The 288,358-nt window shown below is 37.7% G+C and overlaps 3 protein-coding genes across 3 annotated transcripts; 1 reads left to right on the plus strand and 2 right to left on the minus strand.

Moving 5' to 3' along the window:
* Positions 1-3,130: 3,130 nt before the first annotated feature.
* Positions 3,131-40,926, minus strand: HEPACAM2 (HEPACAM family member 2; the record flags this gene model as incomplete). The annotated part of the gene is made up of 9 exons (XM_081102121.1): positions 3,131-3,244; positions 6,605-6,678; positions 7,963-8,000; positions 8,093-8,117; positions 8,204-8,329; positions 17,507-17,803; positions 26,837-27,121; positions 33,034-33,384; positions 40,848-40,926. The coding sequence occupies 9 exons, from the start codon at positions 40,924-40,926 to the stop codon at positions 3,131-3,133; spliced, it is 1,389 nt and encodes a 462-aa protein (XP_080958247.1).
* Positions 40,927-48,263: 7,337 nt separating this feature from the next.
* On the plus strand, positions 48,264-170,081 carry VPS50 (VPS50 subunit of EARP/GARPII complex). The gene is made up of 28 exons (XM_081102352.1): positions 48,264-48,434; positions 55,648-55,716; positions 69,858-69,980; positions 71,065-71,136; positions 72,930-72,983; positions 73,990-74,060; positions 74,778-74,895; positions 74,988-75,023; positions 76,138-76,220; positions 91,583-91,625; positions 92,987-93,085; positions 94,524-94,664; positions 110,740-110,872; positions 114,608-114,696; positions 119,552-119,646; positions 120,005-120,103; positions 124,273-124,363; positions 126,872-127,048; positions 130,513-130,631; positions 132,803-132,909; positions 144,064-144,185; positions 149,255-149,335; positions 157,459-157,607; positions 158,624-158,720; positions 159,757-159,915; positions 162,451-162,572; positions 166,921-167,110; positions 169,349-170,081. The coding sequence occupies exons 1-28, from the start codon at positions 48,402-48,404 to the stop codon at positions 169,466-169,468; spliced, it is 2,892 nt and encodes a 963-aa protein (XP_080958478.1). The 5' UTR covers positions 48,264-48,401; the 3' UTR covers positions 169,469-170,081.
* Positions 170,082-192,252: 22,171 nt separating this feature from the next.
* CALCR (calcitonin receptor) lies at positions 192,253-215,117 on the minus strand (the record flags this gene model as incomplete). Its single annotated transcript, XM_081101995.1, has 10 exons — positions 192,253-192,567; positions 195,492-195,710; positions 196,452-196,518; positions 196,605-196,665; positions 200,071-200,224; positions 204,338-204,464; positions 206,912-207,003; positions 208,632-208,744; positions 213,238-213,348; positions 215,054-215,117. The coding sequence occupies 10 exons, from the start codon at positions 215,115-215,117 to the stop codon at positions 192,253-192,255; spliced, it is 1,323 nt and encodes a 440-aa protein (XP_080958121.1).
* Positions 215,118-288,358: the final 73,241 nt, after the last annotated feature.

The following is a 288,358-nucleotide window of genomic DNA, read 5'->3' on the forward strand; positions in this document are numbered from 1 at the left end:
TATCCGCGGAGGACCTTCACCTTTCCCAGCCACGTTCCGCTGCAGCACAGTGCACGGTGCCTTCTGTGTATGCAGGGAAACCGGCAGTCCAAGTTCCATAAATGACTCTAGTCTGTGTTTAAAAGGATCAAGATGTATTGAGCTTCATTTCTTCACTGATTCCAGATGCATATACATTTCCACTGTTTTTCCTCAAAACATTCCTTCATTATTTCACTCCAGTGCACTGCTTGCCTATGAGTGCTCACCTGGCAAAGAGATGTTAAAATATGTGACATATTTTATAGATTTCTATTTCTAAAGGTAGAAGGACCTTACATCCTTTCTTTCCATGGATGCAAATAATGTGAGTGTTTGGAACTGGTTCAAGAAAATTACATTTATCAGCTAAAAAGTATAGAGTAAGTAATCACTAAATTCTGTAGATAATTTCTTTTTGAAACTAAAGGTTTCCCTACTTGAATGGCCTGTTTTTTAAGATCCTAACAGCCAGTCTTGGGGTCAAAACAAACCGTGCCAAGGGCAATTAATGAGGTCAACAGACAGCATTTAAATAAATGCAGCCACAAGTTCAATGCACAAATAATTGGGCTGAGTACTAGAATATGGACACAGGTCAACCTACAAGTTTGTTAACCCCTGTCCAATTAGGTAATAAACACATGTAGTTATGAAAACAACACTGCTAGAATAGCCAAAGAACAAAACTTTTTGGCTGTCGTTCCTATCTCAGAAGCAACTGTCAGAAGTAAAAGAAAGTAAGTTAGGACTTTTTACCAAAGCTGGCACATTCACCTTGGGAACGAGGGGTGTGGGAGTTTCACTAACCACAGTAATACTGCATTATTCATGAAATTGATCTTTGAATTTAATGGGACCTAGAGCATAAAACCACAGGCAATCAGGAGAGAAAAATGGTCTCTGTATGTTTAGGCCATGTTTATTCTACTGAGGAATATTTATTCTACTAAGGATCACTAGTCCTTAGTTAAAATAAGCAAATAGGAACCCATTAAAGTATGAAATCCTTAAAAGACTGAGTCTCATTTAATCTCTATCCCTAGCACATAATTAACATCCTGGAAATGTTTGTGGATTGACTGTAAATAAAATAAGTGCAAAACAGTTTCTCATAGAATAAAAAGAAAATATTCTACCTGTTAATTTTTACAATGTAGAATAGTTCACATAAATCTCTATTGGAGGAAAATAGCACTGTGAAATATGTTGGCTCCCTCTAGGATCGGTTGGAAGAGAGACAGAGGAGGACAATTTTAGAAGAGATACTAGAGAGAAGGGAGACAGTCTTACAGAGAAAGAGAGGAAAAGAGAAGGGCAGAATCAGAGGGATACCAAAGGATGGGGGTGAAGGAAGAGAGGTGCTGGAAGACAAGGACACACAATGGGACGCAAGGACCCTGAGGGGGAGAGGTTGGTGAGAAGAGAGGCCCGGAGATGGGGGAGGGCACCAGGGCTGGGAGTGTGAGTTGGTGTTCCTGGGAGCCCTGTCCCTGGAGGAAGCACATCCTCAGTAGCAGTTTTGAATAGTCCTTTATGTGCTTGAAAAGAGCATTTCTCCCTTCGAAGCTTATTTCTGAAATAAAGTTTTCTATTTCCAAAAAGTTGTAAAGATATTGCTCATGTCTGAAAGCATTCTCATCCAAGAGGCTGATTTTTTATTTGGAGATTAGTTTTTTTCACATGCAAAACCAACCTCATCATTTTGTGTTTAGAAATTGCAGCTGCCATATTCCACAGTTTAAGATGAGCATTTATTTCATTATGGGGAGCCTTAAAAGACAAATCTCAAGCTTTCATTTGATTTGTTTGCATTCTAATTAGAACAATAGATATGCAGAACAAAGGACATGTACAAAAACAAATGAATTTAAGTAGGATAAAATTTTTAATTGCATACAATTTGAAAATTAGGAAGCAAACTCTTAACATTCTTTCTATTTCTTATATTAAACAAAAGTATCTCTTAATTTTCTAATCCAGTTAGGTATATTTTTAGAGAGTTGTTTTTTTTTTAATTGTCATGGAATAATATTCCACTCTTGCGTGTTATTAGATTAAAAACATGCTTTAACACAATTTTTAAACAAGAAGTTCCTAGCTGGATCAGGGTCTGCTCCTAAATTACTTGACTCCCTATTCTCCAGGCTCCCTGGGACAAGAAGGAATGCACTGATGGGGTCCTTGGAGGTGCTCTTGCCACTTAGCCCATAAATGACCACATAGCTCCCGGGACTGGGTCTCCTCCCTGCACGCTGATTTCCCATGCATTCATCCACTGCTAGCTGTTATTTTTGGTATTTACCCAGAGGTGTGCATGAATTGCTTCACTAGAACTGTGTTGTTGTTTTTTGCCAGAGGGGAAGTTCCTGTGTGTGGTTATTGATGTTCTTTTCAAAGTCAATAAATGACAAATAAAGAAATGATGGAAGATGATTTGTGGCAGTTATGCCTGTAGGCAGCTGAAGCCCACAAAAAAGGGAAGTTCATTTCATTATTTCAGAAGGCTGTAGGTTTAGCTTCTCCGAGGCTGGGAAGGTTGGGGACTCCTCAGTGTTACTCCTGCGGTTAACTGGGTAAGCAGTTTCCTGGCATCACCCTCAGCGAAGGTTTTGTCCTCTCGGTGGGAGGCCAGTCCTCACTGTGGTCCTGTTCACTTGGGAGTAGCCTGCTTCCAGTCTGTAAGAGGTTGGGTATTTAGGGGCGACAGTGTTGAGCACATTTTGTTGATTATTTGTGGTTGTTTTTCTGGTCCTATTTATAGTGACACATCATTGGTTCTAAAACCACCATAGTCAGTGGAAAATCATCAAGATAACCAAGGTGGCTTGAGTACTGGCCTAAGATCACTATCATACCCAGATGTGGATTCATTGGGCGAAGTGCTGGATTCTAGATCTCCCTTTCCTCCACTGGCCCAAGTGCACGGCCCCAGAAGATAGTGTGTTTGCCTGTTTTGTTTCTTAAGATTATTTTCAGGTGGGGAACTATGTACAGCAGCTATAATTTCTCATTTTAATATTTTCTTCTGAGACTTACAACAAATTCTAGGGAAAGTGGGGGCTGAATGCGGAGCCCCTCCAAGGTAGCATTGCCAAAATCAGGTTCATACTTACTCTGGATGGTCTTGCTGTTGGGCAGGGATGTGCTGAATAACTTCATAAATTGTATTGTGCAAATCTTGCCCTGATACACCATCAGAGGCTGGAACAGACCTACTGGGCATCTAGAAAATGTAGCACATTAAAAAAAAAATAGCAGGCTAGTACACAGTCTTTCCACTATGCTGCAAAGTTGTGAACAGCTGCAAGTAGTGATGAATAGAGAATTATAACTGTTTCTCTTCCCTACATTACTCAATTCCTCCTTGCTATAGTTCCCTGCATATGCCCTATGGTATTTAGTGTAACAGCATAGCTATTAGGTCAGAAGAGGAATAGCTTGACAAAGCTATCATTTTTTTTTTATAATTTAAGACAAAAGTTGACAGTATTGTGAAGGAACTATAATAGAAAGAAAGAATGGCAAAAGAGAAGCTATCAGGACAGCTTAGAATCAGAGAGCGCATATTATTATCTATACAGTAAAAGACTAAGCGACCATTATGGTGGAACGACCAAAACGACTGGTCACTATGATGCGCACTGACCACCAGGGGGCAGACTCTCAACGCAGGAGCTGCCCCCTGGTGGTCAGTGCGCTCCCACAGGGAGAGCGCTGCTCAGCCAGAAACCGGACTCACGGCTGGTGAGCTCAGTGGCGGTGGTGGGAGCCTCTCCTGCTTAGTGGCAGCGCTAAGGAGCAGCAATCCAAGCTGTAAGGAGCAGTGAGCAGGCAGGCAGTAAGGAGCGAGAGATCCCCAGATTATGAGAGTGATGTCCGCCTGCCAGCTTAGCAGACATCCCCCGGGGGGTCCCGGATTGTGAGAGGGTGCAGGCCAGGTGAATATCATGCACCGGGCCTCTAGTCTTTTATATTACATCCTGATGAACTTTTTGCACCATTTATGTCTCCAAGGATGGTTGAAAAGAAAGATAAAAGCCCTCATCACATTGCAAGTTAGTAAAGCCAGTACCAAAAAATATAGAACACACAAAGGGAGATGTTTAAGTTTGAATGTAGTAAGGGGCTCTATAGACTAAATGGCTTGGGTGAATGTGGAAAGTATAGTAGTGAATTTCTGTCTAGTTAAAAACCAACATGTAGTTTATTGAAACTGGAATTCATAACTCCTATCCCTTGTATTTAATAATTAAATTTTGTAAACACTGCCTTCCAATTATAAAGTCTGGTTCCACTCCATATCCCAAACTCCTCCTATTCTTCACATTTATGATCACTTTCTGTCCTTTCTGTATCTCTACCTAGGACCCTTTTTACTTGATAAATCATCCAAAAGTTCTGTTTCTCATCCCAGCTTGGCTTGCTAGGTTATATTGGAACATCTTAGCTTTATGTTTTTCTGGAAACTGCCTGTTTCCATTCTACTTGCTAAAGCTGTCGTGGGCAGCCCTAGAATATGTGATCTGTCCTTTTTTTTAATTTATTTATTTATTTTTTTTTGGTGTGTGTGTGTGAGAAGGAGATTTTTGGTTTACAGTTTGTACTTGAGATCCACTATTGATTTTCTTTGGTACGGAGGCGTTCAGGGCCCATGATAAAAGCAGTCCATAGATAATAACTAACTTAGCTAGCCTAACATTAGCGCTGTTAACACATAATAAATTGGTTGATTTCATGCCATTGCTTCCTTTTCCACTTCTGAAAGAGGTGCTGCAGGGACAGTGACATGTACAGCAAGTAGAGAGAGGATAGCATTCCATCTGCACACGCACCACAACCAGATAGGAGGCGATTCTGATTTTTTAAAAAATGCAAAAAGTTAGTAATTCAATATATTTCCCTTCTTAGCTTCAATTTTCATATCTTGGTATTATTTTTTCTCCTTTTCTTCTCCAAGATGTTGCATTTTGCTGCTAATCTTCACACACAATTGCCATTCTGGCTTCTCCTTCCTACATATGTTCTGGTCCTCACCCTTCTCCTCCTCCTCGTGCCGTTGTTGCTTTGATTTCTCACTTCTTCCCGAGGCACCTGGCACCAGTGAAGAACCTCATCTGATTCCTTAGGAGTTTCAGCTTTGAAGATGGGCATAGCTCCAATTAAAGTTATTCTACTTATGACAGAAATAACTGGGCTTCAGGTATGTAATGAAAGCACTCATTTGTCTCCTCAAGTTCTTGCCGATTGTAGCATTTACAGCAAATAGAAATCCTCCCAATAAAATCTTCAAGCTGAATGCTGATTAATTACAAGGCTAAATGTTAAGTTTCTTACCTAGATCTCACTCTAATGAATCCCTAGGAATGCAAAGTGCCTGATTTAAAAGAAAGAACTCCTAACTTTGAAAATTCAGCTCCAAGTCTTATCAGCTCTTTCGTTTTCTGCTCTTCCACTTAAAGGCCACTCCTTTTGAAAGGGATACTTTCTGCCATGGTGGAAAGCCGTTTGAAATCACTGATCCACCAAATACTTATTTTTGCCTTTTTGGTTGTAGAAGTGAAGGGTGAGCCAATCCTGTCTGAGACTGACTAGCGTATTGCAGAGCTTTTGCTATGCAGTCCAGCCCTTCGTCTGCGATGATGTAGGCACTGGCACTACTCAGCCACCCTTAGGATGGAATCCAATCAGTCCCCCTCCATTACTCACATGGTGTTTGTAAAATAAAGTCTGTGGCCAGGAAACTGACTGGATGAACCTTATATTGATAGAATTCTCTGAACAAGTGAGGTAACTATCCCTAACAAAAAATAGGTTTAAGCCACCCAGAAGCAAGTAGTCTGTTAATGCCCCCTTCTTTACATTAACGATCATAGGAGAATAAGGAAGCTGAGAAAAGATTGATCCTACACAAATCTATACAGATGCCAATGAGCTGAATAGCTCAGAAACACATTCTGCATGCTGTGAAACAAAACCTATTGCTTCAAAAGACCTTGTCTTTGATGGCTGGACAAAAAAAAAAAGGCTTCAAGTGTGTAAAAACTACCCCTCTCACATCTCAGGCACCTTTAGGATAAAAATAAAGATGCGTACTTGCTTACTTTGGGTTTCTGTGATGCCTTTCTTATGAAGAGCATAAGGTACCTTTCAAGGGTATGATCAGTCGTCTTTGCAATGACCTCAAGGAATATGAGGGGAATGGGGAAGGGGAAGCTGAGGAGGGGAGAGAGAGTTGGTGAAGTGACAGGTTGCAGTCCATGCAGTGGTGCGAAATTATTCAACCAGGGATTCCTGATTCCTAATTGATTCCATTCTCTTGACCTTCTACCTAGTTAGTTCTCGCCAGTGGGCTTACCAGGCAAATAATGTTTATGGATCAGTGTCACTTCCTTTCTTGTGTCAGCCTTATGTATAAAGTCTAAGGAAGATGCTTAGCTCCTCAGATCCAGCCACAGTGAGTCACACCGCTGCCAGGGGATGCAGCCATCTGACCTGCACTGCCCAGCGCTCAAAGGAGTGCGGCTGACACTTCTGCCGAAGCAGAATTCTACTTCTCAGCTAATCAGCCACTAGGGAAACCAACCCTGGGAACACCAGAAGCATCTGGGAAAGCAACAAATTCGTATATTCCAAAGTCATCCAGAGCATCTTCATGGCCTGAAACGGAAAACAAATACTACTTAAAAACCAGATGCCTCAACTTGCTGCTGTTGTTTTTAAGCCCTTGTAAAACTTATATTTATTGTTTGCTTCAAGTGGTATGTGCAAGCAACCAATTTCCCAATCCCTATAGTCGTATGGATACTAAGCAGTGTTGGAAATCACTCCTGAAGCTGAGAATTGAAACTGAATTGGGACAAGTATTCTTAAAGCCTGACCTGGGAACAGCGTATTCTGTATTGGAATAAACACTCGTGGGCTGGCTTGTCCTTTGTAACTGTCGGTTACAGAGACTTACAGCCACCAAGGCTCAGTCTGGCAGTGGCCGCAGCTCTTCACCCACTCATAATATCTACTGCACCCCCTGGATCTAACAGAGACCACCAGGACTAATAAAATAAAGAAATAACCACAGCTGCCCAGACATACAAAATATAATACAGTATGATGTCAAGATCACTAAACTATCATCTGAAAAATGACAGGAATGGGGTGGCGAGGAGGAACCAGGTGGTCTCTTTGGGGCCTTTCCTAAACCCAACATTCCATCATCTATGAGAAAGGACTAGATAAGAGGAGGAAGACCCGTGTTTACTAAGCATCTAGGTGTCATATTAGGCATGCCACTCACATCATGCTATTTAATTCTCATAGCAACCCTGAGGGGAAGTTATTATCTTCATCTATAGATGAGGAAGTTGAGGTCAGGAAAAATAATTTTCCCAAGATGACATTGGGGGAAAGTGGCATTTATGGGAGTAAAACCCAGCTCTGTGTGACTCCAAGTCCCATTGTGAACTTAGAACAGCTCAGTAGGGAGTCAGTAGTGATGGCCTGAGGAGCATGTTGGGAACAAAGCAGCAGCAAACCTTCCAGCCTCCCTTTCCCCTCCCTGGGATGGAGCCGCCAGCACTGTATCTGCCTTTGGAATTAACCAAGTGAGGGAACCCTGGGCAATTTTCAAAATAATAATAGGATCCATGGAAATGGATTCAGAACTCATGACAGTGGGCAAGTGACTTAATCTCTCTGAGCCTTGATTCTCCTGCCTGTAAAATGGAGTTGAGTGCCTTTCACTTTTAAGAGCGTTTGTCTTACAGACTTGTGCGACTTACATAAAATCAAGGCACTAGTCAAAGGTAAAGGATTGTTAGTATGACAACAGTATTAGCTTATGTGAATTCTGTTATTTCATTAGCACTTTATATATAATGATTCATATCAATACTATTCATTAATACACATTACATTGAGAATAACTCCTTTCAGCCTGGCCGTTACCTGAACATGTTCGTGCTTTTCTGTATACTGTTTCTGGCCTGAAAAGACAAATTGGCATTTCTGTCAGTCTTAACAACTGAGGAAAAAGCATTCAAGAAAAAAATTATTTTCATAGGAACAAATGCATTACCTGCCTTCTAGCTTCTGTTTTATAACTGAAACCAAGAGAGAAAAAACACAGTAAGAAACTTTTTTGTACCTGTATAAAACCATTTAGAATGTTTTTCTAATTTTCACCTACCTTTGTAGGGTTGATATTTTTTCCATAAGAGAAGAAGACACATGGATATAATCAAAAAGAGTGATATTCCAGTTATACTTGCTAAAGGGGACAATGACTTCCCTTTTTGTGCAAGCTTCTCTAGTCCTAAATGAAAGGAAAATACAGTTTTAATGTTTTTTATTGAAGGTCAATACTGAGTTGCTATATAATTTGACTTGTATAAGTTCATGCTTTATCTTAAATGAGACACTACTGAATATAGATAGATAGATAGATAGATAGATAGATAGATATAGATATGAATGAGAGATGAAATGAGAGGAACGCACTTATTTTAGAATATGCCATAAACACTCTGAGGACATTCGTGACTGGAAATGTGGTGAGCTGCCCATGATAATACTGGTAAGTTGTGCTACATATACCAAATAGCCCATGTCATACTTTTTTTTTATGTCACACTTTTCAGTAGCATTTGCCACCATGATCCCATTGTGTACAACATCCCCAGATGCTAGGTTGTTCTCTCTCTCTCCTTCCATCACACTCTTTTTTAAAAAATATATTTTATTAATTTTTTACAGAGAGGAAGGGAGAGAGACAGAGAGTCAGAAACATCAATGAGAGAGAAATATTGATCAGCTGCCTCCTGCACACCTCCTACTGGGGATGTGCCCGCAACCAAGCTACATGCCCTTGACCGGAATCGAACCTGGGACCTTTCAGTCTGTAGGCCAACGCTCTATCCACTGAGCCAAACCAGTTAGGGCCATCTCACTCTTTCAGTATGATTTGGGTATGTGAATTTTCTAGGGAGGTGGTATCTGATTAAATGTGTGAAAGGGGAGGTGTTTATTTTCAAGGCACTTTACTAAATTTTGACCAATAAATAAATTTCATTCCTAAAATAGAATGTATGTATGATTTTTAAAAATATTTAAAATCCCACTTTATGACTAAAATTCCCTTTTTTTGCAAGTCATTCCTTCCATTAACATCCTATATAAAATACAGTGCTAATAGTTAACATCTGCCTAATGCTTACAATATGTCAGGCTCTGTTCTAAGAATACATGAAACATACTGAGCCACTGAATATTTATAATAATCTTATTAGGGGAATAGTATTATTATAATCCCCTCTTACAGACGAGGAAACTGAGGCTTCCCCAAGGTGACTCAGTAAGTGGCAGAGTCCAGAGGAGGTCCCAGGCTCTCGACACTTTGTGCTGTCTCACTTTGTTGTTATTTTAACACAACTTACTAACCTGGGTAATGTTAACATTAGTTCCAGACTATCAATATGGTTAGTCATAGAGTTCATCTATAAAGTGGGGAGTAGTTGTGACCTCCAACAAATGGGAGTAACATTTTATCAGGTGACTGAGAGATTGATATGGAAATGAGTCATAGAAGTTGCCTGTCTCTGTCCAGTTTAACGGGGAGGGAAAGTCATAGAATGTCATTTCTATTGCACAGGGTGCTAACAGCCTGGAGAATGTGCATGTGGCCACTTGGCTCAGCAATAAATATCCAGCCTGCACTCTCATCTTTCACCATAAAACCTCTGCTGAGCCCTAACCGGTTTGGCTCAGTGGATAGAGCGTCGGCCTGCGGACTGAAGGGTCCCAGGTTCGATTCCTTTCAAGGGCATGTACCTTGGTTGCAGGCATATCCCCAGTAGGGGGTGTGCAGGAGGCAGCTGATCGATGTTTCTCTCTCATCAATGTTTCTAACTCTCTATCCCTCTCCCTTCCTCTCTGTAAAAAATATATTAAAAAAACAAACAAAAAAAAAACCTCTGCTGAGGGCTCCAGCAGCCAAGACAAGGAGGAAACCTTAATATTTCCCTTCTTTCACTGTGGAACTATATACACTCTTTTGGCTTTCCCCTTAAACACTTTCACTTTTCATCTTCCCAGAATCTTTTTAAAATGTGGTATAGATCGCATATGTCAAACTCCAGTTAAAAAGTCATGGAAATTAGTCTGTCTTTTCTAATTTCCCATACTATGCTGTTCATGTATGCTTTTTAAGTCTTTAAGAGTTAAGCAGGTTATTTTTCATTATTAAAAGTCTTTACCATCTCAGATGAGAACTTTATAAATTGTTTTATGCATTCAGAGAATTGTGTTTTTAAAATGTTCTTTTTATGGGATGACAATACTTGTGTAACATTCTTGCCTTTAAACAGATTTTAACTAAACTCTTTTGAACTCTGGGTGGAAGAAATGAATGCAAGTGGTTTAGGTTACAGCATTGTCCTGATATGCCAAGGTTGCAGATTCAATCCCTGGTCAGGGCACATACAAGAACCAACCAATGAGTGCATAAGTAAATGAAACAACAAATCAGTGTTTCTCTCTCTCTCTTCCTCTCCCCTTTTCTCTCTTTAAAATCCATCAATAAATGTTTTTAAAAAAATGAACAGAATGGTAATTTATTGGTTTTAGATCGGTCAGTGGTTCTCAACCTTCCTAATGACGCGACCCTTTAATACAGTTCCTCATGTTGTGGTGACCCCCAATTTCATTCTGACAAATTGAACATAATTAAAGCATAGTGATTAATCACAAAAACAATATGTAATTATATATGTGTTTTCCGATGGTCTTAGGTGACCCCTGTGAAAGGGTCGCGACCCACAGGTTGAGAACCACTGGTCTAGAACAGTGGTCTGCAAACTGTGGCTCGTGAGCCACATGCGGCTCTTTGGCCCCTTGAGTGTGGCTTTTCCACAAAATACCACGTGTGGGCGCACACGTACAGTGCGATTGAAACTTTGTGGCCCATGCGCAGAAGTCGGTATTTTGTGGAAGAGCCACACTCAAGGGGCCAAAGAGCCGCATGTGGCTCGCGAGCTGCAATTTGCCGACCACTGAATATCACAAAACTTATTGGGATTGTTTTTCCTCCTTGTTAATAATTCATAGAACTATTAACATTCTCCCACTGTTAGAAAGCTGAGCTTTGAGTTTGGAACTACCTTAGCACTTGGGTGACCTCTTTGTGAAGTCTCAGCCTTTCTTCAGACAATGTGCTCCTACCTCATAGGTTTGTTCTCTTGAAAGAGCTGGGAAACTTTGGCTGAAGCCACTTGACGCTGATGTTCTGGATTTCCACATTAGTAAAATGAGGTTAGAGTGATTGATTTTTAAGTTCTCTATTGCTCTGTTATTGTATGATTTGGGACAGCCAGAGAGTTTTTATTTTGAAGTTTATTACATGAATATGATATGAATCCATTACATGCTAGTAACTGAGTCTCAAAAACTTGTGTGTGTGTGTGTGTGTATATATGTATATATTATGTATATATATACGTATATGTTATAATTTTTACTGATACAAAGGATGTGTAGCACATAATTTAGAATTAATAAAACAGTCAATACTCTATTTTTAATTCCCAATAAAGCTACTTGATTCTCATAGGAACAGGATGCTTTTGTTGAGCATAATGTATATATAAAACCAAATGTATATATTTTCCCCACTTATTTGGTATTGAAGTAGCATATCAGTAATAATGAAAATAGTAAGAAAAATTAAAGCATCATTTCTAGGTACAGATAAAGAAATAATCTCAGAGAAACTAAAATATTTGCCACAGTCAGTAAGCCCCAGATCTGATACTGGAACATAAGTATTTTTTCTTTTCTAACTGCAAGTTCAGTTTTTTTCCTGTTAATCTGTGGGTAAAGAATGGTTCTATAATTGGCAGGTAGACTCCATATATTCAGTTTTTCCTTTAACCTTTTATAACACCAGACTTGATGTACTTTGACTCTCTCTCTTCTTTTTTTTTTTTTTAATATGTTTTATTGATTTTTACAGAGAAGAAGGGAGAGGGATAGAGAGCTAGAAACATCGATGAGAGAGAAACATCGACCAGCTGCCTCCTGCACACCCTCCACTGGGGATGTGCCCGCAACCAAGGCACATGCCCTTGACCGGAATCGAACCCGGGACCTTTCAGTCCGCAGGCCAATGCTCTATCCACTGAGCCAAACCGGTTTGGCTCTCTCTCTTCTTGATGGCCAGACTACCTTCATACAAGATCTACCAAAATTTAATAAACCCTGACCCCTCATAAATAGTCAGTGCTAATGTATTCTAATCAAGTTTCTGCAAAGCACTTTACCCTGGGAAAAACTGCAGAAAAACATTTAAGTATAGTCTCAGCTTTTTGCTCCTTATAAACTTGAAAATATGCTAGTAGCTATTATCTCAGAGTAGTTCTCATTCTAATGGTGAAGTTATACTCTGGCATATGCCAGCTCTTTGCTGGCACTTGCAGGATTCTGAAGCCTGATAGTAGGTTTAACATATAATGAATGGATGTATCCCACTAGATAAGACATATTTCCTCCCCTCTCTACTGTTTTAAGCTTTTTTTCACCTTTGATATGTATGTGCTAAAATGCCCAAGTCTACACATTCCGTCCTACAAAGGACCCCTCTCATTCCCTGTTCCATTACTTCCTTATTTCCGTAGACTCCTTCCTTATTGCCCTCTTGCCTCGCTTCCCCTTGTTTGCCCTACATCAGAGAACCACCCTGTAGTGACCGGCGCCCCTCAGCCCCAATCCTTGGCTTCATTCTGTCTCAGAAAATGCAAGATTTCCCATGTCTGACATTTGAAATTTGCCCCCTTTCACAAAATAAAAAGTGCCAAACAGGTCAAGGATCAAATCAAGGGGCACAGTTGCTGTAGTCTCAGCTGTAGGCAAGTGTGTTTAGAAGAGATGTCCTTTCAGAAGCACAACTGAAGACAGCAGGGAAATTCAGACCAAGTAGCCATGGATGCTGAATGCAGTTCTGGACACTTCCAGGAACACCAGTCTTCTCCTTTCAGAGAGGTTTCTACTCTTCAGAACATAGCATGCCACCCCCTCCCCCTTATTTAAACATGATTGACTCATTTACCAAAGCCTTAGTGCAAATGCTATGTGCCCCCTCCTTAGGCAAACAAATAAAATGAAATCACATATGAAGTGTAAATATGGGCAAGAGGTGTGGTATCCATGGCATCGCAACCCGGCTGTTTGAGAAACTGCACCCGAAACAGGACAGCCATATGCTACCAGTCAGCACGCCTGTTTCTAGACCAGAATGGAGTTTGGAGCTCTCTCCCATCCAATATGTTCGCTGATTACGGCGGCTGATTCATGTCCCTACAGAGATGAAGGCGCCATATTGAGAGATGTGCTATGTTCACACTCCACCATGGCCCCACCTGACAGATTCAGTTATTCAGGGATGTAGTTCTAGCTTAGTTGTTTTCTCCCGCGAGCCAAAGTGAAATACACCTACTGGACATCTTAACCTGAGAAATTTCTAGGTAGATGAAAGAAATTAATAAATTCATTTTCCTGTCATGGGTCATTTTCCTATTCTCAGGATCACATACAAATTAAAACATCTCTATTATGTCTAAATATCAAAATATAGGCATGTGGACCTGGGGAACTCTAATAATTTGCATGTCTTCGTTAAACATGAACACTTGAATTTTAATCACACGTACTTTCATTTTATATATATTGCATGGCACAATAGTGATTTAGATCCATTAAAATTTAAAAGTGGTAACACCTGCATTCAAGGAAGTCTATAATTAGGGCAATAAAATTATTGTGTGTTTTTTTCAAAATACAGATGCTAATTAACTATTTTAGTTTCTAGTCTTTCCTTGAAACTTATATTCTAGATATTATTTTTACTTAAATGTATTTCATAATTTCTCATTAATAGAAATATATACACATGTCATGGACAAACCAGGGTGTCTCTTTGTATATAGCATAAGGTGATGAGAAAATACACACTATCTTGAATATGTGATATACCTCTTAGGAACATCATAGTCTTATTGATATTCTCAGTCAAAAACAGTTTACTAGTATATAGTGGCTAGAAACAAGGGCTTTGAATTCAGATATTATTTTATTACTTACAGCTATGTGACCTTAACCATTGCCCTATTTTCTTTAAGACAGCTCCCTGTGATACAGAAAGGTCAATTAATTAATATCTCAAAGTAGATATCATTGGTAGCCCACAGTGGTGGAAGGCACCATTTTACACAGGCAGGAAAACACAGAGCTAATTGTGACATTCTCCAGCCTTCCTCTCCCCAACTAAAAGTCCCCAATAAAACTTTTGATTATTTCCTGACCTCATTATTTTCTCTCCATCCTGGTGACCTCAGAGTCATCTTTGACTCCTTGTTCCTTTGCCCTCTACATCTTATTGCTGAGACTTTTTGGTTGGGCACATTATTTGCCTCATTAAAAATAAAGAGGTTCATCTGTTTCTTATAACCTGATTCTAGTTAAACCAAACACAGCTTGGTTCTGTAAATATTTCAAAGGCAGGTATGTTATCCCTCAAAATTATTCCTATTTCTCCACAGATTGCTCATCAGAGTGGATGGCCGGTAAGTGTTCAATTGATAGTTACAAGTGATGTTCATTTTTCTTACTGTAGGTTGGTATACACTTAATCTGCATTTCAGAGATTCATATTCATTTGGAAAACTTTTAAAAAATTAAATGACTAACAAAAACACATCTATACCACCCATTTTATTTGCCACTGGCCACTGCTTGAAAGTTCTGAGGACGTTTGGGGGTTGAAATATATTTCTAGAAACCACAAAGAGGTCACTAATGTTGACAACCCCGAATCCCTCTGAAAAATAAGCACCTGCTCCTCTTATTTACTATAATAACACATGCCTGGTCTCTGTACAGGTCAAACAGGTTTTTTAGAATTTGCAAAAGGCAATTATTGGATATTAAGACTGTAGCTGTCTTTGAACTTAGTAATAAGATCTTCATCAAATACTGGGGGCTTCTGATCTTATGGAAATAATTTGGCTAAGTATTAATGGAGAAAGTTTAGGCAATGGGAAAGATAGTATATATCTACACATTATAACCATGTTTTCATTTCAGTAAGCATGAAGAACAAGCCTAAGATTACATCCAGATTGCCGATAAACTTTTTATACACTTAATTATGGCTTGCTTCAAAATCAGGTTTTGGTTACCCACTGAGGTAAAAAGCTGGTTAAGCCTATTACAAATCTAGCAAAATAAAAAGCAAAGGCCGCACATTAGTTGCTTAAATGCCTGCTACCCAGATTAAGTTACAAGAATCTTGTTAGCAGGAGTTATTTCTTCAACTGTCATTCTCAATGCCTACCCTAGCATCTGGCCCATAATAGGTGCTACATAAAGAATGAATGAGTGCTTGATTTATATCACCTATTTACACTTATGCTCTGGGATATATAAGGGAATTGTATTATCTACTGCCCAAATGAAACATCATTCAGGTAAAACTCTAGAGCTGCATTGTCGAATATGGTAGTCACTAGACACATGTGGTTATGCACATTTAAATTAAAATTAGTAAAGATGCAATAAAATAAAACTCCAGTTCCTCAGTTGCATAACCATAATTTAATGTAGACATTGAACACTTTCTTCATTGCAGAAAGTTTGCTCGATAGCATTCTTCTAGAGAGTGTGGTATTTTCTTCATATAAAAAAACCCCAAATCCCACCATGCCAGTATATAAATCCTAATATACTCAGATGGTTTTGCAATTGTGAATACTACCCTCAACTTTAAAGAATCCAGGACCCCATCCACTATATATTTCCTTATCAGCCTGTAGGCTTGTGATAGTCATAATTATTAACAGCTCTTTAAGAGATTTTTAATAAATTCAAAAGGCAATAGAGAAAAACACCTTAAAGAAGAAGTTGTCACACATATGCTTGCTAAATATTCAGATTCTCAGATCCTAGCTGCAAGAACCTGCTCCAATAGGTCTGAGGTGTCTTAATGAATATACATTATTAGACCACCCCAGGCGATCTTGATGCACATGGTCCAAGGGCCACATACTGAAAAATGTAGCCTATGAATTACAAGGATTATCTTCTTGCTTATTCAACAAAATATATTGACTCTATGTTATGGCATTATTCTAGGCACCAGAACGATATAGACAGAGAAAGAGAAGACATCATTAGAGAAGGTAGATATTAATGGTGGTTCCTTTCACAAACCTGTTCCTCCAATCATAGGCACCCTGAACACTGCTGCCTATCCAAACCTGCTCTAAGTGAAATCTGGCTTCTTTGTATGCAAAGGTGAGTCCAGGAAGGATTTGATAGTAGGAATGGGAGTAATGGAATGGAGGACAAATTAAAAGAGGGAGAAGGTGAAAGAGGAGGAGGTGGGAGATGAGGAGGAGAGCAGCAGGAGAGGGAGAAGAAAAGAAAGAAGAAAGAAGAAGGAGAGAAAAGAATGGGTCTGAGAGATAGGAAGGAAGACAAATGTACAAAGTTAGTGATTGGATGTTGAGCAGGGCAATAAGCAAGAAAAGAGTCTGAGTTGGCATTTATATTTCTGGCTCAGGTTGGTAGACAATAGGGCCATTCACTTAAACATGGAATACAAAAAAAATAGTAATTTGGAGGGAATGAAAATGGTTTAGTTTTGATATGTTGGAAATGTAAGCTGCCTTTGGTACTTCAAAGTGAAGACATCTAGAAAGGAACTAGGTATACAGTTTTAGAGCTTTAAAGATGGAGGTTTGGGATGCACCAATGTTTCATGAAAAAAGGGGAATAAATGAAATCATACAAGAGAATAAAATCATACTATAGAAAGAGAAGAGGAGGCTCAGAAAGATAGGAATTTGGTAGACATAAATAATTTAAGCAGTGATTCTTAAACTTTGTGTTCCATGAACTTTCTGAAAAATCAGATGATTTCTAGAAATGTCAAATATCACAGACTTAAAAAAAGTTTCCAGTACCCCTTTGAGAACTTCCACAGATTTCAGATGTTTAAATTACAAAAGAGGAAGGAAAGCTCATGAAAGACAGTGAGAAGGGGAGTCAAATAATAGGAAAACCAGATTTCCAACTCTTGAAAATTTGTTCTTCTGACCTAATGCAACACTAAATATAAGCCTTTCAAATTAGTAGCCTGCTATTCCTGTTTGTAGAATCAGGAAAGCAAGAATGCATATTTAGAAGTACATAATTTATTGAATTATCTTTTCTTATCAGTCCCTCAGAGTCAGCAATTGGATTCCTTCTCCATTCTGTTTTGGGTTTTCTTTCTTTGACTCATAGAAGCCATGGCTTCGTTAACTCAGGAAAGAGAGTTTCTTAGAGGATATCAACAACCCCGCAGTGGTATTCTCTTCCAGGTAATTATCAAATAGGTGTAGAGTAAGGACAGCATGTGTTTGTGTTTCACTGGGATCCTGGCCTTTGATGTCACACTTACCTACAGAAGTGATGATGACTGTGAAATGAGTTTCATCTTGCCTTCCAGTTACGTTGTTGTAAGCACAGCACACATAGTCAGTTGTCTTCTGGGCTACTTCCTCAGATGCAACTTCCAAGAGAGGCCCATGCTTAATGACATATGTTGTGTTGTCAGTCCTTTGGATCCAGGAGTAGGTGTTAGGAGGGTAAGAATCAGCAGAACAATCAAACAAGATGGCTTCTCCAATGTCAACAGTAAACACTTCCCCTACTTTTAGTCCTTTATCAGAATTAACTCGAAGTCCATAAGGTCCATCTGCATTAGTTAAAAAAAAAGAGAAAAGGATAACATAAATAATCAAGACATAGTTTACAAGTTTGAAAGAGCTTAGCAGCATTTTCTTTTCTGTGAAAGTCTTCAAGTTAAACTTGGGCAATAGGTTCCCTGTTTAGACTCCCAATAAATGATAAGGACCTAAAATGTTTTATTCTGATATCCATGGAAATAGTAAATATTTGATTGACCTTATTTGATTGACCTTATTTGAAATAGTGAAAGCCTTGAAACTTGGTATATTACAAATTTACAGACACTGTTGTCATAATCATGGTGCTAAGCTTTTGAGCAACATTGATAAATATGCAATCTTGATAGACAAATTCAATCTTTCTGAAACAGTACTTGCATTAGAAAGCAATTTAAAAGTAGATTATGGCCACTATTTTATCTTTGACAGTCATACTTTGAGTATTATGTACGTGTTTTTCTAGTGTTAGGATATGTTATGCAAATATTTATAAAATACAGGTACATAGTTTCACATGGAACATAAATTTGTGCAAATAGATATAAGGGGTGTTCTATATGTGCATATTTTCATGACATTTTAACAGTTAACAAATTTTAAAAATACATCTTTTTTTGTTAATCCTCATCAGAGGATATTTTTTCCCCATTGATTTTTTTTAGAGAGAGAATGGAAGGGAGGAAGTGGAGAGAGAAAGAGAGAAACATCGATGTGAGAGAGACACATTCATTGGTTACCTCCTGAATGCACCCTGACCTAGGCAGACCAAACCTGCAACCCAAGTACACACACTTGACTGGGAATGGAACCTGCCACCCTTTGGTGCTTGGGCTGACACTCTAACCACTGAGCAATGTGGACCAGGGCTAAAAATACATCTTCATTATCATTAACAAATATTCATTGATCATCAATAAACTACTTAATTGTGGATAGGCCATGGTGTTTTTCCTCACACTACAATATCCCTATAGCATTTTGCTATTTCTATGGCATCTGATTGCCTGCAGATGGAGACACATTTCCAATTGCTTTCTTCAGAGAATAAAGAGAGAGATTAAAAAAATATTCCCACCCTAGCCAGTTTGGTTCAGTGGATAGAGTGTTGGCTTGTGGACTGAAGGGTCCTGGATTTGATTCTGGTCAAGGGCTCAATCCCCAGTCGGGGTGTGCAGGAGGCAGCAAATCAATGATTCTCATCATTGGTGTTTCTATCTCTCTCTTCTCCCTTCCTCTCTGAAATTAATAAAAGTATATTTTAAAAAAATATTCCTTAGCTGGATAGGTTTTTATCATTCAATCTAAATCCTGGCTTATGTTCCAAAAACTTGAAAGTTCATGCATGATGGTGCTCATTTTTCAGTTGGTCATATCCAACATTTATTGGATATTTGCCATCTGAAGGCACTTTACTTATGTAGATAACCACATTTAATATTTAAGGCAGTCACATAAAGTAGATTATTATCTCCTTACAAGATGAAAAGATAATGTAAAAATTAACTTTGCCTTGGTCACGTACCTATTACATAGCATAGCTAGGACTCTAAAATACATGCATTTAATGTTCGTATTACCTCTCTAAAAATGTAAGTGATATAACTTCCACAACAGTTTATTTTTGTCTAATTATAGCATTCGTTCTACAATAAATTACTATCGAATTAGATATTCTGTACTCAGCTAATCAAGTAATCAATCAACAAATTCTTGTTTAAGAGATACTAGGTGTTAGATAACATAGTATATAAGGGATAAAAAATGTGTTAAGACATAGTTCCTACTCAAAAAAATTATACCCTAGATGGTTTGCTCAATAATAACTAATCTTAAAGGTTCTGATTTTTTTTTTTAAAAGTACTAGCTATTTGATCTCTCATTATGTGAAATAATTTAAGACTAGATAGTAGGATAGAAAGGTAGATTAAATCCTGATTTTTTTCAATGATTAGTTAAGTTTTCTTCAGAAGTAATTTAAACTTTTTGGGTCAAATTTTCCTCACCTTTACTATAAAAAGGTTGACTAGATGAATAGTTGTTAAAGTTCTTTTTACCTTTGAAACATCATGATTCATGCTGTACTAAAGCTATTTTGCATACTGGCAAGCCAGCCTCAAATTTTCAGGTAGCCAAAATAGTTCTCTATCATGTGAGCATTTTCTAACCAACCTACTATTAGGGAAACAAATTTCCTAAGATATAACAGACGCAGAAGATGCAAAAAATGAATTATATTTACTTAGGGAACATACACTTTACACATATTTGCTTCCTAAAGACACACAGACTTCTGAAAGAAACCTGTAGATTAATGTGTACATATGAGATGATCCTGCTTTCAGAAAGCAAACATTAAAGTTTGAAGTAACCAGGAGCTGGACATGGAGCATTAAAGTGAAGAGAAATGAATGTCCCTTTCCTGTGACTGCTTTAGAACCCTGTAACACTGTCCCCTCATTTCAGGCTGTGATGTGGTCTTGGGAAAACCACTGTTATCTCAGGGCCAGTGCAGCAGCGGGGGCCCTTCAAGTAATCATCACGGATAGAACATTAGGGAAGCCAAGACCACCACCCGGTGGGCGCTTGTTGTGGTTCACATAGCAGAAAAACAGTGGGAGGCGACCACCGAGGTTTGGAACAACAAGGGACCCAAGTCTGTACACAAAACTGAAAGAGCAGAGCAAGGCAGTTAAAGAAGAGAAGTGTGGTCTTAAAAATACAGCCATTTAGTTTAAGCCACTGCCTTCCCACTGATTTTCAGGGTTTCTAGATGGTGACTATAAAAACAAATGGCCTGATAATTTAACACACATAAAAATTAGGGGTATTTCGTTCAAAGTGTGCTGATATTACTCAAAGTTGTTTTTTTTTGGAAAACCTTCATTTGGAATTGCCTTAGGACCTTGCAACATGATGGAATATTCTCCAAAATAGTAATTCTTCCATTTTGGAGGGTGGGTTTGATTCGCAGAGAAAGTCCATAGTCATTTAGAGAGAAGGCTGGTGAATAAGATTGATTATCTAATTTAATACCATCACTCTAGTTTAGAACATGATTTTAAATAAAGGAATCTGATTATCTTACTTTATTTTCCCAACATTCATATCTATTTTGATTTTGCTACTTCCCCATTTGTTGAGTTTCATTGTTTGGCATAATCTTTTTGTCCTCAGTCTGTCTTAATTATATGTTATCTGGCTCTTCACAGCTAGCCTCAAAAACCCCAAATTCTCTACCCCACCCCCAAGCATTTCCTACAGTTCTTAGAACATAAAACCAGAGCATTTTGGTTGCTTGTTTCTGATATTATTTCTTTTCTTTTTTCTTTTTTTGTTCTTTTTAAAATTTTTTTTGTTTCTTTTTTTTCTTTTTTTTTTGGTTCTTTTTTGTTTGTTTGTTTTTTGTTTGTTTTGTTTCTTTTTTTTTTTACTTCTGATATTATTTCTTAAAGTGTAACCTATTAAATTGATTATATAAAAAAATACATGTTCATTGCAGAAAATCCTAATATTCAGAGAAGCGCAAAGATGAAAACTTATTTGTAATTTCACCACTCAGAGAACGAATATCCATATTTCACTGTATAATCTTCTAGTCTAGCCGTTCTCAACCTGTGGGTTGTGACCCCTTTGGGGAACAAACGACCCTTTCACAGGGGTCGCCTAAATACATCCTGCATATCAGATATTTACATTACGATTCATAACAGTGGCAAACTTACAGTTATGAAGTAGCAACGAAAATAATTTTATGGTTGGGGGTCACCACAACATGAGGAACTGTATTAAAGGGTCGTGGCATTAGGAAGGTTGAGAACCACTGCTAGTCCTTCTTCTTTCCTCCCTCCCTCCCCTATAGATCCTACCCATTATTCTTTTACACTCTACACACTGCTTATAATCAATCTATTTTCTTCTTTTTTTAAAAAAATATATTTTATTGATTTTTTACAGAGAGGAAGGGAGAGAGATAGAGAGTTAGAAACATCGATGAGAGAGAAACATCGATCAGCTGCCTCCTGCACATCTCCTACTGGGGATGTGCCCGCAACCCAGGTACATGCCCTTGACCGGAATCAAACCTGGGACCTTTCAGTCCGCAGGCCGACGCTCTATCCACTGAGCCAAACTGGTTCTGGCAATCTATTTTCTTCTTAATGAACTATGATGTTATTTCTTTTTTCATTATCACTTCAGGCTGACCATCCCTTTACTCTGAGGTGCAACCTAATACATTATTCATGGGAATGAGCAATCCAATGAAAGACATTTGGAATGATTCAACCAATATTCGACCAGTGCAGCTCTGACGTTGAAGATGAAAGCAGAAAGATAATTCTGTTTTGACTTTGGATTGTGGTTCAATTCCTTGCCTTTGGCAGAGAACTCCCAATAGAAATGAACCCTTTGCTTCAGGAAGGGCTGTTTACTAAATGACTTGTAAAATCACATATCATCTGTTCTCTTTAACAATTTATGGCTGGGTGGCAACAGTACCTAAGTTTTCATCATGATGCTGCTTGCCACCCTGCTTGGAAGCAGATGGTAAGTATTTACTGTGAATGACCTTTTTTTTTTTTCCTTTAATTTTTATCACTTAGAGTACTTCCCTGCAGCGGTGCCATATGCTACACACAAAATGCAGTGGTTACTGGGTTATTATTTACAAAAGCTGGAAGGCACATACATTTCATGAACTTCAAGTAGATATTTGTCTGAATTATTGGCTTGACATTGTATTCCACCAGGATCAATACCAGATTATGACATCATATCCTCAAAAATATATGGTCAATCTTGATAAATTTTGTTACACATTTTTTTCTGCCAGAATAAAAACTAATTTCTGCTTTCATGAAAGAAGCTGTCATAGAAACAGTGCCTTAAGAAAACAGATTGGGTAATTCATGCTGAAATTCTAAATTGTGGTGTGAACTTCTATGGGGGAATATTGGAATATGACATTTACTAGATTATTGAGGAACTCTGCTAAAGGTCAGAAAAAAACAACAATGAAGGGCACACGCACTTTAAGAAGCCGTTATCTTGTAATGGGAATTTAGTCTTTCTACAGCGTCATTAGGTAACACGAGAATCTGAGAGGGATATGAAGAAAGATAATCTGTTCCATTCTAGTCAAATTCAAGAAACTTTGAGTGAGTTCTTAATCTGTGAAAATTATTTTCCTGGGGGTACAAAGTTGAATAATGTCTGGGTATGGAGCACTGATGAGGGTAAGAGACCCAGGAAAATATAATTCAATGAGTACCAGAGGGCATATGTGCATAGGGTACTGCAGGAGCACAGCGAACCTCCTAGCAGCATAGAAGAGGTGAGACAGAGTGGGGACAGGTGAGCCTTTCTAGAGAAGATGTGAAGAAAGAGGATGTAACCAGGAGCACGGAAGCAGGTGAAGAAAGAGAAGAAGGTACAACATCAACTAAGGCATGTATTCTCAGTTTGCATGTAATGATAAATATTGCAGACATGTTGATGCCACATCAATGGAAAGGATAAATGACAAATCTTCAGATTATATATTTAATTTAATCCTTATAACCCCAAACCAAGAAAAGAAAACAACAACAATAAAATAGGGCTAAAGAGTGATAGCAAGAAAAATTAATAAAATAACTCTGGGTAGTGTTTCAGTATATGTTACATATATGTTACACATGTTGCATGTTTCTATGAGTAATAATTGCTTAGAATAAACAAGACGATAATTTGATTTTTGAATAATCAAAATATGACAGAATGAGTGAATAAATGAATGAGGGAATAAATGAATGAATGAGTAAATATCATTAAGTGGTGTTGAGTAAGTGAAGGCTTTCGCATTTGAATGAGAAAATACTCAAGAAAATTAATTATAATACTATATTTATAATTACCTCTTAAGAGTAAAAAATCTTAAATAATGCAGGTATTCATCTTTACAATATATAAATAGAACCTACATTTGTAAATTTTCTCAATGTTCTTCTTTCTACTGTCATTAGTCTATACTCAGGACAGATATTTCTCTATGAGATGTCCATAGATTACATCTAAAAGAATGTGAAGAAGAAAGTTCAGTCTATAAAAGAAGATATATTTGAAAATTTGACTTTATTCAAATTGGGATATTTTAATTCTTTCAAATAACAAAGGAAAGGAAAGAAGGTATAGCATTTAAAGTATAATATCTAACATTTACAGGTGTGATTAATGGGTTTTCTCCCCATTTTTATGCTTTCCACACTATGTATCATCATATTCTGTGATAATGAGATTGGGGCATAAACTTGAACATGTTGAAAGAAAAATCTTACTTTCCCTTTTCCAGATTAAGATAAACACTATATCAAAATAAGAGTAAAAATACAAATGACACTTTAATGTGCCTATTTATGCAGTTTCCTCCAGGAATATTTTATTTAACTTTGTGGCCAAGGTTTAAAGATAGACAGATAAATGAGAGATAAATGTAAGAAATAATTAATGCAAAGAAAATATTTTCATATAGAAAAACAAAATATGTTAATTTAAAAAATGGTAATGTTTAGGGAAGAAAAAATTTCTCCTAAAGGTATTCTTTCGGTTTTTTCTTTGTAGGTGTTTTCTGAATTACCCAGGCTTTCCATAACTTCTTGCTGCCATGTTGCCAATTATGTCGGCATAATTGTGTCTCAAAGGGAAAAAAAGAGCTTACATTATTGAGTTCTTCCTAGGTGCCTCTCGCTGACTTCTTTATACATAAAATTTCACTTAATCCTCCATCCCTCTTACATTGGGGAGAGTGTAGATAAGATGAGGAAACTGGTGCACAGAAAGGGACAGAACCAGGTCTTTAACCCAGGCGGTCTGAATTCACAGCTGAGGCCCAAAACCACTGTACTATCCACTGACTCTCCAAATGGCGTGATGTTAATTAGAGCATGTGATCAAAACAAATCATGATCAGGTTTCCTATGGTTAACAGGGAATGCTCCAACAGGATCTCACTTCCTGTTGTCTGTCACTGCACTGAATGATGATGGTTCCTTGGGATTGATATTCAGTAGATAAAATCTGGTTGGTTTAATATCTTGTTTTGCATTTTGTACCTTTTCTATGAGAATGCAAACCATTTAGACCAAACAATAAAGAATAATGTAAGGATGTGTCTACCTAGCCCTAGATTTGATTCAGTTTGCTCACATTCCTTACTTCTGCTTAAGTAACTTGAAGCTTAGGTCTGTAGTACTTGAAGTTGAATGGAAGTTTTAATTCATATCAGAATAGCCTTATTCAGTCAAGAATGTGACCACATAGTAAATAGACAGTACCAAAAAAATAGACGGTACCAAATTTTTCACTCCAATTCAATGCTAGTTGTGCATATTATAGTCACAGTTTATATTTTCTCTATGAATCTGTTTCTTAGCACAGTTTTTTCACAATGTTATCAGAATATAAGTTTATGTAAAACTAAAAATAAAGCTAAAAGTTCAGCTATACAGTAAAAATAGTACCATTGTTATTGATATTATCACAACTAATGATTGAAACAGATCTTATATAATTTGCTTGCAGTGAGTGGTGTTTTGGTATTTCTCTGTGAAAAACTATAATTTCTGTCTTTGGCACTCTTTAATAATAAAATTTCTTCTGTTTTTGATAGAAGGAACTGGCTCATCATTAAACTCACTGAATTCTGAGTTTACCAGGCTTAATTCTACCCTTATGGTTCCACCAGCCGAACCCTCCATCCTCAGGCCACAGGGTGAGAAGTCTTCCTTGGCTCGCTGTTCCTGTTCACGCTGCTGTCCTAGCTGTGCTCTGAGCTATATGGTATCTGATAAGAAGACTTCCGGGGCCCTGACCAGTTTTGCTCAGAGCGTCAGCCTGTGGACTGAAGAGTCCCAGGTTCGATTCCGGTCAAGGGCATGTACCTTGGCTGTGGGCACATCCCCCATAGGGGGTGTGCAGGAGGCAGCTGATGGATGTTTCTCTCTCATGGATGTTTCTAACTCTGTATCCCTCTCCCTTCCTCACTGTAAAAAATCAATAAAAAATATTTTTTTTTTTTTAAAAAAGACGACTTCCCGGTGGGATAGGCCATTGGTTTTCAACTAGGGGAGATTTACCCCCTCTCCCACTCTAGGGAACATACCACAATGTCCAGAGATATTTTTAGTTGTCCCAACTGGAGGGTGTTGCTACTGGTATGTAGTGGGTAGAAGCCAGGGATGCTGTTAAACATCCTATAAACATCTCATAACAATGAAGTTGTTCCGCCCAAAATGTCACTGGTGTGGAGGTTGAGAAGCTCTGTGCAAAGCTAACATTACCATGTGATATTAAACATGCTAGAGGTGGTGCTCTGGAGTAGAGAGGACTGGGTTTAAAATATAATAAAGAGAGGAATCGTGTTTGGGTTGGTGATGATGTTATGACATGAACTGAAGAGTTTGATTAACTTAACTCTGTACATGAGATTAAACAACAACAGAAACAAAAAGGACCAAAGAAAATTGAAATCTGAACTAATTGCTGTTCCCTGGGAAACTGAATACCTTACTGAGGAATAACTGTCTTCTCTACGATCCTCCCAATACCCTGACTCTCAGCATGGAGCTGAGGAAATGGGGGGTGAGGGGGTGGGGCGGGCGGGAGGAGAACAGCCTGGGCACATTATTCTTTCCTTTGGTCAGTTGCACAGCACATCTCTCTCCTAGTTTAAGATGACCAACTTACCCTCCTTGGGGATGAATAACTTAGTGCCTTCTGCATAGTTCTGGGTTCTTGAAATTGAGGTTCCTACTTTCCACTGGAAATAAGGTCACACAATGCACTAAGTCACAAAATGTATCCAGAAAGGCCCTTGGCCAGTATCTCAACTTGAACTTCAAGAAATAGGGTTGTGCAAGCAAATATATTTCATGATAAGACAGTGCCTAGGAAGTGTGATTATAGCTGCACTATAAAAATCAAATGGCATTTGGTATTGATAGTCTCTGTGACCACCCTTGTGACAACTTCCCAGAAGAAAAGTTATGATTTTGTTTTAAACTTACAATATATGGTGGGCATAATGGTGTCACTTTCCATCTCACTGACAGGATTCTTCACCAGGCAACTGTAATTCCCAATGTCTTCTTTGGTCACTGGAGCAATATGAAGAATGTTGTTTTGGGGAGAAAAGGAGTTGGTGGAGCTCGTATGGACAGGTCTCCCATTTTTTAGCCACTGGTAAGCCAGCCGGGTACCTTCTTCCACCAGGCATGTCAGTGTCATGTTCCCTACGTACTCCACAGCCCCAGAGGAAGGCTGAATCTGTACCATGGGTTTTGTGACAAGGTCTGCAATATCAAAAAGAGAAATGATTTTTACCACCATGACATTTTAACAAAAATCTATGAGGTCTCTCACATATTAAATCTCAGGTAAATGATTCTACAGTTTTACACTTTGTAAATGTAAACAGTTCAGGCGATAATTCAGGAAGAGACTAAAAATGCAAAACAATAAAATATAAAAATATAATTCATAGCAGATAAATAATCACATTCTGGGACTTACTTGTCAAGGATTTCCTAATGAGAACCTTTATAGCTAATGGAAGTTAGTGGTGGAGAACACCAGGGGCCCTCTTTCCTGTTTTGTGCTTGCTGACAATGTGAAAATATACTCTCACAGACAAAACATGCTTAACCCTCTCTCTTGACTTGCCCTAAATCCCAAGGACAGCTGGTGGGATGGATGTGGTGAATCCAAATTTCTACTATTTGCATAATATAAAGCTCATATATATTATACTTGTGGGGAACTGAGGGAAAGCTTTAGAAAATCATATCTGTACCCATTACTTTTCCTTTTATGTAAGTGAACTAATTGTATGTTTTAGTTGCTGTGCATTTGGTTTTGCAACATTACATTTGTCACTCTAACAAAGCAGTACCTACATTTCAAAACTGACTCAATCTGAAAATAGGATACTGGGATTATATCAAATTAGGGATGTAAAAGACAAAATCTCAGTAGAGATTTCTATTGGAACTTTGAGATACAGGAAAACAGTTTTATGTCATGAGCCCAGTACATTGTAGTAATGTGATATCTAACAAATGAGTAAATTTCTAAAAATGAGTATAATCAATGGGCAAAAACTAAAACCATTTCCCCTAAAAACAGGAACAAGACAGGGATGCCCCCTCTCACCACTCCTGTTCAACATAGTACTGGAAGTACTAGCCATTGCGATCAGTCACGAAGAAGAAATAAAAGGCATCCAGATTGGAAAAGAAGAAGTGAAACTGTCCTTATTTGCAGATGACATGATACTGTACATACAGAACCCTAAAGACTCCATCAAAAAATTATTAGACTTAATAAATGAATTCGGCAATGTAGCAGGATACAAAATTAATGCTAAGAAATCCATGGCATTTCTTTACACCAATAATGAACTTACAGAAAGTGAAACTACAGAAGCAATCCCATTTACCATTGCACCAAAAAAAATTAAAATACCTAGGAATAAACTTAACTAAGGAGGTAAAAGACTTATATGCTGAAAACTACAGGACACTGAAAAAAGAGATAGAGGAAGACATAAACAGATGGAAGAATATACCGTGTTCATGGATTGGTAGAATCAACATCATCAAAATGTCCATACTACCCAAAGCAATTTATAGATTCAATGCAATCCCCATTAAATTGCCAACGGCATATTTCACAAATCTAGAACAAACGTTCCAAAAATTCATCTGGAATAAAAAAAGACCCCGAATAGCTGCAGCAATCCTGAGAAAACACAAAGTAGGTGGGATCTCAATACCAGATATCAAACTGTATTACAAAGCCACTGTTCTTAAAACAGCTTGGTACTGGCACAAGAACAGACATATAGATCAATGGAATAGAATAGAGACCCCAGAAATCGACCCAATCCACTATGCCCAATTAATATTCGACAAAGGAGGCAAGAGCATACAATGGAGTCAAGACAGTCTTTTCAATAAATGGTGTTGGGAAAATTGGACAGATACATGCAAAAGGATGAAACTAGATCACCAACTCACACCATACACAAAAATAAACTCAAAATGGATAAAAGATTTAAACGTAAGACGGGAAACCATAAAAATACTAGAGGAATCCACAGGCAGCGAAATTGCAAACATATGCCGAAGAAATTTCTTCTCTGATAATGCTCCTAGGGCAATGGAAACTAAAGAGAAAATAAACAAATGGGACTACATCAAAATAAAAAGCTTTTGCACAGCAAAGGAAACCATCAAAAAAACAACAAGAAGACCCACTACATGGGAGAACATATTTACCAATGATACCACCGATAAGGGTTTAATTTCCAACATATACAGGGATCTCATGAAACTTAACAAAAGGAAGATAAACAATCCAATAAAAAAATGGGCAACAGACCTAGATAGACACTTTTCGAAAGAGGACATACAGAAGGCAGAAAGACATATGAAAACCTGCTCAAAGTCACTAATTATACGAGAGATGCAAATCAAAACGACAATGCGTTACCATCTCACACCTGTCAGAATGGCTATCATCAACAAATCAACAAACAACAAGTGTTGGAGAGGATGTGGAGAAAAAGGAACCCTTCTGCACTGCTGGTGGGAATGCAGACTGGTGCAGCCACTGTGGAGAACAGTATGGAGCTACCTCAGAAGACTAAAAATGGAACTCCCATTTGACCCTGTGATCACACTCCTAGGAATATATCCCAAGAAACCAGAAACGCCAATTAGAAAGGATATATGCACCCCTATGTTCATAGCAGCACAATTCACCATAGCTAAGATTTGGAAACAGCCTAAGTGCCCATCAGCAGATGAGTGGATTAGAAAACTGTGGTACATATACACAATGGAATACTATGCTGCGGTAAAAAAAAAGGAACTCTTGCCTTTTGCAACAGCATGGATGGAACTGGAGAGCATTATGCTAAGTGAAATAAGCCAGTCAGAGAAAGATAAATACCACATGATCTCACTCATTTGTGGATTATAGAGAACAACATAGACTGATGAAAAAGGACAGACCCAAAGACTGAGAAACAGCGATCAGGCTATCAATCCCCAGAAGGAAAGTAGGGGAGGGCGGGGGTAAGGGGAAGAGATCAACAGAAGGACTTGTATACATGTATATAAGCCAAACCAATGGACATGGACAACGGGGGGATGGGAGCATGAGTTTGTGTGGGGGGGGGAGGTTGGGGGTTAAAGGGGGGGATGAGGACACATTTGTAATTCCTTAACTAATAATAATAATAAAAAAAAATTATAGGAAAAAAAAAGAATATTAAAAAAATATATATATATTTTTATTGATTTCAGAGAGGAAGGGGGGGAAGGGGGAGAGGGGAGGGGGGGAGAGAGAGAGAGAGAGAGAGAGAGAGAGAGAGAGAGAGAGAGAGAGAGAAACACCAATGATGAGGGAGAATCATTGATCTGCTGCCTCCTGCATGCCCCTCAATGGTGATTGAGCTCACAACCTGGGCATGTGCCCTGACCAGGGATCAAATGGCAACCTCCTGGTTCATAGGTTGATGCTCAACCATTGAGCCACACTGGCTGGGCGGAATGAGTATATATTTCTTCTCTGAGTTTTAACTCTAAAATTGTTGGATAAAGGTGGAAATTACATCAATATCTACAATCATTTTTAGCAACCTTCATTAATTTTTGAGGTGCTTGACTTGGTTTGATAAAGGACGGTGACTAGCCCAGAGTTACATAGCAGTCAGTGGCAAAATGAAGAGGGCTTTAAATCTGACAGAATTTCTCTGCAGCATTTTGGAGAGATATGGGTTTAATAATCTCCTGTGTATGACTACAGGACACAGAGAGAGTGAGATGATATAGAAGTGACAGATGATTGACTCCAACATTAAGATTTCAATTTCCTATCAAGCTTTTAACCAGGTTGATGTATCTTAAGTAAATCTGCCTTGACTCATACAATTTCCTACACTGGAAAATGCTTATTACGGAACAAACAGATTCAAGCCTTCAGTCCAGAGGAGATAGGAAAATATGAAAGATAAGGAGAAGGGGAGTTGAAAGGGCAGCCTGCAGGGCAACTGAGGAGTTCCATAGTCTCCAGCCTTTCTCAAGATGGGTAAAATCAACTGGCTTGTCCCTTTAATTTAATCCTTTATCTTTTCTGGCAAAAACAAAGGATTTGGAATAGCTTTGTTTGCATTATTATGATTAGAAAAGAAAAATTAATTGTGTACACTTATTACATTAAAAAGTGCATGTTTCATATATGTCTGTGTGGAAATATACATGGTATGAGATAAGTCAAATAGATAACATGTCAAAGATCTCATATGGAGAGAATCAATCATTAGAATAGACATTAGTATTGTAATCACATATTTGCCTAAATAGTGTAACTCAGATGTGGAAATCTCCTGAGAATACTTTTTGCGTAGGCCCCTAAACCCTTATTAAGGCTGTTTGGTTGCATTTCTCTAAACAGATCCAATTTTACTACACATTAACAAGTAATGGATGTTCTACTAAAAGTTTTGGGGATAGATAGGATACTACACAGAATTTCATGAAAAATTTCCTTTAGATTTTTCTCCCTTTTGTTCCCCAAATTTACTCTCTAGGCATCTGCTTCCACAACCTGTGTATTTGCTGCCCCGCAAATTTGATCTCCACTCATTTACTCCACAAATATACACTGAGTACCTACTAATGCGCAGCAACAGGTTTAGGCACTGAGGACAAAGCAGAAAATAATACAAAGTGCCTGCTCCCATGTACCTTTTATTCTATGAGGGGAAGATAAATACTAAATTAGTAAAAATATATAATAGGTTGAGTGGAAATAAGTGCCTTGAAAGACCTCTCCCCCCCCCCCCCCCCCGGTTTTGGCTGAGACTTAAAGGAAATAGGAAAGAGAATCATATTATTATCTAGGAGAAAAGCAGTCTAGGTAGAGGGAACAGCAAGTACAAAGGTCCTGTTCTAGGGGGAACAAGTTGACCAGAGTAGCCACAGCAGACTGGAAAAGTGAGGTAGGGAATGGAATCGCATAGCTATTGGCTATGATGGGGAAATCATGGTGGCCCTTGTAGGCCATTGTTAGTACTTTAACTTTTATTCTGAGTGAGATAGAAGGATGTGGGAGGATGTTAAGCTACAGGAGGCAGGAGTAGAAACGAAGGCTAGGTATCAGGCTACTAGGGTAGTCTAGGGCCTAGGCAGAGCTGATGGTGGGGTGGAGTGGGGCAGTAGTGGGGGTGGTGAGAAGCGATGGAAATCTCTGTATATTTTGAAGGTGAAACTGACAGGATTAACTCATGGGCTGGATGTGGGACATGAGAAAAAGGGGGGGTGGGGAGGTCAATGGTAATGGCAAGGTTTTGTCCTAAGCAATTGATGGAATGGAGTTGGTACTTATGAAAATTTAGGAGAAATATTGTCAAAAAATGGGTTTAGAGGGGAAAATGAGAAGTTGGCCTTTGGGCATAGTATAGTTAAGGTGTGCCATTTAAATACCTCACTAAGGAAAACAACTGTCTGATCGTTAGCTGACCCCACTCTCCCTCAGAAGACATTTCCCACAACGTCCATTGTTTCTTTAGTCTGGTCCTTGAACAGGTCTCATCCTCCCCCACCCAGTGTGTCAAAATGAAAACCTCCATGTGCCCTGACTGGTTTGGCTCAGTGGATAGAGCGTCGGCCTGTGGACTGAAGGGTCCCTGGTTCGATTCCGGTCAAGGGCATGTACCTTGGTTGGGGGCACATCCCCAGGAGGGGGTGTGCAGGAGGCAGCTGATCGATGTTTCTCTCTCATTGATGTTTCTAACTCTCTGTCCCTCTCCCTTCCTCTCTGTAAAAAATCAATAAAATATATTTTAAAAAAACAAACACCTCCATGTGACAAAATTAGAGATCTTCCCATGGTGCATTCTGCACTGAGAAAATAAAATATTCTCCATCTCATTACTTTATACTTGATAGTTTCTAGGCAAACAAAAAAGTTCTACTTATTGCTTGATTACCTTTAGCTGGGCACTGAATATCCTTCACATTCCCCTCTGATTTAATCCTCAGAAAACCTCATGAGGTAGATAATGCCATTCACACTGTGAGGCTTTGTGGGTTAATTAATTTGCCCAAAATTGGAGAGCCAGTACCTAAAGCCCAGGTAGTCTAAACTGAGTCATGGCTAACTTCCCAGCTGCCCATAGCATTTATAGTGGACTCACCATCAACAGTGACTTGTATCTTCTGACTAGCTGAGAGAGTTCCATTTCCTTGAATGTTGACCTTCACAATGTAATTGCCTTCATCGGTGAACTGCAGTGGGTTGATGAGCAGAGATGCATTGGGTGGCATCATGGTGAACTTGTGTTGGTATTCCAAGTCGGGAACCACAGACTTGTTCACAGAGCCCAGTAAGTATTTGGGCATCGTGTGGTGTCTCTCAAACAGCCATATGATCTGGATGTCTGATGCCGGAGTGTGGAATCCATAGTGTACAGGGAGGTAGAGGGCCTGACCCCTGATACCATGGACAGTGTATGATGGCACCACCACCTTCAGCCCCGAGCAAGCGCCTGTGACAAAGGAGAGGAAAGCAGTAAAGACTCTGAGCCACATTTCGCAATCTAAAGAGGCAGTGCAGAGAGAACCAGATTAGATGATAATTTCTTTCAAAGAAGAGCAGCTTCTAGCCACTGACTATTCTGGTACCGGTTTCCTGGAGAGGTAAATATTTGTCTCTGAAACCTTCTGCATTTGAAAAACTCCACCCCAAAACTGTGTTGATTACATGACTTCTTTACGGAAAAGCAGAAGTTACTATCTATGACTGTTAAAGAATAATGGGAAAAGGAGAACTGGGTAAGATTATTAGTTCTAAAGTCCATGAAACTTTTAAAAATTTTAAAATTGTGACTATATTAATGTCTGAGTCATAGATCCTAATCAAACTATGTGATTCGAGAAACTACTTCCTCCCAAAAATCTTCCTCCAAAATCTTCTAAAATGGCTTCGTAGTCCATTATTGGAAGTTTTTCCTTTTAGCCAAAGCCTTGCCAGATGCAAATACCCCAAGGAGAATGCCATTAAATCATTATCAGTCATGATGAGTTATTCTTGCCCAGAGGCAGGAATCTGGCTGGTGTGCTTGAGAAACAGCAAGAGGCAGGAGTAGATGGAGCACAGAGGAGAAGGAGGAGGAGGAAGAGCGTGTGGTAAAACATGAGGTCAGCAAGGTGGTCAAGGCCAGATCAGGCCAAGTTTTAGGGTCATGGAAAACACTTAGGCAATTATTCTCTGAGATAGGGATGCAACTAGAATTTTGTGAACAGAGAGAGAGAGATGATCTTTTTGTTTTTGTTTTTTGGGCGCATTTCAGCTGCTGTGAGAATAGACAAGTGTGGGCAAGAGAAGGAGTAGGAGACCACTCAGGAGGTGATTACAGTAAAGTAGGCAAGAGATGATTGTGCTGTAGACCAGAGTAATAGTAAAAGATACTGTGATAAAAGGCTGGTGGTGCTAATTTGATGACACATTGGGGGTGGGATATAAGAAACCAAGAAGAGTCAAGAATAACTCCAAGGTTGTTGACCTGATCAATTGGAAGAGTGGAGTTGTTTATTAATGGACAAGTAATAAAGTTATCATGGGAAGACTGTGAGGAGAACAGCTTTTCTAGGGGAAGATCAGGGTTCAGTTTTGGACATGTTCATTTTAGATGCCCATTAGACATCCAAGAGGGAATACTGAAAGGCTATACTAGGCACGAAAGCTGGATTAAAGTGGGTTTAAGAGGGAAGGATGGCCCTGGAGGACTTTGGGGGCATGGAGCTCTGCCAGGTGCATAGCTCTGGCTCCTGCCCTATTTGCCTGGGTTGTTTGGCCCATGTACTTCTATGTCTGCAGGTTGCTTTCTAGTTTGGGGTAGTTAGAGATTTCCCCATCTTTACCTTGTGTCATGATGCACTGTTTTATTTAGCATTTCTATGTATTTGCAATTGAGAAGAGAGTCTTCCTTAGTTTAGGCTACCATGTCGCTGAAGTCTTAATTAAAATCTCGTTGGTTCAAAGTCTTCATTTTTAAAAGTAGCAATATGGCACATTTGAAATAGTGAAGGAGGGAATGGAGGAACTTAAATATGAAGTATTTTGAACAGTAAGAGAAAAAAAGGAAAGGAAATTGGAGACAGTGAGTAAAGACAATACTTCTGGGGAGCTTTGCCGTGAAAGGGAGCAGAAAAACTTTTCTTCTATTTTTCTCAGGATGGATGCTGAACAGCATCTTTGTAGCTATAGGAACGATGCACTAGAAAGAGAAATCTTGATGAAGCAGAATACATATGGGTAATGATGGAATAAAATCTGAGGTGAGAAGAGATGGGAATTTGGGCACAAATAAATATCTTACAATTGCTATTGAAAAGAGTTTGTCCAGTTGGTGTTAGCACAGCTAAACACTAAACACTGAGAAAGAAGATTGGCTAGTTGATTATGAATGGCACCATGCAGAACAGGAAGTTAATGCTCAAAAACTGGAACTCCCCAATGGAATATAGGTTACAGATTATACAGAGCAGAAATCACAAGACACTGTGGGTTAGAGGTTCAGGGTGGTATTGGGAGCTGATTGATAATAAATCATTTCTTCAGATCTTAAGGACAGCTCTGAGGTCTGCTCTGGAATCTCTCTGTCTGGTTTTATGGAAAAGGAACGGGGCGGGGGGGTTAGGTGGGGGAGGGGGGGTTCCACCTTAGAGCTCAGGAACTGAAACATAATTTAGGTCAAGATATTAACTTTAGCTTAACATACTTTGTGACACTGGCCATTGTTTTTGGCTGCCTCAGGCGGGTAGTGACTTGTAAGGGAAAGGGTTAAGGTTTACAGGGCATCCTTTCAAGAAACTGTATAGTGCTGGGCTACCTGTTAATTCAAAATTATACATTAAATCAGGTTTCACAATTTCAATTTCCTTATATACAAAATGTTTATCTTCTTTGATTGCTTCCCCTTTTCATCCCTACTAGGAAGGGGATCTTAAAGCTTTCTCTGAGTCTTGTTATGAAAAGCCATCAATATTAGGAAGGGAAGGTATAAAGGTCAGTTACACAATGAGTTCTTTGGAGAAAGTGAAAGATGTAGGCCTGCTTCTAGGAGGTATCAAGCTCTACCGACAGTAAATTTCTCTCCCTCCCAGGGTACAGGTGGGGGCAAAGATTTCCATGGTTTTCATCTTTGGCCACCTAGTAGCAGAAAGTAATACCCTGGGGCATGCAGGGAAGTTAGAGCAAAAAACTCAGGAGGAGAAAGAGGAAGATCAGAGGAGGTTAGAGGGAGAAGGAACTCTTAGGTGCTCAATTGAAACTGACTATAGGGACTGAAAGTTAGGTGACTCTATGGGAAAAATAAACATGTGTCTTACAGTCTCCTTGGGCTCTGTGTATATTTGTGGTTGACTTATAAATTTTTTTTCCTCATGATGGGCTGTACCTGCACATTTGTTTTAGTGATTTGGTCCATAACAAAAGGGTTACAAAGGTATGAGGATTTGCTTCTGTTTTCTTTTCTGGAAAGTGCAAGAACGTTAAATTTGTAGTTGTTTCCAATTTGAATCATTAGGAAAAGAAGGAACTGGTAGCTGGAAATTCTGAAGAGGAAGCAAAGTGGATTGCAAGGAAGGAGTAATGGTTTCTGCAAGGAAATCATAAGAAAGGAAAAGGAAGATGAGAGAGTAAATCTAAGACTTGAAACCAGTGATGCCTGAGATATGTGAAGCAGAGGCTGACAGAGAGGAACAAGGCTCTTGAAGTCAATGTCCCCCAGGAATTTGGATGGGGGGCAGTACAGGAAAAAATTCATTTTGGTGTCCAGCTGGCATGGCTCAGTGGTTTAGTGTCAACCTTTGAACCAGGAGATCACAGTTTGATTCCCTGTCAGGGCACATACCCCGGTTGCAGGCTCAATCCCAGTAGGGGGTGTGCAGGAGACAGCCATCAACAATCCTTTCTCATCATTAATATGGAATTTCCATCTTTCTCTCCCTCTCCCTTCCTCTCTGAAATCAGTAAAAATATTTTAAAAAATCATTTTGGTATATGTGTCATCTGCACAAAACAACATGCGTCTACATGCCTTTCATTGAAATTGGTGAGAGGGAGCTCCTGGTAAGCAATAAACAATAAATAAAAACTAGCTTTTTAGTAGCCATTATTGTTATCTTAGGTAAGATGCAATTTCCACCATTTTTATTGGGTGGTTCTGTCTTCTGTTTTGCTGGAGTGCACATAAAAATATTTATGGTTTCATCATTCACTCCTCATCTTAGACTCCCTTATCCCACTTTCACCATGTAGTCCTAAATCCATCACCTGCTAATTGCCTCGATATAAGGGATTTCAGGAACCTATTCTCTAAATTTGAAGAGAGATTACTGTATTTGATACTTTGATAAAGTTAAAAATCCACTGAGTGTGAGGTCTTAGTAAAGGACACACACTTGGGATAAAAATGAGGATTTGTCAGTGAAATGACTTTAATAAATCTTTCTTATTCTCAACTTCAGGTTTCTCCTGTGCAAAAAGGGGGTAGTATTAGATGAAGCCTAAGGCTTCTCTTACTCTTGTTTATGTTATTGACCTTCTGAGGTGCTTTTCTCGGGGTAGCAGGTACCCTACATTTGAAGGTGAAGGTCTGTATTTAATTTCTCAGGGGCACCAAGTATTTTGAAGTATTGAGTCTCAGGTGTTAGTCCACTTAATACATTGCCAATCCCTGGATATACTTTAATAAAGTTGTGATTCTGTGTTTATTACCGAGGAATCAAGGGGAATGGTGGGAACCCACATCATTGCCTTCAGAATGCACTGGGAAGGCTGTGCGGCCACCAACATAAAACTCAGTAGTTCCCTCTGTTAGTGAGCAGTTTGGTTATTGATATGTTGGTCCCTTTAATACATTTCACAGCTCAACCTAGAAACCAGTGTCATACTGAAATGTAGACCTAGATGGCTTGAATGCAATCTGGCCAGTCTGTTCTTGTCGTTTGGGGAAGTCATTGCAAAAGTCCTTGTTCCCTTTTTCTGAAAAGGATAAGAAAGCCTTCCTTATCTACTTGTGTGTGTGTGTGTCTGTGTGTGTGGGGGGGTGGGGGGGGGCGTTGGGAGGGTTGAAGTTGGAAACGATTAACTGAGGTTGTAATATTCTGAAAATGTTCGGGCAACACTTTATAGGCAGCTGGACTAGAACAGAAAGGTTGGTGAATTTTAGATCCTGTACCAGAAACTTGAATTTTAAGTATTAAAAGACTGATTAGAGAGTCTGTGGCTAGAGTTAGGGGAAGCAAATCCTGTTTAATAAAATATTAAATATGAATATTGCAGCCCAGGTAAAAATGAAACTACATTAGCAGAAAATCATTTATATGGCACTTATTTTTTTATATTAAATAATTTATATGGACAATATTGTTTAAGGAGGGTGGCCTAGTTCTTTGGACCATTTTAGAAACTGCATCACATAATAATACCTTAAATAATCTGTCATTAATATGTGTGCATATATTCTATGCTTATCACATCAAATGATATGAAGTCATGTCGTTTGAATTTTTTCCAAGTATATGTATGACAGTGAGAGAAAGCACAGCTGTGACAATAGCTGTTTCCTTAGATTGCCCACACCATTTTTTACCAGATAAATTATATTTAGCAAGTTTTAAGAGTGTCATCAAGGAACATAATTTTTCAGTTATCTAAAATATTTTCATTTTGCAGGAAAGACATGAATCTATTGATATGATGCAGTCCTTACTTGTAGTGAACTTTGGGAAATAAACAAATAATTGAATGCTTCCCCTACATTTTAGGACTACATACTCCCTTGTATTTCCCACTACAGATGTGATGAATTCATGCTGTCAATTAGCAGTATATTAACTTTAAAAGAATTAGCTTCATTTTGAGTATTTTTCAAGTGTTCTTTTCTAGTTGTATGAGAAAACCTAAAGAACTAAAACTATTGATTTTAGAGAAAGTCAACCTTTGTGTGAACAAATAAACTTCAAAAAAATGAATGACATAAAATTGATGAAATTTTAATTTGCTTTTGATATTCCAAATATCTTGACTTAAAATTCATTTTATTATTAGATTAACTAATACTTTTTGAGTACAGAAAAGGAAAACTCTTACACTTTTTGCATATAGGGCATAGTAAATTGGAGAAACATTGCTAATACCATTAATAATCTGAAATAAAAATTATAGCAATAATTTCCCCAGTAGAGACTCCTTTAAATAGTGTAGCACTAGAATGTACAGTGTTAAGGAACACCTCAAGTCATTGTAAAATTTATCTATATTCCAGAAACAAAAGACGCCCTAGGCCAGTTTCACTGTGTTGAATATAAACATCAAACTTTCACAAAGTGACCTCTAGCTGTAGCTCAAAATAGTTGGCATTTACTTCCCCATTATCATGTATGATATTAGCAAGCATAACACAACTATTGTTGACTGAAAATAAACTCCTGCGTATTTAGAGAAAATAGGAATTATAAAGTTTTACTTTGAGTAGACTTTACAAACTACATTTTGGGCTTCCAATTTTTAAGTGGTGTTTTTTTTTTTAAAGGAAAAAAAACAGATAATTCAGTATTCCAAAAACAGAGTCTCACATTACCTATGGTCTTTACAACATACTACTAATGGAAAAAAGTAAATTTGTGTAAGAAAGTCTTACGGGATAATAATTGCTATAACTACCTATGAACTTGCTACTTCTCGAAAGTATATCTTAATTTATTTTAGTTGAATTCCTCAAGTGAAATGTCTCCAAGTTCTTCTGCAAGCCACTAACAAAAGCATTAGTTGTAAAATGACCACAGTCCCGTTGTTGTAAAATTAAAAATAAGTGGGGCACTGACACACAGGATACTTTCAAATCACACAAAAATGCACAAAGATAAAAAGCCAGTTATGTCAACTGTTTGATTTTTTTAAAATTAAAAAAGCTAAAAATCAATATAGGTTTGAATTAGAAACATACACACCCAGAAAAGTCACAACTAAGGAAAACTCAAACTGTATATTTCAAGTATGTGGGCTATATACATCATTAGGTACAAGTTTAAATAACAATATTATTTACAATGAAAACTATAATGAAATATACCAGTGAAAACAAGGCTCTGAACAATTGAAGAAGGCTAAAACTTAAATTGCTCATTTAGCTAAATTGTTCTTAACATAAAAGAAATAACCATCTTTTTAAAAATTCCTATCTGTTGAATGTAAACAAGGAACTAACCTTGACTTCTAAAACTGATAAATAGGAAGAATGAAAAAGAGAACATCTTATGAAAATAATGATGACAAACAGTGGGAATTTTGGTGAAAGATTCTTTTAAACTCTAAGGATAAAGAAACTGAGGAAAAATATTCAGGTACAGAAAAAAAAAGTTAATAGGAATAGCCACTGAGCAAAAAGAAAGGTTCAAGGCCTTTTGGAAAAATACTATTTAAAACATACTTCTCCGTACTGCGTATAAAGTATTTTTTGTCAGTTTGAACCTTATCTTTTTCCATATTTCATAAGATAGGTAATTTAAAATGAAGTAAAGCTAATGGTTTGACACATTATCTAGAAGAAGAACAGCAAAAAAAATTATCATAAATTGTTTTTGAGTTTCACTATAAGCAGTCACAAATTCATGGCCTATAAGAGTATTTGCCAAAATGAAATGTATATGTAAACTCTCTAAAAGAAAAAGAAATTCATTAGGTTTTTAGAATCTTAACTTTCTTAATGAGTGCTAGTGACAATAAGTATTGTTCTAAGAAACAATAACCATCTATTGATTGAACCTTATTTCTATTATACGTTCCTGATTCCTTGTAGAAACAAAGTGTGTTATTGTTTAAGAGGTTCTGAGCTGTTCTTCAATTATCTAAAAAATCTACAGCCTAAAACAAATATTTACCTCAAACCCACAATTTAAAAAAACCACACACAGCTAAAACACAAATCATGCAGTGGCTTACCTAAGAGAAGGAGGTATATTTTGCACTGAAAGACCCCAACGGTACTGCTGAAGGGCTCCATGAAAGCATCCTGCCCCATGTATACGGTGCCCTGTTCCTAGTGGCCACTTGGTTCATGGGCCAGCAGCTGCTGGTTTATTTGCTAGGGAAATTAGCAGTGAGGTAACAGACCCTATCCTGCCTCTTGCTTCTGTGATTTGAATACAGAATGAATGTGTATACAAAGGACACAGGGAGTGGGAACACCTGTTATATGTTCTGCAAGAATACTGGCTTATGACTTTCAGAACAGCTTCTTAGCAATTATCAGTAATTGTCAATATATTTGATAAATTATCCTTAGTTATTAATAATCACATGAAGGAAAACACCCTTTTTGGTGACTTTATTGAAAAACAGTATGCTTTCATAATGAGAGCATGTTGTGAAATAGCCTGAAAAACAAAAAGCTGCTTTCCTATCATGTAAAACTATGCTATTATTTTGAAATTAAAAATTTTCTATGAAAATTGAAGTATTTCACAGACCTGCTAACAGTCATAAATCATCATGAAGTCACTAAATAACATGTAGAAGTTATACCAAAGAATCAAAATGGGGCACCTGAAATGTCTTTAGAAATGTATTTTTCTATGTAGTATTTCCTATTACACATTTCTGCTATGATTTTGTTGAACCTATGGATTCATGTTATTTTTAAAACAAACCACAGGTGTGTTTCCAAGTAACACTGGATTATGGGCTGGTATAGTTATAATGAAAAAAAAAAAAAGCCTATGCCAACAGATAATATCTGAGGCCACATTTTCACCGCAGAAGCAGAGAGGAAGTGAACCAATGGTCCGGAGGTCTGACCACCGCTGTGGTGTCTGGGCCCCAGCTTTTCAGCCTGGCCTCGTCACTGCCATGGCAGCAGGCAGTCTGAACATTTCCGCTTAATTTACTAAGTTCTAAGTTAACCCTCATTTCATTTCATTTCTTGCAAGAAAGCTCTAGTCCAAGCCTTCCACTATATAAAATAAAAAGTATATAACCAAATGTACATCAAATGGAGCACAATTCCTTGCATAAATTATTTTTCACAATACATTTGTGAACAATAAAAGCTCGCTGAAGATGTTCAGAGATAATAATAGGAAAGGAAGAATATTCCTCAAGCATAATTAAAGGTTAAAATAAATGAGAGTTATTTTGGAATTCAAGTTTGGAAACACTTTTTGCATTAAGGCTCCCAACTCTTCCAGAAGTGCTCCTATAGGCAAAGAAAGGGAGTGCCTGTTGGAAACCAGAAGCCTCTTTGGAGGTCACTTTGTGATCTTTCCATGCTTCGGAAAAATGACAAGAGCTCCCCCCCACCCCAGGTAACTTCTGTACCACAGCTTTCTCTGTGCTTGTACATGGCTATTGCAGCACGTATCTCCTTAACCTCAATTAATTTTATGGCATGTTTATTTTCCCTCTAATACAGATCAGTCTTATTTATTTATGAATCCTTAGCACCTAGCATAGTGCTTAACTAGTATTTTTGTTAAGTTGTTCCAAATGCTCTTTAGCCCATGTCTTCTGATTCTCAGTTCATGCTTAAGAAACGTATATAAATTTTAATATTGGATTGAATAAAATACAAAATGGAAGTTATATAGATTTCACATGGACTATACCTCATATCTTTTAAATCAGTATTAATCTGCAATTGCCTTTGTTAAATAAGCTCTTTGCAGTTTCAAACCCAGTGCTGGCTCAGGATGAAATTCTTCGGTCCTACAAAAATGAGAAAAATAAAGACAATGTAGTGAGTTTTTCCTAATGTTAAATTTACTTGATTTAAAGGATTAATATTTACTGTGTTTGTTTGTTTGTTTCTTTTGGGTTATATTTAAAAATATCCGTTCTTTTCTGACATAGAGGGTAACAGAGGCTATGTACATAAATTATAAATAATATTACCAATAAATAATTGTCAAATAAATGCCAAAATTAATCATAGTTGTGATCTTCCACATCATAGCAAATATTAAAAAATAACAATACCTGTATGACACAACTCATAAAGTGCTGCTGGTGTAACTATGACAGAGCGCCCTCTAGCAGCAGGAGTAATTTCTGAATTCAGGATGTTTACACAGGAAGCCTTACAGGTAATGTTAACATATAAATCATTTCAACTGTTGTAAATTCCTACATGATTGTTAAAAATGGGTTAAAGTGTTTTATAAGAAATGTCCCACCACCAATATCTCACATTTCACTTGTAACCCACTGGGGAGCGCTGCTCTACCATTCTATTCAGGAGCCTGTTTATTGATCTTAGTTATATGTGCATTTACAATGAAAAAACTGATGAATCTAAAATAATCAGTATTCATGATGATTACATTTCAAGCAATGCAAGAAGTCACTGGTGTGTGTGTGTGTGTGTGTGTGTGTGTGTGTGTGTGTGTGTAAGAGAGAGAGAAAAGGGCTGGGGGGGAGAGAAGGTGTTTAATGGGAAGATTTTAATCAATTGTAAGTCTGGTTTTGCTTTATAAAGCAAACAGTCTGCTACATTCATTCCAAACAGCCACATTCTTTATTTACTAGTAGCATATGAATATTCTGCAATGGGAACAACTGGGAGGGAGAGGTAGTGAAATGACCAGGTTAATGTAGAACAGTGGGGACTAGGAAGAACTGGGAAAAAGGAAGCACTGTCTTATAACTAGATCCTAGGAAAGATTACAGTTTACAGGAAGAGCTGGCTGCTAGAGGAGGCCATCACACCTGCCCATGCCTGTGCTGGTGCTCACTTCTCTATAGTTACTAGTATGTCTACAATGCTGCCTCCCAGAATCCTAGGTATACTGATAACTCTGCAGCAATGTCTTCCTTCCTGGGTCCCTCTCCAGGTTATATCTTATTGATTTTTTACAGAGAGGAAGGGAGAGGGATAGACAGCTAGAAACATCGATGAGAGAGAAACATTGATCAGGTGCCTCCTGCACACCCCCTACTGGGGATGTGCCCACAACCAAGGTGCATGCCCTTGACTGGAATCAAACCTGGGACCCTTGAGTCCGCAGGCTGACTCTATATCCACTGAGCCAAACCAGTTAGGGCTAGAAATGTATCTTCTTAATCAAACCAAGATCTCAGCTTTAATTTAAGCTTCTAAAGCAGCGGTTCTCAACCTGTGGGTCGTGACCCCTTTGGGGGTCGCCTAAGACCATCGGAAAACACATATATAATTACATATTGTTTTTGTGATTAATCACTATGCTTTAATTATGTTCAATTTGTAACAATGAAATTGGGGGTCACCACAACATTAGGAACTGTATTAAAGGGTCGCAGCATTAGGAAGGTTGAGAGCCACTGTTCTAGAGGCTCCTCCCATTTGGACCATCATAAATATATCCTTATCCTATTTTACTGCTAATGCTATTGTCCCAAGTCAGATCCAATTAGCTCTTAGACTTGATGTTCCAATCTGTAAAAATGGGGTGAGCACTTCTTTAAAAAATGACTATCATCCAGCAAGCTTTCCGTGAGACTTGTTGGCAGGCCATCCATACTTCCCACTACTATGCTCTAGCTTACCACTAAACAGCCTTTAGGCAAGTGTGCGAGTCCTAAATAAGTCATACATATATTTGAAAAGTGGAAATGAAATAACATGCTTCACCTTTTAAATAATGCTCTTTAAGGCTGTAGTTTTGTTTGTTTTTTTGTCGTTAGAATGCATTATGTATAACTTAATTATTTTCTATAGTGTTAGGGTATGTTGAATTAGAAAATATAATTTAGATAGCAGCACTGATTTACTTTACATTTTTTTCAATATTACAGTCACAACCTTTGAACTTTCAGAAGCCTAAGTTATTTACTTCTTTTTAATTTATAAGAAATGAAATGTGCAGTATTAGAGTAAAACAAGGTCTTAAAAGCTTTATTGCCTTTTCAAGATCAGATACAGAAAATACTCATTTCTCCAAATTTGACTTATGGGGAGAAAAAACCCCACACTGAATTAAAAAACTTTTTTTTTATTTGGATCTGGGTGTAGATCTGCATTCTAGTCCTGGATCAATCTCTAATAAAATGTGTGCCCTCAACAGCTCATGTGGATAAATTTTCCCATCTCATAAAGAATGGATTTGAAAGATGAGAGCTGGCTGCCTATCACTGACTTTTTAAAACACAGAATCCAAAAGAGATCAATAACAAGAACAACAGCACACTTCTCAGGTGAATATAAACATTCAGGCTTGAAAACTATTGGATTTGGATCACCCCTAACGTATTCTTTTTCAACAAAATCATAATCTCCTTGAGGACACAACTGTATCTTATTAAAATGCTTTGTATCCTTCTGCCTGGTTCCCAACAATCAACAAATGTTTATAAACTGAGTTTTAGTTTATATGCTAATATGATGAGCAATTTCTGTTTCTTTTTATGTTTTCAGGAACTTCTAAATCTTAGAGTTTCACACACTGAGAACTGTCTGACAATTAAGATTAGAGCAGGTAAAAAAAAAACAACAAAACAAAACAAAGAAACTAGCACTACCCTAAAATGACTGGAAATTTTTTATATGGGTTAGCAATAACAGTCAGAGAGGATATAGATAAACAAAACATTTCAAAAGGAATTTTTCAGAACAGGGTGATTCTGTTGGAGCAGAGAACCAGGCAGAATTATGACTCTAATATCTCATACTTGTAAGGTGCTTTACAATTTATAAATTGCATTTACTTGCCTCGTCTTTATCCTTACAAAACCCTAGATCAAGTAATTACTTCATTAGTAAAAACTAATCAGACAAGACTCTGAGAGGTCAAATAATACATTTTCAGAGTTGATTATATTAGTGTTCCCAACCGTCAGTCATTTCCAAACTACTTTTATTATTTCTGCCATAACTGATTACCAATTCATACTGTTGTTTACCTAATATTTTTCATTTGTGTGTCACACTTTAACGTTTTTTAGTTGTCTTAAGAAATAGTTTTTACTGCTGCCCCTCCCCCTCCTTGTCTGGTTCTGGGGTACAATCTGAACTAGCAGGAGTTGAATGGGGGAAATGCTGGTTCTCCCCACTTTGGGGGAGGGGTAACACATTAATTGAGCAGTAGGGATAGAAGGCATGAGCCTGGGAGTGCTTTTATAAATTATTTTCCTTGTAGATTTTATTTTTATGTATTTATTTTTTTAAAATATATTTTATTGACTTTTTTATAGAGAGGAAGGGAGATGGATAGAGAGTTAGAAACATCGATGAGAGAGAAACATCGATCAGCTGCCTCCTGCACACCCCGTACTGGGGATGTGCCCGCAACCAAGGTACATGCCCTTGACCGGAATTGAACCTGGAACCCTTCAGTTTGCTGGCAACGCTCTATCCACTGAGCCAAACTGGTCAGGGCTAGATTTTATTTTTAATTTATCTGTGACCTGCCAGGGAAGGGAGAGGAGACGTTGTGAGCACATGACAAAATAAAATAAAATGGATGAAAAAAAAAAAAAGAAATAGTTTTGAAATCATGGGTCTGGTTTGCCCCCCTAATAAACACTAAATATAAATAAATGAAATAAAAAATAGCCCTAACTGGTTTGTCTCAGTGGATAGAGTGTCAGCCTGAGGACTCAAGGGTCCCAGGTTCGATTCTGGTCAAGGGCATGTACCTTGGTTGTGGGCACATCCCCAGTAGGGAGTGTGCAGGAGGCAGCTGATCGATGTTTCTCTCTCATCGATGTTTCTAACTCTCTATCCATCTCCCTTCCTCTCTATAAAAAAGTCAATAAAATATATTTTAAAAAAATCATTGGTACCATGTGTCCAGGTAAGAAACATCAAAACCTATAGAGAATTTTTAGGAGTTTATTTGAGCCAAGCTGATGACAATTGCCAGGAGACAAAATCTCAAAGAATTGAGAAAATGCTTCGAAGGATGGCAGTTTTACAGCTTATTTTATACATTAGAATCAAAGAAGGAGATGTCTCCTAAGTGAGGTTCTATGAAATCCATTTGTGGCAGATTACAGGGATGGGAGAAAGCAAATCAGTGAAATCTCTGAGAATAGATTAATAGTAACATGGAGAGACACATATTTCTTTACATTGGTGGGTACAGGATAGTTAACAATGTTTAAAGCACAAAGACATGATGGGTTCTGTGGTCTGATGCTCTGGTGTGATGGGTGTGCCCTGAGGGGTCTGGAAAAGGAGTTTATTCTGACATTCCAAAGGTATGTTATCTTAGATGCAGAAGGACAATAGCCTCAGTTAAGGTAAAGATTGACCTTTGTCAAGGAGCCACGGGGCCATGATCTATTTTTAATTAGGATTTTTTATGTCCAGACAATCCCATGTAGTTACTTTCAGTCTCTGAGTTTGTGGGGCCTGCCATGCAGGCCTCCCCCGAGCTTGTCAGGTTTAGTATGTGGCCCCTTTTTTGGCCACACATACTTTAAAACTCACTCTACAACCCTATCCATAAAACCTTTACTTAAAACATCTGGCTAACCAGACCTTCAGTTTCTGCAGGCACATCTGCAGTAATAGTAGATAAGTTACTTCATTTCTCCATGTTTCATTGAACTCATCTTCAAAATGGGGATAACAGTTACCAACCCCATTGGATGCTTGTGTGGACAAATCAGATAATACATGTAAAACTATTAGCAGAGTTCTTAACATGTACAAAGCTTTCAATAACTGTTAGTTTTTAGTAATTGTTAGTGCTGGGTCGCTTTTTTTTTTCTGGTATTCTCATAATTGGAAAGTTTTTTCTTCAATTAAGCCTCCAACAACTTCCCTATCACTTTCCCCAATTTAACTCAACTGCTAAAAGTTGACAAGAGGACTTTAAAGTGACATTTATACTTGTTATTGTTATATTTTCCTTCTTGACTTGTCTTATACTATGCTGGTAGTAAAAGGAGAAGTGGGGGTTAAATCTTTTAGTTTAGGGCTTGTTGCAAGGCTTAGGACTGACAGTCCTAACCTTGGCCAGCCGCCTGAACAACTTGGACCACACCTTTCCTTTCCCTGCCAAGCCCAGCGCCACCTGGGGAGTCCCAGGTTCTCCGGTCACCTCTTGGAGTGAGTTCCTGCAGCTTTGGGCCAGTCTCACGTTCTCCGAGCCCGCCCCTCTAGAGCAGGTGGCACGCCTGGAGGCATCTGCAAGCCTGGTTTATACACGACTTCTCAATGTCTGTTCTGCCTGGTCACCTGTGAGTGAGGTTTTCGCCTCGCCCGAGCAGAGCTACCGAAAGCAAGCACCTCTATAAACACCCGCTAGCGCCAGGGTCGCTGGAAGGGAGATTTGCTGGGTTAATCGGAAGCGCCGGCTGTTTTGCTTCCTGGGACACGTGGTACCTGGACTGTCCTCGCCCCCTATTGAGAGTGCGGGGCAGGCGGAAGACTACAATTCCCAGCATGCCCAGCGAAAGGAAAGCTCGGCGGCTTCACGTGACCACCCACTATGGCTTCCCTCTGCCGGGGCCAGCCGTCCGGTGGTTTGGAGTGATTTGTTAGCTCTTTGCGGCAGGTACCTCTCTCCCGATTTCGACATGCAGAAAATCAAATCTCTTATGACCCGACAGGTAAGTCGCGGAGGCTGGAGCCAAGGCCTCCTTCACCTCCGATGAGAGAGGGGCTGAGATGTTCTGTGTCTGGGCCGCGGCGTGTGGAGACCTAAGTTATAGGTGGTGGCAGGTGTCTGGGGTACCGGAAGCCGGTGCACACCCTGAAAAACTCACCTGAGCCCCCCCAGATGACAGCCCTGCTCGAGCGGATAGCGGCGTCTCCCAGAATCATTTTTTTAAAAAGAAGTCAATGAAGGAATCGGTGCTACCTCTGTCTCCTTCTCCCCCTAAAAACCATTTTCCCCGCTGACAGCCCCAGCTGCCCTCCAGGTGCCCCGGCCACGCTGGCTGTCGTCTTGGAGCCGGTGGTCCGTTTGGGGGGTGAGGTCTGTGCAATAGAGATAACCTGGGAAGAGTGAAAACGGCGGGTAATCCGATGACCGGAATTGGTAGCTTTATGACTTTTGGCAAGTCCCCAAATCTTGTAGTTTACGTTTCTGGAAACGAGGATGATTTTTTTTTTTTTGTTAATTCCCTCTCACGGTTCTGTTATGAGGGTCATCAGTAAGCTAACGTATGTGAACATTCTTTGTGAAGTGCCCTACTTTTCATCATTGTCCTGGCAAAATAATAGTCATTTTTTGCCATAATGATAATTCATGAATTAAAACTGGCTGTTTTCTATCCCATCTCATAAAGGTTGGGGACTTTCTAATAATGCCTCAGCTTCCTTCAAGCAAGTAGTGGGAGAAATTTCCCTTTCTTATTGACCATGGCTTGGTTTTAGTTAGCTTTACTTATTTCAACTCTAATGTTTCACTAGAACTGGCCATTCTTTATTATTTTAATATGAGAGAAGGATAATTCAGATTAGAGGTTTCAATCAATGTGGTTTTGAGAACTCTGGAGAATGTGGAGGATAATTATTTATTGAAAGGCTCTTGTGTGAGTTTTTTTGTTGTTGTTGTTGTTGTTGAATAAAAAAAGAATACAAAGTCCAGATTAAATTCTCATTTGAGGATTTAGAATTTGAAAGACATCTAAACAGGTTGCAATGTGTAGATTTCTGGCAAACAGTACATGAATCCTACGTGGTTACTCCTGTCAAATAATATTGTTAATGTCATAAGCAGAAAATAAAAAAGTTCTATGAGTAACAAAAGATTTAAGTGAGCAGGTAATGACTTTGTCAGTCCTTCACATTTGTTGAGTACTGGGATTATGCTTCATACCATTTATTACTTGAGAATAAGCTCAGGTCCTGCTCCATTCTGTAGTAGCTGTGTGACCTTGAGCAAGTCACCCAACTTTTTGGATCATCTGTTTCCACATCTTTAAAATTGGAATTATAATGTGTACCTCATGGGGTTAGCTTGGTGGTGATGTTTACATGACATGATAAACGTAAAGAGATAAATAAAGGAGTTATTCAGCTTCCTGGGCCTTATCAAGGAGGTGTTTGATGAAGTGGCTGCACTGTACTGTTGGTGGGAAAGCAGGAGAACTGGAAGCAGGCTGTTGTAGTAATTTAAACAGTAGACGATTTCAGATGACTTTGGCAAGTTTTTAAAACAATACACACTTTCTTTCCTTTATTTTGTTGTCAATCCTCACATGAGGAGATTTTTTCATTGATTTTTAGAGAGAGTGAAAAGGAGGGGGAGAGGCAGAGAGAGAAACATTAACATGGGGATGGAGCCTCCAACCAAGGTACATGCCCGTGACCAGAATCAAACAAACCTCGACCCTTCAGTCTAAGGGCCGATGCTCCATCCATTGAACCAAACTGGCCAGGATACACACTTTCATACATTATATTACTAATACTCCTAAACTGCCTTGAAATGCTAAATTTGGGTTTTTGTGCATCAGCTAAGTTCTCTGCTCTCTCATGTTGCTTGCTATACAGTTAAGTGTAGTCAACGTTGTTGTACATCAACTGTTTTTTATTGTTTTTTTAACCATATTTTGTAATAATAAGGGGGAGAGAAAATATGAAAGTCCAGGTATCAGTAATAATAAGTTTGTGACTCTGAAATGTAGTTGCTTCTTAGACATGACCAGATGGAATCTGTTCCTAGCATGGAAAACAAAAACAAACAAACAAACAAAAACAACCTAGAGAACACACATGAAAAGCTACAACTCTCCTATGTAAAAAGTGAGGTAAAATTAGAATTTTAAAGTCGCCCTAATTATGTATGTTTAATGCTTGGGTTCCACATATTTGATCATTATTAATACCCAGTTCATGAACCTATGAGGTATAAAGAAGTAGGATGCTACCTAGAGTTACACTGGGGATTTTACTTAGCACTGTTCATTATTGGATTAAATAGATTAATATTACAAATAAATATACATAAAACTGTCTCTTTTTTGTGAAGCTACAGAACATGATAGTAACATTGTTAAGGGGAAGAGATGTGAAATTAAGATCTATGAAACTTGGGCTTTTGGGCATTTCAGCTCTCCCAGGATCTTGGTGTGGGACGGAGTGGGAAAGGCGGCTTTTTAAAAATCTCTTTATTTAGACCAGATCTGCTGTTCAGCTTTCTCCATTAAGCTGGCCTCTGTTGAGTGCACTCAGCAAATGTTTATTGAGCGCTGCGTGCCAGGCACTGTTCTGAGTTTGGAGGATGCAGCAGTGAGCAAAACAGACAAAGGCTGACATGGTGATAACTGCTCTGGAGAGAAAGAGGACAGGGAGTCCTGGGTGTGGTTGGCAATTTGGTCCATTTATGATGTTAGAAAGGGTGTTATGGAAGGCCTCCCTGAGAAGGTCACATCTGAGCCCAAACCTGAAGGATGTGAGGAAGTAAACCACGTCTGGAAGGAGCGTTCCAGGAGGAAGGAAATCAGAGGCCCCGAGGCAGGAACAGCCAGAGGCTAGTGTGGGTGGAGTTGAGAGTGAGGAGAAAAGTAGCAGGAACGATGTCAGAGAACTGAGAGCAGGAATCCAGTTCACATAGAACCTCATCCTGACCTTGTCTCCTCCTTCATTTCTCCTCACTCAGAACTTCTATTCTGATTGAAATAGCAAGCAGAGGAGGGTTGTAATTTTACATATACTTCAGAGAGATCTTTCTGGCCTATGTTTTAAGAATACAGGCCTCATTTTATTACACTTGGCTTTATGGCACAGATGTTGTGTTTTTTATAAATTGAAGGCAAGACCCTTCACCAGCAAAAAGATTGCGACTCACTTTATTGTGATTCTCACTTTATTGTGGTGGTCTAAGATATGAATATAGATTGAAAGGGACAAAAGAGCAAAAAACAGGGAGACCAATAAGTATGCTATTGCAGTAATCCAACTGAGAGGGTGTGAGCCTTAACCAAGTGCTAGAGGTGGAAGTGTTGAGAAAAGGTTAGATTGTGGATATGTTGTAAATGTATAGTTGATAGGATTTCTTGGCAGATTGAATTTGTGAGAGAAAGAGAAACATCAAGGTTGACTGCAAATGGTTTGGTCCCAGCAATTAGAAGAATGGAATTGACATTTAATGAGATGGATGAGGCTGATGGAGGAGAAGATTGAGGGAAAGGAGAATTGAGACTCATTCATTTGAAAGCCCCTTAGGTATTTCAGTGGAGAATTAAAATGCAGCATAGATAACACCTGCCTCAGTTGGCTGAAAGAGTCTGAATTTCTGAGGAGAAATCAGGGTATTGATGAAAGCTTGGGCATTATGAGCATATAGAGGGTATATAAACTGGCCCAAATCACCAACAGAGTGAGTGTAGATATAAAACAAGAGTCCACAGGTGGAGCTTTTTAGAATTTAGTGTTACAAGGTCAGAGGGGAAAAGATAGATCAGATTGCAAAGGAGCAGCCAGTGAGGTAAGAAGTTTGCAGCATCCCAATGGGCACCTGTCCATAACTGATGCTTGGTAAATATTTGTTGGATGAATATTGGATAAAGAGTGAGTTCTGGAGGCCAAGTGAAGAATTTAAAATAGGAGGGAATGGTCAGCTGGATTATAAATGTTGCAGATGGGCCACTTAAAGTGAAAATGAGAATCAGCCTTTGGACTGGGCAGCATGGAAGTCATCGGTAATGGGACAATATCACTTTTTGTGAAGTGGTGGGAAAGCTGAGGCAGGTGTTATCTGTGCTGCATTCTGTATAAACTTAAATTGGGGAAATTTATCAAAACAAAAACCAAATATGAAAGAAAATCAAATAAGAGTTAATGACTATAGTGAAAGTTTCAATTTAATAAAGGCAGAGTATTACAGTTATAATCATCACTTCCTGCTTCAGAGAGTTGAAGATAAAATACAAATGATGACTTTATATCTGTTAATAGAAACTTATAAAATTGCAAATTAAAGGGTTCAAGATCTATAATCCTAAAGTACAGTGAGAGTGAGATGTGCTTTGAATAATTTTTTTTCTGTTTTGATAAGATAAAAGTATTTCTATCTGATGACAATAATATTTAGAATAATGGTTAACAATTTACAGAATGCTTGCCATGTACCAGACACTGTCTTTGGCCTTTCACATATAGCGTCTCCTTTACTACTTTTAACATACAAGTTATTGTCACCAACATTAGAATAAAAAACAGGTAGGTTACGTAAGTTATTCAAGGCCACAGAGCCCATCCCCTGAGTCACTGCACTCCCCTGCATTGCAATATGCGCATAGGGTTGACAGCTTTTATTATTTTTATTTTGTACATTTAGTGGAAAGTTGCCATGTATTAGTGGCAAATTATTGTGTGTGCTGACTAATTTGGAAGTAAGGCCTTTTAAAAAATATTGGTTTAAGTCACTTGTTTATATTTTAGGCACTGGTTTCTTTACTGAGTAGCTCTGGGCAAAGAGAAAATGTGACATATTCCCGCAAGCATTTCTGTTAGATTGGTTAGACAAATCTGTTCTTTTAAAAATGTTAGTGTAAAAGGCATGACAATTATATTTTTTAAAAATATATTTTAAGGGTGATTGTGATTTTGAATCAAATTAGGAAGTTTTATTTTCATACATGTGCATGTATATAGGCTATGTATATATGTGCATGTATGTAATAATATATATGTGTGTGTGTGTGTGTGTGTGCGCGCGCGCGTGTATTTAGTTCAATAGCCCAACCTTGCCTTCTCTAATACTTTTTTTTTTTTTTTTTTTGGTAAGAGAACATCTATTTGGTAAATCACAGAGGTAGAAGAAGTAATTCCTACAAGAAATGGGCTTAAGAAAGGCGTTATGGAGGTAAAGGAAGGGCCTTTGGAGCTTGGGAGTGAGGAAACTCATGGTACAGTGCCTGGGCGGGAGGGCTTGCTTCTCAGTCCTAAGGGTTTTAAGGTGGAGCCTTGCTCTCATGATGACTATTGGTGAGAAACTGGGACAAGGAGAGCAAACAAACACATAGAAGTGGTTACCTGTTCTTTATTTCCTCTCTCATTTTAAGGCAGTAGATTGTAGTATGCTCCTAGTCCAGCAAAGTTCCCTGGAAACTTCATTTTAAAGTCAACTGCATGTTCCCATGGAAACAATGTTCTAATTAGTTGGTGAGTGGAGTCTGACCAAGGACTTTTGCTGAATAATTTACTCGGGTGTTTACTCTGTTCCTGGAACTTTGCTAGCCACAGGGCTATAGAGGCAAATAACACTTGGTGTCTCCCTTCTCTTGGGACTCCAGTCTGGGAGAGAAAGAGACGTATTTAATATTCACGACTTTGGCAGAAGTGTTGTATTGAGAAATGTCTAGTGGGGTTTCTAAAGTATTAGTGATTCTATGAATCACCTGGGTTGCTTGTTAAAGTACAGTGCCTGGTGCTAAATCAGAAATACCTATTCATTAGATCTGTGGTAGGGCCAGTACTTTTTTTTTTTTTTTTAATTCCCTGGATGGTGTTGATGGAAGTGATCCACGGATACTACCCAGAAATAGTGTGTTCTTTAAAGCATAGGGAGTTAGGAAGACTGCATAGAGGAGTTAATTCTGAAAGAGGGTATTGGTTTCTTTAGTTTCATCAGAAAGTGGAGTGTATGTGTGTGTGTGTGTGTGTGTGTGTGTGTGTGTGTGTGAGAGAGAGAGAGAGAGAGAGAGAGAGAGAGAGAGAGAGAGAAGAGGAGGGGAGGGGAGGGGAGGGGAGGGGAGGGGAGGGGAGGGGAGGGGAGGGGAGGGGAGGGGAGGAGAAGGGAGGGGAGAGGGGAGGGGAGGGGAGGGGAGGGGAGGGGAGGGGAGGAAAAGACAAAGAGAGAGAGAAGGCTACGTGGAGTATTCTGGGGGTAATGGAAGACTTGGGGGTGAGGCAGACCACCTTGTCATAAAAATTGTACACGACTGGTAGTACTTTACGATAAAGGACATATAAAACACACCTCTAATATTTAAAAATAAGCAAGTTCTGCTCTAAGTCTCAAATAGTCAACCTAAATGTACCCTATATTTTGATTACTAAGGACATCAAAGGGCCAATATAAGACATCTAAAGGACAACAACTCGGCTGTAATCTAAATCTCTCCTCAAATTCATGTACCAGCATAATTTGCTTGCAGACTAACTTTCTGGCCTTTAGGTATCTGCTTTGAATAGCCTATTCTTAAAAAGAGATTTTTAAAGAAAATTGAAATTGCTAACGTCTTTCCATCTTGATCATTTTTCCTGGCACAAATGAGACTTTCAGAATACCTCAGTTGAGGGGGAATACGGAAAGTACCAGATACCAGAGTTAAAAAATTGTAGAAAGCAGTGAGACAGGCGATTTAAGTCTCAGTTATGCAATATAAATTGGGTGCATCGGTGAGAAATAGGTGAATTCAAGGGGTTACTTATATATTAATTCAGCAGTTAGTATTATTTTAAAATCTTTTATTTGCTCATTTGGTTGATATATTAAACTTGTGGATTTTTGACCATTTTACCAGGTTAATTTGGTAATAATTAATAGATAAGTGCTTTTAGAGAATTCTTTTTGTCACTCAAGTGTTTTTTGTTGTTGTTATTTTAAAATCATGGTAAAATTATATGTCAACCATTAGTTTTGAGGTGCCATGTGATACTATTATTTCAAACTACCAAAAGTACATCTTTACTTGACTTAATAATAGTATGATATGTATTAAATGGCGTGTTTTTAGAACATCTGTTCTATATATTTCAAAGCAAGAAAATTTCTATTTTTAAGGTGGTGATTTCTATTTTAGTAGGTATAATCTTTTCATATTATATTCTGCTGCACAATTCAGATTCTTATCTTATTTTTTTAAGGGTCTGAAAAGCCCTCCAGAGAGCCTCAGTGATCTTGGTGCCATTGAGAGCCTCCGCGTCCCTGGAAAGGTATCGATCTACATGTGTGAGCATGACTTTTTGCTTCCTTAAGAGAATATTATGGTCTTTGGGTAATAATGATTCACAGATGCTTTTCCTTCTCATAGTCAGATGATGGTTATAGTAAGCTAGGTGCATTTTATAGTACCGGAGCCTTGGTGCTCGTTTTTGCTTCCGTTAACTCAGTGGGATGAAGTATAACTCATTATAATTAAGCAGCAAATGCGAAGTTGACAAATTTAGAGTTCACTATTATATTAAATTCTTAGCCTGAAAGCAGTTATGTGTGTGTGTGCGTGTGTGCGTGTGGAGATATATATATATATATATATATATATATATATATATATATATATTTATATTTATATTTATATTTATATTTATATATATATCTTATTGATTTATCTGCTGTATTTGATGAAATAATATACGTCTGTGCTGTAACACTCTGAGCCAAAAATCATAGTTAATTATGTTTTTGTTACGGAGGAGAGAGTTTTGAATAAGTAACTAAAGCATAACTTATACCAAAGTATAGATATCTTAGAATTTAGTCCCCTGATACTCATGTGAGCTGCTCAAGTTATACATTCTGTAGGTGTTTTTGAAGGCTCGCTGGCTTCCCCTCAGGAGATTTATTAACCATTGTTAAGTAAATAAATCCCTGCGGGTTCTCTCTGGGTCCTTGCCACTTGGAGCTGCCTCCTTGAATAGCAGCACCATCACAGATTAAAGCTTGTTCTTCTGAATGTACGCCCTTGTGATTTTCAATTTGTGGATCATACGTATTTGAAACGATGGTTTGTTTTCTGTGGCTGGCATTGGCAGTCAGAAGGCCTCTTGTCACACCTCAGTGTCAGCTGCTTACGAGGATAATCCCCCAGCTCTTTGAGGTGCTTTACCTCCCAAAGTGAATTTTGTATTTACTGCTTAGTCTTTATTTTAGGTCTGACCCAAACTAACTCTCCAAATATAATAACATTCTAGCCAAACTTTTTCCATTAAATGGCTCAGACAAAAACCTTAAAGAGGCATTTTGAATAGTTTTTTGTAATGTGGTAATATTGGGAACTAAGAGATAAACTGTAAATCGTAATAGACAAATAATTCTCTTTATTTCTTTGACCTAAGAAATAAAGATTATCATGCATTATGAACATACTTTGAATTAGATTGCCTTAGATATTTCATAATTAATGCAAAATTGATAACTGAGCCTCTTTTTTTTTAAAGCACATAACTGTATTGCCTAAGAACTTTCTGTTGTCTTTAAAACATGAGCCATGATATTCTTCCAGTAGTAATAGGAAGTGAATTTATGATGCTCTTACTACATGGCCTTCTTACTGAGTTCTCACCCTTAGCCCCCTCAGTGGCCAGTGGTGTGTACTTTTCAGATGACTGGCGCTGGGTAGAGAGTCAAGTCTGGGATCACAAGGTCAACAACTGTAAAGCCTGGGAATTGGTCTCATTGACACATACTAAGAAGCTAAGTTAGTTAAATTGTAAAAGTTAATAGTAAAATCAGTATTAATGCTTAAGCTTAAGTTTGGCCTTACACTAAGAAAGCCTTATACGCTTCTTGTGCCTGTTTGTTCTCTCCTGAAACATCACCAGTGCTGCAGGGTGAGCCAACTGCTGCCTTCTACTCTGGGTACTTTTGAGAACGTCAGAATTATAGAGTGGCAGAGCTCTAGTTAGTAGACTAAGTTTGATATAGGTGCAGTTGGCAGTCAGTTCTGAAATTAAAGGTAAAAGGACTCATGTTCAGAAATTTCCTACACAGCATAGTGTGGGCTAGGGGAAATTTCCCCCTTTTCCTTCTCAGTTCTTCTGGCAGGTCTAATCAAATTGATATGAGACAGATTAACAGGAGGAAACAATAACATTTATTAAGTTATTGGATATCTTAAGAATATGGGACTAGAGGACACATGGGGCAGTTGGAGCTTACATGACATCTTGAGCTAAGGAGAAAGGGGGAGTAGTGGTTGGGACATCAAAGGGCAGGAAGGTAATTCACATTGGGATAGCAAAGCAAATGTTTGGTAAACAAATGTTTGCTGGGCCACGTTTAACAATGGGACACAGAGAGGACTGTGGTCAAATGGATCTTGCTAGGTTCCTCCCTGTATATTACACTTTGTTCATATTAAACTCAGTCATCTGTAATGATAGCTCCCTTCCTTAAGCAGGTCCTCTATTTACATTCTTTTGAACAGTTAGGGGGAAGGTCAAAGTGTCTTTCTGACTCTTTCATTTTCTTAAAAGTAACGAACTTAAAGTAATCAGTATCCCAAAAAGGCATGTTTTAGGGTGGCAAACTCTGCTCCTCTCAATAGCTTGGTATAACTCGAATGTTGAATATTTTTCATAACTTAGATGTTACCTTATAAGTAGGAGATTATATTTATATATCTATATCTATATCTATATCTATATCTATATCTATATCTATATCTATATATCTATATATAAAATTTTTAATGAATCCCCTAAATTTATTTATCTTCTGGACTCTGTTTCTATAAGTTTTGCTTTTTTAGATTCCACACATAGGTGATATGATACAGTATTTGTCTTTCTCTGACTTATTTCAATTAGCATAATGCATTCTCCATCCATGTGGCAAATGGCAGGATTTCTTTCTTTCTCATGGCTGAATTTTACTATTTCTGTGTGTGTGTGTGTGTAACATATTTTAAACTTTGATTAAAACATTGATTTAAACTTAGGTTATTTCCCTATCTTGGCTATTGTGAATAATGTTGCAGTGAAAATGGGACTGCAGGTATCTCTTCAAGATCCTGTTTTTATTTATTTTTTTATTGTATACCCAGAAATGGCATTGCTGGCTAGTATGATATTCCATTTTTAATATTTTGAGGAACCTCTATACTGTTTTCCATGGTGGCCGTACCAGTTTGTAATCCCACCAACAGTGTACAAGGTTCCCTTTTCTTCACACCTGGCCAACATTTATCTCTTGTCTTTTTTATAATAGCCATTCTAATAAGTGTTAAGTGCTGTTTGTTTGTGGTTTTGATTTGCATTTCCCTGATGATTAGTGATGATATACATGTTAAAAAATTTATTTTTATATAATTTCTTTAAAATTAATGTTCTGGTTCTTGACGATCTGAACTTTATTGGCTTAAAAAAGATCTTTAAAGTTTCAAATTATTAAAAGCACTGCAACAAAATATAAAATATTAATTTGAAATGACTATTTTAAAATAAAATTTTTATTTAATAAAAAATTAATATGTACTGTGAACAGAGAACATGGTAATCAGAAAAAGCACTAAAAAGAAAGTCACCAGTGTTAACAGTCAAGGTTAACATCGCCTTCTGGTGTTTTCCCTGTGCATATTCAGTAAATTAATTGAGCTTTTACTATGCATTCTATTCCCTAGGGACTGGCAATAGCAAGCAGTCTTTTCCAGAAAACAAAAGTCTTATGTTGTCAGAGAACTTACTTAGGTTCAAGAGGAGGGAAAAGAGTAAACACAGAGATTGCAAATTGTGACAAATTCTATGAAGAAAATAGGGTGATGAGATAAATTTCATGAAGCTGGGGGTTATTTTGCATGAAGTAGGGTAGGAAGAACCCTCTTTTTTTGTTTAAAAAATGGTATTATACAATATTTTGGAGCTTGGGTTTTAAACAATAAACAATAAAATGTATTGCAAAAAAAAAAAAATGCTTACCTTATATTATAGTGGTATATATAGGTTTAAAACGCAAGCTACCCAGTAGTGAAGCTAAGGTAGGTTTTTTTTTTTTAACTTAGTAATAATTTATACCTGTTATAATGTCTGTTAACAAAAACTCAGGGAATAACAAGTGTTGGTGAGGATGTGGAGAACAGGAAACCTTGTGCACTGTTGGTTGGAATGTAACTTGGTGCAGCCACTGTTAAAAAATATTATGGTGGTTCCTCTAAAATTAAAAAGAGGACTACCATATGATCCAGCAATTCCACTTCTAGGTATTTATCTGAAGGAAATGAAAACACTACATTCCCACGTTCATTGTAGTATTTTACAATAGGCAAGACATGGAAACAATATAAGTATCCATTGTTGGATGAGCAGATTAAAAATATACACAGTGGAACATTATTCAGCCATAAAAATGAATGAAATTTTGCCATTTGGGACAACATGGCTAGGCCTCGAGGGCATTGTGCTAAGTGAAATAAGTCATACAGAGAAAGACAAATACTCTATGATCTCACTTTTATGTGGAATATAACAACAACAACAACAACACACACACACACACACACACACACACAAGCTCATATATAAAGAGACAGATTGGTGGTTTGCAGAGGTGGAGAACAGAAGGTGGGCAAAATGGGATACGGGTGAAGGGAGTCAAAAGGTATAAACTTCTAGCTATAAAATAAATAAGTTAAGGGGATGTAATGCATAGCATGGTACCTATAGTACAGCAAGAAAAAAATTCTGTAACTATGTATGGTGATGGATGTTAACTAGACTCATTGTGATGATCATTTCATAGTATTTACAAATATCAAGTTATTATGTTGTATATCTGAAAGGAATATAATGTATTATCAGTAATACTTCAATAAGAAAATAGAACATTATCTTAGCTTGAGTTCCCCTGATATTCTAGTGCAAGAAGTAACAAGAAAAACAGTTTAAGCTTTTTAAGTAGTCAATGTATAAATACTTATATAGAGAAACTTTTATTTTTTAAATAATGTATTGATTATTTTGAGAGAGAGAAAGAGAGACATCGATTTATTCTACTTATTTGTGCATTAATGTATGTACCCTGATTAGGGATCAAACCTGCAACCTTGGCATATCGGATTCATGCTCTAACCAACTGAGCTATATGGCCAGGGCTAGAGAAACTTTTAAAGATTAACTTCATTTAATAGCTCAACCTTACTCAAGTATAGGTAGAACATAAAAAAGGCATTCTTGGTCTTTAGGAATAAATCCATTTCTAGTTCCTTTTCTTGTCATAATGTCTTTCTAAGTTGTAACAAGGAATTTTGATTTTCGTGGTGTTTTCCAGAAAGAAATAGTTTAGCTTGGGTTGTATTACATTAAAGTTTCTAGTATAAAGGATAAATAGGAGGAAGATATTCGGATGGATCATATGAAATGGCTGTTTAGGTTTAAAATGGTCTAATTGGCAAATTTCCTATGGTTGAACTCACTGGAAAAAGGAAGCTAGAAGGAAAACTGAAGAAGGGCATTAGGTGTGCTTGGTAATCCAGAAAGTACGATTGATTTTTTTTTTGAGAACTATATAAATTCTAAGTGGGGAGAAACCTTAGAAATCATGAGGTACAGTTTCTGCATTTTGTAGACTCAATGACACTCTATCCCATTTTAAGAGGAGATGTGAGTCAAATAATCCATATACTGGAAATTTGGAACTTTGGTGGAGAGAATAATATAGAAAAGTTAAAAAAAATTAGGATTGCTTACAGAAGTTGCTTTAGGAAAGGAAACTTTATGACAGACTTCAAAAATTGTAGCTTAAATAGTTCAGAGCCAGTGGTGTCCAAATTGCTGCACATTAGAATTAGCAGCATCCAGGCCGTTCCCCTTTCCAGTTAATTCAGGGTCTGGGGTGGAGCCAGGTGCCCCATTCCAGTTAGTTCACAGTCTGGGTGGAGCTGGGTGTCAGGAATGTTTAAGGATCTCTGGTGATTCAGATGTGGAGCTAAGTTTAGGAACCATTGACCAAAGAATTAATAATGAGAATGGATTAAGGGGAAGTATTCTAAAAAAATAAAGTTATTTCAAATTAATGGGATTTTCATGCAATAGTAAGTGTATAAGAAGTTAATTTATACAATATTTACTGACTAAATTTGTCAATCATTTAATGAAATTTATACCTTTTGAATTATGTGAAAGGTTTCTATTTATTTGTTTATAATAATTATGAACAAATTTATTAGAATATATAATAATCATAATAGCTACATGGTTAGCAGTTATAGAATTTATTAGGACTATATTTGAGAGTATTATTTGTTAAATACTGATTAAAAAATAAAATATCACTATTCAGAACTTTTTAAATCTACATCTAAACTTTAAATACTTTCCATATCACTTCCATAATGGTTACGTATCATCAATGTGAAAAAGAGTACTAATATTAACATTATTTTATGCATTTTTACTGAAATATTTCTTTCTGATATTCTTTAAAGATAAGGTTTAAGGCCTTGATTTCACTAACTTATAAATACAAATAGGACTGAAGCTATGTTTACTATTAACTATGTCTTTGATTTTTTTCATTTAAGAAAAATATAAGGCAAGGGGACAAAAGAAATATCTGTTGTAGTTAAAACTTGAAATATATTTGTCTAAATAAAATAAAGTGGTTTTTTTTGTATGCTTAATCCATCCCACAACTATTTATTTAATACCTGCCTACTCTGTAGTGTTTCTATTTTTTAGCATTCTGGGAGTTTGGGCAGAATGTGTTTCCTAGCATTTAAAATACTTCTGTGAAGATAAATGAATTTGCCTTCTCAGTATCTATGGAAAAGAGCCCTAAAATCACACACTAATTATAATTACAGAGCTTTGTTTTCAGTACTTTACCACGAATAGGAAAAGTGTGCTGAATTAAGAGCCAAGAGAGCTGGATTCAAATAGTGAGTTAAACATTCAACTTATTAAAGGGAAGTCATTTTAATTGCTTTCTGATTCAGTGTCCTCATCTGTGAAAAGATGTGATTAGGCTAGATGATTTTCAAGAGCTTTTTTAGCTCTGATATTTTCTATTTTCTATATTGTAATATTTGTATGAGATATATAAAAATACATATTCAAAAGAATGTACTGAGCAATTTTTTGGAAGATGAGTATATTGGTATCTGTAATAGACAAGATAAGTGTGGCAGTTTATGACTAGGGGACTTTTTTAGCTTTAGTGATTGGGATAGAAACTTTTAATTTAGGATTACATATCATTTAAAACAGGTATCTTGCAGGTGGTACCGAGGGACTCTAACCATGCCTCTGCAAAATCATTTAGAGTTTTTCTTAGGCACTCATGACTAACAATACTTAGCTGTGTTGTTTTAAACCACTAATGAGATGAGGCTTCTCTGGCTTTCAGAAGCTTTGATATTTTAACCCTTCTTTTATAGCAAATCATAAAAGATCATTCACACAGTGCATTTGGCAATCATTTATTGAGCCACGGTCCCTAAGTTTTGAAGATGCAAAGAGGTATAAGACTGTTCCTACTTCAGTCTGTGTGGGAGAAACAAGCAAAAATAGGTAATTGCTGAATAGTGGACGGACAGTTAAGGTCTGTATTAGAATATGCACAGTGGGAGCACAGGCAGGAGAGGATTTGAGTAGGTAGAAGTTAATGTAGGATCTGCTAAAGTTGGCAATGAATTTATTTTAGAAGGATAACTAGTGTGTAGGTGAATTTTTTAGTGGAAATCCTGGACACTAGGGTACTGATTAAAAAGAAGGTTTAGAAAAAGAGAAGCATTAAATTTGAGAGATTTAAAAAGCAGAATTTAGGAGTGAGGACTTTATTGGATGTGGAATGAATGTGAAGGAATTGGAAGCACTGAGGTTTTCGGACACGGATTGAAGCTGCTGTGATGTCTTTTCTCAGAATAGAGAGCAATTCTTGTTTTTGAAAAAAAATATTTTTATTGATTTCAGAGAGGAAGGGAGAGGGAGAAAGACATAGAAACAAAAATGATGAGAGAATCATCCATCAATCAGCAGCCGCTCACACACCTCCTGCCGGGGATCTAGTCTGCAACCCTGGCATGTGCCCTGCAGGGGAATTGAGCCGTGACCTCCTGGTTCATAGGTTGACGCTCACCCACTAAGGCATAAAGCCAGGCTGATAGCAGTTCTTCTGTTAGAGAGGCTCTGAAAAGATGTTTGAAATATGAATGAAAACAAAATTAAGAGTTGTACAGTGGATTTTTCTCTCAGTTTGTAATGTGTCTTTTCTTCAGTATTAACTCCAGATAGACAGGCATGTGGCAAATAGCTTGATGTTGTTCACAGAAGCTGAGAAATTTAAATATCGCTTAAAAATAATGCTGTCTCTAAATCTATTGTCTTTAATGTTTTTCTTTCCATATGAATACATTTAGGAAATACTTGTTAAAATATAATTATTGAATAAGAGAAATAAATAAAAATATTTGGCAGAGTATCAGATATGAAAGTTTTGCTTTCTAATTTTCTGTGCATGTTAATAACTCAGTACAATTCTATGAATAAAATCAATTTTATTTCATGATCTATATCAATATCTTTTAAAGACATTTTAAAGAAATATCTCTAAAAGCAAATCTGTGTATATTTAGAATGCCATTATTGCATAGAAAGTGATTAAAATACATTATTTTTATCATTTATGTATGGTATAAAGTAGGATTAAAATAATGCCGCTTATTTTTATAACCTTTTATAAAAAACTAAGTCATTTTGCTGAAACCTCCTTTCAAATTGCAGCCTCACTAGTCTTCCACTAGAGGGCACTGAAAGACTGAAGAAAAACGGGCTAGGCTTTAAAAGCTATGTTTTATTTAAAACACACAAATACAAACTGATGAACCGCTGCCTTGATGGATTACTATTGTCGTTCTAGTGGGATTTTAAGAAAATATGCCATTTCCCCACATAATCAGACATCTGGCAATTCATTACAAATTTATATGATATATGTATGGTTGTAGGGTATCTGTGATCTTGAATCCTATTTCATTTGGAAACGGAAAACCCATTTTTGTTCAGTGAGTGGTGATTTTTATAATGCTGATTGAATATTAAAAAATTATGCATTTGTTCTTCCTTTTAGATTGTGATAGCTAAACTATTCTTTTGCTCTCAGTTAGAGCTCTAATGTGATATTAACTCTGATGAGACTATGATTTCCATTTTTAGAATTGATTATAACAGAATAGTTTTCTTACGGTTGACTGATGAACAGTACAAACAGTTAAAAAATAGCCTTTGATAAGCTATATCTTGGGGAACCCAAATTCATACTATTCAAGGGTAAAAGTTCTCCCTTTCCTCCCTACACCCGCCCTGCGCAGTGTGTCCTGCCATTCAGGTATGTGATGTGAACTGTGGTCTCACAGGCTGAGTGCAGACACTGAGGTTGGTTTGCACTTCATATTCCACTTTACAATTTTTCTGTGGGGTTCTGAAACCTCATCTGTGAAATGAAGATTTTGTATTCATCTTTTAGTTTGAATAAAAACCTGCGGCTGAGGATTATAAGCTTCCAAGCTGTTCTGTGGGCTTAAAAATTAGGCTAAATTGTTTTTCAAAATAAAAGAGAGTATTTTATTTAATAAGGTAAGGAGAACCATTAAGTTGTTTATAACTTTTTACACCTATGAAAGCAAATAGAATTGAAAGTCCTGAACTTGGGTTTGAATTTCTAATTAATGTGGTATTTTGTATAACTTGAAAGTAGTGGTTAAATGCAAAATTTGTAATCTTTTCTTTTTCCCTCCTAAACTTGAATATGGTCCCTTAAGAGATGAATCCTTAAGTGAGAAATTGCTTTGTAAATTTATAGCCTACTTCCTTAGAAACCATAAATACATTGGAAATGTTTTATAACACCTTACACTTGAGGGCTCCACTTGTTTTGTAGACTTGAATCCTCTTATAAAACCTTTTGTTGTTATGTTGAGAGGAATAATGGCTTGGCTAAAATGTTGACTTAAATTTCTGATTGTTTTTCTTTATTTTTCATAGAGTTATATTTATGGTGTGTATTTTTTATATGTATGTTCACGTAGCTTTATCTCAAAGATGATATAAATAGAAAAATAGGCTAGGTAATATTATATGCAACCTTATAGTGTATTGTAACTGCTAGAAGAGTGACTCTAAAATATCGAATAACTTCTTTGTTGTCTACCACTTTCCTAAAATAATCCTGCTTAGTTTATTATGCTAAGAAAATACTGAATATGTATGCTTTTTTGATATAGCACTTGGCACAGTGATATATGTGTTGAATATATTTTATTTTTATTAAGGGAAAAATATGATTCTAGTATATATTAAAATATATTTAATTTTTTTAAAGTCTTAATTGTTGCATTTTATTGCCTCTTGGTGTACATGCACATTCTCCCCGGGGCATTTTTCTACCCTGTGGAAGCCACCTTCTGTTGCTTAACTTGTTGTATGCTTTATACTACACTGATTTTACATGTGCTTTGCTTTATATTTATCACCTTATCCCCAGAACTTCTCAAATTTGAAATTTTGCCTCTTCTCACATTCTCTAAGCACCAGCCTTGCATCAGATATGAACTCACTCTTCCTGGATGCCCTTTGTTTCCTCTCTATCTCCTTTCTGTTCTGCTCTGCATCGTTATTGTTATTTATCTCCCTCCTCTTGCTTTCCTTACTTCTGCCTTGCATCATTATTGTTTATTCATCTTCATCCTATTACTTTAGCAACTATTTGAGAGGAAAGCTATCTTTGTGTATGACCTAGTGTTGAGGATTTTTACATTGTGGGAATTTTAAAAAAAGTTAAATTGAAATATATGACTTGAGTGGGAAAGGTATAGAGCTTTGAAAGTAGGCAGATTATTTCCTCCTGATTGTATGTAAAAGAGATTTTATTTTATTTTTCCAGAAAGAACTTTCGTTTTTAGTCCTTTACAATTTAGTTTATTACTTTAATTATAGTTTTACTCCAGCTTTAATTCTGGGGTGACATTGATATACTTTTTCTTTATTTTAGGTGTAGTTGATTACCATTGCAGGCAAGCTGTGGCGTAGTTGATGGTCTGTAGCTATTGACAAATTATTTTTGAAATTTCAAGTTTTTCAGAACCTTTCTTCCACTATTGATGATAATATGGATTTTTTAGTTACTATATGTGACATAAAATTTACTATAAAAAATAAAGTCCTTTAAAATTTTTAGAAATAGTACCTACCTTAAATATCTAATATTACTGTACCTTTAAAAAAGTGTTGTATTTTAATATGGTGTAAGGAGTTTCATTTGTTCTGTTCTCCTGATTTTGCCTTTTAATTTTTTTTTGTAGGAAGTCTTTTGTTTATTTGCATAAAACTTTACCTCATACATATATATTGGCTTGCAAATTTGGTTTTGATTTAGGTGAAGAATTAGGCTTTTTGGTATATCTCCAATCCTAGGAAACCAGTTACATAATGGCAAAATTATTGAGTAATTGTGGTAAGAATATGCAATCTAGATGCTTTGTTTTTTTCCTAATTTACATGCATAAAATATCCCTAAAATCATTTAACATTTATTGTTATTTCTAGTTAGAAGACATAAATCTTTCATGCAGAGTTTGTGGGAAACTTTGCCTATCAAAACAAGAATACGTTGTTTTTCCTTTCTTTTGTTCTTTCATATTTCTTTTTAAAAATATAACTTACTGTGCAATTCATTTCAGTTTGTTCAGTGATTATTATCTACAGTGTGACTTGGCGCTGCAGGGCACAGTGATGGAGTAGCGAGGAGAAATCTCAGTTCTCAAGTGTGTAATTCAATCGCGCAGGCAGAACTAAGGGCGAGGAAGCCTTTGGAGACGATTAGGAGAAACAGTCTTATGGTACAAGTGCAGAGGGATAAAAAGGTGTTCGGGATTCTAAACAGAGTGGAGTTTGAATGAGATTAGATTTATGTTTTCACACAGGAGCCACTAAGTTGTGTGAAAGGAGAGGGTATTTTATAGGAATATAGTGGTGGGCATTTGTTTTTGATGAATCCTATTTTAGGTGCTGTGTTTCTTTTTCTGCCTTTCTTGGTTTTATCCCTTTCCTTATTCCAAGTTACTTACCATGGCAAATGTTAAATGTCAGTTCTCTGAAATTATACGAGTTTGCCTGCTCTCTGTGATATAATTGCTCAGTTCTCCAGGAAGAAATGACATTTGACCTTTTATATACATACACCGATTGTACTTTTTCCCCCCAGATTCATCACATTTGTGAAATGTACACTTATGAGATATTTATAAATGAAATCATGTTTTTCCTTTGGCATTCTTATAACTTTGGATATTTGTTTCACTGTCATTTTGAGTGTGTGTGTGTGTGTGTGTCCTTTGTAGGTGACAAAAACTAGGTATAGAGAAACGAAGTAAATTGTCCAAGATTATTAGCAGAGTTCAAACTAAAACCCAAATGTCTTTACCTTTAGATCAATCATTTAGATGATATATGGATAACTTTAGCATGTAGTTACATGTCATTGGCATTTATACCTTTAAGATATAGTGCTCATTCATTGCAGTCTCTTTCAATTTTTAGTTTAGATTCATACCTAACGTTTTCCAATCTTAGTAATTTTTGTAATCTTCAGGTTTTGTTTGTTTGTTTGTTTGTTTTTGTTTTGTTTTGTTTTGAGTGGTACCAAGTACATTTATTTGCTACTTGTGCTGTGGAATTCCTAGGGAGGCAACATTACCATATCCTTATTTGGACCTTATTTCTAGCCTTAGCTTGCAGCATTTGAAGCTGGTATTTCAAAATGCCTGTGGACTTTTAGGGAGGGAGATTGCCAGAAATTTTTTATCTCTTTTCCCATTTTCTATGTCAATGTCATTTTACATTTGTATGCAGGGAGGTTGCCTGTGGGTAGGCTAGCTGAGAACCCTTCTGTAAGTGGTGTGGGTTTAACCCAAGTCTGTTCCTCAGCACCACTGTCCAGGGTACTACACAGATTAGTGTGCTGAAGGTAAATCTTTGCCCCCAAGTACAGCCCTCACTGATTTTGTACTGTACTCATAGTATCTAATTGCATATTGAATTGGTGATGCCTGTATCGCTGGACCTTTTTCTGTTAGTGTATTTTCTAAGTTGAGCTTTGGTACTAAAGAGGCATTTTCTTTTTGATGCACTTACTTTGCCTTCTCTTTAAAATTTGCTGGCATTTTAAACTTAAACAATTAAATATTCTCTTGATCTTCAGATTTATTGCTCTAATATTTTAGCTTAGATCTATCCAGAGGTGATAATTTTATGTTTAATAGGTTTACAAATGTAAAATATCAATCAAAGCCTAACAGATATATGTTATAAGGCTTTTTTTTAAAAAAAAAATATATGAGGCTTTCTTTTTATTGAAAACTGTGCCCTGCAATAAAATAATCTAGAGTACTTCTATTTGGCAAATAATGCCCTGTAATTGACCATATAATTTTTCTGTATTTACTTAGTGAGAATTCATTAAGAATTTCAAAGTATTATTTTAATGACTATAAAATGATTTAAAATACTGGTTTCATTTTGTGTACTTAAATGTATGATCAAATGACTAAATTGTTATATATCTATAATAATGTCTTGATTAATTAGTGTGGTTAAGAGAGGGTATCGGGATTACTGAAATTTCCCAGTTAACTGAGGGTTTATTCAGTTAAGCAATGAAATTGCATAGGTAAGGATGCTGACATTTGGGGTAGGATTTGTCTGTCAAACTCTTTTTAGTTACATAAAGTCATAGCAGTCCCACTGTGTATTATTAGGAAGGAGCATTTTATCTGATGTAGAGCACTAGTTTCATAATAATATCATTAGTTGCAGTATTAGTAGACTTGGAAGGAAGTCTCATGGATTGCAGAGCTAGACTTGTAGAGCTTTTCTGGAGCCAGTGTTTCTTAGCTGAGCAGTGAGATTTTTCAGCAGAAGGAAGGATGCCAGCTTCTCAGGGGTCCAGTGCGGATTGTGACTCAGATGTCACTGAGATGTTGTTCCCTGTTTATCTGTGCCAGGCAGATTTTAGAATGTTGTAAAATGATGAAAATGTGTCTACATGTGGTATATATGTATGGCAGGTACTAGGTGGTTGTTTTTTTTCCTTTCATTAAACATTTAAGTTCTCTCAACTACTAGTTGGCACACAAGGTATTGGAAATCAAATCTGAATGATCAGACTGGCTGTTTTTTCTTCAATAGATGAATAGTTTTTAGTGTTTGGCTATTTTCTTGAACTTTCCTGTTTTCTATCAGTTTGTCTCCTTTGTCAGAATGATTCCCTGGATTTGTGATTATTAAGAAAGATGATTATTTATTTCTGTGTAGATAGAACTGTAACAGGTACAAGTACTGTAATTGTGATTTCTTTTTCCTTAAAGGAGGAATTCCGAGAACTTCGAGAACAGCCTAGTGATCCTCAAGCTGAACAAGAACTAATCAATAGTATTGAACAAATATATTTTTCTACAGACTCATTTGATATTGTTAAATATGAGCTGGAGGTAAAAAATAAAATTCATTAAAACCTATCTAAGGCCCTCCCCCCCCCCATGATTACATTTGTGAGATTTTAATGCTTTTTAGGGATGTTATATTTTTTGATACCAGGATTGGTCTGTAATGACCATATTGTAATTCACTGAACTGTCTGCATTGTTTAAAGGTGAAATTATTTTTAAAAACGTAAACTTAAGTGCAGGAGTAGAATATTTGTCCAGGAAACATTTCTGCATTTTTGTTTTTTAACTGTTAACACACAGTATGTTAATATGCTGCCTCTATTTTATTTTATGTTAAATACGTTTAGAAAAGCTCTAGGATTTTTAATCATGGATATATATCTGCATAATTGTGTAGTCATGATAAGTATCCCTATGCCATAATGTTTACAACATTGGCATTTTAAATTTATAAGAACTTCCAAAAAAAGCCAGAATAGTAAAATTTGTTGTTAGACAAAACCAAACACAATGTGCACAGACATACTTTATATGCAGTACCTAGAAAGGCGTTCCCCACCTCATTCTGAGGTTTCATCAATCAGTTGACGGAGACTTGGAGTCTAAGGTGGAGTTTCGCACCTACACGGTGGTCTACACTTTTGGTAGTTCCTCATGCTGTCCTTCGAAGCCGGTGTATAATCATGTACTCCAACAGCTGTCGCTGTCACCCTGAGGTGCTTGCTTACTACTCACGGCATTTCAGGGGGGAAATACGCCTTGAATTCTGTCGTAGAGAAGTAGGAATATACCTGTGCTGGTAGCGTGGGGAATTCTGTCACAGATCATGAAAGCAGTGTCTCCTAGCGTAGGAGTCGTGGGTCCCAGTGGCAGTGGGATTTCCTGGAGGTGGGAGGCAGCTGTGGTGGAGATGGTGGGCTGGGCAGGGAGCACAGAGGGCAGGGTAACAAAGATGTGTAGGCTTTTGTGTCTGGAGTCTAGTAGGGGAAGTAGGGGGGGCAGGAGGAATGAGCATGCTTGAGATGTGACACTGTTTTGTATGCACAGTTCATAAGTCAGGTGTACAGGTAAATGACACCAAACTAAACAACTTATTTTACGTTTCTCTAATGGATTTGTTTTTTAGAAGCTCCCTCCTGTTCTCAATTTGCAAGAATTAGAGGAGTACAGAGACAAATTGAAACAACAACAAGCTGCAGTGAGTAAAAAACACATTTCTTTGTGACAAAACCGTAAATGAAACACAGCATAAAGGTGTAATGTTTTCAGGTGTTATGGTTTAACTAATATAGTAACATACTAAACAAATCATACTTCACATGACTTTTTCCTCAACTGATACATTTATATTAAAATTTAATGCCTATTCAGAACTGGAAGTTTTTTCTCTGGAATTCTAAATGTGATGAAAGAATTTTGAGCTTTTTTTTTTTTTTTTCAGATTACTAAGTACCTTTAGGCTCCTTGTCATGCAAAACTACTCACAGTTTTGTTATGCAGTTTTTGTTTGTTTGTTTTATCTCAGAATAAGAGATTCCCATTTCTTGTTAAAATATGTCCAAAGAGAATACAGGTGTAGGATTCAGAAAAGCTGAATTGTAATCACTTAGCATTGGTAAATAAATCTCTTTTGTTTTATCTGTGAAGTGATGGGTTAGACCAGCATTTTCTTTAGTGCCATAAAATTCTATAATTCTGTATTTCCTCACGTTAGGCTGAACTACTTTTATAAAATTCAGTCTATATGTAGTTACTATTATGTTTAAGATTACTCATCTGGAAAATGAGGAAACATGTAACCCATTTCTATAGATTGACATGAGTGCTAATTGAGATAATGTAGGGAAATCACTTAGTACACTGCCTAGCACAGTGCAAAATAACAATAACTACATTGCCTATTTTTAAAAAGTATGTTTTTATTGATTTTAGACAGAGAGGAGGGCAGATGGAGAGAGAGAGAGAAACATTGATGTGACAGTGAAATTTTGATTGGCTGCCTCTTGCACACCCCCTACTGGGGATTGAGTCCACAACCCAGACATATACCATGACTGGGAATCAAAATGGTCACCTCATGGTGCATGGGATGACGCTCAACCAACTGAGCCACCCAGCCAGGGCTACATTGTCTATTTTTTAAAAATAAACCCAATTTGGTAAAATTAGGTGGGTTTTTGTCTGGGTACATCTATACAAATTCATATCTATATACATCTATACATGTATGTATAATTTCAAAGCAGATTAAGAAAACATGAAAAGATTAATGCCATTCATAAGTGTGTGTGTGAATAATGTTTGGTTCTCAGTTGGCCTGGGGGAGGGGAACCAATTGTGTTTCCTGAGCAAACATTCACTAAGTAACTTCAGTGTGCCATGCTTTGTGCTGGACTTGGTATCTCATAGTGTCATCTGACAGAGGCCCCTGAAATTGTGAAATAAGAGCCTCATGTTTAAAATCATTATAACTAACTTGCATGCATTAACATTATTCATGGAATTGGCTCAGAAAACCTGAAATATCTCCATAGCATTCCAAAAAACACATGTTCTCAGTTCTTCAGAAGAAAGGGACCAAAATGCCATTTGTCTTCTTATGTGGTAAAAAGGGTCTGCAGGGTGCAAGGACCTTCTCTGTTTCCCAGATATTGTCTTCATAAATTCAGTTGATTAAACACTTACTTATCTTAACAAGTTAATCTTTTCATGCAAATCCTGAACTCTTAAAGATGATTAAACTTTTGTGTATGTTAGTCAAATCAGATAATGATACTCAACAGTTATAATGAACATTTGTTGAGTACTGTGCTCTGTGCTATATACCTCTTACTAATTTCATAGCCCAGAGAAATATGTGTGATCATAGCATACTGAAAAATTTATAGGGAAGACCTGTAGAATATTCTTGGAAATTTAAAAAATATAAAATGTAATAGGAAGCATGAGTTTGTTTTCTTACTTTCTTTGTTTGATGGTATGTTCTTATAGGTGTCTAAAAAAGTAGCAGATTTAATCCTTGAGAAGCAGCCTGCTTATGTAAAGGTAAAGTAATATTTGTTATTTATTTGTTAAAATAAAATATGTTATTTCAACGTGGGAATGTGAACATCAAAATATTTGTTATATTTTGTTAAATCAAGGATACTGCCTTATTAGTGACCTATTCTGTGTGGATATTATTCTTTTTACGCTAGATGAAAATATTGTTATTTGTTATAATATAATATAATATAATATAATATAATATAATATAATATATTATTATAGTGAAATTTAAAAAATGAGTGATTTAGTCCTGAAACTGTTGAAGTATTTTAATTTATTCTTTTGTCTATAGTTTTGTAGCAACATATTCACTGTGTGTGTGTGTGTGTGTGTGTTCTCATTTGGGGGTATTTGCCAAACTGAAGAAATGAAAGAGTTTTTATAACTGATTCTAAAGTAATATCTTTGGTTTTCCAAACTGTAGATTAGCCAGTGAAAATTGCTTTTATATTCTCTGTAACATGTAGATTATTAATAATGAACGCTCAATGGCAATATAACAATTGGTCTTTAAAATATGATAAAATTGGAATTATGCAGCAGAATCTTTCTTTTCATTAGAAAAATTAGAGACTTAATACATTGAAATATCTACTAATGTTCAAAAGAAAGCATTCATTGTCAAAGCATCTTAGCAAACAGAAATCATATTTGTCATATTCTTGATTACCTTGTGAAATTCTGTTGGGTAGAAACATTTAAGTGGATATATTAGTCTTTATTTATGCCTGTATAAAGCAGGTTGGGTCTAGATTTCCTTATAAGCAATAATAACTAAATATTTCGTCATATGTTGTTGTGAAACTCAATTGAAGATTGTCATTTTAAATAATTTTATTGAAATATATACCAACAGTTTTCAGGTTCAGGTATTTATTTTTGCTACATTGTTTTCCAAGTAGGCTTTTCTTAGAAACCCACTAAAGGTTTGTTAGAGTACCATATGAATAGGAAAGAAAAATAAAATGCCTCAAATAATAACCTGTACCTAATCTTTCCATAGGAACTTGAAAGAGTTACTTCATTACAGACAGGTCTTCAGTTAGCTGCTGTTATCTGCACAAATGGGAGAAGGTATTGCAATTGATGATATTTTCTTCTTTAAACTGGAAAACACTTCAAGGAAAACTATGAAACTATCATTGATAATTGATTTTTTTGTTATTACTGTAATTTCTAGAACACCACTTAGTAACAATATATATTATGATCTAAAAACTATACTAAGAAGGTATGTGAGAAATGTCTGTACACCTAGTTATGGTATAAAAACATTACTGTTTTTGTATTTGCTTAGATTAGTGCTTCTCAATCTATCTATGGTGAAGGACCAGTTTTTTTTTTTCTTTTTAAATTTCTAACTTGTTACAGGGTGTTATTTTTGTAAGTGCAATAAAAACAAAGTACTAGGGAAATGGGAAAAAACAAACAAACCAAAGACATACAAAGTACAGTCCCAATTTTTTTATTATTTATTCATGAAACATAAAATTATTATGTCAGCCTTTTCCCTAAATGTTTTTAAATGCTTATTTTCAGTTTCTTTGTACTTTTTTTCTGATGGGCCAGTGACAGTTTGAGGATTGGCACTAGTCCACCCACCACACTTTGAGTAATGCTGGCTTAGATTGAGCCGTTGAATAAATTTGTCACATAAATTTGTGGTAGTAGTCGTAATGCCTAGTTTTAAGAGTAATCAAGGATACTGCCTTATTAGTGACCTATTGTTCTGTGTAGATAGTATTCTTTTTATGCTAGAAAAATTTAACTATTTATTGTTCACTTTTGCAGACACTTGAATATTGCAAAGGAAGGTTTTACTCAAGCTAGTTTAGGCCTTCTTGCAAATCAAAGGAAACGTCAGTTGCTGATTGGACTTCTGAAATCTCTGAGGACTATAAAAACATTGGTATATACAGGTTACTTTTTAAAAATTAAAACTTAATTTTATGGTTGAGACAGGTTTTACCTTTGATTTTTTTTTTTATTTTTTTTTTCCAGCAAAGGACAGATGTGCGCTTGAGTGAAATGCTAGAGGTAAGTTGAGAAGGCTTGGAAATTTGGCGCTCTCGATAACATTAAATAGAAAAGTTATAGTGAAAAAATTCAGATGGGCATTTTTCTCAAATTGGTAGGTGGTATAAAGAGCCCTTTTAGACAGGCAAAGGTACTCGCTCTAGAGCATTTTTCTATTGACATAATGTGCTTCATTTAGAAAAATTTATTTGGATAAATATTTAGTTTGTAGCAACATGGGAATGTGAACATCAGTATCTTTTGATTGTATTTGCACTCAAATAATAATAAAATTGTCTTTTTCATCTAACGTATAGAAGTATTTTGGATATGTTTCACGTATTAGTTATGTTTGGTATCTCATGTTAATTGGTTTTCTGAGTGAGCTGTGTGTTTTCTCTTTCACGGTTTCCTAGCATTCTCAGTCTACTTCTGTTACAAGGTTCACAAAAGCCTGATCTTCTATGCTTCCCTATTACCACTGAAGCTCCTTAGGGTAGGAACTTTATCTCAGCATCCCCAGTGGTTTGAATTGCATTGCTGAACTTAGGTATGACCTTAAGGAAATAAATTTTTTAGGGTTTTCTGTGTAATCACTGTATTACTTCTAAACTACTATGATTAAACTAGGGTTTGAGACATCCATATGAAAAATTCTTTTGACATTAAATTAATGTTTAGGTGATAAAATAGTCTGAGGCTATTAATGAATATTTTACTTTTTTCCAAATTTATTTGTTTTAAAAATATTTATTGATTTCTTGGTGGTAGAACTGTTGAATGTTGATTACAGGTAGAGTGTATAATTGTTTTGGAACGTTTTATGTAAACATTCCCTGTGAAGCAGCTTGTAATCAATCCTATATGGGTTTTATACACGTCATGGTCATAGAGAGCTGTGACTGTATATTTGAAGAAACAGAATATTTTTTTCTATGCATGCATTTTAAATGTTTTAGGTCTGGACCTACTTGCCTCTCTCTATTTTATTATTTGTTATTGGTATTCTAATCCTTACATAAAAGAAATTAAACTTTTCTGGTTCTATAACTTTTGCATAGAGGACAAACAGAGATTTCTGCAGGGGCTTTAAGAAAAATGTCTCTAGTCTAATGACTTCTGTTGTTATCTTAAGGAGGAAGACTACCCAGGAGCTATTCAGTTGTGCCTGGAATGTCAGAAAGCTGCCAGCACTTTTAAACATTACAGTTGCATAAGGTAAAGTAATACAGAAATTTTAAAGCTGACACTGTTGCCTGTTTTTAATGTAGAAATTGTGTTCTAAACAATATTAATACACATTAAAAATAAATAATTGCTCTGTTCTTTAGCATTCTTGTTCATAACTGGGCAGTACAATAAAATTACAAATAATAAATCTTAAGGTGTGAAAGATCAGATACCCTTTCTTTTCACCTCATAGACACTCATATTCTTTCCAGTCTCATTGATTTTCATTTTTATAGAGAAGTAGAGAATACATTTCTCTCTTCATGTCCCCATTGTATTTCTTGGGAATTCTTCCTCCTTAACTTTGCCCAGCTTATAAATATTGAGAGTGTTATTGTAGTTTGTTTTTCAGATCCAGATGGTTCTAATGTTTGGCTCATCCTGATAATAATTTTTGTGGAACTTACTTTTTGTCAAGTCATGCTTGTAATATTTAAGTGACTATTTAATGTGTTACACCTTTTGGTTAGTTATTTATAAAATGTACAATGTAAAAATGGCTGCTACATCCTTTGCTACTAGTTCTAACTTTATTAATGGATGTTTGGTTGGCTTAAAGAGAAGGTTTTGCATTACTGATGCCAGTACCTTGGGAAAGCTCTAATCCCCAGTTGTAATTCCCATCATTGCTCTAAAACCATCACAAATAAACATAATACTCTAAGTAAAATAGTGTTCTTGCCAAGCAAATCCAGTTTCAAATTAAATTCATACCTATCGTCGAATACAGCCCCTTAGTTTCTCCTGTATAGAAATTCTGTCAGATAGTCAGTGAGCCATGCTATAGATGTTATAGATGTTGATTGCGAGTATTTTAAAAATAAAAAGATTACAGTAGACCAAAACATTAATACACCTTTGAATTTAATTTTTTTAAATATACTCTGACATCATAGGTCTCTGCTGAGTGTAGGGTAAGGGCTAGCTATTTCCCCCCTAGAGATGCTCTTTAAATATTTATGGTATTTTTTCTTTAGGATCATGCATATTGAAACAACACACTTTTATTGGATTAGGAAATACATAATTGGGTAGTACCGTGGGTCCTGGAAAAGGGTAGCACACGTTTAGTTCATTTTGCGGTGATAAATTCGTTAGAGTGAGAACAGCTTATTTATGAGCAAGTGAATGTAATTCAGGCAGTTATATATTTATTGTTTATTATATGCCAGGTGCTCTGCTTTGGAATTGACTACATAATGAAAATAATATCTCTAGAGAACATAATCCATAAAGAAGGACTTGAACTGAAGAAGGCACAAGTGGGATGGGTCCTTAGGAAGAAGGAAGTTGAACACACAGTGTCAGGGGTCCTCAAACTACGGCCCGCGGGCCACATGCGGCTCGCTGCAAACATTTATCCGGCCCGCTGGGTGTTTTTGCTGCCGCTGCCTATTGCTTAGCAGCCGACTAGTTTTTTTTTTAAACTGTAGTCAGGCCCTCCAATGGTCTGAGGGACAGTGAACTGGCCCCCTGTTTAAAAAGTTTGAGGACCCCTAGTGGAAGTATTGGGATCTCACTTTTCTTAGGGGGCCAAGACAAAGGAGGACTTGAAGTGGGTGCAGGAGTTGAGCTAAACAATATCTGAGGGGTTGTGGATATGAGATTATAAGTGTCATGATGAAGTTTGTTGCAGAGATGACAAGCAAAGTGAGGATTGGCTTTATAATAACAAAGAAGTCAGAATTGACCTGTTGGGCACAGATTTGGTTGATGTATAAGTATAGAATGAGGAAATTTTATAAAGAGGAGACATGTGCAACTGAAAGGGAGAAACTTGAATAATTGAAAATTGATGGGAAAGAGTGAGAGGTTGAAAACAAAATGGAGTACATAATATATTAAGACTTTGCAGGGATTGTAGTAGGAAGAGATGGGTATGGAAATTTGGTGGAAGGAAATTGAGGGAGTAGGTGACTGGTGTTGACACTATTTTTTCTATTAAATAGAAATTTTATTTTAGCTGTGCTAAAGTAAATGTCTTACTGGACCAGAGTTAGTTATATATAATGTTTTTGAAAGAAATTCTCATTTGGGCTTTTTAGAGTCAGCATGAAGTAGCTTGTAAGTACTTTTTAATTAATGTATATAGTGGTATGTGGAGGAGGTGTGATGACAGCTATCTGACCTGGTCAGATTTTGAAACTGAAAAGATCTGTAATGATGATTTAAATTAATAATGGTTTTATTTTAGATAATACAATATATAAGAACTGTGCTGTGTTTACATATGTGAGTCATCCAAGTAATAAGAATAGTTTGTCATAATCTCTGAAAATAGGTAAAAAATACATGCACAAAAAATATTGATGGCCAAGGAATTTATTGTAATGGGTTTCCTGGGAAAACTGGTTGAGTTGTGTTTTTTTTGTTTGTTTGTTTGGTGTGTTTTTTTTTTGTTTTTTTTTTGAGTTGTGTTTTTAACTTGGTGAGTTAGTGGCAATGTCAGGGTGACTCAGGAAACAGAGGTGCTAGTTGGAGTTGTTTGGTGGAGATGACAGCCCCTCCACCAAGAAGTCTCCCCCCCACATACCAGCACTGTTGCCTTTGCTGGCGACCATTCATCCTGCCTAACCCAGTCCTCTTTCCCCTTTGCCTCTTATTTCACCCTTTTGATCCTAGTTGGGAGAACATGAGAGATTTGTTCACTTCTTGTAGATATATGACATGGGATATACAGGTAGAATAATTTGATATGTCAACAAGTTGAGTCCATGAAAATGGCAGGAATTTTATTACAATTTCTTATTATTTTTGCCTTTATTAATTAGTTATTAATTAGATGCACCTTTTTTATTGTACACATTTATTTTCTTTTGTACTTTTTCCCCCTGGTCTTCTAAATACAATATTGAACCTGTTCTTGGTCTCTTCAGACATGATTCATCAACACTTTATTCCTTTAATTTACCTGGAGCTGTGGAATTTAGCCAAAGCAAAGATTTAGTCTTTGTTTGGACCTGAGTGAATCAGAGTGAAAGATCATTTGACACTCTGGTAATCATGGGAATAGTAATTAATTTCCAACTGAATTTATACTTTCATTTTCGTTAGCATTTATGTTTATTTTCATTCCTGTGGATGACTAGAGAATTATGAAATACATTTCCTTTAGAAATGTCCTTTAAGAAAACTATGAGTTAGAGCATTTTTGAATTTTGGTGTGATTTTTTAAAAAATATATTGTTTGCAAGTTCATATGTATAGTGAACCTGCTTGTCTACTTCTTAATTTTCCTTGGTGGATTCTATATTCCTCCTTTCTTTCCTAGTAACATTGCTTCTTTATTGGAAATAAAATTTTTGTTAGAAGGAAGGGACCCTGTAGTCTTAGGAGTAGATTACATGATTCAGAAAGGAAGAAAAACAGAATTCACATATTTGCTTTTGTACAAAGAGCCATTGATTGTATACCTACTAAGTCTCAGGTTATATGACTATATAGATTAATACATGAAATACCAAGTAATAATGATGTAATCTGTTGATTGAAAAATGAAAGAAAACAGGTCCTTATTTAGTACCTTGTATCTTCCTTGAGATGTGCTGTGTTTCAGCATATTTATTTATTTATTGTTTCAGCATATTTAATTAAGATACTGTGACACCAGTTTTCTTCACTTTTATAACTGACAGGGAACATTTTTATATTTTATGACATTTTTTGAGTTGATTGATTGAAGGACATACAGTTGGGATTTGCTAGGAATAAGAATCAGAGTGTGTTTATGTTCAAGTACATCTGAATGAAGCATATAATTTCTTTTTTGAAATTTATCCAAATTAGTTTCAAGAACAGTTATTCTTAAAAGTCAGAACTTCTTTGTTATTTTTAATTTCATTTGAAAGAAACTAGTTGAGTGAACCTGAGCATATTACGGATTATGTACTGAAAAGTTTGCATATCCTTTGTTGAGTATTGTACTTTAACATAGACAGATGTACAATCAGCCCTCCATATCTGTGGGTTCTGCATCTGTGGATTCAACCAACCATGGATCGGAAATATTGGAAAAAAATAAGAAAGTTCCATTAAGCAAAATTTGAATTTGCCACACACTGAGTACTATGCTGAATTCACCCAAATGAAGTGATGTGTAGATATACCACTACTATAGCCTATATGCAGAAAGGAAGAAAAACAGAATTCACATATTTGCTTTTGTACAAAGAGCCATTGATTGTATACCTACTAAGTCTCAGGTTATATGACTATATAGATTAATACATGAAATACCAAGTAATAATGATGTAATCTGTTGATTGAAAAATGAAAGAAAACAGGTCCTTATTTAGTACCTTGTATCTTCCTTGAGATGTGCTGTGTTTCAGCATATTTATTTATTTATTGTTTCAGCATATTTAATTAAGATACTGTGACACCAGTTTTCTTCACTTTTATAAGTGCAACTTATACAACTATTACACCATGCAACTATTACACCATCCTATATGATAAAGGGTACTATGCAAATCGACTAAATGGCAGAACGACTGGTCACTATGATGCGCACTGACCACAAGGGGGCAGACACTCAACATAGGAGCTGCCCCCGCTGGTCAGTGCACTCCTGCAGGGGGAGCACCGCTCAGCCAGAAGCCCTGAGCTGGGCTCATGGCTGACGAACACAGCAGCAGCACTAAGGATGTCTGACAGATGGGTCCTAAGCTGTCAATTGGATATCCCCTGAGGGCTCCAGGACTTCAAGAGGGCGCAGGCTGGGCTGAGGGACACCGCCCCCACCCCCACCCCCAAGTGCACGAATTTTGCACTCTAGTTTTACATAGGGGACTTGAGTATCCACAGGTGTTTTGTCTGCAGGAGTCCCGGAACCAAACCTCCATGGGTATCAAGGAATGACTGTACTTAATTCTCATAATCATTACAATATCCTCCCCTTCCCCATTATTATAATCTTGGCAGTTGAATGAAAATTATAGGTTGTGATACTTCTTTAAATTATAGAATAATGAACACAGCTTTTAGGTACAAATACAGCAGTACTAGGGACTGTTCTTCTCCTGTTGCCCTTGATTCCTTTCTAGCAAGAGGTACCTGCCCTCTCTGCTTGGGCCAAATTATTGATACTGTGCTATTCTGACACTACCTCAACTCCTTTTTATTTTAACTTTTTTACTCTGCCTCCTTCCTGCACGCCGCACCATTTAAAAAAAAATGTTAAGTAAATCACATGGCAAAAACATACTGTTTTAAACAAAAGGGAAAGGGAAAGGATTTTCTCTCTACCCCATTCCTTTCCTTTCCTATTCCCTGGAGTAAATCACAGCTTATTAATTAATTTTACAGCTGATGAATTTCCCTAGTAGTTTTAATTATAACTTAAAATAATACATTAAGATATCTTTTTTTCTGGCTTATCATTGTAAATAGTTGTTTACATTTTTATAATTTTTTTGTATATTGTTTTGTTATAGTTACCTCTAAGAATTGTTTTATTTTTTAATATGGGATACATGGGAGGTGAATTTTTAGATTTTGAAATGATCTTAATTTTGTCCACACACATGATTGAAAGAAAAAATAGAAGGCATTGCTCAGTTATTTTCTAGCCTCCCATTTTGTGGATAGCATCATATGTTATTCTCCTCATTTCATCATAAAGGGTCTCTTTCTTTTAGATATTTTTAGAATTTTTCTCTTTTTACTTGATGTTCTAAATTTCACCGGTTGCCTAGAAAAGTCATCTATGTCAGACTCTTTACTCCTAGATAATGAGGCAAGCATGAAGTATTATTTAATGTTTATCTGCGTGAGGTGCTGTTACTTGTTACGCCAAGAGCTTTTGCAATTTATTTGTTCTCTAGGAGTTTAAAATAACAGGCAGTTAAAACGCTGGACTGAGGGATAATATTCTAGTTAAGAGCACAGAGTACACAAACAAAGAGCATCAGAGACGTTCATGCTGTGAATGGCTCACTTCTTATACCCTGCAGGAATGGAAAATATTGACATTTATAGGAGCGGCAGTGGAGGCTAGGCGTCGTTAGCTAAGGCAGCACTGACTGTACGGTCATTCTAAATTAGATTTTATTAAGGTTTCCTCACTAGAGCTTTATTTTTTAGCTTTTAAAAGTTGAATCATGATGATGGTTATGATAATACTATTGGAAGCTGTTTGGCCTTTACTATGTGTCAAGCTCTGTACTAGTCATTTTCTTTACTTTTCATACTTAGTATTGATAAAATATTCCTTGGAGTTGTTGTTATTGTCTCTGTTTTATAGATGAAGAATTGATGCTTTGTAAAATAAGCGGCAGAGCCAGGATTTAAATGTAGGTCTGTTAGAATGCAGAGCTTGTTGCTTTTAACCACTACTGCACTGACTGTCTAATAATGTATGGCTACTATATACAGTGGGAAGCTCATGGCTAGTAAGCCAGTTTTTATTATTCTGCTTCAGTAGTTAATTGTATTATTTTCCTAGACCTATTTCTGCCAGTTGTGTTTGTTACCGTTATTAATGTTAAGTAAGTAAAATAATGAAATGAAGCAGTTAAGTTGAATGCATTGGAAAAACAAAACATATTGTTTGAAAGTTAAATTGAATGCATTGGATAAACAAACCATATTTTTAAAAATAAATTTCTTTTTTAATTTATTGAAGATGAGACAACATATAAAAATGGTGGGATATAAAGTAACTAAATATAATTTGGCATTCGGATTGATTTTCATTTGTCTCTAAATTTCTATTTCACCTTAGAAAACTGAAACTTGAAATTACATACAATTTATTTGTGATTTGGCTTATATGAGACTAAGAAGTTAAAACTCAAATCAAATGAAAAGACTATGGCTTTAAATCAGAAATGACTGCGTGAAGTACATTTAAATACAGTTTTAGTTAAAATGACAATGTACCAGTAAATACAAGTATATGGTATTCACATGTATATATTTCTGTTTTAACTTTGATCAGTTGACCAACCAAAATGTCTTCCACTGAACTCTAGCACTGGTTTGGCAAATTTTGTCTTTAAAGGGATGTATAATAATATTTTAAGCTTTGGTTACAACTATTCAGCCCTGCCCTTGTAGCAGGAAGGCAGCCATAGTTATATGTAACAAATTTATGTGGCTGTGCTCCAATAAAACTTTATTTAGAAACATAGGCTGTTGGCTAGACTTGGCTCCTTGGCCTGATCTCTGCTCTAGAATTACAATTCAAGTTGGAGATGTTTTGATATCTTTAGTATCCTTAACAACGACTCTGAGCTTTTTATGTGGTGAATGACTGCGTTCTGGGTTAGTCAGGGATTTCTGAACAGAGCCAGAACAGAGATCTGCTGGCTAGATTCAAAGTGATCTTAGGAGTTATTTCACAGTCTGCTATGGTTTGGAGGATCATTTGGACACTTCATTATACCCCAAGGTTGTTAGTCTGGCTTCAAAATGTTTAAAATCAAATTTTCTCTTGAGGTCTCTTGATAAATCCTCTGCCAGCTGTGAACAGATTGAAACCACTGGAATAAATCTGATCTAAAAAGACTGGAATTTTCATGGGCCATGAACATGCACTATAAACTTACAAGTATAAATTTTACTTAAGTTTACTGTAACAGTTTTAGCACCTTACCTAATCATATTCAAAGATGTGAAAACTGGGTAACTGGTGTTCACAATATAATAGAATCTGGAAACGTTAGAGATGGTAGCAATCTTTAGATCTAGCCCACTTTTGTATAGGAAGCTGATGCTCAGCGATATTAAGAGACTAGACTTAAATCACATGGCTCATTAATAACATAGCGAGGAAAGATCATTAAGAAGCTAATTACCTTCATACCATCTTGTCTTCTTGTACGGTCAGATTTGTACAAAATTTGGATTTATGTGCAACCTTTTTAAGACTCGTTTTGTAAGTGTGTGTCCTAGATCATCTGTACAAAGGAACAAAATTAGTTATTTATGGACATGTTATCTTTAATATTTTCTGCAGTGATGGTAAAAATGCCCCCAAAATTGTTTGATTCATTCCATTAAGCTTGTAAATAGCCTTTAATAGCTTTTAGCCTTCCATCTTAGAACTACTAATTTTTTTGACAGTAATGTAGCTTTTATTTACCCAAATGTTTCTGAATAGATCCTTTTAACATACTTTGATTAATTGATTTAAATGACTTGAATTTATGTTTCCAAGTGTGGTGAAGGGCTTCTCTAAAGGCTGTGCAGTTAAGATGTCCACTCCTTAATCACATAATTTTTATATATGTATTTATAATTAGTAGTAAATTGTTGTCAAACTGGAGTTGTCACTTTTGAAAGCATTTTTAATAAAACCCAAATGTTTAATTTATATATTTTATATTTAACATCTTGTTCATATTATTTTCATTACCATGTTTGTATTAACCCCTTTTTAAAAATTTTATTTATCGATTTTAAAGAGAGAGGAAGGGGGAGGGAGGGTGGGAAGATGGGGGGGGGGGACAGAGAGAGAGAGAGAGAGAGAGAGAGAGAGAGAGAAAGAGAGAATGATTTGTTGTTCCACTTATTTATGCATTCATTGGTTGATTCGTTGTTCCACTTATTTACGCATTCATTGGTTGATTCTTATATGTGCCCTGACTGGGGACCGAACCTGCAACCTTGGCGTATTGGGATGAGGCTCCAACCAACTGATCCACCTGGGCAGGGCTTGCATGAATTCTTAATACTCAGTATATAGAATCATTATAACCATATACAATAGAAGCAACAAACACATCTAGGTTTGTAATAATTTTATAAACATTAAAGCCCATTTTTTTTCAACTTAGAAGCTAAAGAAATTATTACTCTCACCTATTAGTGAATTTAGGTATATTTCTTTTTTCTTCAAGCTCAAAATAGTTCCCTAAGAGGATATGTTTACAGGTTCTGACCTACTTACTGTTCCAGGTATTCTTGCCTCTCCAACCTGTGTCTATCTTTAGCCTTAGGTGGACTTTTGAGTCCCATATGATAGAGGAGTAGAACTTGTTTTAGCTCTGCTTATCTCTTTTTCCCTCTTGTTAAGGCACCTGTAGACTTAGAGTCTAGTGTTGTTCTTTTCCTTCTAAACCACTTTCCTTTTTTTACTCATTTCTATAGTTTCTTTATTGAGGTAGAAAGTAGGGGCTAATGGCATGATAGTAAAATTTTGCCATTTTGTTTGAATTGCAGATTTGACTCAGCAGATACTTTTATCTGCTTTGAGTCAGGTGTGAGTTTATTTAGTCCTGGGAGGTCACTGGGCAATAAGCCACAGTCTGTGCTTAGAGAGATAGTCACAGATATTCCTTAACTATAATGCACTCTGTGCTGTGAACATGAGACAAGGAACTCAGGGGAAAGATGCTGATTTTTTAAGGGGTGGGATGAGGAATTATTTAATTTAATTCTTTGTTATTCTAAGGCACTAACATGACTATCCTTTTAGGACTATTACTTTGGTGCCTTTAGCACTCATTTTTATCTTCATTCATTTATTCTTTTTTTAGGAGGTATCACAGAAATTGTCCCATAATCATATTTTTAAGGAAAATCTCAGTTCTGTCTACAAGAATTCCCTTAACCTATTAATATCTGTGGTGTGGCTATTTTTCAGGCATAAATCCTGTTTAGAGAACTTAGTTTTTCTAATATGGTATCAATCCTACATTATTGGTTGTCAAAGAATATAGTTTTGCTCACTCTTAGTTATTACTAGAGAATATAATCTCTCTATATTATTGGTTTTACTTTTCTGACAAATTGCTTTATATCTGTCTGTATCTACATATATCACATCACTTTGATATTATCTCCTCTGCTAGTATTAAAAGGCTCTATAAGAAGCAAATGGAATCCTTAAGTCCATTATTGTATTTTCTGTAAGGTTTTGCCAAGAGTATTGTGCCTTAAGAGTAAAGGTTATTGTCTCCTTATCAAGACTGGCAAAACTTTCTCTCAGAACTTAATGCCAGAAAAGGGGATTTTTGTGTGCCCACCCCCCACCTTGAGTTTGTGTTGATATTACAGACACTGATTGTATACTGTGACCGTATTTGCTTTGTTGCTAGACTTTGAGAATCAAATTTATGATCAGATAACAGTTGTAAAAAACCTTGTATAATTCTGCCGTATCAAAGTACATCTTTCACCTGTTCTTACTATTTTATTTTACTTCTCTCTTAACCTTTTTATCAAAATGTTTTCTCTGTGATTGTATTTATTTTGTTACATATCAAAGATCTTTTTTAGTAATGAGATATTATAATTCAAATAATGATAGTTCTCTCTCTTTTGTTTGTTTTTAACTAACCTAGGGAGAATTAAAGGGAACAAAATCATTTTCAGTCACATATCCCAAGTGTATAACTTACTTAATTTTTACAAAGTGAACATACTTGTGTAATTACCTCCTAGAAACCGAACAATTCTAGTACCCCAGAAACTTCCTTCACGCCCATCCCAGTCATTATTTTCCCACAGTAATAACTGTTCTGTTTGTCACTAAAGTTAGTTTTATCTATTTTGAACTTTATGTAAATGGAATCATATGTTATGTACTTTTTTTTTAACTGACTTTTTTTGTCCAATATCATACTTTTGAAATGCAGGTGATACATTTTTATTGCTATAGTATTTCATTGTATAATTATATCACACTTTATCCACTTAATTTAGTGATGGCGAACCTTTTGAGCTTGGCGTGTCAGCATTTTGAAAAACCCTAATTTAACTCTGGTGCCGTGTTACATATAGAAATTTTTTGATATTTGCAACCGTAGTAAAACAAAGACTTATATTTTTTATATTTATTTTATATATTTAAATGCCATTTAACAAAGAAAAATCAACCAAAAAAATGAGTTTGTGTGTCACCTCTGACACGTGTGTCATAGGTTCACCATCACTGACTTAATTGTTCATAGATAATTGTGTTGTTTCAGTATTTTTTCCTCTTACACGTGGTGCTTAACAATTATGTCTGCATTTCTGTTAGACGCATATCTAGGATTCATGGGATACAGAGTGCGTGTTGAGTTTCAGTAGATGATACAGTTTTCCAAAGAGGTGTCAGTTTCCCCTTCCGCCAGTACAGAATTGGTGTTTCATTTGCTCTACATTTTGGCAACACTTGTTGATGTAATTTTTAATTTTTTTGAAAATTTCTTTAGCCATTCTGATTGCTTATTAAGTTGTCTTATTGTAGTTTTAATTTTCATTTCCTGAATGCCTAATTGGAGTGGCTATTAATATTTATTGGCCAATTGGATATCTCCTTTGTCAAGTATCTGTTCAAGCATTTTGTCCTTTATTTGTATTCTGTTCTGTTGATTTATTTATGTATACTTATGTTGTCACCGTCTTATTGCTGTAACTTTATAAGCTTTAATATATGTCTTCAGCATGACTCTTCAAGATATTCTTAACTATTCATAGCCCTTTCAATTTCCACATAAATATTAGAAACAGTTTGTCAAATTCAGTAAAGTAAAAAAACAAACAGAACAAACAAACTCTGCTGGAACTTTGATTAAAAATTCACTTATTCTAGGAAATCATTTTGTGAGAACTGGTAACTGTATTAAAGGTTTTAGTCTTTTTCATGGTATATACCTTAATATAGTTAAGTCTTTTTTAAAAATGTATTTTTATTGACTTCAGAGAGGAAGGGAGAAGGAGAGAGAGATAGAAACATCAATGATGAGAGAGAATCATTGATCGGCTGCCTCCTGCATGCCCCACACTGGGGATTGAGCCTGAAACCCAGCATGTGCCCTGACTTGGAATCAAACCATGACTTCTTGGTTCATTGGTTGACGCTCAACCACCGAGACACGCTGGCCAGGCAAGTCTTCTTTATTTTAGGTATTGTTTTACTGAAATGGGATTTAAAATTTTTTATTGTCTTATTCCTTTTAATATATAGAAACTAGAGGCCTGGTGCACAAAAATTATGCATGGGTGCTGTCCCTAGGCCTGGCCGGTAATCGAAGCATGAGCATCTGGCATGGAAGGGCAGGTCCCAGCTGACCTCTGGGCCCTGAGCAGCATCTGGGCCCCAGACCCCCGTGTGCGGCTCCTCTGCCTGAGTCAAGCCCTTGAGTCCCCATGCAGAGATGGGGTGAGCGTGGCCGGACGCTATGGGCTGGGGTGCTGTGTAGGCCATTGAGCCCTCCAGTGGCGCCACACGGAAGCCAGGAGAGCAGTGCGCTCTCTCCTGGCCAGCTTTGCAGACCGGCTCCTGCTTGAATCCACGGGGAGCCCGACCATCTCCTGCAGTCTCGGCAGCTGAAGCCCGGCTCACCTGGAAGAGGCCGTGTGGGTGTGGGGCGGGCTCCTCGTGGGTGGGGGGCTTCCTTGGCACGTGAGCCCTAGCATCCAGGGGAAGGGTAGCAGGGGGAGTGAGAGCGAGCTCGGCAGACACCCACATTCTCACCGCACTTCTGACCCTGTCACCCCCACCCTCAGGTAGCTGGTGAGAGGTTGCAGCCCCCCTCGCCTGAGTGCCGCGGGAGGTTGGTCACTGCCACCCACCCCTAGTTCCCCATCCTAGCCTGGGGCCCAGCCCAGATAGGGCGATCAGGGCTTGCCGGTCACTGGTGGCCATCTGCAGGGCAATTGATCAGAGCTGGGCCCTCCGCCCGCCTTCCTCGCACCTGCCTTAGCCAGGCACCACCCGCTCACCTGCTCCACCATTCCGCCACAGTCCTGCTCTTGTCGAGGCTGGCAGCGCCTCCACTGCCATCCACCGCCAACGCTGCATCGCCGATGCCCACTGTGTTCCGTGCGACCCCCTGATGGTTAGCGCACGTCATAGCGAGCGGTCAAACTCCTGGTTGAGGGGACAGTTTGTATATTAGGCTTTTATTATATAGGATTCATCTTATTTTAAAAATTCTACTTTTTACCTCTATTATACTTTTTATCTTTAAACTTGGTATTAACTTTATCAACTTTTAATTCTTAAATTCTTAATTTTATCTATAGATTCTTTAGTATTTTTTACTTATAAAATCCTGTGGCTGTTAGAAATGACTTTTATCCTATACTAGAGGCCCGGTGCTGAAAATTTGTGCACTCAGAGGGAAGGGAGGGTCCCTCAGCCCGGCCTGTGCCCTCTCGCAGTCTGGGACTCCTCCGGAGATAACGACCTGCTGGCTTAGGCCTGCTCCTGGGTGGCAGAGGGCAGGCCCAATCCCTAGGTGCAGCCCCTAGTCGGGCTCAGAGCAGGGCCTATGGGGGAGTTGGGGCACCGCCCCTGTCATGCACAGAGCAGGGCAGATCGGGAGGTTGCGATGCCACCCTCAGTCACGCTCAGGGTAGGGCCGATTGGGGGGTTGGGGCATCGCCCCTTGTCACACTCAAGGCAGGGTCGATGGGGAGGTTGCGGCGCCACCCCCTATCACACACAGAGCAGGGCCAATCGGGGTTGGGGCGCTGCCCCCTGTCACTCACAGAGCAGGGCCCATCAGGGGGGTTGGGACTCTGTACCCTGTCATGCACAGAGCAGGGTTGATCAGGGGGTTGGGGAGCTCCCCTCTGTCACGCACAGAGCAGGGCCCATCAGGGGGTTGGGGAGCTCCCCCTGTCACGCACAGAGCAGGGCCGATCAGGGGGTTGGGGAGCTCCCCCCTGTCACTCACAGAGTAGGGCCAATAGGGGAGTTGGGGCACTGCCTCCTGTCACACACAGAGCAGGGCGGATCAGGGGGTTGGAGTGCCGAACCCTGTCACACTCAGGGCAGGGCCGATGGGGAGGTTATGGCTCTACCCTGTCACACACAGAGCAGGGCCCATGGGGGGTGGTTGGGGCGTCGCCCTCTATCACCCACAGAGCAGGGCCAATCATGGGGTTGGGGCGCCGCCACTGTCACACTCAGAGCAGGGCCGATGGGGTGGTTATAGCTCTACCCCGTCACTCACAGAGCAGGGCCCGTGGGGGGGTGGGGGGGTTCGGGCGCCGCACCCTGTCACACACAGAGCCGCAGGGTGATCAGGGGGTTGGGGACCTCCCCCCTATCAGGCACAGAGCAGGGCTGATCAGGGGGTTGGGGCGCCTTCCCCTGTCACGAACAGAGCAGGGCTGATAGGGAGGTGTGGCCCCACCCCCTGTCACACACAGAGCCGCAGGGCGATCAGGGGGTTTGGGCGCTGCCCCCGTCACGCTGATCCCAGTGCCGGGAGGCCTCACGGCTCCGCTGATCCTGGTGCTGGGAGACATATTACCCTTTTACTATACAGGATAGAGGCCTGGTGCATGGGTGGGGGCTGGCTGGTTTGCCCTGAAGGGTGTCCTATATCAGGGTGGGGGTCCCCACTGGGGTGCCTGGCCAGCCTGGGTGAGAGGATGATGGCTGTTTGCAGCTGGTCACACACCCTTCAGGGTGGGGGTCCCCACTGGGGTGCCTGGCCAGTCTGGGTGAGGGGCTGAGGGCTGTTTTCAGGCTGGCGGGTGACTGAAGCTCCCAACCGCTCCTTTTTTTCTTTTTCTTTTTTTATTCTGGGCCAGCTTTAGCTCTGAGGCTTGGCTCCAGCTCTGAGGCCTCTGCTGCTCAAAGAAGGTATCTGGTTTGTTTCGATTCTAGAATCGAAGCAATGTATAACTCCATCTCTGAGATCCCGGGCTCGCTGAAAGCAGGTTTCTGGGGTTTTGTTTAGCTTTTATATTTAGTACAATGTTTCTTAAACTGAAAGCTCAGAGGCCTGCAAGGCAGGGTGGGAACGTTGGAGTCCTCCGTCACTGAAGCAAGCAAGCCTCATGTTAGTTTCAAGCTGCTTGGCTGCTGGCCGCCATCTTGTCTGGTAGTTAATTTGCATATCTCGCTGATTAGCCAATGGGAAGGGTAGCGGTTGTACGCCAATTGCCATGTTTCTCTTTTATTAGATAGTATGATAAAAGGCTAATATGCAAATTGTCCCCATGGGCGGGAGTTCAACTAATCAGGAGTTAGACATGTGCTGACCACCAGGGGGCAGTGCAGAATATGGTGCATGTTGGTGATGCAGCGCTGGCAGTGGGCAGCAGTGGAGACACTGCTGGCCCCAATGGGCCCCGACAAGAGCAGGACCATGGTGGGATGGTGGAGCAGGTGAGTGGGCAGCACCAGGCCAAGGCAGGTGCGAAGTGAGGCCCTGGCTGGCCGCTGGAAGCCACTAGGGACCTTACCCATGCACAAATTTTGTGCACTGGGCCTCTAGTTTCTTCATAATCTTTTTTTCTTTTCTTTTTTTTGCCTTGTTATAGAACCAGTAGCACAACTTACTACTCATGCTATTGATCTGTGAACTTATTGATTATTTATTCAGCTAACATGTATTTAGTACTTAGTTTTTCTCTTTTAAAGGTAGGCACATCTAACTCTCTGTTTTATTTAATAGTGAACTGAATTCAAAGCTGCAAGATACTTTAGAACAAATTGAGGTAAGAAGGATTACATCAGAAATTAATTGGCTTTTTTCAGCAGTTTTTGAATAGCATAGATACATTGTATGTTTTGACTTTTGTGTTTTTACCAGTGTTTCTAGATCACTATGCTATATTTGTTTTGCATTTGGGATATCTGTACATGGTCAAGTAAATGTTAATCTACTTGGAAATGCAAGCAATTTCTTTTGAAATTATAGGATCTAAAAACGGTATTTGAAAATATCATTATATCCAGAAAGATCCCCAAATTTTAGTCATAGGTATATTCTCATATAAATTATAGCCAAAATACTTACCATGTTAATTTTTTTTATCATCCATTACTACTTTTTTTGTTTAGTGAGTTAATTTATTTAAGAATGATTATAGGCTGATGAAAACACTCCTAAATTCCTAACCTCAATAATATTTCCTATAATTCAACAAAATCTAAGAACTGGAAAGGAAAAAATATGTCATTACTAGCATAAAAGGGGTTTTGCTTTTCCTCCGTCACTTATTCAGAGTTCATCTCTTTCTATGGCAATCTTTGCAAAGCAGGGTATTCATTTTTATAAATTTAATAAGAATTATTTGGTTTCTTATATTTTATTGTTTCCGATAAGGGTAGTTATAAAAATTTAGGCTGGACTTTCAAATGGCGTTTTGTGAAAGTAGTTTTTGTTAATAAATGCAATTATTTACTAATCGTAAGAATGTCTATTTGATAAATCTAAAGATAACTGCTTTGAAAATCTTTTAAGTATGTAATCACTTAAAATTTTAATGAGGAATTTCTTTTGAAAGCTCTGTATTTATTCACTCTTAATATGCAATAGTTTCTGTATGTAGAAAAGTCATTATTTTAAAATGAAATAATTGATATAGAAATCTATAAAGTTGTTGAATTTAGATATAAAAGATATGTATTTTAAGGTCAATGTAGTTTTGTTGAGAATTACTTTTCAGTGATTACAATAGGATTGTTTCATTATTTTTTAATAGTTGCACAAATTCAGTTCATATAGTTATAAGATTTTAGTAGATGAGGAAACAGAGTTAAGTAAAAATTACAAAACTAAAATTTTTTTGGTAGCTGTTATACAGATTTTGTGTCTCTTGAAACACTAGACATGTGTTGTTGTTTTTTTTAAACATATTAATAACATCTTGGTAAAATTTGATTATAATTAGTAACAAATGAGAATTATAATTTCTTTATGTTTTTATTTAAATTTGCTTTTGACCATTAGATCATTGTGATAGTAAATGGCTTTAAATATTAATTAAAAGTGATAAGTTAGTTTTAATATTTTCCCATTGACTTGAAAATCTAATTCTTTCACTGTCTCTTGCCTCCTCTTTTACTTACATAGGAACAGTTGGATGTGGCTCTTTCTAAAATCTGCAAGAATTTTGACATTAATCATTATACCAAGGTTCAACAAGCTTATCGACTTCTTGGAAAAACACAGGTCAGTCTTGAAAGGTTGCTTTTTTAATACTAGGCATCTGCTAATACTCATCATTGCTTAAGTCTGAATATTATTAACGGAGTGTCCTTAAAGTTTTATTTGACAACGTAAATTTTTTAGCTGTCTTCACAGTAGTAACATGGTTGTTCATGTAGGCTCAGAGTATATGTAGTGTGATTAAAACATTACATACGTTTGTTTTGAAATGTGAAGTGTTTGTCAGGTTTAATATTTTCACAATTTCATGTAGGTTTTAAAACAAGTGTAGTATAAGGTAATTCTGTGGGGGAGGATATGTAGTCTCTTTTACTTTACCTTTTGGTCCTGAATGAGAACTTCCTTAGTGGGAGCTCCGTGGTTCCTAGGTGGGTTTGCATGACTCCCTCGGGGTGGTGTATTCACTTTCATGCACTGTGCACATTTGTCTGTAAAGCAGATAAATTGCATTTATCAGACTTTTTTTCAAAGGATTTTCTTATCCCCAGAATGTCCTCGTACTCCCTCTATGCTTCTTGGCTTTACATACTTTTACTGCTCAATGTCTTCCTTGAAAAACTTGAAAAAGGGGTGTGTAGGGTTATATAGTATCTACAGAACATCTAAACATGATAGATGGAAACGCTTTCTTCCATTAAATGGTTTCTTGTCTTAGAAAGAAATTTAAGACCTTACTAAGTCATTTAAACTGTACTTACATTTTTAAATCTGAGCAAATAAATTTTTTAATGTACTTTATTAATTTTCATGTCCTAAGCTATACCTACAAAAAATATAAGAAAGAAAATACTTGGTAGTTTTGAGGGTTATAAGACCTTTGAAAATATGATTGTAACTTCTAATTTTCCCCATTAGAGAAAGTTATTCACCCATTACATATCTGTTGGTACCTACTTTTGTTCATTGCTTCAGGCACCTCATGTGAGGATATAGGCCGTCATGTATCTTCTCTTCTAGTGAGGAAGACAGACATTAAAAAATAATATGATGTCAGGAGAAAACAAGTGCTATAAAGAAATATATATCAGAGTAAGTGGATAGGGTGATGTAAAGTACTGATTTATATAAGATGGTCAGGATAGGCTTCTCTGAAAAGGTGACCCTTGAGAAGCATCCTGAACAATTCAAGGAAATGATGGCAGAGGGGATCCAAAGGTGTGTTTATGAAAGACATATTTGACAAAGAACAGGATGGCTACCAATCATAAATGCAGACCAAGAGAGTAGTGTTCTTGATTCAGATTTATCTTTAGTTGTATGGTGTTGTGGTTATTTAATAGGTTATTTGCAAATAATCAACATTACAATTATAATTCTATATATAATAGTGATCTTTGTGCTATAGCTATAATCTGTAAAGATTTTTTCCTGAGTTTTTCAAAACTATTGAAATTTTTTATTTCAATAACATGCAATTATGTTGTGTATTTTCTTTCCATAGACAGCAATGGATCAACTTCATATGCACTTCACCCAAGCCATTCATAATACTGTGTTTCAAGTTGTTCTTGGTTATGTGGAACTATGTGCAGGAAACACAGATACAAAATTCCAAAAGCTGCAATACAAGGATCTCTGTACAGTATGTAGTAACTTAATTGCTTTTCATATGTCTCTCTTAGTTTTTAAATTCACATCCCCTTCTTATTAGCACCTATTATTTGAAGATGCTGCTACAATAGAAACAAATATGTTTGCCAGATATATTTTTCTCCTATGTTCTTTTCCTCATAGAGTAACTGGAAGGTTCAGTCACAGTCACAGAAATGGGGAAGGCTGATGAGATAGTACAGATTTGTGGAGTGCAGTTGCTTCTAAGTGGACTTTCTACCCTCTCATAACTCCTATACTCTGCTTTGTCAGGCTCTTAATTCTCTTCCATGATTGCATTTGAGGTGCTTCTAAGCAATCATCTGTGCTGGTTTTTCATACACACTTTGATTCAGTCTTTTTGGGTGAATAAATGCTATTTCTGTTGCATCTGTTACCAGTTTTTTTGTGTTTTTCTTTTTTATTCTTAAAGAAACATAGGTCTGTGGGTGAGAAGTGAACTGAGTTGGGCTCTGTTTTAGAATTGATCCTATAGTGGATTGATGTAGAGTGTGAGGAAAAGAGAATGATGAACTCTGGGAGAATGGTGGTGTCATTTGCTTTTACAAGGAAGACTAACGTCTGTAGTGGAAATTCATGAGTTCTGTTTGATTGATATCTATTAATATTCAAGTGGACTTGTTGAAGAGGCAATTGGATAAAAGAGCCTAAGGAGGTCAGAATTGAAGTTGTAGATTTGGGAGTCTTTAGCATAGAATTGCATTTAAAGCCATGATACTAAGATGAGAAGATTGGGGGAACAGGTGTAGATAGAAAATTCATGATGTCCCTGGGCTTTGTACATTCAGGGGAGAAAAGACTGGTAGAAGATTCTGAGCAAGAGCAGCTAGCTGGGTAGGAAGAAAAGTAGGAGCTGGTGGTATCACAGCAGCCCACAGAAGGAAGTGTTTCAAGAAGAATTGACTGTAAACCACCTCTAATGCTTCTGAGAGTCTGGATAAGGTGCTATCACAGAACTGACCACTGGCTTTGACGATGTGGAGGTCATTGTTAATGTTGATCTCTAATTCTAGCCCCAGGTCTCTCATTGAAGACTTTCATAAGTTTTCTCTAATGTCAAATCAGAAAATAAAAATTCTAGGAAGTAGACATCAATTCTCTATCCTAATTGTGTCCAGGAATTCACATGAAATTAAGCTAATCTTTATTCTTCAGTGAGTTTATTTGTCAAAAGTTCAGGTTCTGTCTTTTGGGAACTGGAAAAATATTCTTACTTGAGCTACAACAACTATTCCAGAAGAATGTAATAATATATGGTAGATTAAGGATGAAGTTAATGATGACAGTGGATAGTTGTTAATATAGGTAAAAATATCTTTTTAAAATCAGGAGGACTTATTTTATAAATTTTATGATTATTAACTTAAAGTGTGAAATAGTTACATATTTACATTTTTAAATACCCAGTTTTAAGTACAGTCATCACTTGATAACATTTTGGTGATTTTCAGTGTGTTATTTTTTAAAAAAAAAAAAATATTTTTATTGATTTCAGAGAGGAAGGGAGAGGGAGTGAGAGATAGAAACATCAATGATGAGAGAGAATTATTAATCGGCTGCCTCCTACACGTCCCCCACTGGGGATCAAGCCCGCCACCCAGGCATGTGCTCTTGTCTGGAATTGAACCTGGGACCCTTCAGTCTACAGGTTGACGCTGTATCCACTGAGCCAAACCAGCTAAGGCTGAATGTGTTATTTTCTTATTCATTTATTTTCGTAGGTTGATAAAGTGTTTTAAATTAAATATCTAAACAGTCAATTTTATTTTTAATTCTATTAGTGTTATTGTCACTAATAGATGATACTGTCACTAATAAATTATTTAAATGGTAAAGCAATTTAATTCAAGTTAGTGACTTTTCTGTTAAAGCAAAAATAACTTTTAATATTAAAATAAACATTTATTTTATTTATTGGTTTGTTTGTTTGTTTGTTTGTTTTAAATTTAGAAGGCATTGGGGGCCAGGTGGAGACCTCTTTCTTGAAGAGGCACTCCGACTTCTGGCCTGGTTCACTATTTATTTACTTGAATACACATTTGCCCTTTAGCAATGCATGCAGGCATATCAAAGGTTAGGTTGGTAAACAGTAAAAGGATTATCAGGTTAGGGAATTGCCTTGAGCCACTGCTATCCAATTGGTGCTTATGCCCAAGGTGTGCACTACAGTGTTGGCAAGCAGTGGCTTCCCACATCTCCCTTTTTTTGTTTTCTTAATAAATCTTGAAAAGTGTATGCCATCTGTAGGGCTTGAGTCCTTTTAAGACTCTTCATTCCGCATCTGCAGACTAGAAATAAATATATTAGAATGAGACAGATAATAGTGGTTATGCTAAGAGGCAGATGTAGGGAGATCCAATGAAGATTTTTTCCTTCAATCATATATATATATATATATATATATATATATGTTTTTTTATTTATTTTTTATTTTTTTTAATTTATTTTTTATTGACTTCAGAGAGGAAGGAAGAGGGAGAGAGAGAAACATCCATGATGAGAGAGAATCATGGATCGGCTGCCTCCTGCAAGTCCCCCACCAGAGATCGAGCCCACAACCCAGGCATGTGCCCTTGACCGGAATCAAAACTGGGACCTTTCAGTTCGCAGGCCGACGCTCTATCCAGTGAGCTAAACCAGCTAGGGCTGTCCTTCAATCTTTTTGACTTTGGTTAAATATGATGTGTTTGTATATTTGTATAGTATATTTTGTTACCATTAAACTTTTATATGCTTAAATAAAGTCAAGGACATATTTTTATTCATGCTTCCTGAGAAGGTTCTCTGTGCCTTTATATAATATAAAGCTGAAAGTTGTACTTAGCGTATAAATTTTTATGAATAAAAATTGTGCTAAAGGTGTTTATCATGACATTATTATTAGTTTTTTAAAAATTCCTTTCACTTTTTTCTTAAAGCTTACTGTAAAATAACCTATTTAAGTAGCTGAGTGTATTTAAATTATCAGATAACAAAGATCTTATTTCATCTTGAGTAAATGCTTGTTAAAATTACTCCCAAGAAGTACCTAGTATACTTTTTTTTTTAATTGATTAAGATATTACATATGTGTACCCTCAAACCCCCCCCCCTCCCGCTCATCCCCTCACCCCCCCCCGTTGTCCGTGTCCATTGGTTAGGCCTATATGCTTGCATATAAGTCCTTTGGTTGATCCTTCCCCCTTGCCCCCACCCTCCCCTACCTTCCCTCCAAGGCCCGACAGTCCAATCAAAGCCTCTCCGTCTCTGGATCAGTCCTTGTTCATCAGTTTATGTTATTCATTATATTCCACAAATAAGTGAGATCTTGTGGTATTTATCCGCTCTCCAGTTCCATCGATGCTGTGGCAAATGGTAAGAGTTCCTTTTTCTTCTTCCTCTTCTTAAAGAATACCTTTCAGCATTTCATATAATGCTGGTTTGGTGGTGATGAACTCCTTCAGCTTTTTCTTATCCGTGAAGCTCTTTATCTGACCTTCCATTCTGAATGATAGCTTTGCTGGATAAAGTAATCTTGGTTGCAGGTTCTTGCTATTCATCTCTTTGAATATTTCTTGCCACTCTCTTCTGGCCTGCATGGTTTCTGTTGAGAAATCAGCTGACAGTCAGATGGGTACTCCCTTGTAGGTAACTGACTGTCTTTCTCTTGCTGCTTTTAAGATTCTCTCTTTATCTTTTGCTCTTGGCATTTTAAGTATGATGTGTCTTGGTGTGGTCCTCTTTGGATTCCTTTTGTTTGGGGTTCTCTGCGCTTCCTGGACTTGTAAGTCCATTTCTTTCACCAGGTAGGGGAAGTTTTCTGTCATTATTTCTTCAAAAAGGTTTTCAATATCTTGCCCTCTCTCTCCTTCTGGTACCCCTATAATTCTGATGTTGGTACGCTTGAAGTTGTCCCAGAGGTTCCTTACACTATCTTCATATTTTTTGAATCTCTTTTCTTTTTTCTTTTTCGGTTGGGTATTTTTTGTTTCTTTGTATTTCAAATCTTTGACTTGATTCTTGGGATCCTCTTGTCTGCTGTTGGATCTCTGTAAATTATTCTTTATTTCAGTCAGTGTATGCTTAATTTCTAGTTGGTCCTTTTTTATGTCCTCCATGGTCTCACTATACTCCTTGAGGGATTCATTAAATTTATCGGCGGTTTCCATAAAATTCTTGACAAACCTTATAAACGTGGCCTTGAACTCTATATCCAGTCATCTGCCCTCCTCCGTTTCTGCCAATTGTGACCTGTTTCTTTGTCTCCGCATTTTGGCTGCTTCCCTGTGTTGATAGAGTGGCCCTGCGCGCCAGGTGTCCTGTAGGGCCCAGTGGCTCAGCCTCCCCAGTTACCTGGGGTGGGCACTCTTGGTGCACTCTTGGTGCCTTGGTTGTTGTAGGATCACTGGGAGGAATTGACCTCCAGGCCAATTGGCTGTGGGAAGCAGCTGTGTCTGAAGTGGGAGAATGGTCCCCCTCTGACCACTGGGTACAGTGGCTCCTGGATCTAAGGAGGTGCTAATTCAGCCCCTGCCTGAGGCCACACAGCCAGAGCCGCCACGAAGAGGCTCAGCTGTGAAGCAATGCACGCCGCTGCGGGGCCTTGGGCCTTCTCTTGGAAGTTCCAGGTCTGCTTGGCTGGGCTGTAGTTAGGTACATTCACATGCAAAAGCCTCTGCCGCAGCCTGGGTGGGGCGTGGTCTCAGGGAGTCAAAAGGGCGGAGAAAGAAGCTATGGCTGATTCTCCGCGCCTGGAGTCGCGCGTCTCAGTGTCCCGGTAACGGCTGCAAGCACCTCTGAGGGAAATCCGCCCTCAAGTTCGCCCGCTGCCGCCTGACAGAGCAGCCTCTCCCCGTATGAGTCCTGGGTCCCCAGAGACTTCCCAGAACCGAAGTTCAGAGCAGTCGGGAGCTTGTGATTCAAAAAGACAGCCGCGTCCTCAGGTGCCACCCCCTTTCTGCGTGCGCGCGCGAGCCACCGCCGTACCTCTGCACTCAGCCTCCGCAGCTCCTCTGGCTCTCAGCGTGCTTTTCTTTTCTTCTAGTTGTAGAAATTACACTCAGCCAGCCTTCCTGTTTTTCTGGACGATGTTTGCTCCGTCCTTTGGGATAATTTTCAATTGCTGTGGGAGGCGACTATTTCCCGGTGTTTATGCCGCCATCTTAGTTTCTCTCCCCTAGTACACTTCTTTATAAAACTATCCATATATGTGTGATATAGTATGGAGGTGTGTGTGTGTAAGATTATGTAATTACATTAAGGAAACAAGTGATTCATTAGTGTACTAGAGCTTAGTCAAAGCCCTCCCCCCAGCCCCCCAACAGAGGTACATATATTATTATTCACTCAACACAGTTGTAGTCTGGTTTATATTCAAGCTATTGAAGATTTTTTAGTTTGAAGTGGTGAGAATAGTAGCAAATGTTAATGATGGCTTCCTGGAGGAATTCCTTTTGAGGACAGGATTTAACAGAATTAGCTATGGCAGGATCTTTATGTTGAAAGAATAGACTTAGAGGAGCTGAATAATTAGATGAAGAATGTGATACGTTTTAAGGTGGCCCATTTTCTTTGGTATTATCTCCATAAAAATTTATGGAAGCTCAGGAATTACCCCAGGCCTCTTATAAAGTATTCAAGTCAGTGCTACTATCGGCAGACAGGATTGGGGACATCTCTTTGAAACCTAATTAAGTTTTAAGTTATTTTATAATCTTGAGTCATATTTGACATGCTTAAACCAGGTAGGATTAGGAATAAATTATTTCACATCATATTTATTTATTTAGTTAGTTTGATGAAAAGGTGTAAACTTTTAGCAACTGAGTTCTATAAATGAAGATAGTTAGCTCAGGGGAGGAAAAGTGGAGGGAATCTTTAAAAGTATAATAAATAAGCTGATAAAAGGAAAGTTTAAAGTGTTTTCTTGATGAGAACACATATCCAGGTTCTTAGAATGGCATAACTCAGGCCAGCGAGACAATTCAGGAAGGATCCTTGTATTAAAATGTAAAGTTCTTAATTTTTCAAGATGTGGCCATTGGGAGTCCTTTTAGCCCTGCATAGAAGCAACTGATAATAATTATTAAGGCAGTACTAGTGCAAGAATGTATGTGGCAATGGAGTGTCAGGTAAGAAAAAACAACAACAGCGGCCTCAGGAAATATGTATAGGGCAGGGTTTTCAACCTTTTTCATCTCATGGCACATATTAACTAATTACTAAAATTTTGCGACACACCAAAAAATATATTACATTTTTTGCCAATCTGACAAATAAAAAGGTATAATTTTGAGTCATTCATACCAGTCAGCTATTGTTGTGTTGCTTTTGTCATTTATTTTTTATTTGACAATCTAAGGGGAAAGAGGTCTAATTATATAATTAGATATAATTTTTATTCTTTCAAAATTTTGATTCATTTTGGTATAATTTTGATTCATTCACACTAGACAGCTATTGTTGTGTTGGCTGTTGTCATTTTAAAATTTGACAATCTAAGGGAAAAGAGGTCAGCACCCCTGAATAAATAGTTAGGTATTGCAGGTTTTAGAAGTTCTTGCGGCACACCAGTTGAAAAATCACTGGTATAGGATATTGACTGGCAGATTTTAGAAGTTAGAAGAAACAGCCAAGGCATTTGGGTAGTTGTCCTCTGTTCAGTAGCAGTATTTTTAAGGAAGTCCTTAATTATAGATAGAGTTTAAATAGAACATTAAAAAATGAAATAGATGAGATGGCACACTGAACAGAGTTTAGAGAGGGATGGAGTTTCTGTAAATGGAAAAATTGAGTTTCCTTTAACTGGAGAGAGAGTGGAAATGAAAAGAGATAATCATCTGCTTGCTCCTTTTCATAGTATTATTTTCAGCCATCAACAGATATCAGATATTTTAAACCATTCGCTGCCCGCTTGCAGTCCAGGCCCCCTCGCTCCTTACTGCCCGCCTGCTCCCTGCTCCTTAGTGCTACGGCCGAGGCGGGAGAGGTTCCGGGAGAGGTTCCGGCCACCGCTGCTGCGCTCTCCAGCCATGAGCCCAGCTTCAGGCTGAGTGGCGCTCCCCCTGTGGGAGCTCACTGACCACCAGGGGGCAGCACCTGCATTGAGCATCTGCCCCCTCGTGGTAAGTACTCACCATAGCGACCGGTCTTCTGGTCGTTCCGCCATAATGGACACTTAGGCTTTTATTATATAGATGGGCTAGCATGAAATGGAACTAATTTTTATATCCCTTTATAAATAAATCTGGGGCAAAATGTGTGTTCTGTCTTTATTTACTCTGGTAAGCAGAGAACTTCAAAGTTCTTAAGGCCAGTAGCTTCCTATCCTTTTATGAAATTTCTGCCATTTGTGTCCTGTCACTGCTGCTCTGGGTTTAAAAATCTAGTTGGCTTTGAGGTTTTTGAAGTCATTTTGCAACTGAATGTCCTTATTTTCCTTTTCTTTACTAAACCATGTTTTCTGGATGATTTAATTGGAAGCACAGTTTTCCTTTTTAGATTTTATCTTTTAGTCTGGTTTCTCTGTTTTTCCTGAATGTATTGACTTACAGTTGTTAGATTAGGAATGACTAATACTTAGCAGCAAACTTTTCCAATGAGAATTAAACCTCATTCATTTCTGGAAAGGGCCGATGAAAAGAGGCATAGTGGTCGTTTTTTGTGCTTTAAAATTTTAGTTTTTGATTGCATTTCCATTTCTATATACTTTGCATGTTTGCCCCAGTTTGTGGAGAGATTTAAAGACACCAAGTAGTAATCTTGTAGAGAAACCATTGTAGGTTATTTGAAAGTTTATGAAGTATGTATCAGTTGAAAAAATTTTTTTACCGAAGTTTTTAGGCAGCCTGATGGATGTCCCTAGGGAGCTTATTTCAAGATGTTAATTAGGCTGTTAGTGATTAATTTATGATAACAAAGCTGGCTAAGCTGGCTGAAGTTTTCCCATCTACTTTTCAATTGTTCATTTCCAACCAAATGATCTTAATGAGCTTTGAGTTCTATTTTTGAAATGAACTTGATAATGTTGTAATACTGTGGGGGAAAATATAGTGCTTCTTTTGAAAAACCTTTCTGAAATCATTTCATTATTTGTTTTCTCAGAGTCTGGCACATTGGAGGTGTTTAGTAAATGTTTCTTGAGTAAATTGGACTGTCCTCTTTGTTTCTAACTGGTATGGTGTTGACACATTTTAAATTTGATTAGTGGAAGGAAATAAACCAACGTGCAACACCTTCTCTGTGTCATGAACTTTTACAAGTGCTTTATATGCATAAAGATAGATAGACAAACTTAAAGGCTAGTTTAGTGTTCTAGGCTTTAAATCTTCATTTTTATAAATAATATCTCTTCATAATGAATTGTAATTCAATGTCATTTTTGAAGGGCAATAAATATCTTTAGTAAGGCCTCCGTTGAAGATATACTTTAGTTTGATGTTCATATAGAAAAGTAAAGACAAATTCCTCTTTTGAGTTAAAAACATGTTTCTGTTTCTAAATTCTCAGGGCACTTTCTGTTGTGAAAAATTAATATATCTGCTATTATCAAATGGTGTGATAGTATAGATTCTCTTTACTACAGATGAAAAGTTGCCAGGAAGTTCAGAGATAAATTTAGTGTTCATGTGTATTAATCATCTTGTTTTGGGTTCTCCTTAGAATTACCTGTCTCTTTGTCCTTTTTCTCTGACTTAAACTAGTCCGTTATTTATGGTTTTTTTTTTCATCACAGTACTTACAGATAGGCAGAATATAGATTATATAAATAGTTGCTCAAATTAAGAAATCATTAATATGATGTTTTTTCTTAAAAATGTACATATTTTTAATATGCAGATGAAACATATTAAATGTAGGAAATTACAGATAAAAAGAAGAAAATAAAATTAATATTTCTGCATGAAAGGATGGTTCTTTTAATGTGTATAAAGCAAATAACTTTTAAAAGTAGGATTATGCTATACATACAGTTTTATAACATTTTCCCTACTTGTTATGTTATAAACAGTTTTCTGTTTCACTAAGTATGCTACCCACATACCTTTTATTTGGTTTGACGTTCTGTGGATTAATGAACTGATTTCCTATTCTTAGATATTTATGTTATTACCAGCTTTTGTCATGAATAACACTGTAGTAAATACTCTTAAAGCTAAATCTTTGCACCTTTTAGTTATTTCATTAGGATAAATAACAAGAAATAAAATTGTGTTGTCAGGCTTTACATTTTTAAGGCTTTTGGTGTGTTTCCAAAATTGCCCTCTAGAAAGTGTGTTTCAATTTATACTCCTCATCAGTAGTGTCTGCTTTTATCCCTCTCTCTGTACACATGATGGTTATTTTGTTTTTAATAGCTTATCAGATACCAGAAAGTAGCATATCAGAAATAATTTGTATATCATTCAGGCGTAGTTAGGATGTGAAGGCAGTTAAACTGGGACAGTTCATTAACTGTTGAGGTTAATTTGGTTGGATAGGTGAATGTACCTTTCCTTTCTTACTGGAGGCTACAAATTTGAACATTTGGTCAAAGAGAGAAACCTTTTTAATTAAAGGAATAATATTATTTACTTGAGTGCTTTACCAGGTCAGTTTCAGAACACTCTAAGAATTCAAATATCAGGTTTATTATCACATATATGCAGCACCCAACTGATTTTGTTATTATGTATTGATTTCTAAATGTTTAAGAAATATTAAAAGTAGTTTATGGCAGTTTTTAATATTCAAAATTTAATGATCAAAAGATAATGAAGAGAAGTTTATCCATCTCTTCATTTTTTCCTGCCATTTACTCTCTGGATTGTGAAGAACTTTTGGGGTCTGAAATTTTATCCTGCTTGCACACTAATAAGCTAGTCTGTTACCATTTCATGAATGCTAGTAGAAGACAGACTCCATTTTCTTAGCACTTTGACTTGCTAAGTTGTCATTACTTAGCTCTTGTTAGTCAGGTAATCAGTTCAGCTCAGCAAGGATAAATAAGGCTTTAAAGAGCTTATAACATAGAAAGATCACATTAATTATAATCAGAGGTAGAATAAGAAAAGGTCAAACAACATAAAGTGGTATCAACATAGTTCTTTAAGGAATCTAAGGAAGTCAAAACTATCTTACTGTTAAGAGGATTCTACAACATTTGAATTTGGTCTTGGATTTCAACAAGCCCAATGTATGTAGCTGTGTCCATGGGTAGAGAGGAAATACCATGAACAATGGCATGAGAGGAAGACAACATATGGTTAGGGTTATGGTTAGGATGTTTCTAATGTATTCTGGAACTAGTGAGTGCCTACAGAGTGCATGCCTTCCTTTTATCTACCAGAAAGTCTGTTGGGATATAATCTACACTAATAAAAGAGAAAAATGGTAATTGGGGTACGACGCTACCCTTTTCATTGGCTAATCAGGGCTATATGCAAATTAACTGCCAACTAAGATTGGCAGTTAACTGCCAACAAGATGGCGGTTAATTTGCATATGTAGGCACAATGCAGGGAGGCGAAAGGGAAAGTGGGAAGAAGCCCCCTGCCACTGACAGTGATCAGAAACCCAGGGGGGAGCTAAGAGATGGGGGGCAGGGCAAAGGTGGCCCTGGGGCCGCCTTTGCCCTGCCCCCCCAGCCATTATCGGAGAATCAGGCGCCTTTGCCGCCCTGGCCAGTGATAGCAGGAAGTAGGGATGGAGCCAGCGATGGGAGCTGGGCACGGTTGAAGCTGGCAGTCCCAGGAGCTAGGGGTCCCTTGCCTGGGCCTAAAGCGAAGCCCACGATCGCGGCGCCCCCCGCTGCCACTGCAGGTCCCCGCTGCCTGGGCCGGACGCCTAGGCCAGAGGCGGTAGGCCTGGGCAGGGGTGGAGCCTGCAACCGCGGGGAGCTGGAGGTCCCCTGCCCAGGCCTGACACCTCTGCCGGAGGCCTCAGGCCTGGTCAAGGGGCCGATCCGGTGATTGGTGATCGGAGGGTGATGAGGGTCAACGCCTCTGGCCGAGGCATCAGGCCTGGGCGGGGGGCGGAGCCGGGGATTGGGGGGATATGATGGTCCCCTTGCCCAGGCCTGAAGCCTGGGTCAGAGGCGTCAGGCTTGGGCGGGGGGTGGAGCAAGCGATCAGAGGGAGATGGGGGTCCCCTGCCCAGGCATGATTCCTGGGCCAGAGGCCTCAGGCCTGGGTGGGGGCCAGAGCCAGTGATCGGGGGGAGATGGGGGTCCCCTGTCCAAGCCTGACACCTCTGGCGGAGGCGTCAGGCCTGGGCAAGGGGCCGATCAGGCGATCGGAGGGTGATGGGGGTCTACGCCTCTGGCCGAGGCATCAGGCCTGGGCAAGGGGCAGAGCCAGCAATCGAAGGGGTCTGGGGGTCCCCTGCCTAGGCCTGAAGCCTGGGCCAGAGGCATCAGGCCTGGGCTGGGGGCAGAACCAGTGATGGGTGGAAATGAGGGTCCCCTGCCCAGGCCTGACGCCTCTGGGCAAGGGGCCGATCCTGCGAATGGAGGGTGAGGGGGGTCAACGCCTGAGGGCTCCCAGTATGTGAGAGGGGGCAGGCTGGGCTGAGGGACAGTCCCCTCCCCCACACCCAGTGTACGAATTTCGTGCACCGGGCCCCTAGTTAGATTATATTTGTTTACATGCTATAAATACAAATTTATGCAAAGTTGAGTTTATGAAAGTTAAAAAATTGACTTAATAGAAGAGTACCTTTATTCAGGTGAAATGATTGTGGAGCTGCAGCCCAGAACTTATTTGTGATTTTTAAGAACTATATATTTTTGTTGATTTCAGAGAGGAAAGGAGAAGGAGAGAGAGATAGAAACATCAGTGATGAGAGAGAATCATTGACCAGCTGCCTCCTCGCAAGCCCCGTACTGGGGATCGGGCCCACATCCCAGGCATGTTCCCTGACCTGGAATTGAACCATGACCTCTTGTTTCATAGGTTGACGCTCAACCACTGAGCCACCGTGACCAGGCTTATTTGTGATTTCTGCTTTTCTTTGCCTTCTGCTTTTAGCTTCTTCCTCATCAGTATCGGTGTATTGCATGTATGTTATGTAAGAGATATATTAGGTGTAATTGTATGGTAAAGATAAACCAAGGGAAAAAATTCAAGACTGGTTTATTGTATCATTAGTAATTATAAAAATAGAGGTGAAAAAGTAAAGATAAAAATTACCCCAAATTTATGGCATAAGTATGCAAAAATATTTTATATTGCTCTCTGCAAGCTATTTGTAAATCTGGATAGCCATTCTAATTCTTCTGTAAATAGATACCTACATCCAATTTGTATACTCAGAGAAGTGTCACTCCTTCCCATGTTCCTTCCACTTCATCTCACTCCACCTCTTGTAGGTCACTAACTTTAATGCTTTGTTGCTTATTTCCCCTGTTTCTTTTAGTGATGATAAGAAGCTATGTGCATTAAATTTTTTCTGTTTCTCATTACATATATATAAAAATTTTTAAAAATTCCCTTTCATGGACAGATCGAAAGACTTAGAAACAGCGATCAGGCTATCAATCCCCAGAAGGAAAGTAGGGGAGGGCGGGGGTAAGGAGGAAGAGATCAACCGAAGGACTTGTATACATGTATATAAGCCAAACCAATGGACATGGACAACAGGGGGATGGGAGCATGTGTGTGCGGAGGTTGGGGGTTAATGGGGGGGAAGAGGACACATTTGTAATACCTTAACTAATAAAAAAAAAAAATTAGTGCAATTAGGAGACTAAAAAAAAAAAAATTCCCTTTCATGGATATATGTCATATGAAAAGGATTTTTTAAATTATAAAATTTAAGAAAATGCATGTCTGTTTATAATTATTTTTCACAGTTGTACAGTGCTCTTTTGTATATGAATGATAGTTTATTTGACCAGTCTATTATATTTGGACATTTAGATAGATTCAGATATTTTGCAATTACACATATTCTTGTAATGAGTAACTTCATGTTATATATTTTCACGTTGTTTAAGATACATCTTAAGGGCTAATTCCTAGAAGTGGGATTGTTGGGTTGAAGGGAAATTACGTAGTTTTGTTAGTGCCAAATTCTCCTCCATAGAGTTGTGCCATTTTGCATTCACACCAGCAATATATGAATGACAGTACCTATGTTTTTCACAGCCTTGCCAACAGAGTATATATGTTATCAAAGATAAGCAAAGATGGACACATACTAATTAAAGTGGTAAGAACAGATTTTAGTCAGTATATATTATTGGAGTAAGGAAGAGTCTGGCAGAACTCAAGTTCCATTTGTACTGAGGTGACTGGGCATTTTAAAGAGAATGAGGGAATGGGGAGTGAGTGAGTGAGTGAGTGGAGGCTCAGTAGAGTCAAGGAAGCGAAAAATTACAAAAAGCTGGAAGGGGTGGTTGGTCCATGTGAAACCAACTGGGTTTTGCTAACTGGGGCTTATTGAAGTTAGGCTCCCACCCTCCAAGGCTGGAGGACAGGGGCCCTATCTTCCCGTGTTAGCTGGAACAAATAGCACATTCTTTTGGCAGCCTTGAATTTTCTCAGGCAGGCAGTTTAAAGGGACTAGGCCGGGGTGGGCAAACTTTTTGACTCGAGGGCCACAGTGGGTTCTTAAACTGGACCGGAGGGCCGGAACAAAAGCATGGATGGAGTGTTTGTGTGAACTAATATAAATTCAAAGTAAACATCATTACATAAAAGGGTACGGTCTTTTTTTTTTTTTTTTTTTTTTTTTTAGTTTTATTCATTTCAAACGGGCCAGATCTGGCCGCGGGCCGTAGTTTGCCCACGGCTGGACTAGGGGCATCCTAGGGATGCCTCCTGAGCCGTTAGGAGACTATATTCATATTTTGTTCAAATCTTTATAGACCAAGATTGAGGCTTAATAGAGAAGAGGGCTCAGAGGAGCCTGGCTAGAGTTTGGTCAAGGACAGAATCTTTGTCAGTGGTCATCTTTACAATGTTTACCAACCTTATGGGTGAGAATTAGTATCATTATAGTTTAGTTTACATTTGTCTTATTGCAGTTGTCCCAACACTATTTATGACAAGACTATCTTCACCTAAATGAAGTGATGTGCTATCTTTATTATATGCTATATTTTTACATCAGGTTGGATCTATTTCTGGACTTTTTAATTTATATCTCAGGAAATTCAAATTTATCTCAGGCAGAACTGACATATTGATGATGTTGAGACATCACAACCAAGAATAAGGAATATCTTTCTATTTTCAAATCTACTTTATGTCTTTCAGCTTTCTTTATAGAGTTTTGGATCATTTCTTGTTAAGCTTATTTCTAAACATTTTTTATTTTTTGCTATTGTAAATGGAGGTTTCTCATTCAGTGTGTCTTCTAAATGGTTATTATTTGTGTATATGAATGCTATTTGTTTGCATGATAAATATATCCTGCTAACTTGCTGGATATTTTTATTGTTTGAGTTAGCTGTATAATTGATTTCCTAGGGATTTTCAGTATTATTAGGTCATGTGCAGATAGAAATTGTTGTGTTTTTTCTTTTCCTACTAATTCTTTTCTTTAGTCTAATTGCACTGGTAGTACCTTTAGTACATTGTTAAATATTAGTGGAGATAGAGGACATTTTTGTCTTGTTCTGACCACAGTGGGTTTGCCTTATGGAGTTTCCTCATTTAAGGAAATGCCTATCATTTTTATTTTCTGATGAGTTGTTATTAGTAATGGCTGTTGACTTTTGTCAGAAGTTTTCTTTAGACCGATTAATATGGCAAATTATATTAACAGATTTTATAAGATTGAATTACCATTCTTGGCATGAACCCCACTGAGGCAGTCTGACTCCAGAGCTTAACAATTTCTTTATTTTACTACTTCCTAGTTGAGTTTCAGAGATTTGCTATGCTTACACAAAAGTATAGTGAGTCATACAAGTTAGTATTTTTATTAATTGCTGAATGATTTTAGAGGAGGGAAAGGTCATTATGGAGATTAAAAGAACTTTTGAAAGGGAGAGGATCATTACCAGCTGTGATATCCTGAGCATCAATCACACTGTACCTGTACTTGCTATATATAGCTTATTTTTCCTTGCTATTTACCTTGGAGGGCATACACCAGAGTCTTAACCTTTTGGTGTTCTGTCAGCATGATTAGTGGTGATGGGCTGGTTACAAACTGAAGAAATGCTACAAAATCTCAAATGCTGGAGCAAATGCTGCATTATAACAGATAGGAAGCCTGCAAAATAGAATGGAGACATCATTCTACCTGCAGGGGGAAAAAGGCAGAGTGACAACTGATGCTTTTATAAAGCAAAGAGTTGCCCTGACTGGTTTGGCTCAGTGGATAAAGCGTCGGCCTGCGGACTGAAGGGTCCCAGGTTCGATTCCAGTCAAGGGCATGTACCTTGGTTGCAGGCACATCCCCAGGAGGGGGTGTGCAGGAGGCAGCTAATCGATGTTTCTCTCTCATTGATGTTTCTAACTCTCTATCCTTCTCCCTTCCTTTCTGTAAAAAATCAATAAAATATATAAAGCATAGAGTGGGAAACATTCATGTCTTTTTATTAGGGAGAAGATTTGGGACCACATAATGAAAATGTTATTGTCAGATATGGGAATATCTATGTTATTTAGAGAATTTAGAGATTGTCGAAGGTATTTGCTTAATTTATACAAATGCAGTGATTGAATTGTAAATCTGAACTCTTTTTTTTTAAGTTGTTACTCAGCTCCAAGGATGAATATAAAGCTGTGTTTGCATGCTCTGAACAAGGTCCTTGAAAAAATACATTTGGGAAAGTTTACATTGCCACTTTTGAGAACACTTGTCAATTCAATAATTTTTATACTCTGATTCACTGATTATAATTTGAATGAACTGATATCTCTTCCAAATACTAACAGCTATGTTGAAATTAGAATTACTTGAACAATATTTTCTTTCCATTGAACTTTCTCTTTATATATGCCAATGGAAGAAATTTTCTTAATCATGTCTAATTCTTAAATAAATTTTATTAATAACATAACAGTTTATTTTGATTTACTTTGTGTTAAAGTAGATGTAATAATTTGAAAGTTGACTCTTCTCATTTTCTTCAGCACATTACATCAGACAGCTATATTCCATGCCTTGCTGACCTGTGCAAAGCACTGTGGGAAGTTATGCTCAGCTATTATAGGACTATGGAATGGCATGAAAAACATGATAATGAGGATACCACTTCTGCTTCTGGTAGGAAATTACTTTGATTTTTAAAAAAATTACATTGTAACTATGCCATATTTCTGGAGCAAGGTGAAAGAAAAAGAACAGCATTCTTTTAGAATTCCAGTGAACATATGTTATATGTTTACCAAAGAAAGTGATTCAGCTACTATGAAAGCTCCTTTACCTTTGGGAATTAACTGGGCTAAAGGACTTCTTAAGTCACAAATAGTACCAGTTTCCAGGGATATGTGCTAATAGCTATAGGACTGAATTATTAAGAAAGGGCTTTAAAGGATATATATATTTAGTTGTAAACTAGATAAGACATTGATCTGTCCAAATTTACTATAAAATTAATGCTAAATGCTCAGTTTTAACTCGATTTTGCTAATTTTCAAATTATACTAATAAAGCTACATTCTATGACTTAACAATTATACTGATACTTTTCTTCCTCAAAATATAGCAGAAATTAAAATTTTCATTAAAAATTATTTTTTAAGCCAAAACCGGTTTGGCTCAGTGGATAGAGCGTCGGCCTGCGGACTGTAGGGTCCCAGGTTCGATTCTGGTCAAGGGCATGTACCTGGATTGCGGGGATATCCCCAGTAGGAGATGTGCAGGAGGCAGCTGATCGATGTTTCTCTCATCGATGTTTCTAACTCTCTATCTCCCTTCCTCTGTGTAAAAAATCAATAAAATATATTTAAAAAAATAAAATAAAATAAATAAAAATTATTTTTTAAAATGTTTGTCTTTAAATGAAGAATCCAACTTTAAATGTGCAATAGTCAGATAAATAAAGAACAAATCTTTGAGAAATTATAGTATTATATTTAAATTACTTTATTTTTATAGTTATATATCATAAATGATTATGCTTGAATAATAACTAAGATTAAATGTTCAAAAAAACTTTAAAAAATAATAAATGATTTTATCAGCATTTTTTAATAGGGGCAAAATAAATTATAGTGCACTAGTTTTTTATATTACATACAATTTAATGTAGGTAGTCTATCAAGTTATTTTAGGAATTCCTAATTTCTAAGGTGATTGATTTTTTTTGTTGGGTGAGTGGAGGAACACCAAATCTTATTGCTTGATTAAACATATGATTTTGGTAGTATAGAAAATGTAAGTTTAATATTTGTCTTGACTCATGAGAAGCTCATAAATATAGATAGCAAAAAGTAAGAGGAAAATTCTATGGAAGCATTTTCATCCTCTTAGAAATATTGTCCGATATGGATATGGGGGATGACGGAAGGAAAAGAGAAAAGAGAGAAAAGGAGTGAGTACTGACCCAAAGTTCTTGATCAGTCTGTTTATAACTAATTCCTGAACTCTTATCCCTGTGCTATCTTGGAGCAATGCATGAGCTTTGTAATCAGATACTTGGTTTCAAAATTTTTCCTGCCATTTACTAAAAGTGAGAGTGTAAAGAAATTACTTCATCTTCTCCAGGTCTCAGTTTGCTGAGTAAACTTAAAATAGTAGGTTAAAAAACAAAACAAAAAGTCCCATAGGGTAAAATTTATTATTATTATTTTAAAAAAATATATTTTATTGATTTTTTGCTGAGAGGAAGGGAGAGGGATACAGAGTTAGAAACATCGACGAGAGAGAAACATCGATTAGCTGCCTCCTGCACACTCCCTACTGGGTATGTGCCTGCAACCAAAGTACATGCCCTGGACCTGGGACCCTTGAGTCTGCAGGCCGACGCTCTATCCACTGAGCCAAACCAGTTAGGGCTAAAATTTATTATTTATTAATTTATTGTTTTGAGAGAGAGAGAGAGACAGACAGACAGACAGACAGACAGACATGGATTTGTTGTTCCACTTATTTATGTATTCATGGGGTGATTTAATTCTTGTATGTGTCCTGACCGGGAGTGAATCCCCAGCCTTGGCATATCTCAGGATACTTTAAATGAGCCAAACCGGTCAGGGCCTGCTGTAAAACTTAGAGAAAAGGTAAAGTGCTTACACTGTTTGTTGTTAATATCATCAAAGAAAATGGATCAAGAAGTAATAATGAAATGTGTATAGGCCTTAAAAAATTATCAGTTTACTTAGGGAATTCCAGGATACCAATTTTCTACAAGTTATATCCTGTTTTGGCAACCTTTGTTTTTTTTCTAGATGTGGAAACTGTTAAGACATTTCAGCACCTCTTTTCCCTTTTCTATAACATTATTAAGGAGAGACCAAAGGAGAAGTTTGGAACAAAAGTAACACATACTTAGATATAAGAGAAGAGTTTAGGGGACTCTGTATACATATATATTCAGCATGGCAACGCCTAATAGTTTACATGTATAGTTGATCCTTGAACAACATGGGTTTGAACTGCCTGGGTCCACTAATACACGAATATTTTTCAATAAATGATATCGTACTGTAAATGTATTTTCTCTTCCTTATGATTTTCTTAATAATATTTTTCTTTATTGTAAGAATACAGTATATAATACATACAACATACAAACTATGTTTTAGTCGACTTATGTCATCACTAAGGCGTCTGTTCAACAGTAGGCTGAGTCAAAATTATATCTGAATTTTTCGACTGCAATAACCCTTGTGTCCAAGTGGCAACTATATGTTTACATATGTGTGTTTTCATGAGGTATAGAGTCAAAACTTAAAACTCTATCTGAGTCTTAATATACTACTTCATCCTCTTTTTTGAAATTGCTTGACCCTAATGTGTATATGTTAAGACTGTCCAGGACTCTGATTAGTCTGGCAGTCAGCTGACAGTATCTAGGATTCTAAAAAGTCACTTGTTCATCTGAAAGCATCCCTTTCATATTCACATTAAGGAATAAAATGTTAGGATTCAGTAGTTTGAGATTTATTCTTCACAGAACTTCATAGAACTGAAAGGGTCTCGAGAGTTCATCTGCTGTAGCTCGTGCGACTCCACTGGTATCGGGACACTTTCCCATTCTAAATGAAACTCCGAAGCTGTCTTTAAGTGCACCGCCCTGAGCTGCTGGGCCCCTAGTAGCCAGACCTTACAGATAATAAGGCTTAAGCTGTGGGAGTGGTTAAAGGTATATCAGGCATGCATTGGGGCCTGGCTCATCAAAGGCCTTTTGTTGGTTACTAGTGGACACCCTGCTAGCCCAGATGAGATGATAACATCACAGTTTTGTTATTCTGCACAGTTCATTCTCACCAAGGCAGAATCTTTTTAATATAAATGTGTATTTTCAGTTGCTTTTAGGGGAAAATTTGTTTGAAGCAGATCATTGATCTTACATGTTGAATTGGACATTGTTAGATTATTTATCTGGAGTGGATAAAATTATTCTGAAAATTATAAATGTTTGTATCATTACCTCACTGTATGAGTGGTTCTGCAATCTGTAATCTTGTTAATATGCAGATTAATTCATAATGGGGCTAATTGGTTCTGTAGTGCCGTGGTATTAGGGAGTATCTGGGTCATTGAGAACTTGGGGTCTGGGATCACACTCCTCAACTTGCAATCCCAGCTCCAATCACACATGAGCTAAGTGACATTAGGTGTAAAGTACTTAACATTTCAGCTTCTAAGTTTATCTATCTTAAATAGATTTAACACTAATAACTATTTTTTGACTTTGTTTCGGTTGTATAAATATTGAACATATTTTCTATATTTATATAGACTTACAATATATGAGAACCCAAATGAGATTTTTTTTTTTAACAACAATGTTACTGAGCAAATAAAAAAACATATACCATTTTTTATTTTCAGAAGGGAGTAATATGAGCACTGAAGAAACTAATTTTGATCGTGGCTACATTAAAAAGAAATTAGAACATGGACTTACACGAATATGGCAGGTTTGGTTTAAAAAAATTTTTTTTTACAAAAGCTATAGAAATCTTTATGTCAAAGTTGTTTTAGAAATTCAGTGCTTAAATTTTCTGTATTGTATTTATTGCATATTTAATCATATTTAGTTTTTCTTTGGAATAAGTCAATCATTTAATTTAATTTTTATAATTTAGTTGGCAATTCTATTTTATTATACATGGCAGTAGAAAAAGTTTTTTAATTTAAAAATCTCCATTAGAAATATTTCTCTTTTCCTTAATTGCACAATTGCTTTTAGTGTTCTAGCAAATGTATGTTTTCTTAAAGAAACTGCTTTTTTATTGAGATACTGTTTATTTTTATTTTATTTATTTGTGTTTTCTTTCCTTTTCTATTAATTTTGAACTAAATTAAAAGGATAAATAAATAGGTGATGTACTTGGGTTGGAATCTAATATAGAATGAAGAACTTTTTTCTGATTCAATGATTTTTGTGCCTTGAGGGAATCTTACATGTTTATTGCTAAATGTATATCTTCTTCAGTGTTTCTTTTGCAGTTTCGTAGCTCAATTATTGTTATCAGATATTAAATTTGTTAATTTGTTAAAAGTTTATTTCATAGATAAAAATGTATAATTTTTTTAAAATTTTTGTTTCTTTGAAGCTTAGAAGACTGTAGAGCTGGTCTCTTAAAGTATATTTTTTAGTTTCCTAATGAGGCTGATTTTTAGTTTGACAATCTTTTGCAGGATTTCTTTTGAAAAATTATTTAGGCAAATCCAGGGTGGGGCAAATGTAGGCTTACAGTTATGAGTGCATAATATAGAGCTTATTCTAGTATTATTATTTATTATTGTATTATCTTTAACAACTTAGACTACTTTTGCCCCACCCTATATAAACTCAAACAAATTTTCTCAAGAATCACAAAGCAGCTATAATTTAGTGCTCTTCCAACTTTTGATAAATTTACATTGGATATGCTATTTGAATTTTTAATTTATTATTTAAAGTATACTCATATGATAGTTGTAAGAGCTTCAAATTCTGTATTTTCCCAGAGTCAAATATGAGTTGTTTTTTTATTTGGTGTCCTAATAGACTCTAACTATACTTATTTGAAATTGTAGAATTTATAGATTTTCTGGTAGTTCATTGTACTTTGAGATATTGACCTGGCATTTAACATAGCCAGTTTCCGTTCAGTCAGGCAACCTGATGTCATTCCTGATATAGAAAAATCTATTAATATACAGTTTCTAAAGCTATTCTTATTTAAACATTTGACCAGTTTAATAAAAGTCATCATGCTTTTGAGTATAGGTTATTGTGTTATAGGTTCCAAGCTTTAGAATGTCTTCATCTCCAAACACTCTGAAGTTCCTTTTGCATCACTAGCCCCAATTCTCAAATAATTCTAGAGCAGGACTTTGCATACATTAGGAATTCATTGAGTATTTTTTAAATTGAAGTCACAAGACTCAATGCAATTGAAAAAAAAGCAAAAGCTCTGAAAAACAATTTTTAAAACATATTTAGCAGGCAAAATCTGACCTGAATTGAATTAGTTTGGTGGAACCTGACTAGTATTATCATTAAGCTTTTTATATTATTTATTTATCCCATTAGAGCAGTGGTTCTCAACCTTCTGGCCCTTTAAATATAGTTCCTCATGTTGTGACCCAACCATAAAATTATTTTCATTGCTACTTCATAACTATAATATTGCTACTGTTATGAATCATAATGTAAATATCTGATATGCAGGATGGTCTTAGGCAACCCCTGTGAAAGGGTCGTTCGACCACAAAAGGGTCGCGACCCACAGGTTGAGAACCACTGCATTAGAGTGAACATTCATATGTTGTGGGAATATTAATGTGTTTTATATTGGTATACTGCCCAGACCCCACACGGGGTGTTATATAATATATGCTATACATATCATAATACATTTCTGACTTCTGAAATCACAAATTGTAAAGCACAAGTGGTCATGTGACAGTTTGTAGACATTCATCATAAATATATTATAGAGATAATGATAAATGATTGAAAAACATAAGAAGATTAACCTTTCTGACATAAAACTAAACTCAAAAGCATAATCATATTGATTTTTCATATGAAAACTTTGTAGAATTTTATAGCAAAGGTCCTATGCATTTTAACTAAAAAAAAAAAAAAAAAAAAGGCGGGATCAAATATGTGGAAGACTCTGTTCGTGGGTTTGAGAACATGGTGGTGAACCCATGGTCCTTGACCTCATGGGCATGCAAACCTAGCCATATGAAAGTTTTGATTTTCCAAGATTTCTTTTTCATCTTTAAATATTTGACATGTGAGAAATGACATTTTTAAAATGCTTATTAGTCATTTTTTTTTTTTTTTTGTAGAGGTTACAAATTTCTACTTCTTGTGAATTTGAGATTTCCTTCACATTTTTGTATGCCACCCACTTGTAAAATTATTTTTTGGGCATTTGAAAAATAACTATTTTTAATTATACTAGAGGCCCGGTGCACGGATTCATGCACTGGTGGGGTCCCTCAGCCTGGCCTGCGCCCTCTTGCTACCTGGGACTCCTTGGGGGATGTCAGAGAGCCAGTTTCAGCCCAATCTGCATAGGCCAGGCTGAAGGACCCCACCGGTGCACGAATCCCTGCACCAGGCAGGTTTCAGCACAATCCCCACAGGCCAGGCCGAGGGACCCCACCGGTGCATGAATCCAGGCCTCTAGTACAGCAGTTGCCAATTGGTGGTCTGCGGACCACTGGTGGTCCATGAGGTTCGAAAGGTTGGCAACCACTGCTCTCATATGCATATAAGATCTTTGATTAACCTCTTCCCACCCTCCCCCTTTCCCCCTTCCCTCTGAGATTCATCAGTCTGTTCCATGTGTCCATGCCTGTGGTTTTTGCTCCTGTGTTGAGTGTCTGCCCCCTGGTGGTCAGTGCACATCATAACTGTCAGCCAGTCAGCTGGTCACTTAGGCTTTTATATATATAGACTAGAGGCCCGGTGCACAAAAATTTGTGCACTTTGAGGGGGGGGGGGTCCTTCAGCCCAGCCTGTGCCCTCTCGCAGTCTGGGACCCCTCGGGAGATAACGACCTGCTGGCTTAGGCAAGAAATGAGTAATCCTTTGTATATACTTTATTTGTTTTCACTTATAGTTTCAATATGCAGATAGTTAAGATTTTTAAGAGTTCCAACTATTGACCTCTGTTTTTTGTGATTTATGTTACATTTATTCTTAAAGTGTTGTTTCCTTTGTAAAGCTTAGATAAATATTCATCTGGTAATTATAAATATATTTATCTAAACTTTGGATTATTTGCAATATCCCAATACCTAGAATACTTAATAGGTACTCAGATTATATTTTTCCTTTATTGTATTAATTTTTAATCCTTCTAAAACATCCGAAACATTTATTTAATATATTTCATATTTCTTTTGATATAAAGAGAGGACGGTTCCCTCTCAGACACCCAATCTAGTTAGTTTTTTCCTTTGCTACTTGCTGGATAATCTTTTTCTTCCCTCTTTATTTGTTACTATTTTTTGTAGCAGGGTACAGGGAAAAAAGGAGACTTCGAAGGCAGATAGACCTGAATTCAAATCTTAGCTTTGTCATTCACTTAAGTTTCTCCTCTTAGGGGGATAATATATGCTTGCTCAAAAGTGCTGTCCTAGGATTAACAATTATGCATATGTAAGGTTCTAATCATAATGATTGAAACAATGTAAATAATCAGAACAGTGAATTTTACTGCTGTTTATTAAGCTCTAGTATATATATTAGCACTATTTCTGAGTTATTTGTTCTATTACATTGATTTCTCTGTATATTGTTAGCATTCTTTTAAGAAAGTTTTTAATATATTTAATACAGGAATTCAGATAGTACAAGTCCTCTAACATTGCTCATAACTTTCATTCCATCTTTTCAAAGTTTATTTTTTTAAAAGCAGTTATTGCCTGTTTATTATTTCCAGTGAATTTTAGAATATTTGGAAGACAAGTTTTGATGTTGATTTGAATTAGAATTTTATTGAGCCTCTACATTAATTTGGACAAATTGACATCTTAACATTATTTAGTCACCGTCCTATTCCTTGACTTTTCAATAAATTTCAAATTTATTGAAATAAATTTCTCACTAGAGTGCTAGTTTTTCTTATAGGTATGATATTTATTATTAAAGTTATTTCTAAGTATATTTTAATATCTATTTTAAATGGAATCTCCACTTCAAAGTATTATAGCAGGTATACATGAAAAATATCAAATTTTTATATATTGTATATAATCACTTCAATAGTTGTCTTATTCATTCTAATAATTTTTGAATAGATTATTTTGGGGTTTCTAGCCTATAAATAATGATGATTTTTAATATTCTGTATGAGGATATAATTCTTATCTTGCATGTGCAGATGTATGTAAAATAGTGATGATCATTACTATCTTATTATATCTTATGTTTATGGGATTGTCTCTGTGATATCACCCTAAGGTCTAGATCAGTGATGGCGAACCTCTTGAGCTCGGCATGTCAGCATTTTGAAAAACCCTAACTTAACTCTGGTGCCGTGTCACATATAGAAATTTTTTGATATTTGCAACCATAGTAAAACAAAGATTTATATTTTTGATATTTATTTTATATATTTAAATGCCATTTAACAAAGAAACATCAACGAAAAAAATGAGTTCGCATGTCATCGGTTCGCCATCACTGGTCTAGATATATATTCTTTATCAATTAAGTATGTATTCCTGTCTCATTTTAATGTATAACTATAGAATAAATAGTTCAAAAAACTTATTTTCAATATTGTGCATTTACTTGAAAACATTTCTTTTTTTTTACAGGATGTTCAGCTAAAAGTAAAGACCTACTTGCTTGGAACTGATTTGTCTATATTCAAATATGATGATTTCATATTTGTTTTGGATATAATCAGCAGGTAGTGTTTGAGATCTTGTCTTATTCTTTGATTCATTCAACCATGATAATTAAAGAAATCATAATTATCAAAGAAATCACGATTTCAGTGAGTTATCATGTATAACTTCTTCAGGGGAATGAAGATAATTGAGCTTTCATAATTTATTTTCTTCTGGGTTTGTATGTGAGTCTGTTTAAATATTTCTACCCTTTGGATGTTTATAAACCATAATGTTTTTGTGATCTTTAGAATTTCTTCAAACATCCAAATTTCATTATTTGTTACCTTTGAAAAGACAATCTGGACTTCTTTTTTTTTTTTTTTTACTATAATTAGGATGTTGATGAAATTTATATAAATCTTCTTATCCAACTAGGTTGATGCAAGTTGGAGAAGAATTTTGTGGTAGCAAATCTGAAGTTTTGCAAGAGTCTATTAGAAAACAAAGTGTCAATTATTTTAAGAACTACCACAGGTAAGAACTTTAATAAAATATGAACAGACTTATTTAGGTGTTGAGGGTACTTAGTCTGTTTCTAATTAAACTTTTAACATTAATTGGTTTAAAACAATTACTTTTGAATTTGAAAGAATATGTATGTGCTTTATAGCTCTTTTTAGATGGTTCAGGATTTTTTACCAAAACTCCTATAAAATATCTTATTACTTATTCATTGTCAGTTTTAATATAATCTTTGTCTTGAGAGTCTCAAAATATTGAGCTAATTATTGAGCTGATTTCTGTATGGGTGAAAGATGATTATTGCATCAGGGTTCACCAGAAGATTTGGCCACTGTGCTTTGCCTGACTGACTATATGTGTGAGCTAGCAAGAAAGTTAAACCAGTAGAGGCAGCACTCAGTGAGGGTGCTTTAAAGCATCGGCCTTTTGGAAGTAAGAAGGCTTCTAGAGAAGAGGGCACAATATTCAGAGTGTAGCTACAAAGTGAAGATTATGTACTACATTACTTTGCAAAACAATCACTACTAACTTTACAGAGGGTGATTAAGAATGGCTTTGGGAAGGAGGGAAGATGGGAAATAATGTTCATATGGCAATGTGATTGTATACTTAAAACAGCATTAAATGAGAGAGCTAACATAGAGTGTGTCCCCAAAAAATTTATACAAAGTGTTTATTAAAATACATTTCATTTTCAAAATTGAGCTATCAGCTGTTAAAGTGTGTATATATTTTTGGGGGGCACTCTGTATATTAGATCTTGGTAGTAGCTGGACTCTGTGCTGTGTCCCTTACATACATTTTATTGTTTCAATTGAGTTCAGTCTTACTTTTTATTCTGTACTAGTAGCCCGGTGCATAAAAATTTGTGCACTCGGGGGGTGGGGGATCCTTCACTTATTAAACATTTATCGGCACAACACTGACCAAATTGGTGGTGGTGGTGGTCTTGTCAGAATGTGTTATATTATGCAGATGAAAATCTATTTAAACAGATTTGATGTAGATATTTTCAAAGATGGAAGAATTGTCCCTGTCAATTATTTTAGTTAATTCATATCTTCATTAATTGTCATCATTGCAAAGTTTTCAGTCCCCATATGGATTGCTGGATATAATAGGCCATGCGCTGTTCCTGTCCTTTGTAGCCTTTGTTACCTTAAGGACTCTAGTTTTTCATTTATATGTTTAAGTACCAACCTTACCGGCTTAAAAATGTAAGCTTTTAACACTGCTCTCTCTGTTCCGTATCCTTCCGATGAAAAGTGGAGTTGGGTTGCAGCACAGGAGAGAAATTCAGAAGGGGAATATTGAAGTAATGACTGCTGTAGGAGAAGAGGGAACCTATTTCCCTGGCCACAGGCGTTGGCGCCTTGGACCACAGGGCTGGCAGCTTCTCTGGGTGGCTGCAGCCTGGGACCTCGGGCGGGTGGCTTGTCCATCTCCTGGGCTGCAGCCAGCCGCAGGCGCTGGCGCCTGGACCAAAGCGGCTTCTTCTTCTGTGCTTCCAGGGAGGGCAGTCAGTTATGTGTATATGTGTGTGCATGCAAACATAGGTGTGTACACGTGTGTATGTGGAAATCTGCTGGGCAAGTTAAAACCATAGAAGAGTTGCCCCCTATCTCTTGAATCTTCCAGAGATATCCCCTACTTTTTTATTCTATCACTACTGGAGAGCCAGTATTTGCAGCCAGCCAGCCAGTGACTCTCTCAGTGTCTATTTCTGACTTCTTCTCTCCCTGTCTGTCTTCCAATCCCTAATCATATTTCCACCTTGATTCATCATTTTTACTCCCAATATGCTGTATAGAGAAGGAGTCAGGATGCTGTCTTCCCATGAATAGTACTCAGTAACAAACCAATTTCATTTTAGTTGGGCAATGCCCCTACCCACCCTTCAAATCCCTTCCACCATGCATTTCTGTTTCCCTTTTTGTTTGATTGTTCTGCTGCTCCTTCTCCTCACCCCACCACCCTTGTATCATAATGTGTAAAATTCTTTTACCATGTCAAGAAATTATTAAAAATACAGGTACTTTGGAAAAAAAAATACAGGTACTTTTCCGATCACTGGCAGGGGGCCGGGCAAAGGCGGCCCCGGTTCTCTGATCATGGACTGGGGGGCACGGCAAAGGAGGCCCCCAGGGCCGCCTTTGCCTTGCCACCCGGCTCTTGCCTGCCGCCTGGGTTTCCGATCACCGTCAGCAGCTGGCGGCTTCTTCCGTCCTTACCCTATCGCCTCCCAGCATTGAGCCTACGTATGCAAATTAACTGCCATCTTTGTTGGCAGTTAATTTGCATATCACCCTGATTAGCCAATGGGAAGCATAGTGAGAGTATGGTTAATTACCATATTTGTCTATTGTTAGATAGGATTTTTACTTTTTAAAGTTCAGTTTTGATTTTATTGTTATTTGGTGCAGGGAGAGTCAGGATTTGAAATTCTGCTTTCTTTCTTTGTTTGAAGTCAACATCTGATCACAGTTGTATTTGCCATTTAGAAGAGAGATTATGAGACATTAAACCATTGATATATTAATTATTAAGTATGTTTAAGTACAAGTGTTCTCTGTTAATTGTAAACTTAAATATTTGTTTTGAAAGAAAATAAATTTAATGAGTAGAATGTTTAAATATAAAAATTTTAATTGGTTAAGCCCAGGAAAACAGTGTTAAAGGAACATGAAACCCTAACACTGCCTTTATTTATAAATTTCTTTTTTTGTCAAAACTTAAGCCCTGCTAAAATAGAAGGCCTGGCTTGTACACATTGCACATTGCTGTGCAAAAGAAGAGTGTCTTTTTAATCATACATAGAAGAGGACAGAGAACTCTGAGGTAGCTAGGAGCCGTACTGACTCTGTTAGAACTAAGGCATTCCAGATGTCCATTTCCAAACAATTGGTTTATATCCAGCAGGCAACTGGAGACCTTTTCGTGTTCTTGGTATTGACTGCAAGCTGCATGCAGTGGAAAAACTGACTTTTTTAATGGTCTCCTTTCGTTATTCTACTTTACTTATTGTCAAAAAGACATACACACATACAGGAGAAAGTAATGTGAAGACAGAGGCAGATTGTAATGTTGTGACCATAAACCAAGTAATGGTGGCAACCACCATAAGCTGGAAGGGGCAAAGGGAATAGATTTTTCCCTACTCTAGAGATTATGTAGCCCTGCTGACATCTTGATTTCAAACCTCTGGCCTCCAGAACTGTGAGAGATTAAGTTTCTATTGTTTTAGGTCACCTAATTTGTGGTAATTTGTTACAGCCATTGGAAACCAATGAAGAGTGGAATTGCTGGATCATATGATAACTCTATGTTTAACATTTTGAGGAACTGCCAAACTTTTCCAAAGTGGCTACACTGTTTTACATTTCCAGAAGTACTGTATAAGGATTCTAATTTCTCCAAAACCTTGCTAACACTTGTCTGTCTCTTTGATTATAGCTATCCTGTGGGTATGAAGTGGTATCTCATTATCGTTTGGATTTACTTTTCCCTAATGAGTGACAATGTTCAGCATTTTGTTATGTACTTATTTGTCATTTGTATATCTTTATTGTTGAAATGGTGTTCAAAGACTTGGCCTATTTTTTAATGGCATTTTTTTTTTATTGTTGAATTGTAAGACTTGTAAATTTTTATAGTTTTAGTTCTTACATTAGGTCTGTGGTCCATTTTAATTAATTTTTATATATGGTGTGAGGTATGGGCACCATCACTTCAGCATGATTATGGTCTATGCTGTTTAGTATAAAGCATTTATTAGTATTTATGATTTCATGAATTCTGTAAATTATTTCCCCGTGTTTTGTGGGTTATTTTTTTGGCATTGATATATGATTAGCTGAGGATATTTTAAGTACATGATTTAGTGAGTAGCTTTTGGTTTAGTCCCTTAATAAAAATGTCATTTTCTGTATATTATTATTTTTGTGATATAGTAAAAATATTCAAAATTAAGTAAATATTTAATTTAATAAGTATAAGAGTTTTTTTCTTTTAAGGTTGATAACATTAACAAAATAAATGTGTTATGTTGTTCTGAATGGGTTCTCAAAGTTGATTATGATCATGATGATCTTCTATAGTTGTTTATATTTTATTTCATTTTTTAATTCTTGTGTATAGTATACTTCTTACTTTTTGGAGTTTTTTTTGTTGTTTTTTTTAAGAACACGGCTTGATGAACTGAGAATGTTTCTAGAGAATGAGACCTGGGAACTTTGTCCCGTTAAGTCAAATTTCAGCATTTTGCAACTTCATGTAAGTGTTTCTTAAAAACAAATAAATCTGTCTTTTATTTAGTCATCCTTAAAAAAAACCAACACAAATACGTGAGAGCATGTACAAAATAAATTAAAGAATAGTGTCTTTTCTTCCATAAAAGTGATTAATAGCAAGCCTCTTTTATAAGAGGGATCCTTTTTGGATGTCAAACTCTATTTTTACAAGTTCAGTTTACTGACTTCAAGAACGCTCTTTTGCTTAAGAAGAGTCACAATTAAAATAATTTTTTTCTTATGATTCCATAAAAATCACTTTACTTAATTTCACAGAAATTTAAACAGTTATATTTTGATGGTCATTAATGAAAATGCTTATATTTACAGAATTTTTGTCATTTCTTCAAAGGACTACTAGGGTCTTAATTTATGCTGCAACTCATAAATTTGCCTCTATTGAGGAAATACCTCAGAAATAAAAGAGGCAAATATAAAAACCACTCTTAACTATTCTTTATTAGTTAATTGATCCCGGAATCCTTATAGAATTTGTAATCTGTGGAAGTATCTTTAAGTGATCTGATTTTTCCCTTGGTTGAAACACATTGTAGATAAATATTCCTTTTGTGATAGATTTTGTACTACAAATACCAAATGTCAAGATACTGTGTCTAAATTTAGAAGGTCCAGTGCATTTAGTTTTTGCCTTTGGAAGGAATGGCTTTCTAGAATCAATTTTCTTATTCTGGATAAATGTAAAGAATACGTACTAACAGTTTTTTTATAGGGATAATCTTTATGCTCATGTTGTATAATAGCTTACTTGCTATCCAGTTCTATCATATTGCTTTCCTAATGTGGAAATATTAAATAACTGAAACATGTTGATTAATAACTGCTTTCAAATACAAGAAAATTAACATTAATTTAAAAATTATTTTAGAATTCATATATTACGTTGATTCCTTAACATTATTTAAAATTCTAACATTGATTTTAGAATGTCTATTTAAATAATTTTGTTTGAATTTGTGTTTAACCTGTACACACACACTTGGTATAGTTATAAGACAACTTATTTTACAAGGTACATTGGAACATGTCCATCCAAGTGAGCATTACCTTCTTTAAGTAGTTACCTTGAAGTTTCAGTTATGCAAGATGAACAAGTTTTAGAGATCAACTACAAGATTTCGCCTATAGTTAATAATACTTTTTGTGCACTTATATTTTTTTTTAACAGGATAGGTCTCATGTTAAGTGTTCTAACCACAAAAAAAGTGGTTATCTTGAAACAGGGATTCTTATAGACTTGTGTCGTTTTTTAAATTGTGTCTTAATTTATAGTCACTTCTTGTGTAGAATTACAAAAATAATGGCATGATTTTTAAGCAGTATAATTAATCTGATTTAATATGTATTTGCAATTTTAAAAGACAATAAACATCATTTGAAACTTAAGCCAATGTAATTTTAAGAAGATTATCATTGAATATGAAAAAATTTAAATTTAGGATTAATACTAAAAATTAAAAGGTATTAGAAAAATATATAGTACACTTTTATTAAAAATAATCAAACCAATAGTTTTGCAATTCAGAGGAACTTTAGGATTATGCAATATCTTCCTCTGATTAGCTGCATGATCTTCAACTTTGCACTGGATCTCTCCAGACTGTCTCAGTTTCCTTATCTGGAAAATGCATGATTTGGACTGGGAGCTACAACTCTTTAGCATTTGTGATTCTCTCATTCTAGGTGACCCTCTTATTTTATAGATGGGAAAATTGAGGCACACAGAAGCCAGGTGACATTCCCAACATTATATAGGAAGTTAATGGAATGGAATGGGCTAATGGCAAGCTAGGACCATAAGATTTATCATCTGATGACCTCAGCATGTGTGTTTGTGCTATCTGCTTTTTGGCATATGAAGAAAAATAAATGAAAATTTATAGATGGGGATGGTATGGAGATGGAAGAGGGCATGAAGGGATAAATGGTATTGAAAAAATCATGTTAATTTAAATTTAATTTAATTTTTTAAAAAAGGAAAGTTTATAGACAACATTATAACAAAGATATATCTACATGCTTTGTTTTTGATGACTTTGTATAGAGCATCTTAAATGGTACAATAAGTATGCAAGGTGTTTAACTTAATAATTAGTTTTAACAAAAACTATTGATTAAAACAATATCCTATTAATGCTTTTGCTGCTATGTTAAAATTTTTAGAATTATCATTCAAATTTAAATTACTTTTAAAAATTTCCCGTGCAGTTACATAAAGTAAGCCAAAAGTAGCTTAATGCAGATAACACTGTTGTAATTGATACTAGCAACTGAATTTGTCTTTAGGAAAACCGTTGACTAATGTAATTCTGCGTTTGTGCTTTGAGACAACTTGTAGGATTTAAAAGAGAACCACCTTAGGAATCAGAATTAATTCCCTCCCCCCCCAACTCTACATTTACAGTGATGGAATGTTTATGTTTTTGAATTTTATTGTTTCTAAAAGGTATATGGCTCCTTTTCTAATGTCTAGGAATTTAAATTCATGGAACAGTCTCGTTCCCCATCAGTTTCACCTAGTAAGCAGCCAGCTTCAACATCTTCAAAAACAGAGACCTTGTTTGAGCAGTACTGTAGTGTTGGGAATCCATTTGAAATCCATGCAAACCACAATGATGAAGAAACAGAAGATGTCCTGGCTTCTAACGGGGTAGGTGGTGTTTTTAAAACATATTGGGGACCATTAAGTGAGGTTTTCTTTTTGAAGAGTATTCTACCCATTAAACAAGGTAATTGGCTAGATTTATTTACCCATTCACCACCCATATCCCTACCTATCTATATACTACTTCTGTTCCTGTGATACTACTTGTACAGGTAATGGTCTTACAATATGCTTTCTTGACCTTGTCCTTTTGAATGATAAAATTTGCCTATGTGTTTACTTTGTGTCCTTATTAGACTACTTTATGTTCCTACCAGATTATTAGTGGAGTAGGAGTATAGGTTCTTTATTGCACACTAGAGGCCCGGTGCACGAATTCACGTACCAGTGGGGTCCCTCAGCCTGGCCTGCGGGATCAGGCTGAAACCAGCTCTCCAACATCCCCCAAGGGGTACCAGATTGCAAGAGGGTGCAGGCCAGGCTGAGGGACCCCACCGGTGAACAATAGGGGCCAGGAGAGATGCAGGAGGGCTCCAGGCATGTCTGGCCCATCTCACTCAGTCCCAATCGGCCAGACGCCAGGAGCAAGCTAACCTACCATTCGGGGCGTCTGCCCCCTGGTGGTCAGTGCTTGTCATAGCAAGCAGTTGAGCAGCCTTAGCATATCATTAGCATATTATGCTTTGATTGGTTGAACAGACGACCAGACACTTAGCATATTAGGATTTTATTATATAGGATTTATCTGATTTGTTGGACACATGGATGCATGAGGAAATAGATCTTCTGTACTTTTTTCTCAACTCCACTCTTGGGCAACTAAGAGTGTCATTTTGTTCTATGTCCTTTTCCTGATAGAGGATAATGTCTTACCTGGCAGGATTGTTTTTGGGTTTGGAAGTATGATGTTTTAATAACACTTTGAGCAGCTCAAAAAAACAATATAGAGTAGAGGTAGTGTGAGATTATGGAAAGTGTTTGAAGGCAAACTTTCTACTAGCTCTGTGGCCCTTCACTCTCAATTTCTCCATAATTACAATGGGGGAATTCTTACTTCATAGTAACCTACAGGATGTTTTCACAATGTTTCATTTAGATGGGTCCTTCTGATATTCATAATTTCCAGAGGAAAACATCATTTCCAGAGGAAAACAGTATGACTTTTTTTTTTTAAATATATTTTACTGATTTTTTACAGGGAGGAAGGGAGAGGGATAGAGAGTTAGAAACATCGATGAGAGAGAAACTTCGATCAGCCTCCTCCTGCACACCTCCCACTGGGGATGTGCCCACAACCAAGGCACATGCCCTTGACCGGAATTGAATCTGGGACCTTTTAGTTCACAGGCCGACGCTCTATTCACTGAGCCAAACCGGTTAGGGTAACAGTATTACTTTTATTTTAGGTTTGATGAAGCTAAAATTGAAAACTCTTCAAATTTGATAAAAATTTGTTGAGTTATGCATATTTTAGTTTTGGCATTTCCTTTGGTGTTTAGTGAAGATGTAATTTTAAAAAATATTGCCATCAAAGTGTACCATTATCACTTTTTATCATGAAGTAGAAGTTATTTTATAGTAACTCACATTTAAAATGACAATTTATTGATTTTTTGTGTAAATTTGCCTTGGTAAAGTAGACTAAACTGAAAGGATTTAAAAGTCACGCCAATATTTTTGAAATAATATCCCTTTGTATTGGTATTTTTTTTCAATTTAAATCTCACATGGCATTTGATTCTCATTGTTTGTGGCACTTGTGTTTTTTAGAGTCGCCATGAACCCTGAATTAGCAAATACAGAACCACTGCTCCTATGGGAAATATGGGATTAGGTACCTGTGAGCCTCTAGTCATAACATTTTCATTAACTGATCATTTTATGTATTGTTGTTTTATGTGTGTTTTTGCTTAAAGACACCTAATTTAATATATGCTGTTAATTCATTAACATTGAACTCATGGCCAACAGCACTGTAACTCATGCCTGAATGAAGTTTATCTAACACATGTGTTTTTGCAGTAAGGCACATGACAGTTCTCTTGCACTTAGGAACACTAGGTAACACTTATTTAGTATTATGCGGGGGACCATTCTAAGCAGTAGAATTATCAGCAAAAAGTACAAAATTTTTTAAAAATGTGGCACTAATTAGACTATGAAAAGGACACTTGTTTGCAGCAGGAGAGCTAATGCAAGAAGAAAGAGTGGCACCTTGTTTGCCCTCAGTTGGGAATGTACATGTTGGGTAACCCCCAAATTTCTCCTCTCTGACAATATCCATGAATGACCATGAAAGTATCATGAAGAATTATTGTTGGGATTACAAATAAATTTTAGTGAGTAGGAAAATTTGCAAATATAGAATCCTTGAAACTGAGGATCTGTTTTACTGTGGAATCATGAAGCCCTGTCGTTATAACCAGGAGAGTTTGTGTAGAACACCTTCCTGAATGTCATCAGGACCACTCGTGTACAAGTAGTGGAGTGTACCTGTCATGCTCGTCTGTAGTTATTAATATTGATCTAATCTTGGAGGTACAGCGTTAAGTCCTTGAGAGTCAGGATTCACTCTTAACATGGCCTGTCATAATGCTTTAGAGACTCAGAAAACAATTGGTGAATTAAGTTAACTTCTTCTTATGTCCTCATTATACTGATCTCCTGAACTGGCAAATAGGGAGAAACCTTTTAATAGAATTGTTTTGAAAATTCAGTGAGATAATTCATGAAAGCACTTGGCAGAGTATTTGGTTAAAACTTAATAAATGTTAGCCATTATTTATTCATATTACTCACAATATTTGATGATGATGATGATGATGAGGAGGAGGAGGAGGAGGAGGAGGATGATACCATTGCTTCCTTTGCTGTGCATGGATTCTACTCCTCTCCTATGCTGGCACGGGGCAATAGTGCCATAAAGATGGGAAACTGTTAGGAGAGTACCTTTCTTTAAAAAATCCACCATTTTTGTTCTTCGTCTCAGTAGTCCCTAGTTGCTAAGCCTATTTTAAAGTTGCCTTTGGAAGTAAATCATTCATCATAATGAGATAGAACATTAGCATGTGTGTTGTGCGTGTTTATTAAGCTGCATTAACATGTCCAGTGTGCCAGAATGTATACTCAACCTCTTTACAATGAGTTAGCAAGTTAGAACTTGTGATGAAACCACTTGGAAGAAGAGATTACTTTTAAAAATCACATGAACATTTTGTTTTCTCCAAAGGCCTAGCAGGATGTTTATTTTCTTTATGTACATATTTGATTTTTTTCATATTTACAAGCTTTAGTAGGTAAAATGTTTGTATTTTATTTATTTTTTTGAGCTGGTTTAGGTAGGATGATGAAGAAGAAAGTAGAATTATTTTTGATGGCAAAATGAAGCTAAGTTATTAAGAACTTTATTCTATAACTACTTATAAAATTGGATACTTTTATTGTGTTAAAACACTCCAATGAAGGTTGGCTTTTCATCCTCATTTTTGAATATTCTGTGTTTTCTTCAGTATGAATCTGATGAACAGGAAAAAAGCGCCTATCAGGAGTATGACAGTGACAGTGATGTTCCGGAGGAACTAAAACGCGATTATGTGGATGAGCAGACAGGCGACGCTCCTGTGAAAAGGTACAGTTGCTCTCAGGTTGAATGGTATTTTGCATTTTATGTTGCACAATCAACACATAAGATTTCCTTTAAAGAGTAAGAAAAAACAAAAATTGAAAATTAATGTTGATTATAATATGTCACAGAAGTTAATATGTTTTTAAAATGATTTGCGAAAGGCTAAAAATGTAGTTTTTTTCTTTAATATTGGACATAATCAACAAGCTCTTAATTTAGAGATCAATGGTATTTGCAGAAAAAAAACAAACCTTCGATTTATACGATCAATGCTGCCTTTGGAGGCAATTTATGCTTCACACAGATCAGAAAACCTCTGGGAGAAAAGTAGTCTTTTTCTTGTTTTGGTCTGTGGAGTTTCTGCTTCAATCTAGTAAATATAAAAAGTCTCCATCTATCTTTCCATGTCATTTATGTTCAATATTTGAGTCTTCTGTTAAGCTCCCTTTTTGTACTTAAATTTTGCTTTATGATAAATTGTCCTCTTTAAAAACTTGAAGAACTAAATAATATTTTTTGTCACTTTCTCCCAGTTAAGTGGGCCTAATTCTAATATGTAAGTGAATTAATTTCATGACCATCAAGCATTTAATAACCACAGATACACTTTACTTTTAATGAGAGGTTTGAGTATACCCTTCTCTACATTTTACCCCCAGAGTACCTAGTTATATTTAGTTGATTTGAAATATCTCTCCTCAAAAGTGAGCAAGTCATGTAGTTGTGGATATTTTAATTGGGAAAATTTGTTTCCATTGGTTTTCACATATGTGTAATATTTAAATAATCTACATTTATGATCTATTATGAACTGAATGCATGTTGCATATGAACTATTCTGTTGCATGTTTGGGGTATATTGTATCCAGAAGGAAAGCTCTAATTAAATTGAAATGAACAAGTAAGATAGATAGTGTCTGCCAGTATATGTGTATATACTTGCATTTTTGGTAGGGTTATGCAGCCTCCTACACTATCCTAACTTATGCCTGAGAAGTATAAATAATGTGAACTACTAACTGCAGTCAGTCAGTTAACAGTTACTATCAATTCCAACTACTAAGTGTCTCTTAAATTTATCAGAATTCGTTGTGTTTCACTGTGCCTCCTAGTTCATGCAGAAATCACCTCTGTGCCTTCCCCTGCAGGCCTTCCCCCACCACCCCCCAACTACCCTACCCTGCCAGCCCGGTCACCCCTAGCTACCCTCCCCTGCCAGCCTGGTCACCCCTAACTGCCCTCCCCTGCCAGCCATCTTGTGGTTGTGGGTGCTGCCATTTTGAGGATGGGGCAGTCAATTAGCATATTTTCTTATTGGCTGTGGGTGCTGCCATCTTTGCAATGGTGTGAAGGTCAATTAGCATATTCCCTCTTTGTTAGGTAGGATGCTAGTCTTGTGAACTCTGTGTGCTTCTCTGAGCATGCTCTGTTCTCTCTTACCTTTGACCTTAGTACAGTGCAGGTGAACCTATGACACGCGTGTCAGAGGTGATACATGAACTCATTTTTTCGGTTGATTTTTCTTTGTTAAATGGCATTTAAATATATAAAATAAATATCAAAAATATAAGTCTTTGTTTTACTATGGTTGCAAATATCAAAAAATTTCTATATGTGACACGGCACCAGAGTTAAGTTAGGGTTTTTCAAAATGCTGACACGCTGAACTCAAAAGGTTCGCCATCACTGCCTTAGTACAAGTTATCCCCCCTTATTTTTTGTACTTGCCATATCACTTCTACTTTAAATCTAGACTCCACCTCCCAACCCCAGACTCGACCATCATATCTTATACTTACTTCAGATTGTAAGGAGGGTATTTTTTTCATATTTACATATCTGAAATCAGGATGCTAGGTACATGTGGATGTGAATTTCCCTAGAACATCTGCTTTTTAAAGAGACATAGCTTCTATGTGGTTGGTAATTAATGTCTTAGAATCAAAGAAGTACATTATAGTACTTTATTATTTTGCTTACTAATTTATTTTCCCCTCTGGACTTTAAGTTCTGTAAGGAGGAAGTTAATAATCTCTACTAGTTTATTCCCACCTGATACATGGTAAGATTTTCAATAACTAGTTAGTGAATAAAGGACAGACCCTAAGCTGGGTAACTTACTGACTTACCACTTGACAACCCTAATTGCAGCTCTTTTGTTTCTCTATATTAAGCGTTTCTCGAGAAACCCTCAAAAGCAGGAAGAAATCAGATTACAGTCTAAATAAAGTAAATGCACCCATCTTAACGAATACAACACTGAATGTAATAAGACTTGTTGGTAAGTAGCTACACCTTTTTAAAGAAAATTATTATAGCAGTTACATTAGTCTGCTTTTGTTACCAAATGATTTTTACTTGCCTTTTTAAAAGTTTGAATTGTTTACATATTTATTTTATATTGTTGACAGTATTACAGATGTCTCCCATTTTCACCCTCTGTTCCTCTCCACCAGGTCTCTGCCCCACCCCAGGCCTTCACCACACTGTCTGTGTCCATGGGCTATGCATATTTTCGTGTCCACTGCAGTGAAGGATTTATGATCATCATATGTCAATGTTTTCTTAATTGTTCCAAATAGTATAAATTAATATTATTGTTAGTTTTTCTTGTTTCAGTTAGCTACTTAGTATCTGTGTCTCCACATTTTCTAAAATACCTCAATTAATTGAAATGTAATGAAAAATTCTCTATGTGAGGTAGAGGTACATGTAGGAGGATGATAGTTCCAGTTTTACATTGATACAATACTTTTTACTTAATTGTTCCATTGATCTTCACCATCTTCCAGTCAGATAGTCAGAGTGAAATGTGATTCTTTGGCATTTTCAGACACAGTGTTCTATAAGCTAAATATTCTCACCATAGGAAGTGTAGTCCTGATTACAGATAAGACCTTTATTGATAATCGTGTATAAAGAAATGCTATATTTAAAATATTTGGTTTTGAAGATGATGTGAATTTTTTAAATGTCAGTATTTAAACATTTTATATGCTATTTCAGCCTTCAAATTTCACAAATTGGTCTGCAATTTGACAAATAAGTTGAGAGATGTCTTCTCAAATTAAGTCATCTATACTAGTGAAGAATTCTAGTGGTTTTCTATAAAATTCATTGTATTCTTTTTATGGAGTTGAAAACTTCCTATTGTCTAGTTTGATTATACTTAGCACTGCTAAAATGGTCTGTGTTCTTGAAGATAATTTCTACATTTCATTAATGAGTAGGATCAAGTAGACAGAATGGTTTTTAGAAGTCCCACTTCCTTTAAGGGAAAATAGTGGAAAAGTAATAATGAATTGAGAGGAAAAGAAAAGGTATATATTTTCATGACAAAGAAAAATGACAGATTCTAAAAAGCTGTTTTATGGATGATTATTGCCAGGGAAATTAGCTTTTCTTCTTTATCAAAGAGAACTAACCAAATATAGAGTCATGAGTTACTCTCTAGGATATATGGAATCAGAATTGGATGGGTTCTGAGAGGTTGTCTATTATTAATTCCCATAAAATAAGGATTTCTTTCTATAATGCCTCTAATATGTAGTGGCCATCTAGCCTTGGTTTTTTGTCTCACAGTTACTGGAAACCTATCATTTTACAAGACTACTCATTCTACTACTGGTTTAATTCATCGAAATCTCTTCCTTAGGATAAGACCAAAATATCTCTCTCTGTAATTTTGTTTTCTTAGTTCTGTCTCTAAAAGCAAAAAGAGTAAGTCTATATTTTTTCTCCTACTTTTCCATGTGGTCACTTTCACATGTGTGGTGGTAGTTATACTGTTCTTTCCTTTTTTTATGCCCTCCTCTCCAGTCCATTCTTCAGGATCAATGTGGTCAATTTCCTTACATGGTCTGTGCTGATACAGATATTCCAAAATTCTTGTCATCCTCCTGAGCCTCCTGGACTCACTAGTTCTCAGTGTCTGAACACGCTGCTTGAGATGCAGTTTAATTAAGGCAGCTTTTGCTTAGTTATGTTGAAGTAACTAACCATCCTAACACCAGTGGATTTCAACCAGAAGGCTTAAGTTGGCTCCTAAACATCTTAGTTCTGCTCTGCCGAGTAACACTCCCTCCACGTTCTGCGTGGAGTAGGGTTCGGTATCTGAAAGAGGAGGACTTCCACCCATGCTGAGGCCGCTCCAATCTTTTATTGATCTGGAGTAGCCCTTAGGGTAAGGAGGTTTCAATGACACACAGATCAGCAGACAATTTCCAGGAATAGACAGAGTATCTGATTAGCTCATCAATAGATGATTTCCAGGAATAAGCAGAGTATCTGATCAACAATAATCAACAAAGATCTACATAAGTATCTAAGGAATTAAGTGAACTAAGGTGGGGATGATGCTTCAACTATTATTACCTAAATTAACTGGAGTGGTTCCTAGATTAACTGGGTGGTGCGCAACCTTTGCTAGGACTTCAAAGGTTACTAGCTTTTGGGGGTCTCTGTCTAAACTCAGCTAGTGAAGACAATGAATGGACTCCAGCACTTCTCCTTGTGTGTCTTCGTTCTGAGATGTGGGCTGAGAGAGTAACACCAATCTGAAATGGAGAGAAGAACAAGAGCTGAACCATGTTATGGGGGAAATAATATAATCAAATACATTTAAGTGGTTGTTTATATATATTTTTTTAACTTACTTAGTTCAAAATGACTATGGGGTGTTATGTTTTTTACTATAAAAGACATATTCAGTAGAGTCAAATAAAATATAAGGCTAAAACAAAATTGAGGAGGGGAGAAATCATGTTTCATTTAGTGAAATGCAAACAACAACCGCAAATCCTCAGTTCTTGGTAGGTGTACGGAAATGAAGAAGGAGCACATTCTGCTATTCTAGTTATCTAAGAAAAGGATAACGTGATGATAGAAATCTGCTGCGGGGATTAAATTTAGAAGGCAATAACGACCAGTTCTTATGTAAGGATTGCTGATCAACATAGTGGACACTGTTTTCTGACAGTGGATTTATAGAAACAGAAAAACTGTGTTCCTCTGGACCTTTGGTATGTCAGCCCTGGAGGGCAGAGCAATCCTGAATAAAACTTGACTCGTGAACTGAGAATCTGACCATTGCAATTGCAGCCTTCTCCACCACCAGAACTTTTACTGGAGTTGCAAATAGAAAATGCCTTGTATGGTCATTTAACTTTCATGTCTTCCCATTTAGGGCTGCCATTAGGTGCTGCCATTATTTCCCTAGTAGATTTTTATGTCTGCCATTTTCTCTGTCCCTGGGATGTCTTTATCTCAGCTTGTACATATTCATAAAACAGAATTTTAAGGGAATCACTCACTAAGGGGTCTCTGACTAGTAAATGCACTATTCTACCCCCTGTAGTTATTGCACAAGGTGCTTAAAGATTATAAACTGGCAAAGGTAATATCTCTTTACAAAGTCAGAAGTACAGTTGTGTAAATAAGATAGATTAATTTTTGGTTCTGGGAAGATGAAAGAACTAATTATAGTTGGGAGACACATTTTGAACATTAAAGGCATATTCAAAATGTCCTTTTCAATGAGTATTTATTTGGCAGATAATTAAGAGAGATTAAACAAAAGAGTGTTAATGGGGCTTCCCAGCCCCAGGTGGTACCTAATTCTGTTAGAAAAGCTCAGGGAGTGTTTCCCAAGTACCGAGGACAATTCCAGAAGCCTGACAGTTTCTTGCTGACAGGAGCTGAGCAATTTTAGGGAATCTGGCGTCTCTGAAATAGCCGTGGTATTCAAGGTCTGTGTCCTGGAGACAGCTCTCACCGGACCGGGGACAATAGGACTGAGTGGCAGGAGATAGGTTGCCAAAATCCATGCTTGTAAAAACTACATACCTACAACAAAATTACTACTTTAGCAGCTGGGAAAAATGCACACCAGCACACGTACCAGGATTTAACCAGAATGTGTACATCTGCAGAATTTTGAGGCATAGTGTGGCCGAAGTGTGTGTGTATGGCAGAGAGGACACAGAAAGAGGAGGGAAGAGATCCACCACCTTCATTAGCACAGTCTTTTAGGTGGGGCATTAGTTTTAGTTATTTTCTCACGGTAATGCATGAAAATATTTAAAAATGAAAATACTTCAGGATACAAAGAGTCCCTGACCCCCATGTCTTCTTCCTCAGAGAACACCACTCAGTTCCTCCAGTTTTCCTTGGGGAATATTAATATGCACTTACAAGTCTATTTAATATGCGAGTCACCTTTCCTTTTATTGTTCTTTCAAAAATTGGATCACACTATATATAGTGTTCTTCATCTGGCTTTTTGAACTTCAACTCTCTTAAGGTTACAGTTAAAATATCTTAAGATATTGCATGTCTTAGTATGCATAGAGCCCATTCTTTTTTATGACCCTATTGTATAGATGTACCATTGATAAGACCTTTATTTTTTAACATTTGTTTCAAGTCCTTTGATGCTACAAACAATGCTCATCACAGAAAATATCCTTGAAATATCTTTGTCTGTTCAGATACAGCTGTAGGACAAATTTCTACAAATGTTTCCTCATGCTAGATCATAGAGTTTATACATTTTCAGTTTTGATGCACATTTTCAATTTACCAAGGAAGTTACTAAAGAACTTACTGCAGAGGTTCTGTTAGTTTATCCAACAGTGTAGGAGGGTATCTTCTCTCAGTCTCTCAGCAGTACTGTGTGCCATCCAACTTCAGGTGCTCGCCAGTCCGATGGGAAAAATGACATCTCATTCAAAATGTATTTAATTTGAGTGAGTTTAATCATCTTTTAATATGCTTAAAAAGATATTTCTCTTTATGAACTACTTATTCATATTAATTGCCCGTTTTTAAATAAGGATATTTTTATGGTTTAATGTCTATATTAAGGAAATGAGTCTTTTTCTGCCATGTGTATTGATTCACTCATTTTCAATCCAATAGATTTTCTTTTGAGCTACTACTTTGTTTGAGGCACTCTGCTGGCTGTTGGGAATATAGTCATGCACAGGACATATTCTGTGTAAAGAGCCCAACATGGGAAATAACATACAAAATAAAAGGGCTGACTCACTGGACAGCTTACACACTGCCTGGCTTTGAAAGATGAATAGATTCTATTGCCTGTTAAAGGCATTCTAGACAGAGTGAAAAGAATAACATGTGCAGCACATGGTGTAGTCACATAATACAGGTTAGTTTTCCGCATATGAGAAGATGATGGGAAGTGGGGGACAGAAGCAGGGGAGATGTGGCAAGAAAGGTGGACAGGAACTGGATTTCTGATTGCATTATATAATGTCCCATTAAGCTTATGTACTGTTCTCTGGACCTGAACTTATTAAGGGTTTTAAACGGGTGAAACACAAGCAGATTATTTCTTCTTCCTTCTTCCTTCTTCCTTCTTCCTTCTTCCTTCTTCCTTCCTCCTTCCTCTTCCTCTTCCTTCTTCTTCCTTATCACTCTGGCCACAGTGTAAATAAAGGAGAACCTGGGGAATGTCAAAGGCTAGTTGGGAAGCTGTTGAAATCTCCCAGGCGAGAGATGTTGAGGACTTCAGTCTGCTTAAAGCAATGGCCATTGTAATGGAGCACTGGAGACAGATTTGCGAGATTTTGGAAATACAGTGGACAGGATTGGAGAATTTGTGATGACAGATCATTCTTAAAATTTTAGATTTGTGTGGCCAGTTATTCTATCACAGCTAAAATAGGAAAGATGAGAGGGAGACCAAGTTTGGGAGCTGATGATATGTTCGGTTTTGGACATTGGGAGATACTTGTGGGACATTTAAATAGAAATAGTCTATAGACATACCAGCATGGATAGATAGATTTGGAGATCAGGGGAATAAACATGGTCAGGATACATGTTTGGTATAAACTGAGTTAAACTCTGGTAGTAGATGAGTTTATCTTGATAGAGGATAAACTCACCAGGCAGAAGCCCATGAAGGAGGTTGGGAATGCATGGTAGAGGCAGGAGACAAGTTAGAAAGTAAAGAGGAGATCTTGAAAACCAAGAGATAAAAGCCTATCAAGAAGACCGTGCTTTCTTTTCTTTTCTTTCTTTCTTTCTTTTTTTTTTTTTAAATGATGATCTAAGCCAGTGACTCTTAAATCTTAAAGTCAAAATCTCCCTGGAAGGCTTGTTACCACAGGCTGTTGGACTTCACTCTAGAACATCTAATCTGGTAGGTGTTGGATGTAACCTGAGAATGTGAATTTTTAACAAGTTTCTAGGTGATGTTAGTGCTGCTGATATAAGGACCAGACTTTGAGAACCATTGGTTCCTTTCTGTGTTGTCCCATTTGAAATGTAAACAGTGTGTGTTTAAATAACAGGGAAGTTTTTGATTATATACTAGTAACAGTCAGTTTAAGTGGTAGTTTTGTTTTTTATGAACGTAAGTAATTGTATCAGTTGTTTTCAAAATACTTATTTCAGATTCTAGGGATCAAGTTATAGGGTCAATTAAATCCTAAGTACAATCTTATGTAGAAGTACCACAATATATTTTTTGTTTTAAAACTTTAAAATCTTGTTTTATGATTGAATGGAAAGTTGTTTTTCAAGAAACTTAATATTTTTACCTATGAAGTTTAAGGAAAATTTTATCATTGTTTAATTTAGACTACATTCCAATATTTATTTCTCTAAAAATACTTATATTATGTATATGAATTCATATTTTTAAACAGTTTCAAAACACTTTCTGTGTTGATAGCTTTATATACAACATGATATTTTGAAAGGATGATCCAAGAAGTGTCATTCCTCAGTACATGTTATAAGAAAATGATATTGGAAATTTGGGGGGTGGAGTGAGGGCTAAGATATAATATTCAAATAACAGAATAAAAACTGGTAGCCAGGGACTTAGCTAACAGACCTGTTAATTTTTTACTTGGATCTTCACTTCATTGGTCAATACACTTTTTCTAAATTGCTTGAGCTGCACTAGCTTTTCCTTCCATTCCTTTGTGCCTCATTTATAGCATTTAAGTTGGCCTTTATGTGCTATTTATCTCTACTGCTGACCTTTCAACTTAGTGCACTGCAGTAAGAATAACAAACATCTTTCCAACTCAGAGTCTGTTCTTGCTCTTGCCCCATCAGATTGTCAGCTCTTACAGATGAAGAGAGTTTGGGGTATCTTTGCAGTGCATAGAGCTCCCAGCCAAGTGCTTTTCGTTTTTGAAAATATATGGTGACCAATATATGTTGGAGTGACAAACCTTAATTTTAAAAATCTTGAACATTGGAGAAACACTTTTTCCTCCTCTCTTGTCATAGTCCACTGTGAATGGGAGAAATCATCCCCCGCCCCCCAACACACACGCACATACTTCCATTGCCTTCTCCTTACCTTTGTATGTCCTCCTCTGCATAGGAGTTGTGGCTCACTGAACTTCCCTAGATCACCATTCTTATGGTAACCACACTCCTCTCTCTGTGCCCCCCAACTGATGAACTGGTTAAGGCAGGTCCACGGTTTTTCCTCTTGTTTGTGGTCCTTGTCTGTGCTGCTACTGGTTGGGTTCTTTGCCAGTTCCTTTGTGTGTATCCTCTCCATGCATATGCAGGACTCACGGTCTAGATTTAGGATGAGAGAGTTTAAACAGTACTTCCCTGGGAAGCTTTTCCTCTTCCCCAGATTAGGTTAGGTTCCCTTCAAGTAACACTATATACTTATCCCTTATTGCAGGGGTCCTCAAACTACAGCCCGCGGGCCACATGCGGCCCGCCGAAAACATTTATCCGGCCCACCGGGTGTTTTTGCTGCCTCTCTGTGCATAGGAATTTGTTCATAGTTTTTTTTTAAACTATAGTCCGGCCCTCCAACAGTCTGAGGGACAGTGAACTGGCCCCCTGTTTAAAAAGTTTGAGGACCCCTGCCTTATTCTGTTCATTATAATTATAACTAGAGGCCTGGTGCACAACATTTGTGCACTGGGGGTGTGGGGGGTCCCTCAGCCCGGCCTGCACCCTTTTGCAGTCTGGGACCCCTTTGAGGATGTCTGCCTGCCAGCTTAGCGGGGAGCAGGCCTAAGCCAGCAGACGGACATCCTCCGAGAGGTCCTTAGCACTGCCACAGAGGTGGAAAAGGCTCCCGCCACCGCCGCTGCGCTCGCCAGCCAGCCAGCTGTGAGCCCGACTTCTGGCTGAGAGGCGCTCCCCATGTGGGAGCGCACTGACCACCAGGGGGAAGCTCCTGCTTTGAGCGTCTGCCCCCTGGTGGTCAGTGCGCATCATAGTGACCAGTTGTTCCCTGTTCGGTCAATTTGCATATTAGCCTTTTATTATATAGGACTTTAAAATAATAGCAATAGCTACATTTCTTGCTCCCTTATTATATGCTGTGTAAATATTTCACATGCATTTCCTCATGAATTCTTCACAGTCCTCATTTATATGCACCAAACAATTGAGGTCCAGAGATAAATAACTTCCCTTAGGTCACACAGCTGGTAAGTGGTAGAGTCCAGGGCGTCTGATCCTAGAGCCAGCAAGCTCTTAACTTTCATGCTTCACAGCCATGGGGGGAGCAAAGGAACATGAATTCTGATCCCAGACAAAGTTCAAAGAGATTATGTTGTTGGAGGCAGGAATAGGAACTTCTTGCAGCTGATGATTTGGAAAGAGATGGCTTTCTTGGTCATCTGGGCTATATAATAGAGAGCCTTCTTCAGTGCTCCCAAAGCTTGCTGTGTCCACCCCTCTCACTGCAGCCCATAAGGGACATTAGAAAGGAAGAAAGGGAGGGCAGCATGCATCTGAACCACTTGAACCACATTTTTTAACTGGGAAGACTAACATCAGTGCCATGCTTTTAGATCTTTATCAAGGCAGTACATCTCATAGTAACACATTAAATAAGAGCTTGTAATGAGAAGTGGCAGTCTCCACCCCATCACTCCTTGTCACCAGAATGGAGGCACTTTTTTGGTCTCTTTCTGTTTATCTTTCTTCTAATTGTAATTGTCCAGAAAAGGGAGATGAGAGGTAAGTTTGTCCCTTATGTGGACCTTCAGTTAACCTATCATTTTTCAGCCCCATTTCTCTCTCCTGTTCTCTTGCTGTACCTGCTGATTCCAAGCAGTGACCATCCTAGCTAATATCTCCCTTTTTGGTCCTCTTATGTTTTACTAATGTCTTTGTGTTTTTTCCATCAATCTGCCCCCACTTACTATCTGTCATCTAGTGCAGCAGTTGGGAAACTAGAACCTACAGGCCAAATCGTCTGGCTGCCTGTTTTTATAAATACAGTTTTATTGGAATGCACCCTGCTCCCTTGTTGCATTTTGCCTATAGCTGCTTTTGTGCCAGGAAGTTAGAGTGGGATAGTTGAAAAGAGAGCAGCAGAGCAGTTACCACAGAGCCTAACCTTTCTCCTCTGTGGTCTCTAAAGGAAAGGTTTGCCAACCCCTGGTCTGAAAACTTTTTGAGATTTCTCATTTTCTGATAATCATACCTACCCACCTTTACCTCCTCACTCTCATCTCTTCATAGACATAGGCTTAATTCATGGTGAAGTTCTCTTTAAATTCAGTAGTGAGGAGGTACATAAGCTTCCGCAGGCCTCCAAACACTACTCTGCTCTCTTGAACTGGAAAGACAGAGTCCTCACTCTCATACATTTTAATACACTGGTCATTTGCTTATTGGTGGCTGCCATCCATGTATTTAAGGTGTGAGAGCAGGGACTCTGTAATTCCTTAGGTCTTAACACAAGGCCAGAGTACATAGTAAGCCTTCAAAAGTGCTGGTTATATGAATTAATTGAGTGAATGAATGAATGAATGAATATAGTTTTTTAAATTTGTTTTTTTCAGAGTAATGGGGAACATCTAGTTTCTTTCCTTCTGAATGCACATTTAAATGTTCTACCTATTAATAACTTTTTATATTCTTCCTTAAGATTAATTATATTGACAATGCTTAATCTTATTATTAGGAATGGAAAGCAGCTTTGTATTCTGGATATGTCTCAACCCAGATATGGGCATTCTTCCTCATTCTACCTATTCATCTCTCTTTTGCTTTTACAGGTTAAAGTCATGTAATATAACACTTTTCCTTTTATTTTTCTTCACAGTGTCTTATTATTTTATGTGTAAATAGTTACAGTTTAATAAACTGCATGATTGTAGTCAATGAAATATCTGTATAGTGATCCATAGGAGCATATACTTCAAATATTTTTCAATTGTGATTAATAAAAGAATGTCTGTGGCATAATTGCAAAGATGATTCTGAAACAAAAGACTTACAAGTAGGAGGAAGAATGAAATCTAAGTTGAATGGTTTTTACTTTTCGATGTGTGTGTGGTCTGTGTTTCTCTTTCTGACCATCTGACTATTTATCATCTCATGTAAATTAAGACAAATGTACTGAGTTCTTGGTAAAAAAGACATGGTTTTGATAGTAGACATTTCTATTAGAGTGAATTTGTCATTCTTTTCTATTGCCATTAATGTGTTTTCTCTTGAGTCATGGCATCTTCAATAGTACCAATTAAAATTTACAGCAGTGACATAAAGTAGAGCCAGCACTTGAATTATTTACTCATTTGGAAAGGAAGCAAATGGCCTGTTTTAACATCTTCTGTAGAACAACATTCTTAATAGATATGCTTCTTTCCCTATTATTTTCCATAAAAAAGAAACAGTTAGGAACTTGTTATTATTTGTTATTTGATTCAGCCCCTCTCCCATGCACCCTTCAAATACATTAACAAGTTTATAAATGCATACATTTGGGTTTTTACATTTTTTTTCTCCGTAACTGTATCATATGTTGAGAGGAAGGAGAATGGAATCCTGGCATCACCCAAAGGAAGGAGTGAGGAATATATGTTCTTGGCATTTTGAGAGTACCCAGCTCTTGAGTGATGTAGTGTTCCTGGCCTCTGACATAAGATTTCACAGGCCTACGATTTAGGGGAATGGGAAGTGCCTTCCATGTTCCCTTTTCCTTCTTGCCTTTTTACTTTTCCTGTTGTGTATACACTTATTAAAAAAAGAAAAACAAAAAACACCACTTTTTCTCAAATACATTGTCTTCTGTTTTATTATACCTAAACATTTTTGAAGCAATTATTTCAAGTGGAATCTCTAAGAAATGAGGAACTGTGTTGTGTGTTTGCACAGTGTGATTTGTAAACAGTATAGGATTCCCATGAATATTTGACAGACCATAAAAATGATGATGTAAAACATCTTTGTAGGTATTATTTATATCAGTGCTGTCCAATAGCACTTTCCAAGATGATATGACTGTTTTGTATCTTGCTGCCCAATATAGTAGCCACTAGCCACAAATGACTGTTGAATAATTGAAATGTGGCTACTGTGGAATATAATATTTTATTTTAAAAAATATTTTAGTAAATAGTTTTATTGTCACTTTATAATTACAAATAACCAATTTTAATTTTGTTCTACTTTTTCTTTTCAGGTAAATATATGCAGATGATGAACATTCTCAAGCCAATTGCCTTTGATGTCATCCATTTCATGTCTCAGCTATTTGATTATTACTTATATGCAGTATATACCTTCTTTGGTCGAAATGATTCAGTAAGTCAACCTTTGAGGGGAAAGTCTGATTGTTTTAAATATCTATTTATTTTTCAAATGTAAAGTTCAGTTCACGCCCTCTGTATAAAATACACAAATAGCATTATTTTGAAAATTATTCATCAAAAACCCAGCAAAATTATTGATATCAGCTTTCTGCCTGCCTAATTGCCTTATTTATATGTTAATTTTAAGCTTTGATATGATAAACATATTGTATGTTATTCAGATCTTTGGCAGAAAAAATACAGCATCTGTTTCTAACCTCGACGTATTTTGGCAATGAAAAATGTGCAGGTTGCCTGGTTCAGATCTGGCCCAGTGCATAATTACCACATAGTAAATGAGATGTTTTAAATATTGGCTAACAGCCTTAGCAGACACTACTACATTCAGAAGATAATGGAAAATATTTATTAAAATAATTGAAAATTTTTTAACTAAACCATCTGCCTGCCACAGAACTAATGTTTCTGCTCCTCCATTTTGTGTTTTCAAAGCTCTTATTGAGTTTGTCTCTTTCTATTCCTATGGAGAACAACACAGTATTTGGCAGGTAATCGACCTGATATTTGGGAATTATTATGTGGTTCACCTAGATGTTTGATAGTTTTCTGTGCAAAAGCATACTGTTTGGTTCTATAAACATATCATGATATTTTTAATAGACTTTATTTTGTACCTTTTTAAAATGTGAATTTTAATGAATAACTATATTCATCATATAAATGTTCATATCTTTGCTGTGATTATAAATATATAAATGATAAAATCTTTTAATATGGCATCTGAATTTCCTGTGATCTTAATTCTCCAAAATGTTCCTTAGAAGGAATTCTAATATAATCAGAGACAAAGTGTTGATGAAGAATTTATGTTACTATAAAATATGTACTATTTCCTCACTGTGATTTTGGAAACTCAGTATATCAATATTAAAGAAAAAAAGATATTCTAGAATTTTAGCTAATTGTCAGAATCATTCTGTCTTTTTGATGAGCCTCCCTCTGTCACCTGGGCTGTGCTGGCCAGTAGTGCTGGCCAAGAGAAATGTTGCCCTAATGGAATGTTCTGTATTTGCACTGCCTAATATGGTAGCCACTAACCACGTGTGGCTATTGAGTACCTGAAATGTGATTAGTGTGACTGAGGAGCTGAAATTTAAGTTGTTTTTAATTTTCCCTACTTTATCTTTATATGTAAACTAGAGGCCCAATGCACGAAATTCATGCAAGGGGCTCGGCCCTCGCAGCCGCGACTTTGTCTGGAAGGTCGTCAGGTCTAATTAGCATATTACGCTTTTATTATTATAGATAGCCACACGTGGCTAGAGACTGTCATATCAGATAGAAAAGTTCTAGATCCTTTATCTATCAGATGCATTAAAATGGGGTCCTTTGGAAACTTTGGGGAACGAAATGCTTTTAGATGTGGCTTTCTAGACATGTAATACTACAAATGATGAAGGAAGTTTTTCAGGTCGAAGGAAAATGATACAATATGAAAACATGGGTCCTCAGAAAAGAATGAAGAGCATTGGTAATGGAAATACTTGGGGAAATATAAAAAAATATTTTTTAGCCCTAACCAGTTTGGCTCAGTGGATAGAGTGTCAGCCTGCGGACTGAAGGGTCCCGGGTTCGATTCCAGTCAAGAGCATGTACCTTGGTTGCCAGTACATCCTCAGTAGGGGGTGTGCAGGAGGCAGCTGATCGATGTTTCTCTCTCATCGATGTTTCTATCCCTCTCCCTTCCTCTCTGTAAAATCAATAAAATATATTTTAAAAAATATTTTTTATTTTTCCATTTAACTTCTTTATAAACCATATAGTTTAAACTGAAATTCTAACGTTTTCTGGAGTTCATAATAAAGGTATTACATATAACAACTATAATAGAGTATTAAGGGATATTGACTTATAAGAAGGCAAGGTTTACATATATTATGTAAAGCAGTGCATTGTAAACAGTAAATGGTCTGTGAAATGTTACGAATGAATATTATAATCCATAGGACAACAATGAAAAATAATACAAAGTACTTTAACTGTTTTGCCAACAGGAAAATTAAAGTATGACTTAAAAAATTATATAATCAGAAAAGGCAGGAAAGAAGGAATCAAAAAACTAAAAAGAGGTGTGTGGTGTATGTGTTTACATCTACATATAATAGTATCTACAACCAATATTCACATTAAGTGTTAATGGACTAAACACTCAAAAGGCAGAGATGGTCAGAATGGATTAAAAACAAAGCCTATACTTTCTAACAAAAAACACACCTAGGTTAAAGCATGTGAATTGTAAGGATATGCCATGTAGACAGTAATGATCAGATAAAATAAATTTGAAAACAAAATTTATTACCACAGATAGAGGGACTCATAATGATCTAAGGGTCAATTCAACTATTCAACTGGAAGATATAATGATAATAAGTGTGTATAATAAATGTGCCTAAGAACAGAGGTTCAAATAAGTGAAGCAATAATTGACAGAATTTGAGAGAAAATGAAAGGCCCAGTCTGGGTAGCTCAGTCATCTGTTGGAGGGTCAGGGCACATACAAGAATCAACCAATGAATGAATAAATAAGTGGAACCACAAAAATCTCTCTCTCTCTCTCTCTCTCTCTCTCTCTCTCTCTCTCTCTCTCTCAAATCAATTAATAAAAAAATTTCAAAGAGAAAATGAAAAAACTTAATGATAGCTGACAATTTTCACACCACGCAGTACTTAATCAAATAGGTAGACAGAAAGTTAACTGCCCCCTAGCTGTATCCTCATATGGCCTTTTCTCTGTGTTCCTGTGGAAAGAGACCAAGCTCTTTGGTGTCTCTTCTCATGATGGTACTAATTCCAGCATGAGAGCCCCACTCTCATCACCTCACCTGAACCTAATTATCTCCCAAAGGCCCCATCTCCAAGTAGCATTGCACTGGGGGTTAGAGCTTGAATATTTGAATTGGGAGTGGAAGGGAACAACAAACATTCCATCCATCACATAGAGCATCTGGAATTTGTATACATTGCTGGTGAAAATATAAAATGGTACAGCCACTTTGGAAAACAGTATGGCAGTACCTTGTATAGTTAAAAATATATCATATTAACCAGAAATGAAAGGAACTGAAAGTGTATGTCTACACAAAGGCAAGACATGAATATTCATAGTGGTATTATTCAAGTAGTCCAAACTGGCACCCAAATATTCATTGACTGGTGAATAAGTAAACAGATTGTGCTGTGTCCATATTATAGAATACTATTAAGCAGTAAAAGAGCAATAAATACTAATAGTCTTGCAACATGGATGAATCTCAAAAGCATGCTAAACATAAGACTAAATGCTGTATGATTCCATTTATATGGAATTTCAGAAAAGGCAAAACTACAAAGACAGAAAGCAGATCAGGGGTTAAGTAAGGGTAAGAGGATAAGGGAGATGATGAAGTGCAAAAGGTTTGAGGACATTTTTAAAGGTGAGGGAACTCTTATATATCTTGATTGTGCTGGTTACAAAGCTGAATACAATTACCAAATTTTACTAAAAATGGATGAATTTAACTATATATAATACCTAATGAAAAAAGAAGAAATGAATTAAAGTTATACCTAGCAAAAGTAAAGTATTGTAAAGTTACCATATAAAATTAGTTCATGTTTTACTACACCATGCCATTACACAACTATTTTGGCTAGAAGCTTTCTAACATATCTTGTGTAAGTAATTTCTCATTCTTGTATCTCAGGAAGATGTGAGGAACAATAATGTGTGTGTATGCTTGTGTACTTATACACACACACATATATATATATATTTTTTAATTGTTTTTTGGTTAATCCTCACTCGAGGATACTTTTCCATTGATTTTAGGAAAAGTGGAAGAGAGAGGGAAAGACAGAGAGAAACATCAATGTGAGAGAAACACATCTATTGGTTGCCTCCTATATGAGCCCTGATCAGGGCCCAGGCCAGGGAGAAGCCTGCAACCAAGGTACGTGCCCTTGACCATAATCGAGCCTAGGACCCTGTGGTGCACAGGTCGATGCTCTATCCACTGAGCCAAACCAGCTAGGGCAACACACACACACACACACACATAATTTTTATGACTCAATTACTGAGACAATGCATTTTATAGATTACTATTAATAACATTTTAAGTTTATTGTCTCATATAGAATATCTTAACATTTTTCCATGTATCTATATGTATCTATGATCACCTTTAAATTAAATTTATATTCAACCAAATCAACACTCAAGGAGCCAACTTTTCACTTCTTAACAGTCAAGTCTCACTTCTCATTTATGTTCTTGTGTGAAGATTTTTATAAATGCTTTGGCTTTGTTGTAGTGAAGAGAATTCTATACTGTGAAATGTTTACTGAGCATAACGAAAATTTCATTAATGTTTGAATGAAGATTTAGGCTGTTTCTAATTTGTGTTAAAAATAAATTAGCAACACTACACTAGTATGCTTCTTCAGAAATACAGCACAGTGTACTGTCTTTAAGTGTTTAAAGTATAAAGATCTTTAACTAAAAATAGTAACTTTTTGGAAATAAATTCTGGTAAACTCTATCCTGATAAATTCATTAGATTGATAGATGCTATTGTGACCTGTAAATAAATGCACATGTATAAACAGTTTGTTATTCGTAAGGGCTAAGGTCTGAGTTCTTTGCTTGATGTTTTGGAATTTTTAAATGGAGTTTGGAAACCCTCTAAAGCAGTGGTTCTCAACCTTCTGGCCCTTTAAATACAGTTCCTCATGTTGTGACCCAACCATAAAATTATTTTCGTTGCTACTTCATAACTGTAATGTTGCTACTGTTATGAATCATAATGCAAATATCTGATATGCAGGATGGTTTTAGGCGACCCCTGTGAAAGGGTCGTTCGACCGCCAAAAGGGTCGCAACCCACAGGTTGAGAACCGCTGGTAAAGGCTGAGTATCTGAGTGAAAACTCATCAGATGCTTCACTTTGGTTAATTTGAAGTTATGACATTTGCGAGATTATTTCCACACCTATTTAACATACCTTTCCTCTTCTTTTCCAGTTGGAATCAACAGGACTAGGCCTTAGTAGTAGTAGACTAAGAACAACTTTAAACAGAATACAAGAGAGCCTCATTGATATGGTAAGTGATCATTTGGAATCAATTCTTTGGGATTATAGAAAATAGAAATTAGCTATCTAATCCACTGCATATAAATGTATGTCTATGTGTATAATGAGTGCCCAAGACTTATATTGAGTACTCAGAGGAAGCCAAGTGGAGAGTTCCTATCGTCTGATTGGAGAGTGAAAACTTGTACACATAGACGAAAATGACATTGGCTATGCTTCCACCACAAGTTCAAAGAGAGGAAAGCTGTATGTGCATATGTCATGTCAGGATGACTGAAGGAGGAAGTGGGACCTGTGCTAGACTTTGATGAACAGGCATGGGCTGCGTGGGAAAAAGAAGAAGGGCATTCAGATTAAGGTTCAGAGTCTGAGCAAGGACTCTGAGGTGGGAGCAAGACCAGAGTTTGGCAGGTCTTTGTGATGGGCACTGGTATCTGCCGAGAGTGGTGTTGCAGTATTCAGGACCGCTTTCTAAATGACCTTGAGATTCAAGTGTGCGTTAATTGGCTCGCAGTGGGAAGTCTGGGTTCTTGCCTATGTAACACGATGAAATGCATGTTTTAAGAAGATAGGTTAGATCACCACACAGGGCTGTTGCTCTGTAGTGTTTAAGCTAGCATAAGCATCTAAAAGAAGAACATCTTTTGCTTATGGTTGGTTACTGTAGCCAGAGATTTTTGCTGTTCGCTATGTTTCTCTGCACTTACATTATTAACCTCAGGGTTGCCCGAATTTTACTTTGTTCCTTCATCCACCTAAACAGGCAATCATTTCCCACTTTTCTTATATGCTCTGTATTATGTGCATACTTCTGTTATGATGTTTTTATAAAACAATGTAATCATTCAGTCTTTTAAGGAATACTTATTGAAATAATTACTATATGCCAGGCATTTTTGTAGTGCTGGGAATTCATCAGTTTGTGCAAAAGAGGTAATTCCTGTCTTCTTGGAACTTATATTTTATTGGGGCAGAGAGACAGATAAACAAATACATAATATAGTGTCAGATACTTGTAAGTGCTAAGAAGAAAATGAAGCAGGGTGACAGGGTGGTGATCTTTGAGCAGAGAGATGAATAAAGTGAGAGGCATGTACCATTATCTCAGGTGAGCGCAGGAAATAACCTGTATCCGTTTCACCATCTTCCTTACCATTTGGATATCTTTTTGCCTTGCGCATATTTGTAAATATGTACATATGGAAAATATATGTATATTTTTCATAGCACTTTGGCACATAGCATTTCTTCAGTAAATGTTTGTAAAGTAAATGAATAAACTCCTAATTTGTGAGTTTTGTGTCTCCTGGCTTGTTTTCTTGGCCTTATCCATTTAATCCTGATCTTCATTTTCAGAGTCAAAGCACCCTAGCCATCTTTTCTCTCTCTCTCTCTCTCTCTCTCTCTCTCTCTCTCTCTCTCTCTCTCTCTCTCTCTCTCTCTCTCTCCCTCTCTCTCTCTGAAAGTCAGTCCATTGGCTTTCAACCCCATTAGCCTTTATCTATGTTTTGATTTTGCTTCTCCTTGTTTGATACTTAGTATAACCTTTACCATTGGATCTTAGTCTGTTGCTGAACTTTTTCTTGTTTCTTCCTAAGTGCCTCAAGATTGATGGGCTGTAATTTACCATTAGAGTCATTCACTCTGATGTTTTTCTGTCATCTCCACTAGTGACTAACTTCTGATGGTCAAAGCACAGTTCCAGCTTTGAACCTTAAGGCATGGATTTAATGCTTCTAATTTCACCATCCAGTGTATAACGAAATAGCATGGCCATGTAAACAGTGGGACCACATTAGGGTTTCTTTGAGACCAGCTGCCACCCATCTGCTGATAACAGTGTATCCGTAGAATCTGTCTGTGTTCATTGGATAAATTTTCTCCTGAACTGGGAGTCAGATTTAGAAATGTGTTTTTAAAAACCAACTACACCTCTCTTCCCAATAAATAAATATGCCTGTTTTTCCCTTTGGCATCTTGTCTCTTAAAGATACCTTTTCTTTACGTCCTTATTCTTCCCATCTCTTAAAGACAGCACCTTGAATCACAAGACTGTACAGTGATTCCAGTTTGTAAGGCGAGCTGCTCTTTGACTGGGCCTCTCCATGGTCCTTACTCCTTTGGAGGATAAGCCGCTACAACAGCAATTGCAACCTTTTTCATCTCATGGCACACATAAAATCATTACTGAAATTCTGCAGCACACCAAAAAAAACATATTTCTTGCCGATCTGACAAAAATTTAGGTATAGCTTTGATTCATTCTCATTGGCCGGCTATTGTGTTGCTGTTGTCATCTATTTATTTGACATTCTAAGGGAAAGGAGATAAGTGCCCCTGACTAAATAGCCAGGTATTGTGTGTCTTAAAAATTCTTGTGGCGCACCGATAGAAAATTGTTGCTCTACAGCAATATATTAGACACTTTTCTTAATATTCCATTAGTTTCTAGTGTTTTACATGTTAAGTTATTTCTCATACTGATAAGCGTTGGTCAATTATTTTAGAAAATATATCTGTCATTTACTAGACCTTGATCTCAGGTTTTCACAAGCTGGTGTATTATTTTTCTTCACTTCATTAAGTTGCATCTAGATTGGTAGAGAACATTAATTGATTTCTTGTTAGTCAATACATTGGTTTGTTATTAAAATATAGCCTAGTCAATATGGAACCACTAAATTGAAGCAGTATTTTTCCTTATATTTCTCTGTTAGTCAAAATTTTAATAAGCACTTTTTTAGTAATTTTATTTTCTCCATATTTATCTTTAAGTTTTGCTTAGCTGTAAAAAGCAAGTGGAACCCTTATGGTATTAAAGATGCCACCTGAAATCATTTATCATATAAATTCAATGTAAACTAAGAAAATTTGCTTGGCACATCAAGTAAAAGTCTAAGAAAATGGGTCTGATAAGGGAAAGGCAGGAAAGGGAGCTGGTATAGGTGATAATGGCACCAGAAATGTGAATTTCCCCTTGTCCACTTGGTGATGCTAAATTGTTTGCTTAAGACCTTTGGCCAACTTTTAAGTCTTTGATAATAAAAATGTATTTTAAATTCATCCAGAAAAGTTCATAAATATGAATTGTCTTAGTAGTAATAATTGGTGGCAGGAAAGGCTAAAAAAATATGACTTTCACTGTGAGAATAAAGATTGATTAAGGTTTTATTTCTCAGTGTCTTCAATAGGTTTTATATTCTTTCCTTATTTTATTGGTATAACTGAAACACTGATCCGTTTAGTATACCATTATTTATGTCAGCTTGACATTTTTGTGATTCTCTTGCTCTCTTAAAGCACTATTTCCCTAAATGTAAACATAGAACTTTAGCCTTTAAGCAGATAATTACCATCATTTTTATGCCTAAAATACCAGTGTTAACTGGGAGCAATGGAAGGCATCCTAATGGAAACCTTTTGAACTGGAGGGAACAATTCCAATTATCTCTACAAGAATGTTTTATGTGAAAGAGCTGTGTGAGTAAAGGGAGAAGTCAACACATTAGAATTGGAGGGAGGTCAGGAGGTAGTTTGGTAAGTGTTTTTGATCTCTCCTGTGGCACCCAAATACAAATTTCATTTCCCTCAAGCTTCAGATTATATCCTTTCTTTGCCTTCCGTCACCTTCTAGTTCCATCTCCCTCTTCTATCCTAGGTTAACCAGGTAGTATCTAAACTCAAAGGACCTTTTAACTTCATAAATATGTTGTATAGATGGCGATATCTGATCCTGAAAGAATGAAATTCAGAGGTTACTCTGCTGTTATAAATGTGTGGTATTCGTGGTTACCCTGGAGCTATTTTGAGTTTGAACTGGTGCATATTGGCAGAAAGTTCACATCAGTTTTTGTTAGTTTAATTACAAAATAATTTAAAAGAGTGTATGTTCGATGCTTAGAAGGAGACTTTGTTGTACTTGTAGAGCATAATACTCCAGATTTCCGCTCATACAATCACAAAAGAAAGCTTATCTGTGCTCATTTAACTTATAGAATATGCATACATACAGAGTAGCTGTCAGCTTCTGACTGAATTTGTCCTTCATTGGGAACTCATAACAACCCCCAGCAGCCCTTCCTGCCTTACACTTCTGCTTGACACCATGTACTTTGGTATGATGCAGCCAAACCTATCTTGCTGGGGTTATCTTCTGTTATTACTATTTTTACCCCATTGGGGCCACTTTGACTAGCCTAGTCATATGGGCCAGGTGAATTTTCTCTTCCCCCAATTCCTTTATTAGTTTTTCTTGTTTCAAGGTTTTAGGTCTCCTTATCTTTCTTTGACTTGCTCTGAGGTGAATGTTCACAACTCTGAACTAAGAAAAAATAGAGTGCTATAGGAGGTGTTGAAAATAGAAGGCAAAGAGCTCTTTTATGAGTGGACAAGACTCAGGGGATGCACAATAGTTGGATAGCTATATTTATTATTGTTTTTCTTTCACATTTTATTCTTTATTTTTTGGACAATTTCATGATACATCATCTGTATATTGCATTGTGTCTTCACCCAAAGTAAAATCTCCTTCCAATACCATATATTTGACTCCTTGTACCCTTTTCTACCCCTCTACCACCTTTTGCCTCTGGTAACCACCATACTGGTGTCTGTGAGTTTGTTCATTTGTTGTTCATATTGATTTCCTGGGTACTTTGTGGAAGACTGATGGTCCCCTCCAGTGAAGGAGGCAAATAAGAATAGATGAATATCTCATTTAATGTCAGATTGTGTTGAGACTTACGAAGAACTAGGAAAGGGTAGAAAGAGGAGAAAAATCATGTGTTTTTATTTAGATAAACAGAGGAGGCCCCTTTGAGAAGATAACATTGAAATAGATCCCTGAAGAAATAGGGAAGTGAGCTACCTGGATGAAAATTCATTTATTCAGCAAACATTAATTTAGTGCCTATTTATTGAACATGATGAAAGTCACCGTTCTGGGAGTTAAGGGTATAATTTTGGTGGGGAGGGGGACACCAGACGAAACTCCCTACCCATGTGCAGCTTATTTTCTAGTAGGGAGAGGATGTTTTGGGGAAGAATGTTTTAGTTGAGGGAATAATAAAACCTGAGGTAGGACCATAATTGGCATATTTCAGGAATAGCAAAGAGGCCGGTATAATGGGAATGAAGAAAGCAAGAGAGTCCATGGTAGATGAAATCAGAGAGGTAGCCAGAGCCTAGATTATGTAGAGCCTTTGGATTTTACCTTAAGGAAGGCAGGAAGCCATTGAAGCGCTTTAAGCAGAATTGACATCATATCACTTATTTAAAAGAAAATTACCTTGGCTTCAGTGTGTAACAGTAAAAGAGAGCGATGAGGTAACCTGTACCAAAGAGGTAGTGGAGGAGGTAGTGAGACCTTAGAATCTGGACCCATCAAGATTTGTTGATGTATAAGTGGTGTATGATACTGAGAGGAGCCAAGGATGACATCTAACTTCTGGAGAATGGAGGTGCCATTATTGGAAATGGATAAGACTTTTAGAAGGGACATAATTGAGGAGGACACCAAGAGTTCACGTTCATATGTTAAATGTACTAAAGGTGAGAGTGAGGTCAGCACTAGGATGCACATTTTGGGCTATTGGTATGTGGATGGCATTAGAACTGTGGGACTGGATGGAATTAACTGGGGAGTAGAATGTGAGTGAGAGAAGTCTAAGAACTGAACTGTGAAGCTCTCTGTTATTTGAAGGTCAGGGAGAGGAGGACAGACTAGCAAAGGAGTCTTCAGAGTGGCCCGTGGTGGAGGAGAAAGACCAGGAGGGTGTGGTGACCTGGAGGCTAAGGGAAGAAAGTTTTTAAGATCAGCCATGTAAAATGCTGCAGTGGGTTAAAGGACAGGGATATTCAGCACAGACTGTTGGATTTGGCCACAAGGAGGCCACTGGGAACCATGATAACTATTTCTTTGAAGGTGGCAGACAAAAGCCTGATTGGAATGGGCTTGAAAGAGAACAAAAGGAGAGGAAATGAAGACTCTTATCGTCCTCACTGTTATCATCATCTCTGTTAATTAAACGAATGAGGGCCTGCTAATGCCAGGAGTCATGCCAAGGTCTTGAGCGACAAAGATGAAATCTGTCCCTATCCTCTGAGAGCTCACAGTGAGGCAGGGTAACTGATGTAGTGTAATTTATGGCACATACAGACAAATGTGTATGTGGCGATAACATTGATACAGGTAAAATACTAATTCTTTTTTTTTTTTTTTAATCCTCACCAGAGGATATTTTTCCATTGATTTTTAGAGAAAGTAGAAGAGAGAGGGAAAGACAGAGAGAAACATCGATGTGAGAGAAACACATCGATTGGTTGCCTCCTGTACTGGGCCTGAACAGGGCCAGAGCTGGGGAGGAGCCTGCAACTGAGGTACGTGTCCTTGACCCAAATCAAACCTAAGACCCTTTGGTCCCAGGCCGTTGCTCTATCCACTGAGCCAAACCAGCTAGAGCACTAATTCTTGGGAGACTGAGAACGTTATAGGAAGGAGGTGAATACGAGCTCAGAGTTAAAAACTGTGGAGGAGAGAGCTAAGCAGATAGGGGATGGGGGTGAGGGGGGAGCGCTGGTTCAACAGGAGGGTCTATAGGCCAGGTATATAGCAAGTAGGCCAGTGTGGCTAGACCTGAAGGACGGAGAAGATTACCTGGAAATGAGGCTGGCCAGGTAGCTGGTGTCATTTGTAAAGGCATAATATCATGGCACAAGATTAGGCTTTCGCCTGTACGGAATGAGGACTTTTAAGCAAGGGAGTGGTATGATCATGTCTGCATTTTAGAAATATCACTTCTGTATTATAGAAAAGACAGCCAGTTAAACCTGTGGAAAGTGGAGTAGAAACAGGATAAGCTAGTGGAAGAGGTGTCTATGAGGGGCATTTCGAATACTTCAGTTAAGAATGCTGTGGCCTTGGTCCTGATGAAGTAGTGACATGAGGAAGAAACAAACAAGATAGGTGTTTGCTTAGCGGTGATGGAGGCGAGGAGGAAGGGGGTCATGAATGACTCCAGGGCTCTGCACTTGGCCGGTCTGGAAGATGATGAGGAAGCATCCACCAGAATTACACTAAATAACACAAGCAACCAGTTGGTACCAAACAGTATGTGATTTTGTGGGTTGTGTTTTCTTTTAGGAGCGGGGTGCTTGTTTTCCTTTTAAGTAGAAGGAAATAAATAATGGAACTGCAACATTGATTAACTTGCATAGTTTCCTTATCCTGATTCTCTCTAGAGAAAGCACAGTTGTTCCCAAATAACTTTTAAATGCTAATTCAGTAATTAGAGATGAAGAGAGACATTATCTTTAGAAGAAGATAGGATATAAAAAAGAACTAATGAAGAATTAAACCATTTTCTAATTTGAAGGGTTTTATAATGTTACATTTTCATTTTGCTAAATTTATATACTTAAGTTATACTCCCAGAGTCCTATGCATTTGATGTCCCTTTTATTCATAAGGAAAATGTCGGCAATTTGCGACTATGTAATTGCTTTAAAAAGTAATCTAGATTTACATTTGCACTTCAGATGTTTTTGTATGTCTAATTTTTTCTTTGAGGATCTTTAAAGCTCAACACTCCCTGTTTTGGGGGCATCCCTTTCTTTTCTTCCCAGTAATCATCTTCCTTCTCATCAATATAATCTGTCCCAGGCAATTGGTTCTGTTTCAGTTTATAACTACATTCTAGTCCTGCTTTCTTGAGATTATTTCAAAGTTACCTTGGTTAGACTAGGGTGTGAAATGGTGAATCACACCATAATTTTGATACTTAGCTTAGTTCTTTTCCCTCATTTGTAAGTTCTTGAAGGTCATCTCTCACTGTTGTCTCTCTGAAACATCTCTTGATTCATGAAGATTCCTTATGTTGGCCAACTGTAGTTCATGCACAGATTATAGCATATAGAGTTGGATCATTTTCACTTAGTGTTAAAAAGGAATGTTCCAGCAATTAGAAAATATAAAAAGGGGGGGGGGCGGGGCGCGGGGAATGGAGAGCAAGAACTAAATGTAATTAATGCATGCCCAAGAGTGTTTGAATTATAGTTCCAGTTTGGTAAAATCACATGGTTTATTGCTATTAGATTTGTTGTTTCAGATTGCGTATGTATGTGCTGTATTTTCAGGAAGTTGCAGCTGATCCTACTGCCACACTCACAGCAGCAGAAGAGCGAAAGGAGAAGGTCCCAAGCCCACACCTAAGTCACCTAGTGGTTTTGACCTCCGGGGATACATTATACGGGTTGGCTGAAAGAGTGGTAGCCACAGAATCCTTGTAAGTTGTTAAAAACAGGTACTTTGCCATTGAATACTTAAGAAAGGTTATTAAAGTAAGCCTTGTATAATTAGACTTCTAGCTGTATATATCTTCCACTTCAAAATATCAATGTGTATTTCTGAGAAGTATACCCTAAAATAGATTACCAATGGATTTTTAAAACTGCATGTTTGGTTTTCGGTTACGTAAATGGGAGGAGGGAAATCTTTTAAGTTTCAATCTTTAGCAACATGATCCTTGCTTTAAGTAAAACTTTAAAAAATGTTCTTGTGTACTTTCTATTTCCTATTGAATCATGGTTCTGGAGAAACCAGTTACATTGTCAGTTCAGTGTTAAATGTAGTCGACTCTTGACATCAGCAAGAGTGCATCCTGACCTTTATAAATCCCCCAGGTTTTAACACAACTGAAGCATATAACTTCTCCCATGAAATGTAGTCAATTCTAACTTAAGGATTTTTATGTACATAACAAAAAATAGAGAAAAATGGTAAGGCTGCCAGCTGTCTTCTAGCCTGGTGCCTCCGGCTCCTACACCCCAGCCTCCGGACCTGACGCTCACATGTGTGTGTCTCAGTCGAGTTCGTTTGTTACATGTTATGAATGTTGGGTAACTTCTGATAAGTGTCAGATGTTAAATCTGTGAATTCAGGGGTCTGTTGTATGTAATTAAATGGGATCTTTAAACGAAATCCTTTCAAATCTTTCTCCAATGTTTTGTGTTATCTGGGCTCATATCTTAACATGCAAAGCAGCATAACTACACCTTTGTGTCCAAATCAGCTCCCTTGAAGTCACCGTTCTTCCACCTCAATTCACATTCAGTGATAAGTTGAGCTTTCATTTTTATATGGAATGTAAATGAGCATGTCAAGAGGTAGTTCACTAAAGTGGAAAATAATTTTAATTGTTAAAGTTTTGCTTAGAGATCTTGAAGACTAGTTTTTACAAAAACACTGGCAGGCTCTCACTCCTGTGCTGTGTTCACAAGGCGGGTTATTTGTTCCCTTTAGGGTATTCTTGGCTGAACAATTTGAGTTCCTTCAGCCGCATCTGGATGCTGTGATGCCTGCAGTCAAAAAGCCCTTCCTTCAGCAATTTTATTCTCAGGTCAGATGGGCTGTCTCATGTGTCATTTCAATTGGGAGCCAGAGAGGACTGTCACACGTTAGTTAGGGGTTTGGTTTGGTTTCCTTTTTTACTAGTGATCATTCTCCAAATCCCAGGAGAGCTGGATTCAAATATTTATTTATTCACCCCTGAGTCGCTGTATTAAATCCTTATTGGGCAATGCATATAACTTTTAGTCCAGTGAGAGAGAAAGCCAGTTATTTAAAATATAAAAGATGAAAAGAATCAGCGGCAAGGTACTTAACCTTGACTGCGGGAGGAAAGGGGTGTGGTTGGAAGCAGGTTGTCTGGAAAGGCTGTTTGGAGGAAGTGATGTTTAAACCTGACCAGCTAGGCGAGTGGGGAGTATATTCCAAATTAAGGGATGGCTTAACCAAGGGCAGCAGGGGAGGGAGAGCAAGATGCATGTGAGCAGCTGAGACACTCCAGCTGCCAGGGCAGGGAAGCGGGCTTGTGACTAGAAAGATGGCGCAGTGATAAGCAGGAGCCACACGAGGTACAGGGCTCTCAGCCAGAAGTGGGACTTTATTCCAAGGGTACTCGGAAACTACGGGAGGATTTGACCCTGGTGAGTGGCATGGTCAGAGGTGTGTTTTAGAAAGTGTACTTGGGAGGCAATGTGAAGAATGGACGTTAGATGACAAGCCTAGAGGCATGGAGACCGACTGGCTGGAGGGCAGTTACAGAAATGCAGTCAGATGGAATTGTGAGGTGGGGAGAGTGGGAGTCGAGATGGAAAGAAGTGAAAGAACTTGAGAAGTATTTGCTATCTCCAAGAAAGTCTGTAGTTCTTTTAGAAACTACTGTCTATAGCCTTAAGTTTACTTAATGTCTCAAAATTATGTTTTGAGTGAGACCTTTGCCCTGGAATTAAATTATTTTCATAATATAAATCTCCAAATGATTAATGACTTATTTTCAGATATGATGTGTCCTAGAAATAGGAGCAAAATGTCCTTTGTACATTTGATACTTTCGAAAACATTTGTTTTCATTTCTGTGCAATTTATTTCAGACAGTCTCAACTGCCAGTGAACTACGCAAACCAATTTACTGGATCGTAGCTGGTAAAGCCATTGATTATGAACAGATGCTGCTCCTGATGGCTAACGTGAAATGGGATGTAAAGGAAATTATGTCACAGCACAACATATATGTAGATGCACTGTTAAAGGCAAGTACTCTGGGAAACGTCTTTGTTAGAGATGATTCTGCTAAGAGAACTGTTCTTATAATTGCAATTGCTCTAAAGTAGTGAGTTATAGTTACAGTATTACCACATTTCTAGCATCGTGATATTCAAGTCCCTGAATTAGATTAGGCTTATTTTCTGAATTTGTGTTCTTTTAGATCCAGGAATACTTTGTAGATCTTTTGTTATGCTCACTAATTTTCCACTGGACTTAGAGTTTGATTGGCATGACTTGGCTGGTTCTCATGCTATGTAACCTCAGTAGCCATGGCTGTGGAGACAAAAACGTATTTCTACAGTTGTTTGTATATTAGCAAGAGACCATACACCCGATTATTCTAAGTTGTGTTTTACAGAAATCACCTTACCTTTGCAATGTGTCTTTCAAATACCTTTGCATTTAATGATTTATGTTTATAAGTTTTCTGGAAAGAATTGTAGTCGTTTTTTTAAAAAAATTATGCATCATGAGATATTGATAGATCACCTGACATGTGGCAAGCACTGCTCTAGGTGCTGGCAATGTAGTTGTGAATTAAGGAATTTACATGCCAGTGAGGGACGGTAGAAAAGCGATAAATTAAAATATGATGTATCAGGTGAGGAACAGTCCTATGAAAAAATAAATGGTCAGCAGAAGAGGGATAGAGAGGGGCAGGGGGTGGGTGGGGAGGAATACCATTTACTTGTGGTTAGAGGATTCCAATAATGGTGAGAATTGAGGCACCTGAAGGAAGTGAGAACATGAGCCATGTGGATGTCTGAGGTGAGAAAAGAGCATCCTGGAAAACGAAAACGAGCTTTCAGAAAAATTTTGTTTTTCCTGTTTATCTGTGAAAAGAAAATTGGTCCTTAAGCTCCTGACTTTTATCTCATTTACTTACACAAACATTTTTATCTGCTTCCAAGGCAATAAATAATAGCCTGGGACATTGAGAACCAGTCAGCAAAGCCAATGATCAAAGCAGAGATAGCAGTGGACTACCTCTAGTGCTCCAGTGCCCAGCAGGGTATGGTGCCTTCCCCGGGCTGGGGCATCAGTACTATATGTAAGAAAGAGCTAGTGCTGTTCACATTATTAACCTGAACCCAGTTTTTATCAGCTTAAAAGTTTTCATAAACTTTTATAATGCATTTTGTTCTATTATTTTTCCAAGTCTAAACTGTTAGAGGTAAAAAGCACTCTGCATTGTTGCTTCAACAGAATACTCAGTAAAAGAAATGGCTCTACTATTTATTTATCAACAGCACTCTTGCACATGAATTTAGCAATGAATAGAATGACATTTATACAGTAAGCATATAATTTTAACTTTAAAGTATTAATGAAAACTCTTGAAATTCAAAGCACAGTTTACTGTAAAGAAGCATTAAATACAATAGCAAATACTACTGCTCTACTAGATTCATGAAATGAAAAATTGAAGAGCAATTACTTATTTAACTCTTATTTTCAAAAGTAAGCTTAGTAGGTTAAAGATGCACTTTTTTCATAAATAATTAAAAGCAGTTAACTGTCAAAATGAATCCTCAAAAAATTGTGATTTAGGAAGTAGCAAAGAATAACGTAATAGTAATGATGTGGTAGCTTGACTGTTGATGATCACATTAGATTTTTTCTCCCTGTGTGTCATTAGAAAATTTGAACACATGTCCATCTTGACTTGTTAAGCATTGTGTAACTTCTCTATTGCAGAAAATGCCATTTTAAGCCTTCTTAAATTTATTTGAAATATATTGTCAAGGAAGGGTCAACAGCATTTACTTTTGTAAATGAACATATTTAGGCAATAATAGTCCAAAGAAACCAGAAATACATTTATTAAAGGGTGAACCATTTGCTGCTTTAATGTAGCTGGAATTGTCTAAATTGGTTACACATATTTTTATTTTTAGTAGAGTGGTATTATAAAAGTTACTAATAAGTAACAAAAATGTTCAGTTTTTTATACCTGAAAATATTTTGTTTTATTTTGTCCATCTTACTAAAAAGTTGCAGCTATTACATGACTTTCAAATCATTTGCTATATAATTATTTACTTTAAAAAATATTTAAGAAGGAGAATAATTTATCAGATTATTCTCTAAGGAATATAGATAGCCACAAATTACAAATAGTTCACTCTGAATTTAAAGCTTCTTAAAACATTTTTTTAAAAACTGGGCCTTTTAAAGGATTTTAAAAACATAGATTATCAAACTCTTTTTATCCATACTGACAGTCATAGAAAAAATTGAGATGTGAGAACATTTGAACATGGTTAGCATTGTTTAATCAGTTGATGACACTTATTTCCTTTGAGATGAAATGTAATGTACATACTCTGTATTACAACATAATTTAAACACTATTAAGGTTTTTTTCTAAGTGTAACAAATTGAATAAATTAGGCATTATCTCTTGGTTTTACTTGGTTTGATTCCGAATCCTCCTAAATCTTTTTTGCCACTGAGATGGGAAAACAATGCAGCATTATAATTACATTCACATGCAACTGGGATTTTTGTCTTCTTAGGAATTTGAACAGTTTAACAGGAGGTTAAATGAGGTTTCTAAGAGAGTTCGGATACCCTTGCCCGTGTCTAATATACTTTGGGAACATTGTATACGACTGGCTAACAGAACTATTGTGGAAGGGTAAGTTTTTCGTGAAAGCATTATCTGATTCCTCAATGATAAATCGATGTATATATAACGTTATAATTAACACTAATGGATGGAGAGATAGGTAGAGATAGTGATAAATAGCAGATAATCCCATAATAATTTAGGTTTGACTTTAGAATGTAATTACAAGAAACCTTAAACCTAACTATACCACCTCTGTCTATGCATATTTTTCTGGCTGGTGACCTAGAACCAGCTCATAGAAGAGGGAGCAATGCAGCAGCTAATGGTTCTCTGAAAGTTAAATTAGAAGTAATTATTATTATTACCTAATAATATAATTATTGTGATGATGATTCATAACACTTATTGAGCACTTTGTCATTTATTGAACCAGGGCTTCACAGGGTTATATCGTCAAATCCTAACCACTCTTAGATAGTACTGTTGTTCTATGTCAGTGAGAAAACCCAGCCTCAAAATTGAGGCTTAAAGAGGTTAAATAACTTGTCCAAGTTCACAGTTTGTTTGTTTGTTTATTTATTTATTTATTTATTTATTTATTTATTTCCCTTTTTTTTTCAGTGATAGTTGACAGTCAATATCATGTTAGTCTCAGGTATAGAGCGTAGTGGTTAGACTTTTATATAATTTACAAAGCGATACCCCTGTCAAGTTCACAGTTTTTAAACACAGAGAAGGTTATGCACACCTGATTTTCTGATGGCAAGTCGGTCCCCATGGCCACAATATCACTGCTAATAAGATCATTATTATGTCACCATAAACTGAATAATGCTTTCATGTGTTGACTTTAAAGATCTCTCAATAGTAATGTTCCCTTGCTCAGAAACCACGCTCACAGTGCCCATAACACCCAGAACACAAATAAGAGTCGGTGGTACATTTAAAGTGTCCCTGAAAGCAAACTGCCATTTCAGAGAGCGTGCAGTGCTCTAGAATTGCACATCAATTCAATTTGCACACTGTCATTTATCTGATTTCTCTTCAGTTCTTATTAGTTCTAAGAAAGAATGTATCAGAAAGTGAGAAGGTGAGGATGACAAGCTGACGACATTCTTAGCACTCTGCTCTGAAGCCAGCCGTGCTATGCATCACACACTGGTTCCGTGTCCACCATCCCGACTGAAACAATTTGAAATAAATTTGTTTAATAAAGTGGAAAATGGAATAATAAATGTTATAGTTCTGTGTAAACACGTTTAATTAAGAAGAAACAACAAAACACTTGGTCACGTTAAACAATGAAAGCTTTGATTTTCTTGCACATTTCCTTAGGGAATGTACCTCATTCCCTAGGGTTGGAATCTCCACATTTTGTATGATTGAAAGAATGAGACACTGACTTATGAGTAATAAAATGTATGTGAGGATTAATCTGTTAATCTTATTACTATTCAACCTTAAAACACACAGGTTTTCAGTAGCGTGAGATTTCAGAATAAGTCTATTAAGTGTTTTATTATCAAATATATATATATATATATATATATATATATATATATATATATATACTTTCTGGGCTTATATGTGTGCACATTTTCAGGTTTGCTGAATGTCCATTGGAAACCTATTTCATTTGTTTTCCCTGTATCCAGTAGCTACAATACTGAAACTACTTTAATGAAACAAAGATCACTTTGGAGTATCCATAGCTTTAGTTTAGAAATAATTATTGGGACAACCAAGTTGGCGGCATAGGTAAACACTTGAACTGGCTGCCACACACAACCACATTCAAACTACAACTAAAAGACAAAACGAATATCATCCAGAACCATGGGAAGGCTGGCTGAGTGGAAATTCTACAACTAGAAGGAAAGAGCCATGTAGGAGGTGCAGAGGTGTGGAAGTGTGGAGATACAGAGGTGCGCAAGAAAAGGACTGGCAGCTGGGTACGCTGTTGTCTTTTTCAATCAGGAGGGAGATACAATCTCCCAACTGCTCTGAACTCCAGTTCCGGGTGAGAATCTGGGAACCCAGACTCATACGGAGAGAAACTGAACTGTCCGGCATCAGCTGGAACGTGAAGGCAGCTTTCTCAGAGGTGCACACAGCGATCATTGTTCCTGCATGGGGCCGCAGGACACAGACCCCAGGACCTCTCTGAGGCAGAGCAGACTGGCAGCCATTGTGGTTTGCTCTGCCCTGGTGATTCCCTAAGACCCCGCCCCACCCAATTTACAACGCCACCCAAGCTGTGTGCGGAGACTTTTGCATGTGAATGGCCTAGCCTTTCTCCAACTAAAAACCTGTCAAACTGCAGCTGGGTCAGAGAACCCCAGAGCTTCCAAAAGAAGGCCTAAGGCTTATCAGCAGCCTGCATTGCTTCATAGCTGTGCCTCATCTGGGCACCTCCAAACCCCAAACAAAGAAGAGGAATCTGCAGATCTCTCTGTAGTTCCTGCTGGGTGGCCTCAGGCAGAGGCTGTCTTTGCACCTCCTTGGAGATCCAAGAGCCAGTGTACCCAGTGGTCAGAGTGAGACCATCCAGATTACAACTCTTCAGATCCATAAGAGACACACTCAGGGGGCAGACTTAGTGAGTGCCGAAGACCCACTGAAGCAAGTCCTGCCCCATAAGGGTCTCTCCAGCACAGCCATTCTCCCACTGTAGACACAACTGGTCCTCACAGCCAATTGGCCTGGAGATCAATTCCTCCCAGTGATACCAACAGCAATCAAGGCTTAACTATAACAAGACTGTGCACACAGCCCATAAAGGGGTGCACCAAGAGTGTCCACCTCAGGTAATTGGGGAGGCTGAGCCATTGGGCACTATAGGACACCTAGCACAGAAAACCACTCTATCAACACAGGGAAGCAGCCAAAATGTGAAGACAAAGAAACAGATCACAAATGAAAAATGGAGGAAAGCAAACTGCTGGATACAGAGTTCAAAACTATGGTTATAAGGTTACTCAAGAATCTAGAAACCTCAGAAATATAGTGAGACCCTCAAGGATATGAAAAAGGACCAATTAGAAATAAAGCATTCACTGACTGAAATAAAGAATAATATACAGAGATCCAACAGCAGACAAGAGGATCCCAAGAATCAAGTCAAAGATTTGAAATACAAAGAAGCAAAAAACACCCAACCGGAAAAGCAAAAGGAAAAAAGAATACAAAAATATGACGATAGTGCAAGGAGTCTCTGGGACAACTTCAAGTGTACCAACATCAGAATTATAGGGGTGCCAGAAGAGAGAGAGCAAGATATTGAAAACCTATTTGAAGAAATAATGACAGAAAATTTCCCCTACCTGGTGAAAGAAATAGACTTACAAGTCCAGGAAGTGCAAAGAACCCCAAACAAAAGGAATCCAAAGAGGACCACACCAAGACACATCATAATTAAAATGCCAAGAGCAAAAGACAAAGAGAGAATATTAAAAGCAGCAAGAGAAAGACAGTTACCTACAAGGGAGTACCCATATGACTGTCAGCTGATTTCTCAACAGAAACTCTGCAGGCCAGGAGGGAGTGGCAAGAAATATTTAAAGTGATGAATAGCAAGAACCTACAACCAAGATTGCTTTATCCAGCAAAGCTATCATTTAGAATTGAAGGTCAGATAAAGAGCTTCACAGATAAGAAAAAGATAAAGGAGTTCATCACCACCAAACCAGTATTATATGAAATGTTGAAGTGTATTCTTTAAGAAGAAGAGGAAGAAGAAAAGATAAAGGTTAAAATTATGAACAACAAAGTGACAACAAATACATATCTATCAACAAGTGAATCTAAAAATCAAGTCAATAAAAACCCCAACGAACAGAATAAACTGGTGAATAGAATAGAATCAGGGGCATAGAAAGGGAGTGGACTGACAATTCTTGGGGGGAAGAGAATGTGGGGGGTATGGGAAGAGACTGGACAAAAATCGTAAACCTATGGACGTGGACAATGGAGGGGGAGTAAGGGCGGGGGGTGGGGTGGGAACCGGGTGGAGGGGAGCTATGGGGGAAAAAAGAGGAACAACTGTAATAATCTGAACAATAAAGATTTATTAAAAAATAATTATTGGCAGCAAGATTAGCTGGAATACCAGTTTAACTTTCTTGTAGGTGATCATGTTAACTGAACATGGAGAACAGCTTGTAGAGCAGCAAAGAACCTTCAGTGCTCTCAGGTCTCTTTGCTTTGCAAATGAGGACCCTGAGGCCCAGATAGGTACAAGGGCTGCTGAGTGACAGTGCCGACAGTCCGGTCCTCCTGACTTCGTGTTCCTGGGCTTTTCCCCCTGTAAATGGGGAATTTGTCCGGTGTTGGATTAGAGAATAGTTTAAGTACCTAAAGGTTTCTTTTTCTAGTCATCCCATCACTTATGTGTTTTTATTTTTGTGTATCTTAGATATGCCAATGTCAAGAAGTGTAGTAATGAGGGTCGTGCCTTGATGCAATTGGACTTTCAACAGTTTTTAATGAAGCTTGAAAAACTAACAGATATTAGACCCATTCCTGATAAAGAATTTGTGGAAACCTACATTAAAGCCTACTACCTGACTGAGAATGACATGGAGCGCTGGATCAAGGAGCACAGGGTGAGAGCTGGAAAATGGATAATTAAGTTTTTATTCCTTTTCCTTGCATCTGTTTTAGTCTGGTATATTATATAATTCAGTCATGAGAACAAAACATAAAGAAACATTTGCTTTTTTAGTGTGGACTACTTAGGCCATTTCTTTACCATGTTCACACAGTGTCTGTGCAATGCCCTTTGCCTAATCAAATCTTGAGACCTTTGTGCACTGTAACAGTAATTATCTAGAAAGAGAGCCACAGTCTGAGCGTTAGCTATATTTATCCTCCCGCTGTTGTAGGAAAAGGCTGAAGTGGGTTAACATCAAGACAAATTGAATACAGCCACACTGAAATGAGTCACTAGCTCGTCTTAAACAACTCCTTGCAGCCCTCAACAATGAATGAATGAGTGACATCCTCTGAACGCATTGACATGTAGTAGTGATGATTGAATGCGGTAATATTAAATGGCTAAGTGTAACTTCATCCTCCATTAGATTTTACCTTAAGTGTAGATGAGATTATTTTTCTTTTGTGTGGCTTCATAGATAAGTAGAGAAAAAAATACAATTTATGAAGTGTTATGTAGGATGCTGAATTTTTGACACAGTTCAAATCAAGGTATCACTAGAGCATGCTTATTACGGGAGCTTTTCTGTGTGATTGTTGTAGCGTTTGTCTAGGTAGGCAGTATGTGAAGACAAATTTAATGAAAGTGTGGGAAGTGTTAAAATTGCACCGAATCTCATTTCTTCAATGACTCTAGCATTCGCATTTATTTGTGCTATAAACATCATCAGTAAAGACCAGGGAAACACCTCATTTGACTAGGTAAGGACACAGGAGTTACTTACATGTACTTTATGAGGCTCATCCTTTCTGGTTTCGGTATTCGAGAGAAATGAAATGACCATTAACCTGAGTTTTCTGTGCATGTGCCCATTTGTAGGTCAGTTTCACATCTCTGGGAGCAAAGTAGAAATGTACATGCTATTTTCAAAGATTTCAGAATTGAGAAAAATGCCACCATTTTTAGTCCCACTGTCCTCTGACATTTGTGAACCATAATGCTAACGCAGGTGCAGATGGATGCTGAGTGTTGCCAGGATCCATTTAGTAAAGTAAGCTGTAAACATTTGGGGATTGGTACTGAGGAGGAAGCTTGGGGAAAGGTTACAAGTAGCTGAGGACAGAAAGCATAGCTCTTAGATATCCATTCTTTGATGCAAGAATGGTGCCCTTTTACATTTTCCTCTTTTAGTGTAGTGGACTGACATTTTTAGCTTAGTATTTTGGAAGAACTCGGACTAACTGATATTTGTAATTTGGTGAAAATTTCCTAGCAGCAGGGCCTGCCCTGTCTTAAGAGAACCCCAGTTCTGCGGTGTCTGGTCCAGTGCTTGATGACAGTTGTGTCCGCTAAGTATTGACTGATTACTTAAGAGAATTTGCCAGGTGTTTACAGATGCTCTGAGTAGTTTGCTGAGTTTTTAAAATGAACTCTTTCTCATATTTTGAAATTGCACTGTCTTCAGTGGTTACCTCCAGTGAAGACATGTTCTTAGTAGATGATAGACACAACCCTGTCTCCTGGCCTGAACTCTAGCTAGTCAACCTCCAAGACCTGTCAGTGTATAAACCTTTCTGATGAGGTCCATTCTTTCTCATTCTAGCAACTTGTAATCTCAAATTCAGAAACCAAATACTTTTACAACAGAAAATACTTAATGGTTTTACTTTTTTTACTTAACTAGCTACCAGTTACAATATGAGGGTTTAAAAACCAGTAACTTTCTGATCTATGTTACCTTATTCATTTATTCTATTTGGGAAAAGTTGTTCTGTGATTGGAGATCTTTGTTTTTTATATACAATGTTTACAAAATGTGGAGTGCTGGAAAATGCTTATTCAGTAGCATTTTAAAAATTTGAAATGTCAGTGTAATTTGATAACTTAATAACAAAGACTGTCACAGAAACAGGCATAAAGTGTGTGCTCTTAAACATATTAAAAAGCATAGGCATGTCAGACTGTCTGCCATATTAAAGAGATCCTAGTCCTTCCTATTTCAAATGAATGCTGTGGTACCTTATTTCCGATTATCACAGCTCGTAAACCCTTTGTCTTTCATGTCTGAACTGTACTTTCACTGCTTTCCTCTGGGTTGTAGTGCTCTGTAACTGTCCGCTGAGACCTGAGTGTCTGCCCATCCTTCCATTGATCAATGTACTAAATTTGATCTTCTTTTTTTGAGCAGGAGTATTCAACGAAGCAGCTGACCAATCTGGTTAATGTTTGCCTGGGATCCCATATCAATAAAAAAGCAAGACAGAAACTTCTAGCAGCTATAGATGACATAGACAGGCCCAAAAGATAATGAACACAATTCTCTTTCCTCAATGCCATTGATCTTCTCTCAACATCTATGGAATGGAAGCCAATTTTTCATGCCTTCTGACAGCAGGCTGCTAAGAATACTTCGTGCATGTTCTTTCCAACTGGAAAGTGGAAAACACTGAAGTCCGTGTGATGTTCTGAAATGACCTTCATATGCTCTGATCTCTTCTCTTCAACTTTTAGTCTCATTTGTTATATTCCTTTCCTGAAATGATATCGTTGCCTTGTCATAACTATTGTTATATGATTACCATTATGCATTTTACAGAAGAATGGACTGTAAGTATATAATTATAGGGAACTGTGATGATATGCCCATGGGCAGTTTTTGGAGAATGAATTTATGTTGATATTTTTCTACCCTCTGACTTGGTTCTTAATTAATTAGCATAATATTCGAGGGTTAATGTACAGTATCTCCTAATTATGAGCACTGCATGAGCACTGAAAAGTACATGTAAGCAAAATGGTTGAAAAATTAGTATGTTCTCTGTGTTTTCTAATGTGAAAGTTGTCAGTTTTAAATTGGTTATGATATAGTGATCATACATGGTAAAATTTAATAAATGGTACACTCCAACATGACCAGCCTATATGAGACTGTGTTTTGATATCTTTCCACAGCAGACAGATTTCATAAAAGTACAATGGATTCTCTTGGCATGTTTTAATATTAGTCATCTTAAATCCTGAAACCAATGGTGAAAAGTAACTTCATTAGTTACACCTTTTCAGTACCTGAATGGCACACAGAATGGTGATTGTGGGATTTTAAAAAAGTGAGATTTTTGATATCAGCTTTGTTCTCTTTGAATTCAACTTTTGTCTTAGGACAGCACAACCTGGCTTAGCTGACTCATGGAAAGAACTCTCTGTTAGTCAAACATAAGTATAGGTTCATGTGTTCACTTTCTTAAATATCTGCTCTGTAGGACAGATATAAAATAATGTGAGTTTAGCCAATGATAAACTTTGGAACTCAGCAACTGTGTACTGTTCTTTTAAACTTTGCTTTGAAGTCAGGCATTTTCTACCAACATACAGAAAACCAACAGAGGCTTAATGGAGATATAACCCTACCATTTATCAATGTCTTAAGGTTGTCGGGAGAATAGTATCAGTTCTTTTCATAGAATTCTTTGTAGTTTATAAACTTATAAATACGAAGATCCAATATTTTCCTCTCCTGGCCCATATTTTACATATCTCCTTGCACCCCCAGCTTCATTGACTAAACAAAAGCACTGCCTAGTATCTATTTCTTTAGATAATGGGATGGCTATTTTAAAATTTATTTGGGCTGAGGTCTGTCAGTTACCTCTTCTGAGTCATTAATCTTTGAGACAGGACTTGTAGCAAGCAAACTAACAGCAGTTTTGTCCCTGAGATTTAAGTGTGTGTCAGTAATAACATTCTAAATGAGATGATAATTAGCACACACGCAGGGACTGAGATTTGGCTGTACCTGATATACATTTTTCAGTAAGTATTTTGTCTTAATCTTTAGAAGCTCACTTGTTGGAAGTTGGCTAAAATGCTTTTCTAACCATCTTGTAGAGAAAAGGCAAGATGGTCTTTACAATTTAAGTTCCATTGGTCTTGTTGAGTATAACAGGGTAGTTTTCAACATATTGGCAATTTGAAATGTTGTTTGACCTGGTGTTTGACCGTTATCATAAGAACTTAGCTCTTCTTGTTTCAGGCATCTTGGTTTTGTTGTTGTTAGTTTTTTTGTTGTTAGGTTTATTGTTGTTTTTGTTTTTCTAAGCCAAAATAGTTTTTTGTCTTGTCAAAGGTCAAACTCTTCCTCTTTTTCTTTTGACTATTCTTTTTGCTCTCTCAGCTCTTAGACTTCATCTTCAGTAGAATATGAAGAGGTAATTTGGGAAGAGATGATGATTTAATAAAAATGATGATGGCATGGAGGACTGCCAGGGGTTGGGGTGGGAAGATATTGATCAGTTGATGCCATGAGCTGCTGTTCCCAAAGTTTCAGGGGCAGTATATAAATAGCATAATTGTAGTATTTGAAATGGGAAGACAGCAATGACAGCATCACACTAGAATTGCCCATCTGGCAAGGCAGAGTTGGAGGGTAAAAATTTTAGTAAAAATGGGTAACAAAAAAGACGAGCATTTATCTCTTCCCACAGTGACTCTCTGCTTGTAGGCAGGGGAGTGACAAGTAGGCAGGCAGTGTCAGGAGCCTTGTGAACCCAGAGTTCATCGGGATCAGTGAATCTGCTGGGGAGGAGCATATGGGCCCGCCCGGCAGCAGGGATCTCACAGTGTGGATGTAGCCTAGGGGACAACATGACAAGGTGCCAATAAGAAGCTTCCAGAGCAAAATCTAGTAGTTTTGAAGCTGGTAGGAAACTTAGAGGTCACCTAGTGCAAGCTTCCGGTAGGTAAGTTACGGATGCCTGTAATCTCTGGGCATCCCCAAGGCAGGAGATTCCTTATAGCATTCCCACCTGGTCAGCTACTTCCTGAGAACTTCCAGCCTCAGGAAACTCAACTTCCTCACAGGCTCTGACCAGAGATCTTCCTGGACCTGAAACTGCATTCCATGGGGCCTGCATTTCTTGCCCTGTGTTTTGCTCTCCCATCAGGGGAAATGCGGACACCTGTCTTGACTCATTTTGAGCTTGTAGTCAAGTGAAGCTCTTAAGCTCATTCAGTGCTGTTAAAAATCTATCCTCTTCAGCATTGGTATAGTTTTGAGTGTCAAGTCAAGATCTTACATAATTTTCATCTAACTATTGTTTTACTTTGGGCCTTGTTGCAGCCTGTCTAGAATTTGTTGGTTCCAGATTCTGTCAGTTAAGAATATGAAGCCTGTGCTACTTTGCTCCCCTCATGATAAGGATGTGTGCCTTGCATGTCCTCACTCATGGGCAAAACTGTAAGTGGCACAGAACCAAGGAAAGAGCTCGTGGGCCCAGCACCAGGCAACTCCAGTAATCAGAACTCTGAATAGGTGCATAAGAGCCGTGATGCACTACACTTTCTCACTTTCCCCATGTTATTCTAATTTGACTATAAAGATAATACGAAATTTTGTGAAATTCTTTGGTGGGAATAAAATTCTAGTAACACCCTCAAAATGGAAAGTGGATACAATTTGGTTTTCTTTTCTGACTTGAATCTGTGCTGGCTTTTGATAATGAGCATTTATTTTTATGTGTTCACCAGCTATTTTTTTAACATTTTATTCTTGAAATCTGCCGAGTCCATGGGTAGCTCACCCAGATGATTGTGCGGTAAGCCTAATTCCTCTCAATAAATTAATTCCAGACTTCAGACACCTCTCCTCCATTCAAACAGTTGTACAGGGATTTCTGCTGTTCTTGCTTCCTTTATAACCACAGGAAGAAGATGTATACTCCTGTAAAGGTGTGTGTTTACTTTCTGGAGTGTTATCTCTCTCTCTGACTTTCATTTATCTTAATAGTGTTTGTTTTTCTAATTGTAATGAGCATTCTTTTCGGAAAACCTAATTACTATTACTCCACAAGCCTCAAGCAGTGAGTGATGTGTTTTCCTCCTTCCTTCTTGGAACACATATGTAAAAACCCTAGAGTTGTCCTGAGGCAATGTTTTAAATTTTATCTTTATTGTTGAAAGTATAGATATTCTTCCCTCTCCTCTGCCCCATTGACCCCCTCTACTCTGCTCCTTCCCTCTCCCCAGGCCTTCACTGCACTATTGTCTGTTCATGGGTTATGCATGATGTATGCATTTGAGTTATTTGGTTAATCTCCTCTGCTTTTATGTCTCTGGATCTATTTTGTTCATCAGTTTATTTTGTTCATTAGATTATAAATATAAGTGAGATCATGTGATATTTGTCTTTCTCTGACTGGCTTCTTTTGCTTAGCATATTCTGCATGTCTCTCCATGCTGTCTCAACGGGTAAGAGATCCTTCTTTTTTGCAGCTGGATAGTATTTCATTGGGCAAATATACCATATCTTTTTTATCCACTCACCTATTGATAGGCACTTGGGCCTTTTCCAGATCTTAGCTATTGTAAATAATGCTGCTGTGAACATAGGGGTGCATATAGGGTGCATATATCCTTTCTGATTGGTTTTCAGGATTCTTAGGATATAGTCCTAGAAGTAGGATCAGTGCATCAAATGGAAGTTTCATGACCAAGTGGGGTTTATCCCAGGAATGCAAGGCTGGTACAATATTTACAAGTCAATAAATGTGATACATCACATAAGCAAAATCATATGATCATATCAATAGGTGCAGAAAAAGCATTTGACAAAATCCAGCACCCATCTATAATAATAAAAGCATAATATGCTAATTAGACCGGACAGCCGAACAACCTTCTGGACAACCTTCCGGATGGACAAAGCCAGGGCTGCGAGGGCCAAGGCAAGCAACTGCAGCTGCAAGAGCCGAGGCAAGCCTCCGCGGCTGGGAGGGCCAAGCCCCTTGCATGAATTTCGTGCATCAGGCCTTTAGTTTTTTATAAAACCTCTCAACAAAGTGGGAAAAGAGGCCGCAACACAGTAAAGACCATTTATGACAAACTTATAACCAACATCATACTCAATGGGCAAAAACTAAAAGTGTTACCCTTAAGAACAGGAACAAGACAGGGATATCCCCTTTCACTACTTTATTCCACATAGTACTGGAAGTCTTAGCCAAAGCGATCAGACAAGAAGAAAACAAAAGGCATCCAAACTAGAATGGAGGAAGTTAAACTGTCATTATTTGCAGATGACATGATATTGTGTATAGAAAACCCTAAAGATTCCACCAAAAAAACAGAGTTAATAAATTAATTTGGCAAAGTAGCAGGAATCAAAATGTCCAGAAATCAAAGGCATTTTTATACACCGATAATGAGTAGTTTTCTTTTTGAACTGTCTTTGCAAAGTTTTGATATCAGGGTAATAACGTCATAGAATGAATTAGGAAATATTTCTTCTTCTTTTACTTTCTGGAAAAGATTGTTTAGAATTGTTGTTAATTCTTTAGTGAAGCAATCTGGGCCTGGAGATTTCTTTTGGGAGAGATTTTAAATTACCAATGCACTTTCCTTAATAGATATAGGGCTATTCAAATGATCTATTTCATATTGAGTTGTGACAGTAGGCGTTTTTTTTTTCCAGTATTTATTTTGTTTCATGTAAGCTGTTATTTGTATAGAATGCTTTGTAATATTCTCTTATTATCCCTTTGGTGTCTGCAAGGTCTGTAGGGAAACCCACTGTTTTCATTCTTGCTATTGATAATTTGTGTCTTATCTTTTTTCACTTTTAAGTCTTGATAGAGGTTTGTCCATCTTATTGATCTTTGCAAAGAGCCAGCTTTTTATTTCATTGACTTTCTCTATTATTTTTCTGTTTTCAGTTTCATTGATTTTGCCCTCATTTTATTTCTTCTTCCTGCTTGTTTGGGGTTCTTTTGATCTCCTTTTGTGGTGGGCACTTAGATTATTGATTTGGAACTTCTCTTTTCTAATGTAAGCAGTGAATGCTGTAACTTTCCTTCTCAGCACTGAGTTAGCTTTTCCCCACAAGTTTTGACATTATGTATTTTCATTCAGTTTGATTTATCTTTTTATTTTCCTTGAGGCTTCCTCTTTGACCTACAGATTATTTAGAAGTGTGTTGATTTAGAGCTGCATTTCCAAATGTTTGGAGATTTCCCTCTTATTGATTCCGGTGGAGTCAGTTCAATGGAGAAAAAATAATGCAGAGAAGGCATTTAAAAAAAAAATTCATCACCCATTCATGATAAAAGTGCTCAGAGAAAGGAATAGAGAATTTACTCAGCTTGATAAAGAGTATGTACAAAAATGCTACAAATAACATTATAGTTAACAGTTACAGACTGAATTCTTTCTCCCTAGGGCTGGGAACAAAGCGAGGATGTCTGCTCTCAAGTCTTTTTCACGTTTACTCCAAGCCTTATTATGAAGCTACAGTAATCAAGATGGTTTGGTAGTGCTGTCAAGATAGACAGAGACAATGGAACATAATGGAAATTCTAGAAATAAACACACATATATGTAGTTCTATGATTTTCAGCAAAGCACAAAGGCAATTTGTTGGAGAAAGATACTCTTTTCCACAAATGGTGCTAGACTCATTAGATGGTATCTATGTGCAAATCAAATCATAAAGAATTTATAGTTTGCATCATATATAAAACTGAACTCAAAGTGGATCCTTGATCTATATATAAAACCTAAATCTTAAAACTTCTAAAAAGAAACATGAAAATGTTTGTGACTTTGGATCAGGAAAAGATTTCTTAAATTCAAAACCAAAAGCATGAAACATAAAAGAAATTTGTATATAGGATTGCATAAAAATTAAGAACTTACACTTTTTGAAAGACATTGTTAAGAGGCGAAAAAGGGACAAGCTAAGGACTGAGAGAAAATATTTGCATATCACATATACTATGACTAAGGAGTCTAGAATATCTAAAGAACGCTCAACACTAAAATTAGGGGCCAAACACCCAATTTAAAAAATGAACAAAATAGAGGAACATATACTTCACCAAAAACGATATGTAGGTAGCCAATATGCGCATGGAAGGATGCTTAACTTTATTGGCTATCAGGGAATTGCAAATGCGGTTTATTGTAAGTCTATTTTAAATGTTTATGTGGCCACTTGTCAAGATATGAAGAAGTTCAATTTCAAAGTTCTGTTTCAGGCCATATGAAAGGCCATATAAAAGTCACAGGGCCTTTCAAGGCTCCTGGAAAGTGGGCGAGGGCCAGGTGGCCATTGCCACTGCAGATGCTGCAGCAGTCCACTCCTTCCCATGTTCTTGGGTCCTCATACTTGGGTTCACCCAGAGAAAACCTACTCACTATTCTTTTTTACAAATCAAAGACTCAGACCCAGAGACCTCCACAGCATCTGGTCTCAGTAGCCACCCTCCACCAGCATCTTGCCCTCCTATTTCCGGCAGGTCGAGCGCAGACAATGGGACCTGGCGAAACTGTTAAGAGTGTCTTCATTAGAATACAGTGACGTCTGTTTATTTATAGGTTCATTCGTTGCCTGTTTGTGCTTTCAGAGATGTGGAAGGTATATTTAGAGGGGCCACGATAAAATAGGACCTCATAGTGTGCCACGTTACAAATGTGGATTCCTGCTGTTCAGTTTGCCCTGCCTTCTTTCTCTCTCCTTTTGGGAATTGTCTCTCTCATCTTTGTTGTGTAAGTTAGAGTTGGGGTTGTTCCATGTTGCCAGAGGGTCCTGACTACGTTTGATAGACATCTGTAGGTTTTGCTCGCCCAGCAGCAGTCTCTCCTATTTCCAGCAGCTGTGCTTTGGTTTTCCTTTGGGGAACCACACCTCCTTTTGGTCCATGTAGATGGGGTCACACAGACCTTTTGGGTCGCAAGCACGAAATCATAACCCAGGCATGGCCAGTGAGACTTATTTTCTGGGTTTTGATTGGAACTAGCAGGAAGGAGAAGCGGGAAATGCCGGGGAAAGGGCCTGTCAGTGCAAAAAGCTAACACAGAGGAGAGTGGAACTCAGAGGAGAAAGGTAGACTGAATCCAAATACCTGAACTTCTGCACCTTCCTATGCCCAACCCCAGTTCAGCCTTGGCTTTTTCAGCTATATGAACCAATGCTTCCCTCCCTCTCCCCGCCCCCCATATTGGTTTGTGGTGGCTTTTTATAACTTGCAGCTAAGATCACTGGTTAATGGCACGTCTGAAATCGGCCTTATGTTAATTACGCATTAGGTTATTGAGAAGGGAAGCCCCAAAGTACCTTTATCCCATACACAAATTTAGGAATTTTCTTAAGCTGGTTAGGTCTTAAATCAAGATGAGTCACTGAAAGGTGGAAACACAGATTTAAATAGATTATAATCTATCGACATGGAATATTATTGATTGCATTTTTCAGAAATATTTTGAAACTTCCTTGGAAAGAGTGACAATAATAAGCCACTTAAAATCAGATTGTGTTATTTACACCATCCGTGGGAAGAATAAACTAATTGCCACCTATGTCTTTTGTGTCAAAGGCACATCAGTTCTGTCACCCTCTATTCTTTTCTTTCCTAGGAGGATTAGTGTTAATTCATTTTAATTATACTTGATGTACCATTGGAATGAGCAGAATATTCTAAAATCTTTTAGGTGAAAAATGAATCAATGCTTCATTTATGAGAAATCAATCAGTGTTGCTCTTTGGCAGGAACTGGATAGTCCTGTGATTTGTTTTTGTTTTTTGTTAAGAGGAGAAATAATTCTGCCAGGTCCATTTAGACAGACATTTGTCTGATATAATCTCTCATTTATGAATAAAATTTCTGTTCTCATTCACTAAGTATTATGTTCAGTATCCAAAAGGCTTAACTTATCCAAAATTAAGGCCCAGCAATTACAATTTTTCTTGGTCACATCACAGATTCTTGTTTTTGATCGTTCTTTTTGTGGTTACAAGAGTTTTCTTAATGAAAGTATGTTTCCTTACTTTTGGCAAAACATTTGCTCTTGGGTGGACTGACATTGCCCTGCCTTCCTCTGCTGCCTGGATGGATAAGAAAGTATTTATTTGCTTGTTTGCTTGTGTTTTTCTTGTTGTTATTGTGTTTTTTTGCTAGAACCAATGAAGCTTTTTTCATATTTACTATGGCATCTGGAATGTTTCCTTATTCTTAAAGAAATCACTAAGACCAAATCCCTCTTGAGCTCATTATAGTCTTTGAAAGATTATTTATTTATTTTTTATTGATTTTTAGAAAGAGGAAAGTTAGAGGGAGAAACATTAGTCGGCTGCCTCCTGCATGCCCCCTACTGGGGACGGAGCCGCAACCTGAGCATGTGCCCTGACAGGGAATTGAACTGGCAAACTTTTGGTGCACAGAACAATGCTCAACCCATTGAGCCACACTGGCCAGGGATGAAAAATTATTTTTATTGAATACTTCACAATGCCAAAAATTCTAAAATTATATGAACTTCATAATTCAAATAGGAATAGAATAATCACTCTTAGCTCTGGTACACTTAAGAACATGCAACATGCTTCCCCTGAGAATGAAATTAAAGACTGTAAATTGCAAAGCACTTTGTTATTTTGATGCTGTCAAAGCAAAAGGTTACTTCTAATGCCTTTTCATCCTGTTTTTAAAAAGCAATCTGCAGAAATTTATGTAAATAGATTTAGCTTGGCACTCTCTAAATAAGACCATTTTAAAACAATTTTCTTAAAAGATTTCAGTTTTTTAAAAGCACTTTTTAATTTTCACTTATGCAAAATAATGGTCATGTTCAGATTAAAAAATACTTTTTAAAAATCGAACATTTAAGAATTAAGATGATTGAAATGATACCAATATTAATAACTGAAGCTAGTCCATCCAGAGCAATCTTTTCACAAATAATTTTTGAACTAAAAGGAAAAACTCAGGGAGCAGAAATGTAATTGAAGTTATTAGTAGACCTAAAATTACATTCAAATCTTAAATGGGAGGTGGATTTTAAAGACTTATTAAAAAGCATAGCCCAAGGAATTCTATCATAATTTTGGGAGGCAGTATGTTCCTCTAGTTCTCCTCTGGTAATGTATTCAGTCCTGACCATCTCATTTCAGGAGAAATGTGGGCAAAATGAAAAGAGTTCAGAGATAAGTAGCAGACATGACCAAAGGCCTTGAAAATCTAATTCACAGGGGAAGATACATTGAAAGGCTGACAGCCTGCTTGAAAAGGCTGGACAAGCTGTTTGAGCAGACACTTGGGGGCTAATCAGGGTCACAGGAGGCAGCAGCCGCTCCAGGAAACAATGGCGGGAGAGCCAGCTCTGTCTCAGGATGGGAACTCGCTGGGATTGTGGAAAGCACAAGACAGAGCCATTAAAATTGCATAAATGAGCTCGCGCGCACGTGTCCAGGATTGCTAAAGGATAAACTGAGGCATGCTGAACAGTGTATGAATTTATTTGAACACAAATCAATTCCAATCAGCCGGCTCCCAAACCACACATGGTTAGGGGCGCTTCCTGGACGGAGTCGGGAAGGACACCAGGGGGAAGTGCGGCAGCAGAGAGAGGAAATTATTTGGCCGCAGTTTAAAGCCTCGTTGGCTGTTTGCGATTGGTTGCCCTTCGCAGGTTGATTTTGTAACTTTGAGGCATTTACAAGCTTAGATTTTGGTTTCTTCGTTTAGAATCCCATTTCTTGATCTGGCCCATTGTTCAGAAATTGATAAGCTATATGTGTGTAAATATATGTATTGCCATTTATTATCCCTCTGTAGTTAAGGAATTTGCACATGTTCTTTCCCCTGGAGCAGTTGTGTGATGCAGCATTGCATTTAAATTACCTGGTCTTGTGCTCCAGCTTCTCACCTTGCTAAAGTATTACCCTCACATTCTCCCAGAGCCGCATTCCCACTATAATGACACTTACTTTTCTGAACGCTGAAGGGAGTTCTCCACACGCAGCAGGGAGAGTAGGGTCAGTGGAACGCAGAGCCCAGGGAGGCAAGAATAAGGAAGATAGAGCGGTCAGACTGGAGGGTGGTAGGGTTATGTTCTAAGACAAAGGAATCCTGAGCACTCCAAGGACTTACAGGAGACTTTGAATGCTTTCTTTGAATTCTGGTCCGTCCTCAATTCATGGTCAAGAACAATTTCCCCTCCTCCTTTTCCAGTCTGCATGTCAGAGACGTCTGTTCCATGGAGAAAGAGTTGCTTTCCGTTGATGGGCTGTCTAGTTCTGCTATGTACCTTTGCCAAAACATTTAACCATTTCCTATTGGCAGCTGAAATCCAAATAGAATCAGCAACCCAATAACCTTATTGGCTTTCATTAATTCATTAAAACTGCTAAAATATATTTGTCAGGCTTTCCTTTGAAAGCAGTAGGAAATTTGAAGATAACTTTATTTATTTGTTTGCTTATTTTTTATTTTTATTAATCCTCACCTGAGGATATTTTCCCATTGATTTTTAGAGAGAGAGGAAGGAAGGGGGAGAGACAGCGAGAGAGAAACATTGATTGGTTGCTTCCACATGCACCTCAAACAGAGCTGGGGATCAAGCCTGCAACAGAGGCACATGCCCTTGACCTGAACCGAACTCGGGACCCTTCAGTCGCAGGCTGATACTGTATCCACTGAGCCAAAACTGCTAGGGCTTGAAGGTAACTTTTTGCTGAGAAATTGCTGAGACAGGATCATAAAGGTAAATGTAAGGAGGTGGTCCCGTCCAGTAGCCCAAAGAGTTTCCATGATAATGATCCAGCTACTTGGCAGTATCCACATTAATGCAACAGTGACATCTTTTCAGATTTTGCCATCAAAGTGCACATGGCTAAACCCTAGCACCAATGGGAGCAAATAGGGAATCCACCAAGACATTAAACATCAAGTTCTTTCCTTAGAGATCTTTCTTCCTACATTTGCTGATTTCTTTTAATCCGTACAGAAATAGAGACTATTTGTACTTAACTTTATGTAAGTTTCTATTCAAATGTGTATGTTTTTTTGTAATGTAGGAAACATTTTTATTTTTAATTTCTGTAATATCCAGAACTGAAATGGGACAGTGAAGAAGTCAGAGTAAATCTTAAGTTTGGTTATAGTCATTGCAAAGGAGAATGGTTTTTACCTAGAGCAGGGATGGGGAACATCCTGCCCACGGGCCACATACGGCCCATGAAATCATTTGGTCTGGCCCTGCCAAAGAATTAGGGGTGAGTTAATTACATGTTTGACCAAATATAGCTGGCTAATTTTTAAGTTGATAATTTTCTATGGCTGGTTAATGATATAAATACCCAAATGGCCCTTGGTAGAAAAAAGGTTCCCCACCCCTGACCTAGAGGCTCATTTTGGTGGCATTGTAAAACCACAAAGATGAGAGGACTGAATTAAAGACATTTTAACTAGATACTGCAATAACAATGGTCTCAGATTAAAAGATGTTTTGCATATCAAATATTTGGTAACTTCAGGTTCATTTAACATAAAATCAAATATATGGTCAAGTATGTATAATTGGAAAATATCCACTTTCTATCAGTTTGTAGGTATAGGAAGATAATTAACATTAAGTTCCCAACCTCACTATTTGGCAGCTCTCTCAGGTATCATGCAAACCACCAGTTCCCAACACAATTGCCCCCAAGAAGTGACCCACCACCTGTGCAGGGTGAGGCTGCTCTCTCAGCACGGAGCCCCTCAGCTTGCCTTCTGGTCATCAGGCTGGCTTTGTAGACAGCTCTTGCATTTGGCCATGTCCTTATGGGGAATCCTCCTGGATGTTGTCTTATAAAACAGCCCAAAGTATCACCACCTCCAATTGCTAAAAGGACAGAACCCTAAGGTAGGTAACTGTGCCATGTTGTCTTTGATCCTCCTTGTACCTGGGCCACACTGTGGTCTGTATGGGGTTGGTTTTCTTCCGATTTTGAGCCTCACTTTGGACCTGAACCTGAGCATTGCTTTTTGTGCTCTGAGTTTCAAAAAGTCACTTGTGAAAACAGTTCTTGATTTTCTACTTGAAAACCACCTCCTCTTAGAGACTAAAAGACTGGCTGGTACAGGACTAGACGCATTTCCCTTTCAGCCCTCTCCTGGTTTCCAGGAAATAAATCAATTCCCACAATTAGACCCTGGAGCATTGCCCCAGAAATAGCACTCCATTCTACACACGCTGAAAGGACTGCATTTCTTTGAAGGCCAGCCAGGACCACTCATGACCCATAGAAAAATACCAACTCTATTGTACAGACAGAAAAGCCATTAAACCCTGCAGAATTCATACATCAACAATTGTTTCCAGACAGACCTAGAATCTTTGAGATTGTCCCTGCCCCTCCTCACTCCAAACGACTCCACTTTGACTTGAAGTTATTAAAGTGGGGAAAGACACGCATATTCTTAGTTCTCTATAAATTGGTCCAGAGAACTACGGGAGAGAGAGGACAATAGAGTTTTTCTCTCTGTAGGAGATTTCAGAAAATAACTTCATTCATCAGGAGTATATATCTACTAATAGAGTCTGGGCTTGATGCAATTTCTTTTTACTTATTGATGACGGGATCTGCTAGAAAATGCTCAAAATGTAGTCCATTCTTTTCCTTACTTAGAGAGAAATTGCATCTGTCTGGCATATATCACTTTAGTGACAATGCCATGTCACAGCTAAAAGTTGACTGTATGGATAGAAAACTTAGAGCTGTTTTCTGAGGAAGAATTAGTCCAATTTACCTAACCACTACTACAAGGAAGAGGAATTCCAGCTGTGCATATTTCTTCACATTATGCTGTATTCTTGCTTAGAGAGCTTCATGGATTCCAGGCTGGTTTCTCTAGATGCTCTATGCTCTCCTCTCATCAGGGCCACTATTGATTTTATAGGCTAATCAATGATTTTTCCATACACTCTCGGTATACTATGCTAGTCTTCCACTTCTTGAATACCTAAGCCTTAAATATATATCCCGGCCGGCTTGGCTCAGTGGTTGAGTGTTGACCTATGAACCAGGAGGTCACAGTTTGATTCCTGGTCGGGGCATGTGCCTGGTTTGCAGGCTTGATCCCCAATAGGGGGCATGCAGGAGGCAGCTGATCCATGATTCTCATCGTTGATGTTTCTATCTCTCTCTCCCTCTCCCTTCCTCTCTGGAATCAATACAAATATATATTTAAAAAAATAAATTAAAAAACTATATAAGGTGTCAGCTCTCTGTACTGCTGTTGTCTCTCCAGATTTCTGTAACATCCACGTGACAGTACTTCTCTATTTGGGTTAAGATATTTGATTCACTGTTACTCTCACACCTCTTCACTTGGTTATATAATCTTTGTAGGATATGATTACTTTCTGTCTTTCTTCCCAGATTAACTTCCCATGAAACATATTCTTTGGTTCTACTTTATTAGTCATGTGGAGGTCCTCCAGAGAAGGTTTTGGAACTGTATCTGGTTACTATTATCCCCCTCTTCCTAATTTTTCAGTTCAAAGATTTCTTGATTTTACCAGTACGTTTTCTCCCGGATAGAATCCTCTCATCCCCTAGGATGGGCAGACAAGTCTTCAGGAGGGGCTTAACGTACTGTTGTAATGAGATTCAGAAGAGCAAATTCTATTTTCACTGATACCCTCAGATTGAACACTTCTCATTCTATTTTCCTTCTCTGACAAAACTACTACCTTTATTTGGAAGAAGAGATGAAAACCATCTGTGCTTCCATGACCCTCAGCTCTTTTACCTAAAACCCTCTGACAGGGAACATTTTTTATGACACTGCTATTTATTCCATTGGGAGTAAGAAGAATGTGTCTGGTGCATTTAATGAGCCTTGGCAAGTTTTTGCTCAAGGCTTAGACATATACCCTAAGAAGCCAATTATCCTAGTCAGGGCATATTGTAATATTAGGACAGAAATCCATTGAAATTTTTTCAAGAAAAGAGGGATTAATTGTAAGAATATATGATAATATTACAGAATCCAATTGTTGGAAATACAGACAGGTCTCGAGAGATGGAAAGTAATCAGGCAGCTAATTTCTCTCCCTCACCCTCTCATCGTCTCTTGTCTCTATTCTCTTCGCGTGTCTATTTTGTTCTCCTGATTCCCTGTCACATTTATCAGTGTATATTTGGCTAAAAAAGGCTGCAAACTCAGAATCTTTGTGGACTTATATCTTCAAAGTTTATCACCATATAATTAATAATTCCTATGTCTCTTTAGTTAAAATTTCTGAGAGAGACTGGCAAAGACAGTGGGGTCATCTGGTCTAAACAGAGGGGACAGATTCTCTTAGATGGTAGTGTGGATGGAGATGGTGCAATTAGTGTATCAGTGCATCAGCACACTCACTGTTGAAGAGAGATTTACCCACTTTATAATTGTGTGAAGTGCCTTCTTTGGTTCAATTATTTCAACACATATGCTAAGTGCAGTGTAGGCAGGTTATTTCTTGTTATTAATGGACTTTTAAATTGTTGAGGTTTTTGGCTGTAATTGTTGTTGATGACATGCTTCAATTTCACCTTCCCTGACCACACAGCTGCCACGCATGTATTTTTCTAGTCATCAAGTTCCAAACATGGGCTTTGCTTCCTTTCTGAACTTTCAGAATATTTTCTTCTATTCTTTCTAGTCTTCCAGTGAACTGTGGAAGGGTTGCTTTGCCACAAATAAACATACCTGTTTGTTCTTAAATTACATACTACTCTGTGAAACTTTTGAACCAGACAAACCTACTACCCATTTTGCAGATTGCCCTCTCTCACAAGATGAGGCACAGATGTTAGTGGTTCTCCCTGGAAATAGCCTTGTTCTCCTGTCTAATAGCAGCCTTATTGTTCTAGTAAACTTACCTGCTAACTAGTAAGTCTGTGTGTATCTTCATATGCCTTCCAACCTTTGAATGACCTCTTCTATAACCTGCCTGTGCACATCTGATGCCACTGTTTTTCGTTGATTTGCTGGAGTTCTTTTTGGGTTCTAGTTGTTAATTCACTGTCAGTTTTAATTTCCATTTTTATCATTTGTCAATTAAAGATATCTCTTTAGACATGGAAGCATGGAACAGAGTGCAGAATCTGAGAGAGAAGATGGGGGAGACTGGGTGGGTGGGAGGTAATCAACCAAAGACCTTGTATGCATATATGCATAACCCATGGACACAGACAATAGGGTGTTGAAGTCCTGGAGTAAGGGTAGCGGGTGAGGGGGCTGGAGGGGATCAATGGGGGAAATAAGGGGACATATGTAATACTTTCAACAAAAAAGAATTATTAAAAAGATATCTCTTTAATAAGTTATCCCTATTTTAATGTAAATGAATTCATATTTTCTTTGCCTTTTAGTTTATGCAATTTGTTTAAGAAATATTTCCTCTGATCCAGTTTTATTTTTATCCATGTTTTGAGTCAATTTTTCCAACACCATCTCTTAAACAACTTATCATTCTTCCCCAGTTTGTGGTACTACCTTTGTTATTTATTGTGGAAAATCTTGTATACCAGGGTATAGCTGGAAAATATTTTAAGGTATGAATTAACTATTCCTCAATAAATTTGATAGAACTTATGTATAGTAACATACAGTGGGGCCTTGACTTACGAGTGTCTTGACTAGTTTTTTGAGATACCAGCTGTCTCTCGGCCGATTTTTTGCATTGAGTTGACAGAGTAATTTGAGTTAACGAGCTCCTTAACGAGCTCGGTCTCAGAACGAATTTAATTCGTAAGTCAAGGCCCCACTGTATAAGACTGTGGTTTATGACTAATTAGTTAATTCAAGTTCTCTATGTTTTTTGTTGTTTTTTTTGGCCAATTTGTCCATTTTACATACTGCATATTTTTTCTAGAAATTTAGTTTTTTTAAGTTTTCAAATTTATTAGTGAATACTTGTACATATAACATATAAATATGGACATCATAATAATCTTATTTTTTAAAATCTCCATTTTATTACATTTTTTTTAAAGCATCTCTTTTTTCCTTGATCAGTCTCACTAGAGGAGTTTTTTTAAAAAAATTTTTTTGAAGAACCAAATATTTAATTTTGTTGGTCTTTTAAAAAGTATATATTTGTATTGATTTCAGAGAGGTAGGGAGAAGAAGAGAGGGATAGAAACATCAATGATGAGAGAGAATCATTAATTGACTGCGTCTTGCATGCCCCCCATTGGGGACTGATCCTACAACCCCACATGAGCCCTGACCAGGAACTGAATTGTGACCTCCTGGTTCATAGGTTGACATTCAACCACTGAACCACACTGGCCGAGCGGTCTTTTCTATTCAGGACTCAATTATTGAAAACCAGTGTGTGGAACTCTTACTAAAACAGTGCTAAGAAAAGCCCTCACGACTCTTACCCAGCTCCTCATCAAGCCTTGAGTGTGGGCAGGTGTGTCCATGGCGTGACCATGAAATGTTTTCCAAAGTGTTTTGTCTCCCAAATATCTGCCTGAGGACCCCCTTGGAATTGGAGAAGCTGCAAAGCAACCCGGTGTGTGAAGAACTCCCTGGCTTTGAAAAGAAATCATTACTATAGGAAGAAAGATTTCATCTGGAGACCCCCGTAGTTGAAGGAACCCATGGGTCATGAATTAACTTAATTTGGGACTGAAAATTATACATATTGCAAACAACCCCTGTCCTCTCAACTATGAGGAGACAACTATCTGGCATCCTTAGAGTGAAGAGGGGGGACAGTTTTGCTTTGAGAGGCAGAATAGTAGAGTAGGGCCAATTTAAAAAGATGGCAATTTAAAAAGCAGAGACCTGAGGGCCCTGCTGGTGGGGGTAGAGGGGGGACACCTTGACTCCCCCCTCGGGTCTTTCCCCCCTATCTTGGGGGCGAGGAGGCCCCAGAAGAACCTTAGGATGGACGCAGAGGTAGTGCAGCAGCCCACAGGGCCTTCTCTCCCCACCTCGCCCCCCCCCCCCCCCCCCGGAAGAAATTCCTCATACACTGGGCAGCAGTGAGGTCCCTCCTGCTGGGGTCAAGCCCTTATTCAGGTCCAGGGAGCCATCCCCCCTTGGAGAGACCTGGCCCCAGCAGCCTCCCAAACCTGTGCTGAGTTTGCCATCTGGGGGCCTGCAGGGGAGGCCGAGCCACACCCCCCTGGGGCCAGAACTGCCCCAACTGGGAGCAGAACCCACCAGTATCCCTGTGAGCCCCTGGCAGGGGGGCGACCCCGCGTTGTATTCAAGTCCGTGTGCAATGAATGTGCTCTGGGAACTTGGCGACGTGCTGGATCGGTACCCCTGCGCCCTGTGCCTCAGCCACTGCTCCCACCGCAACCTCCCCAGTGTCGGCAGGGCCCTGGGAAGGGCTCCGCCCGCGGCCCTGCCCCTCCTCTCCCCGTGGACGCGAAGGACCCTCAGCAGCTCGAGGAGATGCGCCCCGGCGGTACCTGGAGGCCTAGACCTGCCAGCGGGAGCGGCAGATCTCCTGATGGCGAAGGGGGAGCCAGACTTGGTGTGCCAGGTGACTGAATGTTTTATTATCGTGAAGTCAGTCAACAACACGGAGTCAGACCCCTCTGAGCTCTCGGGGTCGCTGGGACTGCTCCCCGCTGCCTGGGGGAGACCCGGCCTTGTGCCCGGGCCTGGGGCGCAGAAGACCCGCAGGCTGTTGCATGTCCTACAGGAGCCCTTCTTGCAAGTGCCCCCATGGCCTCAGGTACCCAGGAGGCCCTCTGTGTAAGTGTAAACACTTCCAGGCTGTTTTGTGTGTTGCTTATTTTTGTGTGTGTGGTTTTTGTGTTGGTTTTTTGTTGTTGTTGTTGTTGTTGTTGTTTTTAAAGCAGCTGCAGGCACCCTTGTTTCAAATCCTAGCTCAGCCACTTACTGTGTGACTGGTGGGTGCACTGTACCTCTTCTCTTCCACTTAGTTTTCTCGTCACTAAAATGGGGATGAAACTAGCTCGGGCTGCTCTAAAGAGTAAGTAAGCTAATGTCTCTAGGTCTGTATTGACTGCAGGGTTTCAATGATTGCTGTCCCTTTGTTGTTGTTCTCAAATTATCTCTATTTAAAGGATGTTCCCTGTAACTTTAAGCCCCATAATATGCCTCTTGGGAATGACAACGTACAGAAGCTGTACTGCCTGGGTGCATTGGAGGATGGCTCTGTTTAGGGAAAGGCTTGCTGCCCTTTCAAAGGCTAACCTCCCACCCTGCGGTGCCGAGGCTTCGAGAGTTTGCCGCTGGGGGTAAGTTTAGGTGGAGGCCTCTGTGTGAGAGACTGGTGTGCTCGCTTTGATCAGCCAGTCTGGCATGGTTAGACAGAGACAGATTTCCTGATCTATTTTGAATGTCGGCGTGTTTTGGTTTTTTTTTTTTGGTGTTTTTGTTTTCATTAAAGACATCTCAATTTTGGAGGCAATTTCTCCAAATTAAAATAAGGTAATAAGTCTCTTAGGTAAAGGAGACAGCGATGACATGCAGTGGCATTGCTGGTCAGTCGCAGAAGAGCCAGGACACAGTTTGAATCTCAGTGGGAGGGTTTCTGGGACAGGTAGGTAGAAGGCATGGAGTTGCTGTAAAAGTAAAATGAACACTGATCAGGGACCTAAGAGACTGGCTGGTCAATGCGTAAGATAAGGGGAAAACCTCTGAAACCTTTCAGAGATGCCTGGTAATCCCCGTGGAGGAAGATACCAGAGTAGAAAATCGTCTTGACCTAAGTTAGTTTCCAGTGTCAATGGCTGTGTTTTCTTTTCTTCAGTGTTTCATATTATTCTGATATTAAAGAGATTACTTCTGTGTCCAGAGGAATAAAAATCATCAGAAATATAGTTAGTTCTTAATTTTCAAATGTGGCCTTTCTACCTTCGTCCTTGTTCCTTGCACGCACATATCATCCCTTTTCTTTCTGCTTTCATGTCTTGTTTCCCTGACCTCCACACTCTGCACAGGTAAAACCAATTTTACTACCAGTAAGCTTATGTTAGGAGGGAGACAGCGTGCCTCCATGCTCAAAATAACCAATAAAGTTTGCTTCTGAGTTTACCTGATTGCTTTTCTAAATGTGGCTTCTGATCCCCCCTCCATGAATAATCTTATTTCAAACTTCGAATGTTAACTCCTTTGAATAGTAGTTGAGCTGTAATGTAGCCCATGAAAGAATCACTGTTTTAAACCTCGTTGTCAAGAAAATGAGCCCTTGCTAAGCCTTTGTGCAGAGGTCTGTTCTGAGGATGTTTCCTATACCTTGAAGATGTCCCACCCGGCACTAGCAAGGAGGAAAGATCACATCCAACCACACGCGTTGCTTTGTCTTTCCACCCTCCAAAATATGAGCAGTTATGGTTTGAGGATAATGGTTCACTTAGCAGATTTTGATTTTTACCACTGACTCAGCAGAGAAGCAGTTATCACTACAAAGAAAGTTTGCCATGGTAACTACTATGAATGTGTATTTGTTGTACAGCTGAATGAAAGGTACATGAAACATCAATGACAATGAATGAAGAAACGAGTGAGACAAGTCGGAGCTCCATGATGCTGGCATTTCTGCCATGTCTTCGTTAACATCTTTCCTACCTCAGGACCCCATGATACCCATGTGCACCCAAAGGCCTTTTTTAGATCATTTTATAGTTGGGATCAAGCAGGTGGACAGCGGACCATTTGAGTTCAAGCTACCCTCTTGAAGAGTCCGATTTTACAGTCTGATAGAAAATTACTTTTGTTCATCAAGATCACAAGGGTGTGTTACCCACTAAAACATAAGGGGAAAGACATTGCCCTTATGTGGTTTTTTTTTTTGGAAAAAGTTCTCCAGATCTCACAAGACCAATTTTGGATGCTATTGCATGTGAAGAAGTACAAATTGTGCCTGTTCCCTTTTGTCAGTCCAGCACAGTTCTCAGTTACCTCAGTTTTTACATGTAATGCTTTCCAGATCTGAACATCTTTCCAATAGTGGCCTTTATGTATTTTAATGATATTTAATGAGTTGCCTTTTATCCAGCCTCAGTCTCAAACTATATTAAAAATCAATGATTATAACAATTCTAATCATCTGATGTGATGTTGGACAGTTCAGGACTAGTCCCAGAATAATGAAAACCAACAACAAAACAACCAAGAACAATGAAAGGCTATGATACTTTCTTGCCCTAGATTTCTTTGCCGTGCTTCCCAAACTTATACAATATAGATTGATGGTTGTATGTGGTGTTTGTATTGTGCGCAAGGTTATGAGAAATATGCCACAGAGTTTATAGTCATATTGCAGGCCGAAGATGGTTAAACTGACAAAGATAATAACCTTAATGGTTTTGCACATGGTTTTCTAACTTCTGCTGTAGTGTTAACCAGATGAGATGTTAGCAGCCCATGACTGAAATGAAAAAGGACATGGAATGAGCAGGAGATGAATGAATGACAAGATAAATAATATATTTCTTTAGAAAATATGCAAATACACACCTTTTTGCTTATCACAGATGATGTATTGATTTATACATATACATAGCATAAGCATTTCACAATTTTGGCACAATGTGCAATTCTATAATAAGCTATTTTGTTCGTCAGCCCCTACTGTATTAGCTAAATAACATCTAGAATATTTTAGCAAAATATTATCACAGTTGTACTAGAGCTGCCTGAAATACACTGCTTTCCATGTCTGTAAACAAAAATAGACTACTACATAAACACTGTGATTGAAAAAATACCCTCTTTATAACTCCTCCCTTACCTTCAGCAAAGGAGACTTAGCTACTTTAGTATCCAAAATATTTTTCTGAAAGAATATACTTTTTGGGGGAGTGGGGATGGGGGTTCACTATATATGTAACCAAAACAAATTAATTTGTCTTACCACAACTAAATCACTTCTAGGCAGTAGCATAAGATATCATAGATTAGACGAAATTTGCAGGGTTTCGATGTATCTCCTCACTTAGCATACCAATTGAATAATGATCACTCTGATTACTGTGGCAAATTCACATATCAATTTCAGGTGCCATTAATGATACTGATTTACTCAGGGATTTTTGAAGATTTTATACTGAGGATGTAAAGAGAGATATGGGAATATAATTTTGGGCTTCAATGAGAAACTACTTTTATTTTAATAAATTTGTATATGGTTAAACTTGTAGTGGTTACATATTTTTTCCTCCTCCGGTTTGGCTAATCATTGCAAACAGAGGTCAACCAGAAACTGATTTCTAATTAGCCATATTGAGTCTTCCTGGGAAAGACTGGGATCGTATTAAGCTGTGAAGCAGAGTGGGTGGCAGTTAATAGACTTTTAGGATGAGTTATCAATTCGAATTATCTCTTACTGCTAGATAGCACCCAAGGGTGAGGTAATTGGCTTTATAAAATTTGGAATGGTTTGCTTTACAAATCTTAGAATTTAGGAAAGTAGAGAACTCTCTTTAAAGAGAATATTCTCTTCCATTAGGAATTACATTTTTGGCAGTTTTGTGAAAAATTTAGCAAAGGGTTCTTTGTGACCTCCCAATTTGTAAATGTCAGCAACTAAAGCATATTCAACATGAAGGCCAATTCCTTACAAAAGTGAGGGCTGCCCAGTGGACAGGATTATCCAAAACCAGGCTCAGCATACAATATGAACAAACCAATTCACAAATTGGCCCATCTAATGTTTTGAGCAAATTGACTTAAAAAATTTTTCTTTTCATTCAAAGCATTACGTCTTCCTGCCAAGTACAGATCTTTCCCCTACATTCTTGGTCATCTCTATATTAGAAAGCCTCTTTGTCTTGTGGAGGTCCTGTTGTAATTTGTGTGGTTTACATGGTGTGGATGGTAAAACATCTGAGTAACATCGGAATTGATTGAAATAGATTAGAAGTTTAGATCCATAGCCAAATACAGAAATATTCTAATTCAAATTTTAGAGTTAAAAGTGAAAATATTGACAGTGATTTTGATTTTTAAAGGTATAAATGGCTCAAGATTTTACAATGAGCACCCTGGATCTGAATTAGGTCAATTTAATTGTTTTCCTTGGACACCTTGCTTGCATTACACCTGCATTTCAGTCCTAGATGAAAGATGGAATTTACAAGTGTTGGCAGTGGGAGACTCCATTCCTTAGACCGTCTCCCATAGCAATAGTACCAAGAAGAACATTCTTCAGATTCACTATGGATAAAATCACTTAACAATTCTTCACAAATGATATATCTGACACCTGGGAGGATGGTGATCACTTTAAAAGCATGGGTGGACTTTCTCCCAGGATGTGAAGCCTAGAGATCATGATGCTGTATTTGCTTTACATTTAAGCGCATGACTCCTGCTCTAAGATTTCCAACGGGATGATCTCATGAATCTCCTCGCCCAGGTTGATTTCGGCTTCAACTTCGTGTTGGACGTCATTGTTGTTCCCCTCCAGGTTGTTGGCAGCTGCGTGGTTCCTCGGCTCTCGGTGGCAGATGCACACAGGGATATCACCAGGATCAGCATTGGTTGCAGCCGCAGCTGCAGCCAGAGCTGCCAGCATAACATTGTATTTCTGCCGGCGGTTGGCGTATCCGTTGCGCTGCTCCCAGCGGATTTTGCACAGTTGCAGACGGCGTGTCAGGGCTTCTTGGACCTGGAAGAGAAAAAGTCTTGTTATCATATAATTGTCAGAAATGACCCAAGCCAACTTTAGGAGCACAATTCTTGGAACTTATCAGAGGTTCAAAGTGGTTAGTTGAATTGTAAATCTGATCTAAAGAACTGTATGGTATATACTCTGGCTGTGCAGAGAAGAAGAATTTGCAAATTGGAGCACTTGTTACTTGTCTAAGCTATCATGGACAAGGTTATTTGCTACTATGCAAAGGTTTCTTCTTTAGCTCTTAAGTCCAATGAGTGAAATTTGATTTGGTTTCACACTCAATATATGGCATACACATCATATTAGGGAGAAAGAGGTGGAAAACATTTTATCTGCTACCATTTCTGACAAGGCAGAAGCTTTCATCTGAACCTCTACATTATTGGTCATGAAAATATATATGCAAATCATAGCACAGTTCTGGGTTTTATAATTTTGTTGATTTTCCTTTATCTGATATGGCCAGATAGAACTCTGGTTAGCAGAGTGACAATCTTTTCAGGATAAAATTATCTCTTTCTATTGATAGACTTCTAATACATAAACAATTCTCTTTAGGATTTAGATTTTTTTTTTTACAATGTATTTTCCTGTTCGAACTAGCCAAGAATTGGCATGACTTTATTTGGGTTATTCTTTCCTTTAAACACAGGTCCTTAAAAATCAGGTTTATAATCTAGGAGCCACCAAATGCGCTGTTGCGGACTTAGGAAACATATTGTTTCAGCATATTTTTGAAGAAGCAATGTCCCCAGACAAAGGTAACTGATAGTTTCCACCCATTCAGCATTTCTCAAATACCAACACTGTCCTTATAAATAAAACTTAAGCAGATAATCGGAAGTATCCAAGGTAGACAGTAGTCAGTATAGATGAGTTTGTAAAAGTACCCAGCAGAAATAAAACAGGAAGTCTTTGCTTCTTCTCACCTGCCCTTTTCAAATAATCCCATTGGAGTGCCATGCATATTAATTAAGTACCCAGCTCAGCACGAGGCCAAGGGTTTGAAGTCTAATTTTTTAAAATTATTACTATAGACGTGTTCACAGCTCTCTATCATTGTACTCCAAAATTATAACCTAGCCTTTTGTGTGGAGATGACAATCTGTGTTAATTTGTAAACCACACATATTAGAATGGGGCCTTAAGCGGCTAGGTTTCAATAATTACACTTTAATAAGGGCAATTATTTTCTACAATACCACAGATTGAGTCTGATGCTGCTTTGATCCAAGAATAAGGACATTAAATCTGAAAAAAAAACACACCCAAAACACCCCCAAAAAAACAAAAAACAACAAGAAGGAGACTTTCGCTGCTCCTGAAGCATCAAGGGTGCAATCCAAGCAAATCAGGACTTAGCTGCCCGTCTGAATACTATCTGCAATTGTGTCACACGAGCATAGAAAAGACTCAGTGGTAGAAAAACACAACTTGGCTAGTCATGGTGCCCTGTAAGGAAAACTGTAGAAGTGAGGCCACGTGAAAAGAGGCCCTTTGGAAACTGAAGTATTGGTTTTCTGTAAGTGAGTGGCGGTATTACGTGAAAGGCATGCTTACGGTGGTGTTGTAGAAGCAGTAAATCATCGAAACGAAGAATCCCTGTAAAGAGGAGGAAGGGTAGAGCTGGAGTTACTTTTGTGTGCATCACACTGTTTAGCCATCAATATAATCAGTCACTCTGGAGAGGAACATTTTACTGTTGCGATAGCAAGTCAAGGCTTGATGAAAAGCAGTTACTTCCACTCATATTCAGTGCTTTACTACCAGAATATGCCATGTATTTTTCTTGTTAGAAGAATTCTGTCCTTTAGTTAAAAGGATAGCTCTGGTCAGTATGGTTAATTTGCTGCTGCCTTTAACATGAAGATTTATAGCAGAATATGCTGATTAGAGCGGATTTGAAAAGAATGTTTTGTACTTAATTTAAAAAACTGAGACCTTGTAGAGTTTAGTAAAGAAAACTTTTGCAGGCACGAGTGTCACAGTGCCTGGCCCGTGGGCCTGACTGTGCCCCGTGTCTTCACGGTGAACTAGTTCATCTCTCAAAGAAGGACACAGACTAAGTGACCTCTGAGATCCTGGCCACTACTCAGAAGTTCCCTTACATTTAAGCTTTAATTATCAATAGAAGCAATTATTAAAACAATCCCTAAACTTTATTTTTAGCCCTATTAATTTTGACCTCCAGTAGTAGCAAGTATAATTACTTTGAAATTTATAATTAAGACAGCAAAACTCTGGCCTAAGAGCCTGTGGCAGACTCACCTCTGCCTGAGGACCCTCCATGCCCCAACCTGCTTTCAAAATACCTAGTACTATGTCTTCAAGTGTGTCTGTGGATCTGGGGCAGAGTGAATGGAAACAGCCATTCTCCATTTTTGTGTGGCAGACCTGGCGAAGCTCCTGAGAGCCCAACTCTGTTCTCTCCCACAAGAGGACAGACCTGAATGCACTTCCCTTTACAGTCACTGAACGTGACCGATGGATTCCTGACACCCCTGTGACCAATGGAGGGTGACAGAGCAGAAGCCATGAATGGCTCTGTGCAGATTCATTACACCTCATCCCAAAACTGATTCAATGTTTACTGATGAAAAGAGGTTCTGCAAATTACCAAGCGGGAGAATATGCCCATTCTCTGGAGTCTGCCTACCATTGCAGGAATGGCTGACCTTATAGATATTCTAGGGTCCTGACCTCTCTAATCATGGTCAAGGCAATCAAATGAAATAACTGAAAAAAACTGGATTCCAGTTTAAGAGGGATACAGCTTCCAGCTCGGGGTCCAGCGGAAGGATTTCATTCAGATACAACATCTGCTTCTCTGCTCTGTGTTTTCAAAGTGTGAGTGACTATGTTGATAGTAACCTAGCTGAGCAGGTATGTAATAAACACACCCGTGGCTTCCTTACCTGGAAATGACTCAGAAAGTGCATCACGTAGTCATAGACTCGGGCAGGAATCTTGGTGTGAGGCCTCCAGGGTAAGATCACAAACTGGATTCCCAGCAGGGGCACCAGGAACATAGTGGCCTTCACTGCCTTCAGATACCGTCTGCTGTCATGCTGACGGTCATTCTTAATCTTCTTCACGAGCACACGGAGGATGTTGAGCAGAAAGAAGAAGTTGACCTGCAAAGAGAAGATGTTATGAATGAGCAGACCATCCAGATCAGTACCACTGAAGGACACCCACTTTCCTTCATTCTTTATTCAATGTGGGGAGCAGAGATGACTTACACAGCACGTGAGACTGCCTAAAAGGGCATATTCTCCCCCAACCCAACTTCTTACTAGTCATGTGATTTTGGGTGAGTTTACTTGAGTCTTTGGACCTAGTTTTCCTAATGAGTAAAATATCCCGGTGATGTATCTCCTTTGAAGGGCTGCTGTTAGAAACAGCATGGGAATGTATGTGAAGTGCATGAAATACTTTAAGTGCATGATCATTGGTAGGTAGGGTGATGGCTCATGTATCAAAGATAAAGTGGAAGATAGTTTTGCTGGGCAGAGCCCAGGGGAAAAAGTGCAGAGGGACTTTGCTGTCCCTCACTTTCTTAACAGCATCATCTTCAACATTCCTCAGCCCTTGCTCTTTACCTTTAAGAGAATTTGGTTATAGTATTGTTTTTTTTTAAAAAAACTTAACCTTTGGTGTAGGGGTATAGAAATGAGCTTATGCACCCCCCCCCCCATTTTATTAAATACAACATTTTTTTCAACCAACGACTCTCAAATCAAATTGTTCTTATTATAGATCATCACTTAATTAGCTTCATTTATAAATTTTAATATATATGCTATATAGAACCATCGTCAAAGAAATCCTCAGAGATAACATTGTTAGCAATAGACTTAAAAAGCAGTTCTCACCGTCAGTGCTGCCATGATAGGGCCGTGGATGATGTAAACCAGATAGGTTTCCACACTCATCCAGCAGCTGAAAAAAAGAGTGGGGGGGAGAATATATCAATATAGATGCATTTTATTTACATGTATTTATTTAACTAAAAACTGCCACAATACCTGTCATTGAAGCGTTTCAGCCTGGCAATAGCATGGGTTATAGTTGGCACCACCGGGAACCCTAAAAATGTAAAAAAGTATATATTACACCTGGTTTTCTGGTCATAAGTTACAACTACAACTGAATGGAAAATGATAGTTTACTTTAAAAAATAGTGGCAAATTTAACATCTGTCAAGATTTCCCTGATGTGTTTGCACAAATTATCTTTGGTCAAACCAGGTAAATATGTTCTTGGTTAGAATACCATGTGCTTTCAGGGAGTTTGGTTAAGAGCACCCGAATAATTATGGTAGGTATAGTCTACTAGTCTACTCTCCCTAGGACTGTTCTACCATTGTTTTGTCTTGATGGTGATGATGATGACTTAGACCAGAAAGCCTTTCATTGTGTGTGAACTGGGCTCTCTCATGGGGACAAGCTGGTCCCCCTGGAGGGGTGTGAGCTGGGACAGCATGTGGAAGTGGTCGTGTGATTGCTCTGAAAGCCGTGTTAGTGTTTGCAGTATTCCTTCTCGGCCGTTTGTGTTCCTGTTTGTGTCATGGGCATTGATCCTGTTCTCTTTCAATAAGAACACTTCAGAAGAGCCAGTGTAAGTTCTGGCTGCAGAATCTTTGTGAAGGCAGTGTAGTATTGACTTCTCTGCCTACACCTGAAGTGCTAGTGGAAATAGTTTTGAATGTATAAACAGAATGATGGAGATAGTTACTGGCAATGCATCCTACCAGGCTGCATCTTTTTAAAAATAAATGTTCGTTCTCTGCAGGTTGTCTAGAATACAGTTGTGATTTTCGTAAGAAAAATATATCTGTTTTTCTCAGATGTACCCATGTACAATAGAGTATGACTTAATTTGGTTTGAAAAATCTGTTGAATGAGTTTTTAAATAATTATCAGACTAAGAAATGTGTCTTAGAAGTAAGTTAGACTTACACACTTTGATTTTCTGAGAATTATATGCAAAAAGAGAGTGCCTGAAAATATTGAGTTTTCACCAGAGAACCACCTCACCTTCTAAACCCACGAAGCATATAATTTAATAGGAACATCGATTAAATGTTTGACCTGAAAGAATTTTGAGTTTGACTATTTATATGAGACATAATTGCGTTGTATCCACAGCAGTTCTAACATACTGTTTCCGCACTTGGGTTTAGAGATATTCATTCCCTGGATTTATTCTGAAATACATACTTTTAATTAGACAAGAGAGGCATATGGAGATTTCACTCTCATCTCATCATTTTTTAGAAAGGAAAATGTGTTTCTTACATATTACATAGAGGAGTATCGGCCACAAATCTGCTAATTCCTATGGCTCTTTGCCTTCCTCTAGACAGGCTACCTCTTTTTCTGCACTTAAAAAAAAATCCTCACTCAAGAATATGTTTATCGACTTTAGTGAGAGAGAGAAAGAGAGAAACATCGATCGGTTGCTTTCTATACATACCCCAACCAGGGTTCAAACCCGCAACCTAGGTATGTGCCCTGACTGGGAATCGAACCTGCAATCTTTTGCTGTCTGGAACAATGCTCCAATCAACTGAGCCACCTGGCCAGAGCTCATTACATTCTTTTTGATACAGCTGAACAACTTGTTTCTTTTCTCCTTTGAACTGTTTATGCATGTTAAGCATATGTCTTCATTGATTGTCTATGATGCTGCTGCTGAAAGCTTTTATAACTAATTCACAATGTAACCGTATGGAAAGAGCAGTATAAATTGTTCCTTCCAGGGTGCCCTCATCCCTGCTGAATGTCACAGGCAAGACTCAATGTACATCCTTTTTCTTCCATGAAAAATTGTTGAGTATGGCAGATGGGTATTCTTAAATAGTCAAAACTGGTACAAGAAGTATGCCATACATTTATTTCAAAAGAAGTAAGTAAAATAGATCAGACAGAAATGGTGTCTCTCTGAGTGGGGGTGCATGGGGCAGGCCTGGTTGAGATGTTATTTTCAGGTCTTTAATTGAAAGGCATCTGACCAGCACCAATCATTACTCTTGTGATGATCAGAATTGCTATTGGGAGGCTTAAATTATATCCAGTTGATTCTTGGCATGACCAGCTTTTGGAAGATTAGAAATTCTTGAAAGGGTGTGTTTGAGGCTGAGAAGGGCAGGGGAAGGAAAGATCAACCTCTTGTGCAAGGCTGGAGTTAAAAGAAAAAAACAATAAAAGCCCATTTTGATCTTTGTATTCTGAGTTGTTTTGAGGCCAGAGAAGAACAGGAGAACCTAGCACCTGTGGTGGGGGCCAGTAGATTAGTCAGAAACCTGATTTCTAATTTCACTGGATGGTTAAGGAAACGGGATTCTGGGCTCCTGCTGCGACTCCCCAGGGTGGCATGGCCCACAAGGTGAGCCGTCCAGTTCACAATCTATACCAGAGCTGTCCCTAGGCAATATTTGTTTGATCTGCTTATATGATTTCCCAGACACCTTCTATACAATTGGTAACAATGTCTGTTGGGCAGGGATTTAAATATTAAGGTTGATCTTCTTAGAAAGCTTTTGGGTTATCCTCCATCCTCAGTAAATACTTTCTCTCTTATCCATATTTTTAGGAGCTTCCCACAATGTGGCATTAAAGGGCAGGCTTAGATGAAAATATGCCACAGCCTCTGCTCCGAGTCATCTTATCAATGGAGAACAAAGGCAGCCTTGGACCTCCAGTAAGAATCCTCCTCTGGTAAGGGAGTTTCATTGGATTTTTTTTTTTTTTGTAATAAAGCAGCATGTGCTTTTGTCCCAGAGCCTTTTCCCTCTCACTTCCTCATTATCCAACTGCTCCATTTTAACCAGGGTGAGCTAGGCTGTTAGCAGCCCTGAGGGAAGGGGAACAGTTCTGAAGAGTCCTCATGGACCATAGCACCTGCCTTAGTCAATCTATAGAAGCGGTCACAGCTGAAGCAACCCAGGGATAGGATTTTAAAGCCATTACCATGTGCAATGATGTCAGATAGGCTCTATTTGGAGGCCTATTTTGTTACATCTATTGCTCATCTAGACTCCACTTCTTGACCTGTCATTGGAGGAATCCTGCTGTTGGGTTGACAGGAAGGAATGTTCTTGAGGAAGGGATGTGGGTGAGGGTGAAGGACATACAGAATTCAGAATGTGGAATTCTCCTTTGCTCTACAAACAGATGAAAAATGAAGCTAAAAGGGGACCTACTCAGATCTTCTCTCAACCAGAGTATGGTTTTTGCCTATCCATTAGCTGGGTTACCTGAATATGTTCATAATCATATCCCCTTATTTCCGCACTGACCCCTATGTTCATCACAGTCTGTATAAACTTGTTAAAGGGATTCTACCAAGTTCTCTTGGAGACTGAACTCTTTCCAGCATCTCAAAGGACCAGGGCCCCTGAATGGTCTCTCAGACCACGAGTCCAAGAACATTATAAATATATAGGTAGAGGTGAGAGTGGCTCAAAACTCAGTTGGAGGAAATACATACCCCAGCCCAAGAGATAATACCACTTCATGTTTTGTTCCCCATTGAACACGTTCACCACAAGGAGTTTGTGCAGATAGATCCCTTCACAGAGCATCCAGAAATAATTGCATAACATGAAGTAATGGTTGATACAATTCAGAATCTTGCAGCTCAGCTGTCAGAAAGAAATGGAGATACTCAGTGGAAGACACGGGCAAGGTTTTGACAGTAAACAGAAGGTAAATGTGACAATGAGTCAAAGTATCTGCATTCAGCCCATGTTCAGCTTCCCCGAGCATCTGTGAACACATGCCACCCTCTGTATCCACAAATCAGAGTCATGGTGCATAGGTCATTTGTACTACATATAAACAGCCAGCTAGGGGAGTGGAAGCCTAGTCCCTAAAATGTTCTTTTTCTATTACACTTTGGTGACTTGCATGGATTAGACAAATTTATTTTTCTTCAATGAGTCTGAGACTCATCATTTTCTAGAACAGCCAAGGATCTGTCACATGACTTTTAAAGCGCCTTTTCTATGGCCAATGAAGTGAATAACCCAGAAATAGTTAATGCTGCTCCTGAAGTTCATCAATATGTTGGTGATATCTCTTCAGGCACAAAGAGGAGATAACCAGGGGATGCATTTGTCATATATGATCCAGGAGCTATGCTGAACCCAACTGATGACTTCTGCTCTAGTTACTTGCTGGCCTTTTAGTGCTGATAATCTTAATCATCCAAGAGCATAAGCTCCCTGTTCCAGCAGAGTCACAGTGCAATGGGACCTTCCTGACTTTGATCCATATATACACTAAAACCTCAGGAGGAGGAACTATAGAACTTCCTATCAAGATGTTAGTGCAGTCGGTAAACTAAGGGGCAAAAAGGTTCGGTCAACTTGAAAACTGTCAATGTGAACATTCTCTAAAGCTGGCTGAATGAAGGAGGAAAATCCTCCACCAAGAAAGTCCGCATTAACTAACTTTGTAGGGAAGTACTGAAGTGTCTCCAGAGGAATCTAAAGGTATAACATTTTTAATTAAATGTGACTGTGTCATGCAATCCTGAGCTGATTTCTGATAAAGCCTTAGAGAAAATGAATTGAGTCTATGGAACTGCAGACATGATTCGGTGTGTTTGGGCGAAGGGGGAAGCACTGGAGAAAAGAAGTCCCATCTGAGATAAGTACATTGGAAGATGGTCCAGGAAGTGGCCAAGGAAGCGTTCTGGAAATGTTCAGCAAACAAAAATACAGTCAACAGGAAAGCAGGACACACAGTGGAAAAGAAAGTCTGCTGGCAATGCAGCAGGGGAATAAGAACTAACAGCTTGCTACGCTCAAGAGTCTTTCTCTGTATCAGCGGTTCTCAACTTGTGGGTCACGACCCCTTTGGGGGTCGAACGACCCTTTCACAGGGGTCGCCTAAGACCATCGGAAAACACATATATAATTGCATATTGTTTTTGTGATTAATCACTACGCTTTAATTATGTTCAATTTGTAACAATGAAAATACATCCTGCATATCAGATATTTACATGACGATCACATAACAGTAGCAAAATTACAGTTATGAAGTAGCAATGAAAAAAATTTTATGGTTGGGGGTCACCACAACATGAGGAACTGTATTAAAGGGTCGCAGCATTAGGAAGGTTGAGAACCACTGCTCTATATGATGTAATGAGCATATTATATCACTCTTCTCTGGGGATTCTCAGGCCATGACTGATCTAGTTTTATATTTTCAGACCACAGACCTTTTGATTATTTGTGTTTTACAAAACTCTGAGTATTCCCTGCATTCTGCTTTTACACTTAGGCCCTTTTGGATTGAAGCAGAATTTAACAAATGCTCTGAGTTTCCACATCTCCTATGCTGTGTATCACAGAAATAAAAGTGGGTGTCACAGAAAATGACAAGGGCTTAAGCCTTAAGCTAAGGCCTAATGACAATGGTAATAACTATAATATAAATAATATACTAGGCAACAATTGAGAGTTGCTATGTGCCAGACCCTGTTGGGGGTTTTAGGTGTATTGGTTTATTTAATCCTCACAAACAACTCTATAAGGAAGGGGCTATTACTGCCTCCACTTTACACATTAGGAAAGTGAGGCACAGTGAGGTTCAGTAACTTGCTCAAGGTTACAGAATGAACTGGAAGGGAGTAGAAGAGCTGGGACCTGAGATTCTATAGTTCAGCAACAACAGTGCTACAGTATTTGGAGCAAGCCAGCGAAGCACAGCAAATACCAGATTGACTGTTGCTCTGTAGCTGCGTTCTACCAATAAACCAACATACCCCAAAGGAGTGTACGAAACTCCTTGTACTTCATCTGGAATGAAAGCAAATCTATAAGAAGTTTTGTGCTAAATTCACGATAGCTTTTTAAAAGCAGTGGAAAATGCAAATGTTGAGATGAGGGCTCTGCACGTAAACCATGCCACAAGAGCCCACTTGTGAGCTATGCTTATCTGTGCAGAGGCACCAGCCAGATAGACCAGGTAAGAGAAACTGGAAATTGGGTTGATGCCTGTGGCCATTTTAGGAATAACTTCTTAAAATCCATAATAAATTCTTCAAATCCACTTTTAAGTAACTCAATTTAAAGAGAATAAAGAAGCCCTCTCTATTTTCCCACACCCTCTGATCTTTAATGAAATACCATTTATTGATTTTGCCGTGGGAGTAATGTGAAGTAGCATCAGCGACTAGAGTGGGATACTGTATCCCATGCTCACATTTTGGCATAGCCTCTCTGCACTGTCCCTCAAATCCATTACAGTTTTTCATTCCCGATCTCATTGCTTCCAGAGCCTACAAAATGGGTAACTCCAATGTAATTTTATCTGCCACTGATCTCTCATCTCAAACGCTCTGCTGCCCCTGTCCCCTCCCTCACATTTCTATACTATTCCTTGCAGCAGCGGCCTCTGGGTTAGCCAGGAGGAGTCCGTTCTCCTCCCTGGGTTTCATCGGTCTCTCCTGCCTCAGCCCTGAGCATCCATTCTGAGTAGATCATCTTATGACTAGGATGAAGTTCCAACAGAGTTTGGTGGCTCAAGTGTCCTGAACAAATGAGAATGAGAAGAAATTCACTTTGTTTTTCAGAATTTGGGAGAGTTCTTATACAGGAAGCTACAGAAAATGTGACTTGATTGTTTTGGCTTTTGAGGTGCAAAAAACTCAGGTTCCCAGTAAAAACTAATCATCTCCTTGTATTGTAGCTTTCAGACCCAGATAAAAAGTTCAGAGGCACATTTCTTTCCAGAAAGTGACAAGGATGCCACTTCCTTTAGATGCAGCAAGAACAATACTTTTAATTCTGTCTCTTGACTCTCCACATGAAGAAATAAGCAGAGAGAGCAATAAATTAAATTTTAAATATTATGGAAATGAAATGCTCCAATGACATGGATGACAATGGGCAATTTTCACATCACTCAGTAAACTGAGGATCTATTCAGCCCTTATTTATGCCATGAGTTCTTATGAGTTTAACTTAAAAAAATGTGAAGGAATAGAATTTTCACACTTGGTTTTACAGGAGAGAACCTGCTTAACCTAAAAACTCCCAAGGAAAGAAACTGATTACTCTGATGGGAGAGGGACCATGAACCCATGGGGACTCCTCATTGAGGAGTGAGAACACTGTTTTATTTTGCCCCCAATAAAATGTACTCTAATAGAAGTAGTGCAACAACAGTTGGAATGATGCAGCCACATTTTACAAGAAATAACTTTCTTTTTAAAATATATCCCCCTGGGCACTGGGAAAGAATATCTTTTTGCTGACTCCGTGACCTGAGAATTGGGTCAAAATGAAAAAATAATCCATAACTCTGTCTTTAATTTGCTTAGGAGAGAAATTGTCTTTAAAATGATATATTGTTTTTTCAAAGTAGACATATGCCTGAATCACAGATAGATGAACTGATTGTAGATGTGCTTTTCCTTAATTAGGATTGCAGTTAAATTTTTCATGTTAGTTGCAATTTCAATTAATATTTGAAGATTGAAAATGTCCAACAACTTCCCTTTCTAAAAAAGTTTTGCGTTTTTTTTTTTTTTTTTTTTGTCCTTTCTTGGGTTTTTATTTGCTGTCTCTACTCTTCTTGGCTATGGAGAACCTTAATCTAATGTTTTCTAGAATGCCAGTTTTTCAAGATTAATACAATATTTCAAATCATTTAGTTTTACAAACAATAACACCATGTTACCTATTTACGAATGCTATGTCTTTAAAAATAGAATTAAAAACAAATAAGGCAGTGCTCACCGGATCCGAGTTCACGTACTCAATTTTGGGGACCACTTGGGTTAGGTGGACGAGGACACCAATAGAATTCAGAATGTAAGTCAGAAACATGTGCTTATGCATGGTAACCCGTTGGCAGGCAAGATTCCTAGAAGAAAAATAACAGCATTAACCAGTGCTAAAGTGTTGAAATACTTGGTGGGAAAATATTTTGGCAGTATTTTTAATATTCCCTTTAGCAATTGTTGAGAGAATGTATTGAAACAAGTGAGGTTGGTCCCATCTGTAAGACCTCTTACTCCTGAGTTTTAAAAACAGTTTTCCCACAGCGTTCAGTTTTCAGGTGACTTTGCCCAACAAGTGAAAGAGTGGGTGATAAAATCACTTTTAATTAGAATAAATGTCACAAAGTTCATTGAGAGAAGAACTCTTACAGGACAAACTGTTATAGTTTGGCATGTGCTTCAGATGAAAAGTCAACCATTTATTGATGTAACCAGGCAGAAACTGTGTGGCAAGTGGGAGAACAGAGCATGAAGTAAGAAGGAAGGTGGCCTGTGACAAAGCACTGGGTCCATGTCCTTGAACCTTACATACACAGACTTTAGGAAGTTTCCCCTCGTCTTCTCTTTTGACATTTGCTCTGAAGTCTTTTTATCTCTCATAATCCAATTGGAATCAACTTTGTAGTTCCTACTTTCCACAGCCTCCTGATGGTGGAGCTCAGGCACAGGCAAAGAATTTTAAATAGGCTCAAATTTGACCTCATTATGAGGCATCCTGTAGTTTGGATCTGTCGATACCTATACTTGTTGCATAGCCATGTCCCACCTTTTGGGTGCTAAGCAATTTGTTTGATTTTTAAAAGTTCCTTCATAAACTTTTAATATGTATTTGTGTGAATGTTCATATGAGTAAGCATGATTAAATATTCTATTTCACTTTTTTTTAAAAAAAATATATTTTATTGATTTTTTACAGAGAGGAAGGGAGAGAGATAGAGAGTTAGAAACATCAATGAGAGAGAGACATCGATCAGCGGCCTCCTGCACACCCCCTACTGGGGATGTGCCCGCAACCCAGGTACATGCCCTTGACCGGAATCGAACCTGGGACCTTTCAGTCCGCAGGCCGGCGACGCTCTATCCACTGAGCCAAACCGGTTTCGGCCTATTTCACTTTTTGATGCAAATGAAGAGAGCCTATAGAATGGCTATAACAAAAGTGGAATGATTATCTTAGATAAATGTAAATCTTGTATTTACCATATTGGATTCAGTTAAAAAATGTGTAGCATCATGTGAAAACCTAATGCATTAAGTTAATGATGCTAAAGATTAAAAATAGTAACTACCCCTAAAAATTATTCATAGAATAAAGTTGGAATCCCAAGAATTTTGATGAAAGATAAAATATGAGGGTAGTCTATTTTACTTATAATGCTTTTCCTATATTTCTAACTCAATTATCTGTAGCAAAAAGTAAGTTTAAGTAATGAGGTCATGTGTTAGAGAACATTTTGATTATTATAGCTACATTTTTCAAATTTTCAGGAAGCACAAGCATCAGTAAATAGTTAATACAGAATATTTTAAAATTTGGCACTTGTTGATCAGGAGTGGAATGCAGAATGGGGTTTAGAGAACTCTCTCTCTCTCTCTCTCTCTCTCTCTCTCTCTCTCTCTCACACACACACACACACACACACACACACACACACGCTATCATGAACTACTTTAGCAGCAGAAAAGTCTGTTAAATAAACCAAACCTAATTGATTTTATAATAGTGCTATAAAAGTAGGTTGTAAATTTAAGGATTTAAAAAGAAAAAAATGCTTTATATGAAACATCATACCCATTCACACTGCATGAACTCTTCCCTACTGCACTGTTAAACCTGTGACTTGCCTTTGCCCTTACAGTCATAACAGCATTTTATAATTCTTCTCACCGGGAGGCAAATACCTCTGGTCTCATTATTGGATTTAGCATGGCATAAACCAATGACAGTTGGCATCATCCAGCACGAGGAGTGTGGATGAAGGCATCACACAGCGCTGCTAAGCTCAGGCCTGGTTTTCTGTTAGTCAGGTAGAGTTCAACGATCTGCTGATGTACAACACTGACTTAAAGGACTGGTTAATGTTCAATGTCCTGTGAGAACTGGAACCACCCTGAATAATTTCAATATAATTTCTGCTATTTGTTAAAAGTTTTCTTGCATTTCCTTGATGACGTTTACACTGAACTTTCTGAAATGAGTTAAAGGTACTTTAAAAATTTATTAAAATTCATTCAATAATCCAACATACATGACTGTGTACCTGCTATAATTTAGACCTTCTGGTAGATTCTAGGTATATATAGATGAACAAAACAGATAGCTTTGGCCTTCAGGGACCTTTTATACTATATAATTGCTTATTTATTCTTAGTGTGATAATTAATATAATTTTTCTTGCTACTTCATGACTCCCATATATCTCTTATGATTTGCAGAAGATCCCCCGCCCTGCCCACCTTTTACAGAGTTTTCCATTTATTTCAGTATCTTAAAGAAGAAAGAACAAGGAGATGCTATGAGGGTGCTTACCTGAAACGCAGGAAAACCCCCAGCGAACTTGTCAAGGTGAGAAGAGAAACAGAGTGTCCCACAACGGCCAAGTAGAACATCATGTAAGCATGCTGGAATGACAATGGCAGCAACAACAGAAACAGTTACAAACACCAATGCTGTGAGTGAATAAATGATGATAGAAGGGGGAAGTAGTTTCTATTTTTAAATATCAGTGTAAATCAACAACTGTTTCCCTCCTTTAAAATAACCTACTAAAATCAGGACAAGTATTTCAAAGAATTAAATTATACTAAATTATAATAAATGGGATGAATAGACTGAATATTATGAGATTAAGAATATGCATGATATTGTGGGAAGAGCACAAGACTGGATTTATCTGAGCTGTTCTTTACTCAGAGTATTATTATTAAGTCTTTGTGTACTTTCATAAAGTCAGTCACTTCACCTCTCTAGACCTCAGCAGTCCTCACCTATAAAATAATTTGGTTGGACTAGATGATTTTTAAAGGGATTATATGCTGCTTATAAGAAACACCTTTAAATACTGGGAAATCGAAATATTGAATGTAAAAGGATGGGAAAAGATGACTTAGATTAACCCTAGCCATAACTGGTATAATATCATATAGGTGCAGATACTAAGTTAGGAAGACATAATAATTTTAAATTTCTATGCACCTAATAATATAAACTCAAACCATAGAAACATAAAGCAAAAACTGATATCTCCTAGTAACCAATAAAACACACAGGCAAAAAACAAGCTGTAAAGATTTCAATAACATGATCAATAAAATTTACTAACTCACATAATAAACACTGCACTCAACATCTGCAGAATATCATTCTTTTCAGGTGCTGACTCAATATTCAGAGAATATTTATCCAAAATGCCATACACTAATCAGTAAAGCACATTTTAACATATTTCCAATCATTGAAATCTTAAAGACCATCTTCGCTGACCAGAATAGTTTAAAAATCATTAATAAAAAGATAACTTTAAAAACACTATCATATTGTTGAGAATTAAGCATACATTTCTAAGTGACCATTGGATTAAAGAACTCATAATGACATACCAAGACTTTTTAGATACAGGTGAAGCTGTACATAGAGGGAAATTTAAAGACTAAAAGGCATATGTGAAAATGAAGAAGGTTGAAAATTAATAATCTAAAGTTCCAACTACAGGAGTTATAGAAGAATTAAGCTCAAAGAATGTAAAAGAAATTGTACTGATAAAGAGAATGTGAATATACAATTGAGTGGAATAACAAAGAAAATTTGGTTCTTAAAAGAGAAACTAATTTTAAATCCCCCTGGAAATAGTGATCAAGGAAAGAAGCCCTAAGATAAATGAAAATGTATGTCAACACAAAGGTTTACAGCAGCATTATTCATAATAGCCAATCACTGGGAACAACTCCAGTGTCCATCAACTGGTGAATGTAGTTTATCCACAGAACGGGATATAGATACATGCTAAACATCAACATGGAAAAAAAAGGAAATTGGTGTTTAAGTATCCACTTTAAAAAACACTGAAATGAATGTTCTAAATGGAAAAGAATTAAATATATGTTATTATCTAATTTTATTCTATAATATAACTTAGCAGCTTGGTAGCAGATACTTTGCAGTTATGTTTTCATACGTGTGTGGGTGTGTGTGTAGATATACATATATATATGCATTATCACGAAATACTGAAATTTGAAATAGAACCTACCTTCATTTTTTCATCAGAGAAAGCGTAACACATACTGTAGTTAGTCAAGGTTTCATTCATGTCAGCAGTTAGTTCCCAAGTTCCATTTATTTCACAGTGTTTTACAGCCACCTCTGTTAATGATACAAAAGTTATTACTTACCACTTCAAAACAACAAGAAGGAAAAATAATAAATTAAGGCTTAAAATCATTTCAAAGTGTTAATCACTTAATAGAATTTGAATATGAGTATCAGTATATGGAGCCTGCCATGAACTTATTAGATTTTGGGATGTTTTATACAAAATGTTTTAATATACGTGTCTCATTTTAGCTTTGGCAGAGCGCTGTAAAACAGATACTGCTACCTCCATTTTATAAACAGCACAGAGACAGAGAGGTTATGAATTTAAAAAGTCAGTAGATAGTGGGTGAGCTAGGATTGAATACCAGATCTCAGACTCCAAAGTGCTACCTACACTTTATGTCCTGTTTTTTATTTTTTATTTTTATTTTTTAACAGACATTAAACTTATGATTTTTGATAGAACTGTGAGAAGAGCAAGACACACTTTTCTTCATTTATATGCAATATTTATTGACTTATGAAAATGCAGTTTGTGTTGGTCAAATGATCAAACATTGGCAATTTCATATGACTAAATTCAATAGAACAAAGAAACCCAAAACTAGGGGATGTATCAAGAAGTCATTTTGATGCCCTTCAAAATAATTTTACTGAAATCATCTCTCTTTGTCCCACATAGAATATATTAGGGATTCATAGATTTAGCTTTCACTATTGACTTTTTAAATCACCTCCTACGTGATAGTGAAATTTGCTGACTCAGCTGGATTGACATATGAGCGATCTATACCTTTGCAATGGGCAGGTTCTGTGCTAACAAGCACTTTGCAGAATTATCTTCTAAATGTTAATAATGACCATTTAAAGGGGGTATTAGCCTTCCCATTGTACATATGAGGCCAGGGATCAAATCTAGGTCTACTCAATTCCAAAGCTATGGCAGGGCTAGTAAGCTCTGCATTTAACCTTATAGTCCTGTCCTGTGGAAAGGTTATGTATACTCCATTCCACTGACCCAAAGAATCATAAATAATGTTGTTGACTACAAGATAGTTTTTAAATTCCAACCTAATTAGCTACACAATTGGAAGAAAAAGTATTCTGAATAAAATAAAATAAATAAACAAGTAAACATTAAAATGAATGCACTTGTCAAATTTAATCTAAGTTATTCAGGTTTTCTTTAGTTCTCAAAAGTACCTCTGCAATGTATTTATTGCCTGAGGGATTATATAACGACCATGAATTGGTATAATATGCAAAGAGATTTTAACAGTTTATTTGGGACTCTGGACAAGTTTTGATTTCTGATAATTTCTTAGGGAAAATATTTTTTAAGCATTTTTCTTCATTGACAAAGGCAAAGATCTGTCCCATATATAGATAACTCTATTATACTGTCTTTTTTGTTTTTGTTTGTTTGTTAGCAGAGAGATGTGGAAGTCAGAATCATATGCTAATATTTGGAGGACACTGACATTGTTTTAAAGGCTAAGGAAACAACTCATGTTAAAAAATTTCACTGAAATCTGATAATATTTAAATAGTTTTCTATCAGTAGTTTTGGTAAGTCAGTACATATGCTGAAAGTTAGTATAAAAATCTTTTCATCTTTGGCATTTTTTAGATGAAATTTATCATTTTTCTTTGTATTACTGAAATAGTTTCTACCAGACTAACCACAAGATTTAATCTGTAAATTGCAGATTTGTTTCTGTGTCTACTCTAACAATTATTTAAACTTTCAATCAAAGTCGTTTTCAAGCAACCCAGAATCATCATTGCTTAACGTAAATCTGTTACAAAGTTAAATAGAAAATTTTTGAATTGTGTGCTGAGAAAGCCACTGGACCAAAACCATGTAAAGAAGTGAACACCAACAATGTTTGAAAAAGGGTTAGTTCCAACCAGCACAAAAAAACTGACACTGGAAATGGGTCAGTGGTTTTGTTAATACTATTCATCAATGATGACCATTCCAGGCTTACTTGTAATTTTAAAAAGTGGTTTGTAATGTAGCATTTTATTGTTAGCAAGTAGTATTTTGTTTTATTAAAATAACCATACTTTGGTTTTAACCAAGTTATGTAGCTATGCATGGCAAAATACATTATATGGAGGAGAGGTATCTGTTTTGAAGACCTTCCAATCATGGACAGGACTGTAGGAAATATCATTGCTTTGTTTTGATTTAACTAAAGTCTGGATATAGGCATTTCCTGTTCTAACTGTTGCAGCTGTCAACAATTTGTCCTCCTCCACCTGGCAAGTTTTTGATATCTGAAGAAAGAATATGTCTATTTTGATATCCCTTTCTAACCAAATATCCCCATTTACTCACACCACACAGCTTGCTGTCTCCTCACGTGTGTGTGTGTGTGTGTGTGTACACGCATAAATTGGTATTTCCCTTTAAAATATTCTAAGTTTGGACTGCCCTCACTCTAGATCAGTGGTTCTCAACCTTCCTAATGCCACGACCTTTTAATACAGTTCCTCATGTTGTGGTGACCCCCAACCATAAAATTATTTTCATTGCTACTTTGTAACTGTAATTTTGCTACTATTATGATCATAATGTAAATATCTGATATGGATTTGTCCCCCACCTGAGGTAGTTCTATCCAAAAACCAGGCTGAAAAGATGGATCTATGCCTGGAAATCTCTGTTCTGCTGACCAAAAACTTGTCTTTTAGTCAATAATTATAGCCACTTTGGCAAGAGCTCATTGCTACTTTGGAGCGGGCATTGTAGCCTCAATTGCAGAACAGCTTTTTGTGCCAATCAAGTTACCATAATGTAGTTGTCGAACAAGATTAATGAAGCATCATTTATCTGGAGGAGTCAGTACATACCTGGAGGATTACCATCAAATGGCATTTAGTTAGAATTTGCAGGAATGTAATGATTAATGGGGCCCAGGATTAAGCCCTTTCTCTCTTCACATCCCAACTTCTCCATCAAAATGAGAATTCCCAGAAGTGGCTGACCTGAACTGGTTTTAAAAATGCCCCTCCCCCTCTAATTTACGTTATTTATGTCTTACTGGAGTAGAATTTAGGACCTCATCTTTGAAGAAAGCACAAACAGCATCTCCCAAACATTGTCTTGAGGTTAGATGAATTTCTCTACTTTAATCTGGATTCCAGAAACTTTCCTGCTTACAGTTATCATCTGACTGTTGTTTTCTGTCTTAACCGATGTCCTCACTGTTAGTCAATAGGCAGTAACTTCTTGCCGTTCATAGTCAATGAGTGAGACTAACTAGATGAGCTGGTTGACCCTGAAATGTGGTCGAAACTCTGACCAAACAACTCAAGTCAAAGTTGATTTTCCATAGCCTCTTAAGTATGACTATTAAGTGAGTTAAAGGGTGTGTATGGTATACAGAGTGGATACACTGGACAACGAGATAATTAATTTCCTGGGCAGGACAGAATAGTGCTGCACAATTGAAAACATGAATTGTTTATTTCTGGAATTTTCCATTTAATAGTTTCAGACTAAGGATAACCACGGTTAACTGAAAACACGAAAGCAAAAATGCGGATGAGGGGGGATTACTGTCATATATAAGAAAATGTTTTGAAAAGGAAAAAAGTGATATTCAATGAAAAGTGTTCCTATGTTACTTTTATAACCAACGTGAGTTTGGTGTCACTATTTCACTAAACATACATTTGTTGACTCTTCATGTTGTGTAGGACACAGAGCTGGGTGTTCGTACAATTCACTGGAACAGTATTTGTTTTATTATCTGAGCATATTTTAATAATCTGCTGGAACAGAAATCTGGTATCTATAGTTGACACCTTCTGACTTATTTTCCCTTATATATCATGGTTTTATATAATTTTTATCATTATATAAAATTTCTGTTGGGCATGTTATACCAGCCTGGTATTCACAAACACTAGATCAAGCATTTGCATAAGTCACTAAAATGTGAGACAACTGAAAACATTTTTAGAAACCATACATTTTAAGAATGGATCACAGTTTTAGAAAAAGTGACTGAATTTTTAATTCATATTTAATATTTATTATCTAAATTATATAAAAATGAATTCTTATTCAAAATGTAATGGAATTGATGACCAGTGTGCACAATTAACCAGCAACGTGACTTAAAGTAAGGACAGCTTGTTGCTGGCATAGTTGACTGGGCATCATCCCATGCACAAGGTTGCCAGTTCGATTCCTGGTCAGGACACTGCCCGGTTGTGGACTCAATCCCCAGCAGGGGGCATGCAGGAGGTAGCAGATTGGTGTTTCACTCGCATACCAATTTCTCTCTCTCTGTCCCTTTCCCTTCCTCTCTCTAAAAATAAAAAAAATTCAAATAAATATATAAAATAAGGACAGCTTGTTAGATTTGTGCAACCAGGTAGTATTTCATTTATGGAAATGTTTCAGAACATGCTAAGCTGTGTAGAGTATGACTAAGTATGTATATTTTATATCTGATTTTCTTTTGAGGACCATGAAAACTCTAAAAGCTTCACAGCAAAATATAATATAAAAATAAATATTCTACCTGTTGTATCGAAGTCGGGAAAATAATCTGGGCATTGCTTAGTGACTGTTTTTCCAGCTGGTGTGTCATCCCAGCACAGCCATCCATCCCACATGCGATCACAATACAGACCTGGCAATTTAGAAAGAAATTAGCATTGCCATTGTCAAAAATTGCCTTAGTGGGGGTTTAATAGTGCATAGACAATTCTTCTGGGGCTTTTCACTTTGGAACTATATTAAAAAAACAACAGTTGCAGCAGTAGCCACAAAATAATGGTATTAACTTTACTGACCACTAATGGAATTTACATTTTTGTAGTGTTTTCTCCATTTGTTCATCAAAAGGCACACGTCTTCTGTATGGAATCTTTCATCCAAACTCTTTCCTTTAAAGCATCTTTGGAAGTGCTATAAGAAAACTTTTGTGAAAGTATATGCACAATCACCCTTGGATAAGCTTACCTTGAAAAAAACAATATGGCTTTGGAACATATGAATCTTACTAACCACTAATCTTCAAAGTGGTTTCCTTGGATGGTTCTATTCCTAATTCAAGGGTGAAGAAATGGTTCAAAATTCCAACTGAAGATGCATTTGCATCCAGTTGGATCACATATAAACAGTCTTATTACTCTACAGTAACACTTTACTAATGGCTAAAATAATGCTCAGTTTGATCACTTTCTGTATTCATCAATGTTGCCTCCAAGTGGTTTCTCACTGCTTTCAAAAATTAAATCTACTCCAAAATATGAAGATTTATCTCTACACAGATATTCAAAAGAATGAGTATTGTGTGAGTATAAAAGGCAGTTCTAAAATAAAAAGTTTTAAATAATAATCAAAAGCACAATCCTTAGGTAACTACTAGTAAGATAGAAGTGAAGGTGACTGCACTCACTTGGTCTCTGAAAATACCATCTTTGTGTTTATATTGTCTCATTTACTTCAGAGAAATGGTTTCTTTTTGGTGGTGAGTTGCATCTAATGCCTTTTCAGGTTCTTAAAAATACTGAAACTACTTCAGACAGAAAACCCGACCTGGTTTATTGTTTAAACAAATTAAAATTTTAGCTATCTGAAGACAAACCATGTCTAGTAATAGAGTATATTTAACAAAGAGTGTTGTCTTAGAATATACAAGGGTGTCCAAGATCTTGTTGGCTTTTTTCAAATGATTTAGGGGACAAGGGAGAGAATTTAAATGGACGTAGCCATGCTTGGCCATCTACATTCTCCCTTTTGTTTTCCCATGGGCTCTCTATAGCTAATCGCATATGCTTGGCCCTGAGAATATTTGGGCAATCTCATAGAGCGTTTAGAGAAGGTGCTAGATAAACAATTCTGCCTAGGAGATGTCTTTTTCCAGTTCATCTGGGAACTGGAGGTAGAAAGGGAGAAGGACTAGCATGAGTTACGAACTGACTGACAGGTAAAGGAAGACACTGCCTATATTAACCCAAATAAGACCACGTTTTATCAGGTCCCACCTCAGGCAAATTTGCTGCCCACCATTTTCCAATTCCCTTCTTGTCATTTTCCAGTTCCTTTCCTTCACATAGTCCTGTATTGTTCCTGCTTGCTAGGTGTGAATACTGTTATTGTAGTAATTTTGTCCTAAATGCAGATGTTAGCCAGAGGGTCTTTGGATGAACTTGAGCAAAGAAACTAGGCATGTCTGCTGCATATAATGCACAAAAATACTATGGTATGAAAACCACTGTTAAAACTGCTGGCATATTAAATTAAAATCAGTCAATATATATTTACTCACGGAAGAAAATAAACCTTCAATGATATTTGAAACACATATTTACATACATCCTTCTCTTTACCTTCTCCTTGGTATGGGGGCAGCCTTTTCATTCGGTGTAGGCATTTGGCCTCTGCAATCCGCATTTTCCATTTTCCTAATCTGACCAGAAATGAGTCCTCCGCTTTTGGAGCGGTGATTTTGCTTTCAAGAGAGGAAAGAAGGGTTGGAAACTGTATTAAAAAAAAAAAAGTCAGTTAATTATAGAGAATATGAATGGGTGTTTACATAAATAAATGAAACAATAAAAAATTTGAAAACATTTCTTTTCCTCCTATAAGCAATTATACATAATCTCCATGTGGAATATTTTTGCTTTATAACATTCATTCCATTCACTATTGAAAATGTAAAGCAGCCATACAAACTCATGCACATCTTTATCATACAAAATTTTAAAAATTATATTACTACTGTAAGTTTAGATGTATACAAAGAAAATAACCTAATTTCCAAAAAATACGAATATTAAATCAACTTTGTTGTCTTTGGAACTCTTAAGAATCATTAATCATATTATTTAAACTAGATATACATATTAGTGCACTAAATAAGCTTTTTAATTGGATTTCTTCAGCTGGTTCTTATTTGTGCTTATATTGTGCACACTGCCACAAATTTATTCTATTTATTACATAGAACAAACAAATCTGTTCTGAGATGTTCTGCTTTGAATAACTGGCCTTAATCCCTTTAATTGGTTTAATCAACAGATCACCTATACAGAGTCATTCATTTGCATGGGTGAAAATCAATGTAGATCTTGATTATTACTTTTAGATATTTTGCATTTTTGGTATAGTCTGACATTTGTTTTGTCAGTCTCAATTAATCCTTATCACCATCCTAGGTATTGTTTATCAAAATATGTGTGTGTGTGTGTGTGTGTGTGTGTGTGTGTGTAAAGATCACTGTCTAATTGTGTTCCTAGAGTAGCCAATTTCTTTTGTGGCTATGACATTTTAGTGGTGTTTGAATCTGTGATTTTTCACATCTAGGTTCTGCATGGAGATTTTTTAAAAAAAGACTTGCAAGCTTTAGCCTGCACTGACTTTTCTTCTTCAGAAGTTAGGGATACTCTTTGCCTCTCTATCTGTTGAAACACACTTTTATTTGACTTTTCTCGGTCTCATTAATCTAACATTGAAGTTTTCCAAAATGTATTGATAGTAAGAAGTGGAGTAAAACAAATTAGATACTAAAGAACCTGGCTAAAACAAATACAAAGTGGTGGGACATGAGAGGCTCAATGCATTTTAGCTAATGTTATTGCAATTATAATAAAATATATTTTGTAGCTTTTTGATCAGTGAAGGTTGTGAGTGGAGAGTGTTTGTAAAATTCTTGTGGGAGGCTTCAGATGTCCAATTGATTAGTTGGGAGAGACCAACCAGGAAGCTGAAGGTATGGGTTAGAGATCATCTCATAATGGAACAATAAAGAGCAGCTCACAGCTTTTTTTCAAAGAATAAAAACATGAAGCCATATTTTGAATATAAGAAATGGAGAATAGTATTAGTCAAATAGCCAGATATTTTATCTTATATTACTAGAAAAATCTGGTAGGGATCTGAGAAAGGGGACAAGTTGGGAAAGAAAAACCTTACTACCAAGAAGAAGGTAGTTCCCTCTTAGAATTGTTTTGGCAGTGCTAGCAAGCCATCTGAATAGAAACTGTTTGCAAACAGAGAAATTGTTTTCAATAATGTATGTGTAAGAATTATTGGCAATTTTCAGTTACTTATACTTTCCAAAGTAACAAAGGATAAAATAGAACTCTGTGAAGTATTAGTCCTGGTTCTTTGAGGTGGGATCAGATGCCTGGTTGATATCCTATGTACTTTCTACTTAAGCAGTAAACACCCAAACTGCTGCATATGTAATAAATTCAAAGCAAACGGGGGATCAGCTAAAGAAACATCATCAAAATGCTTCTCATCATTGTTGTTGTCATTATGATCATCACAGCATGTTTTTGAGCACTCACTATGTGCTAAGCACTGTCCTAAGCCTATTGCATTACTGCAGATAAGAGAGAGGAAGTGAGTGGGCGGTTTTGATTCATGTAGATGAGGCTAATGGAATGTTGTGACTCAAACTGATACTTTAAGGTCCATTTGGAAGCAGTTTGGTAGAATTCAATAAATATACAGGCAGTTTTTTTCCACAATAATGTGAAGTATTTTAGAGTAATTAAAATCAATGTCATTTTGTTTAAAAAATTTACTTTTCTCTAAGGAGTATCAATGTGGAATATAATATGTGTTGTGAAAGGAAATTGATGGGTAAAAAAGGTTTTATGGACAATTCCTTCAAATAAAATACATAATTCAAATTCAGATAGAGAAGGAAATTTCTGTATGCAAAGAGAGCACAAAACCACTGAAGTGGCCTGTGCAGTTATGTTTTGCTAGTGAAGAGATGCCCACAAACCATAGGACATTTCTGTCCATGGCTCATGCAAATGTAAGAGATTCTTACAATCTTTGAATTTTATAATATATCGGGTAAAAGTTTTGAATAAAAGTGCCCTGCTTCAGTTTTTTAACATACCAAAAATGATCTGTAGCCTTCATAATAAAAAAGGTGATGGGATAATACTCAAACTTCCTTTTTATTATCTAGTAGTTACTTTAGCTTTCCTTGTATCAATGTCTAATATAATCATATGCTTTATGAAATGAAATTATTTAGAAATATTCATATATAGTTGATCAGATAGGATTTCACTCAATCTTTGAAAAATAACAATATCAATATATGAACAATATACCTATATTTCTGCATCTATAGAATAGCAATAAGACTTGGACATTTACAGATGAAATAAAATATTCTGATTGTTTCTACAATGTTAAATATTTTTTATTGTATTTCCAATGATATCAAAGTACCTGCACTTCTAAATACTGGATTATACTGTACTTTATCTAAAGATTAAGATAATATGATAGTCTTACATAATAAAATAAACTATACTCATTATTCAAATAGGTACAAAAAGGGCTATTTTAAGTTATCCCCATAAATCATTTATTTGATGTATAACATTACAAAATAAAAATTCTCTTTAAAAAGTAAACTCACATTTGTAGAATATTAGTAATATTTCCTTGAGTAATGTGAAATTTATGCAAATCTGTAAGCCAGTGACTACACATTAAAGGACAATGGAAATCATGAAACCCTATGCAAAGAGTATCAGATACTAAGTGATATTTGCTGTCAACTATAATTAATTGGTCATTATTGTTCTGATGTGGATCAAGATAACTCCAAATTTATTTATATAAAATTTACTCATCTCCCTTTTGTGTGCTATTAAAATTATGTGATGGTGGGCTAACAAAGTTGAGAAAAAATAGGCATTGATAGGGTTTTCTAAGACAATTATAGTTCTGATTACTTGCTAAATAATTTAGGAATAAAACAATACAAATTACATAAAATGGACATGATTTAAAAGGCTGGAGAGTTATAAAATGACAGTGGTATGTCAAGACTTAAAATTCTGAGTGAGTTTTTGGTAAGAAATACTTGGGAATCAATAAACAGACGGAAAGAATTCAGATGTTTTAAAAAGACAGCAGCCCAGACACTGTAACTCAGAGTCACGTATCTAACATTAAAAACATTTCATCCCAAAACATCATTAATCTTCAATATTAATATCCAAGATAATAAAGAGGTATCTCTAATTAATGCTACATTTTTGTAAACCAACAATGCTCACATTTCTGGGTAAACCTAACACTAAACTAAATCAGTGTAAGTTCTGAGGGGAGATTTCTTAGCAAAATTTCAAGAAAATGACAGTTTTGAGGAACTTAGTTTGGCTTCTGGAGAGCAATGTTTATTTTGACTAATATCCATTCACTCATACCAAAAACATTCTTCCATATTTTGGCATTCTTGATTAACATAGCTTAGAATAATTTTGTGTTACTTACATTCATGAAGATGAAGAATATTAAGCACCAGCGAGTGCTATATGGGATCCGCATGGTTGCTTTTGAAGTCGATTTTTTATTTCCTAGAAAAGTATAAAAAGAAAAAAAGACATTTAAATTAATATAGCTTTACTACTGAGTATAGTCTTTCTTTCTCTTGTCTTTCTATTTGACTAGAAGAGGATCCATGTCCCAAAACACCCCAAGTAAGAACAGCATGCTTGTAGCTGCATGCACCATTGCCCTCCTGTCAGCCAGAAAGGACTGTCTAAAGTCCCCCTTAAGGCATTCCAGAGCCACCTGTACATATCAAGACCAAAACAAAGAATTCAGAGAAATCAAGAGCAATCAATGTGGACTTCAATTAACAAGTGGCATAGAACTGCTGAAAACTTCAATGGAAACATCCATAAAGAAGTCAGCTCGTTGGGCATGAAAAAATAAAATCGCTGGCTTGTAAAGGATTAAGAGTCATGCCTTCTAGGTAATTAAAGGGCCAACTTTTACTTAAGGAGTCTTATTTAGAGCCTTGAGTATTTTTATTTCCTATGGTTTTTTTCTTTAAGCTTCAAGTTGCTTTTCTCTTTTTTTCTTCAAGTTGCTATTAAGAAAAAAATTCTTCCACAACAATGAGTGATTGTGTCACCTATGAAGTCACCATTCTTAATTCAAGACCATGAAAGTCAGAAACAGACCTAACAGGTTTTCATGACTGCAGTTGGTTTTACGTAAGATAATAAAGGAGTAAAAATGAAAAATATACATGTTTCTTTTCATCAATGGGATTTGTGTTTAAACAATATTTCAACTAGGGATGAGTAGTTATAATGGCATCTAAAACTATATTTATTGTTAGGTATGAGTTAGTATCTACACAGTGTGCCTAAAAGAGTAAGTTGTATCGATTTACGTATCGGTAAATCTAACATAAAATTGAGAAATGTAAGGTATAATTTTCATAAAACCTTGATCTATGGAGAATTGGGGAACCTCCAGAGTGTTAATTGGGAGATTGACAGGATTCTTTTTGGGGAAAGGGTTAGAGAAGAGCAATCTTAAAGTCAGGGACAGTCAAGGAGCTGGAGCCTAGGGAATTGAGGAAGACTCCATGGAGGAGGTGACCTGGAGCCAAGAACAGAGATAAGTGTAAAAATATACAAGGTGAATAAAAGGATGTATGTATATTGCTTAGGGCAGTGATGGCGAACCTTCTGAGCTCGGCATCTCAGCATTTTGAAAAACCCTAACTTAACTCTGGTGCCGTCTCACATATAGAAATTTTTTGATATTTGCAACCATAGTAAAACTAGGACATATTTTTTATATTTATTTTATATATTTAAATGCCATTTAACAAAGAAAAATCAACCAAAAAAATGAGTTCGCGTGTCACCTCTGACACGTGTGTCATAGGTTCGCCATCACTGGCTTAGGGTCATAAACAGATGTAATCTTAAAAATCATGGAGATAATAACTAGAAATTTTAGAATAACAGTAATTGTTGCTGAGTGGGAAGGGAAGGGAATGGAGTGAGAGTGGGGAAGGATTTGTAGGCTACGATTAACAATCCTCTTAAATTAGTTGGAGACATGGTGTGGCCAGGCGTCCTGTTATTTGCCTTCCCAACAACCCTCTGTGGTAAATGGCATCTCAGAGAGAGTAAGAGACTTATTCAAAGTCCTCTACTTAGTTAAAGAGGCAGCAACTAAATTCAAGCCCAAGCGTTTCTGACTCTACAGCCCATGTTTTCATTTTCCCAGTAACTAACAGTGGCTTCTCATTTTAGAAAAGCACTTCTGTTTTATACCAGAATTTGTAAAAATAAAAACAAAAAAGTTATTCAGAACCTTAAAAACATACATAACACAGGACTTTTAAAATTTAGATGAAATCAACGACCATTTGGTGAGTATAAACGGGGGGTCGGGGGGGGGGGGGAGTCTTTTGCTTAATTAAATCCAGCTGGAGACCCTAAACTATTTAAGATAATTGTGTTTTTGATAGTATGAATTACTATGACTCACATAGACCACCTAAAAAGTCTAATTAAAAAGCAGCTCTCATTCAGAGAAAGAGGCTCTTGGATGGTCCTGGATGAGCTGCATGTGGTCTGGCGGCATCTGCCCCTTTACACCAACAACAGCACTGGACAGTTCCCTGGGAAATTATCTGGTCCTAAAGAGCACTCATCAAATTATTTTTCCTCCCTAAATGGAAACACTGACATATTTACAAAAACCACTTTCCTTCCAATGTAGGATTGCTGTCCTTAGGGACCAGCATCAAGTTAATAGGCAGTAGAGACTGCTATGTAAGAAACAAAATATTTAAGGCAAATCAAAGGCCCCATGAAGGCCAGGAGTGACCATTAACACTCGCTGAATACATGTTCATTTCTAAATCCAGACACAGAGCTGCTGCCAAGAGACAGGTGCTCCCCCATAATGGAAAGTCAGAGATGGGGCCTTCACCTGCTGGTGAATCTTGACTCCCCCTCCTGACACTGAGCTTCTAGGATGGTCTCAAGGTAATGCTGACTTCCAAGAAAACTGGGATATGAGCAATCCTCAATTAGAAGTCTCAAAAGTGCCACAGAGGGTGTGAAATAAATGATTTTCAAGGAAGGTCAAGTTAAATCAATGTTAGAATGAAAAAACCAATCTTACTAACAACATCTCCTCAGAGTAAAAGTATATATGTATTTATTTGTTAAGACATTCTGTTGAATACAATATAGTAGAACCACTGGTTTCTCAGAGAAAAGCTAGTTAAAAAATATATTTCTTTTGCTTTTATATTCCATTCATGTGAGTTGTTCTCATGTTTTATTCTTGAAATTTCTATATATGTTTTAAAAGGTAGTATTTCCTAAAATATTGTTTTTTTATTTTTTTAGTAAAACTTCAACTTTCCACACAGCGTCGTGATGTGACCAAGGTAGGTGTGAGTTCCTGCTATGGCATTTATGAGCTTCATGACCTTGGGGAAGTCAACCCATCTCTCTGAGGCTCCATTTTCTCATTTGAAAAATAGGGATCATAATGCCTGTCTCAAAGTGTTAATGTGAACTTCAAGGAGGTTGGATTCATAAAGCATTGGATATGCAATAAGCATTCAGTATGCAGACACTTGTTTTATTGTGAGCTGGGCATGTTCTATTTTTCCTTGAGGATAAACTAGAATTTAAGACTGGTCTCTAGAAAGTCTATTAGGTCAGGGAAAGGACCTAGATACAGTCAGGAAAGTAGAAAGTCCTTAGCTTACAGAATTAAGATAATAACCTTGATCTCTTTGTACAATAAGATTATTAGAAGAGATTCACATTTATGGGATAGTTTTTATGTGTTCTTAGTAAATTTTTTCCTTTTCTGATTATAACTTTTACACATCACCCTCTGTTCATACACAAATGATCGATCTTTTATACTATCTTCTGTCATTATAATTATAAAGGGGAATATTCAATGGGATCTTAAAATTATTCAGATTTTAAACTAGCCTTTTAAAATACTCTCAAATGATAGACTGAGGTTATTTGGTCAGTTTTCCATGTGCCCTGTAAATAGCCATATCACCTTAAAAAGTGGTATCTCATCAACATTGAAGAAAAAATTTTGCAAATAACAATAATAACAATGGTGATAATATCTAATATTATTACATTGACTGTGTATTAGCAATGTTCAAAGTGCTTTATATATGTTGCCTCATTTAATTTTCACCCTCATTTTACAGTCTCTCTCTCTAATGTCTTCAATTGGTTACCCAACCATTATTTGAGTAAATGTTTCATGTCTTCAACTAGACTGGGAGCTCTTTGGGACTTACTCTATTGGTCTTGGTAAGCCTCAATTAGTGCTTAGCAGAGTGCCCTGAATAAAACAGCACTTCAAAATTACTAGCAAATGAGCACAACATTCCCTTTTTTTGCAATAATAATCTGTTAGAAGTCACTTAAACAATCCTATCTTTCCTCTGTTCTCCATATTCCTATCTGCTCATTTGACCAATTCAAAATATATGTTAAGAGATGACCTTTTAACAGTGACCCCCTGCTGTAATTTTCTCCAGGGAATTGAATTTTTTACAAATCTGGACTTAGTATAATAGAAGTTGCTAGGCTACTGGGGACTTGCAGGTTATCCCAGAAGCTACCTGTTTGGATTTCTCAGAACTATTTTCAAACTAATAAGTGAAATAATTGTCCCATCAAAGGCAGAGAGGCCTTTACATTAAGGTTGAGAACAGAAGATGAGGTAGAGCAGGTCACAGTGTGTATGATAAATGCAAAGCAAAAGGAGCCATGAGCCAAGAACTCAATTTGGGTCTGCTTTGTCACGTTGTAATATATCCCTTCCGGATATCAGCACCATCATACAGTATACTCATTGAGATCAAGGCTGGAGATTTTAGTCTAGGGATTTAAGTCACTAAAAGTACATATGTATATTCAAATTTTATATCTAAATATTGTCTTTTTCTCTAGTTAAAGGGTGTCCTCAAAATCTTCATATAGTTTTAAACTTTAATCAGTTCCCAACTATAAACCCTATATGCTTATAAAATATAATTTGAAAATTTAATTATTTAAATTTGCTTTATACTTATTTCCGTTTGTAATTTTTTAACAAGAAAGTGATTATTTAAATTTTTTATACCCTATGATTAATAATGACAAACAACTGAAATAGGTATCTTCAAAAAGTGACTTGATGGTTTTGAAAGAAAGTATCCAAAACAAACTTTGCTCACTTCAAAATATTATCTAGGAAGAGCTTTGCAGATAAGCTTCTGAGACAAAACAATGTTCTATAGCTGTAAGCACTGTCCTGAAATATGATTACTGCAAAATTAATTTATTTTCATGCCTGTGACATGCATGGATGAATCGATTAGAGAATGAAATTTGACAAGTGAACATATGATAGAGATCTAAGTATGTATTTCATATAGCTTAAAAGTAAAACAACAATTTGAAGAACCAGAAAGCCTGCATATTTGATACTTGGATTTTCATTTATTTTTAAATCCCATATCCCATAAATGCCAGGCATCTTTTCACTTGTTGTTTTTATTTATTTTAACTTCATGTTTGCATGTCTTGTAGCTGAGACTTACATGACTTTTATTAAAATGTAGGGTCAAGGAGCAGCACCAGCCACAGCTCAAATAGAACACTAGGCATTGGTGTTCATTGAATGAATGAATGAATGAATAGGAAATGACTAAGGTTTGAGCAAAGTCAGTGATTACTAATCTAAAATATAGTAGTTACTGAAAAGGTAAGTACAATAAAATTAATGTTAATATATGTGAAGGCAAAATTGTCCTCTGCATTTAGATTACCACTTTAATTTATACTTCTCCCCGTATAATAACCAAACGCCTCACACATGTCACTATTGCTACATTTCTATATGTAAAACAGAGTTCTTTCTTTTTCCCTGCTCTCGATTAGGACTCATGTTGGATACCTGTGAACTCTCAGGTACACTGGTTAACCAAATATACTAATGAGTGCTTGGACCATTATTGGTATTTCAGCAAGTTAAGTTCTTAAAAGAGCTCTTTTCCATTAATAGTGTTCTCATGTAATGATGGGGCCAAGTCCACATAATTGTCCCTTATTATGGAACTGATTAATACAGTGAGAGATTAAGTGGTCCTCATAGGAAGTCAGTGGCAGACAGAGGTTGTCTATTCATAAATGAAAATATTCAGGTTTTTGCTTGGCCTAGGCGATGGCTAATTCTGTTAATTTTTAAGAACGGGAGATATATATGTGTGCTCCTGACAGGGGAGAATACTCCTTAGTCCTTTCCGGACAGGTAGACCTATTTGGGGGCTCAGCTGGTGGCCCAGTCTTTTCCTTCTTCATTTTAGAAGCTATATAGATTATGTAACTACAGACTTTATTTCCATCTTTTAATTCGACTTTAATGCCACATCACACAAAAGGGTTGGCTCAATTTCATTTATTTGGAATGAAATATATTAGACAGGAGGCCCATAATTTCCTTTACATAAAAATGCTCAAAATCATCTATAAGTGGAACATTTTAAAATTCATTAAAGACCTTTGACATGCTCTCCTATTAGCAAGGTTCCAGAGAGCACAGATGGCAATTAGTCATGCAGGTGCTGATGTGATTAACTTCTTTGACTAAGGAGAGCAGCACCATCTATGAAAAGAATCTGAATTTCCAGGAATAAACAGTAAGATTAGATGATATTCAAAGTATCTCCCTGTCAAAACTCTAGTGTTCTTATGTAAATTCTTTGCTCACTGATCAACACACGGTACACCTTAAACTTACATATGTTATAGGCCCATTATATCTAAATAAAGCAGGGGAGAAAAATTCTTTGCTCATTTTAGAGATTTCAAAACGGCCCCTTGATGGAAAAATCCAATCCTAGCAGGATAGATGGTCCTTGAAGCCAGTGGTTCTCCAAGTGTAGTCCCTGGACCAGCAGCATTGGCAACTTGGGAGCTTGTTAGAAATGCAAACCCTTTGGTCTCACCCCAGACCTGGTGAGCTGGAATGGAATCTCTGCTGGTGACCCCAGGAATCAGTGTTCTTACAAACAACCCAGAGGATTCCCACGAAAGCTAATATTTGAGAACTTTGGCTGTAAGCTACCTGGAGGTGCCTGGATAAAAGGCTCTCTAGAGAGAACACAGTGGAATATAAAAGTTAAAAGCATTATTATACCCAAATTATAAATTATGTTATGGACAGAATGTTCAATTCTTATCTTTAATTTCTTTACTTTGAATTTATTAGAATTAGTGCATTTGAATTAATAACTCAATCAATAACTATATCAATGCCAAATGTGACTTCATCTATGAAGAAAAATTGGCTTTAGGCAATGATGGAATGAAAATTATGAAGTATGGGAACTTAGGCTGAGTTGCTGTGAAAGTCTTTGCATACTGGCAAGGACCTCAGCTGCTAAATTGTCACCTTTGGTGTTCCACGTGTCCGAATTGCATGCCCTATGACTTCAGGAATATCTCCTTCAATCATACGTTGCTTTTACATATCACAAAATAGAGCTGAAAATCACAAACCATCTTGCAAGATGGAGAAATTAGCAAATTACCAATCTAGGGAGAGAATTTGAAAAATATTCATTTTTATTGATTTTGTTTATTCTTCAAAGCATTTTAAGACTTTCATGGAAACACGACTACATGTGGTCATACAATTATATAAATACATGTTGAATCCTTACTTCTTTCGTTTTGGTCATTCTTTACACTGGTTTCCACGTCAAGAGTGACGTGAGCAGTGAAAGCCGCTGCTAATAATAGCTTTAGAGTAATTGAAACAACCCAAAGATTTGGTGGCCAAAGTTTTCATCAAAATTCAATGTGTGGCTAAAATTTTAATACCATGAACTTGTCATCAAGGACTTATCACAGAAGTTGTTTGTAAATGATACCTGAAGACTGTTTGGTATACTGAATACATAAATCAACAGAGCTCCCCATGCGGCTAACATTCATACTAAGTTATATTCAGTATTGGGAGGAGGGTTTGGCTCCAAGAGTGGGATGGTGCACACTTGCCCCCACTATGCACTCGTCACTAATCTATCTTTATTAGCCCTGCTGTTGTATGTGCTGTTTGCTGCATCCCTTTTACCTGAGGCAGAGTAGAATCAGATGCAAGAGGCTACATTGAAAAAAGATCCTCTAGCAGCCGAGAATGCAGTTTATTGACAGGACTTTACAGATGGATGATGATAGTAATGAAAAAGCTATATAATTGCTCCTAGTGGTGGGCCAAAACTTCAGTCAATGGCTGATTCACATGCAACAAAATTATTAAGGCACTTCATTTCAGAACTGAAATGGTTCCCAAATTAGAACAGACCCGTGAACAGTCCATCTGGCTAGGATATGGAATAGTGGACAGATTGTGGCCTATGGATGCAATTCTTTAGCATAAAAATGGCAGGGGTGCTTTTTTGCCAAAAGGCCCAGAGGACTCTACAGGAATTCAACACATATCTACATCAGAAAGCCTTGATCGCTCATGTCCAAAGCAGAAAAATATCAAAAAAGATGTGAGTATGAAATGTCTTTCATGTGAAAGATAACTTCTTATTTCCTGGTCAAGGCAGAAATGTTTGGCACACTAGATATAGTATCAACTTATTTGGTTAATACGTTTTATAGAAGATTACCGTACTGCCAAACCAGTAGGGAAAATAGTGATCTAGTTTTCCTTCATATGTCTCTGGTATACACAGGAGCCACAGAGGACCAAGACATGTTTGAATTATGGTTATAGTTAGGGCTGGCCTTAAATTTAAAAAGAATGTGATCATAGGTTCCAGCTGGCTAACTGTCCACTCTCTTAGTTCATTTTGCCAATTTTGAATATTACTTTTCTGCTCAAAAAAAGATGGTGGGATAAAGGCCTTCAAAGGAATAACAGTTGTAGATTTAGAGAGGTACACGATCACCATTTTAGAGTCTTTTGTCCTTTGCCCATTAAATTCAGAAAGTACTCGGGATTTTTCTGCCATGAACGTTATTTCTCTGAGAAATAGATCTGGAGGTCATTGCTCAAGAGTTCAGTAGTAGTTTGCTCTTACCTCCCTGTTTTTTTTGTTTTGTTTTGTTTTTTTTAGCAGTTTGTGTACTGTTATCACCCTAGAGAGAAGCTCTCTACCCCACGTTTTCAAAGTGGAAGACAAATCAAGCACCACTGGTTAACAAAAGATCCCCTTTTCTAACAGAAGGATGATTTTGAAGATGCCACTTTAAAAAGCATGATCTAAAGGAGGAATCTAAGAACATTTTTGTCAGTGTCATAAAGTTTTGAGTCAAAGTAGCTAAATATATGACTAAGAAACATAATTTACTACACACCTATCAAATGTTTGGCAAGTATTGCATATAATCTCTAATATATACAATAGCCCTAAGGGCAGGTATTGGTAATTCCTGTTGGAAAAGTACAACGGAAAGCTGAGCAAGATTAAGAAGCATGACCCAAACCACACAGGGAGTAAATGGAGAAGCTGGACTGTGCAAACTAGGAGAAGCTGCCTTCAAAGCCCATTCACTTCCCACTATACCATGCCGCCTCCTAAGGTGTGATTTCTGGTCACAGGCCCACACATTTGCTCAGAGGCTGCAAAGCTGACTCATTCGAAAATAGTTTCCATTCTTTTGAATAAGATGTAAATGTGGGTAGATATTATTTCTGTTTCTGCTACTGTTAGCACCCCTTCCAACAAAGTTCCAAAGTCTTACTAATGACGGTGTCAGAAGAAACTATTCTTGGGAAGATAGTGATAATGATTATTAGACTCACATGTAACGCTGGTTGCAGAGCAGAGGACAAAGTTTTTGTGAAAGTTTCATTACATTTTCCATTTCTCTATTTTGCAGTAAAAATCATTGTATCACAAGGCTTTACTGAAGAGAGACACAGATGCTATAAGAAATATTTACCCAGACACAAATCTAGAGAGCCTACAGTGTTCAGTAATATATAAAAACCCATACAGAACTATTCACGTTTTCATGCAAAAGACATTTACTGAGTGACACTAGGTATTTTATGTATAATGTCTCAACTTATATAAAAACCAAGAGACTGATTACTACCTTCACCTAATACAAGAGAAAATGAAGACTCAGAGAATTAAAAACTTGCCCTGTGTATCGCTAAAATAGTCAGTGATAGATGCTAATCTTCCTAACTCAGTAAACTGTATTGCCTCTTAACATTATTTACTGATTATTTTATGGGTATTATTAACCATTCTCCCACAATTCCTCATGAAAAACACAAAGTGAGCATAAGCTGCACTGTCATTGAATCCTGTTGACCTGTGATTTTCAATTCTATGTTTATGCTATATGTATTCAAATGCAATCAGCATTTCTTCTAATCATAAGACATGGCTTCTAGGCGACCCTGGTAATCACACAACTGAAATCTATTGGATAATTTATAACAAAGAAGCTGAAATTCAAATTTTATTCTTTATATTAAAAAAAACAACAACCACCTAGCTGGGCAATTCCCCATGCAAGCCTAAATTTCTTAGGTGTATAGTCCTGTCTGATTCAACATTTTATTTTCCTTAGCACTTAAGTAGTTTCGTGTAAAATGGATACACTGAGAACCTCTATCTTACATAAGTAGGTATGAGGAATATATGACCTGTTTACTAAAGTCTTTCTTAAGTTTTTCATTATAATATTAGAGGCCCGGTGCACAAAATTCATGCACGGGTAGGGTGCCTAGGCCTGGCTGGCGATCTGGGTCAATCGGGGCCTTCCTTCCCTGGCTGCTGGCTGGGGCCTTCCTTCATTCCATGCTGCCCCCTGGTGGTTAGCGCTCATCATAGCCAGCAATCAAACTCCGGGTCTCCCGGTTGAATTCCTGAGGGGACACTTTGCATATTAGCCTTTTATATATATAGATAGATAATGATTATTATTGTGCTGCTGCTTCTATCAAATTCAAGTTCACAGCTTTTGAATGTGTGAATGAATGAATGTTCTCAGAGACAGTAGTTTTTAGTTGAGATATATAGAAAATTGCCAAATAATTTCAAAATGAAAAGGATTCCATACTGAAAACTGGAAGTAAATAGTCTTTGCTTGTTTTCTCAGGGCTGTATATGCTCCTGGTATCAGAAGCAGGTTGATCATTTTCTTCTTCTGACTTAATTATTAAGTTAGAAGCAGACTGAACCACAGTGTGTGATTCCCAGAACTATCAGACCAGACTGAACAGTGTCAGCTAACATGTGATATTTAAAGTTCTGTGGTTAGAAACAGAATTTAAATGTTTTTAACTTTGACATACTAGTAGTTATCTGTGTCCTCTCAAATCTCTCAAGGTGCCTTCGTAAACTCTGTTGTATTGAGTTATTTCGCCTATTTATTTAACATCACATGTGTTTTTGTGCATGTACCAAGATAGGAAATCTATTCAGGTTAATCTTTTGCTATTCTCTCCCAGAAGAAGGGACTGTTAACCAGTGAGGCTCTCGAAAAGTTATCTCGCGCTTCTGGTCACTGTTTGAAACTGAGAGTGCGCGGAGGAAGCAAAGAGCAGTCCTAAAATGCAAAGTAAATCCCGGTAGCTATTCTCTTTGCTAAATGCCTTTTTGCCCCCAGACTGGCATATGCTATTTCACTGAAGTAAATGGCACACTTTGTCACCAATCCCGGGCATTAATTTTGTTCCAGCTCTACTGATCAGCTTAAAGGATCTGCCTTACTGTGCCAGCTCCTTCTATTTAAGAAATGTTAATGTTTCTGTTAACTGCTTTTCGAAAGAAAAACTAGAGACCTTGCAGAAAACTGAGTGCTTCTCACATGATGGAAAAAATGAAATCTCTAAAAATTATAGAGAATAGCAGAGAGCATGGTCTTTTATTTTTTCCCCCTCAAGAGGAAAGCTTTTTGTTTCTTTTATATGTTTAGTGATATTAATTTTCTTGTATTTTTTTTATGAAGTTTCTTTTGGGTCATACTGGATATAAGAAATTAGTGATGGAATTTAACTATGAACTGTGGATTAAATAAGAGTGTTGTATCCCTGTTTAATGTCTTGAATTTGAGAACTTAGTTGTGGTGATGCAAGAGGATATACTTATTCTTAGAAAATACACACTGAAGTAGTTCAGCGTAAAGAGTCACAGTGTTCCAACTCACTCTTAAATGGCCCCCAAATTATGAAAAATGATAAAGCAAATTAATTGGTATAACTGGGAATTCCTTTCACTATTCTTTGTGACTTTTTCTGTAAGTATAAAATTCTCTGAAAATAAGTAAAAGAAAACTAATATTAAGAAAAAAAGTCGTAAGATAATTTTATTAATTTTAATTGAGTACTCTTAAAATGTTTATTAAAGTGTGAAGCAGCAAAAAGTGCTAATAAGAGGACTTATTTGTCTCAAACTCTGTTCCAAGTTCCACCATATTAGGAACCTCAAAGATTATAAACTTTTCATTAGGTGTTTCCACATAACCACAGAAACAGATCATGCAACAGCAATACAATTTGCTGATAGTACCTTCCCAATGGAATTCTGGGAACTAGCAAGCAACATAAATGTCTGAATCTGGCCTGATATAAGTGTGGAGTGCACGGTGTTGCCGACCTAATATATTAATTTTTAAAAATTTTTTAAAAAGATTAATTAATCTATCAGTCAAACAGATTTGGTGCCTGCAGGCAAATCTGGAGTGTAGATGACTAATTATTTACTTATGCTCCATACCTTTTGGGGGGAGTGATCTCATTTTATTTGATGGCTAAACTCTAGTCCATCTTCTCAGAATCTTCAGGGATACGGGCCTCCCTTCAATCCTGCAAGTGTGCCATGGAGCTGCTGCACATTCTGATTCCTTTCTTGGGTTAGAATCCTGACTCCTTTTCCTTCAGAGATATGATTTGAAGTAAGTGGCCTTCTCTGACCATCCTGAGCTCCCCCTATTATTCTTTATTCTGTTGCTTTCCTCTATCATACTGAACATAATATAAACCCATGTATTTATCATAGATTATAAGCTCCATGAAGACAGGGGCCAGTGTTCATTCAGTATCCGGTTTTGCATGTGACTGCTGCTCATACTTGCAGAGTGAATGAGTGCATGAATGAATGACCTAAGAATTAAGGGAAGGCCTCCTGGAAGAAAAGGCTTTTCAGTGGGATACCTAATTTAAGCACAGGTATGCTGGCTGTGTAAAGGGGGGAGCATTCCATGGCAAAGACTGTGATGGGAAGCGAGCATGTTGTGCTCCGGGAACTGAAAAAAGCCCTGAGAGTAAGAAGAGGCCGTTCATGTCTCTGCATGTCCTGAACTGGAGGACTCGTGTCAAAGAAGGGTCTGTGGGGCAATTTTCCTCTGACATGGATGGCACAGGCCTGCAAGGGAATGAAGTCAGTAATCAGGGAGCAGCAGAGAGAACAGCTAGAAAGAAAGTACTGCCAGGCTTCTTGCAGACTTTCAATGTCTCGTTCCATTCCCTAGAGGGGGTAGAGAGTAGCTGCCTTCCAGCTTCTGTAAGCTGCCCTAGGAGCCAGCCAACAAAACACGGGTTGCTAAGGCAACTACAAATTAGTTTCTGTTGTGTGCAATCAAAAACACTGATTAATTCAGCAGGATTTGAGGGGCAGGTAGTTCAGTGTTGAACTTGGGGAGTGCTCCGTAGGTGTGAACGAGCTGCGTGAGTACACTGAGTGGGACAGAGTTGATTGTTAGGATTCGGTTCTCTTGTATGGAGGGCAGGTAAATAAAATACACTGTCCACTTGCCTGCAGTCGCCCTACCTTCGGTAAAACTGTGTGGGAAGGATTTCTTGCTGCTGCTCAACATGATTTTATATAAAATGGAGCCATGGGATAAGATGTCATGTGCATGAGATCCAGTAAAAACTATCCTTGCTGACACATTTCCTAGCTATTTTAATCTTTATGCAACTCAATGTTTCTTTATTAGCATTAACTTATAGAAAAACTGGAGGCAAATTTAGTGCCCAGTAGTAATCAATTTATTTTAAATGTGTGATAAACTCGGCTTCTTCTCGTTCCTGCCAAACAGTTTGTATTGTTTTATTCATTTATTCCCAATTGTCCTATTTTTAAAGTATGCTCGAACTTTAAGACACCTCTAAAGAAAGGATATATGTCTTCATGACATTTAAGTGGCATAATAGAGACTGGGAATATGTAAACATTCGCATTGCCCTATAAATCAACTTAATTCAACCCTTCTCATTCCCCATTTACAATCAACTGGGAAGGAGTCGTTGATAACAAAATTTCAATTTGATTAAGCAAAATGACAAATGATTTGGCATTACAACTCAAGGAGTCCTTACAAAGATGGCAACACTGCAGTTGTGTTTTGAGTTTATAATTTATAACCTATGATGGCCCTGCAAGTTCCCTCCACTGTGCTGAACAGTAGATACAAACTGGATTATAAACTCTAACGTAACAAAGTCATCGGCTTTGTAAATGAAACATGAAACTGAGCACCGACTTCTTTTTAAGATAAAGAGCAACAGAAAAGAAATTAAGTGATAGGAACTAGGGGAAAATGCATTCGCTGTTGCATTCCCATTAAGTCTTGGCTCCAGAACAATGCATCAGATACTTTCCTAATTAAAAAATCAGCTGCTGGAGTGTTGTGTTCTTTTGCTAAATGTCAGACAATGTATGGCCTCGAGGGCACCTCAAGGTTGTGACTTGTATGTTAACATGAAAACAGTTTGGCAGAGTCCAAGACAAGTCCCATTCCCCTCATTTGTCCATTGATGGATATGGAGCTCGTGTGGCTGGAACTCGCCGTCCTTCTTAAAGGGCTTGGCCTGTGACCATCCACTGCACACTCGGTGTTTGGATTTGTAAATAATCCCTGTAATCTGCTACAGGCATTAGAAGAGTTTGATAAACTCTACTGTAGTTAAGATTTCTTACTATTTGTATATTTTTTCTGTAATGGTCTGTTTATAATTACTATGATTAGTAATTATATTTATATGTGAGAATAATTTCTATAGGACTTCCACATTTTAAATTTAAGTAGAAATTAAAAGTAAGCAATGCATAGACTTCATAAAAAATGCAGAATGAAGGAAAACTAGAAAATTTACAGCAAAACTTAAGCTCAATCATGCCAATATGACAATAAACATAGTTGGAATATATTTTCCATTAAAAGACTTTTAATTTGGTTAAAAATCCAACTGTATCCTGCTTACATTGATAAGAAACCAACAAAATGGTGCAAAAAAATGAATAAGTAAAATATATGTAAATAAAATTTGGTCTGATACTAAACTGAAATTAGATGGTGTCCCCTTTCTACATCCTAGCTAAGGCTGAATGTGACATTTTTAAAAAAGTTTTCAAGTTTCATAGGTAAACACAGTATATTTGTTACATTAATTTACATATATCTCATTAGTGAATTTAAATATTTTTCATGTATTTTATGACTTAACCCCTCTTTTGGGGATTTGCTTCCCATTTTCTTTGCATATTTTCATATCAATTAAACTCATTTTTTAAAAGAATTAAAACATTTTATATAGTTGTATTGCTAATACTTTGCCATCTAGATTACAATTTTGCCTTTATCTGTCTTTGTAAACTTTATGCGTGTTTTTAAAATTTAACACATAGAAGATTTTAAGTGTCTGTGGTCAAACATACCTACCAGTTTTGCGCGTTATGATTTTTTTCTTTTACGCTTTTCCTTAGAATGGCCTGAGATAAGTAGGCACCCCTATCTTTCCCTAATTCTTCTCTATGGGCCCTTTAATGGGGAGCTGAGATGAGCCTCCTCACACTCCCTGGCAACAGTATGGCCTAAACGAGCATTTCTTTATAAAGGCAGACTTGGCCGGGAGGAGCCTGTGGCCAATCTTCCCACAGCCCTCCTCCAACTGCTGCACAGCAGATATTTATGTCACTGCGAGTCTCTACACCTGTGGTCAGAGATTTCATGCTGCTCATGGCTCATTTCATGCCGAGCAGCAGGAAAGGCTGCTGCGCAGCTTTCCCAGGCTGAACATGAACTCATCTTTTCGAGAGCGGCCCCACCCTTTCCCGGGGCTGCGGGAGAAGGGCCGAGAACACGCTGCACACTACTCCGGCCTGGGCTTTCTGCTTAGGCTGCTTCGTGCCCGAGATTGGACCTGCTGAGTGTTAAATTGGTGGAACGGAAAGAATTCAATACCCATGAAGTAATGTATCTTGGCTTACTCTGCAGAGTGGGAGGCCCTAGACCAGTGGTTCTCAACCTTCTGGCCCTTTAAATACAGTTCCTCGTGTTGTGACCCCAACCATAAAATTATTTTCGTTGCTCCTTCATAACTGTAATGTTGCTACTGTTATGAATCGTAACGTCAATATCTGATATGCAGGATGGTCTCAGGCGACCCCTGTGACAGGGTCATTCGACCGCCAAAGGGGTCGCACCCACAGGTTGAGAACCTCTGCCCTAGACAAATGCTATTCCTGTTGATATTCTTATCCGGGGGGGAAAAAGGAACCTATTAGACACTTCAATACATTGTGACTTGCACTTGTGCCATTGCTTTTCATGCCACATACATTAAAAATCTTGTCCGTCCACCAAGTGTGGAGTACTGGTTTTGCTAAATTTAGATTTGGAAAGGCAAGATAATTTTGATGGTAAATATTAAAAGAATTTGAACTTTGCCATGGAATTGTTGCTTCTAGATGCAGAGGCTCAAAGGAAGCCAATGTTGGCTGAGAAGTTGCACTTAATAGAAAGTTAATGCGCTACCTCCCAGTCCTGGGATTGTACTGAACTGGGAAATGCAGGTCAGAAGACCTTGCCTGCTGGGCTTCGATGATGTTTTGCCAGAGAAATGATGGAAGCCCCATCTCTGGGGCAGCTGATGCGAGGCTGGCCAGGACCCTGAGAACATGTTTTTAAAAGACCCTCTGCTGGCAAGAGGTATAGAGATGACTTCATGGGACTTCTGAGGCTGGAATTTCTTTGCTTCTATTACCAATTACTTTTGGTGGATTTTTGACACAGTGCTTTTAATTTGTAAAAAAAATCTAAATAAAAGTAGCTGTCAGCTTCCTGAAGTTAAACTTTAGTCCCGCTGCGACTGTGGGACTGACCTCATGTCACCCTGCTTTCATCATCAGAGGGGGTGGGACTGGAATGCACACAAGGAGCCTCCTTGCTACACTCCATACTGGTGTTTCCCTTGCATAAAAGGGCTAAATGAGTGAAACATCTGAACACCCTTGCCTTCCCCCTTATTAAAAAAACAAACAAACCTGCCGCAAATTTACAAACTCTGAAAACACTAACATGAAGGAGAATGGCATATTTTCAGAAAACTTTTGAGCAGAAACCCTCAGGAAATATTAAGAGGGTATTAATAGCTCGTTCTAACAAGGTGCCAGGCGGCACACTGGGCAGGCTGCTCTCTCCATCTCCAGCGTACAATGAGGCAAGACCACACACCATGTGGGCACTGTGATTTGCCTGGAGGTTTATGTCAGTGTTACAGATGGAATGATCATAAAGCACTCTTAGGCATCCTGATTTTTTTTTTAATATTGAAAGGCAATAACATTTTTCAGGTGATTCTCAAAATTCTCAATTATGCCCTTTTAACTAGGGAAAGTGGAGAGGGAGAAGGGGAAATCTGGCAGAATGGATAGAACGAGGTCTTCTCAGCTATGGCATTTCCCAGTTTGTTTCCCGAGCATCCTCAGATTGTAGACCACCTGAAACACCCAGCTTAGGGGGCTGGCATTAGAGAATATAAAAACAATTATTCTGGAGGCTGAAGGTATTCATTTTTCATAGAAAGTTTCCCAGGAAAATAATTTTAGGTTAAGATTTGTGGATAGGGTATCAAGATGAAAGATTAACGTATTAAAAAAAAAAAAAGACGAGGTTGGCCTTAGAATTCATTCAGACCATCTGACCTCTACAGACTGAAGGTTTGCCAAAGACCTGATTAAGTAGAGGGATGCGAAGCGAATGCAGTTTTGTACCTTTGTAACTCACCTGAGACGTAAAGATCACAAGCAGTGTTTAAATATTGTTACAATGGCAAGTACATTCAAGAGGGGCTATCCAGGAGCTTATCTACCCCCAACTACCAGGTGTGCTGATTGAGCAGTGCTTTAAAGAGTGCAACTAGGCAATTCAGTGTAAATCACTGAAAATCTTATCTTCTGGAGAGTTCAGACTGGCAACATAATGAAATGCAATGATTTGCTTCACAACACAGTGACAGAGTTCATCATTTATTGCACTTTATTTAAATACAACAATATGTCAAAATGTGAGGTGTAATCTTTTTTTTTTCCCCCCCCAGTACAGAACACTTAAGCAGCTTTGCTTCTCAAAATAATGACTTGGTGAGACAGCGTTTAGTACGTAGTGTGTGAGGTGGTTTTATTTGCCCCTTAAAGAGAAATTAGTGGAGACATTTGTCAATTTGATCAAAGTTGGCAGATTTTAGTATCTTTATAATTTAACTTATTGTAACCAAGAATTTCCATCAGGTGAAACACACACACACACACACACACACACGCGCGCACACACACACACACACACGAGAGAGAAAAATGACACCCTGGGGAAACTGGGACGATTGGAAAAGGGTATTAGGCAACTACAATATCTGGATAGATTAAAGATGACAAAACACCTACTTGATGTATTCAAATAACTGGACTGCATTGATGCTTTGCCTGAATTATCTGCATAATTTGTAGGTATGTCCTTCCTGTTTTTTGCTCAGCCACTACTAAGTTCAGTTGCAAAGTGTGTGACAGCAGTCTCAGCTCCCAGCAATTCCTAAATCATTAATTTGACTGTACAAATTTTCACTTTCAAGAAGCTTTCCAATAAATATTTGCAATTCTGAAAAGTCCACTTTCAATCTGTATCTGCTTCTACTTATTTCTAAGAAAAAAAGGTAGAAGTGTCTCACAGAAATATTTGAAGGAAGAAGGCGTAATGAATGTGGATAAAGTTAACAAACCCCAAATGAGATATAAAAGCTCAACAATTACTTAATCTCAACATATATTTCTAAAAATGAAATATGCTGCATGTGTGTTTTAACACTGCCCATGTAAAGCAAGTCCTTCAGATTCTTTTCCAACCAAGTTTAAGAAAATTCCTCTTAACAGGAAAAGCCATTAACAGAGTGTTAACACTCTGCCACCTACTGGACAACTCATCAACTACCAAGAAATGCGGTCAAGAACTTGAAAAGTGTATTTCAACAGCGAGGCTTCTAAGGGCCTTTGGTAGTTTGAATAAGGCTCTGGGATATATACAGGCAAACTTTTCCAACTTACTTGACAACAAGCTATTCCTCCATTTATTATGGGAGGCTTTTTGCTAACATGATTCAGAGGCTGAGAATCAATCCTATAATGTTCAAACAATAACACAACACCAGCAACAATGTCCTTCAGTGTTTTGTTTTGTTTTTAGTGCCAGGTAGTTTAGAGTCCATTTTCACATATGAAATAACAACTTTATTTGCAGGAACTAGGCCAAAAGGGACAGCAAAAATAAAAAGGGCGCAGGTACTCCTATCCCCCTACCCTTCGGGAAAACCATCCTGTGAGTGGCATCTGCCAGATGGAAGGGACACGAGGTGCTGGGACCTCTACTTTTAGCAAAGGACACCTGTAGCTGTAGACGGCAGGAGTCAGATTCTGTGATATTTAACTTTATTTTACATATACACCGAATCTAAAATTAAATCACAGTGATATGGCACGTTAAGCCAACGCAAGTTGAGATTTCATTACTCAGTAAATCTGAGAGAAATCTTTGATATGGGTAACACACATTGAGAAAAAGGTCTGCCAGCAGTCAGTGAAATGGATCATGGATACTACTACTACTACTACTAATAATAATAGAACGGGACAATGAATTAACATATTTACACTGACTTCAGAGAATGTAGAAGTTACAAAGGTAGAGAGCACGTGGACCTCACTTCTACAAAGACGTAAAGTAAGACTCCGAGGGTTAAGTGATGGGAACGGTTTAAAGCAGAGTAAGTTTGTGTCAAACCCCTGCTTTGTCATTTACTAGCTGAGTGATCTTGGCCACTGTTAATTAGCCTCTCAGAATTGTAATGTCCTCGTCTGTATTATATAATTTGAAAAGTGGCGATGGGGTTTAAATAAGACAAAATACTCAGCTTGGTTTCTCAGAGTCTAACAGGTGCTCAATAAATATTCTGATCTTCCTTAAAGCCACAAGACCTGTTGGCACAGCTGGGCCGGGCACCCTGGTGTCAGGCTGTGGATGTGATGGGCTTTCTAAGGCAGCGTTGTTTCAGGGCTCACATTTAAGTAATTTTGAAACTACGATTCCGCTCCACTGGTATGCATGCACATGAATGGGCATATGCGTATGACTTCAACTACACCAAAGTCAAGGCCTGACCTTGGTGAATCAATTGATTGGCCGTATTTTATTCAATCAATCTTCAGAAAGTCAGTTCCGTGGCCTGAAGTATGGGTGAATCAGGTTTGATATTAAACCTTTATATGCAACCATATCTCTGTAATAATCTCTCTTCGGCCCATTTCCATCCTCTCTGGAGGACATAACTAGATTCTTTTTAAAAATTCATCTTTGGTAATTAGCATTATCTTCATACATGAAGAACAGAACATTAACAGATTGTTATCTGTGAATCTCAAACAACAAGCGATTGAGGGCCATCATAAGAAGAGGGCTCAGGTAGAGATCCTGCCCTCCCCCTGGAGCACCCCCACCACCCAAATAAGTGATTACTGTGTCCAGCTACACCTGGTGGACCACAGTCCGTGGAGTATGTCTGACACGCTTTGGGAAGTTCTTACTCATTGGGTAGGCTAAACAGAGAATCTGTTTCTGTGGTAATGGCAGAAGTAGCCATCTTTTTTAGCCGCTGAAGAGAAATGTAAACCCTAACAACCTTCTTCTCATTTTGAAGTGTATAGTGTTGGTTTTAGATTATACATTAAAAGCCATCTTTTATGAATGCAAACTTTCCTCAAAGAAAGGACATCTACATGCAAAGAGATAAAGGAGACAGAAGTTAGCACAAGTGACCTAAATTATTAAAGATGACCCTGTTACAACTTCTTTCCCAAAAGGGCTGATGTTCCTCATCAACCCTTTTTAATAACAAGATAGTGAAACCTAGGGGAATAAGGGATGTGAGAGAACTATGAGGATACAGAGTTCAGCAACAGTTCATTGGGAAGCACAGAAAGTTTCAGACCAAGTAGCTGGAGGTTGTTTTCAGTCTGAGTTAAACACTGTTCCAAAGGGAAGCCTCAGCTGCAGGGAGAGGACATGTGCAGGATTCTAAAGGCAGAGATAGCGAACCATCCCATTGCCAGGCTACATAGAACAGATCATGAAATAGAATAATAGAATAGAATAGTATATGCCATTTTATATTTTACAAGATATCATTAATATTTGAGCAGTTATTCTGCACCCGGCACTATGCTAAGAGACTTACACGGTAACTCTGAAAGGTAGCAACTAATCTTTATTGACACACTAACTCTGAGAGGTAGCAACTAATATCCTTTTTGAATGAATAAGAAAACGGAGGCATAGGGCGATTAAATTGTTTGCCCCAGGCCAAGTTGCCAGTAACTGGCAAAGTCAAGATAATCTTAGAATCTCTGACTTCGGCGTGTGTAGTTCACTACTCTACTGAGGGTCCTTGTGGTTATGGGTAACTGTCAGATGCCATCTCCCAGGGCTCAGTGGCCAGTGGGGACTCCTAGGTAGGCAAATGACAGAGAACATCAAACAGAACTACTACTCAGGTGTCAATATGCTGCATGGGCTGGAGAAACTTCCGGGTGAATAGAAGATTGGGAGCGTGATAGAGGGGGTTTTGATCGGATCATGTCCAGGAGTACCCCATCCGTGCTCCAAAGCAGTGCAGGCTCAGTTAACACATTTCTACCGCTCAGGAGTTTTCTCGTGTTTCGCGCGCCATCTGTTAAGGACCGCTCACAAGCGTTCTCGTTTTTCACGCCCATGGAAAAAGGAGCGAATCTAGATACTTATGTAAATTTTGTTTGGTCCCTCTTTATAGAGGAAAATGTTTTACGCAGTACCATACATTAAAAAAGTACTAGGAATTTTAATTGTTTAATTATTTAATTGTTTTTGTAAATAAAAATGTTATAATTATTGAAAAACAACACCTAAAGTGCATTATGATACTTTAAATAACGTGCAGTTTGTTCCAAAACGTGCGGTCCCTGGCGTATGTCTTAGAGATTTCTATGTGGTACGCAATGTGTTAACTCTGAGCCTTAGGACGGAGGGTGGGCTGGAGGAAGACTGCCTCATATCCTCAAACTGGCTGCGAAAATGGCAGGTCTGCATGCTCCTGGGGTCATTTGGAACATCCGATAGGACCAGAGCTGATAACCCCAAGTAAACTGGATAATGATTTCAACCGCAAAAAGTCACTGATGGGGCAGATTAAATGCAAGCATTTACAATGCTGCCTCCCTTCAAGTTGTTTTGAAGGGACAGACATTTATCAAAGGGGAGACATTGAATTCCAAACTTGTTAATAGTTTATTGATGCAGGTTAATGACTATACCTAAATGGCTCAGATTAAGCACAGCAATGAGCTGATCAAAGGTTTATTAAAACAGGTGAAAACATCAAACTAACACCTAACCTGAAACCATACCTTTAAAAACAGGTCTTGATAATCAAAAACTTGAGAGCAAAGAGATAAGACTAGAAGCTGATTGGTAGGCAGATGAGGTTTATCTCATTTATGAATGAACAAGTAGTTTTGCTCAATCTTTAATCATATTAAAGTGTCCCATATCCACCGAGGTCCTTTTCACCAACTATGTGAAAATATTTAAATTAACCTGTAATACAGAGGTAAGTCAGATGGCCGAATGAATGGAGCAGATATTTCACACTGCATGGCTTAACTTACCAAATACTATGTCCTGCAGTTCAAAAATGAACATGGGTATGTGATCCCTCCTGAATCCAGTAAGGTTGTCCAAGACATGTGCGGATACTAGAATTTGTTTTTCCAGGGCAAGTTCTTGCTTTAAAATGGCAGAGCAGCGATGGGGGATGAAAACGGAAGTGGGATTTGGATGGCGTCTATTGTCAGTGGACTGGGAAAGTATAAAAGCAGATCTGGGCACTCATGGGCATTGATATCCCTCAGTCAGATATAAATGGGGAGTATTTTTCTTGTGTTCAGAGATCCTAGTCAAGAAAAAACAGTCCAAGCTGTTTTATTTGAGATGTTTTTGATCTTTACTTTTTTAATTAAAATTTATTTTAAAAATATTTCCCATTGCATTTTTTCTTGTTGCCTTTAACAAAATACATATTTTTTTATTATAAAATCTTAACAGGTGAGAATTTTATAATTTATTTTATATTACATATTAAAATTATTGCTCATATCCATCTTACTTCTTCAATATGACTGCTCAGAAATAGAAACCATTACCAATGAGGTTTACCAGTTTCTGTATTTTTCTGTGCACATAGATGTGTATAGAATGTATAATTTTACCAAACAGGACCTATTCAGATAGCTAGATATATTCACCTGAAAGTTTCTTTTTCTTAATATGTGATGAACATTTTTCCATGTAGTACATATACTTCATTCCTTTTTCCTGGCTGTATAGTACTTCACAATGTGGTTATGCCATGATACATTTAAATATTCCCCTGTTGATTGGTGTTTAAGGGGTGTCCATTTTTCAAGTATTACAAATAATACTTCAAGTACAAAAACACCCTCATTTCTTTAGGGTAGATAATAAATAGAAATGCTGTGCCAAAGCATACGAGCATTTGTAATTTTGACAAGTAATACGAAATGTATTTGTACTTTTTAAAAGGACATTATTTACATTGTCATTTGTTTCAGGAAGAAAAAATAGCTATATCTTGGGATTTTCACCTTCAGTGAGCTAGAAGAATCCCATTTGAAATAAAGAGAGCTATGGAAAGGATGGGGAAGGGAGTGTGTTGAAAGGGATACCTAGGAGGTATTTTTTAGCTTCATAATAGACCAAAAGCATTAGCACCATCTGGGAACTTACTAAAAATGCAATTTTTGAGCTCCACCATAGACTGAATCAGAGACTCTGGGGTGGGGCCAGCAATGTGTTTTGACAAGCCCTCCAAGTAATCCCATTGCTGGCTGAGGTTTGAGAACTGCTTCATTGCAGTAAGGAGAGGAGGTGGGAGGTTAAAAAAATCTGACATCTGATAAAACCATTGTCCCTATCAACTTCCATGTCACAAGGACAGAAGAGAAGTTGAGAAAATATTGAAAGACTAGAAACTTTAAAAAGTGGTGGGTAAGTTTCTGCCTCTTTTTTAGCAAGATGTGTGCGAACACACACACACACACACACACACACACACACACACACTCCACAGGGCAGTCCTGCTTAACTGGATACTAGTAAGCAAAGACTTTTTTGATCTCTACCCTCAGTCCCCATGACCGCTGTCCAGCAAAACTGGGCTTATCTGGTTTTCTATAGCTTGCCTATTAAGAAGTGCCTTCCACATACAGCATGGTGACTATAGTGAATAATACTGTATTGTACACTTGAAATTTGCTAAGTGGAACTTCAGCATTCTCACTACAGAAAACAATAGTTTAAAAAAAGTGATAAGCATAGGATCAATCAAAGAAAGGAGTAGCTTCCACACTCTCATGAGTTATGTAGCGAGGCCTTTGCCCTTTTGTGGCTCAGCAAAATGATTTATAAGTATTATAAGTCCAACTTATTTCACCTAATATTACCATTACCTGAAATAAATCCAAAGCTAAATGCCGTGACTCTCTCCCCGCCTCACTTTTAGGAGTGGTGGTGAGTTGCTGCCAAGACACTTAGGTACTTGACAAAAACTATTTTGAAAAGTTCTACTCACTATTTTTCATGGGTCAAAGTTAATCTTTGAAGAACTATGTTGGTCTTTGGACATAAATATTTTTCAGGCCGTTTTTACAAATTGCAAGTGAGATTCTCAAACAGTATCTCCCGCTCTTGAGTACTCTCACCGTTGTCCCTGCCTAACTACTAATGTGTATAGTTACCTTCCTAACTCTTAACCTCCCTCGGGAGGCCCTGCCTTGCTATCTTCCCTGTCTGGTGGCTGACACACCATGTAACAAGCTCTCGCATCCTAAGTCACAGGAAGATAGGAAACTTAACTGTTAAGTTCTTGAAGTTCAAGATAATCATTCTCACAGCACAGCGCACACTGAGTATACACTTGTCTCTGAGTACGTTATAAGTAGCCATTTAAGCTCCAGATCTCTGATGAACTCAAGAGAGGGAGCTCTAAATTAGAGTGCTCCGTCTAGCCAGGGGTGGGCAAACTTTCTGACTCGAGGGCCACAATGGGTTCTTAAACTGGACCGGAGGGCCGGAACAAAAGCATGGATGGAGTGTTTGTGTGAACTAATATAAATTCAAAGTAAACATCATTACGTAAAAGGGTACGGTCTTTTTTTTTTTTTAGTTTTATTCATTTCAAACGGGCAGTTTCCGGCCCGCGGGCCGTAGTTTGCCCACGGCTGGTCTAGAGAAAACCCCTCTGGAAGAAAAGAAATTGGCTTTCCTTCCTCATTTGGTCGCTGTAAAGACTAATACAGTCATACTTCTCTTTTCTCTTTAAAAAGACAGAAACTTCTTATTCTTCAGGATAATGATGAAAATAAAGCTTTGGCTAAGGAATCAGTGATATACCACTTTTTCTAATCTTCCACTTATAATCCTCCATCCTAAAGGAGATGAAGTCACTATTCAAGAAATTTAAATAAAACAAAACAAAACAAAGAAGACACTATCAGTGTCTTTAATTTAGGTAAATATATCTGCTAGCAGGCACTAGTCACTCAACCAGGTCTCTTTAATAGATATGAAAATTATGGGTCCACTTTCAACTTTTATCTTCTCATTAAACTGAGGATCTTCAGCTACTGCCCCCTGTATGCACTGAAGAATCTTACTTTTCATATCATCTGGTAATCTTTACAACTTCCATTCCTATTTTTATTTGCTTTAATGTTATTTTGATTGGACTGATATATATATATATATACACACACACATATACATATATGTATATATATACACACAATAAATTATTTAAAACCCCATCTGATTTTCCTACAGAGAAATTTAAGTGCTGTGCTCATATGGCCAAGCATCATCTGAAACACACATCTACAGAATGATGGAGGCACATTTAAATCAATGGGATTGCTCAGGTGTTTACCTTTACTGAACCTGTGGTATGGACAGTGACAAGGAAGTCTGGGATTCACATAGAATCGTGGGTGATGAGGCAGCCGAAAGAAGCTTTGAGTATGACAGAGTGGGGTTCAAGCCCCAACTCCATCACTTAACTAGATGAGCTACTTTAGCTCATGATTTAATCCGAGTTACAGTTTTATGAGCTGTAAAATGAGGATTATACTCATTATTATAACAGATAGCAGTTATCGACTGCTATCTGCCTTGTATCATGCTCAGCACTTCTCTTCCTTTATTTAAAACAGACTCATAGATACAGAGAACAGCCTGATGGTTGCCGGGGTGCGAGTTTGGGAGGAGGCTGCATGGGAAAGGTGAAGGGATTAAGAAGTACAGATTGGCAGTTACAAGCAGGGATATAAAGTCCGTAATATTGTGATAACTATGCATGTGCCAGATGGGAACTAGAAATATCAGGGGAGGTACTGTGTAAAGGACATGATTGCCTAACCACAATGCCGGACACCTGGAACTAACACAATATAATACTGAATGTAACCTGTAATTGAAAAATAAAATTTAAAAAAATCTTTCAAATTAGAATAATTCCTTCCTTAAAGGAAACTGAAGCTAAGAGTGGTCAAACAGTACTAATGAGTGGCATATCCTGTTGTGCACTTGAAAGGCAACCCCCTTCCGGCCACAGCAGCAGGGCATCAGGGAGTATGGGGTGCAGGCCACATGAAATACTAGAAGTGGAAGAACTTTCTAGACTGTGTGCCCATAGGCTACAAAGCATAGGTGTTTTGTGAATGGAGAATGCTGCTCTGTAAAAATATATTTATACACTGATAACTTTTTCTTTCAAATTTAACCTGCTTCCTTGCAGATTTTTTAAAAACTATAAAGTGGTACTTGCTGGCATAAAGGTTAATCTTGGACAAATTTGCCAAGTTTGCCCTGTGTACCACCCCTCATTCCCTAAAAACATTCTTCGCTCTCTCGCTCTCTCTTTTTTTTTAAAGAGCCCAGATGTTTTTAACTTTATGAATAAATACAATTCTTCTTTCATTCTCCCCAATGTGAGGTAGGGGGCATGGGGTTGATACATTTATAATTTTTAAATATTTAAGAATACAAAGTGCAATCTTTTCAATGGAACACGCCTTTAAATTAGGGGCAGGAGAACCTGCTGACATTGTCTTTGATCTTAGTGGACAGACAGTGCAACTCCATTTAACCGTGCCTCCATCCTTCTCTATATGTGTGTTTTAGAGGACGATGTCTATTGTCTATCAACATGGGTCATCAGACCGAATTTGAGAACTACTACTTTAAAGTTCACGGGGGACCCTGAAAATCATGAACTGAGCAGCGAACAGACCAGGGCGAGAATGCATGCTCTGCTCTTAGTAGTACAGGGCAGCAATTCACACCATGGGCTCTGTAGTTAGGCTGTTTACATTTCAATCCCGCCTCTGCTGTTAGTTATATCATCTTCCTTTAAGTCTCTAAGCCTCACCATTCCTTGGGGCTAAAATGGGTATAGGAATAATGTCTGTGCTTATTATGAGAATTAAATGGAATAATATTTTGTCCAAGAACCAACATAAGCCCTCAAAAATGTTAGTTTGTAAATTAACAAAACATACTATTAACTATAATTATTTTATTCCTATTTCTTCTTCTTTTTAATTAATTTAGCTTCGTTGATTTTCAGTTTTCCCATCTGTAAAATGAAGATAAAAAGAGCCAACTTTCGGGGTTGTTTTGGAGGATAAATGAAATAATGCATGTTTGTACACAATTTGGTATATATAAGCCCAATTAAAAATAGTCATCATTATTTTTTTGTGACACTTCCCATCCCCACTCCCCTAGTGCATTCACAGTTGTCAGTTGCTCTTGGTTTCCCCAAACCGAAAAAGGAAGAAAATAATCTCATTTGATGCCCGACTTCGAACTCAGTTCCAGGCTCCAGCAAATCCCTCTTTCATGGTCCTGAAAACTTACCTGTCCCGTGTAAATGCATCTGAAGGCAATTCCATCAACACATTACCTTGAGAAAGTTTTATATGTTATTTCATCAAGCTCACTGAGAAATCTTAAAAACAAAACACATGCATGTTTACCACTTAAAAACTCAGCAATATCTATTTTGGAGCTTTGCTTAAAAGTATTGTGAAGAGGAAAGGAAAAAAAGATGAAGACGTTACAACAAAAATATTCCAGCTTGGATACAATGAGTAATGGTAAGACCAGGTAACCCTGCTTTCTCCCCTGCCTCAGTCTACATTTTCAGGTGTCCATCGGCCTGGACAATTCAGGGAGTCACCCAAAGTGTCATTTATATCTAAGCCTACTGCCCACTGGTCACCATGAAGGTTCTCTCTGGATTGCAACCCCCCTTTGTAAAATTTAATGTGGAGTGGAATGTGGGCTAGCTGGAAGATTCTAGACAGTCATGGAGTCAAAAGGAGAAATAAACTCAGCCTATGTTGCAATAATCTTCACTCCTCAATGGAGAATGTCCTATTTTTTTTTTCTAGTACTCACCTCTACATCTACATGTAAAGTTGTCTGCTGCACCATGGGATGGAACTGAAATCGTATTTCCCTCTTATTCTTCCCAAAACATGTGATTGAGGAAGTAAGGGAAAGTATCTATGACACTAAAGAAGTCGTAACTCTTTTATTTCTTCACCTATGTGGTGAAGGAGTGGGATTAGGACCCATAAGATCTGCTATAATCATCAATAAGAATGTGTGCATTAAGCAGTGGAGAAAGGTAAAAGGTTGTTCTAGAAGATTTACAAGTGACTGAGAGGAGAGGGAACATGATAGGGAGATGCTACATTCTTTTGAAAATTCCTCAAATATATAAGCAGATCATGGACTAACATAAACTAATATTAGGACTTAAGAATCTGAATGAAGGCTGGGAGTGAATATGCATATGTAAAACTGATGGTGAGGGACAACTTTTGTTGACAAAACCTGGTGTATTAAATTTAGGGGTTTTATCCTGAATCATTCAGGTGGGGTTTTATAATAAATATGAAGAGGAGCTTAAATGTGTGTTTCTTGTTACTCTAAGAGGTGGTACCTATCAAATAACAAAAGACTGCTTAAAAAATTCCTGCCTCTTAAATCAAAAAAGTATCAAAGGCAGTAGGCTCTAACATCTTTCAAGGTTCAACATGTTATCCAGAGGCAGACTGCTTACAGTCATATCCCTCCAAAGTTAGTAAAGCATTGTTCTTTGGCTTTCTGGCAAAGAAAAATTTAGACAGGGTCTCAATGAATTGTATAACACTATGTTTTTAAAACTTTGGGCTTCTGCTAAATTGATTTGACTAATTTACCTATTTAATAGTTACCTAAACTGAATAGAATGACTGTTGCTCCTCTTCGGTTAATAACACTGATCAATCTTTAAAAAAAAAAAAAAAAGCATTCAAGATGAGTTTCTGTTAAAGATCAAGTGCTTTTTTTTCTGTCCTAAATGAATATTTTGCATTACCGAGGGTAATATAGTTATTATTCTGTAATATTTTGAGACTGACAAAGGGCAGAGATTATGCTGAACTACTTTTTCTTGAGTACTTAGAATATAGCATCATGCCAGGTGGACAGAAGAAATGGTAAGAGTAGATTTTCTTTTCTAGCTAGGTTGAAATAAAAGTTTTTCCTTGCTTGGTATACACATTTTTTCCTCCATTCTTTTTATCCATGAATTTGATTATACTTTCATACAACTTTGGAGGATAAAATCCTCTCACTTTATGATGCATCCATTTCCTTGTCTCTAAAATGATAACCTGCAGCTGGAAACATCACCTGATTCACAGGGAAATTGGAGAATCAGTAAAACAGCCAGGCTCTAGGTCAATAGTCTATGAGAAGTCCATTATTTTTTGCATTATTCATAAAGTGAGCTGTAATGGTGGAGGAGAAAAATGAAAGCTTTAGTTTAAGACATCCTATATAATAAAAGCCCAGGTGGTGTCATGTGACATCATCACAAGATGGCTGCCATGACGTTGCCACAAGATGGCCGCCCTCACGTCATCACAAGATGGTCACCACAAGATGGCTGGCAGGGGAGGGCAGTTGTGGGCGACCAGGCCTGCACAGGAGAGCAGTTAGGGGTGACCAGGCCGGCAGGGGAGCAGTTAGACATCAATCAGGCTGGCAGGGGAGCAGTTAGGGGGCGATCAGGCTGGCAGGCATAAGTGGTTAGGGGCAATCAGGCAGGCAGGCAGGAGAGCAGTTAGGAGCCAGCAGTCCCAGATTGTGAGAGGGATGGACATCCTCCAAGAGGTCCCAGATTGGAGAGGGTGCAGGCCAGGCTGAGGGACACCCCCTGCCCCCGTACACAAATTTCGTGCACTGGGCCTCTAGTATTACATAATACAATGAATGAAAAATTTAAAACAGTAATGAAAGATCTAAAATTAACATCAGAAAAGAACCACAGAAATGGTAAATAAATTAAAAATGTACCAGAGATGGTAAATAAAAATCACTTGCAAAAAAAGGCTGAGGTGCTTGAATGTGGAAGTACATACAGACTTTCCTTGGGGTATGTGAGCAGGTCCCTCCGGTGCACAGTACACAGAGTACTGACCGAGTCACCGCACAGGGAAATGAGACCATTTAGAATCCATGGAAAAGAGTCGCCACGCTCCAAAATAGATCTTGGAAAGTTTATCATCTCCAAGTGAGTAAATAGGAAACTTGACCATTTTTAGCCTAATTAAAATTCAATGTATTTGTACTTGCCATTTTTAGACCACTTTTTTTTTCTTTCTTGTCATTAAAACCATGTATATCATGGGTTTCTGACTAATTTTCATGTAAATAATCAAAATATAGTTTTAAAATTTAATTAAAACCACATTTCGTAAAGCACTGTGTTTTGCTTTTTTTTTTTTTAGGTAGAAGGAGCAACCTTTAAAATAATGAAACAGGTTAAGATTTTGTATTTGACTCTGCTTTTTATGAATGGGGTGTCAGTTTGGTGGAGCACAATTTCTGCTTCTGGTAAACCACAGAGCAGAGTGGAATACTATTAGCACGGGTGCATCCCATGACAGCTGTAGAGATTAACATTTAGAACAATAAGGAAAACCGCTGGTTAATTCCGTTTATTTTCTAAGAAAAAGAGAGAAATCCATGGATCTGCTGTTGAGAGACCTGCAAAAATGCAAAACTGAAAAATATTTTACATCATCATAAATGCTGTTGGAATTTGAACATAAATGTACAATAAGTGCATTTCCCTTTTAGAATTTACTCACTCTTTGGAGCCAGTCCTTCTTGGTTTCATTTCCGAATCTGCTGTGGATTAGCTGTGTGCTCTTCCGTAGGTCACTTACCTCTCTGTGCTTCGGTTTCCTCCTTGTGCAAAGTGGATAATAATAGTACCTACCTGAGAAGGTTGCTGTGAGGATTAAATATATTAAAATCTATACAAGGCTTAGGACATTACTGGTTCATGGTAAGTTCTATGTAAGTGTTTGCAACTATTACCATTATTACCATTGTCATCATTATTGAAATATTTCAATGAATCTGTTTTATATTCAAGTTTCCTTAAAAGTTTTCAAAACATACTTTTCTTAAAAACTGGACATGACACTTTGCTGGAGAACAGCTATTGATCCAAGTTTCACAATTGGGTCTATTTTGATTATGGTCCCGTCACTCCCAACATTGAAACTTAATTTCTAGGGACCTACTATGTACCAGTTGGTTTTAAGGATGGGGTGTGTTTCTTATTTCAGCTAGTTTTGCATATTGCAACTTGACATACCTATTAAAAAGTCCCATGAGCAAAGTAGTTTGTGGGAAGTTCTTTAGCATTTAACTTAGAAATGCCTGCCTCCATGAATAGATAATAAGGCAACTAAGTGACAACTGTGATCATATCCTTCAAGGATGATACGGATGTTGTAAACTTGGGTGCAGTTCTGCCTTGGCAGGTACTAGACCTATTTAGACTCGTGGATATGACACCAGAAGGTCAATCCCACTGTGAAATTACATCTCAGGGAATATTTCAATTTATCAGCAAGGCACGCTTGCATCAGCACTTAAAATTCCTGTTGTTACTTAACTTTATTTCAGAAAAGGCATATTTCCCAAAGATTTTCAGTAGGATATTAAGAGTTGGGGTAGCATAAAAGGGTCTTATGGTCACATGCACTGAGAAGTGCTGTGGATAGGACAAGATTAAATGACAGAGGGAAGAGCTCTGTGAGGGTGTGAGGTGGTGTGTTTCAGTGAATGGAGCCTCATTAGTGTGGTGGAGTGAGTGGCAGAGGTAGTTGAATTACCTCCTGAATCACTGATAATGCAAACACTTTTTCCCTGATGGGAATAAGGACTCATTCCCCTACCACATTATTTGCAGATAGCAGGGTTTGTAGCAATAGTGTTGGGGAAAAAAAAAACAACCAAAAAAAAAAAAAACCCAGTTGATTTTGGCGGGCAAAGGGAGTTGGGGTGGGGATTATGGAAAGACTCAAGCAAAGGGGCTTTTCCCCAGGAAAGCAGGATTCTGGAATACATGGGAATACTGTGAGTGGCAGGGAAGCTAAGAGATAAGAAGAGGCACCGGAGATAGGCCCCGCCTCTTATGCAATGTACTTCAGGGCCGCTCTGATTTACGTGTTTCACTCTCCTCAGGGTCATCTGCAAGTACATTCATGCAGGCCTTTCTCTGCAAATGCTCATGATTGCCTGCGACTTTGCCCTCTTAGGGGAGAGCACTGGACGTGGAGGCAGAAGGCCGGGATTCTTAGGGCAGCACTGTCACCTGCTGGTAGCGAAATATGTTGTCTGTGCTTCAGTCTCCTCTTCAATGAAAGCACAGGGACCCTGATCAATAATCAGGGTGAAATATTAGAAAATGTCTGGCGCCATCTCAAATACTAGGAAGGCCTCTCTAACAAGTTAAAGTGCAGCTCCACGACACTATAACTTCTAGTTTGAGATCTGCCGACTCCAAGCTGCTACTTCCCAAATTTGCCCAGATTATTAAAATGTTAGTAGCTAGAAAAGAAAAATCCAATTTTCTCATTAACTTTCTATTCACTAAATTAATATATCTCATTTCAAGGATATATATTTTATCATTGGAAACAATAAAATTATTGTCATTTTGAGTGGGAAATAAAGCAATTCAGTAAATGCTTGTTTTTTTCCTGAATTGGCCCCCGAGCAACAACTATCGCTCTCCACTTTGCTGGGGTTTTGCCTGATGCCACCTTTAAAGGTCTATATGATGTTAGAAATGAAAAAGTGTTCTAATATTGTCTTGACCTTTTAGCCCTGTGGTGGGTTCAAGGAACGAGGTGCTAAAGCAATTTGCATTATTGCACTCTCTGTGCCAGGAACGTCTTTGAATCTTGGGCTAAAGAGATTCGATCCATATCAATGTCTGTAGACACCGAGATTTCCTACAATATGCCTTCATGCTTGTAATAATTCTGTCTGTAAGACGGAAGGCTGGAAACAAATAATTATGCCAAAGCCTGGGTTAATTAACGTATGAGCCAAGTCAATTTGAAATTTAAATTTGGCTTTAGTGCACTTTGCCTTTCTTTTTCCCCTGCTGCCCAAGTTGACTGGTGAATACCCTGCAAGAGAGGAAATTTCCTCAAATGGCAGAGCCTTCCTTGGAAAATTATTGTTATAAAATAGAGATTTTTTATTTCATCATATAGTCCTGGGATAAGTGCTGTTACTTTCAGGTCCCAGGAAAGAATAAATATAGTTTTCATATTAGGCTGACCCCAAATTCATATCTGTTTATAATAAATACATTTTATATCTATTTAATAAAAATAGGTTTGGGTCAGATGTGAAAGCCTAGAAGAACTATATCACAGTTTACCTTTGTATTGCTGTGCAGAACGTTCCGGCTTTGTACACAGCTACCTAGAATGTCGATTTGACATACAGCTGAGTTGAAAACCTGAGCTTAAAGCCCCCAGAAATATCGACACAAAGGGGCCCCTAATTCCGTCTGTGAATAAAGGCTCAAATCATTCAAGACAATATGTATTAATTATAATAAAAATGTCTCTAAGTCACTACCGAAATGTCACTTGACGGCAGTGGTGGAATGAGCACAGCCCTTTGGCATCAGAAAAAATGAGATTTGAGTTCTAGCTCATTGCTTCAGAGACAGTGTGCACCCTGGAGAGTGACATAAACTTCCTGACCCTCTGTTTCTTCATCTGTGGAATGGGCTTGACAACATTCCACAGCAGTGTCATGAGAAGTGACTAAGCATCGTTGTATCCAGGACAGAGTAGGGGCTCAATGAATTGTAGCTGTTTGTATGTATCTATGTACATATATAGATATCAAATCTTCACCAGAGGACATGTTTATTATTTTTATAGAGAGGAACAGTGATGTGAGAGAAAAACATCCATCAGTTGCCTCCAGTATGCACCCCCCCGACTAGGGAGCAAACCTGCAACCTAGGTATGTGCCCTGACTAGAAATCAAACCCACAACCTTTTGGTGTATGGGAAAACACTCCAACCAACTGAACCACCTGGCCAGGGCAAGTTGTAGCGCTTTTTGTTATTATTTTAGTTACATTCCTAAAGTCTAGGAAGTATTAACTTGAGCTGATCATTGGTAATTCAAACAATTTAGGATTAACTGCTTTCAGGGCTCTGGTCCATATTGAGGATATGAGAAGGAATATCCTGTTTGTTTGTTCTTTTCCTGCCTATAACTTCCTCTAGGAAGCTTCAGCCTCCTGTACGAGGCAGTGGGGAGAAGGAGAGGTCTATACTTTGTGATTAAGAAAGTGTCAAGGGGCTGATGGAATCGTTCTGCGTGCTTAAACTGAGCGCTATGCTCTGAATATGTAAGCTATGTTTTAAATGCTTGCTAAAGGAAACAGAGGTGGCTCCCCAAGCCAACACCGACCCAAACTGGAAATAAGAAATGTGAATGAATTATTGATTTAGAGGAAGTAGCAGAGAGGAGGGGCTGAAACCTCTGGGGCCACGGCTAGTTGATACCTTAAAAGAGGGAAAATGTAAGCCGGAATGTGACAAAAATAATTTAAGGAAAATAAAAGCGTGATATGTATGGCCACATTTAAGGAAGTTTAACTCATTTCACTAAGCAGGTCTCTTGTGTGTGATGGGGAATACGGAATGAAAGGATGACTTTGTCCTTTTTATTCTAGCAGGGAAATAAAAATTAACAGATATCCACAACAAAAAGGGGAGATAGTGTCATAAGTTAAGTATACAATGGTATAACTTATGATCCCCAAACTGGCATGTTTCCCTGAAATTCAGCCGTGCAACTTTTGAGTGCACACACATTTTGAGAAATATTTGGATGCTGTAATACTATGATTTCTAGATTGCAATCCTTGAAGGTAGGGGTTTATAAAACACATATTTCCCCCCGATCCATATGATTATTAAAGAGATTAAGAGTCTAATTCAATGAATGACAAAAGGGACGAATGCTTTATACACCCACAGGTGTGCACGCATGGATTTCTGAAAGCTCTAAGGAAAGAGGTATCAGGATGTGGTATGACCTCTTGCTTGAGGGGTCACTGGCTATGCAGGTAAAGCTAAAAGACGGATACAGCATGTTAGTTAAACTTGAGTGGATTGTATGATTTCAAAAAGAGGTCATAATATAAGGGGTCCCTGTCAAAGTGACTGAAATGATCGTGTACATTCAGTGTCTCTAGTTCTTCACTTATTTATTCCTTAATCCGCACCTAACCCACTACTGAAATTGTTTATTCCTTATCCTACTTTATTTACTTGTAATGTCCTGTTTAGTTGCCTACTTTCTTCTCCATAAAACTGCTTTCTCTTGTGTTTCTTCCTTTCATCTAGCTTTTCATCATTGCCTTTTTTGCAGGCTTGTTTTCTAATTGTTCCTTTAAAAAGATTGGTGTTTTTCTTTTCTTTGTAATATTCTGCCTTTGTTTTCTTTTCTTTTTTTTATTTCTTCAAAGGTGAAATCCTCCATTCCTACACACTTTCGACTCCCAAATCTGTATCTCTGGCACAGAATTCTTTCTTTGACCCATACCTTTTCTGTATCAACTTCTTCCGGGCATCCTCACATAAATAAGTCAAATGCATCATGTTACAAAATTTAAATTCTTTATCTTCCTTCCCTAAAATATTCCTTGTCTGGATTATCTGAATGGTATCCATCTCTCCTATTATCTGTAAAAGAAACCTGGAATTGATCATAGCATCAGCCATTTCCCAACAATAATGTTTTTTTCTTTTTCTGTCTCCAATAAGGTGATCCTAATTATTTTCCCCGTTACTGCAAAAGGCTCCAGGCTTCCAATTCATTTGTATCTATCCTTTTTTCAGACTATGATTTCCCCCAATTTTCCTTCAGTGATCTACCAGGATGGCAGACCTGATTGCATCAGTCCCGTCTTTTAACTCCTTCTAGAACCGCTGTTGTCTTCTTGATAACATGCAAACCCTTCAACCCTGCAGGCACGAAAACCCCTTTGTAATGTGTGCCTTGTAGGCCCCGGGACTAACTAAAGTATCTGTTATTTCCCTAAAGCAGCCTGTTGTTTCAAGCCCCCAGGGCTTCTGATAGACTGGTATCCGGTCTGAACACACGCCATCTCTTCCCCTCCTCTTTCTGTCTTGTTGGTGCAATGCTGAGTCATGTTCCCTCCAGGGTCACCTTCACTGAAAAGCTCCCCCCGATGCCTGGCTAGGCGCTGTTCCTGCTTCCAGAGCATTCGTGGGTGGTGTTTCTCTACTGCAGTACTTACCACACGGGTGTGCAATTGTCTGTGGTCTGTCTTCTCCTCCCGTCCTCATAAAGCCAGGAGCTGTCATTCATCACATTACCCCCTGACTAGGACATGATCGGCATTTAGTAAATACTGAGTTTTAAAATATGAGCAAAACTCTAAGAATGGATATGTGTTGGATGTGTTATGGGTGAATGATGAATACATTTTGAGGGATAAAGGAAGGCAAGATTTGAAATGCTGAGTTCTGAACTCCCAGACATATAAGAGGGAGGGGCTGGGATTAGGGTTTCGGGAAGAAACCGATGCTAAAGCAAAGCCCTCTCCCCTGTCACTCAGACCTCCATTTTGAGGCAATAGAACACAAACTGAGGCTGACAGGCAAGGGCATAAGGGTTAAAAGTGAAGGATGGACTCCGAACCTGGAGTCCATTTTAATGGCTTCACTGAGGCTGCAGAGCTGGAATTAGGTAGCTGTTGAAGTTGGTCATTTGACTTAGATAAGAAAGATAACATGGGAATTATATCAAGGGGCATCTTTAATGCCAGGCTGAGGAGTGGCTTTCATCTCCTGTTCCCCAGGAATCACCGAGGAATGGTGAACAAAATGGGTGCTTGGTAAACAAGTCTGACCATGTTATGTAACACTCAATGCAGCACAGGGAGTCTGAAGGTGACTGAATATTTGGAGAATATTTAAGTATTTTTTTTTTTTTGAGGGGTGGCAATGGAAGGATGAGGAAGAAAAATGCAACATCCTTGGGAAAAATTGGGAGTAGCCTCGAGACTTGCTAAGAGAAAAGAGAGACATCCATTTGCAAACAGAAATTTTAAGAAATAAAATGGTTAAATATTGATTACAAAACCAGAACCTATTTCACCGAGCCAAGTACTTTATTTCTTTGAAAAAACAGCTCCATAGGTTTAGAGTGTCTATGTTATTCTTTGACAAAGGATAGCAATTCCTCTGCTATTTTTAATAATGAGAGGCTTTCATTTGAACAAAGACAGAATCCTGTACCTCAGGTGTCACAGGTACCCTGGAGGTCTGATGCAATGCCGGGCAGCAGCTCAGCTCGGGGAAGAAGCGTAGCCAGCTCCTATGAGATGGAGTTTTGCCGAGCCAGTCTTGAATAGAAACCTTTAATTGTACTCCTTGATGGGCACTTCTTACCCTAAAATTATTTTGCTTTTTATTTTACAAAAATATGTTCTAGACAATACTCTTTTCGAAAAACAATTCAAGAAAATTGCATTTGGGAATAGATTCCGATGACATTTTCCACCAATTCTCTTCCCCCTCCCCTAAATTCTTCACCCTGAAAAATACCATTTTAAAGACCTGAAACCTTTTCATATTATCAGTTTTCTAAACGCATAAAGTAAAGCCCGAAATATATTTGAATGTTATTATGTGTGTATTGATAGTAGAATTGAAAACAAGTTAATGCCATTGTGACAACATGTTATTATCATTGGTTTTATAATCCTCATTTTACAGACCTCTGTAAGATCATATTAGTATTGAAGAGCACACAGTTGTCACACAAAATGATGCTTTTAATTAAAATTAAAATGGAAGACAATATCATTCCTGAGTGGAATGACTTCTTATGTATTGGTCATTCTTTATTAGACACAAAATCCTTGAAGATTGGGACATGTCTTATTTTTTTTATGTAACATCAGGCATGATGCAATTCTTGGCATATAATAAACAATCAAAAATATTTCTGAATAAATGACATTTAAAAAAATATAACACTTACATAGAACCTACTATGCACCAGGCACCTACCCAAAGTGACTCACAAATATTAACTCATATAATTCTCATTAGAAAAATTCTTTTTGCAAAGGAAATTAAGGCATAAAAGGGTTAAATTATTTGCCCAAAATCCCACAGCTTCTTAGAAAGTGATGGAGCCGGGCATAAAACCCAAGCAGAGCCATGTCAGAATCTGTGCTCTTAACCAAAACTGCTTTTTTTTTTCCTGTCCTTAAATTTAAATATATAAATTATGTATGTAAATATATATTTTATTACAGTATTGAACTTAGAACAAGAAGAACTGGGTTCAAACACATATTAAATTTACTTGGTTTGTGGCTTTGAGCAAATCTATTAACCGAATAGGTCCTTAATTTCCTCATACATAAATCAGAATAATAGCTGGTACCTCACAAAGCTATTGTAAGCTTTAAATAAATAATTTATGTGAACATTCTAGAACATACGCAGCACCCGGGATCTGTTAGTTGGTATGCCAAGGAGAATAGTATTGTTTTTCTCCTCCTCCCCTTTCAAAAGGGTACATATTTACACATTATATACCATGACCTTAGCAAAATGAGGTCAGGTTCTGTGTTTCATAAAGCATTAATTCCTATATCTCCTATAGGTAGACAATTTACTAAAGCATTTTCTAGACAAATAAGAGTCAAACTCAATAGATTGTTTTCTGGAGAAAAAAACAAATTTCCCCCCAGAAGCTATTATGGTTTAAATATCTACCAAAAAAAAAAAAGGAAAAGAAAAAAACTCTTTCTTCTAATTGGGAAATCAAGTTGTACATTTTTTTTTAAAGAAGAAAAGATTAGACCGGCAATAGAACATACTGCATTTATTTTCACTAAGACCCTCTGACTTTAACAGGCTCTATCTACCAAATCCCATAGGAATCATATCAGCCAGTGGGTCCCAATCATGGCTGCACATTACAATCATATCTTAAAAAATATCAAAATATAGACCCCTTCCTCAGATATTCTGATTTAATTGGTATAGGGTAGGGTCTGGGCACCCCTTTTTTTTTTTTTTTTTTTTTTTTTTTTTTTTTAGTTCTTCATTGATTCCAATTTGCAGCCTGAGTTGAGAACACTGGTTTAGGCTATCATTTAAAATATTTTGTTTTTCCTCTGATAAAAACCAACAATAGATAATATCTTCATTCATGTCAACATTGAAAAGAGTCTGAGACATTCACCAAGAACTGAGTTGCCCCAGCACTCCGATGCTAAGTCATACCTCCATTTCTGTAACCGACTGCAGCAAATTCTCTTTATCTACCCATCACTATTCTTTATCTAGAGTTCCAAAAAACACAGGAAAATGGGAAACAGAAGTCAAATTTATATAGGCTTATTTTCTTCAACTCTAATTATCATAAAACAATACAACTCTGAGATTATTTATGTGTTCTTATGAGTAAATTATAATAAGAGTTTCATGTTTACTATGCTCAGTATGCTGGTGTGGTCAATAAATAATCTTAGAACATTTTACCATGTGACTCAATATTATTCTTGCAGCTAGAGTTCCTAAAATTAACAGTAGATTAGAGGCATAGAACTCAAGCAAATCCAGGCTAATGGATGTTTTGAGCCATGTTAAAATATTGAGTAGGAATGAGTGCCCCCCGAGAGCACTGAAACTGCAAAGATGTTTTGCAAATCAAATCACCTTGGTTCCTCTCATAAGGCCAGGGAAGAAAACCAGCAATTTTGAATTTTTAAAGCTGAGTTCTTTAGCCAAGCACATAGTAGGCTAGCAAAATGCTATTCAAATTATACTTTATAAATTCCACACCACTAAATGCATTCAGTCCTACTTTGTCTTTAATGGTAAGCCAAAGTGGTCCAAGTACATAAAATATTTGCTTACTTTTATCACCCAAGACAGACTCAAACTCGGACATTCGGCTATTTAAAGATTAGTTTCAGGAACTACAAGGTCACACTTGGGTTTATTTTGAACATTTCACTTTCAATCACCCAATAAATTCAAGAAATAGCCTTGAATAGATGACTTGGTTCAGGTTAACAACAGCCATGATATCGTGAGGGTCTCCTGAAGATCCATAGTGGACCCCTGCCTTCCCTATACCACATATCAGGTTAAAGCTTTCACATGGAACTTAATAGATTTTCAAAATAAAGCCTGAGTAATAGGCTAAAACTGAGTGGCATTGTTGATTTTTGACTCTGATTGGATTTTCTTAGACTTCAAGCAAAATGTATATTTTTGGAAGAATTAATTTGTTATAGCTTTTCTTGATGTCTCTCACCCCAGCTTGGAAAGAGCATCATGAAGAGAGAGAGAGAGAGAGAGAGAGAGAGAGAGAGAGAGAGAGAGAGAGAGAGAGGAGAGTACCCTTTTGGAAACTATGCACACAACATATTTTTCCTAATAGGTGTGAAGAATGGCTGCTATGCATAAATGATTGTTGGAAAATAATTCTCTGTAAAACATGACTTAACAAGCAACTCCATTCACCACTGTACTCATTCCCAATATCCAGAACAACCATGACACATCACATCGATGCCGACACTGTCTGTTAGTTCATAAACACCATCACTTTCAGCTTCAAAATTTTCATACCCAATAAATTGGAGATCAAAACTTTTGAGGAAAATATCCTATTCACAACATAATAGAAGCCACAAACCATCCATAGGAAACCGTTAAGTTTCCCAGGACCACCATCTTTTCTTTAACCAAGGTGAAGAAGTGACGCAGATGAAAACCAAGCTGACCCTACATCATCAGAACCTCAAACACCACCATCAAAAACAGCAGTTTTGCAGCAAAAAACACACAAAACAAGGTATCTCGGACCCCACCGCTGTTAACCAACCCTGGGAACATCCCCAAGCCCATTCCCAGACCCTCCTTACCTTTCATGCTTTCGCTGGGCAGCTGGACTCAGCTGGGCAGAAGGGCAGGGGATGCTCAGGTAGTGCCTCCAGACTCTGGAACTCCAGCGCTCAGCGGCTGCCGGGGAGGCCAGGTGCTGAGCGAGGCGCCGACGGTGCGCACCTCTCCAACCCAGGCAGGTCCGCGGCCAAGCGGCGCAGCCCACCCAAAATGTGGGGGGCTGCCTGTCCTAGTTGGAGAGGAAAGCAAACGGCGTTAGTCTCCAGCCCTTCTTCTCCTGGCCCCCTCTCGATTCCCTGACACTTTAATTCTATCTTAAGGGATACTTTACACCGAGTCCCAGCTGGTCTTAGAAGCTAAAAGGCAACTGCTTTCCCCCTGTGCTGCCTTTCTATCTCCCCAAAGTCCTGAAGGCTCACCTTCCAGGCGCCTAGCCTTCCTGGCTCCGCTGTGAGCAGTGCGCAAAGTTCTCCAGACTTAAGAGTCTTTAAATCCTCGCCCGCACTCTTGCCCCACCCCTCCCGCCTCCTCCCTCCACCCCCTTCCCCCCCCTTGCTGCAGAGGAGGTGGATGCGGAATTGATGAGCGCCAGCCCCCCCCACCCCCCAGCCCCTCCGCCCCCGTCAGCCCTTTCCGGTCCCAGGAGAGGGAGGGGCGAGTAGGAGAGCTCTGTGCGCCTCCGCGCCAGCCCCTCTCCCCCGCCCCGACCCGCGAGTGGGGCTGCACCCACTGCTGTCTCGCTCCAGTCCGGGCTGGGACTCACCCTACCAGTCCGGGAGACCAAAAGGCAGCGAAAACACAGGAAGCAGGAGAGGGACCCGAGTTAGAGCTTGGGTAAGAGCGCGAAGGGTGGGCGGGGGTCTGGGAGATTCGTACCGTCCCCGGAAACAGCTTTGTGGGAGCCCTGTCCCCTCTCCGGAGGACGCCAATTCCAGAGGGAGGGGAGTTTCCAAAAGAACCCAGCCCGGGAGACCGTGCCACCTTGGCTCCTGCAGTCACTCCTCCGGGGACGGCACCACCTGGGAGCCTCCGAAGAGCGGGCAAGGTAGAGAAAGTGGGATGGGCATGGGTGGGAAAGCGCTCGGCTAGGAGCTGGGTGCTGAGAGGAGGCAAGAAAGGGATCCCGGAGGCTGGAGGTAAGAAGAGCGGCCACGGTGGTCCAGCAAGCCCTGGGAGAGTGTCCGGAGTTAGGCAAGCTGTCCCGAGCTGGGGGCGCAGGCTGGATTTGGGGGAACGGCGCGCCGTCCATGTAGGGGGTCTGGTGGTGGGCACAGGAGCTTAGGGTGGGCGATTGCAGTGCGGACGGCTGGGAAGATGGGGGTCTGGGGTGCCAGAATTGTGTTGGGGACCGAGACATCTCCCTGTTTCCTCCTAAATTGCTTGGATGCCTGGTGTATCCCGGGACGATCCGAATCCGGACCAGGTGCAGCCCGGGCTAGCGGCACCTTGGGAGGGGGGGCACGTTGGTTCCAAGGACCCGCAGCCCTTAGCATCCTGTAGCCCACCGCTGGATAGATCAAGGCAGCCGTGGGCACTTTCCCCCTAACTCTGTACCAGGGCTGTTGGGCTAAGATTGCAGCATCCCGCGCGTCCCGGGACTGCCAGGTGGCTATCCACCGTCCAGATGATCAAAACTGCTGTTTGATTGATAGTGTGCGGGTTAAGAGAACTAATAATAACAATATAATAGGACGAGAAGAAAGGCAGACGGCAGCACAGCACACTTCCCCGGGCAGGCTGAGTGTCTCCTAGGCACTCAGGAGACAGAGGTGCCCGGTGAATGGGACTGCAACTTGCACCCATCGGGTCTCTGCTGCTTCCCTGGAGAGAGAAATTACCGGTAGAGGCAAAAGGTGCATGATTGTCTGCCCAAAGGGGAGTTCCCCACTCCCCACCCCAGGGGGATCTCAGGGACCCCCTAATTTGTGTGATTGGGGGCTTTCAGGGGACCCAATAGAGGACAGACAAGGGGCAAAGGCAGGGGTTTTGTTTTTCCGGCTCTGTCTCCCCTCCATAGCCCTTGCCCCTTTCCTGCCACCTGCAGTCTGGTGACTTGAGGGCTGCATTGGCTCACCCTGCATTCAACCCCTACAGCGTTACCCCACTGCAGGGGAGTATGCTCCAGCCCCGTTATTCCCGGGAATGTAGTTATTAGCAGCAAAAAATGGGACTAGGAAAGGAATCTGGGCAAGGAGGAAAGGGGTCTTGCAAAGGCACACACACACAAAATCTATAGGAGAAACCTATAGGAGCATCTAAGATTTAGATATGAATATTCACTCGGCTTTGACATCCGCCCCGGGTTCGATAGCTCCCGGCTTCTCAGCTGCTGCTGACCAGCCGACACCTGACCATGCTCTCTTTTAAGAATTCTCTTTCAGAACATTAATTACCCTTTTGGGGGCTAAACAAGCAGAGAATTATTAAAGTTCTGTGAGTACCTCCCTAGGGTCATCTGCTGGGGTCAAACAGTGAGAATTTCCCAGTTGTAGCCCCAAATCATGGACATAACATTGAGCCGGGAGATTTTTGCCGGGTGGAGGTTGCTGCTGTGCTCTGCACCGTGGGGTAGAACTAGCACCGGGGGAGATTTTTTGGTTGGAGGTTAATCCTAGGGCACCCTACACCCCCCGACCGACCAGCAGTTACCTGAGAGCAAGATAGGCTTGGTTCCATAAAGCTACTAAAGGTGTGTGAGGACTCAGCCCTTGACTTAACGTAGACAAAGTTTCAAAATCAGGGAGCACACAGGCATGGGGGTATGATAAACCTTCAATGTGTGTGTTTAAGCAGGAGAGACCCAGGCTGATGAAAGTGCTAATTGTGTGAGAGACATCGCATCGGAGGGAAATCTCGGGAGGCAAAAGGCTTCGGGGAAGGTGACATCCTGGCCGGCTGTGGGATGGAGGACCGGCTCTCCGGTCTCTCGATGAACTTTGTCAGCAGTCGAGGTTTATTGCACACGGAAGAGGTTTGCACCTGTTAGAAGCACTTGGCGTTTGCAGACATTTAACTCTTGCTGTCTGAACATGGTCAAAATATTGTCTATGTAGAAATGGCCTTGCAGGTTGCTCCCGGGGGCGTGGGCAGTGACCTCAGGGATGGTCTGGGAAGAGGAATCGGCAGCCAGCGTGTTTGGAAACGCAGAAGACCCAGCCGTGGGTTCTGCGATCAATTCGGTGGATACGGGTTACGCTTACAAAAAAGAAAAAAAAAAGTGAAGTGGAGTAGAATAGAAAATAGCAAAGTTCATTTTTTGTGACAGGTGTGAGCCCGGTTTCTTGGAACTTGTGTTTCTGCGGTGTAGGTATAGACGTGCACCGAGATGAACAGTACAGTATATTTCTTTCTGTGACTCAATCAAAAGTATCTCAACACAGCTCGGTTATAACAAGCCACGCTTCAAATAGAATACCTTGTATTTGCAAATAAATCTTTGAATGAAATTAGTTGGTCAAAGGGGTCCTTAGAAGATAAGCATCTTAACATGTGGCAATCACACATTTGTGATATTTTCAGGTTTCTTATGAGACTGAAAAAATTCCCCGTCTCTAGGAGACTATGCCCCTTTTCATCTTTAAAAATTTTGCCTTGGGGCAGATATTAATTTAAAGAGAATTGTGTATTTTGTCTTCCACATTTGGCTACTAAAACACAGCCTTCTGATGCAAACTCCACTGCGACGCTCAAACCCTGGTTCCCGTGGCCGAGGAAGAGAATGTGAAGTTCTGCCACTAACAATAGGAAGGTTGAGTGACCTCCCAGCTCTGACTCTCCAGAGCAAGGTTTACATCTGCAAAACCAGGATTTAGACCATCTCATATTAATGCCATTTATGATGCTAGAGTCCAGTGACTTTTTGAATTGCAGTGAGTGGAAGGAAAATTGTCTGCTATTAAAAATGAACTCTGCTAAAACTTGTGCTTGTTATATATGATAATATAAAAGAAGGTCACCTTTTGGAGGGACTAAAAAAAGTCATTTAATTCTATTTAGAAACAATATCATTTATCAGGTTTAATGAGTTACCTTGCTTTCCTTGGAAAGCAATTTTAGAGAAAAGCCAATATCCACCTTTAGTTAACTCCCCGATCAGCAAAGTTTCCCTTACATTGAAATTCGGCTTAGTCCTTCGTACGTATCTGTTAGCAATTTAATGCATATTTAACATTACGTTATGTCACCCTGAGCTGTCCTAGCCCCCCAAAGGGGACTCAAAACATTTAAAATGCAGCCCCTACCCTCAAGAAGCCCACCATCTATTTGAGGACATTTGTTTTTTTCCTATTGTAACCTCCTTCCAAATAGACAACAGCTGGTGATTATCCTGTATATAATTACCCTTCACAGATTTACAGACCTCATCATGACAGAGAGAATAATAATCCACCGTGGTGACAAATGAATATTTTCATCTTGAAACAATTTGAACTTCCACCTGATAGATCAAGCTCTCCTGAGGGTAGTCTCCGGCTTCTACTTTCCACCTCTTTTACAGAAATAGGGGCCGGTGCACTCGTAGGTCTCTCTTCTCTCGTCATCTTTCAAAGCGTGTAACACAGTTGTGTTTCTCTACAGAATATCTCCTAGCAGGGAAAAAAACCCCACAAACTCCACTTAAACTAGCAAGCAAGTGTCCTTCCAGATTATACGTCCATACACGACACTTGGGTTAACTGCTAACTTTATAAATAAAATAACTCGGGCAGGAGGTGACGGCAGAGGCATACGCCGGTAAGTAGCAGTGGAAACTAATTGCTCCCTCTCTGATAAAATTGGGAAATATCCAGATATTTTCCTAAGCTCCTAGAGAGAATTCTAGGTGAAAATCCAGGAGCCGGGAGAAAAACGCAGGAGCAAATTGATGCATGCATTCATTTATTAATTCATGAAATAAATAACGACTGAGTTTTCAAAGTTTGAATTCTACTGGGAGGATGGAAACAGATAATAGAGTAAGAAAATAAGGTGTTAATCTCGGATAATGACAATGACATGCAACCATGGACAGAGGACGGAGAGGCAGGCAGGCATGGGTAGTGCCGTGCTAGGATGCTCGGGGAAGGTCCCCCTGGAGCTGAGATGGGAATGAGAAGGAGCCAGCCGTTCTGAGCTTCCTCGTAAAAATCTCCTACCGGGCCACTTCACCCACCGTTAAATGAAAACAAATGTCACTTGGCTCAGGTACCTACTCTTTTTTGCGATTGTGTGTATTTGTGCAAGGCTTTCTGCACTTTAGTCTGTGCTCAGGAATCAGGGAGAGGTATTTGGTTTGCAATAAGCGAGACAGGTAGTGGTAATTGTAAGGACTCTGGTCCATGTGCAGTTAAATTAGGAGAGAACGCTCACATCGCATTAGCTTCTCGGCTTGGGTTATCTCGGACTATGATGGCAGAGTGCTGAAATGCAAGACAATTTACAGCATTACTCAGAACTAATGTAAAACTTGTCTTTAATACCTTAGGACTCTCAGTTTTCCCTTTTCTGATGAAAAATCAATGCCTTTATTGAACTCCGATCACCTACTATATGTTATGCATTATACTAGGCACTTTAATGTATTATCTCATTGTAAGTCTATGAAGTAGGTACGGTTATTATTGCAAAGAGGCAGTGACTGGTGCTCAATGAGTTAAATGACCAGAAAAGAAGCCCAGATTATTAGACTGCCTCTTAGATTCTCTGTGTGTATACATATGTAAAGAACCTTGGTTCGGGAATTACTCAGCACAAATATGTATATGTATATATGTATTATAGACAAAAAATAGTGAGGCGTAAGATTATTTTCATTGGCACTTCTGTACAGTTTCACGGATGTCTAAATGACAGCCAAAGAAATCTTTCAAAAAATAATTTCTGTTTCAGCCAACCAAAAACTGAACACCTCGTCATCTGAATTGCAGTGAATTTTTACCTGCCAGGCATAGAATAGTCTAATGGAGGAGTCAAGCCATTTAAACAATTAATAACAACTCAAAGAACTACAGCAGAAGTGTGTTCCAGTGCCCTGGGAGCTCAGAAGAGAGGGGATTAATTCTGCCTGGGAAGAGATTTGTTTTTACTAGTTATCGTCTCTCTGAAATCTAATACTTTGGCACTAACAGACTCTGGTGTGGGTGGGCGAGTGTTACAAACGTGGAGCTTTACGTGCCCCAGAAATAGAATTATCCTTTTTTAGCATAAAATAAGAGGTGACATTTTCAATTACATGGTAAATATACCATGAATGAAATCGTATAACAGTAGAATATATTGTCCATACAACTTTCCTTTGGATATTGTGTTTTAAACACTTTATAACATTGTTTCCAGTTCATAATTTAAGCAAAAAGAAAAAAAAATGATTTGGATGGTAATGTTTCATGGGCAGGGCCTTTAAAGGAAGGGAAATAAAATGGAATAAGTAGAAAACACAAAGAAAAAAACAAACACATTTGAAAGGCAAAATAAAAACAGGAAGAGAAGCAATTGACCCCAACGCTAAAACTGAGGACTTACACATATGAAAATGTTTTTGTAGCCTTTGGAATCAACCAGCACTAATCTTGGCTGTCGGGAGGAGACAGAAGGAGCGAGCAGAGACTCCAGTTTACAGACGGACTGCTCTCAAGGTAGGCTTCTCCAATTCCTTAACATCCTGTGAGTCTCCATGACACGACAGGCCCGTGGTGGGCATCTGTCAGTACTTCAGAAATTGATTTTAATTGCGTATGTTCATCAGAGAGGAAGGTGATGATGCACATGTGTTTCTAAGGGGAAACTGACAAGGGACAGGAGACTTTCTGCGTACAGGGAAAGAGCATGAGTAGGGGTGAGGATTGAAAGAGGGCAAGGGGCTAGGAGGGACCGGTGTTTCCTCCCTGGGGTGATGCTTAAATTCCTCTTGTCACTGTGGTTCTTAAAAATTGACTGTGGAGGACTAAATTGATTACAGATTACTATATGAAGGGGAGGAGCTGAAAACACGTCTTTAGAACTTCATTAACAGCCTCTGCCACTTAGCGTCAGCTTTTACCAGCTTTCCCCTCTCTACCTCAAAGGGGGGCAGCACTTTTCCATGTCCTCTTTATTCCTGTTCTATTTAAAGAATGTTTTCACTCTGTTATTGTTTCTTTCAAATGTCTGTTCATATTCCACCTCATTTTTAACCCTTTTTCTGACATTCTTTTCCCATCTACGCAGCATTTCTCCCCCTGCCATTGCAGCTTGCTTTCTGCTTTCTCGGAAAGAATACCTGTTTTTGTTTCCATGGCTCAGTGATGAACCAGCTAGATTCTTAGATTTCTGAAAACAGCTCCATACTATTATTTAACAGGAAATGTTGTTTCTTATGCGTCGGAGTCGAGCTCTTCAAAAAAAAAAAAATGTAGACAAACAAACACCCACTGCGTTTATGCAGAATGATAGATTTGATGAAAGGATTTAAAGCATTGCTCCTCACATTTTAAAGTGCTGCAGATCACCTGAATATCGAATTTAAATGCAGATTCTGACAGATCTGATTAGGGGCAAGGCCTGGGACTCTGCATTTCCAACAAGTTCCTTTTTGAGCATGATTTTGCAGAATCATTCCTTCAAATATGTACTTCATCTTATAAATATTATTCTTTTAAAATTTAGAAATAGACTTTATCTATAAACTGCATTGCTGCATGGCCAGGGGAAAGACCACGAATTCTGGTCCTTTTGATCTCAACAGTATCTTAGCAATTGTCAGTGGTGGAGATATTGAGGACAGTGGTCCTGGGAGAGGAATTGTTGTTGATGGGGACGTGAAGACATGCCCCTTGCGTAGCAGGAAGTTGGGAAAGAATTTTATTCTTGGATTTTATGCACATCAGTTGTTTTTCCTGGAAGGATAGTTGGTTAAAGAAAACTAGTCTTCCTTCGAGGCCAAAGGGAGTGTCGGCGGTGGAAATGCTTGTTGTTAGGGGCGATGCTGGTGACGGTAGTGTCGGTACCTGGGTGATTTGGTGGTGGCGCTAATTATGACAGTGATGATAGTGTCGGAGGGGGTAGGTGTGGTAGTCAGAACAGTGAGGGTGGTTGCACTAGTTGTTCTGGTGGCACCGTGGTGGTGGTGGTCGACATGTGGATAGAGGTGGTAGTAATGGTAGTTTTAGCAGTTTGTGCTGCCAAGATTGGTTTTCGATCCTGGTTCAAGCCATTTAACCTCTCTGTGTACTTGGGCAGATTCCTTAATGTCTCTGAGTCTCCGTTTTCTCATTTGAAAAATGGGATAATAAAATGCTTAGCTATGAGTATGCTGTGAGGGTTAATTGAAATACAGTATGTGAAGCCCTTAACACAGTGTAAGGCACACAGCTGCTGTTTAATCAATGTGTTTGGGTATTTATTGGTAAAACTGATTTTAATTCATTCCTTTTTTTAGAGGTAAAATTATATTTCACTGTTAAAGCTTTTTTATTGTCTTTACATTTTTAGAGCATTTTCAGATTCAAAAGTGAGAGGAAGGTTCAGAGATTTCCCATATACTCCCTGTCTGCACACATACATAGCCTCCTCCATCAGCAACGTCCCTCACCAGGATGTCAATTCATTTTTAACTTGTAAGTGTGCAGCTAGGTTGAATGCAGACTTTTTAATTTAGTTTATGTTTTCTTTCTGTCTTTCTTTCTTTCCTGAACTCATCCTTATTTGCTCAGAATGAGAAGCCATAGATTTGACATTAAACTTTGGATGGTAAGTGAATAAAGTCAGTTCAATCATATCCTACTTAAAACTTCCTCTCTATAATTTTAACTTTTTAGAAATTGACACTTCTAGAATATAACAATATATCTTTCCATCCAATATAACTTTAACAATCCTAAAAACTGGGAGGTCAGAGCCAGTGTTCTAATAAATGGATATGTTATTGTCTATACATTTTCTTATATTTTAATCCAGGATCTTCCTTCAGTACCATCCTCCTCCTGTCCACCAAGGGAGTGATCAGAAAATGTGAACAAGTTTAATATTGGCTGTAGACATACAAAATTCCCTCTTTGAAAACTTTAAGTAAAAAAAAAAAGTCCAAACTTCCTGGCCAAGTATTCAAGATCTTCCCAACTTGTAACTACCTTTGTAGACAATTATTGTCCAGTTATCACCTCAGCATGCCATGTTTGTGTCAAACCAGGCTATTCTCCCATTGGAAGTAATAGCTCCGATGTGTCAGGGACCCACCACGTGCCAGACAGTGTGCAGCCTGTTACATGCACTATCTTATTTAATCTCACTTTAACCCTGAAAGGAGCATGTTAGTATTCTTAATTATCACTGTCACAAAATAAATAAATGTTTCAACTCTTGTATTTATATTCAAAGACCTGCTCTTAGCAGGATCATGTGTAGCCCTCCTCAAACCCTCTTGCTCACCTGCTTCTCTGCTTTTGTTCTTGGTGAGTTTCCATTCTAGAAAGTTATCTTTTTGAAAATTGTTATTTCTTACAAAATCCTAAAAATCTTTCAAGGCTCTACCCAAATGGTATTGACTGGGGAGTGCCTGAATTTGAGTCCTAGTCTTGTGATGTTAGGCAGTTCACTTTCTTTCTCTGTACTTCAGTTCCTTAGCTGAAAAATGGGAGTGATCATAATTGTATTCTCATGTTTATGTGAGGATTAACCATATGTATGCCTTTATATTCTCTCTCTCTCTTTCAACCTCTCTCTCTCTCTCTCTCTCTCTCTCTCTCTCTCTCTCTCACACACACACACACACACACACACACATACACACACAATCTTTATCTTTGTGGCTATGAAGAAGTTAAATCAGTTCCTGCACAAAACCCTGTATCAGTATTTGTCGTAAAAGCAGAAGTTACCTTAGCGATCATCTGGGAAAATCCTCCTAATTGGAAAATGATGAATCTGAAACTCATAAGGCTTTGTAACTCTGTCCTGTGTCACATAGTTGCTGGGACAGCCAGCTCTAGAATTCACTTCTTTTACATTTTTACATTGGAATACTCTGCCCTGTAAAACCTTTCTTAACTTGCCTCCGAACTTCCTTGTACTTTGTTCTTCTCAGACAAGGAACATTGCATTGTAACTATCTGGGTATGTCTTTTCCCTCCAACTCAGTTGTGATGTCTTTGGGTGCTGGGCGGCTTCTGCATTCATCTTTGTTTCCCACACAACGCTGATGCTCACCCTGTGCACTCACATAGCATTTCATGAATTGATTGAACATCTGCTATTACAATGATAGGAATTGATTATTCATCTGCAAGAAATTGAAATCCAGGTGCTTTCCCATCCATTTTCAGTCCTCTCAGCAGCTCTGTGGGATGGGTACAGTTACACAGAGGAGGAGATAGAGGTTCAATGGCTCAGAGAAGAGACTAGAAGGTTAATTGCACAGGTGATCTAAAACCAACCAAAGTGAAATTGAACAGTGTGTTATTTGCGTTTTGGGCAGCTAAATCTTCATTGTCTTCTTTTAATTTAAACAAATGAGAACTGTTGATCTATTATTTGCTTTTAATGTCTGTGCCGTGTTGATTTTCCTCATATTTTCCATTCTCTGTGTTTTCTTTATTTAATAGAGATTTTTGGGAACTCGAATTATATGTTTTTAAGTTTCCAAAAGTAAAATTTGTTGTAGAATATTTAGAAATCAAAAAGGAAGAAATAAATCACCTATGACTTCACCAGTCAGAGATAAGCAACATTAACATTCTGGTTCTTTTCTTCTCCAGTTTTGCCGTGTTAGAGATATTAATTGTATCTTCTTATCTTTCTCCTATTTTAAATTACATTTAAATGAGATTATAATTTTCTTTGCAACCTACCTCTGTCAGTCATCATCTAGAACCTAGAAAAGGTAAGTTGCACAGACACTTAGGGGGGCATATGATAAGAATTTTGAAGTATAGGTTGCATGATTTTCATGTATCAGGAAAACTCTTTGCAGCTTTTACCCAGCCTGGAATCTGTTTTCTTCCAGGCATAACTACAACAGCACAAATAACATCAACCACCGGTATAGCGGTGCCTGTGTAGAAACAATGCTTGTCAGTGCAGTAAAGAGAGTTCGTTATCCAGAGTAAGAGGCACAGCCCAGCCAGCATGGCTCAGTGGTTGAGTGTCGACCAGGTTGCGGGCTCAGTCCCCGTGTGGGGCGTGCAGGAGGCAGCTATCAAGATTTCTCTCTGATCATTGATGTTTCTATCTTTCTCTCCCTCTCCCTTCCTCTCTGAAATCAATAAAAATATATTTTTTTAAAAAACAGGCACCAACATTTAGAACAAAGCACATTGAAATTTTTAGCATTTGCATGCACCTGCTTTGGCATTAGTATAAATCAAAATTAGGTAAATGAAAGGGATAAAGTGTATGTGCAGCATTTTAAGTCTATGCTTTGAACAGTTGTAGAGAGGCAATTGATACTTCTGGACATACTGTGTAACTTCCTAATGTAGGTGTGTAAAGATGATCCTCCCCCAGCAGGTTCCATGATGAAGAGAAGTGAGCAATGCAGAATCTGAATGAGGAAGGAGGAGACTCTGTTGGACAAGAATATTGATGCTAGGTGGGCCTGAGGCTTTTGCCTATTGCTTCCTCAGTAGGCCTGCAAGTTATATTAGTAGGAATTAGGTATGGCTGCAAGAACCCAAACAGCCGTGAATTCATAATATTAAACTTTAGGTCTCTAGTCAAGAAAAAGATTGAGATGGGCATTTGAGGAATAATATGGCTAATTGGATATGTTCCTACTAAGTCCCTAAAGACCTGGGCTCCTTCCATCTTGTTGCTCTTCCGTTCCTAGAATGAGACTCATGTGAGCTAATACAGAGTTCCAGTGCCTGCAACCACATTGCAAACAACAGGATGCAGGAAGCAAGAATAAAGCACCAAAGGATTTATGCCAGCTTTCTTTTAAGGAAAGTTCACTGAAGCTGCCAAGTGACCAATGTGCTTATAGCTCATTGGCACAATGAGTATGTGAAAATATTATGGGAAAATCAATTTTTATTCCAGCCTGGCATGTGCTAAAAATTGTATCAATATAAAAGAAGGGGAGGATGGATGGACAATTTTGACCTTTTCTAGAAGAGTTATTTAGAAGAACCACAATGAGTTTTTTATAGCTTATTCTATATATAATTGTGTTTCAGGAAATTCTTTAATAAAAGAAAGAGTTCAGTCTAAACTGTGTAGTACAGGGTTCAGCAAACAACAACCTGTGGGCCAAATCTGGTATGCTGTCTGTATTTGTCAATAAAGTTATATGGGAATACAGCCATGCTCATTCATCTGTATATTGTGGATGGCCACTTTTGCACTACAAAAGCAGAGTTGAATAGTTACAAATATTTACTATCTTGCCTTTTCTAAAAATTTGCCAATTTCTGCTCTAGGTTTTAAAGTATGGTTTCACAAATTTTAATGAATCCTTTATTTTGTAATTGTCAAGTCCCTAGGTAAAAGAAACCCTTTATATTATTAGTAATATTTAGGTGCACCCATACATCAGATATACTACTCTTTGTATTATCATTTAGATGAGAGGGAGGGAGGAAAGATGGAAGTGAGACTTAGGAAATATTGATATAGTTTTATTTCTTTAAAAAATCCAGAATTAAATTGTGACAAAATATTCACACTTGTCAAATCCGGGTGATGGGTATATGGAAGGCTGTTAAGTCATCTTCTGTATTTCTCTGGTATGTTTAACATATTCGATAATGAATTAATCAAAAAATATGTTTAAAGGGAAACAATTACAGCCCCCCCCTTTGAGCAAGTTGTACTCGAGTTTTGGTGTGATTCCAATCTGGATGTCCAAGAGGAGCCCCGCGAGAGCGGTGCCAGGAGCAGCGTGACTCCCATCGGTGGAGTGTGATAGTTTTTGTGATTGAAACTCCAGAGTCGTAGGCGCAGGTCCAGAGCTGGTGCACATCTGTAAAATGTGTCTGCTTCTGCTTCTGTTCTCCAAAAATAGCACCTGCATCCAAAACAGCGAGGAGGGCCAGTGTCTCCTCGAACGAGAACACGCTGGGTTGGCATTGGCCCACGTTTGAGATGAGCATGTCTGATGTAATCAGGGCTCTGCATTGTTTTGTTGGCACAAAATGCAGATCATTTACTCATAGTAGGATACATTATTTAGGAAGACCACAAACCACGCTATAGACTCTTCTAATATTTATTTCTTTTAAAAAGAGGTCTTTTAAATCTGTAAGCATGTAGACATGTAAAGGAAAAAATAACTCTCTAAATTATTCAAGATTTACCCCTTTGGAGGCAATAGATTGAGTCTCATCGTTTCTTTGGGAGAGCCTTCTGATATTAAAGAAGTGATGTTGCCATGTATTTTAATAGGGAGAGAAATTTGAAAACTTCTACTGCTCTAAAAATCAGATCTAGTCAGCCTTTAACACATATACATACACATAGACAAAGCTGCTTATCTGCCAAGATTGGATAGCTTTACCAAATGCAAATTTAATTAACTGAAAGAGAGAGTTAAACTTTAATAAACAATCAGGGTGATTATTAAGCACTATGGTGCACTTACAATGTGCTGTGTAAAGGCAATAGAGTATCAGTACCTCCCTGGTTTGATTCCCCGAGCATTTCAAGTCATTACCTTTTGAGAATAAAACTAAAGTAATGGATAATTTTTTTTTTCCAGGGAGAAAGATGAATGTATAAAACAAAAAACAACCTTTACTTGGGTAACGTGATAGTACATTTTATATCAATTCAGAAAAGCCAACACTTACTATGTACAAGATAGGGTGTTATATATTAAGGATAGAAAAATGGATAAATAACCCTGGCAGATGTGGCTCCGTTGGTTGGAGTGTCATCCCCTACACCAAAAAGGTGGTGGGTTTGATTCTCAGTCAGGGCACATACAGAGATTGTGGCTTTAAACCCAGATCAGTGGCATGCGGAAGGCAATGTTTCTCTCTGTCTCTCTCTGTCTCTCTCTGTCTCTCTCTCTCTCTCCCTTCCTCCCTTCCTCACTCTAAGATCAATGGGAGGAAGACAGACAGAGAATTGATTAAAATATTTTTTTAAAAATGGATAAATTATCGTCTCTCTTCTCAAAGAACTCAAAAGACTAGTGTTGGGAAGGAAAGTAAAAAAATTAAGTACCACACAAAATATAATTGCTTTAATAGAAGTGTGTACTAAATGTTTTAAGAGCACAAAGAAGAGAGAACAATTTATTTTGACAGGGAAGCACGAAGAAGGTGCCAACGATGTACACATATAGGTGACACGCACAGGCAGAGAAGGAAGGTGAAGAGGGCATCTCAGGCGGAAGAAAGAGCACCAGGCAAGGCCTACAGGCCCCGAGTGCCTGTCATGTTCGAAGAAAGGTGAATTGCTCCATGTCACTGGAGCCTAAGGTCAAGGGAAATAAATGACATGATGTGAAACTGTAAAGGTGGTTAGGCTTTTAAGGAGAGCGTAAGTATCCTCAGAGATGAATTTTAGAAAATAAATCATCTTCAATTAAAGGGGAAAGGGACAGGAAGGATGTCCAGTGGTCCTAGTGAAAGATGTGGGTACTGGTAGCTAGTTTAGATCATTAGCAGAGAAAATAAGGAGGAGATAAATTAAAGGAAACTTGCAGAGGTAAGTCCTTTTGGGGATGAGAGAGTGTAGGTAAAAATGGGTAGTAAAGTAAAGGGGGTATTAACCAAGGCGGAGAACATGTGAGTTGGGGGCAAGGCAAGGGAAATAGTTATTTTTAGTTTTCAATGTCTTTGGGTGACAGATGACTATTGGATGTCCATATGAGAATGACAGTATTCAGACCTGGGATTCAGGACAGAAGTGAGACCTGATATAGACATTGGGGATTCATCTATAAATAAGCAACGATGGGGGTCTTGCGGCTAAAGAAATTACTATGGAATAAGATGTAAAACGAGATAAAATGAGGGTGGAAGGGACACTTTCTGATGAGTGTGAAACTTTCCATGGACCTGTTCCTTTTGAAGAAAGGAGGCTGCTTGTGCAGTTCCCATCTTCACTCCCCGGCAGAAACTGGGCTTGATTGTCACATCCTCTCTCTCATTAATTATTACTTTTTCATTCTCCCAGTTAACAAGAAAAGTGTTAAAGTATGTATGGTGTCCCACTCAGTGTTATTCTGTGGTCTCCTTTTCCCTCTTCTCCTGCCTTCTGAAAGTCCCCTGTCCTGTGATCAGTACCTCCTGATGTCTTCTCTCAGTCTGGAATTAGGCTGATTAAAGTGAAGAACTCTAAAAAGATGGTGAACCAGAAAAATCATAGCCAATTTTAGTGAAAAATTGGGAAGAGATTTTAGCAAGCATATTTATGACTCTTCCAATCTGCTATATTTTTTTATTATTAATGTAATGTACAGGACTATCATTAACTTATATTTAAGAATTATATTACCTTTCAAAATAGCACATTTTCTTCAACAATATAATTTAATGGAAAAGTATAGATACTTAAGGGAATATTGGAGATTAACATGAATTCCTGCATTTCTGTTGATTTGATAATTTTCCCTTTATCAGAAGAATATTAATTATTTATAGAAATAGCCCAAACACTTTATTGTCCTTGTTGCTTATGCTCTGTGTGTGAAATACTGGAAATGTGGAAGAATTTAAAGGTGATTTTTTTTTCTATTATTAACTTTGAGTCATTTCTCTTAGATCAGCTTTCAGATAATTATATTTAATGCTCATGGGCCAAACTCAGCTACAAACTCCATTAAGTTTCAAATTACTGGAATTATTTACATATCATTTACTTTAAGATAATCTAACATTTAACAACAACCTAAATCTAATTAGTACTGTATTGGTTAGGATCAGATTTGGCCATATAAAATGGGAAAGTCCAAAGTCATAGGAGGTTAAAATATAAGGAAAGTCTTAACTCCCTCATTAAGGAGTCTAGAGATAGCTAGCTATTGTGAAGACTCTAGGATCATCAAGGATCCAGCCGCCCTTTATCTTGCTTCTCTGCCATCCTTAGAGTCTTCAAACTACACTTTTTTAGAAGTCTCACAAGTCTTCTGCTTAGCATCTCATTGATTTGAGCTATATCTTTTCACACAAAAAGTGTAAAATGTCGTTTTTTTAGTTAGTAACATTGTCACCCAAATAAAATTGGGTTCTGATACTAAGGGTAAGTGAACAGAAGGGGTTTTGAGGAAGAAAATTAGCAATGACCATGGATAAGTCAATTAATTTCTCGCCCCTAGATTTTTTTTTTTAATTTGGAAAATGAAACTGAGTTGCTGAGAGAATTAACCAAGCTATCACGAGGAACTGTAATGCCCAGTGCTTCCCTATCCCAGTCATTGCTGTGATCACCTTCAGAGCAGGTACAATGTCTTATTTAATGACATATATAAGACAGTGTCCTCTATGAAGTCACGAAGACTTCCTGGTACTTGAGTAGGCTCTTCATGAATGGCTACTGTATGAAGGAAACTTACTTCTTCACATATCCTTTTGTACATGGCCATGCTGGTACTTAGGGGCATATCTGGTTAGTGGATCAAGACATGACACTGGCATTAAGAAATCATGATTGAAATGTGCGTCCTGCAACTTGCAGCCTGTATGACCTTAGGCAAGTCATTACATCTATATCAATCTCAACTGGAATGATAACACTTGACTTCAAGTTTTTCTGGGAGAAGATATATGCAAGAATAACTTTACATTTTACCATTCTGAGGTAGTGCTCTGAAAAAAATGCACTTCTTTTTGACAAAATAAAAATATTAGCTTTATCTTTGACTATTTTAAAACTTCGTATGTTGAGTTGATGATTAATGATGATGATGAGGATGAGGATAATAATCTGCTAGGCACTGTGTCAATAACATATTTCAATTAATATATGTAACTTTATTATATATTTAATTAATAAATAATGCTTCCAAATGCTGGAAGTCTGTTAGATGTTTCTTGCATTCTTTTACCTTAAATCTTCCTAAAAACCCCAGGATTTACACAGTAATAGCAGAGTGAAATTTCAGTTTTATTTGTACTGAGCGATAACAGGGCGTACATCAGTTTTGTTGCTGCTTCTTGGTTCACCTGATGGCATTGTTGAAAATAGGTTACATGCAAGACAGAATGCTAGCTCAGCTCTGTAGAGATGCCCTTGCCAGCTCCATAGTCACCACAGTATCAAGCCAACAGAATAACTGATGCTGTTTCCCAAAGCAGGCTGGCCAGCTCCCAAAGTGCTTCCAGTCCCAGACTCACTGTACTATAACCAGCCCTTGTTTGTTGCCGGTAAACATGAGGCTCCCTGTCAACAAACCAAACTGCACTTTCCCACTTGGTTCATTCCCTATGGGGACCTTCGGAGTTCACTCCTGAAGGTGGGCCTGAGAGACAGCACCTCAGGCTGTTCTTCCAGGTTGCCTTCATTTAGATTATTGGAGAGCAGAGGCTATTCTCACCCAAGTTCTTTCATTTCTTCTGTTTATTGTTTATTCTTTGCATTGGTGAGTTTTGTACACCAGGGAGGGACGTCAGAGAAGACAGCCTGGATTGATTAAAAGAAATTTATTTTACACCTTTTCCACAGAAACTGGCCCTGCAAATATATGCCTAATTATAACCTTTTGTTTGCATAACAAAGGTTTGTTCTAGTGGCTTCTTTCAGAACCAAGATCTTATCGTGATCATATCAATGCTGCCAGTTTAATTACACATGGCCTCAACTGGCATAATATGTATGCTTTTTTTGACACACAAATACATTGATAATCTATACTAATAAAAGCATAATATGCTAATTAGACCGGATGTCCTTCAGGACGAAGCTGGGGCTGCGAGGGAAGCCCAGGCCCCAGGTGCCAGAGGGAAGCCGGTGCTGGCAGCCAGGGGAAGGAAGGCCTACTCTTACATGAATTTCATGCATCGGGCCTCTAGTGGTATTATAATTTTCTATACTATTTTTATAGAGTAATGAAATTGGAAGTTTTACTAAACATAAAAATTATAATTTATACAGAATTGTTATGCTTTTCCTTTAATCATAAATAAAATACATAACAGTATTGTCACACACGATTTGATCCCAAGCTTGAACGTGTGTTTGTAAAATGGACACTTGAGTAGGTTGTAATATACTGGCCATCCTGTGGCTGACTGATGATGAATTTCTGACATGTCCAGATGCTAGAATAACACACTCTGTTTCGCGCAGCTTCATATTTTATATGAGTATGTCCTGAGGGTTGGTTAGTGGACCAGCCAGAGGATATTCTCATGAGGAACCAAGGAGCCCAGTGGAGATAAAACAAGTGCCCGCTCTGGGAGCTGACAGCCAGCCCCAGCCAGCACTCCCTGATTCTCAGAAGGCCTGGGAAATATTTTCACACCATTTGTTATGACATGAGGAAAGCACCCTTTCATTTCGTCATGGTGAAGTGATACTCAGATGGTCTAGCTAGCTCCCGCAGGCTCAATCGAGTTCCAAAGTAAGAAGAGATTATGTAGATCAGCGGTTCTCAACCTGTGGGTCTCGACCCCTTTGGGGGTCGAATGACCCTTTCACAGGGGTTGCCTAAGACCATCGGAAAATGCATATATAATTACATATTGTTTTTGTGATTAATCACTATGCTTTAATTATATTCAATTTGTAACAATGAAAATACATCCTGCATATCAGATAGTTACATGATGATTCATAACAGTAGCAAAATTACAGTGATGAAGTAGCAATGAAAATAATTTTATGGCTGGGGGTCACCACAACATGAGGAACTGTATTAAAGGGTTGTGGCATTAGGAAGGTTGAGAACCACTGATGTAGATGGTCAAACAGCAGATGTCGCTGTACAAAACCGAGGGCTTGGAACAATATTATCTTGTGAATTCAGTTCCAGGAAAGTTGCAGTGAATAGGAAAATCATTTATTCAGTGATGCAGGTAGGAGTAGAGCATTTCAGAATAGCTTCATTGGGCAACTACGATGGGTGCAGCATATAGAGTTTCTCTAGGAAGCTCGGAGCTGTTGGAGCAATGAGCACTGGGTCTCAGTACTGTATTTTGAATGTGAAGAAGGTAGCAGTTTTGAACTACAAAATGAATCTCTCCTGTATACTCAGCTTTGAATTAGAGACAAAGAACGGAAGTTTCCATAATCCACAATGTTAAAATAAGAGACAGACAGACAGACAGACAGAGAGACTATAATATTACCAGACTGGGTAGCCAGGAAAAGACAGTAAGTAAATATTCTTCATTTCTCTCCCTTGTAGCCATCAGGTCTAAAGAATTTGCTGGTGGCACTTAATAATACTTCATTATTCTCAGGATTCTTTTCTGTTGGAAATACTATAGTGAGGTGGTTGGGATTGAACATTCTGGTGTTAGCCCACCTACATTTGCCTCCTCACATTTTTTGTGTGTGTGATCATCACCAGCACATTTAAATTCTTTAAGCCTCTGTTTTCTTATCTGTAAAATAGGAATGATAATAGTACTGCCCTCACAGGCATTTTTAATGAAAATTAAATGAGATAATCATACAATTAATTTGGCATATAGCAGACACTCAATGCATAATTTTAATATATAATATTCACTTCTCTAGCCTGACTAGAGTTTTTGCTTTTTAAAGTTCTTTTCACACCAAACAGAAGATTTTGTTAAGCTGTCACAACAGTGATAACTCTTGGGTCTTTTTTTTATTCTTCCTTCTCCAAGTGGTTAAATTATTTCACAGCTTATCAGCTGTGATCCAGTTCCACAGTTCATACTCAGACAAAACTGCTTCCTGAAATAATGGGAGTTGGGTACAGAAACTACAAAACCAGGACAAAGGATGTTAAATTGCTATTTCCAATGTGCCTTACTGTGAACTTGACACTATGGAATTTTGCCTGCTATGACAGTGCTCGATTCCTGCTCGGAATAATTCTGCATTTCCTCACAGAACTTTTGCCTGACAATTTGACAATCAGATAGGCTGATGTTATTGTGTTTCTTTTTTAACTTGATCCCCCAATTAGTGCAAGCAAACAATTCCCACATTTTCCTTAATAATTGTATATTAAATTTTTTAAAAAAAATCAGTGGTCAATTAAACCAACTAACATCTGAACCCTACTCCTGCCTTCTTTCTTGAAAGCCTCAAAGACATATGCATGAAGAAGCACAAAGAAGGCAAAGTGTTGTTTCATTCTTAGCTGGGGTTTTTGCTCTGGAAGGCAATGGAAAAAGCTCCTTTTCCCTATATATACTAGGCAATTTCCCCTCAAGACCTCGTCAGAATCTAGTATTTTACCTCTGATGGCAATACCTGTGCTAGTTTCCAGGTGTTGGAAGGAGAAGAGAGGGAGGAGAGAAAAAGAGAAAGCTAGCATTTTTGTTTTTTGTTTTGAGGGACACTAAGTTCTGGGCTTCTCTCATCCTTGTGGATAGAAGAGAAAAAGAATGGAAAGAATTAGTGAAGTGTGTGTGTGGCCTTCCTCTGTCACCTGGGTGTCATGGAATCCTCTAGTCTAAATGGAGCCACAACTCTGTGTGCCAGATGTGTTAACCAGTGGCTCCTTCCCCCAAAATTCAGTGTAGCAAATGCTCTTTCTTGCTGGTAGTTTTCACCTGATTCTTATCTACCCTTGAGCCATAGTAAGGAGGAGAGGGGTTGAGGAGAAGTTTTCATTTCTTTCTTTGTATTAGTTCTTTTGTTAACCCCCTGGAGTTAAAGGTCAGGTCTCTGATCAGCTGAGGGTGACGGGGAAGAGGACAGCAAACATCAGTAACCCTACCTGCATCAGTAAGGTGATTTTTCCGAGCACTTTCCAGACTCTGTTTTGTGCGTCTGGGATTAATGATAGAGGAGGTAGTTCGGCTCCTCTGAACTCTCTTGTATAGCAAACTACTTCAAAATGTAGCAGCGCGAATCAACAAACTTTTATCTTCTCACACAGTTTCTGAGAGGTCGGAATCTGGGAATGGCTAAACTGGATGGTTCTGGTTCAGAGTTTCTCCCAGGGTTGCACTCAAAGTATCAGGTGGGGCTATAGTTATTTGAAGGCTTGCTGGGGGCTGGGAGAATCTGCTTCCATGATGGTCACTCACATAGTTGGCTGAATGCTCAATTCTCATCCCTTGGACCTTTCTGTAGAGCTCCTTGATTGTCCTTATGACATGAAACTTCCTTCAAGTGTGTGATCCAAGAGGAAGCCAAATTGCCTTTTATGTCCTGCTCTTGTACATCACAAAGACACACACTGTCAGAAATGAGTCGCTAAATTCAGACCATACTCAAGAAGAGGGAAATGAAACTCTGCCACTTGAAGGAAGTGCTATTCAAGAATTTGTAGACATATTCTAAAGCCACTATACCCTCAATGCCTTGATAATCCCTCCAGAAGTTTCTGCAATCAGTCCAAATACAATGCTATGTGACTCTAAGGTCCCATCAAGTCAAGAATTTGCCATCTCTTTTATTTCCTATCTTGACTAATTTCTTGTTGTTCAGTTACACTCACCAGACAGTGTTATACATTGTGATATGGATAATATAAGTCTAATAATGCAATCAATTTCCTTAACGGTCAAGAAAAATGCTTATTTCCACAGAGAAGGGCAAATTAACTTTCTTACATTTTTTCTGCTAAGGTGAAATTATTTGCTCACCAATGGATCGCATTTTTTCTTACAACAGAATGATAATTCAAAGGTCTACCATTTAACATTTCTCTTACTCTTTTTGGCCCTGCCTAAAGGAGTCTCTCTCACTCAAGTGAATGAGTGTGTGTTTGTGCACATACTATGGGTTTAGCCCAAGACATTTTGCACAGAACTACTAATATGCTTTCTTTACTAAAGAGGGATTATTCTTCAGACAAAGGAGGTGTATTGTTATGTTGATGGTCCCCAATGAGTCATGCCTCTTAACCAGTCACTCCCTGTGTGCTCCTCTCCATATTGATTCTGGGGTTGTCTTTGGGACTTACTTTGTCCATTAAGTACCAGCATATGCACTTCAAGCAGAGATTTGAGGAGCATTTGTGCATTGGGCCATAACATCTTAAAGCCTAGCCCCTGGGTGAGAACATCTGAATTAGACACAAGAAAAGGTCATATGTGGAAGAATTGAGGAGCCTCTACTGGAAGCCCGGGCCAACGACTGTACACGTGAGTGAGGCCAGCTGGGACCATCTAGATCTTGACCCACCTGCTAACTGGCTACAAACACATGAATGAGCCAGCTGTCATTGCATGGAATAGAAACAAGCTGTCTGCCCCAGAGAGCCCTGCCTAGACTGCCAAAGTCATGAGCAAATAGAAGTTGTTTGGGGTTTGTTGGTTGTGCAGTAATAGTTAACTAATGTGACCCTGTTTCTAATATATTATTTTTGAGGTTCCAGAATGTCAGCACAACACGGGACTATAGCGTTGGAATAATACTTATGGGACTATAAATAAAAATATTGCCAGAATCCAATAAGGCCCCCAAATCTAAAAGGAGCAACTTAGACTAAAAATACTGACTCTCTTAGACAATAATAATTCCCAAACAAAGCAATTTCTCCAAATAATTTCTTATTAAAATCTAGGTCCAGATGAAGTTGCTAGCTAATGAGCACTAGCATTATTTGAGGAAACAAGTAGACAGGGGAAATACAGAGGGAAAAATATATATATATAGAGAGATGAAGTCTCATGGTTTCAGCTTTTCCAGATGATCACTCAACCTTCTAAATGTGAAGAGACATATGAGAGAAATCTCACAAGAAGAGGTTAATTGTGCGGTAGTCTTCCGTTCCCTACTATCTTTGGGAACCCTAACGGAGCTTGTCAAGTGCCCGCTGCCAGAAGAGGTGCTTGCTGATGCTGCCCTCAGGAGACTGGCTCCGCAGGAGCAAATAAGAAGCATTGTATCCTCTGCCCAGGCCTCATGCTGTAATGCTACTCCTTCACCTCTCCTAAGCTCCTGCCTTCTCATTTCCTGAACTCATCTCAGCCCTCGTCGGCTGTGACTGAGCTTCACTACTTAGCATATACTAGGTGCTCAATAAATATTTATTGAGTAAATAAAAGGAAGCCGTTTTTATTAGAACACAATATTATTTTTCTACTACATCTTTTTTTCCTTCTCATTGGAACACAGCCTGACTTCCCACGCATAGATATGAAAGTTCTCACTACTGATTTGGTTTAAAAATACCAATAAATAGGGACAGTCAATGGCCATGTCTCTATTTAGGATTGAGGCTTCCTTGGTCATAGAAACAGATTCCAGCCTTTGATACCCACTGAGGGTGTAGCAAGAGCTTCGCTGACTCCTTGTGAGATTCAGGCCATAAGAAAGACCGTCTTTCCCTTTGGGCTGAGGCCTAAGAATAAGTCTTCTCTACTCACCCAAACAAATCTTAGTTCTGGCCATGGCCAGATGCCTGTTCCCTTCAGGGGACTCTCATTGGGCAGGTTTCTAAATAGTATTATATCGATTATCCAGAATTTTCTGGATCCCTGGTGCCATTAATAGCAAAGTGCACTTTCATTTTGAGGTTTTAAAGGAAGAGCCCGCATTTGATACAGGACTCTGTCCACATTGTAACTTGTTCTCCAAATGTCCATTCCTAAGCCTTTATTTGCTAGCTTGCTGAACCGATGTCAGATGCATAATGGTCAGGCTAAATGCAAAACATAGTATTTTTAGTTCAAATACCCCTAGTCTGCATTTGGCTCCCAAAGAAATCCACGCGCAAAGGAGACAAACTAGGTAATGCAATATTTTATATCAACTGGGGTTTTGTCTCAAAATCCAAGAATTCTGGGTGTGCTGTGTGAAAGAGTCCTTTTTCTTAATTCTTTTGGCCATATAGCTTCAACCTAAAGCAGGCTAAGGGTCCTATTTTAGTCATTTCCTCCATCTCCCCAAAATTTACCACTCCGGTGTGCTGAATGGCCACTCTGACTGCCTCTAAAAAAGACAAATCAGGTAAAGTAGAATTTTATTTTTTTAAAATATATTTTTATTGCTTTCAGTGAGGAAAGGAGGGGCAGAGAGATAGAAACAACAATGAAGAGAGAGAATCATTGATTGGCTGCCTTCTGCATGCCCACTACTGGGGATCGAGCCTGTAACCTGGGCATGTGCCATGACCGGGAATCAAACCGTGACCTCCTGCTTCATAGGTCCATGCTCAAATACTGAGCCACAACTGCTGGGCAAAATAAGGCTTTCGAATTTGCTCTAATACCTACTGACTTGGACTTTCCTAGATTCTAGCAGGCCTTCTTAGAGTTCACGTGAACGTGTCTGAATAGAGCGCTCACCACGAATCATTTGTGGCAAATGGCACATGGATATGAATGCCTCCTGCCCTCTCACTGGATGCTTTTACATGATACTAGGAAAATGAGCAAAACATATAAAATTAAAAATAGCCATTTTAACAAGTAGCAAACTCAGGTATCCTATCAAGCTAATATCATAAATATTTGCTAATGATTAAAGGCAAAGTTTTGCAGTTGGGAGGTTTTTAATTCTAATTTTTGCTCTGGCATTCAAAGATTAATAATATAGACCTGTAGTATTTGGAACCAAGTCACACATGACTTGAAATGTCTATATGAGAAATGATGCAGGGTCTCTTTTAAGACTAAAGCAATTAAGTTTGTTTTCAATATCCAGTTAACTCTATGACTCTCAATATTACTATTGGGAAGATCTAACTTAAGCAATAATTGCTAATGCTATCTTTAACTAAAGATTGCCTATTTTATGCTAAAAAGGAAATTAATGGTGCCACTATAAGCACGCGCGCGCGCACACACACACACACACACACACACGACCATGGATATAAATTTAAAGTATAAATTCACATCAAATACATATTTTTATTATCCAGATTAATTTTATTTATGTCTTTGTTTCTAGAAGCAGTAATTATACATCTAAAAATCCCAATATTACTATAATAACAAGTAGCTTTTATTCAAATGTATAAAAAAAATTTGGATGTGAAAGAATATAAGATAAAGAGCAAGTTACTTGTTGAATAAGTAATTATTTAAAATGTGCTTTGGGTTGATTTGAACAAATTATAGCCTATTTAAATATAAAAATTTAATTTCAAGTCAACCATAATTCTGAGATAATCTACTAAAATAGTTTTTAAAAAAACAGCAAAATTATCTGTTTGTTTCTGCATCTTGCTGAGAGATGAGGGTACATTCATATAGGGATATCGCTATACATGCCTTCTTTTTCATACTTTTCTATTTTATGTCCAAGTGAACATAAAACGTTGTGCAACAAAATGATCCTAGTGTTCGTATAGCTATTTTCAGTTCATTATAATGTTAAGGTGTATCAAAATGTATTTGTTTGGAATGACTGAACATTTTCCTATTAAATGCAGTGTAGTTTGTATTATTGAATTTTCTTATCTCCTGGTCTTTCTTCTCTCCACATTAAGCCTACTAGGAAGACACTCTTTTTTATTTAATGTGGGTGCATTAAACCTTTGGGGATCTAAAGCTTTCTCTTTAATATGCACCAACACTTCAATAGCACAAATAAGATAATGTGGTTCTAAAAAGTGATCCTTTTACTATCTTTTTACTAGAATATAGTCCATAGTCAGGTAATGCGTAATGCCAGATAATGGGCCATAGTGAGTAACTCATCCTACTGAACCCTTTTGCTGACCCTACAAATAATATCTTTTCTCAGAAAAAATGTATTATATGTGGGAAAATCTTTTAGTCATGCTGTTTTGTTGCCTTCTCTTTAGGAAAAGAAGGAAAACATGGTGTGTTTGGTTTTTTTTGGAGGGCTTCAAGGGGCATAAAACTTTAATTTTAACAAAAAAGAACATATACATTTTGTAAAACATAAGAATACACACACACACACACACACACACACACACAGAGGAAGCATGCCTGGGATCTTGTGGTATAAGAATACAATGGAACATTAGAAAAGAAGCAAAGGCAAATTCAAATGAAATAAATGTTAAACAATTTTCAACACTAGGAAAATGCTTCAGGTACTGTTTTTGTCATATCAAAAAGATAGTACTAAGTGTGTTCTGATAGGCTTATATAACCATGAGATCATTTTGTGTGGTTCCTGTCTGCATCAGCTATTGTAACACCCATCCTATTTGACATTCGTGTTGATAGCACAATGTTGATAATCATGTCACAATATCAGGTTCATATTGGCATTTTACAGCCCCTAAGATGCCACATGTTCTTTTGATCCTTCTACATCTAATGTATAACTTTATCTCTGGGTGAAATAAAGGGGGACTGCACAGTGAATTCAAGCACAAGTACTATGGCGTTTCCACTGTGTTGTGAGGTTCTGGACTTTTACCATCAAGCTTCAGAGATTCTTTAAAGGCATTGAGCTAGACCAGTCCTTGTGCCTGAAACAGATTCCTACCCTCTTGGCTTTGTAGGTTATCTCAGAGAAGAGTGCTTTTTTATTTTAGAGAACTCATCATCTCTAGGATAGAGCCCCTTTTCTTGACTTCTTCCCATTTGTAACAAAGGTCTAGACAATCTTTTGAGATCTTTACAGTGGTATTTCCCAAACTGAAAAACATAAGTGATAGAAGGATTGTGGTATCAATTTTGTAGATCTCTAGACAAGCAATAACAATAAAAACATACTACGTAGCAGCTTAAGAGTGACTCAACTACAATAGAATAGAGACTATTAGCTTTCGCTGTATAGTAAGGATCTTTGTTTCTATGACATATGTATGCAAGCACATAAATGTATTTACCAGATCATGGTGAAAAAATGGTTTTTTACTGACGTGTGGTGAAAAAAGTCTTGAAAAACAGTGATCTGTGAAAATATGTTTCTTAAATGTTATACTTTAGAAAGGTTTTATGATTCAACCAACTCAAGAAAATTGTCATCTTAACTGGATAGACACACACCTAAGTCGCAAGATAGTTGTAAATATTAGTTTCCTGTTTGTAAAGAGTTTGGTTCACAAAAGGATGCAATAAAAGTTAACAGGAAGGGAAGAAAAGGAAATACACCGTTATTTCAGAATATAGTCTTCTACAGGCCTATTACATACAGTATGGGTTTCTTGGGATCTCACAAAGAGAAATTATTTTTTAGACAAAACACATCCTCTCCTTGTAGGTGTCTAGAGAGTTATGGGGAGTGATGGAAGGTCAAATAAGAAATTGTGGTTACTTTCTCAAACAAGAATTTAAATCGCTTGAGGATTCACAGAGGGACCATTTTCATTTCTTATTCATTTTTGATTTGCAATTTCATGACTTGGTTTTATATAATGTAAAGCTTAAACAATTCTTTAGGTTCTTTCTATTTTGAGCATACAAGATAAAACTTAGGGCATTTACTCCTTTGAAATAACTTAAAAATATATCTTGTTCCTCCACAGTCACCCTGTATTTCCCATTTTGAACTGTGGGTAGTTTATTGGATTACTAAGCATCCTACACACTTCAGAGGGCATTAATGAGTCCTTTTCATTGTGGGAGGCCCTTTGCACAGTTGAAGACTTCACCAAATTCTCTATTGCTAGCAAAAAACAAAACCAGTTTTCACTTGTAACTCATCTCTAAGTAAACCCCATTATCTGACAGAGAAATGACTACTGATGGGACATGAATTCATTTGGTGTATGCATTCCATACAAAATAAAATATTTTTAACATAAATTTAGAGAACTAGAAATGGTGACCATTAATCCATGTTAGTAATTACAAAACATTCCAATCAGTCAGGGGGATATTATCTTAAAATTTCTTCACTGTTTTGTTTTTTCTTTTTGGCAAGAGAATGAGGATGATATCTTTCACTGTACCTTTTATTAAAAAAAATACACACGTGCTTTCATATTATTCCTACATTTTCCTATAATTTCTATAATATTCCTATAGAATTTCTATAGGAATTCCTATAATTTCTGCTGGCAACCCCTATCTTCAGATTGTATAATAATGCAGTAGGCATAGATATAGATGGACTAATTTATGGTCAATGTTCTTCTTAGTGATTTCATTCTGATTGGTCAGAGCCCAAGCTGTGTTGCTTATCATACATTTTCATTATCCTCCTTTACTATGCTCTC

Source organism: Myotis nattereri (assembly GCF_964212035.1).
Source record: "Myotis nattereri genome assembly, chromosome: 11".
NCBI classification, from domain to species: domain Eukaryota; kingdom Metazoa; phylum Chordata; class Mammalia; order Chiroptera; family Vespertilionidae; genus Myotis; species Myotis nattereri.

What these genes read in the sequence shown, in the direction of transcription:
- VPS50 (XM_081102352.1), top strand. Translation starts at nt 48,402, where the DNA reads ATGCAGAAAATCAAATCTCTTATGACCCGACAG. An exon ending in GTTTTGGATATAATCAGCAG is followed by an intron (nt 119,647 to 120,004) that starts GTAGTGTTTGAG and finishes TTATCCAACTAG; the next exon opens with GTTGATGCAAGTTGGAGAAG. An exon ending in TCAGCATTTTGCAACTTCAT is followed by an intron (nt 124,364 to 126,871) that starts GTAAGTGTTTCT and finishes TCTAATGTCTAG; the next exon opens with GAATTTAAATTCATGGAACA.